The 283,571-nt window shown below is 48.4% G+C and overlaps 5 protein-coding genes and 1 long non-coding RNA gene across 9 annotated transcripts; 3 read left to right on the top strand and 3 right to left on the bottom strand.

The window, feature by feature from the left end:
• Positions 1 to 4,602: 4,602 nt before the first annotated feature.
• Positions 4,603 to 7,161, bottom strand: LOC307100256 (L-gulonolactone oxidase-like; the record flags this gene model as incomplete). The annotated part of the gene is given in 4 exon segments (XM_079772648.1): positions 4,603 to 4,848; positions 6,305 to 6,386; positions 6,388 to 6,548; positions 7,153 to 7,161. Coding segments are annotated over 4 exon segments (351 nt in total). The 3' UTR covers positions 4,603 to 4,749.
• A 7,895-nt stretch (positions 7,162 to 15,056) lies between these two features.
• Positions 15,057 to 79,335, bottom strand: EPHX2 (epoxide hydrolase 2). Its single transcript, XM_079771178.1, has 19 exons — positions 79,136 to 79,335; positions 57,919 to 58,003; positions 52,098 to 52,257; positions 51,047 to 51,237; positions 47,867 to 47,989; positions 44,280 to 44,360; positions 41,735 to 41,830; positions 41,121 to 41,199; positions 38,415 to 38,449; positions 36,893 to 36,919; positions 35,854 to 35,939; positions 34,131 to 34,242; positions 26,732 to 26,803; positions 24,822 to 24,855; positions 22,857 to 22,959; positions 20,864 to 20,933; positions 17,649 to 17,729; positions 16,093 to 16,151; positions 15,057 to 15,954 (listed from the first exon to the last, which is right to left on the bottom strand). Exons 1-19 carry the CDS (start codon positions 79,234 to 79,236, stop codon positions 15,876 to 15,878), a joined length of 1,674 nt encoding a protein of 557 aa, XP_079627304.1. The 5' UTR covers positions 79,237 to 79,335; the 3' UTR covers positions 15,057 to 15,875.
• Positions 79,336 to 79,680: 345 nt separating this feature from the next.
• Positions 79,681 to 81,123, top strand: LOC307099184. The gene is made up of 3 exons (XR_013813501.1): positions 79,681 to 79,763; positions 79,911 to 80,166; positions 81,024 to 81,123. It is a non-coding gene; the product is annotated as an uncharacterized lncRNA (long non-coding RNA).
• A 10,534-nt stretch (positions 81,124 to 91,657) lies between these two features.
• On the top strand, positions 91,658 to 100,474 carry CHRNA2 (cholinergic receptor nicotinic alpha 2 subunit; the record flags this gene model as incomplete). 2 transcript variants are annotated; one of them, XM_079773087.1, is made up of 7 exons in its annotated part: positions 91,658 to 91,730; positions 92,510 to 92,661; positions 93,102 to 93,146; positions 94,799 to 94,908; positions 96,882 to 96,902; positions 98,195 to 99,236; positions 100,349 to 100,474. In XM_079773087.1, the coding sequence occupies 7 exons, from the start codon at positions 91,658 to 91,660 to the stop codon at positions 100,472 to 100,474; spliced, it is 1,569 nt and encodes a 522-aa protein (XP_079629213.1). The 2 variants fall into 2 exon arrangements, with proteins under 2 accessions (XP_079629213.1, XP_079629214.1); XM_079773088.1 differs by lacking the exon at positions 96,882 to 96,902 and having other exon boundaries at positions 98,222 to 99,236.
• Positions 100,475 to 102,469: 1,995 nt separating this feature from the next.
• PTK2B (protein tyrosine kinase 2 beta) lies at positions 102,470 to 218,853 on the bottom strand. Of its 3 annotated transcripts, none has more exons than XM_079772120.1 (31): positions 218,621 to 218,853; positions 152,553 to 152,790; positions 132,757 to 132,935; positions 132,171 to 132,258; positions 130,941 to 131,020; positions 128,422 to 128,484; positions 128,167 to 128,221; positions 127,601 to 127,741; positions 127,193 to 127,267; positions 126,482 to 126,583; positions 125,637 to 125,754; positions 125,000 to 125,039; positions 124,525 to 124,571; positions 123,583 to 123,633; positions 122,922 to 123,019; positions 122,033 to 122,117; positions 121,699 to 121,799; positions 121,308 to 121,423; positions 119,405 to 119,505; positions 119,137 to 119,226; positions 118,056 to 118,260; positions 115,031 to 115,139; positions 113,829 to 113,894; positions 112,542 to 112,667; positions 108,176 to 108,322; positions 107,922 to 107,957; positions 107,510 to 107,534; positions 106,232 to 106,278; positions 105,429 to 105,566; positions 105,088 to 105,168; positions 102,470 to 103,498 (listed from the first exon to the last, which is right to left on the bottom strand). In XM_079772120.1, the coding sequence occupies exons 2-31, from the start codon at positions 152,751 to 152,753 to the stop codon at positions 103,283 to 103,285; spliced, it is 3,027 nt and encodes a 1,008-aa protein (XP_079628246.1). In that variant the 5' UTR covers positions 152,754 to 152,790; positions 218,621 to 218,853; the 3' UTR covers positions 102,470 to 103,282. The 3 variants fall into 3 exon arrangements, with proteins under 3 accessions (XP_079628246.1, XP_079628247.1, XP_079628248.1); XM_079772121.1 differs by having other exon boundaries at positions 218,679 to 218,853; XM_079772122.1 differs by lacking the exon at positions 112,542 to 112,667.
• A 15,800-nt stretch (positions 218,854 to 234,653) lies between these two features.
• TRIM35 (tripartite motif containing 35) lies at positions 234,654 to 257,311 on the top strand. The gene is made up of 6 exons (XM_079773247.1): positions 234,654 to 235,282; positions 247,293 to 247,388; positions 250,489 to 250,719; positions 252,134 to 252,156; positions 252,974 to 253,092; positions 254,654 to 257,311. Exons 1-6 carry the CDS (start codon positions 234,848 to 234,850, stop codon positions 255,229 to 255,231), a joined length of 1,482 nt encoding a protein of 493 aa, XP_079629373.1. The 5' UTR covers positions 234,654 to 234,847; the 3' UTR covers positions 255,232 to 257,311.
• The last annotated feature ends 26,260 nt before the right edge of the window (positions 257,312 to 283,571 follow it).

The following is a 283,571-nucleotide window of genomic DNA, read 5'->3' as shown; positions in this document are numbered from 1 at the left end:
ACTCTCTAAGTATAGAATTCTTTTTATCAAATATGTACTTCAAGTGGAAAAACATCTGGCTGCACCTCAGTTTTGTAGCAAAGGCCACATGTAAGTTAATGGCCATAATAATTTTAGGTCACCATTCCCTATCTCTCTCTTTTAAGTTACAAGCACCTCTGTCACACACAAACAACAAAACCTAAACATTAGCTTCTGTCCAAAGAAGCTAGTATTTTAGTATTTCTATCAAGGAAATACAGAGTAAAGTTACTATGATTTACTTAAATATATGTATTTAAGGAAGAAGTAGTAAAAAGTAGGATATTCTTTCTTGGTTGATAAGAATTTGAGTGTTGGTGAATATGGAACCCTCACCCCTCACATCCCCCAGTTTTGTTTTTTTTCCAGGGAGAAATGAAATGTGAATGTTGCTTTTCCAAATATGGGGGTGTCTGAATCCAGTTACCCCTGAGATGAGCCACAGACGCCCTAGAGGAGAGCTTTAACAGTGATAACACTTAATTTTCACTCCTTTTCAGGTTTAACTGATTTGAAACAATGGGTGAAGTCAGACTAAGCTTTGAACAAAGAAAATGTATCCTAAAGTGTCACTAGACTTTTTTTTTTTATGGGGTACATAAAAGACAAAGTTTAGGGTACCAAACCGGCAACACTTGATGAATTGAAGGCACACAAATACCGAACGAAATGATTCTTGATGTTGCGATTCCATTGCTTCATGTTATCAGCAGAGCCTGGATCAGAACAGTCATCAGTTTGAAAACAGGCATTGACCACAGAAGTTATTTATTTCTATAGATTCTTCTAAATTTTGAAAATGAACTGTATGTTAATGAACACTAACTATAATCATTCAAAGTGTGTATACAGTTTTGGGGACATCATATATATATATATATATATATATATATATATATATATATATATATGTTATAGGTTCAGAAGGCATTTGTTAAAATGACTGTGATTATAAATTATATATTACACTAGAGGCCCGGTGCATGAAAATTCATGCACTGGACCGGGGGGTCCCTCAGCCTGGCTTGCCCCCTCTCACAGTCTGGAAACCCTCAGGGGCAGGAGGTGACCCAGCGATCAGGGGAAGGTGATGCCCCATCACACCTCTGCTGCTGCCACTGCCGGCAGCGCAAGCCTTGGCCGGCCCTGGTTACCTGAGCCTCGGGCGGCCCTGGGCGGCTGGGCAGCTGCCATCCAAGGCTTGCCTGTGCCTTGGACCAGCCCTGGGCGGCTGGGCCCTGGGGGCGGGCCCGGCCTTGCTGCACGCCTGCCGCCCTGGCGGGGCTGAGGGGACTGGGAGCCGCCATCTTGTGGCTGTGGGCACCACCATCTTTAAGGGCATGGCAGTCAATTAGCATATTTCCTCCTTATTGGCTGTGGACGCTACCATCTTTGAGGGTGTGGCAGTCAATTAGCATATTTCCTCCTTATTGGCTGTGGATGCCACCATCTTTGAGGGTGGGGCAGTCAATTAGCATATTTCCTCCTTATTGGCTGTGGATGCTACCATCTTTGAGGGTGTGACAGTCAATTAGCATATACCCTCCTTATTGGCTTGGGCGCCACCATCTTTGTGATGATGTGAGGGTCAATTAGCATAGTCCCTCTTTATTAGATAGGAGGATTGTCACACATCATGTTTCCAAAATTATTTTCTGTTTTCATTGTTATGTTGCTAGATTGCACCAGTCATTGTATATCCACCTGTTGCTCGTTTTTATGAACCGCCTAGACTAGCACCTGAAAAGTCAGAGCCCAAAGCTGACTCCAAGGTTCCCTGGGACCTCCTCTCCATCCTCTGCCCACCTTGGCACAGGGGCCTGGTTTGAGGGTCTTTGGATTTCTCCCTCCAGCCCTGACAGAAGTTCCAGCCTGAGGCACTAGAAAGACTGAGGCAGGACGTGAGGTCACGAAAGCAGGGGGACAAGATCGGGGTAATCCTGGCGGGGGGACTGTGCATCCTGAGCCCTTGGTTGCCGGCTTCTAGGATTCTTGTGGCAAAGTGGGAGCAGGCCTTGACATTCTAGAAAAGAGGGCCTGGCATCTGCGGGGTGGCACCAACCCTGGGTGAATCCCTATGTGGACACGTGACTGGGCTCTGCCAGAACATGTATTAAGAGATGCATCTCTGAGGACTGGAGGGTGAAATGGCACCGGAGCTGTGCAGGGTGCAGCTTGCGTAACTAACTGGCAGCCGTGAGCCAACCCAAGTGACCTCCTGGGCCAATGGCTTCCCGTAATCCCATTAAGTCCCCACAGCTGCCCTCGAGGTGGGCGTTACTCATCCCGCAGGTTGCCAGGCTTCCTGGAATGACCTTCATTAGAAAAGTGTCGGTGACCAGGAAGGACTGGATGGGAAAGCACCGAACCCTCGAACCCTCAGTCCTGCGAAAGGGCCTCTGGCTGCCTGTCCTTCCCTGGGAAGCAGAGGGAATGGGGGAGGGGCGGGAGCCAGGAGGCGTGTGTGTGTGTGTGTGTGTGTGTGTGTGTGTGTGTGTGTGCAGAGCAGAGCTCACCACCCAGTGGCTTGCCCCCCTCCCCGCCCCCCTCGGCTGCCTTGCCCATGCTGTGGGCCTCACGGTCAGGATGCAGCCAGCTCTCCCGGCCTGGAGGAGGTCTAAGATGAGCCTGGGCTCCCAAGGGCGGGAGGCCCTGGGCGGATGCCCTGGGAAGGCAAAGGGAGCGTGTGCGTGCGGCCGGGGGAGGACCAGCTCTGCTGTCCCAACCCGCGGCCCCGGGGACCAGGGTCCCCTGCAGCCTCTCTCTGCCCGTTGCTCTTCCTGGGCACCATCCCCGCCGAGCTGAGTCCACCCTCTCATTGGGACCCACCTGCCTCAGGAGCCAGCTCCTCCTACTTAGCCACACCCAACCAGAAACCTCCGGGTTTCTACGGAGCCGGAGCCGGAGGACGCTGTTGGAACAGATGTTTAGCTCCAGTTTCTTCCCCGTGACCCCACCTCCAGAGGACGCCTGCTTCGCGGCCCGTGTAAGTCCTTCTCCACACTCCGCCACCTGCCAAATTGGATGGAAATTGCCTTTGACGTGTGTAGTTGGTGGCTGGGAGCTCAGGGCGAGGGAACAGATAAAGCTGAACGAATTCTGATTCACAGTGGCCGGGACCAGAGAGGACACATTGGCAGAAACAGGCCACGGCGGCCCTCTGTGGGAGTGAGGGCATCAGGACGATTTTTTAGAACAGCCGGATTCTGGGTAAGATCCAGAGCAGTGAAGGAGAGCTGGCCAGTGCAAGCGTCCGCAGGCCCAGCAGTGAACAAAGGCTGGGCACCGGTTCCCTAGCTGTGAGGCCGCGGGCGTGTTCTTTACCTCTCTGTTTCCTCCCCTGTAAAGTGCGGGTGACAGCTCCCAGAGAGTGTGCGCAGCATCCAGCTAAGCGCCTGGGGCGCGGTGGGTATGAGAGACATCGGTCCCGCCCTCGCTCCCGGCCCCGGGCGGGGTACTGCGTGACACACACAGTGGGGTCTCCCACTGCCCTCCAAAGGCCAGTCTGCTCGGCTGGGCTCCCTGGGAGACGGGGCCAGTAAATCTCTCGCGCATTTTGATTTGTGGCCACTCGGAGTTATTTTCATCCTCTGCTCATCATTTTGAGAAACGGAGGCAATCCGTGTGAGATCGGCCCTGGAGAGCGGACCAGGACTGTGGCCAAATCTTGGGGGTGGGGGTCACTGTGTTGTCCTTCACCCCCGATTCCCACTGGACTCTCTTGGGCAGTGAAGCCGGCTCTGAGGGGGGTAAGGACACATCCATGTGGGGGCTCTACGCACCTGGGGACCAGGTCCCACACAGTCTCTCATGCTTCGGCTGCAACAGCTCTTACCTATGGGGGGGGAGGCTGATGAACACGGGGTTCAGTCTTCCCCCTCCTGCTCACTCTTCCCTCAGGTTGCCCCCGTCTTGCCTGGCGATCCTCTGAGACTTTTGTGGTAGAAAGAGGGAGGAGGACAAGAGCAGCTAACATGCGTGCTCCCTGCTGATGAGAAACGAGGTGAGGTTTCGAGGCCTAGATAGCAATTCTCTCGTGGTGTTCGGCAAAACCAAGGGAATCCCTTAGAAACTGCTTTTGGGCGGTTTTATTTTGATCTCTGAGCCTGGACCATGGGGGGGCCGGCTCCACCCACAGCGTTTGCTCTGTGTCCCTTCCTCAGAGCTGGTGCTCGGAGGAGAGCTGCACCCCTGGATGGCAGGACACACTGACCCACCACGCCCGACCCCGGCAATGCTGAACTCTGACAGCACAGGGTGAGGGCTCTGGAAAGAGCCTTGTCTCACGCCCCAAGCCCGTTACGAACACTGAGCACTGACTGTGTACACTCTCCTAAGCACCCCACGGGCATGGTTGTCGTGATCACCCCCATATTCCAGGGCGGCAAACTGCCATAGCCAGAGGGGAAGAGACTTGGGCCACACGGACAACAGAGGTGGAGCCAGGATGCATCAACCGGCCCCCGGCTCAGCGTGACACTCCAGTGACCAGAGGCCACGTGGCCCGTGGTGAAGATGAGCCCCTGCAGGGGAGCTTAATCCACGGTCCCCCCCCCCCCCCCCCCCCCCCCCGTGCAAGGCTGTTGTTGAGTGCTTAGCTCGTCCCTGGCCTGTTTCTTTCTATTCCCACGTAAAAGTCACTGAACCTGCCAGATCCCGAGTGTCCGGCCGTGGCCAGGGCAGGGGTGCTGGGAGCACTGGCCCACCCAGGAATGGAGGAGGTGGCTCTTACTGGGACAAGGCCAGGCCACGCTTATCCAGCTGCGGGTGCAGGTCAGCCAGGAGGATGCCAGCCTCCACAGTCACCGGCTTCTTCTCCGGGTCCACCTGCAAGAGACCAGCATAGGCTCCGAGGAGGGGGGCCATCGCCCAGCCCTGCCCGGTGGCTGGCTCCCTGTGAGTGTGAGCATGTCTGTCCCAGCCTGTGGCCAGCTCCCGCCACCTCCCACTGCAAGCAGCCAAAGGGGCTAGGGGCAGAGCTGGAGCTTTGCGAACATTCCGTGTAGCCCTTCCTTTTCACAGGGAAAGGGAATAAGGAGCAGGGAAGAGAAGGGGTTTGCCCAAGGTCACTGGCAGAGCTGGGACTAGCGTTCAGGTCTCCTGGCCACCACTACTGCACTTCCCCACACCTGGCCTGGACGAGGAAGGTGGGATTCCTTGCAGAGATGTGGAGAGTCACCAGCTGTGCAGGGCCTGCTCCTGCGGGGGCTGCTGGGCTTGGCTGGATGGAGTTCAAATTCGCCACTTACTCTCATCCTGGGGGGACTTGGGCAAAGAAGAGAACTGGACAGGAAGGGCCAGGGGAAGTAACATCTATTCAGTTCCTGCCCCGTGCAAGATGGGATCTGTCCTGAGACTATCATGGCGGCCCTGGGAGGTAGAAACGGTCTCTCTTCATTTCACAGGGAGGAGATCAAAGCTCAGGGGCTTGAAGCCACTCGCTCCAGGTCACGCAAACATGGGGGTGGGGGTGGGGGATGGGGATGAGAATCCACATCTGTGGGACTCCAACAAACAAGCTCGTTCCACGGACCCTGAGAACAGAGCTTGGCGAAATCAACTGCTGGAGCTCATCCTCGCTAATTAGCAATCAGGGTCAATTACTGCCGTGACTGATCTCACGACCGGAACGTTTTCTACGAGGTGGAAATTGTCAGCCTGAGCAAATGAGGAAATAGCTGGGCGCGAGGAGGTTATCCCAGGGGGGCAGGACCTGTCAGGTGACAGTAGGAGCCCTGCTAAGGCGTGAACATGTGGCACTCCTGTCAGGCCCCTAGACTCCTGGCAGGCCCCTGGGGGCACCGAGGGCTGGCTGGCTTGGACAGGATCCCAGCACAGGGCTGGTGTCGGACTCCTGAGTCTGTGCCCAGCTCTGTTGCTGACTGGCTGTGTGACCCTAAGCAAGTCACTCACCCTCTCTGATATTCAGTTTCCTCATATGTAAAACCAGTTAAGTGCAAATTTGTCACGATAAGCCCCCTTTTTAGGGGTCTGACTTAACCATTCCTGTACCTGAGAGGAGGCTCAGTCAGGAGAGGGGCGTGGACATTCTCTCCATGGCCACCAGGCGGCGCACAGACCTAACAAGAGGCCTGAGCAAGCCCAGAAAGGGCTCTGGGGAGGGGTGATCTCTAGCCGATCAGAAATTCGAGTGTCATTCTGGGACTCAGGGGTAAGGAGGAATCTGGCCTGGGAGGAAAGACTAAGGAATCTCTTTCTGGGATTTGGGATGGAGGCTGAGGCTGGTGGCCTGCAGAGGCAGGCAGGAGAGGGCTGAGAGGACCTGGAGGACCAGGTTCATCTTGCCCATGTGGGTCATGAAGCCATGGGTGCAGGCAATGTCCCAGGGCGAGTCTCCCCCCCCTCAACCCCCCCTTGTTCTGCTGCCTGGCCAGGGCCAGCACCTGCCAAGGCAATGCCTGAGTCAGCCCCAGCGAAGGCCTTTCTCCAAGACGCAGGGCCTGCAGGGGGCAGGCACCCAGGCCATGCACCCCCCGGGGCCTCCGGGGCCCCTGCCTGGCTAGAGGCTACTGTGCTGGCCACTCCAGGTCCTCATTGCATGGAGCTCTCACCTGGCCGGCAATGCTGGGATGGGAGGGCGGGGTCCTAGCCTGGAAAGCCCAGGGGCAGGGCCTGGTCTAGAGTACCCGGATGCGCTGGAGAATCGGGCCGTCGCGTGTTGGGCTGAGATGGACACTCTCCTCTCTGATCTCCACGGATGTATGTGTATGTAATAAATCTTTATCTGTATGTATATGTGTAAAGTGTTTTTGGTAAATTTTAGTGTTTGTTTTTTTTCCTTTTGGGTAAATTTGTATGTAAATACATCATTTTCTCCTGTTAATCTGTCTCAGATCAATTTGATTTTGAGTCCAGCCAGAAGAATTTAGAAGGGTAGGAGGAGTCTGGCCGGAGTAGCTCAGTGGTTGAGCATCAACCTATGAGCCAGGAGGTCATGGTTTGATTCCTGGTCAGGGCACAGGCCCGGTCTGCAGGCTCCATTCCCAGTAGCGGGTGTGCAGGAGGCAGCCAATCAATCATTCTCTCTCATCATTGATGTTTCTATCTCTCTCTTCCTCTCCTTTCCTCTTTGAAATCAATAAAAATATATTTAAATAAAATAAAAGGCACATATGCCATAATTGCCAGAGAGAGAGAGAGAGAGAGAGAGAGAAGGGTAGAAGGAAAATTATTTTTCCTCGGCCCACACCACCAAGCTGCCCACCGCTCTAGGGAGACAGAAGAGGATGCTGGAGGCTAGAGCACAGAGGCCGAGGGCAAGGGACTCTCTGCCCAGGATGGTCCTCTACCTGAGGTCTCCCCTCCCCCGTCTTCAGGGCAGATGGACCAGGGCTCCTGATCCACGCTCTGCTGATTAACTCTGTGAACCTGTCGATGGAAGAAACGTCCAAACCTGCAGAGAACTTGTGTGAGCTGATTAGAGCCACACAGACAACTCCCCAGGGAGCACGGTCTCAGATGCTCCCAACGGCAGTTCTGCGGTTTGTTCTCTGCATCTGACAGGAGGAGGGACTGCCAGGAGGTGGGGGAAGCAAGGTAGGAATGGGATTACGGGATGGTTAACCTTCTGTGCTCTCGTGAGGGAGGTTATTTCAAAGGCGCACAGCGCAATGGGCAGGGCTTGCTTAAGGCAATGGTACCATTTACTAAAGAAGGTATATGCCTGGGGCGTGACTCCCCGCCATGGCCATGACCTGCCCCGTTGGGGATTTATGATCACATCACCCTGTGAGGTTACTTTCCATACGTGAGAAATGCTCACCCGTCTGAATTCAAATAACGGACTTGGAGACAGAAGTATGGCAAAAAATGAGACTTTTACTAATTTCTTGCAGAAGCGGGTGTCTAGTTGAACAGGCACACACGGAGCCGTGGTCACAGGCTATGTATCCCTAGGGAGTGAGAGTCCCTCCTCCGCTTCCTCATTGGCTGAGCACTATGAGGTTAATAGTTTCCTCATATGTCTATGGGTCTTTTTCTTTTTTTTTTAATGGCCCAATGGTCTCTTATTGGGCTATTTAAGAAAAGGGGGGGTGGGAGGGCTGAGTCCTTTTCTAGTTGTCTCCACCTCCCCCTGTCTAGTTGAGGCAGGTGCGAGGTGTTTTGTCCTGAGCACCTGGGGGTTTCCCCCGTGATGCTGGCTCATGAACACAGTTCTTGGTTCTTATACCCTCTCCCCCGCTCCCTGAATTCTGTTTGCCCTGGGGAAATTCAGTAACGTTTCCGTTAAAAGTGGACTAGGCCGAAGATCGATCATAGAGGCCTATTTCCTACACATAGGACCCCCCTTTTTTGGCCCACAGACCTGAGTTTCCGCCTCAGTGAGGTGAGGGTACCTTTGCCTAATTCTCCGGGCTGATGTAAAGGCTAGAGAAGCAGCACGAGCCTCACAGGGACACACTTAGGGCTTGAAGGGGCAGCAGGCTCTTCCACCTGCGCCTGCTGCGAGCTTGCCTGGCAGGAGCCGTGGGACACTATTGCCTGCAGCCCCGTCCCTCAGCTCAGTGCCTGGCACGGAGCCCCTGCCCGATGTACGTTTATGTGACAAATTAATAAGCCACTGGGCATCTTGGCTTATCAGACCCCTGAAGCCAACACCTGGTGTCCAGTGGGAACATGAGCAGCAGCTCTGGAGAGGCCAGGCTAAAGGAGTGGAGAGTGGATCTGGGGTCAGATACGCACATGAGAAGTCCTGGAACGAGGGTGGGGAGGGGTGGTCAGAGTCACACCTGTCCCCAAACCAGGATTTCCACTGAGCTGCCAAGTGTGTATGTGTTCACGTGAACACAGAAATGCACCGTCCAACGCAAATGCACTAGCAGTGAGGCGGGAGCGGGGGTGGGGATTGGGGGTGACCATGAGCTCCCCACAGGGAACCCCAGCTAGTGGACAGCAGTGCTCAGAGGCAGCTCAGTCCCAGAGAGGGGCACCCCAGAGACGGGTGAGGGATCTGTGGAGCTCCGGACCAGAGAGCAGAGCCAGCTTTGGGGAAGGGTCGCGTTGTGAGCTGAATTGGGTGCCGCCCAAATTCATCAGGAGGTGATTGTATTTGGCAATAGGGCCTTTAAAGAGGCAATAAGTCCAAGTGAGGGCATTGGGATGGGTCCTGATCCAGTATGACTGGTGTCCTAGTAAGAGATTAGGACACAGACCTGTGAGGACACAGGAGGAAGACAGCCGCTGACACGCCAAGGAGAGGCCTCAGGAGAAACCGACCCTGCGAGCACCTCGATGCTGGACCTCCAGCCTCCAGACTGAGAGAAGATAAATCTGTGTTGCTGAAGCCCCCCAGTCGGTGGCACTCTGTGGTGGCAGCCCCAGCGGACGGACGGATACAGCAGGTCTGTCAGCCCCTGGGGGGGGGGGGCGGGGGTCTCCACCAGGGCCGCTGTGAGAGAGAGGAGCAAGGCTGGCCCTCCTTCCTCTGCGCCTTTCCCTCGGGCTAAGGCAGGAGGCAGGGCTTGTGCAGCCCGCTCCATCGCCCGCCGCCGAGGGAAGAGAGCTGAGACCCCCCACAGAACCTGACTTTCTGCCTCTGAAAGGCTGGGCTTGGTGGGGGAGGCCTTGGGGCGGAGGGAGGGAGAAACCACCTGTCAGGCTGACCACAGTCCCTTCCCCGAAGCCCTGGAAGGGGGTCCTGGGGCTGTGGCCAGGAGGTGGGAGAGCATCAAACCTGGGGGGGGGGGGGGAGGGAAGGGAAAGAAGTGCTGAGGGACTGCCTAGTGTCATCCCAAATAACTTGTTTTCCACCCACTGCAAGCCCTGTCCCCACCACCTCAGGCAAAGTATGTCCTGCTCGCATCCACAAATGCCGCTTTGGACCACAGTCCGACCCAAGTTTTCTCCTTCTGTTGAATGCATTCTGCCCTGGGTCATTACAGACATGGCGTGGGTGGGCCTGGGAAGGGACCCTCTCCCTCCTCTGCTGAGGCTCCGAGCCTGGAGCCATGCCAGGTTCTCTTTGTTGACCCTGAACATTTGCCCTTGGAAGGGACGCTTCCTCCCCTACCCCGAGCCAGTCACATCAATTTTATAAATTGCCTTTACTGAAGAAAATAAAATTACATGGAAATATACAAATCAGCAAAAGCGATGTGTATCAGTTCATTCCATCTCCGTTGCCATCATCCCATGGTCGAGGGCGATGGTTTATTGCTCATTTCTTCTGGTCTGAAGGACTCAGCTGTCCAATAATTGCTGAGTCTTAACTTTTTTCACACCGTTGTTGGCAAGGGAAATTAATGCTACTATTTCGAGGGTCACTGAAGCTTGTATTTTGATCTCTTCCCTGCCTGTACTTGCGAATCAGTGAGATTGAACTCCAAGTACAATTTGTGTGTGGTAACTCAACTCATCTTTGAAACAAGAGGAATTTAATGATTTCTGACCTGCAGATCTTACTTCCTTGTTCCACTCAGCCAGCTCAGTCTCTTTAAAATATGACGAGGGCAGATGGGCAGCTCAGTGGGTTAGAGTGTCGTCCCCATAAGCCAAGGTTGTGGGTTTGATCTCCCAGTCAGGGTCAGGGCACATACAAGAACCAACCAATGAATGCACAACTAAGTAGAACAACAAATCGATGCTCCCCTCTCTCTCTAAGATTAAATAAATAAAAGGAAATCTGACGTAGGGCATAAAGTTCATTCAGCATATGACACAAAGTGGGAAGGCACTGTGGGGGTTCAGGACGAGTTACCCCAAGATGTGCCTGTGTGACGTGTGGATTGTTTTGAGCTCTGTGGGCTCAAAAGAAACTTCTGCCCCACCCTCTCACCTACCTAGAAGAACTTGAATTAGGGGCTGCCTAGAATTAGAGATGATCAGAGATAACGTTTTATGACCTATCTGTATGGCAGAGCAAACCTCTAATTACTGATCATCTGCTCTTCTAATCGTTCTTCAGTGACCTTCCCCCCCTCTGAGGCCCCAAGGTCATCGTTAGCTTGGGATGTCTTATACACCCACGTTCCCTTTCTGTCTTGAAACCTCTCATGCATGCGGGGTCTCTGTCTCCTGTGTGCAGAATTCCCTTATGCATGTATATGTTAAATTTGGTTATTTTCTCTTGCTAATCTGTCTCATGTCTATTTGACTACTGGACCATTGGAGAGAGCGGAGCAACATTCCTTCCTCCCCCACAGCACCGTCTAAGCCCTCCCCTGCCTCTCACAGCTCTCTCCATCTGAATCCAGAAGTGACGGAGGCAGTGACCCAATGCCACACCTTTATCGACTCAAATGCCAACTAAGAGCACTGTGCTGGGCTTTCTCTGGAATTTTCCTACTTTGAGTTGCATAAACCAAGAATTGTTTCTGCCTTCCAAATTCTGACACAAGCCAAATAGTCCCAAGGGGTCCCCAATGCGGACACATTCTGCCCTTCCATCTTGGCACTAATGTCATGGGACACAGTGAGGAACTGCATGAAAAGCAGAGGCGAGGTCCTAACCTACGACCTTTTGAACATGGAAGTTAGCTTTTAATTGATTAAAAAGTGAGGGAGAAAATATCTGCAAATCATATATCTTATAAGGGATTAATATCCACAATATATAAAGAAGTCCTACAACTCAACAACCAAAAAACAACCTGATTCAGAAATGGGCAAGGAACTTGAATAGACATTTCTCCAAAGAAGATATACAATGGCCAATAAGCACACGAAAAGATGCTCAACACCACTAAGTATCAGGGAAATGAAAATCAAAACCACAGTGAGATGCCCAGATACCCATTAGGATGACTTATAAAACACACACACACACAATAACAAGTGTTGGTGATGATGCAGAGAGACTGAAACGCTTTGCATTGTGGGTGGGGATGTAAATTGGTGCAGCTACTATGAAAAACAGTATGGCGGTTCCTCAAAAAATTAAAAATAGGATTAGCACATGACCTAGCAATTCCATTTTGGGGGCATATCCCCAGGAGAACTAAAAGCAGAGACTCGGAGAGGTGTTTGCACACCCATATTCATAGCAGCATTAACAGTACTAACAACAGCCAAAAGGTGGGAGCAGCCCAGGTGTCAACCGGCAGACGACTGAATAAGATGTGGCATATATATCTTCACTCAGTTTTAAAAAGAAATTTCTGACACAGGAGGAGCCTTGAGGATCTTATATTAAGGGAAGTAAGCCAGTTACAACAAGACAACTGCTGCGTGATCCCACTTATACGAAGGAGCCTTTTAGGAGCCACAGTAGTCAAATTCAGAGACAGGAGGTAGCACGGGGTTGCCAGGGGCTGGTGGGCGGGGGATGAAGAGTTACTGTTTAATGGGTACAGAGTTGCTGTTTGGGGAGATGAAAAGGGTTTGGGGATGGATAGTGGTAGTGGTTACACAGCGATGTGAATATGCTTAATGCCACCGAGCTGCACACTTAAAAATAGTTAAAATGATAAAAATTATGTTATGTACATTTTAACACAATTTTAAAAAGTGAGCTTACAGGAGAAGAAACATCATTGGTATTCTTTCAAAAATAGATAATAAATAGCCTCAAAACTCTTGTATTGCAAATATGACATGTGCTTATGTAAACTGACAAAATGATTCCACTCAGACCTTATAAACATGAAAGTTGAACATCTACAGTGATTGTTAAGTACTTCAGCTGTGAGCTGTGTTATTAAAATAACTACTGCATTTGTGTTTCGTGCAGCAGAAACCCGTTGATGTACGTTGCAGTTTATCCCAGCAAAGATTCCTAGATGTGTGGAACCTGTTTGCCCTCTCTTTCTCAGTGCACGTCAGCAGCTACGCCCCAAGTCTTAATGAGAGATACACCACGGCTCGGAACAGTGAAAAAGCCACACAGCTGGCCATCCATCTCCCCCAGCAGGAAAACAAAGTCAAGACTAGGAACTAACGCATTTTCCCATTCATTCATTCATTCATTCATTCATGTTTTCATTCCCTCATTCATTCAGCAAACATTTAACGAGCATCTCCAAAATGCCAGGCCGCGCTGGGTAGGACCAAGGATGAACCCCCTAGACAGGTAGTCTGGTCCCAAGGGCCCTACAGTCTAAAAGGGGAGGCAATTAGCAATTGGGTGCAGTAGCCAGCACTTGGGAGAAACGTCCACAATTGCTGAGGTAAAAAATATTTGATCATGTGTGGCAGGAACAGCAAAGTGTTGTATTTCCCAACCGATTCTTGTTACAAAAAACTTTGAGCTTCTGACCTATGTATTTTGACCATTGTTTGCTTTTAATTGGTGCTCCTGGTATCATTGGTGTGACCAAGGTGAACGCTGGCTTGGAGTCACTTCAGGGCGGGAAACCATGGGTTCATTATACCCCAAGAGGGACACAAATAGCTCTGGTCCCTTCTGTTCTAACAGACTCACTCTTAGAAGACGGTTCTCCTGGAAACCTCGGGCACTAACTGGCAGCCACTACGTGTGGGGGAACCTGTAAGTGATCTGGGCTCCCTTGGGGAGCTCCGTGACCCCACTGGTGTGTGGGGTAAGAGAGAACATGGGTCTGCCATGCCTCTTCCCAAAACGCCATTTCCCTTAGCAGAGGCGAATACATTTGTTATTTATGCCTTTAGTAGACATGACATAAAAGTAGCACTTTATAACGACGTCAGTTGGAACACTCTCAGCAAGCTGTACTTAAAATGGCATCCGAAAATCGTCCTTGTCCCCTTTGCCCCACAACCGCAGCAGTGACACGTGCCCGGAGGCCCCAAAGCAGGGGAAACAGAACTCCGACATTCCTAGAGTTTTCTTGAATAACCCAAAGCCTTTCTCCAGTCTCGCATCCTGATGGCCTCAATGTTGCATGACTGGTGATGTTTTTGTTGCAATGCTATGGACTTGACTTACTTGACCCTTATCTGCCCAAAGAGTGGCACCTCTGGGGCACTTTCGATGGTTTACGGGGATTGCTGGAGGGAATATTTGACACTGAGATAATCAGGGCCAACAAGTTTGCTTATTTGTGCTTCTTGTAATGAAGGATGTTCTGAGATTCCCCTCTCCTCTGTTCCAACTGCTCCCTTACGAATAAGTCTGGACATATTATTTAGAAAAATGTTGGTGAAATAATGTTACGTGGCCTGTGTAGTCATTCCCCAGGTCACGTATTTGCCTTTTCAATGAGCACTTTCATTCTCCAAAACAAAAGGAACGAGGTGGTGGTGGTGGAGCTGGGAATTTAAAGCCCTCACAGGCCTTGTCCGAACATAAACTAGAGATCTTAGCGCTCATGCTTCTGTAGCACCGCCTCTGTGCCAGGCACCATCCCAGGGCCTTGCATACAGTAACCCATTTAATACTCACAACCACCTGTGAGCCTGGTACAATTAGTGTCCCCTTTTATAGGGAGGGGACTGAGGTACAGGAAACCTTTCTCAAGGTCACACAGTGGTAAGTGGCAGACCAGAGGCCGGATCTAGATCATCTGACTCCAGACTTAGAAAGGAGATTTTGTTGTTGTTAATCCTCACCCAAGGCTATTTTTTCCATTAACTTTTTTTTTTTTTTTTTTAGAGAGAGTGGAAGGGAAGGAGAAAGGGGAAGAGCACGTTATTGATGTGAGAGACACGTTGATTGGTTGCCTCTTGCTCTCAGGGTCGGTATCGAGCCTGCATCCCAGGTATGTGCCCTTGACTGGGAATTGAACCCATGATCCTTCAGTTCATGGGCTCACGCTCTAATCAATGAGCACACAAGCCAGGGCTAGAAAGGAGATTTTTGACAGGAGCTCAGCCTGTGGAACCAGACAGCGTGTGTCTGAACCTAGGCTCTGCCTCTAACTAGCCAAGGGACCTTGGGCCAATTATTTGAACCTTAATTTCCGGCTCTGTGAGATGGGAAGCATAGAGGTCGTGTATGTAAGGCTCCAGGCACACAGGGTACTTGATGACGGCTGAGACCACTTCTGACCTTCCCCTTGCTTTCTATACACACACGGACACTCATATCCTTTTGGCCTGGTTACTTTATGCTCATCACGATTCATAATTCAGCTTAGAAAGCCCACCATCCCAGCTTTCCCTACGGAAAGTGCAGCCAGGGAGGTCTGCAGCCATCTGGGAGCACACCATGCTTGGGGGCAGGGAGAAAGGGCTCACAGCCCAGCTGGGGTCTCGGCGGGGGAGATGCAGGTGGGAACACTGCACGCTAAAGGACCCATTTGCTCAGGTGGAGGTCGAGGAGGATCAGTGTGGTGGGTGCAGGGATTCAGTTCGGTGATGCTGGGGGGCCGTTAGGAATCGGGGAGTGATCAGCGGGGTCTGATCAGGGGGAGAACGGCCAGGCAGAGCACGAGCTTTTTGTGGGGAGCAGCGGGGAGGCCCTGCAACGTTCCGATCAGACCTTGTACGGACACCCGTCAGGAGGCCGCTGTGGCAGGACTGGGCAGGAGACAGGGGACTGGAAGCAGGGTGGGCGGGCGACGTGGCTTCCAGATGAGGCCAGAGGGACATTCTTAGAACAACTCCTCCTCCCCAAAACAGCGGGATCACAGTTGTTTAGCTTTATTCAACGAAAGAGTTCCGATCTCTGTGGAAATGCTTCAAAATTACCTGCTGATTTTGCTGCCAAAGTATGGCCTAGTCAAAGAGAAGCCACCCCCTAGCCATCCCCTTTGTCCCCTCACAGAACACGAATCATCCTTAGAGAGAAAGTGATACATTTGTGCCCAGAGAATTAGTAGCCTTTTCCTGTATCTACAATTACGTCAAATTTTACTCACTTCCTTTAAAGAAAATCACCCTTCAGAACCAGGCTGCTGGTTCTGAGAGGTGCGGGTAAGACCCATCTTGGTGCCAAGAGCGGCAGCCCAGCAGATGAAGGGGCTGGCACACGGCACACCCTAAAGCTTCGAGACCACTGGCGGGTCCCTGGCATCAGTTTCCAGCCACTGCACGAGGATCTGGTTCAACTCGGCCGGCCTGGAAAGGGAACGAAAGACGATTCGTAACCGTCTGGACCCGCTCACCTCACACAGGTGAACGGCTAGCCCAGGAAGGCCTTCACTGAAGGCGAACAGGAAGTCCCGATGGCCCCGCCCTGGGGCCCCATCTCCTTACTTCTCTATCTGTGTCCAGTGTCCACAGTCCTTAATGTGTCCCCTTTTCAGGTGGGGGATCTGGAAGAAAACACCGGCCAGAAAGGTAAATGGCAGAGTGCCCGTGGGTCTGGTTTCAGGTTAGTGCAACGTGTAAGGGGGCCCCTGTGAGGAGGCACCGTCCCCTCTGCTCCCCATAGGCCAGCCCCCGCCCTGAAAAACTGAGTTGTTTAGAAAAGGAATAACCACTTATTGAGCAAGTGCTATGTCCTGGGTGCTCTACATACATTGTCTCACTGAAGCGTACCCATAATCCTGTGCGGTAATGGGAACGCTCAGAGAGGTTGGGGAACCTGCCCAAGGCCACACAGAGTGGCTGAGGTGATACTCAAATGCAGGGCTGACCTGTACTCATCACAACTGTCTCCCTTCAGAATCGTTAGTTCTCAGCCCTTTCACTGCCTGGGAGGTGCTTGCTTGTTGTTGGCTCTCGCCATGCAGATGTGACTGCATCCCCTTCTCCGGCTGTCTCGCGGGAGGTCTGCACGCAGGGCCGTTTGGCTTCCCCTCTGGAACCTGAACTCCCACAGTGGGCCACTGCAGCCAGCACCCAGGACCGAGAGGGAGCAGCAGTGCAGCAGCTGGGACATGGGTTTCTTCCCGACACAGCCTTGAACCCTGACAGCGTGTGGGAGAGGCTGGGGAAATGCCCTTCTCCTCTCAGAAGCATAACACACCCAGCGAGGTTAGCAGTCAGTTACCGGGGGCTGGAACGGACCAGCTGGAGATCTTGAATTTCTACAGAAACCTTCAAGGGTTAGGACAGGCCCGTGGGCTCACAGCTTTCCGCAGCACCTGGGCTGGATCCATAGCCCACACGTGGCAGCATCCCACGCGCACCCTCCCCGCTGTGCCTGATGCTGCTGACAAGGCCACAGCCAACTGGGGACGGGCCACTCTCAGCAGCTAGCCAGCTCACGGTCACCCCACTGCAGGCCTCCCCAGTCACTACCAACCTCCACACTTTTAACAGAGGGAGCTTCCAATCTCATCACTCCCCTCCGGTGGCTCTCAGGCCTGTGGCCCACACAGCTCAGCCTGGCCCAGAGGGCTCAGCAAGATCCTCAGGCCTCATGGAGCTCCTGCCATTCTCCAAGCATGCATGCTCCTCGCCTCAACACCCTGTCTCGTCCCCGGGTTCTCGCTCTCTGCCTGGGTTGAGTATGGGATTAACTGCAGAACAGTGAGCGCCTATAGGGCAGGGTCCGTATCTTACTCATCTTAACCTTCTCAGCATCTAACATGGTCCCAACACATTTAAGGGCACAGCACAAGCCCATGAAATGAATAAACGAAGGAGCGAGTGAATGAATGAGAGACTGCATTGGTGCAAGGAAAAGGACGCATTAGGCATGTTGTTGCTCCCAAGAGGTGACAGTGATGCTACTGAGGAAGCCCTTGTCCAGCAAGTGGTTCATGAGAATATCCCAGTCTGCCCTCAGCTGCCTCTTTCCTCGGGGACACCTGCCCTCTCCCGCCCAGGACGAACGCCGGGGCCCCAGGCAGCCCCGCCCTTACCCAGTCCTCCATGTGCTTGGACATCTCCGGAACAAGCACTCGGTCCTTCTCTGCAGTTACCATCAGGGCTGGAATCAAGATCTGGGGAGAGATGACAGGAGGTGGTGACAGCCAGAAAAGGGGAAAATGTCCCCTTCTTGCACCTTCCACAATTTAGGTCTTCCCTCCTCTGGGGCAGGGAGGCGTGCTTCATTGTCATGCTCCGTGCTTCCTGCTACTGACACCCGCCGAGGAGCCCAGCAGCGCGCTGTGGCTCTGGTTGTCTGGCACGCTTGGCCTGAAGGAGGCATCACCCTTATTGGAGATCTAGGAGAGTGATGTGCGACGGTAGAAAATGTATTGGTCTCTGCCTCCGGGTTCTCGCACAGAGCTCCTGAAATGCCTGGACATTTTTAAAAATATATATTTCTTTTTTATTGATTTCAGAGAGGAAGGGAAAGGGAGAGATAGAAACATCATTGATGAGAATCATTGATTGGCTGCCTCCTGCACGCCCCCTAGTGGGGATCAAGCCCGAAACCCGGGCATGTGCCTTTGGCCGGAATCAAACCCGGGACCTCACAGTCCACAGACCAACGCTCTATCCACTGAACCAAACCGGCCAGGACTGGACTTTTTTTTTTTTTTTTCTATTGATTTCAGAGAGGAAGGGAGAGGAAGAGATAGAAACATCAATGGTGGGAGAGAATCATTGATCGACTGCCTCCTGCACACCCGACACTGGGAATCGAGCTCACAACCCGGGCATGTGCCCTGACCAGGAATTGAACCATGACCTCCTGGTTCATAGGTCATCACTCAACCACAGAGCCATGCTGGCCGGGCATCCCTGGGCATTTCTAAGTGACAGGAGCACTGGGAGCATCTAATATTTGTCTCTGACCCCGCCCCTGACTCAGGGCTCCTAAAACCCTTATAAATTCCCAAGTGGTAAGACCATGAGGAGCATCTTTTGTTCTAAAGAGGCAACTCTGGGTGTTTCCTGGATGGGGGATGGTCACCAGAAACCAAGCCATGACTAGAAGTTTATGTTTTCAGCGCCCCCCACCCCCTGCCCCCCTCCTCTAGAGAGGGGAGAGGGACTGGAATGGAGTGAGCCACTGATCGTGCCCACCTGAGGAAGCTCCATAAAAACCTCAGTGGCATGGAGTTTGGAAAGCGCCCCCACTGGGGAACTCACCCATGTGCCCGGGAGGGTGGCACTCGGCTCCCCAGGGACAGAGGCTCCAGCGCTCACACCCTCCCAGACCTCGCGCTTGTATTTCTCCACGTGGCTGCTCACCTGTGTCCTGTCTCTCCTCCTTTCCTAAGCTTGTGGGTGTAAGAGTCTCCCTGAGTTCTGTGAGCCACTCTAGCAAACAGTGGTCAAACCAGGAGGGGTGGTGGGAGCCTCAGATCTATAGCTGGTTGGTCAGAAGCACAGGTGACAACTGGACTTACGATTGGTGTCTGAAGTATGTGTGTGTGTCGGGGGTGGGGGGCAGTCTTGTAGGACTGAACCCTTAACCTGTGGGTTATGATGCTACCTCGGGTAGATAGTGCTAGAATTTAGTAGTTAAAGTGTAGGACACCAGCTGATATTGCAGAGAACTGCCTGCTGGGGGAAAACCCTCACACATTTTATGACCAAAAGTGAAATGTGTTGTGTGAAAGTAAAGGAGAAGACTGAGTTTTCTCATATAGATGAACTTAGCAGTGCAGTGACCAACAGGGGCTTGTGAGTGCGTGTGCGTGTGCGTGTGCGTGTAAGAATGCCTGGGCTGGCCCACTCTGTGGGATGGGACAAGAAAGGAAGCAATGCCCTTGCATGGAGATCAGTATTCCTTTTCTTTGAGTTAAATGGATGCTTCAAAAGGGCAGCCAAGACTCTAGAGAGCGAACGGGCCAGCCACAGCTGTTACCAACGTGACAGGAGAGGCAGCAAAACGACCTCTGATATCTACTGACAAAGGGGCCGGAGAGGCCCTGGAAGCCTCCCTTTAGTCTTTGCTCTCAGGCTGCCATTATTGTTCAAACAGCTTCAGTCTGTCCCTGACTAAGACATTTGCACTATTTTTTTACCCACATGCGGAACCATGTGCTTCTCACCGCAACCCCGTCCTCCAAATGAGAACCAGGAGACCCGCAAACATGCTTTTGGTGCTGAAAGTCATCCGGAGGCCGCTGTGGGGCTGTGCAAACTCTAGAATGTTCCAAGTCAAATGTAAACTGGTGTGGGGGCATGGGAGGAGGTGGGAGAGGAGGGAGATCTGAAACGTGACTGTAGAAGGGAATTCCCGACTTAAGCACCATCAGGGTTCGCCTCCTCAGAATCTTTGACATTATGTCCATCCACACTTTGAGAGATTTTGCCCATCAAACTGCAGTTTTGTAATTTTTGTCAATCACAGATTAGAGTGATGACAAGGAGCATTCATTGAACTACTAGTATGTGCTAGGCACTGTTCTACGCATTTTAAGTGCATTGACCCATGTTATCGTTACAGGTTAGCCCCAAGAGGTAGGCGCCATTCTTGTCATTCCCAAATTACAGAAGCAGAAGCAAAGAACACACTAGTTAAAGTGTGTTGGCCAAGGCCACGCAGGGATCGGATCCCAGCCCACTCTTAGCCACTGCTTTCTGTGCTGTTTGCCGCCAGACGAACCCGTGTGGCCGAGACCTCGTCTGTTTTATTTGTTGGAAAATCCGTGGTCCAGCACAGTGCCCGACACATAGAGGGTGTTCACAGTTGAGTCAACAAGATGACGGGGCTCCCAAGTGAGCGAGGACCTTGAAATCGCAATTACCCTTAGGTTTTGAATGTATACTGGGGGCCCCATCACTCCCATCGCAGACCCAGAGATTGGAAACCATCTTCTGCTGGACAAACGAGGAAACAGAGCCACGGACTGACTTGGTCACGTGATAAGGCCGAGGCGAGGCCCCGCCTCTCTGAGAACACCTGATGCTCCTTCAGTGAACCGTTTGGGAGTCACCCTGGACCATCCGCTGCCCTGAGCTGGGCACCACCCGGAGACCTGGGCCTCCCAGACGGATGCTGCAGTCACCCAGTCAGACCCCTGCTCTTGAGGAACCCTTCCAAAAGCCCAGAGGAAGAGGACAGAGAGGAGGAAGCCAGCAGGCCTCTGCCCACCGCAGCTCGGACCCAGGGCAATGGGAAGCTGGGCTGGGGGTGCGCGCATGGGGGAGGGAGCAACACTAACCCAGCACTCACCTTGCGTCCTGTGCCTTTGCAGCCCCACTTCCAGTTCCGGTCTATGTTTCGATACCAGTTTAGGGGACCCCTGGGGGCGGGGGCAGATCAGGGAATAAAGAGAGGAAAGCTTTTAGTCCATGACTGTGCTGCGGACCCACCAGGCACCCGTCTCCCAGGGAGAGCCAAGCTTCTGGGGGAAAGAGGACTGAGCCCAGCACAGTCGTGCCGAAGTGCCGGGCCTGGGGACACAGGGGGTTCGCGGACAGGGTGTGTGGAGAGGGCCGTCCCACGGAAGCCGGCCCCCAGGACTCTCCATGTCATCCCGGGCTGTCACCTAAGAGGGTGGGAGCTTGCTTAGCGCCCTCACCATCCAGAGGCCACTCCCCTGCCCTGGGAAACCCCTGGAAAAGGGACTTTAGGGGGTGGTGCAGAGGTGTCTCCTCAGGGGCAGCCAGGGTGGCTCCGGGCTGGACTAGAACCCTCTCCCAGTCCTCGGGCCTAGTCGAGCCTAGTCGGGGTTGGTGGTCTCGGGTCTCACAGCTCTAGGCCCTGGGAATACCTTGGACAAGCCACATACCCTTTTGGGACTTTTAATTTCCCCTCCTGAACAAGGAGGGTGTGAGACCACATGATCTCTATGCTCCCTTCCAGAGCAAATCTGTCCTCAAACCTGAGACTCTTAAACTGTCTCCGCCTCCAAAGAAGCAGCAAAAAAAGCTAAAGGAAGGTTATAGGTCAGTGATGGGCAACCTTTTGAGCTTGGTGTGTCAAACTTCGCCAAAAAACTGAGCATAACTCAGGTAGTGTGTCACTTTGAGGAAAAACATTATTTCGCAAACGTTTCATCCTCAGGAGCAGCAAATGTTTCATCCTCGGCATGTGGCCACCTTAGCGGCCGCGTGTCATCAGAAATGGCTACGCGTGTCAGTGCTGACAGGCGTGTCATAGGTTCACCATCACTGTTGTAGGTTGTGGTGGTGCAAGGGATGCTGGGGCTAAAGGGTGGGGGCCACAGGCGTTCCCAGCCAAGGCTATAGGATAGAGGACTTTGGGGCGGGGCTGACCAGGGCAGTGCCCAGGGCTTGGCTGTGTCCCTGGGTTGGAGTAAAGGATGGAAGTGTAAGGAGAGAGGCAGGAGGGAGAGAAGAAGGATGGAAATGTGGTGAACTGCAACATCCTTGAAGAAACCATGAGCATCAAAGATTTGCAACATGTAAATATTCGAAGGGCTGTGCAGGGAAGGGGCTGTTGGAGCAGTTCTTTGTGGTTCCAGAGCAGAGGCCCAGAACATCAGCGTGAACACAGGTCTGAGCCAAAGGCATGAGGTTGGACACCTGCTACAACATGGAGAACCCGGAGAGCGAGCACCAGCTAAGTGAGAGAAGCCAGGTACAAAGGCGCACACTGTATTGCATTTATGTGAAAGGTCCGGAGCAGGCAAATCCGTGGAGATGGAGGGCAGTGACTGCCTAGGACTAGGGGGTGGAGGGGAAGTGGGGGAGGGCTGACTGCTCAAGGAAAGGGCGTTTCTTTTTGGGGCGATGAAATCGTCCTGACATGGACCGTGGTGATGACTGCACGGCTCCGTGAATGGGCTGAAACCACTGCCCTGGACGCTTGCAGAGGGTGAATTCTATGGTATGTGGGCTAGAGCTCAACAAAGCTGTTTAAAAAGAGAGAGGGGTCTCCAATCCCCCTAAAAATGTATGCAGTTTTTGAGTGTCGGTATTTTTCTGAAGAAAGAACTCAGAACTGTCATTTGAGTCTCACAGGGAGGGGTCGTGACTGAAAAAAGGTTAAAAGCATCCACTCTGAGGGGGCCCATAAGGTAGAGGGAGGTGAGCCATCCCCAACTAGAGCCGATGGTGAGCCTCCCACCCCGGAGGCAGGTCAGCAGGGGCCGCGGGGGCGGGGGGGGGGGATGGGGGGGGATCGGGCCTGTCCTGCATCAGAGCACAGCAGCCTCGTGCAGACAGGCCCTCTCCCGTGTCCCGGGCACCACTCCGCGTACCTGAAACCGGACTTCTTGAACTGCTGCACGTAGAACCGGATGTCCTCCTCGGTCACCAGCCCGCTGAGGCTGGGCTCTTTCGGGGATTTCACAAAGAGTCCTCCTGCAAACAGCCGCTTGTTTCCGACCCCACACCCTCGGCCAGGGGTCCCAGCAACCAGTGCCGGCCTTCGCGATGGAGGCTGACCCCCTGCCTGCCTCCCGCCTCCCTTGGTGCTCTTTCATTCATTCGCTCTTATCCACAGGAAGCCCCTCTCCTCTCTGTCAGAGAAGTCTGTGTTGCCTGTCATTCTAGAGTCCAACGGTGTCACACCCAGGCCTCAGCTTCTAGGACACACACGAGGACTGACCACCCCCTCCTGTCCTTCCAAAACGTACACCTCCCCCCCAGGATGACACCTGTCTTCGGCCCTGCCAGCCCTCCAGCTCTCCCTCTCCCCTAGACGAAGCCTTTCCTCCAGAGCTTAACGAATTCCATCCCTCTTCAGATATCTCCACTGAGAGTCTAGGAATGTTCACAAGTGCCTGCTCCGATCGTCCTCGGAGCCTTGAAAACAATCCGGCCAGGGCGCAGGCGTGCTGTTGCCCTCGGCACACCCACGGACCCTCCCTCAGTGTCCTCGGTGTGGAATCTTATTTGTTTTCAGGGGTGTACGCTGTGTCCTGGCAGTCCCCCGTCCTGCGGGGGGCAACCCCGTGATGCTGATGGTCAGCCCAGGGACCATGGCCATTTCATGGGGGACAGCCTCGGGGGGCTCCCCAGTCTCAGGCTGGAAGCTTTGGAGGCACGGGAGCTGGGACGCAGCCTTCTGTGAGCTACATCGCAGGGCTACGTGAGCACGTGCCTCTGTGATGAAGCACTGGGGCCGCCCGGAGGCCGGAGCTCCTAGCTCTCTGCTGTCTCGGGCCGGGGTGAGAGCCCCTTCTGCCCCCCTCCCTGCGTCCTGCCGCCCGTCTGCCTGCCTCCCCTTGGACTCCCCGACTCTGCTGCATGTGTTTGGATGTCTGCCCTGCCTCACCAAGTGTGAGTTCAAACCGTCTGCAGAACAAAGGAATGCAGAGTGACTGAGTGACCGCGAAAAGGAATGGAGGGAGGAGGCGAGAGGGAAGGGAGACGTGGTCTTGACCAGTGACAGGAGTATGGCCTTTAGGGCCAGAGGAGTTTAAGCCCAACCTGGACACTTGGACAAGTTCCTTAACTCTCTGAGCCCCATTGTCCTCACGTGTAGAATACAGATAATAATGGGACTTTTTAGGGTGTCATGAGGATTATAAATAATGTATCTAAAGAGGGCTAGGCCAGCATTTGATGCACACAGTAGGTGCACAAACAAGTAGTAGTGTCCTCATTATCAATAAAAATACAAGTGAATAATGGTAAGGCCAGAGTGTTGGGGCAAAGTTAAGGTCTGTGGGAACAGTGCTGGATCTCAGAGCCATGGATGAACTCCAGTCTGTTCTCCGCTCTGACTCCTCATTTGTTTCCAACCCAGGAGGGAGGACAAGGGTGGAAATGTGATGGAACTGGATGATAGGACATGGGGCTGGGATGGAGGAGAGGACAGTGGACTGTGACAGAGGATACCTGGCTTGGGGTCTAGCCCGACTCTCCCTCTGCCTGCACCAGGTGACCCTGCAGATGTCAGCTCCTATCTTGGGTCTCGGTCCTTGTCAGTAGAAGCTGGGATTGCCCTGACAAGCTCTAAGAGTCCTCCGAGCTCTTACTGTTTAACATCTTGAATCCAAAGGTCCCTGAAGGAAAGGAACCTGAGGCCCCATGGTCAGCCCAGAGCTAAGGGGAGTGTTAGTCACCTGCGGGGAACCCTATGTTAAGCAAGTCATAGTTCAGAGCTGGCAGGTGGCTGTTTGTGCTCATAGAGTCAGATGGAGAAATGCTCATTTAATGCTCAGCTGGCTCCTGCCATGGCCCTCCTATCTCCCTTCCCTCCTAAGAATACCTCTTACCATTTTCACAGACATTGTTCGTGTTGAGCGCAACCTGTAGGAAGAAAAGGTGGAGATTATGTCATGGGTAAAGTAAAGAAAATATGCTGGAACAGGTCACCTACTAGTGCTATCAGACTAGTACAAACATGCTAAACTCCCGAGAGGTAGGCAAGTCCTCGGGGGTCACAGCAGAAATAGCTAACAATCAAAGCTCTGGGCCCAGGCTGCCCCCCCGGCCCCCGCCCCCCGAGTCCTTGCAGGTCTTGGTGATATAAGTACTTGATTATATCAACCAATGGGAATAAGAGATGAGACCTTAGGTCTATGGCTGATGGGAAGTTAAAAATAAGACCCTCGCCCTAACCGGTTTGGCTCAGTGGTTAGAGCGTCGGCCTGCAGACTGAAGGGTCCCAGGTTCGATTCCCAGTAGGGGGTAAGCAGGAGGCAGCTGATCAATGGTTCTCTCTCATTGATGTTTCTAACTCTCTATCCCTCTCCCTTCCTCTCTGTAAAAAATCAATAAAACAAATATATTTAAAAAAAAATAAGACCCTTCGCAGTGAATCTGTGGTCCCACCCATCATGACAGAGAGATGTCAAAGGAGTTGATCCATTCAGTTTGGAACTAAGAGGAAACCAAAAAACGTTCACCCAGAAATTCATGGCTACGAGCCTGTCTTCACAAGTGCTCGGGTTTGAATTTACACTATCTCCATGATCTGGAAATCCCCAAGAAGCAAAGTCAACAACAACCACAACAAAGTGAGGCTGGGCTAGTAACACCACCAGGATGTCTGACAGAAGCAGCCAGGGCTAAGAGGGCCAGTTCCTCAATCCCAGCTGAAGCCAATTGGCACAGATTCCGTGCTGCTTGAAAATGAGCTCACAAACCAAAATTACAAAACTCCCTCCCTTCTCTCTCCCACCCCTCTCCTCCAAATCCCATCGCAAGAGACAGCAAACATAGCAAATAGTGAATATCAAATGATAGAACTTTCGAGAGAGAGGGAGAGAATGAAAATGAATATGCTTAAAATTATTAAAAACATAAAAGAAACTGAAAAGCAAGAACAGAACAATAGATCAGTGTGATTTGAAAAGGAACCAAATAAAACTTGCATAAATTTCAAAAAAATGTTCACTGAAACAAAAAACACACACAAAACTTCAAAGATGGGTTAACTTGCAGATTAAACACCACTAAAAAAAACACAACAATAATAGGGTAGACCTGAGGCAGATTTTGCATAAACAATGACAGGAGCCTCTAAAAGAAAAAAAATTGTCAACCTAGAATTCCATATTCAAACTATTGTTCCAGATTGAAAGCAAAATAAAGACATTTTTCTGGCCAAAAAACATTATGAGTTTACTACTAACAGACTGGAAAGAGCTAACTACAAAAGAAGGTCCTTCAGAAAGAAGCAAATGAACTCAATATAAAGGAGTGAGGTGCTAGAAGTGGTCAGCACAGAAAGTGGCAGACATGGGAAAGGCTAAGCAGGCACTGACTATATGAGAGTGGGTGGGGGGTATGGAGATAAACCATTATAAGCAACTGTGGTTGTTCGTGAAAAGGGGTGAAACAGCAATTAATCTGGGGCTTTGAGAAACAATTATGCACGTTGGTAAAAATGGTATAATTTCTCCACAGTCACTATTAGAACCATTCTTTGATTTTAGTTCCAAAGCTTTGCTGGTGTGTGGCAGTGAGGACGTGACCTTCCCCCATTAGTGTGACCGGTAGAGTGAGGATCCCACTCATCCTGACTTCAGAAATCAAAGGGAAGAAGGCCAGCTTGCTCATTCCCAGGCTCCAGTCCCCACCCCATCCTCCGAGGGAGGCCATCCAGAGACCTTTGCACCTCTGCAGCTCCCCCTCCCTGCTACCTAGCCCCCTTCTACCCTCCCACCCCTGTACCCCTCACCTCATCATGTGCTCTGAAAAAGAGTTTGAAAGTCCGATACAGGTCCTCTTCCAGTTCAGCCTCAGCCACTCCCTAAAACAAAGTGTAAAGGAAGTCAGCTGTCTCCGAGGCACGGATCCACCAGGGGCAACCACTCAGAAATAACAGAGATCCTTCCTCCACACAGTCCCTGAGGGGACCAGGGTTATGGGAAGGAACTGAGGCAGAGCGTGGCAGTGTGTCTTAGTCCATTCCAGCTGCTATAACAGAACCACAAATTGTGTAGTTTACAAACACAGATACTTAGTCTGGAGGCTGGGGCGTCCAAGACCACGGCCCCAGCAGATTCAGTGTCTGGTGAGAGCCCACTCCTGGCTCATAGATGGCTTCTCCTCACTGTGTCCTCACCTGGTGGAAGGGGGCAGGGGACTGTCTGCGGTTTCTTTTCATAAGGGCACTAATTCCATTTATGAGGGCTCCGCCCTCGAGACCCAATCATCTCCCAAAGGGTCCACCTCCTATTAACATCACATCAGGGTTAGATTTCAAGATATGAATTTGTGGTGGGGTGAGGGTGGGGAGTGGGCACAAACATTCAGTCTATAGCAAAGTGCCAAGCTATTTTATCTCCTCCTTTCCAACTGCTCACCCAGGTAACATCTAAACTGGATTGCAGAATGTTTTCTAAATGGGTGCCCTGCTTTCCCACCTCCCTGATTGAAAATATTGTAGCTTCCACCAAGAACACCTACACCCCTCAGTCTGGCCTTTAAGATCTGTCCCAAACACTGCCTTCTCCATGAAGTCCTGTCTCCCCCCTCACAATAAAATAACTCTGCCTTCTTGGTTCCCACAGAGCCTTTGCTGTGTCTCCTTGGAGCTCCCTGAGAGCAGGGAAGCATCCACTCATCTTATTCCCGGGATCAGCTGTGACTGGTCCTGGGTAGAGGAATGCTCCCAGAGAGGAGGGTCCCCTAAGCCAGGCAATAAGGCACTGCAGTGGCCAGCGCCCTCCGTCCCTGCACAATGCAAGAGTTCCTTCTCCACTGCATTGTTTGTTCTGCACAGTGCAGATCCTGAGAGCTCTGGATCCACGGGATGCCAGCACCACAGCAAAGGACATTTGTCATGAGGCGGTGCTGGGTCTGCAGTTTGTGATTTTATGAGGAAAGTGATGTTGTCGCGTTAATTACAATCCCTTACATCTCTAAGATTCAATTATGATGGAGAATCAATCTGCTGTGTGATGGATGCCGAGGCTAGAAACAGCCACGGGAGGAAGTACATTTAAAGTGATCGATGAAAGCCCCGGTCAGCCCTGTCGCCACGAGTCATCACTCTTATTTATTGAGAGCAGCCCCATCCCAGAAACCACTCCTGCTGTTCAGGAGCCCAGGGGTGTATCTCAGCGTGTGGAGGCATCGTCGCAGGCCAGAGGTCTGGGCGGGGCTTTGGCCCTCAAATGGTCCTTCGAGAGCGAACAGATGCCAAGAGGGTCCATAGAAAATCCAGGGAGCTCCCACAAAGCATGAGCGTGGGCAGCTTCTGTGCCTCAGCAGCCAAGACCACAGACACTGTCTCACAGGGGAGGTGGGAGCCTCCCTCTAATCAGCGGGCCGGGGACAGCAGCTCTGATTCATGTTCCGTCTACCTTGATAATAACTGGGGCCGAGTTCTCTCAAAGCAGGCCAGAAAACAGGGTTGTGTCTGGGGTTGAGGATGCCAGGGATAGAGCCATCTGATGCCTGGGCAAAAGGAGAAAACTATTATTCCCTGCAGCTTGGCCAGGCAGACGAGAGAGAGGAGTCAGGCCTCAGAGCGGCCGTGGCACCCCGAGTCACTCTGACGCCACACTCGCTGGGCACACGGCACTGAGGTGGGAAGGCCACCTCGAGGATGAAGACCCTCAGGCTGAGGTGTGACCTTGTTCGAAGGTGGATTATAAACGGCCAGGCTGGAAACGAGAACTTCAGACTCTAAGCCCCTCAGTATTTGGTACTTTTCACTGTAACATAACACCACCCATTGAAGAAAACAAAAACAAAATGCCGCGAGTGTCTTCCGTGAATGGCACAAAAACAAAACCATGATAAAGTTGAGGACGGGTGAAATGAATCATGGCCCATCTGAAAAGGAATGAGGTAAATCTATATGTACTGATAGGAAAATCTGTCTAAGATCTATTGAATAAAAAAGAAGATGCACAATTTATACTAAAAATAAATAGAATGATTCAACTTATACTAAAAATTATGTATACACTCGTGTGTGTGTGTGTGTGTGTGTGCGCGCGCGCACACACACACACACACACACACACACTTAAAAGCATATTTTTTAAAAATGGGAAATACCAAACCATTCACAGTAGCTAGTTCTAGATGAGTGAAGGGGGATTTGACTTTTTATTTTACACAACTCAGTACTTTTTTTAAAGCTCATTTTTTGTCTTTGCTGCCTCCTCGTCCTCCTTTTCTTACTAATAAAAATGCAAAGCCTATTATCCCTTCTTTGCCAAGCAAAGAAAAACATACCTGTTAGTATTAGTTTCCACCAGACATGGCACATTCTCAGGGCAAGACAGTAAACACATGGGCTAAGGGTTCAAAGAGCTGGGGGTGTGGCTGGATCTAAACCTGGAGTTTGCCTAAGCCACACCCCACAGTGCTCAGCAAACTAGAGCACGAGGCGGGAAGGGGGGCTGGGTGCACCAACACAGTGGAGCCTTCCTTGGGCTCAAAGAGTCTGGAATGACCTTGAGCCCTCAAGGATGATTCCTCCAGGCTGGAGAGTGATGGGAGCCCAGTTGGGAGGAGAGACAGGAAGGAAGGCTGTCTACCAACAGCCGTCCCTGAAGCCGAGCGTTAGGTGCACCTGTCATATTTAACTTATTGGCCTGGCTTCAGCTCACATTTGCAGCTTTAACCTGTTTGAAAACCATCCAGTGAGACCATCCTTTTTCCGATGAGGAAGCCGAGGGCCAGAGATAGGAAGGGACTTGCTCCATCACTGAGTGGTAGCAGACATGCTGGCAGAACCAGGTGCACGGTTTCTCCTTAAGACCCTGCTCTGTGCTTACCCTGACCATGCCAGCAGGATTCCTGGGCTCCTGGCAGTGGCCAGATCACTGATTTGAATATCCACCATTTCCCTGACAAGAGGCTTTGCTTTTAAGAACAAAACCATCCCCAAACTCTTCCTGCAGCTTTTAAACCCAGCTGCTGTAAGAGAACAATAGAGGTAGTGATTTTTTCACAATGACTCTATCAACCTTTGAAACCAAACACTCTGCCCGCTGGGACTGCAATGATTTAGTGTCTTTCCCCTGAGGTCACTTTTCCAATGAGGACTTTGAGCTTATTCTCGTTTGCTCCTCCCCTCTCTTCTGGGACGCACAAGACACAATCAAGTCCAAGTTCCCTCCCAGCGTGGCATATGGGGAGGCACGTGGGCTCTGAAGTCAAGCAAGACCAGGTCAACATCCTGACCCCGTCATGTACCTAGTACCAGCCAGTTAGTAAGCTCGTCAGAGTCTCTGTTTGCTCAGCGGAAAAGCCGGGAGAGATGCTACAGGCCTGTTGTGAACACAACTAACTGCATCCGGCACTCAAAAAAGCAGTAGCTGCAACCCCACTGTCCATCGATGGATGAATGAAGAAACAAATGTCACGTACAGGATGCTATCATTGTCTTAAAGAGAAAGGAAATTCTGACATGTGCTACATTGTGAACGAACCCTGAGGACATAATGCTAAGTGAAATAAGCCAGACACAAAAGGACAAACACTGGAGGATTCCACTTAGAGGAGTAAAATTCAGAGGCAGAAAGCAGAATGGGGGCTGCCAGGGTCTTGGGGGAGGAGTGAGTGGGGAGTTAATGTTTAATGGGGACAGAGTTTCAGTTCTGCAAGATGAAGAGAGTTCTGGAGAGGATGGTGGTGGTGGCTGCATAACAGTGTGAATGTGCTCAATGCCACTGAACTGTACACTTAAAATGGTTAAAATGGTAAATTTGATGTTATGTGTATTTTACAACTTAAAAAATAATGAAAATAACTCTAATGACCTAAATCCCACTGATAAATACTCTAAATGAAGTTTGATCAAAACACAATATACAGTGAAGCTACTACTTCCTTTTTTCTATCTCCTGTAATTACACGAATACAGCTTTTTATAAAGCAGTATTTCTCAAAGTGTAGTCTGAAGAAACCTTGGGGAACCCTGAAGCCCTTTGAGGGCACATAATAGAAGATGCACAAATATTCCCTAGATGAAATAATGAATATTAATTCTTTACAAGTAATACTAGTTAAAACATTTCTGACCTTTGAACATATTTGTAATGCTCAATCCCTGACACACATTACAGGGCAACTTTGTTTCACAGCAGCTAGGAGTCTTCTTACAAATATTCAGTACAAAGGATGAAAAAGAGAAAAAAAAAGAGGTAGAAGAGAAAAAAGTGGACCCAAAACCCCACACCCTCTCTCTCCCTCTGGATTCTCCACATGGGGAACCCCACTGGTGGGGCCTGAGTGTTGAGGGCCATTGTAACCTACACACAGGGCTTGGGGCTGGGCTAGGGGAGGAGGTACAAGGGTGAGAAGTGACAAAGGTGCATGGGGCATTCGAGGCGATGAAGAGGCCTGTGGGATAGGGGGCTCTGGGAGGGGAGCTCTGGGCACACAGAGGGCAGTGGGAGGGGGTTGGACTCTCGTGGTGGGAGCCAAGCAGAGCCAGAGATTAAAAATGGGTCAAATAAGAGGTGAGAGGGACCCAAACCCAGCTTCCTAATTTAGTGTGGCGCTCTGTCCCCTCCTCAATTCCCAGAGGCCAAGGAGCTGCCACTCAGGAACCAAGATCCACCGTTTGCTTCCCTCCCCCTCACCAGATGCTTCCCCAGCGTGAGCTGTACCAGGTGAAGCAAACTCCTGGGAAAGGGCGACAAGCAGAACATCACACCTTAGACTGGCCTCCGGTTTCTAGTCCCGCTGAAAGGATTTTCACGGGCCACCTGTGATGGGGTGATGAACCTCCACTACCGCTGACATCGACTACAACCTGGGGCTCCTTTCCAGGCTTTGCACAAGGAACCTTCCTCCTTCCAGTCCCACTGGATCGCATTCCAAAGGTGCCTGTTTCTCACAGTCCCCACCCTTCCCCACAACGTCCCCCTCCTGTTGTCATCCTCCTAGTTCTTTCACAAGGGACCCTGTCTCTTCTTCCCTTTACCCACCTGTTACGGGCTGAACTGTGTCTCCCCGAAGTTCCTGTGAAGTCCTGACCCCTAGCAGCTCAGAATGTAATGGTACTGGGAGATAGGGTCTGAGACAGGTGTCCTTATAAGGAGAGGAAATGTGGACACAGAGACACCCGCACAGAGGCTACACCATGTGAGGACACATGGAGATGGGGGCCATCCACAAACAAAGGAGGAGGCTTCAGAAGAAACCAGCCTTGTAGACACCTTGATCTTGGACCTCTGGCCTCCAGAATTGAGTGATAATAAATTCTGTTGTTTAAGCCACCCAGTCCATGGTTCGTTGCTATGGCAGCCCTAACTGACTACTATGCCATCTAATCATACCCATCCTTCAAGAGCAGGATGACTTCAAGCTAATTAAGGTCATTTTGACTCCATTCAAACATAAGGAAGCTGGCTCTTCCCACACTCTGGGCTGTGGCTCGGAAGGGCTCTGGCTTCAGTGGAGGATGTGATACTTTTAGTGTCTTTTCATGATACTGCTGGACTCATCTGGCACCTTACTGAATGGGTCAGGTTAGTGCTCGAATAAAAACTTCCTCTTTTGAGGCACCATCTCTTAGAGAAAAGTTACTCACTGAATCAAAACTGGGGTGGCTGTTGCCCAGCCAGCATGGTTCAGTGGTTGAGCATCAACCTATGAACCAGGAGGTCACGGTTTGATTCCAGATCACGGCACATGCTTAGGTTGCAGGCTTGATCCCCAGTGTGGGGTGTGCAGGAGGCAGCCGATCAATGATTCTCTCTCATCACTGATACTTCTATCTCTCTATCTCTCCTGTCCTCTCAGAAATAAAAATCTATATATATAAAAGTGTAAGTGACCATTATGACCGAATGTTCCGTCAACCAGTCGCTATGACACACACTGACCACCAGGGGCAGACACTCAATGCAGGAGCTGCCCCCTGATGGTCAGTGTGCTCTCACAGGGGGAGCACCGCTCAGCCAGAAGCCGGGCTCACGGTTGGTGAGAGAAACTGCGGCGGTGTCGAGAGCCTCTCCCAGCTCGGCAGCAGTGCTACCAAGTGGTGGCACCAGGCACAGCGGGCTGGGATGAGCACGGAGCCTGGCCCTGGCTCGGGCTCCTCCCTGGCCACCTGCCGCTTGGCGCACTGCTAATCCCCCAAGGGGTCCGGGATTGTGAGAGAGCACAGGCCAGGCTGAGAGTCTCTGCCCCCCCCCCCCCCCCCGTGCACAAATCCATGCACCGGGCCTCTAGTATATTATAAAAACACACACAATACAACTGGGTTGGTTGTGACCTTTGCTATAAATGGTACGACCTTCAAGCATCGGAAGGTCAAGAGCTGGGTGAGAGATGTGGGGAAACACTCTTGTGTTCTTGGTTAATGAATTTGATCCATCTTCTCTCTTTACAGTGTTAAGGAAACTTCTTTTATCCTTTCTGGATGTAGCTGGACATTGGGGTCCAGAGTCCACAAATGAATGACTAGCAGGTGCCCCCACAGCTGAGGTCAGCTATGGGGTTAGGGAGGCAGATGATGCTGGCTCACATTGCTGCTCTCAGTGAATCCCTATGAAATGTGGCAGTGACACCCCATCACACATATCACCCAAGCTCCAAGGGGCATCCTGGGTGTTGGGGAACATGGGGTGACACCTAGCAACCCCTCCACATCTCCCAAAGCACACAAAGGGCCAGTGCAGGGCTTTAGGCTCTGCTGCTCCCTGTGATCACAAACCTTACTCCTCAAGAAGCCGATATACCAGGTCCCTGGCAAGAGGCCAGGGGCTGTCAGCAACAAGAGGTGGGTTCTACCCCAATCTCAGGCAGAGGACTAAGAGGAAACAGCTCCAAACTAGTGCTCAGCTCCCACTCCACAGTTTTGAAGAAGCAGGAGAACCTGGTGTGCTGTCACCCCCACCCCTGTTCCCCTCACACCCCAAACACACACACACACACACACACACACACACACACACACACACACACACACATGCCATGACCTGGAAAGGACCAGCTGAGCTCTGGAGTCAGTTTCACCTGAGCCCACTTGTACAATAATTTCTGACTAACGCCACAGAAAATTAAAGAGGACAGAGATACATCAAGCCAATGGGGAGGGGAGAGAAAGGGGAAAGAAGAACAACACCTTGCTGGGGTCACTGACCTCAGGGCCCCAAACTTACCGGTTCTTGGAAATAGAGCTGGTAATTAAAAACAGGATTGGCTTTGATTATCTCCATCAGGGACACATTGGGGTTTGCTGGCATGAAGGGAGTATTCAAACTTGCCACTGCCCTATGGAAAGAAGAGGCACCAAGACTTAGACCCTGTAAGACGACAGTCTATAAGGACCAGAAAGGACCTTACACATCAAGCCAAAGCTCAAAGCGGGAAAGCGAGGTGCACAAGCTCTCACACGTCAGTGTGTGCGAGAATGGGATCCGCACTCAGATTTCTTGACTCCCAGCCCAGTGTATCCCCTCCCCACCCCACCCCACCCCCGTTAAACTGCAGTATTTCTCACTTGCCTTAGATGAACAGAGACAGAGCACACACACAACTACATGTAGTGTATCAACCTTGATCAGAATATGTGAACACTACAATTTCTCCCTAGTTTTTAGCATTTTTTCCTTCCTTCCTTCACTCACTGTGTCTCTCCTGTGTTGAGTGTAATTCCATGCTATATACTAGGGGAGAAAAAAATATAAAATCAGTATCCAAGGAGCTTATTATAACTTAATAAGGAAAGCTAGACAAACACACCCATGACTTTATTATGAGACAGACTGTGATATAAGCGTGAGAACTGCACAGAAGTCCGTGGGTGCTCAGGGGGGTAAAACATTTCTGGGTCTGGGTGTCATGGAAAACCCGGTGGGAATCTGAACTTGGCATCCAACCCGGTAGGTAGAGAAACTTTTTGGTGAATCCAATTGTTAAGAACTGAGCTCTTATTTTGCCTTTGAATGAGGGAGGACACACAGAGAGAAACTAAAGAGATCAGAAAAGCAAGAGTGTGAATAAATTATAAATATTTTAGAAAATGTTTGCTTTTTCTTACTCTTTGATCCCACTCTACCATTTGAGCTGGGGTTGAGCTGAACCTGGTTCTCCTGTGTTTCCGTTCTTATAAACTTAGCCAAATAAAAAGGAACTAGATTCGTTAGAGAAATCCAGATGGCCGGTAAGGATAATGTTTATTTAACTTGCTAAGATCCCAGGCTGAAACGGGAAATCAGACAAGTTTTAATTTTGGTTGCCAGCTCAAAAGGAGTGTGGCTGCAAAAACCACCCGCCTCTCTAGATTCGAAACCCACCATCTGAAAGCTCCTGCTGCAGCTCTGAAATGCCGTCCTAAGAACAATCCAGAATGACGTGACGGCGACCGTGAAATGCCTTTCTAGCCTGACATCTGTGCAGCACATTGCAGGCTGTGTAGTCAGGTTGCCACTTTGTGGTTGAGGACACAAGGCCTAATGAAGTGATTTGTCACACAGCCAATTCAGGGCAAAATTGGGAGCCACATTTTCTGACTCCCTGTCCAGGACTAAAGTCTCTCCTGATGCTTAATTCTATAAACCCAACACCCCTGCTGCCCCCCTCCCACTCCCCACCCCCGCTCCCCTCACGGTCTACCATCCTTCTCCTGCATGCACACTGAATACTGTCTCTGAATTATCTGTCCCACTACCAGTAACTGGGACAGGCCTCACTCTCTAAGACATTAGCTCATTAAGTCCTCCTTGTTAATGTGTCAATGGGCATGAAGGAGCTAAGGTGGTACCTTCCCAGATAACCTATTTGTTTTCAAGATGTTTTCTGGGGTTTGAGACTCAAGGATGGATTCTAATGGGAATTCAGTCCCGGTCTTACCCAAATTCTTATTGCTCCCGGCCTAATTACCTCACTCTCTCAGGGTAGAAGAGAGCCATGCTCCACACCAGCATGCCACCCCAGTCGTGGCCAATGAACACCGCTTGGAGGATGCCCTAGCAAAGGATAAAGAAGGGAGGCGAATGTGGGCAGGTTTCTGGGGTGAGGTGCTGAGAGCCCAAGGCCTGTGCTCTCCCCTAGGCCCAAACCCTCAGATGCAATTCTCTCATTCACTTCCTAGGATTCCTCCTCCACTGATCATGCCATGTAAGGTATAGCATCAGTCCTGGGGCGGCCACACTGGGTCGTGTCCTCTTAGACGTCCCCAGCGTACTCAAAAGTTCCAATGCCAATTCCTAGGCCTGAGAATCTTCAGAGGTCATGGCATTTTCGCCTCATTTACTAGTGCCTGGAACCCTGCCTGGGTGTTGTCCTGGAACTCATTAGTTATATCAGATTCTTCCCTTGATTCTCACACCCCTTAACAAGTGACAAATCCCACTGCTTTGAGGCTCTCCTAGCTGCCCCTCTCCTGTTTTCATTTTGCACATGGCCTAACTGAGGAGGGGAGGAGGCTGTCACTGCGTTATTATCTCAGGAATAGTACGTGGGCTCTGCACAAGCATATTCGTAGGTCACCCTTGTTGATTTGTTTTGAGTTTGATGTTCCAAATAATGTTAAATTAAGGCATTTGATTTTAGACATTTTAAAAGAAATGTAAGTTTTAAAAAGTTGTGAAACATTAGCCTATAGGATATTTTCCAAACTTCTTGACTTAAGCAAACAGAGATATCCTATTCCCTGGTAGATGCTTTTCATGAAAAAAATAAAAAAAATTAAAAATAAATAAATAAATAAATAAATAAATAAATAAAAACTCACCTCTGCCTTGTTAATTTCTTCTGGTCAACCACCCACCTTTCACTGTCCCAAAGTGTGCCTTTCCTAGAACCTGCCACTCCGCTCGAGGGCTCCAAAAGCTAACACCTTGAAAGGCTTACATCTTATTTTAATTGCCCAGACCCAAACAGAATTCTCCAAAGAGATCAGTTCAAAATTATTACTTACCAATTTATTTAGGAAGGTTACCATGTCCTAAGAAAGAAAACACACCAAAAAATCAGAAATTGTATCCACCCACCTCAGCCATTTCCAGATTAGAATTACTGTGTCAGCCTTTGTTTTGGACTGAATTTTATCTCCCTAAAATTCATAGGTTGAAGCCCTAACCCTCGGTACCTCCGAATGTGACTGTATTTGAAGATGGGGTCATTAAAAAAGTAATGAAAGTTAAAATGAGGTCATTAGGGTGAGCCCTAATCCAATGAGTGGTGTCCTTATAAGAAGAGGAGATTTAGCCCTGTTAGTGTGGCTCAGTTGGTTGAGCATCGTCCCATTCACTGAGAGGTCGCCAGATCAATTCCCCATCAGGGCACGTGCCTGGGCTGCAGGCTCGATCCCCAGTAGGGGGTGTGTAGGAGGCAGCCAATAGACGTCTCATCGCTGTTTCTCTCTCTCTCTCTCCCTTCCTTCTTTCTCTCAAAAAAAAAATCAATTAAAAACATATTTAAAAAAAGAAGAAGAGGAGATCTGGACATAGATGCACACAGAGGAAAAACCACGTAAAGAAAGATACAGGGAGAAGATGGCCATCTTCAAGCCTCATCTAGAAGCCTCAAATAAACCATGCTGATACCTTGATCTCAGACTTCTAGCCTCCGTAATGGCAAGAGAATAAATTGCTATTGCTTTAGCCACTCAATCTGTAGTACTTTGTTATGGCAGCCCGAGGGAAAACAACGTTCAATCATTTCACTGGCTTTTGAGCTATCTCCCTTCCCTTCCCAGCATCCTCTCAGAAGTGGCAGAGTGGGGGAGGCAAAGACTCAGAAACTGAGGAAGGAAAACAACCCTAACTGGAAATTAAGCTTTTACCCATGCTCCCTTCTGAGATGCAAAGGCTGCGTGAGGGGCTGAATGGGGGGAGCTCCACACAGAGTGGTGACTCTGAGATGGTGGCTTTTTGTAATCTGAATATAATCAGCATTGTTGGCAGTTTCCCGTTTCTTCCCCTTGACCCCTCCAGCCTTTGCTTTTGTTCTAAGAACGTCTGCCCCTTCCTCCCCCTGCAAGCTCAGAGATGAGGGTCTCCCTCCCCCAAGGTGCTTACGGCCATCTTAGAATAGGAATGCCATTACAGTCACCAATCCATACAATAATCCTTAGCTCTGGCCACCAACATCTTTTACCAAAATATAGTGATTTTTAAAATTCCCAGGATGGAAAGACAATCTGGTGGAGTGGCTAAGAGGAGAGATGGGGGAGCTATTATAGGGTTCAAACCTGGCTCTACTGGCGGTTGACCTCAGGCAATGACTTTCCCTCCCTGGGACTCAGTTTCCTCTTCCATACAGCAAACGCTGGCTATCATTCTGAAATGTCATCTCCACTTTCAGTAAGAATTTACACCTAAATTCTGTGAAATGATGTTTCCCTGGGATTTAAATGAGTACCCACATTTCTGTCTTATAACAGTAACAATTCCAGGATGGAAAAGTTATTACAGATATTACCCAAAGACCCTTCTTACCTTGCATAACATTTCCAAGGAATATTCTTCTATTTCTGCAATTAAAAAATATATATGTATATTTAATTTGCATGATTAAAAATTACCAACAAACTAAAAGGGACTGTTTGTAAAAAATAAATAAATAAATAAATAAATAAATAAATAAATAAATAAGCCTATCTTATTAAATTCATAGATCGAAGCAGTCTACTTGCTTACTTTTGTTTTTGTTGCCTGTGCTTTTGGTGTCACATCCATGAAATCATTACCAAGACCAATGTCATGAAGCTTTTTCCCTATGTTTTTCTTCTAGGAGGTTTAGTTTCAAGTCTTACACTTAAATTTTATTCCATTTTTAGTTGATTTTTAAAAATATATATTTTTATTGATTTCAGAGAGGAAGGGAGAAGGAGAGAGAGATAGAAACATCAATGATGACAGAGAATCATTGATGGGCTGCCTCCTGCACGCTCCACACTGGGATGTGCCCAGACCAAAATCGAACTGTGACCTTCTGGTTCATAGGTCGATGCTCAACTACTGAGCAACACTGACCAGGAGAGTTGATTTTTTTTTTTGTAAGGTAAGGTGTAAGATAAGGGTCCAATTTCATTCTTTTGTATGTGAATATTTCGTTTTCCCCACGCTATTTGTTGAGGAGACTATCCTTTCCCTATTGTGTGTTGTTGGCACTCTGGTTAAGAGTGGTTGACCATATATGGTGGCTTTATTTCTGGGCTCTGTATCCTGTTCCATTGGTCTGTGTTTCTGTCTTTATGCCAGTACCATACTGTTTTGATTACTATAGATTTAATATATTTCTAACTCAGGATGTGCAAGTCCTCCAGTTTTGTTCTCTCTGGTTGATTTGACTATTGGTCTTTTGTGGAGCCACATGAATTGCAGAATTGTGTGGGGGTTTTTTTTTCTGTAAAAAATGCTATTGAGATTTTTATAGAGATTGTATTGAGTAGTATGAGTATTTTAGCATTAGCAATTCCAGAAAGAAAAAAGAAAAAGTAAGAAAAATTACCAAAGAAATGATTCAAAAAAATTTCCAAGAACTGAAAGATAAATGTATCCAGCAAAGTATATAAAAAAACAACAACACCTATATCATAGCACAATATCATAATATTTTAGAATAAACAGATAAAGAAAAGACCCTAAAGTGTTAAGAGTAAAGAAGAAAAAATAAATGGTCACATAGAAAGACCTATTGGTCAGAATGGCATGGGATTTCTCAGTAGCAACAGGGAAACTAGAAAGTAGTGGGACAAAGGCTTCAAATTTTTAGGGAAAATCATTTGTTACTTAAAACCTATTAACAAATTATATAAAACTTATACACAAAAGATGTGAACTGTGTGTGTATGTATTCCAAATTATTATGCTTGGCTTTAGAATTCATGTTATACAAAATATTCAACAATAGTTAATGTGTAAATTATGGTTTTATTTTTAAAAATGAGTTATAATTCGGGTATGAACGTAAGTCCCAGTTTCAGTTTATATGTGTTATTATTAATAGTGTATTTCTTTTACTTTTAATAGTGTTCTAGACTGAATGATAAATTATATTGCTAAGTTATGCCTAGGGGATTCAGGGAGGATTGTAGTATAGATGAATAGACATTTTAATAATTAAATGTTAATTATTTTAAAATTTAATTAGTAGGGGAATAAATTTAAATTAGGGGAAGCAGCTCAAAAAAAGGGTTTTGAACAGCTGGGTTGGCTCACCAAGTCAACACTGCTAACAGCATAGCTGACACTTGGAGGGACCAAGAGTTTTGCGGCAAACCTGGCTGTTTGAGGTTCCTGCCTCCATACCTTGGGTTCTTAAACAGTTCTGGGCTGAAGACCCCTCTGAAACTGATCAAAACAATGAAAAATGCTCATAAACCCACATGTGGTCTCAGGGATTCACAGGCTCCCTGATACCCATCCTTGGACAGACTTCCAAAATGCTGGGATCCATAGATGCTGTGTTAAGAATGTGGCCTATAAATTACCATATGATCCAGCAATTTGACTTCTGGATTTATAACCCAAAGAACTGAAAAGAGGGACTCAAACAGATATTTGCACACCCATGTTCAAAGCAGCATTATTTACAATAGTCAAAAGGTGGAGGCAACCCAAGGGTCCGTTGATGGATGAACAGATAAACAAATGTGGTATATCCATTCAATGGAATATTATTCAGCCTTAAAAAGAAGGAAATTGGAAATTGTGATGCAACATGAATGAACCTTGAAGACATTATCATAAGTGAAATAAGCGATTCACAAAAGGATAAATATTGTTTGATCCACTAATATGAGGCCCCTAGTGTAGTCAGCTTCATAGAGACAGAAAGCAAAAGGGTCCTTGCAAGGGACTGGGGAAGGAGGAATGAAGAGTTATTATTTAATGGGTATGGAGTCCCAGTTCTGCAGGATGAAAATGTTCTGGAGCTGGATGGTACATCGCACACTCTACATCCCCACCAACCAGCAGGAGACACCCTCCGGACACAGGCTATTGGGCTTCTCATATTCATCCAGAGTAGGAGGAGCAGAGACATCTGAGACCCAAACTGCATAGACCGAGGACACTGCAGGAGGGGGAGGGACAAAGTCAGGCACCCTTGAAGGACTGCCTGCTCTGACATGGGACCAGAGGAAGCCAGTGCAGTGGAGAGCTTGAACAGTCAGAAGGCATGACCAACGGCTAACCCACCAGGAGGAGCGGATGAGTCTCCATAGCCTTTCATGTCCACAGCTAGTACCCGGAAACCCGCCTGGACCAGAGCTGGGATCTAGAAAACAAACAACTCAAGTACATACCAATGAAGTCTTGTAAGTGCTTGGCTGACACTCCCTCTTTGCTTCCTCTGTCCCCCTGCTCTTGTAAATGGCTCAGTCCAAAGCGCCACCTGACATTACCAGGTATCTCCATGGAGCTGGAACGAGCCCACCTGGATCGGGCTGCCATGGACCACCGGTGGTAGGGTTCGTGCACAGCATCTAATGCTGCATCTAAGGGAGCACCTTTCCTAGCAAAGACCTTGCAGATTTCCATAATCATTGCAAAGACTTCCGGCAGGTGGCATAAAGTGTCTTGAAGAAGTCTGCTTTTTCTTTTTTAATCTGCAAAGGTAGCATATGGACTAACACAGCTGAGGTCTGGAGCAATCTCCAGCCCCAACATTTCTGCGATATCACGGCCATACTTTGGCAATAATGCTCCACTGTAAGGTTTCACTTCTTAATGACATTCAGGCTGGGGCACACCATCTAGGCTTACTCCTTGCCTCACCTGACTGGGGTGTACCTTTACCCAGTTTCCCTTACCTGGTACCTCCAAGAGAACCAGCTCTCAGGAAATCCATGGCAGAGGCACACAGCAGGGCCAGAGCCCAGCTCCACGAAATGCAGATGCACCCCGGGCTGTGGAAGAGAGAGGTGAGCAGGAAGTGGCCACAGCACCAGGCCACCCAGAACTAGACCCCTCTTCTGCAGACCATCTGGGCCATGTCAGCATATTTCCAGATCTTGTATGGACCAGATTTCTCAGCCTAAGACCCCAATGCTGAAAGTTGTCTGAAAAGGGGCAACTAGCCAAACTTGAAAAGAAGGTTATGATGTTGGGGGAGAAAAACCCAAAACCAAAACAACTTTGCATCTTCCTTAAAAGGCCCTTATACTATCGGAGTTCCTGGTGTGGTTTGTCATGTTTTCAATATTTACAACTGGGGATCAGTTTTGTGCAGAGTGTAATATTCATGCTAACATGCAGAATACCAGGATTATTTTGTTAAAAGCTGTTTGTATCTTGAATATGAATTTTTTTCCAAGTTTGCTACACTTCTAGTCCTTTCTGGGCTACATGGGTGTGGCAGAGGCTGCTAGGGCTCAATATCGGCGTTCTCTTCTCTTAGCACATGGTGGCATTTTCCAGATCTCTCCCCACTTCCTTGCAGTGGGTGTGGCCATGTGACTGAGTTCTGGCCAATGGCATATGAGCGAAAGAAATGTGTGCCACATCCAGGCCTTCCCGTGCTTGGTCCTCCCTCTCTGTTTCTGTCTGAACCTGAATGGACTGGGCCTTGAGGAAGGTGGAACCAGCAGAAGAAAGGGCCTGGGTGCTTGCATGACTGCGAGGAGAGAGCCCACTCCTCACCCCACTGGACTGTGCTGTACAAGAAGCAGACCTGGTGTTCAGCCACTGAAAGCTGGGTTGTTGGGGACAGCGCTAAGCCTCCTCTGACTAGTACAGTGGGGCCTAAGAAAACCAACTAAAGCAATACAAAATATAGTCAAAATATAGCCTATCTTTCCCAAATGTACACATCTCCAACTTACTACTGGAAATGAATGAGAAAAATCATCTTCACATTATAGAAATTCACTCAGAACAATTCCATTTAGCTGCATCCCAGATTTCTCCAAGCCGGTATTCCAAACTGGAAGTTTGGGTCATGATTCCCAACAAGCTATTTTGCTCAAGAAAACATTAGGCCAACTTTTCACAAACCCATTCCTGAACTACAATCTTTTTATCAGAATATGTTCCACTGCCATAGCCGGGTAGCTCAGTTAGTTAGAGGATTGTCCTGATATACCAAGGTTATGGTTTGTGTTCAGGGCATGTATAAGAATCAACCAATAAGTGCATAAATATGGGGAACAACAAATCAATGTTTCTCTCTCTCCCTCTCTCAAATCCTATATAATAAAAGGGTAATGTGCAAATCGAATGAAGCGGAACAAACACCTGCAGCCCCTTGCCCCAGCTGGCCCTGCCCCGGAGCAGGCATCCCCACCCTGATCGGGGGCGGCAAACTGCCCACCATTCCTCACCCCAGCTGGCCTGCCCCCGATGGCCCCCATCAGGCCCGGCCAGCTCGACCCCACCAGTGCACGAATTCATGCACTGGGCCTCTAGTCAATAAATAAAAATTTAAAAAAGAATATGTTCTATAGTCTTCCCTTTAGTACTTGGTAAAGGGAGGGAATTTAACTTTAAACTCCATACTCCTTATATTGAAAAATGTTATAGTGCTGATGTCCACTCAAATGATCCTCATCAACCTCTGTTCTAAATGGATCCTAACGAAAGGCCCATTTTGCTGCTTTGTATTTTACTCAGCTGAGTAGCTCAGCAAAAGTGCTTTCCCATCCTTTAAATTACAAGTTAACAAAATTGCCTTAAAGCTGGAAAATAGGAAAGATTTTTTACAACCCAGTTTTGGTTGCATTAGCATCCAGGGAGAAGCATACAACAGCACCCCCTGAGCCTGGGCTCAGCTGGGGCTCCCCAGAGGTCACTGCTCCAGCTCTTGAATCTGGGTGGTGGCAGGGGCAGTAAAACAGTTCTGGACACCCTTCTTCAAGGCAAAATGAGGAATCTATCGCAAGTGGTGGGATATGCATCAAGAGGATGACAAGAATAAGCCAGTCTGTGGGGTTGAAGACACAAGGTTACAGCCCAGGCCCCAGCCCCAGGCAATGAGCCCCTCACTCTTCATCAACATAGAGATGAGGTCTGAAGGGGCCTTATGAAATGTTCACCCCTTTAGGCCACCCCGGATTATAGGAGGGGCTACACTGACTCTGACCCGTAGCTTCCAGTACTACTTTCTTACACTCAAATCCTACTCATCCTTTGATGCCCATTTTACCATGTCGGCTGCACCCCACTGCCCACATTTATGGCTGCTGCCTGCATAAGGTCCGTGTCTTCTATTGATTTTTGAGAAATTATGCTTGTGGGAGATATGATTTCCCTATAAACAGTGGCTATTCAACTACCCTTGATATTGAACAAATGTCTCCATGATCATTTTAGGAGACCTGGTTAGAGTACTCAGCTGACTGAGGGAAAGTGCTCACTCACCTTGATTGGCACATACCCATGGCTCATGTCACTTGGATGGCATGGGATTGGGAGAGGGGCTGCAACTTCTGTTTTGAGAAGCTGAAAGTAGAAGGTGCACAGTGAGAGGCACAGTGAGAGAGGCGTCTTCAGCTTCTTTCCATGAGGGGTTCTCAGAGTGAGTTTCCAAAACTCCAGAGTGCTGGTCCTAGAAGCAAGCTCACAGAGCACCTCCCACGGCCTCCATCAGGGACTGACCAACCATCCTCCTCTCCTGTGGCACCACCATCTCATTATAAAGCTGTGAACACTGAGATTCAGAGCAATAAGAAATGTACCTAAATTTGCCATCTGAGAAAATGCCAAAGCCAGGAGTCAGACTGGCTCTGTTTGATTAGAGCACAGCTGGACGTCATTTATTCTGCTTCCTTTCAGTTCTGTGGAGGCCCCTGGCTGAGTTCTGACCGATGAAATGCAGACAGAAGAGTATGGCCTGTTGGCCTAGCCCATGAAAATCCCCACCTGATCCTCTATGTCCTCTTTTCCTGATTTTCCACCTGAGTGTCCAATGTGAACTCAAAAACCACAGGTGGAAGATGGTGGGTCCTCCATCAACCAGATCCTTGAATGTCTGGGCAAAACCAAGCCCCTGGCTGCCATCAACAGCTTTTCCATAAACAAAAAGTAAGTACCACTTGATCTAAAACACTGAGATGTTGGGCTTTAGTATATATAATTCTTCTCTAGGACGGTTCCTCAAGTGGTCACCCAGGTTCACATTGAATACCGCCGGGAACACAGAGTTCCCAGAACAGCCAGTCATACCACCATGGTATAGCTCTGTTGAAGGGTTTCTCCTCCAACTTGGCCAAAACCAAACCCTCTGTGCCTTCGTTGGTCTGCTAGGGTTGCCATAACAATGGACCATAGACTGGGTGACTGAATCAACAGAAATTTATTTTCTCACTATTCTCAAAGCTAGAAATCCTAGATCAAGGTGTTGGCAGGGTTGGTTCCTCCTGAGGCCTCTCTCCTTGGCTTGTAGATGGCTACCTGCTTGCTGTGTCCTCACGTGGCCTTCCCTCTGTGTGTGTCTGTGTCCTAATTTTCTCTTCTTATAAGGACAAGAGGTATATTGGATTAGGGTCCACCCTGATGACCTCATTTTACATTAATTAATTCTTTAAAGATTCTATCTATGGCCGGTGTGGCTCCGTTGGTTGAGGGTCATCCCATGCACCAAAAGGTCACCAGTTCAATTCCCACGCAAGACAAAATCCCCATGTTGTGGGCTTGATCCCCAGTATGGAGCATGCAGGAGGCAGTTGATCGAGATTTCTCCTTCACATTGATGTCTCTCTCTCTCTCTCTCTCCCCCTCCTTTCCTCTCTCTATAAAATAAAAAACACACACAACACAATGGAAATAAACAAATTTAAAGGCTCCATCTACAAGTACAGTCACATTCTGAGGTCCTAGGGCTTAGGGTTTCAACATATGGATTGGGGGGGTAGGGGGGAGGGAGGAGGACACAATTCAGCTGATAGTCTTCTGCCTGCGTGCCGCTTTCTGTTCTCTGGAATCCCAGGGGTTCAGATAACCCATCTTTTTTGATGTATTTAGGTAAACGGGGAAAATTCCTGAACACAGTGTCCTTAGGGGCTTCTATAACTTATTGGTGTCAGTTTCCTGGAGACAGAGATGACAAAGGACAGGATGGGCATGTGTAAGTGAACGGAGCAACCTGTTAGTGACTTCTGCTGCTCAATTTCTCATCTTTAGTCCCAAAGGTGCAACCTGAGGAAGAAGCACTCCATGGCCATGCAGTATTCTCACGTCTAAAATGGGAGAAATAAACTGTGAAATCCACCTCCCTTTAAACATGGGAGTCTGCATAGGTATCCTCAGAGGGGAAACAGGGTGAGCCCTCCACCTCCGTGGTGTCTAGAGAGGACCTGGGGTATGGCAGTGGGGATGGGGGTGGGCAGTGTGGTGCCCTCTGATGGCAAGGAGCCCTGTCTGGCCAGAGGAGCCAAGACATGGACCACTGTGGCCAGGGTCCCTAGGGGACCTTCTTTTGATGTGTTCACAGCTTCCTAGGTCACTCACCAGTGAGGTCCCACAGCTTTCACGGTGGAAAGGGTGGGGGTTTCCTACTCTGATGGTTCTCCCATGTGTTTGTACAATTTACAAGCCTGTTCATGACTGAGTCCCACAGTCTTCCTGAGAGATAAGAGGCATGTCTCTGTTCAAAAGGGATTGATTTCATTTTTCCTTATATCTTCCCCACCCCCCTGAGGAGAAAATGGGTGAGACATGGCTTACTTTCCTAATTTTACAAGACAGGAACCTGTGGCTCAGATGTGATGAGGGGGCAAACCTCATAAATGGGACAAACAGGTGGATGCTCCGGTCTCTTCTCTGCTGGGTGAGACTTCCAGGCTTGTGGAAGGACTCAATACGCTTGTGCAAGATGCTTTAAGGTTATGAAGTCATTAGATATACATTTTTATTTCTCTGTTAAAGACAAAAAGGCAATTGTTCTGAGCTAAATTGTGTCTCCTTCTGTTGAAATCCTAACCCTCAGGGCTTTAGAATATGACTATATTTGGAGGTAAGGTCTTTAAAGAGGTGATTAAGGTTAAATGAGGTCCCTGGGTGGACCCACTGGAGTAAGAATCCCATTTAACCGGTGTCCTTATAAGTAGAGGAGATTAGGACACACACAGGGGAGCAGCCATCTACAAGCCCAGGAGAGATGCCTCAGAAGAAACCAACCTGCCAACACCTCGATCTTGGACTTGTAGCCTCCTGGCAAGACTATAGTTTCAGACACTCAGTCTGTGCTACTTTGTGGTAGCCCTAGGAAACGACACAATTCCCTTTAAGAAAATGGTGGTGACGCCTTTGAAATCCATCTAGCACAATCAAGTGTATGGGCTCCCTCCTCCCTCCTCTTCCATTACACTAACAACCCTGAGCAAAGCACAGCATTATGCAAAAGGTTTGTGTAACTGTCACTCCTGGACTTGGTGGGATGGGTGATCTTAGGTAAGCTCAAAAGAGCAAAGGTTCCTCAGCTTTGGTGAGCAGGCTAATTGCCAGGCAGCCCCCAGGGGGTGATTAAGGACATCCCATCCTCAGTGTGAGGGACAGATTTTACTTAACAGCCTTCCTTCAGACTGACATGAGGGCGTAAACCAGGAGGAACCAAACAACTATACCAGAGTGCCAGCGGCATGACCTGGCACACAAGGTGAGGGCGGGGCTCTCTACCCCCACTGGGGCAGACCTAGCAGCTAGATTCTCAATATTCACTCTAAAGAGGAAAATGGGGTGGCTTTGAAAGCCCCACTCTTGTCTTGGTTCCCCTGACTCTGACTAGTACAGATTCTTGCTCTCAGGGCATCATTTCTCTGTCCAGTGACTGCAGAGAAAGCAACAGGTGTTCTTCAAGGACTCCATGGTGCTTGCACAATGGGTACCTGGGAACCATGCCTGGAGCAGTGAACTGCTTCCACAGTGGTTCTCCTCTGACTTGTTTTGTCTCGTGTACCTAAACAGAGACAAGAAACGGGATATCCCACTCAGCACAGACGTGCAGTTACCTGCACCCCAGTGACTTTCTCCAGCTCTTGCAGGGCCATGTCACTGTCGCGGACGAGGATGGTGACCATTCCTAAATCATGGGCTGGCTTCAGATTGGCCCCGATGTCATCCAGGAAAACAACCTGAATCCAAATAGCATGGACACTAGCATCACTTCAACCAAAGCAAACTTCATGCATGAGAGACAACACCAAAATAAACACATTAATTTGTTAATGGTGACTATCTACACTGAGTGGCCAGATTATTATGATCTCTGAATGCATAATAATCTGGCCACTCAGTGTGTGTGTGTGTGTGTGTGTGTGTGTATGTATATATATATATATATATATATATATATATATATATATATATTAGGCCCGGTGCATGAATTTATGCATGGGTGGGGTCCGGCCAGCCTGGCCAGGGGGAAGGGACATGGGCAGTTGGCCGGCCTGCCTGCTGGTCGAACTCCTGGTCGAGGGGACAATTAGCATATTAGCTTTTTATTATATAGGATATACACTGAGTGGCCAGATTATTATGCATTCAGAGATCATAATAATCTGGCCACTCAGTGTATACTAATGAAAGGGTAATATGCTAATTAGACTGGATAGACCAGACATCTTCTCAACGTCTGGAACTCCTTCCAGACAAAGCTGCAGCGGCTGCGAGGGCTGAGTGAGGGCAGGCAGCTGTGGCAACCGGCAGTGGCAACAGCAGCAGCAGGGTGATGGGGGCAGCACCTTCCCCTGATAGGCCCGGTTGCTTCCTGTAGAGGCAGCTGGAAAGGGAACTGCACGGTCCCAGAGCCTCTGCAGAGGCTGGATGGGGTGCGATTGCAGCGCCTCAACCTCCCACAGCCCTTCCCCGAGCCAGCCTGGCCCCAGATCACCTCCCCCACCCCCCCACCCCCCGCAACAGTGGGAGGGGGCGGGGCCAGAGCTAAGAAGCAGCAAGCCCGGCTTCTGGTTGAGCCACACTCCCCCCACCCCCACCCCTGTCAGCCAGAAGCCAGGCTCATGGCTGGTGAGCACAGCAGAGGTGGCGTGAGCCTCTCCTGCCTCCATGGCAGGTGGGCAGTAAGGAGCAAGGGGTCCTGGACTGTGAGAGCCCCAGACTGCGAGAGGGATGTCTGAGTTCCAGCTTAGGCCCAATCCCCAGAGGGTCCTGGACTGTGAGAGGGTACAGGCCGGGCTGAGGGCCCCCTCCCTCCAGTGCATGAATTTCGTGTACCAGGCCTCTAGTTTTACATTAATGAGATAAAGAATGATTTTTCTCTTCATGTAACTGTTTACTCTTAAAATTAAAAACATTTAATTACAGAAGAATCACATAAACACACAGATATATGTGTTCCCACATACACCTACTGGTTTCAGCCTGAATTCTGAAGCTGTGAGAATATTAAGGAAGAATATAAGTTATCAGAATGACATTAAAATTCATCTAGAAAGATCAACACGTATGAATTGACAAAAAAAGTATGTCTGGAAAAGAACTGTAATAAAGGCAGATAAGAAAACAAAGCTATGGAAGGTTAAAAAGAAAAGTTTGGTACTAATAAATAAATGAACCAAAAAATAATAATCAATGAGATAGAAGAGAGTCTAGGAATAGACCCAAATACAAATTACAGTTTAGCTTCTAATAAAAGTGTCATATCTAATTGATAAAGAAAAAGATTATTTAGCTACTAGAGGCCCAGTGCAAGACATTTGTGCACTGGGTGTGTGTGTGTGTGTGGGGGGTCCCTTAGCCTGGCCTGCACCCTCTCGCAGTCCGGGACCCCTCGGCAGACATCCCCCAAGGGGTTCTTAGCGCTGCCGCGGAGGCGGAGGCGGGAGAGGCTCCCACCACCCCCACTGCGCTCACCAGCTGGCTTCTGGCTGAACAGTGCGCGTCATAGTGACCGGTCGTTCTGCCGTTTGAGGGGAAAAGTGGATATTCCATATCTTACTTCAAAATAAATTTTTGAATGTATCAAAGGTATAAATTTTAATAAAAATAAAGGAGTAAGAGGTCCTTAGAGTAGTAGAAGAAAGCATGGATCCATTTATTTATAGTATTGGATTAGAGCAAGCCTGGACTTGTAAGCAGCTCCTTCAACCCAAAAGCCCTAAATGAAAATACATTTACTTACACTGAATGGCCAGATTATATAATCTCTGAATGCATAATAATCTGGCCACTCAGTGTATATCCTATATAATATCCTATATAATGAAAGGCTAATATGCAAATTGTCCCCGTGACCAGGAGTTCGACCAGCAGGCAGACCGGCCAACTGCCCATGTCCCTTCCCCCTGGCCAGGCTGGCCAGACCCCCACCCATGCACGAATTCATGTACCGGGCCTCTAATATATATATATATATATATATATATATATATATATATATATATACTGAGTGGCCACATTATTATGTGTTCAGAGATCATAATAATCTGGCCACTCAGTGTATGTGCATATAAAAATTTAGAGCATTGATTTAATGCTTAACCCAGGGACTGAGGAGAGCAGAAGCTAAGTTTTAGAGAAAGGCCTTCTTGGTTTCATTGAGCCTGATAAGGATTTCCAATGATGGAGCTCAGGGTTTCATCGGATCAGGTGTGGATGAGGTGGGGCCAATAAGAAAGAGTCAGAAATGTCAGGGAAATAAATTTAATCTTGGTCCAATCACCTTTTTGAAGATTAGAGTAGGGGAATACAATGCAAAAAGTGTTTTAGAATAGGTCATCTAGAGACAGGATGAAGACAGAATTTAGGGGTGCAGGGGTGCTTGGAAGACTATGGCAATATCGGAGCCCATTCCTATTCACCCTTTGGTGGGGTGACCCTGACTAGCCTTGTGGCCTTGGGAAAATCTCTCAGTGTTGAGACCTGTTTTTATAGGTAAACTAAGGCAGCTGGTCTAGAAGTTTTCAATAATACCTATTTTGATCAAGGTCCTATAAAAGCCACAAAGAGGGAGGGGTCAGATGCCTATCTTTGGTAGAACTTTCTAGAAGAGATGGGTAAAAAAGTCCTTTAGAAGTCCTGGCCTGAGAAAAGTGGAACCTGCCACTGGACCTAGAACCTTCCTGCCAGGCCTCAGATATCCCCAACCTGCTCACTCCTCCTCGGTTTTTCTTTTTGGCAGTATCTTTACAACATTCTTTCCCAGTGACTGAAAGGAAGCATCTACTATGTACCTCATTGGGGCTGGCCTTCAAGGTGTCCAACATAAACCTGTAGATCTGAGGATCAGGCTTGGCCATTCCAATCCGACATGACTCTATCAGGAAGTCAAAGTGCGGCCTCAGGTCACACATCAGCTGGGCCAGGCTGCTCCTCTGGGTGCTGTCATCCAGCCAGTTGTTGGTGAGGATGCAGGTTGTAAACCCTGAGCAAGAAGTCACCAGTGAACGGACCAGCTACAGAACTTTGCACCGAGAAGCTCTGCCTGGAGCCAAGTAGGGTTCTACTCACTTACATCAACCTCCTGATGCTGGGAAAGAATCATCTTCACCCTTAAGCACCTCCTGACACAGGGACACGAGAGTGAGCCCACCGTGTATATTAAGGGCTTACAGAAGCCCAGATGGAGATGCTGCATCTGCCTCCGGACTGCCCTTCCAATACACCTTCCAGCCTGTGTTACTGCAAACTCTGCTCGACTGCATTTCAAAACACCTGCTTTGGCTTTCAGAGACTGCATTCCCATTTCAAAACGAGAGAAATGTGGTACAGAGATAGCAGTGCCCCCGGGCTTTCTCGGCCTAACCAGAGGGAGCAAGAACCCTGAGATACTGGAGACGAGACACAGCTGAGTCGATGGTGTGATGCTTTCCACATAATGTGAGTGAGAAATATGGGGTGCCTTAGCCACAGGCAGGCAAGTCTACTGATAAGTGGGTGGAGTGATTTCAAATACACTCATGAAGATTTGGGCTCTGACATTAAATAAATGGCCATTGAATGAACATGATCTCATGTCTTAGACCATTTGACACCATCTGAATCCAGATCACCCAACTCATAGCCCGTCCCTGTGACAACCAGAGGTTGAAAAAAATCATAGTTGTTTAAAAGACCTTATATCATCACTCTGATAAAAGGTTGGGTCATTCAGGTCATTACTAATGTCACCAGAGGGAGAGAATTTTGCTCACAAGGCAGTCTCCCTCAAAACACATTTAAATGTATCCCTACCAGGGGTTCTGGTGTGGTTGGGTCAGAAAATGGCCAATATTAGATCCTTACCCTTTTTTTTGAGAGCGAGAACTGCCTGAAGCATGGAGTGGTTGATCTTCCTTGCTGAAATGGCCTTGCCAAAGATCTGGCTGACAGAGAAATTCTCAGGGAGGCTAATTCCAGAATCCTCGGAGTGTTTCCTATAGTCTTCTTCCATGAGTGACACCCACTGTAAAAGTAAATTGTCCAGGGACTGTCAGTTGGCACAATCACTTGGAAAAGCTTTTGGCAGCATTTACTAAATCTGAATATGCATTCCCTGTTTTTCAGCAACTTCACTCCTGGACACATACATTACAGGAAATGGAAATGTCTACATATATTCACTTAAAACATGGACAAAAATGTTCATGGCAGCATTATTCCTAAGAGCCCCACACTGGAAAATACTCAAATGCCCCTCTATGGGCTGAATTGTGCCCGCTCCCCCCCCCCCACACTTTAAATTCTTGTTGAAGTTGTAATCCCCAGGACCTCAGAATGTGACTGTCCTTGGAAATAGGGTCCTTAAAGAGGTCATTAGGGTAAAATGAGGTCATAGTTTGGCCCTAATCCAATATGACTGGTGTCCTTATAAAAACAGACACACACAGAGGAAGGGCTGTGAGGATACGGGTGCAGATGGCCATCTACATGCCAAGGAGAGAGGCCTCAGAAGAAACAAACCCTATGGATACCTTGATCTTGGGCTACTGTCCTCCTCCAGAGCTATACTTTACATAATCTTCCAACCCTTTCCTCCCATTCTTTCTTGAACATACTCTAATCAAACATTCACCTCCACATTCCAGAAACTTGTCTCATCAAGGTTACCAATGACCTTGTAGTGTTGCTATATCTAACGGGAACTCACCGTTATATATTTTCATTTTACTTGACCTATCAGTTGCATTTGACACAGTTGGTAACACTCTTCATTTAAAACTTGATAACCTGCCATGGCCGGGTGGCTCAGTTGGTTAGAGCATTATCCCAATATGCCAAGATTGTAGGTTCAATTCCTGGTCAGGGCACATACAAGAACCAACCAATGAATGTATAAATAAGTGGCGCAACAAATTGACGTTTCTCTCTCTCTCTCTCTCCCTCCCTTCCTTGCTCTCTGCAAATCAAATAAAAAATTTAAAAAGTAAATAAAACTTGATAACCTCTTGGCTTTCCGGACTCCACACTCTCTTGGTTTTCTTCTTTAATGGAGATGCATTATCCATCTCTGATTGCTGGGTCCTTCTCACCAACCTGACCTTTAATATCAGAGTACCCAGGACTCTGGCTCCTTCCATTTATGCTCTCTTTCTCCATGATCATATTAAATCCAATGGTATTAAAAATACCATTTACCTGATGTAAATATATATATATATATATATATATATATATATATATATATATATTCAACCTGGACCTCTTCCTTGAATTCTGAGTTTATATATCCAGCTGCCTATTCCACACTCTATTTGGATATCAATGAACATTTAAAATTAAAATATCCCAAATTGAGTACCTGATTTCCCAACCCCCACAGCCATCATCCCTCTTCCATTTAAGAGCAAACCATATTTCCAGTTTGCTTTGGCCAGAAGCCTGAGTCATCCTTAACTTCTCTCTCATGCCTCTCATTCAATCCATCAGAAAAACCTGTTGAATCTACCATCAAAATATTCCCAGAATTTGACCACTTTTTACCACTTCTACCAATACTACCTTAGTTTAAGCCACCATTATCTTTCTCCTGGATTTTCTAATAGCTTCCATAAGTGGTCTTTGTAAAATAATCTTTGCCTTCTTGGTCTATTTAGATAATAGCCAGAGGAGGTTTTAAAAATACATGTCCACTAACATCACTTTGCTTCTCAAATTCTCCCAATGCCTTTCCATCTTACTCAAGGGAAAGGAAGAAGAAAAAAGAAGCAGAATGGAAAAAGAGATTGAAGTATATTCATACAATGGAATATCATACAACAAAGAGAATAAAACTATCTACAACTTCATATTTATAATTTTCATAAATATAATGTTGAGGGAAAAGAGCCAGATAAAAAAGAGTGTGCATGCCTAAATTATTCCATTTACACAAAGTACAAAATAAGCAGAAGTAATCTATAAGGTTAGAGTCAGGATGGTAGTCTTAGAGGGCAAGTGTGAAGAAGGGGCTTAAGTGGGATAACTATGGTGCTGATAATGTTTTATTTATTTGTTTTTAACAGTTTTTATTGATTCTAGAGAGGAAGGGAGAGGAAGAGAGAAACATTGGTGAGAGAGAGAAAAACATTGATTGCCGCCTTTTGCATGTCCCCTACTGGGGATCAAGCCCGAAACCCAGGCATGTGCCCTGACCAGGAATTGAACCATTGACTTCTCATTGCATGGGACAACACTCAACCAACTGAGCCATACCAGCCTGAGGCTAATGTTTTATTTCTTTCCTGGGTGCTGGTGACAAGGGTATATTCAGTTTGTGAAAACTCATCAAGCCATATACTTTCTGTACTTTTTATTTGTACCATATACATAAAAGTTAAAAGATTAATTCATTCCTAAGGTATCTATATATATAAAAGCCTAAGTGACTGTTAGACTGAATGACTGGAACGACCGGTCGACCAGTTGCTATGGCGCACACTGGCCACCAGGGGGCAGACGCTCAATGCAGGAGCTGTCCCCTGGTGGTCAGTGCACTCCCTTAAGGGGAGTGCTGCTCAGCCAGAAGCCGGGAGCCTCTCCCAACTCCACAGCCTCTCCTGACTCCACAGCAGCACTACCGAGCGACCGGCGGCAGGCGCAGTGGGTCGGGATGAGCACAAGGGGCATAGTGCTGGCTCGGGCTCCTCCCTGGCCGCCTGCACTGCTTGGTGCACTGCTACACCCCTCGGGGGATGTCTGACTGCCAGTTTAGGCCCGGCCTGTGGGGATGGGACCTAAACCGGCAGTTGGACATCCCCCGAGGGTCCTGGATTGCGAGAGGGTGCAGGCCAGGCTGAGGGGACCCCCCCCATGCACAAATCTGTGCACCGAGCCTCTAGTGACTTTTTAAAAGACACATGGAACCTAAGTAGCCTTTATCTTAGTATAACTGGTTTTTCAGACCTCTTCCTCTAACTTATTCAAGTTTCCTAGAAACTATACACAAGTTAAAGAAGACTAAATGGGTGTAGGATTTTCACTGCAATTACTAGAAACTCTTTCTATAATTTCTATGTTTATTGAAAATAAACTTCTTTCTTTCCTTACTTTCCAACAGTATTACTGCAGCTTTTTAATTGGTTCAAGCTTAGTAACATTTATTCCCAATATCATTCCAGTTTTCATTCACTAGTTGCCACAATGTGTGTGTGTGTGTGTGTGTGTGAGAGAGAGAGAGAGAGAGAGAGAGAGAGAGAGAGAGAGAGCGAGAGAAAGAGAGAGAGAGAGAGAGAGAGTTTTAAAGTGCAATTCATTATACTCCAAATAATAAGACCACATTTGCCTTCCCAGAAAAAGTGGGCTCTTGCTTCCTATTACAGTAAGCCCCAAATTCTCTGGCTGACCTATAAGTGGCTGTAAGTCATAAAAATTTTTAAAAATATAGATGGTTTTATCTGTGTATTTATAGAGTAGATTCTCAATAGCCTTTCTTCTTTGAGGCACTAATAGAGAATTCAAATGGTTTTCAATCCTGATTACATTGTTAAAAAATAATTGAGGTTGTAATAACAGTAATAACTATTATTTTTTGAGCACTTACTCTGCACCAGGCACTATGCTAAGCACTTTTCAAGGTTAATAACAACCTGTGAAATTGATAGTATTATCACTCTCATCTTATAAATGGCAAAACTGAGACTGTGAGAGGTTAAGCAAGTTGCTGAGGTCGCTCAGTCTATAAGGGGGAACTATGGTTCAAATCCTGATCTCTGACCCTCACAGTCCACACATTATATAGTTATTAGTTAACACCCCTCCCCAGTGGCAATAGCTACTCCAATGATGACCACTATAAAAAAAATAAACAGAAAACAATGTGGGTTGGCAAAGACATGAAAAAATTGGAAGCTTTGTGCACTGTTGGGGGGAATGTAAAATGGTGTATCAGCTATGGAAAACAGCATGGTGATTCCTCAAAAATTAAAAATGGAACTATCATATGATCCAGCAGTTTCATTTCTGTATATATACCCAGAAAAAGTTGAAATCAAGGTCTCAAACAGATATTTAATGCACCCATGTTTATAGCAGTATTATTCACAATAATGCAAAGGTGGAAGCAACCCAAGTGTCCATCAATGGATGAATGATGGACTGAATGTGGTATACATATTTAAAGACAAATGGAACCTAATTAGCATTTATCACAGTACTAGGGGCCTGGTGCATGAAATTTGTGCACGGAGGGGTGGGGGGTCCCTCAGCCCGACCTGCACCCTCTCCAATCTGGGAGCCCTCAGGGGATGGCCTACTGATGGCTTAGGCCTGCTCTCCGTGGTTCTCTGCTCTCTGCGGACCTGCCTGCTTGATGCCACCGCAGGCCCTGGTGTCTGCTCTCTGTGGGGGCCCTGCTGTCTGCTCGCTCACTGCAGGGGACTGCTTTCCCCTTGCTGCCATGGCCAGGGGCAAGCAGGGCCCTGCTGTCTGCTCGCTCGCTGCACCTGGGTCCCAGGGATGTTCCTGCCTCGCACCTGGCCGTTCCGTGCCTGCGTGCATAGGCCCGGAGTGGCCGGGAGGGCCGTTCTGGGACCCCAGCCGCTCCGGGCCTACATGCAGGCTTACAGGCTCAGAGCAGCCTGGCTCCCGAGGACACCTATCCCTGAGACGCAGGCCGCTTGGCGCCGGCGCGCACATAAGCGGCCATGGGGCGGGAACATCTGCCACATTGCCATGGCATAGATGTTCCCACCCCGCCCCCGGCTACTCCACACCTGCGCGCATAGACCCAGAGTGGCCAGGGGTCGTTCTGGGACCTCAGCTGCTCTGGGGCTATGCGTGGGCCTACAGGCTCAGAGCGGCCTGGGTCCCGAGGATGCCTGTCCCTGGGACGCAGGCCGCTTGGTGCCGGCACATGCGCAAGCAGCCGCCCTACCCCCAGCTGCTCCAAGCCTGCATATGCAAATTAACCCACCACCTTTGTTGGGTTAATTTGCATACTCACTCCTGATTGGCTGTGGGCATCGCCGAGGTATAGTCGATTTGCATATTTCTCTTTTATTACTGTAGATAATTCCATTCCTATGAGGAAGGACATCGTGTCCTGTAAGGACAGATGAACCCTGAAGACATTATGCTAAATGAAATAAACCAGTTACACAAAGACAAATATTGCATGATTCCACAAACATAAGGTACCTGTAGTAGCTAAATATGTAAAAAGAGAAAGTTCAATAGCAGTTACAGGGTGAGGCGAGATAAAAAGGAAGCTATTGTTTAATGGGTATAGAATTTCAATTTTACAAGACCAAGAGTTCTAGAGATGGATGGTATGCAATATGAATATACTAATACCACTGAATTTATATTTAAATATAATCAAGTTGGTAGATTTTATGGTATGTATATTTTACCAAAATTTTTTTTTTAAAAAAAAAGCTACTTTGGCTATTGTAACTCCCTGGCATAGACCTTGAAAAGTTTGGAAATTCCCCAGTCACTGAGGTATGTCTCTCTGCTTGGCCCCAAAAGACAATAACCCAGCCTAAAATGTCCCTTTGTGTGTCTCTGGGCTTCCAGCCCATCTTGTGAGTTAAAGGCCATAAGGGGTACATGGATAAAGCAGACACGGCTCTGCCCTCACAGGGGCATGGTCGGTGCGGGAGATGGGCATGGAGGCACTGAATGCCTTCTCAAGGGTGTCCCTTACCTGGGAAAACGTGATCTCTCCCCTCATGAGACGGACACTGCAACTATCCGGGTCTCCTTTCTTGAAAACTTCATTGAGAAAGCCTCTGAAAGACACAATGTCATAAATGTCCGATGATGTCGTCACAGTGGCAAATCGGGACAGACACCATTATATCTGTGGTAGGCAGTTAGACAGACATGAGCAGAGCGAGGATGATGGGCCTGGAGCTGAAATACACCTGACGCCTAGATGTATTTACTGAGGGTCAGAACCTCAATGTCCTGGGGGCTTAATGCTTAAGGGATATTCTCTGGCCCCCTGTTCATTCCCCCTCTGGCGGGGGGGTGTAATCCACATGACCAGCAATATGAAAGGTCAGGGGGTCTAAACCTCATGACCAGCGATATGCAAGGGGAGGAAAGGTTACTCTGAGGGCAAAGTCCTTATTTTCCCAGTTTTTCCCATTGCTAGGCACCTGGGGCTTTCCACCCTGGTGACCTTCTGTACATGGTCTGTTGTCCTTGCTCTGCTCATATCTGTCTAACTGCCCACCACAATGTAGATGTAATGAACAGTATGGTTAAAAGTTGCTAAGAGAGACAAATCTTAAAACTCCTCATCAAAAGAAAATAGTTATAAATAAAATACTGATTTTAGTTTTCAATAAAATTGGAAATTTAGCAATCATGTTTTGTTGTAGTAAAACATACATGACATAAAACTGACCATTTTAACCACTTTTTAAAAATATATATTTTATTGATGTTTTACAGAGAGGAAGGGAGAGAGATAGAGAGTTAGAAACATCAATGAGAGAGAAACATCGATCAGCTGCCTCCTGCACACCCCCTACTGGGGATGTGCCTGCAACCAAGGTACATGCCCTTGACTGGAATCGAACCTGGGACCCTTTAGTCTGCAGGCCGATGCTCTATCCACTGAGCCAAACCAGTTAGGTCCATTTTAACCACTTTTAAAAAATATATTTTTTTTTATTTCAGAGAGGAAGAGAGAGGGAAATATCAATGATGAGAGAGAATCATTGATCAGCTGCCTCCTGCATGACCCCAGTGGAGTCCAGCCTGCAACCCGAGTATGTGCCATGACTGAGAATCGAACCTTGACCTCCTGGTTCATAGGTCGATGCTCAACCACTGAGCCACACTGGGCGGGCACATTTTAACCACTTCTAAGTGTACAGCTCAGTGGCATTAAGTACATCCACATTGTTGTGCAACCATCACCACAATCCATCTCCAGAACATTTTCATATTCACATCTTTGCCAACCTGAAACTCTGCACACATTAAACCATAAATCCCCATTCCCCCCTCCAGCAATAATTTTAAATCAGATTACATTGCATATATTTCGCAACCTCCTCAAGCTCCCACAAATAATTAACTATATATGAAATGTAATCGTACACTGTTAACTACAATTATCTGTTAGTGATTTTTACACAACTGAACGATTGAAACTTACCATTATATCTAAAACTCATTACCTGTCCCCCAAAGAGATTCTTTACATATTGAATCCATACATTCATAGCTGATAATGTATTGGGCAGAGCAGCTGAAAGCAGCAGATCTGTCCTATGATAAAACTGAAGGCAAATTAATCCACCCACCTTGGGGAAAGTTTTGGCATGAGTGAGTGGGGGAGGCTGGAAGGAAGGAAAGCTAAACAGACCTGGGTGTGGCAGTGTGGGGCAGAAGACCAGTGTTGTTTCCACCCCAACTGGCCAACAACAGGTGAGTGTACTGCCATTCAATGCTGCCAAGAGTCAGCACAGACCTGTGGACGAAAAGGGGCCTCATCCTAAACCTGGCAAGCTCAGGGGAGGCCTGGGTGGTGGCCTTACAAACTCAGAGACCTAAAGTAGCCACATAGGATGGTCTGAACTTTAAAACTTTTTAACCAAAAGCAGTTCGTGGTCTATATGACAAACCTACAGCCAACATCATACTCAATGGGAAAACACTAAAGGCATTTCCCTTAAGGTCAGAAACCAGACAAGGATGTCAGCTTTCACCACTCTTTCCACTGGAAGTCCTAGCCACAGAGATAAGACATGAAGAAGAAATACTAGTAAAAGGCATCCAAACTGGAAAAGAGGAAGTAAAACTGTAATTATTCATAAATGATATGATATTGTACACAGAAAACCCTAAAGACTCCACAAAAGAAACTGCTAGATATAATAAATGAATTTGCAAAGTAGCAAGATACAAAATTAACACCTGGAAACCAATAGCATTTTTATACACCAATAATAAACCCTCAGAAAGAGAAACTAAAAAAACAATCCCATTTACCATTGCAACAACAATAAAAAATATCGGGGAATAAAGTTAACCAAGGAGGTAAAAGACCTGTATTCAGAAAACTACAGAACATTGAAGAAGGAAATAGGGGAAGACACAAAAAAGTGAAAGCATGTATCATGTTCATGGATAAGAAAAATTAACATAACTAAAATGTCCAAACTACCCAGAACAATCTACAGATTCAACACAAACCCTATTAAAATACCAATGGCATATTTCACAGATCTACAACAAATACTCCAAAAATTTATACGCAACCAAAAAAGGACCCGAACAGCGATCTTGAGGAAGAAGAACAAAGATGGAGGGATCACAATACCAGATATCAAACTATACCACAAAGCCACTGTAATCCAAACAGCTTGGTATTGGCACAAAAACAGTCATATAGGTCAATGGAACAGAACGGAGACCCCAGAAATCAATCCAAGCCATTACGCTCAATTAATATTTGACAAAGGAGGCAAGAGCATACAATGGAGTTAAGATAGTTTCTTCAATAAATGATGTTGGGAAAACTGGACAGGTACCTGCAAAAATAAAAGGAAACTAGACCACCAACTTACGCCATACACAAGAACAAACTCAAAATGGATAAAAGACTTTAATGTAAGTTGTGAAAACATAAAAATCCTGAAAGGAAAGCATAAGCAGTAAAATCTCAGACATCTCATGTAGCCGTATTTTCACAGACACACTGCAAACTCATTTATTATATCTAGGCAAGGGAAACAAATTAACAAATGGGACGACATCAAACTGAAAAGCTTCTGCACAGCGAAAGGAACGATCAACAAAATGAAAAGGAAACCTGCGGTACGGGAAAACATATTCCACAATGATACATCTGATAAGGGTTTCATTTCCAAACAAAGCAAAGAACTCATACACATCAACACCAGGAAGACAAACAATCCAATTAAACAATGGGCAAAGGACCTAAATGAACATTTCTCCAAAGAGGACATACAGGTGGTCAATAGACACATAAAAAAAAATGCTCCAAGCCACTAATCATCAGAGAGATGCAAATTAAACTACAAGTTATCACTTCACACCTGCCAGAATGGCTACCATCAGGAAATCAACAAACAGCCAAGTGCGGGCAAGGATGTGGGGAAAGGGAACCCTAGTGCACTGCTGGTGGGATTCAGATTGGTGCAGCCACTATGGGAAACAGGATGGAGATTCCTCAAAAATGTTTAAATGGAGCTGCCATTTGACCCAGTGATCCCACTTCTGGGAATATATCGTAAGAATCCCCAAACACTAATCAGAAAGAATATATGCACCTCTGTGTTCATTACAGTGTTATTTATAATAGCCAAGATTTGGAAGCAGCCCAAGTGCCCATCAGTAGATGAGTGGATAAAAAAGCTGTGGCACATTCACACGATGGAATACTGTGAAGCTGTAAAAAAAGGATTTCTTACTCTTTGAGACAACATGGATGGACCTGGAGAGTACTACTCGTATGCTAAGTGAAATAAGCCAGTCAGAGAAAAACAAATATCACATGATCTCATTTATAAGTGAAATCTAATGAACAAAATAAACTGATGAACAAAATAGGTCCAGAGGTATGGATGCGTGGAACAGAATAACAGACCTCAGTGTGTGTGTGTGTGTGTGTGTGTGTGTGTGCGCGCGCGCGCGCGCGCGCGCGCGCGCGTGCATGTGTGTGTGCATGTGGTGTGGGGGACAGGAAGAGATTAACCAAAAATCATATATGCATATATAAGCATAGCCCATGAACACAGACAATAGCATGGGGAAGGCCTGGGGAATTGAGGGGGGCGAAAAGGGAGAAAATGGGAGACATCTGTAATAATGTCAATAAAATTTTTTTTAAAAAGCAGTTCGTGGCTAGTAGTCATGTCCTAGCTAGAATCTTCCCCGAGAGAATCTTCACTTTAATGGAGCCTATTGTCTTTTTACATCACCGTAACAAACCTTTGGAATATAGGGTAACTTCCCTTTATCTGGACCACACTCTGCACAACCACAAATCTTCCCATTGTTACTGTTTTGTTAATTATGTAAGAGAAGTATGTGTCTATCATTTTACTTTTTATCTAAGCTCAGAAGTTGCTCCCTTTCTCCCCACACTCCACCCCCTCCGCTTTGCTTTCTCCACCTCCCTAATCTATCACCAATGGATTTCATGTAAACCACTTATGCCTCCTCTTTGGGTTGTAATATATAAAATAAGGTGCAAAACTGCCATTCTCTAGACTAGAGTATTTTCCCAATCCAATGAGATTTTGCTTCCAGGCAATTTTCATCAGTTTGGCTCAAAAAAACTCACAAAACTTCGTTATAGGTTTGAATGTTTCTTACATTGACATTTACTTGGCGTAGTGTGGCAGGATTCCAAAGAAGCCCACCCAGGACCACCCTGTGGACCCAGATCCAGTGCTAGTATCCAGCAAGGGGTCTATTGTGCCCCCCACAAGCTCATCGTTTTGCATTGAGTGGACTTGCGTGAGTTTCACTTGGAATTCCAGACCTCCCTATTTCAAGGTAAGAGGCCTTAATTTTCTTCCAGCTGCATTTTTACAGTTTTTTAAATTTACCTTTATTGTTGAAAATATTACAGATGTCCCTTCCTCCCCCCATTCACCCCTTCCACCCAATCTCTCCCCTCACCCCACTTCCCTCTGAGATTCGTCAGTCTGTTCCATGCTTCCATGTCTCTGGACCTATTTTGTTCATCAGTCTATTTTGTTCATTAGATTCCACATATAAGTGAGGTCATGTGATATTTGTCTTTCTCTAACTGGCTTATTTCGCTTAGCATAATACTCTCCAAGTCCATCCATGCTGTCTCAGAGATCCTTCTTTTTTACAGATGTATGATATTCCATTGTGTGGATACACTACAGCTTTTTTATCCACTCATCTACTGATGGGCTCTTGGGCTATTTCCAGATCTTAGCTATTATAAATAATGCTGCTATGACGTAGGGGCACATACATTCTTTCTGATTGGCGTTTCTGGCTTCTTAGGATATATTCCCAGGAGTGGGATCACTGGGTCAAATGGCAGTTCCATTTTAAATTTTTTGAGGAACTGCCATACTGTTTTCTATAGTAGCTGCACCAGTCTGCATTCCTACCAGCAGTGTACAATAGTTCCCTTTTCTCCACATCCTCGTTAGTACTTGTTTGTTGACTTATTAATAGTAGCCATTCTGGCAGGTATGAGGTGATACCTCATTGCAATTTTAATTTGCATCTCTCTGATGATTAGTGACTTTGAGCATTTTTTCATATATCTCTTGGCCATTTGTATGTCCTCTTTGGAGAAGTGTCCATTTATGTCCTCTGACCATTTTTTAATTGGATTGTTTATCTTTTGTTAAGTTGTATGAGTTATTTATGTATTTTGGAAATTAACCTCTTATCAGATGTATCACAGGCAAATATTTTCTCCCATGCAATGGGATCCCTTTTCATTTTGTTGATGGTTTCTTTTACTGTGCAGAAGCTTTTTAGTTTGATGTAGACCTATTTCTTTATTTTCTCCTTTGTTTCCCTTGTCCTCAGAGATGTATTGGCAAACATATTGCTACAAGAGATGTTTGAGATTTTGCTGCCTATGATTTCTTCTAGAATTTTTATGGTTTTAGGACTTAAAGTCTTTTATCCATTTTGAGTTTATTCTTGTGTATGGTGTTTCTCTGTGTTTTTGTTTTTTTTGGGTTTTTTTGCATGTACCTGTCCAATTTTCCTAACACCATTTATTTAAGAGACAGTCTTTACTCCATTGTATGCTCTTGCCTCCTTTGTCAAATATTAATTGAGCATATAGCCATTACACTCGATGGCTTGGGTCGGTTTCTGGGGTCTCTGTTTTGTTCCATTGGTCTATATGCCTGTTCTTGTGCCAATACCAGGCTGTTTTGATTACAATGGCTTTGTAATATAATTTGATATCCCGTATTTTGATCCTTCCTACTTTGTTCTTCTTTCTCAAGATTGTTGCGGCTATTTGGAGTCTTTTTGGTTCCATATAAATTTTTGAAGTATTTGTTGTAGATCTGTGAAATATGCTGTTGGTATTTTAATAAGGATTGTGTTGAACCTATAGATTGCTATAGATTGAGTAGTTTGGACATTTTAATGATGTTAATTCTTCCAGTCCATGAACACAGTATATTCTCCCGTTTGTTTGTATCTTCCTGTATTTATTTTTTTCAGTGTCCTGTAGTTTTCCAAGTATAGGTCTTTTACCTCCTTGATTAAGTTTATTCCCAGGTATCTTATTATTATTAATTTTTTTGCAATGATAAATAGTATTTTAGCTTCTCTTTCTGAGGGTTATTTGTGTATAAAAATGCCATCGATTTCTGGGTGTTAATTTTGTATGCTACTTTGCAGAATTCATTTATTAAATCTAGTAGGTTTTTTGGTGGAGTCCATAGAGTTTTCTAAAATCCTCGAATGGAACTAAGGTTAAGGGTTGACAGAACCTAAGATAATGCCAGAGGAAAAAATGGGTGGCTGGTTTTAAACTTTGGCCTTTCAATCGGAATATCCTTCTGAGAGTCTGAGTGCCTGGGATTGCAGGCTCGATCCCCAGTGGGAAGTGTGCAGAAGACAACCGATCGATGATTCTCTCTCATCACTGGTATTTCTGTCTCTCCCTCTCCCTTCCTCTCTGAAATCAATAAAAAAATATATTTTTAAAAATGAGCTGCTATATTTGGTCAAACATTTAATTAACTCACCCCTAATGCCTTGGCAGGGACAGACCAAATATTTCAAGGGCCTTATACGACCTGTGGGCCAGACATTCCCCACCCCCGAGTTAAAATGACTAAAATGCAGTTTTCTTTGGATGCCTAAATTAATTTTCTCACATGCAAAATTAGAAAAATGCTGGCTCTAAAATTAAACTGAATGGCCCTGGCCAGTTTTCTCAGTGGTTAAAGCTTTGGCCCACGGACAAAGGGTCGCAGGTTCGAATCCTGGTCAAGGGCAAATATCTTGGTTGCAGGTTTGATCCCCAGCCCTAGTCTGGCCCATACGGTAGGCAACCAGACAATGTGTCTTTCTCACATTGATGTTTCTCACTCTATCTTCCCTCTCCCCCTCTCCTCCCTCCCTTCAACTTTCTCTCTCTAAAGATCAATGAAAAAAATACCCTAAAGTGAGATTAAAATAATAATTCATAATAATAATAATAAAATTAATGAATGGGAAACATTATCTTGATTGGGAAATTAGAAGCTTCTAGGAGAAGCGTGGGTAAATTCTTTTTTTAAAAAAGGAAGAAAATAAATTAATAAGAAATTTTAGAAACTGTCTCTGAACTAAAAAAGGCTTCTGAAGCCAATACCCCATCCCTCGCCTTCTACAGCTCCTCCACTATACTTGCTCTCTGAGCTCCCTTGTCCTGACTTGCACTCCCCCCTCTCTTTTTCCTTCCCCTTCTCTCTACATCTCCTCCACTACCACTCCCTATGGACCTAAGGGAACATAAAAATAGGAATTCAGACACGGATTCTAGCAGCTCCCTTTGAAGAATAGCTGGTCTCGGGCAGAGAGAAACCAGAAATTGTTCCCCTGTTTTCTCTGGGACCCTGATGGGTTCGCAAAGAAATTGGATGAAACTGTTAGAACATGTAACCCTGGCTATTCTAACCTATTCCAGTTGATATACCTACTGGTTTCTGGGAGCAAAAGCAACAGAATTACTAAATAAGGTTCACAGGAAAGCTCCTGCAGAGAGGTCTGTCCACATTGAAGATGAGAGAAAACTGACATGGGATTTAGAAAAACACACAAAAACAGAAGCAATCAGAGGGCTGCTCTGGGGACTATTGTATCGTAAATAATTGAATGAGATACGAGACGCCTTAAGGTGCCAATTAATTAGGAGTCGTTTATTGCCCTCGGCCCAGAGGGAGGTGTCTCTTCCAAATCTCTGGGCCCCGAAATAGAGGAAGTGTCTCGCATTTATACTTTTCGAGCCTCTTTGTTTGCAGATATTACAAAGGGCTCTGTGTGAGTTATTGTTACAGACAGTTGTAACCTTGACTACATAATGAGTTTACTATACTTGGCATAAGAATATGGGAATTATCTATTACATTGGATGGCTAGCTTGTAAGCTCAGACAGTTAAGTTTATCTTTTTCTATTATTTGAACTAAAAACAACATCATTTTACAGAATAACAGACTGTCTTAAAGTGACAGAGTTTATAATGACACACTTTACAGGACTAGGGACTATCTAACAATAGCAGAGAATTCAAACAGTAGTTTTATACATGATGGAGATTACTATGCTTCGCTATGACAAGGCATTTCCCCTTCTCTTTACTAATAGTTAAGGAGAAGTTAAAATTACTATTAAAAAAGAAGAGAAATTACTAAAGCCCTTGAAATACTGGAGCTACTTTATCTGTTCCTGACCACACCTAACTAAGCTGGAGGAAAGCTTCTGTGCAAATAGTAGGGAGATCTAATCATACCAATTGGGAAAATAATGATAAAGAAACCTCCCTCCACAAGGAGAACTGAATGTTCATTACAGGATGTTCCAATGCAACTTCAGGCCTTTTGCAATCACCAATAACCTTTATGCACAAACTGGAATGAAACCCAGTATAGAAGATTACTTTTAAAAAGTGGCTTATAATTCCATGCATGAGCCCCTGTAATTCTCCTATCCTTCCAGTAAACAAACCAAATGGAAAAAGGTGGAGATGCATATGAGATCTCAGAGCTATAAATAAGATAGTTATTCCCAGATATCCTGTGGGAATATCCACATACCAAATCCACATACCTTATTATCAGCCATTTCTGGGGACTGCCAATATTTTTTAGTAATAGATTTATGTAGTGCCTTTTTCAGTATTCCAGTAGGAAAGACAATTAATACCTCTTTGCTTTCACCTGGGAAGACTAAAAGTTTACTTGAATAGTAATGCCCCAGGGATATACAAAGAGTGCTACTGTGGACGAAAGGGGCCACCTGCTCACCTGACAAGCTCAGGGAAGGCCTGCGTGGTAGTATTGCAAACCAGAGACCTAAAGCAACCACAAAGAATGCTCTGAAATTAAACTTTAACTAAAAGCAGTTATGGTGGGTAGTTACATCCTAGGCCGGTACCTACACTGACAAGGTCAACCTTTACCTTAACTGAGCCTATCTGTTTTTTTTGCATTTATAATAACACTAGAGGCCTGATGCACAAATTCATGCACAGGTGGGGTCCCTCAGGGTGGCCTGCGGGGATCGGGCCCCAGCTTGCACCCCCAGCCTCGCAACTCCAGCTAGCACCCCAAGCCTCACAGCCCCGCCTGGCACCCCGCCCCTGCCGCTGGTCACTGCCTGTTGGGTAATTGATCGGGGCCGGGCCCCCACTTGCAACAGCCTTGGCGTGGCACTGCCCGCTCACCTGCTCCACCATCCCACTGCAGTCCTGCTCTCGTCAGGGCCCATCGGGGCCAGCAGCGCCTCCACTGCCAGCACTGCGTTGCCGACACCCACCATGTTCCACACTACCCCTGGTGGTCAGTGCACGTCATAGCAAGCAGTCGAACTCTCAGTTGAACAACCGCCTGAGGGGACAATTTCCATATTAGGCTTTTATTATATAGGACTAGGGGCCTGGTGCACGAAGATTCATGCACAGGGGGTGGGTCCCTCAGCCAGACCTGCACCCTCTCCAATCTGGGAGCCCTCAGGAGAGCCCTCTCCATTCCGGGAGTTTCTGTCTGTCTTTACAATCATATGAGCAAATTGTCTGAGACCCCAACCCAGTTTGGTTTGGTGCTCACAAAATAATAGAGGTCTTTTTTTTTTTTCCTTTGCTCCATTGGTGGAGATTTCCTAGAAGTTGCAGGATATCTTCCCTTTATTTTTTCCTTGACACTGTGACTTTACTTATGTCTCTCCCCTTTGCTTTCCCTCCATCCCCCACCTGCAACAGTAACTTGCTCCAGGCTCACTTTGCTCTAGTGTCTAGGAGATCCGGCAATGCGTCTGCCACCAGAACTACGATTCCCAGCATTCCTGGTGCTCCCTGCACTCTGGGCTTCCACTTCTGGTCCAGGGGCTGCCACCAGAACTACGATTCCCAGAATTCCTGGTGCTCCCCATGCTCTTGGTTTCCGCTTTCGATCCAGGGACTGCACAAACCAAGAGGACTGCAAACTCCAGCTGCCCCCAGGCCGGGCTGACTGGACCGGACACTCCAGTGGCGTCCCTGGGACCAATGCGTCCCTGTGACCAGCATGCGCGTGCACAAACGCCAAGCGGCTGGGGTCCTGGGGACACCCACCACGTCACCCTGGCTATGCAGAGGGCAGGTGGGCATCCAACCCCGCCCCCGGCCACTCAGCACCTGCATGCATAGACCCCGAGCAGCTGGGGGTGGGGGTGGGGAGGGGGGCAGGAACACCCCTGGCTGCTCAGTGCCTGCGTGCGTGCATGCTGCCCACAGGCCTGCCATCTTTGTTGGGTTAATTTGCATACTCACTCCTAATTGGCTGTGGGTGTCATGGAGGTACAGTCAATTTACATATTTGTCTATTATTAGTATAGATACCCTTGAAATGTCTGCGTAACTTGTAACTTCCCTTTTTCTGAACCCCTTGGGGTACAACCTAATATGCTGGGCGCCAGGACAGATAACACAAATCATCATGTTAATTGTTCCTGCACCCACCTAAGTATGTGTCTATCATTTTGCTTTTTATCCAATCCCAGGGATTTATCCCACCCCCCACCACCCCCCGCTTTGCTTTCTCCCACCTCTCTAATCTATCACCAATGGATTTCATGTAACCCACCTACGTCCCTTCCTTTGATTGCAATATATAAATATAGATGTAACCCGCCATTCTCTGGAGCATTATCTCAATTCGTTGAGGTTCTGCTTCCGGGCAATTGTCAACAGATTGTCTCAAATAATCTCACAAAAATTCTTTACAGGTTTGAATGTTTGTTTGTTTTTACATTAACACTACCTATTGTATTAGATACTAAAATCTAATTTAAATGATGTTAAATTTCCTAGAGCTTCCATTCTCATCCTACATGATTTATTTTTATGCTCTAGAAAATTTCTAGACTCTCCAAAGGACACAATTTACTTATTACAACAGCTAGCTATAAAGGGCCATGACTCTGATTCAGTCTATCTCAGGCAAAATACTTTGGTTATCTAATATCCAAAAATGGGTTACTAAGTAACCCTGAAAGACTCAGAGGAACCGAAGCTTGTCCTCTTTTGAAAACAAGAAAGCAGTTTAGAGGATTCCTGAGTTTGACTAAATATTGTCATAATTGGGTTCCAAATTTTTCATTAATGGCCCTGCCTCTGTATATCTTATTAAAATCAAATTGACCTGATCTAATTCAGTGGCACCCAGAACAGAAACAAGCTATATAATCTCTAAAGAATTATCTAAAACTTCCACTCTCGACACTTTAATTATAAACTTTCTAACTTTTTATACATAGTAATGAAAGAAATACCTTTAGAAATTTTAACTAAAAACTATAGAGATCATAAACCTGTAGGTTATAATAGTCAGCAACTAGACTCAGTAGCCAAAGGCCCACTGCATGACAGCCATTTCTGCTATAGACAGATTATGCAAACAAACGCAAAAGATAGCCGTGGGCTCTCCATTATGTTCCCCATTATGTTAAAGCTCCACTGAATTCTCATCACATTTTACATTTCTGTCAGCCAACTGGCTCTGCCTTCTGCACCTGATCTCATTTAAACTTCATGTAACAGTCTTAACTCAGAAACTTTGCTACTTTCTTTGCAGGATAAAGACATCCACAATTGCATTTTGCTTACCAACCACCTTCTTATTCCTAGCAATGGTTTATAGAAAACTCCTTAATAATGCTGACGTAATTTGGTTTCCAGATGAAAAAGATAAGCAGGAATGTTACAAAGCAGGATATGCAACAACTTCCATGGTGAACATAATTAAAGGTTCTTATTTACCTGAATAAAATCTGTCCAACAAGCCTAATTATTCTAACTCAAGGTTATCCATTGGTCAAAGATCAAATAGCCAATATTTACACTGACAGTAGCTATGGAAAACAGGTTGCAAAATTGTTAGATGTCATACAGAAATTAAAATAGTTGGCAATTATCAAAATTCCAGGACTTCTAAAGCTGCCACCATGAAAGCAAAAGGAAATTATTTAGCTGATGCTGCAGCTAGATCTGTTTTACCATTACAAAGGGAAATGGACAGAGGTTCCACATAACCAAGCTTTTATGGCTCTCAGAGGCAACCCCAAGCTTATACTGTCTGTAAACTAGAAAAATGTACCCTGATGGAAAGAAACATTCCAATAATGGGTGAATGTGTTGTATTGTAAATCAGCAAATGAGATACAAGACGCCTTAATGAGCCAATTAATTAGGAGTCGTTTATTGCACGTGGCCCAGAGGGAGGTGTCTTTTCCAAATCTCTGAGCACCGCATACAGGAAGTCTCTCATATTTATACTTTTCGAGCCTCTTTGTTTGCTGAGATTACAAAGGGCTCTGTGTGAGTTATTGTTACAGACAGTTGTAACCTAGAATATATGAGTTTGTACTTGGCATAAATGGGAATTATTATCAGTACTAGAGGCCTGGTGCACAAAATTAGTGTCCCTCAGCCCAGCCTGCGCCCTCTCCAATCTGGGATCCCTCTCACAATCCAGCACTGCTGGCTCCCAACCACTCGCCTGCCTGCCTGCCTGATTGCCCCTAACCACTTCTGCCTGCCAGCCTGATCACCCCCTAACCACTCCCCTGCCAGCCTGATCGATGCCTACCTGCTCCCCTGCCGGCCCAATTGCCCCTAATTGCTCTCCCCTGCCGGCCTGGTTGCCCCCAACTGCCCTCCCCTGCTGGTGGTCATACCTAACTGCCCTCCCTTGCCAGCCCGGTCGCCCCTAACTGCCCTCCCCTGCAGGCCTGGTCCCCCCTAACTGCCCTCCCCTACCGGCTATCTTGTGGTGGCCATCTTGTGTTCACATAGGGGTGGCCATCTTTGACCACATGGGGGTGGCCATCTTGTGTGTTGGAGTGATGGTCAATTTGCATATTACCTCTTTATTATATAGAAATTAGTCCATTACATTGGATGGCTAGCTTGCAAGGTCAGACAGTTAAGTTTATCTTTTTCTATTATTTGAACTAAAAACAACGTCATTTTATAGAATAAGAGACTGTCTTAAAGTGACAGAGTTTATAATGACAGAGTTTACAGGACTAGGGACTATCTAACAATAGCAGAGAATTTCAAACAGCAGTTTTTTTATACAAGATGGAGGTTACTATACTTCAAATGGATTTGCCAGTCCGTTGCCAACATTTGGGTGGCAGCCCAATAGTTGACATAAAAAACAAACAGAAACAACCTTAACCATATCTGAGCAAATCCATTTAATTTATTTCAACTATTCCTTTCTAAATTTGTAAGTTTGATAAAAGTTATTGAATATCTAGGTACTTTGAAATAACATGAAATACTGAGACGCTGATTGCTAGACAAGTCTTAAGTTCGCCTGCTTTTGGTTTTTATTGCAGAAAGGCTGTAGAGTGGAATTGGTGCTGTTGATGAATGTCTTGTGCTTTACTGGAGGTGTGTTTCTTGAAAGTGAGTGTAATTGCCAACAGAGGAATCTGTTTCTAAAGGTTATGAAATATGTTCATAAAAGCCAACCTAGGAAATACTGACTGCTTACGTTGTGGTTATCATTGGAAACTGAGGTTTCTAATAGTTAAAAACTCAAGTAAGTTGGAAAGAAATTATATCCTATATAATAAAAGCTTAATATGCAAATTGTCCCCTCAACCGGGAGTTCGACTGCTTGCTATGATGTGTGCTGATCACCAGGGGGCGGTGCAGAACATGGCGGGCCTCGACGACACGCTGTAACCTCTCACTGGCTACCTGGGGGCGGGGGTGACAGGGACGGAGGTGAGGTGAGAATGCGGGGTGTCCACTGAGCTTGCTCTCACTCCCACTGTTACCCTCCCCTGGGTCGCCAGAGCTCGTGCACCTGGAAAGGCCCCCCTCCCCTGACCCCACCCTTCCAAAACCTCCCAACCCCCCCTCACCCTCCCCCGCCTCGCGCTCAGGTGCCAGGCGCCTGTGAGGAGCCTGCCCCACACCTGCGTGGCCTCTTCGGGTGAGCCTGGCCACAGCCACCAGAAGCGCAGGGGCCAGTTGGGCTCCCGTGCGTTCGCGCAGGAGCTGGTCTGCGCAGCCAGCCAGGAGAGAGTGTGCTGCCTGATCGGCTTCCATGTGGTGCTGCTGGGCAGCCCAGAGGCCCACGCTGCGCCCCGGCCTGCGACGTCCAGCCACACTCACCGCATCTCTGCATGGGGACTTGGGCGCCATGACTCAGGTGGAGGAGGGCATGCTGGGGTTTGGGGGTCCAGGTGCTGCCCAGAGCCCAGAGGTCAGCTGGGATCTGCCCTTCCACTCCAGACGCTCGCACTTCGATCGCTGGCCTGGCCTAGGGACTGCACCCAGTCCCGAATTTCGTGCACCGGGCCTCTAGTAATTTTAATAATAGAAGATATAAAGTGTAGAAATGCATTTTTAAGGGAAAAGGAAGAGAGTGAGTTATTCTTGGATTACATGTATAGGATTTATGTGATATGTTGTCTGTGATATGAGTGGTGCATTTTCTGCTTCCAAATGGCATAACTAGGATGTAATATTTTATTAGCTAAAAGCGATTAAAATACATATATAAATTAAACAGGACTCTGTGGTTTGGACAAAGTATTTAATATTAAAACCAGTTTAAATTTAATGAATGTCTTTTAAAGTTCTTACCATAAAATATGTGTTTGTTTTACCCAGGTTTTCAAAAAAGGCTTATGTTATAGTCTTTTGGTGAAGTTGATAGCTTTTCAAATTTAAATTTTAAGGGACTTTTTTAACCAAGAGATGACTTTGGGGTATTCCAATGGGCCCTGGAATACCTCAAAGATTTATTCTCTCTCCTTATAAAAGAAAATTTGAAAACTAAGTAGGCATACTTAATATGCTTGAAATTACATGGGAAGTTTTGCCAAATAATAATAATAAGTATGCTCTATATTTATATATATAATTTTTATTAAAATACATGTTCTAGAAATTTCAGCCTGCCCTAGGTTGGAACTTGCAAAAATTCAGAAGCAAATTCAAACAGGTAGATGTCAGGGGTAGCAAGTGTCCTGACAATGACACCAGGTAAGCCAAGAATAATGGTTCCTTGTGGGGGCATCCCACAGTAGTACTCTGGATGTTTGGGGTCCACACATTGGGAGTTTATGAATTGCTTCCAATGTTCAAAGCACACTTCTGATAAACCAGGTGAAGCATTTTAAAGTCCTGCATATTATTTGTTCTTTATATATTGAAATTGTATATTGAATCTAAACAATATGGGCTTTATATTGTTCTTTTTGTTTTTTGTTAATCCTCACCTGAGAATATTTTTCCATTAATTTTTAGAGAAAGTAGAAGGAAGGGGGAGAGACAGAAATAGAGAAACATCAATGTGAGAGAGACACATCGGTTGGCCGTTTGGTCGCTCCTCACTAACCCCCCCCTGCTGGGTTGGTCGCCCCACACAGCCTGCTGCTTGGTTGTTTCGTCGCCCCTCACTAACCCCCCTGCCAGCCTGGTTGTCCCACGCTGCCTGTTCGGTCGTCTGTTCGGTTGTGATGGTCACTTAGATTTTTATCCTATATAATAAAAGGCTAATATGCAAATCGACCAAACGGTGGAACAACCAGTCGCTATGACGTACACTGATCACCAGGGGCAGACGCTCAATGCAAGAGCTGCCCCCTGGTGGTCAGTGCGCCCCCACAGGAGGAGTCCACTCAGCCAGAAGCCCTGAGCTGGGCTCACGGTTGGCAAGTGCAGCAGCAGTGGCGGGAGCCTCTCCTGCCTCTGTAGCAGAGCTAAGGATGTCTGACTGCTGGCTTAGTCTCACTCCCCCGAGAACATCCCCCGAGGGCTCCGGGACTGCAAGAGGGCACAGGCCAGGCTGAGGGACCCCAGCCATATGCACGTTGAGGGTGACCAGACTGGTGGGGGAGGGCCGTTAGGGGCAACCAGGCAGGCAGGCAGAGGCGGTTAGGGGTGATCAGGCAGGCAGGGGAGCAGTTAGGGGCATTAGGCAGGTTAGGAGCCAGTGGTCCTGTATTGCAAGAGGGATGTCCGACTGCCGGTTTAAACCGGTTTAAAGTGGCAATCGGACATCCCCCGAGGGTGCACGAATTTCGTGCACCGGGCCTCTAGTATATATAGATTATTGACTACATTCTCTATACAGTACTTTATTTTTTTTAAACTATGTTTTCTTTTTTAAAAAATATATTTTTATTGATTTCAGAGAGGAAGAGAGGGAGAGAGAGATAGAAACATCAATGATGAGAGAGAATCATTAATTGGCTGCCTCCTGCATGCCCCACACTGGGATAGAGCCCACAATCTGGGCATGTGCCCTTGGCCGGAATCGAACCTGGGAACCTTCAGTCCACAGGCCAATGCTCTATCCACTGAGCCAAACCAGCTAGGGCCCTATGCAGTACTTTACATCCCTGTAACTATTTTGTGACTACCAATTTGTACTTCTTAACCCCTTCACATATTTCACCAAGTTCCCCAACCTCCCTCCCCTCTGGCAACCATTAGTCTATTCTCTGGATCTCCATTTCAATTATGTTTGGTCCATTAAATTGTTCTTTGGATTACACATATAAGTGAAATCATATGGTATTTGTCTTTCTCTGAGTGACTTAAGAATTTGACACTCTCACCATTCCTAGTGTTCAGTCCAGTGGCACTGGGCAGACCAGTGAGAAGGTATTAAATGAAGCACACATGTCAGACCCGGATCGCAGAGAACTGCCTCCTAGCTCCTCTAGATCATGTCAGCCTCAGCTGCTGAGGTAACCACCCTCTCCAGCAACCTAACCCTCAGAGGACCCTGGGCTGGATGACCACACTGAGAATGGAGTGTACCCTTCCCTCCTTCCACTTTATGATGCTGGCCACCCTGGGTATTCAACAATCTCTGCAGTTCACAACAGCCACTTAGTCCCCCATCACCTTGTCCAGGACCTTCATCCCCGCCTCCCCTCATGGTTTCAGCACCAGGCTTACAGGCTTCCTTTGCCCTCCTCTGGGCCCTGCAACACAGGCTCATCTTCCATGCCAATGACCCTGCAAACTCCTGGCTCAAGGTCTTGTTTGCTTTAATTCCAACCTCCATCAGGCTTCACCCTCCATCCACACTGCTCCACCTCCCAGCTGCCAAACCCTTGAATCTTACGATGAGTAGCAGCCTCTTTCTTCTTACCAATGCACTTCATCCATCACCCCAACAATCAGCTAACTAGAGTTAGAACACAGGTTATTTTATTCCCTTCCCACCCTATCTCAAAACTCCTCAGTCACCAGCTACCAAAGCAGGTACATGCTCAGTCTGACTTCCATGTCACATTTCAATGCAGGCCCACCAATTGCCCACTTCTCTCTCATGACTCCCTCCTCCAGCTACCCTGGAATACTCAGTGTTATTGTGCACATTCCATGCTTGTCACCTCCTAGCCTTGGCTCATGCTGTTCCCTCACCTGGAAAGTTCTCCTTTCACATTTCTCCCCATCACCGTCCTATCAGTCTTCTCAGGGTCTGCCTCCATTAAGGCTTTCTTGATTCTCCTGATCAGACCTAATCTCTCCCTTCCTTGAAACACCTAAGGACTTTGTGCCTCTTATTTCACTGCCTTCATCTTGAACTTGGGCTATCTGTGGATGTCTGAGCTTTCATAACAGATGCCAAGCATGTTGAAATAGGCCCTTCAGGTCCACCTTCTGAATTAATGCCTTCATGATTCCTTCACAGACTCCATAGACCAACAAAGTCAAGTCAAGGTCATGGGCTCTGACCTCGTGGAGTTAGCTAGCTTTGCTATGACCTGTTTGGCTTTTGGTTTGGTTTTGTTTTTTGTTTGTTTGTTTGTTTGGGGGTGGGGGTGGGCTGCTGGGAACAATCCTAATCATGACCAGAGGGAATGCGTGACTCAGCACAACACTAGATAATGGAAACTGCCCAACAACCACTTTGCATATGCTTGAGACTTTTGTATCAGGAACACAGCTGCCCACCCACCCTGCGTGTTATCTAATTTAACACTCACAAACATGTCTAGGGGAGGGGGAGGGGGAGGTGAAAGGGGGCAAAGAAGGGGGTCAATGGGGGCCATCTGTAATAGTGTCAACAATAAAAAAATGTCTAGGGGAGATATTTTCTTATTTTAAGATTAAGACTAAGGACTTAGATGAGTTGACTAAGACTAAAACAGGTAAGTTAAGCTAGGTCACTCAACGGTAGGTGTTAGAACTGAAATTTGTTGCGTTTTTTTTTTTAATCCTCACCGGAGATATATTTATTGATTTTAGAGAGGAGAGAAACATCGATATCAGAGAAAAACATAGATCAGTTGCCTCCTGTATGCACACTGACCGGGGATCAAACCAGAAACCTATGTATGCTCCCTGACCAGGAATCAAACCCACAAACTTTTTGGAATCAGACCCATGACCCTTCGGTGCACAGGATAATGCTCCAACCGACTGAGCCACCTGGCCGGGCCAGAACTGAGATGCTGAATCTGGGTCTGACTCAGAGACGAATGCTCTTTTAAATACCCCACGTTTGTAAACTTGTATACTTGCGACCTGTATCCTCACAAGTCACATTCATCCCCACATTGATGAGGTTACAGGCACAAATATACTTCATTGCTTACTCGCTTTTTATGCCTTTTTAAAAAAATCAAACTTATGAGTCAAAAGGAAATAAAACAACACTCTGGTTAAAACACTGTGGCTTCTGCCCTGGCCGCTGTGGCTCAGCTGGCTGGAGAATCACCCTGTGCACCGAAGGGTCATGGGCCTGATTCCTGGTCAGGGCACATACCCAATCCCGGGTCGGGGCACGTACATCAGAGGCAATTGATTGATGTTTCTCTCTTGCATCGATGTTTCTCTCTCCTCTCTCTCTCACCCTTCCTCTCCCTCTAAAATCAACAGAAATATATCCTCAAGTGAGAGGTAAAAAACAAACACACACAAAAAAAATACACCACACAAAAAACACTGTGGTTTTTAGGAAATAAGCTCACTAGCCCTCAACTTCTCCTTCTATCAAATTATCTGAATGGACCAGTCTGGATCAGGGGTGGCTTTCTATTTCAGTACTTCACATGGTAATGGCCTGGGATGTGCTTATTCTGATCTGGACTTTGTAGCCACCTTACTTTTGTTTGCTGACAACAAAGAACTATTGATAGGTTTACTGTTGATGTTGATTATATTGATATCAATTTACAATTGATATACTCATTATTAATGCATTTCCTTACCCTCTACAGATTAACATCTTTCCCAGAATGGCCAAGGGATTGGGAAGCCACAATGAACCAGAGAGGAAAGAACCCTAGACCGAGAGGCAGAAAACTTGGTTCCATAGCCAATGTCTAAGCATTGTGTGGTCAAGTTCACCCCCTTGCCAAGCCTGTTTCCACATCTGCAAAAGTGAGGGTTGCTTTAGATTTTGCAACACCATTTGGCTTGGAGTGCCTGCAGACACCAGTCTTTTTTTTCTTTTTCTTTTTTTTTAATATATTTTATTGATTTTTTACAGAGAGGAAGGGAGAGGGATAGAGAGTCAGAAACATTGATGAGAGAGAAACATCAAAAGCTGCCCCCTGCACACCTCCTACGGGGGATGTGCCCGCAACCAAGGTACATGCCCTTGACCGGAATCGAACCTGGGACCTTTCAGTCCGCAGGCCGACGCTCTATCCACTGAGCCAAACCGGTTAGGGCCAGACACCAGTCTTTTAGAAATCTTTGTAAGGATTGCAGGGTAAAAGGCCCTGTTGGTCTTTGGTATCACAAGAATCAAGAATTCCGTAGGTGGAGCAGAACTCTCAAAGTTTCTACCCTACTCCTTATTCTCGCCAGTACTTTAGAATTTACTCTTCCTTGGGTGTTGCCAAGGTGATCTTTCTTTCTTTTTTGCCTTTTAAAATAAACAGGCTTTCCTTTCCTCTGGCTGTAGGAGTAACATATGTTCCTAAGTAGGAAAACTGGAAAATACAAAAAAGTAGAAAAATGAGGAAATCATTCATAATCCCACCTGGGATTAATAATCCCAGAGATATTTGGGGATATGTCTTCCAGACATTTTTCTACATGTAGCTTTTTCCCCATAGTTGAAACCACATTGTACAAGTAGTTTGACATTTTGGTGGGTCAGTTCTTTTCACTTATGAAACCTAACACATATTTTCCAATGTCACTGAAATATTATTCTGAAAGACAGGGTTAGTGGTGCTGCGTACTAGTTTGCCATTTCCCAATGATTAGGCTTTGAAGCTGTTTCTCTAGTTTGCTATTGTGAGCAAAACTGCAAGGCACGGGACCTTTTTCTCTTCGAAATCTCAGGGCAGTTTTTTGCTTGTTTGTTTGTTTGTTTTGTTGTTGTTTTGCAGTTTCTAAGATCCAGTTCCAGTCCTTCACACAGAATCAGGCGGGCCGCAGGCAGCTCTGCGAATACCAGTAATTCCTCTGGCTTCAGGAAAAGCTTTCTCCCTATAGAGGGCAATTCTGGAGTCCTTGGAGAGGTTTAATTACTTAACATTTGGAAAGACACTGTCTCTACTCACACATACTGGTTTGGAGCCGGGTAATTGTTTTAACCGCCTTTCGCGGGGCTCTCACACTACAGCGATCTGAACCGAGGGCTGGAAATCCCGAAAGGCAACTTCTAGGCCGGAATCCCGCCCCCTCCGGGGCCGACTCACCAGCGCTGACCCGGCGCCGGGTGCCCTTACCTGGGCAATGCCAACTGCTCCTCGGCGCGGCCGAGGGCGCTCGCGACCGGTGGCAGCGCCAGCACCCCGTCCAAGTCGAACACGACCGCATGCAGCGCCATGGCGGCCCGAGCCTCAGCCTCCCCGGGGACACTCAGCGCTGCGAGGCTTCGCACGAAGTGTGGGCGCCTCCGGACCTGCAGACCGCGGGCTACTCCCCGATCCAGTCCCGCCTTGTCCCCCTGCCCCAGCCCCGCCCCTGCCCTAGGATTGGTCAGACTCTCTCACCCTGCGCCCCGCCCCCTGCCCCAGCCCCGCCCAGGTGCCCGTCTCCGCCCCGCCCCTGCCCTGGGATTGGTCAACCCCTCGCCCTGCCGCCCCATTGCTCCCAGGGTTCCTCACGGACTCAGTTTCCACCGCTTCCAGGCACCTGGAGCCAGGGCCAGAATTGCACTTCTGGATGAAACACCTGTCGCCTAAAATTAAAGTCAAAAATACCCCCGCGCTCCCACAGTAACTCCTTGAAAAGGGAACTCAGATTCTGGAACATGCCGACCGCTTAATGCGAACTTGCCAGAGTTTCACCAATCTGGGCAGCGCTAGAGAGAAGGGAGGCCTGAGGAAGAGCCTGGGGCCACGCACAGACCCTGTAAGAGTGTGTGTGTGTGTGTGTGTGTGTGTGTGTGTGTGTGTGTGTGTCCCGCCCCCTTTCTATGCTGAAGTCCTAATCCCAGTTGGGCTGATATTTGGAGATGGGCCATTTATTTATTACATTTACTACATTTATTTCTCACAGTTCCGGAGTCTGGGAAGTCCAAGATCAAGGTGCTGGCCAGAAAGGTTTCATTCTGAGGTCTCTTCTCTTCGCATGTATGTGGCCACCATTTCACTGTGGGCTCGTATGACCTCTTTGTGAACCAACAGGCAAGACAGCAAGTTCTCTGGTGACTCTTCTTGTAAGGACACTAATTCCATCAGGAGGGATCTAGCCTTAAGACCTCACTTTACCCTACGTGCAAACACCCTCACCTGAAGGATTTATCACACACCAGGTAAGCCAACTTCCTTCATTTCCCATCCTAACTACCCCTCCTTGCAGGGTCAGCTCCCCACATGTCCCAGAAAGCAGGTTCCAGGGACAAACTTGGGAGGAGACACAAACACACCCCAAACTGCTCATTTATGTCCACGATCTGGTAAACATGCATGGAAATGGATTCTTAAGGTATAGACCAAGGACAGAAAGTTGAAATAAGATCTGGTGACTGATGGGGATGTGTTTTTGAGATATTTTGGTTTAGTCCACAAGTTTGAACAGCTGTTGTGTGTGTGTGTGTTGGGGGGGGGGGAGGTGGTGGTTTGTATTGGTCAGGATTCTCCAGGAGATAGATAGATATGATGAGGTTTATTTTAGGAATTGGCTCACATGGTTATGGAGGTTGAGAAGTCCCGTGATCTGCTGTCTGCAAGCTGGAAAGCCAGGAAAGACAGTTAGAACCAGGACTCACTCAGAGCCAAGGCCTGAGAATTTGGGGTGGGAGCCAATGCTGTAAGCCTTGGTCTGTGACCAAAAGCCTGAGAAGCAGGAGCACTGGTGTCCAAACGGAGAGAAAATGGAGGTTCCAGCCCAAGCAGAAGGAGTGAATTCATCCTTCCTGCACCATTTTGCTCTATTCAGCCCCCTCCCCCCAAAATTGGATGGTGCCCACCTCATTGTCAAGCAAGTTCTTCTTTACTCAGTCTACTGATTCAAATGGTAACCTCTTCCAGAGACACCCCCACAGACACACCTAGAAGGAATGTGGGTGTGTGTTTTTTTCCAGCTATCTGGGCATCCTTAAGACCAGTCAAGTTGACACGTAAAATGAACCATCACAGGGTGGTAACTAACAGTCTGTTCCATTTGTAGTCTGTGCAAAGTGACAATGAGGACAGCAAAATGGAAGACTTGGGGAAATAAAGGTGTTTTAAATGTATGACCTGCTACTTTCCTCCTCATATGAGAAAACTCATGAGATACTCCCTTCTCCAAGGCCTTGGAAAATACAACGGTGTGGGAAGACTATCATCTTGATTACTTACGGGGGGTGGGGGTGGGTATGGGAAGTGGTTTGGACTGAGATTTGAGTTAAGGAAACGTTTCAGTCCGCGATACATCTTCATCAGTCTTGGGATAAAATAATAAATAAAATCAATACCATGTCTTTGGGGGAGTCACAAGGATTAGGAACACCCTCAGAGACCAAAACAATGCGGCGGGGATGGCAGTGTTGGTTACCACCACTCTACCTAAGATGGAAGGGTCTTTGTAGAATGTCAGTGGATTGTTGTAAACTGAAGTCAGTGTCTCCAATGACAGATGCTGATCCCAATGTGATCCCTATTGCTGCCACCACCAAATGCCCCCCTCCCCAGCAGCAGTGACAAATCCTGAGCTCCAAATAAGGCCCCTGAGGCCTGGGGCTCAAATTATTCCTCTGGTGGCAAGCTGATTACATTGAACCCCTTCCATGATAGAGGGGGAAACCGCTTGTCTTTTGTAGAATAGATGCCGCTTCTGGAGAATGCGTGGAGGGAGAAGCTATAAGGACTAACTCTAAGTTAATGATCTTTTACAACAATGAGGGCTGTTTCTGCCTCTATTTCTTTCTTTACTTTGTTAATTTGTGTTATTTTCTGCCCTTCCCATTCCTTTATAGGCAGCGTGCTTTTGATAAACTTCACAATTTACTCCATGGGAAACACAATTTCAAGGTGACAACGCACCAGGAGTGGAGCAAGAATGGGCATTGCCCAGAGAGGCTAGAATGAAGCTGGACGGAGTCACTGATGAGGCTTATGGGTTAGGATGAGCACTTTTATTTCTGAGAGGTACGGTTGCCTTGTGTTAGTGTTCTAACTGCGTTTTCTTAGACTTGGTATTTGCCTGTTTGACATCCATTACTCACAGAGCCAAGCGAATGGCCAGGGTTGTTTATGTCTCCCCTGTGATGCAGCTTTTATGGGCATACAAAAATTACATTACAAATCCTCCAACCAATCCTGATCAGCATCCCCCACCACCTCCTTTGTCTCCCTCTCACACACCAAACCAATATTTGCTGTGCTCTAAATCACCCCAGGACCAGGAAGCGGACAACTAGAGATCATCTTAATGCTCACAGCTTGCCAACATTATTCAAACTATCCATTCCTAAGCGGCTTACCCTGTTCTTCTCCGTGTCTTTCCTACAGAAACTCTGATAAATCCCCTGGGCCATGCTTTCTCCTTTGCCCTTTCTGCCCTTGGCTGGCCCTGGTGCTTCCCCATGTGACCCTGTATAGTGTACCCTGACTCCTCCTTCCAGGGACCTGTGACAATAATTTTTTCATGGCAATCATTCTGCCGTCTGCATGTCTTACCATACTTGATTAAACCAATTCTGGGAACAGATTTTAGAACAGTAAAGTGTCAGCATTTTTTTTCGAAGTGTAACGATGAAGACTTGGGTATGCCTTGATGTTAGGAACCACAGAGTTAGGTTTGGAGGGGCTTCCCAGCATTTAAACTTCTTTGAAATATCTTGGGAATGTCCCCCCCCCCCACACACACACACACCATGAAGGTTCCACATAGAAGCTCAAAACACCAGAATCCTGCTTCCTCAGCCTTCCTTCCATCTAACTCATGGGCACATGATTAATCAGATGCGTCTGTCCTGGCCTTTGTACAGGGAGCTAGTGACATGAGGAAGGAGGGACAGAGGAGAATTAATTCTGGCAGCGGTGTAGCAGCAGCAGCAGGAATGGCTGGTTCCCAGGCACAGCAGCGACAGCAGCACCAGCGACAGTACAAGGCTTTGCATCCAGGTCTGCGGCTGCAGGGTCCACCGTGCAGGTGGTGGTTGGGATTTTGGCTCCAGTCTGGCTGATGTTTCCCTGCTCTCACCTGTGCCCAAGCAGGTTCTCCAAATTTCTAAGTGTTTCTGTGAACTACCCATCATCCTTGGATAAAGTCATTGGCCGCTTAAAAGTAAATCACTAGGCTTTTATTGCTTATAATCAAGAACCCTGATTGATACAATCTATAATTATTTTCTTTCTTTCCTCATTTCTGTCTCTCTCTTTTCCTTATTTCATTCCTTTCTTCCTTCCTCTCCTGTCTTCCTGTCTCTCTCTCTGGAGAATGTATGTATTAAATACTTATATAATTTTAAATAAACACACACACACACTATATATATAGTGTGTGTGTGTTTATTTAATATATATATGTACTAGAGGCCCGGTGCACAAAATTCATGCCCAAAGGGGGGGTTCCTCAGCCTGGCCTACATCCTCTCCAATCTGGGACCCCAAGGATCGGGCCTAAACCGAAAGTCGGACATCCCTCTTGCAATCCAGGACCGCTGGCTCCTAACCGCTCACCTGCCTGTCTGCCTGATCGCCCCTAACTCCTCTGCCTGCCAGCCTGATCGCCCCTACTTGCCCCTCTGCCAGCTTGATCGCCCCTAACTGCCTCTGCCTCAACCCCCAGTCTGGCCTCCCTCTATGGGAGGCTCCCTGGCAGATCAGGGGAAGGCACCGCCCCCATTACCCCACTGCTGTGCCACTGCCGGCCTGAGCCTCAGCCCTTCACAGCCACTCATGGCTGCCTGATCCTCGACCCTCGCAGCTGCTGCATCTTTGTCTGGAAGGACGTCTGGAAGATGTCTACTCTAATTAGCATATTACCCTTTTATTAGTATAGATTTGGGGACCATTACAACCACGCAGAACTTAAAGAAAACACATGGCCCTGGCCGGTTTGGCTTAATGAAGAAAGGATCGGCCTGCGGACTGAAGGGTCCCAGGTTTGATTCTGGTCGGGAGCACATGCCTGGGTTGTAGGCTGATCCCCAGTAGGGGGCCTGTGGGAGGCAGCTGATCAGTGATTCTTATCATTGATGTTTCTATCTCTCTCTCCCTCTCCCTTTCTCTCTGAAATCAATAAAAAAAATTTATTTTAAAGAAAACACATGATCTTCACTTTGGGCTTTGTCATTTTACAATATCCTTTGTGCAGTATTTAACTTCCCTCAACTTTCCTTTACCCACCCTTAAAATGCAATCTATTTTGGGGAAGATGATCAGGAAAGTGATTCCAGTGGGTAGAAGTTTTTTTTGGAGGGGATGGGGTCATGAAAATAATTAAAAATTGATCAGGGTGATGGTTGAACCACTCTGAATTTACTTTAAAAAACCAGTTCATTGTACACTTTATGTGACATGTACAGTATATGAATTATATCTCAACAAAGCTGTGCTTTTATTTCTTTTTAAATAAAGACCAGTCTTATAATCAATTGCAGATGTTTTCAGAGGCCCCCCAGGATTTGCTTACCACGTCCCAAACCACAGCTGCGACGCCCAGTTGCCTCCAGTCCTGGTGGATCTGGATGGTGTGGTTTGCAAAGGAGAAGGTGGCAAGAGGCTTGTGGAATTTCTGCAGCCCCATTCCTGTAGTCTCCTCATAGGGCACCAGGGCCATTTCCACTGTGCCAGCTCTCTGCTTCCTTTAACCAGTTGGGCAAAACAATCTTGCATGCTCTGGCCAGAAAGTGCATTCTCTCTTAGGTGGCCCGAAAGCTCTTTTTTAAGGTTGTTTTATGGATTCAAAAGAATAAACAGAGATGTGGAAAGCTTTTGTCAAATTCCTTTTACATGGTTCTTCCAGTCTCATGGGAAGTGAGATGTGGCTCTGAATTCATCCCAAAGGGTGTCTTTGGGCAAAAGCACCCAGAACGGCACAACTCCTGCAGGATGCCCTACACACTTTGCTGTCAGGACTCAGGGGGGCTTGAGGGTGAGCGAGGCAGTGGTGCCAGCACAGGACCCGGGAGAAGGTAGCGCTTTCTACACTGCCCAGGCATGCATAGACTGCAGCTGCATCCGCCAAGGTGGGCAGGGTGTTTCTGCTGTTTTGTTTTGGTCTGGCCTCCACCCCATTAGCCACAGACCTGTGCCTGCACTGAGACTGTGGATGGTTCGATGGTCCTTCTTTTTGGGTAGACGGTGGACGCACTCCCACCTCCCGGAGACTGGTTAGACACTGGTGGCTTCCGAGTCGCTCGCAGGGAGAGCGCGGCCCTAGGTCCAGAACAGACTCAGGCGTCCTTGGCTAGGAGGCCTCTCCGGGCTAGGGGCCGCCAGCGGTTTGAAGGCCGGCCACGCCCCTGATCCAGGTGGGGGTCCCCTCATGGTGACCGTTCCTCCTGCTCCCTCAGCTCCCTAGACTGCTGTTTGTTTGTCCGTCTGGTAGTTTTGGTCATTACAGCCCCTAGCCTTATATATTACTAGAGGCCTGGTGCATGGATTTGTGCACTGGTGGGGTCCCTTGGCCTGGCCTGTGGGGATCGGGCTGAAACCAGCTCTCCAACATCCCCCGAAGGATCCCGGATTGCGAGAGAGCAGTTCTCGGGTCATGCACCCCGGAATCGGGCTCCCTCCTCTCTGGTTCCTGGTGCATCACCTGAGAATTGTAGCTGCCAAGTTACCACAGCTCGGCAGCCCCTGTGTTGAGCGTCTGCCCCCTGGTGGTCAGTGCGCATCATAGTGAATGGTCAGAGCGTGTGCCCCCTGGTGGTCAGTGCACATCAAAGCAAATGGTTGGACAGTCGCTTAGGTTTTTATACATTTATATATATGTATATATAGATATAGATATATGTACTAGAGGCCCAGTGCATGAAAAGTAGTGCACTGGGGGGGGGGGGTCCCCTCAGCCCAGCCTGCCCCCTCTCACAGTCTGGGAGCCCTCAGGGGATGTCATACTGATGACTTAGGCCTGCTCCCCTCTGGCCAATCAGGGGAAGACACCACCTCCATCACCCTGCTGCTGCTGCCACTGCCAGCTGCCAGCCCTCCTCGGCCCTCGTAGCCACTGCGGCTTTGTCTGGAAGGACATCCAGAAAAACATCTGGAAGATGAATGGTCTATCCAGTCTAATTAGCATATTACCCTTTTATTAGTATATACATACTAACTCATTGACTTCTCATAACAAACATCCTCCTGTTACATATGAGGGAAATGAGGCGCCAAAAGCTTAAGAGACCTGCCCCAAATCACAGAGCTTTTAAGGAGCAGATCCAGAAACCAATCCCTGGCAGTCATGTCCGAGGCTGCCCTTTGCTTTAACAAAATAAGGGATGAAATAGCAAGTAGCTTAAGGAGGAGGCAGAAGTCAAAGAGTGTTTTCAGGATGGAGGATGAACTTATTTATGGGCTGAGGGGAAGGAATAAGCAGGAGGAGGAGGTGAAGACCTGAGAACACCTGGGGACAGTTAATAGATGGGACACTATCAAGGCCACAGGTGCTAACTTTGCCTGCACGGGAGGAGGAACAGAACTCCTGGTTTGATGCTGGAAGGAAGGATGCCAGAGGTCTGTTTGCGGTTGGGAGGAGGATGACCTTGCTTCTCTGACAAATGGAAGGCAAGGTCACCAACCAGGAGGCTGAGAGGTGGCAGGCCAACCGGTGGTAGCAGGAGTGACCTGGTGTTCCCACAGGAGGCTGGCTGGGGGAGACGGGGGCTCTGGGGGAGAAGGGCAAGGAGAAAACTGTAGGCTGGCTGTCCAGTGACTCCATCCTCTTTTTCTCAAAACTGTACTTCTCTGTCGACCCACAGACCCAGGACGCAGGAGATTCCCCACCTGAGCGTGGGTCAGGGCCCAGGCAATGATCCAGGAGCATGGGGTCCTTCAGAGCAAAGAGCAAAGCATCCTAGTAACTGGACAAGGGAAAGCAAATCTGTTGTCTGTCCCCTCTGGACACAGACTGAATAGTCACAGGCTCCTCCTCCTCCCCTCCAGAAAGGGTGTGTGTGTGAGAGAGAGAGGGAGAGAGAGAGGGGGAGAGAGAGAGGAGAGAGAGAGAGAGAGAGAGAGAGAGAGAGAGAGAGAGAGAGAGAGAGAGAGAGAAGGATGAGAGCGTGAGTGTGTGTGCTTGCCAAGCCAGCAGTCCCTCCTGTGGACGGGTTTGCCTTTTACCTGCAGAAGCCTTTGTGTCGAGCTCGCCACAATGCCCTCCTCAGTAGCACCTGCCTGAGGCTTCCCTGACTGCCAGGGCTGGGAGCCCCAGGCAGACCGACCTGTCTGCACAACTTGTCTGGCCCTCCCCAGGAAGTCAGCCGGACCCTCAGAGTCCGGTCGTCCTCGTCAGCCTCCTGAGTGACCACGAAATGAAGGCACCCAGCTCCGCTCTGCACCTGCCTCCCTGTTTTGGGGGACGTTTGTCAGCTGACCAGGATCTCCAAGCCAGGCTGGTTCTCTGCATTCTTTGAATGGCCGGTCTTCTTCTGTGGCCACAGGTAAGAAAGGTGCCCCCACGGCTTGTTTGGGGACATTGTGTGTGGGGGGACATTGTGGGGGGGAGGTCAAAGGGATATGACCAGATTAATAGTGTGTGGGCACTTAGGAGGGGGTGTGTCAGAACGCTGGGAGTTACCTGCTCCTGGGAAAATTGTGGTCTTCTGGTTGTCGCTGCTGGGGCTGTTCAGCGCAGAGTGACAGTCCACCCCTCCCACTGGGAAGGGGAGCTAGCTAGCTTCAGGAGTTATAGCTTTACTATATACTATATTAAATCTGATTCGATGTCATTATTACTCCTATTCCTTCCTTTGTCATGTATTGATTCATTCAGTAACTACTCTATGTCCTTTAAATAATGAGTAACAGACATCAATGGTATTCACTGACTTGGAAGGTAGCAAGTTCTTCATTGCTGGGGTTTTTTTTTCTGAGGCTAGAATTTGGAGAGCATTCCTAGATCAGCTGGCGTGGTGATCCAGATGACCTTTAAGATTCACCCAACCTTGAGATGTTAAGCTTCTGCGATTGCTCAGTTTATTGAGCAGAGCAGTTATACCAACTACCAATATGCTCCCCCACCTACCCCACCCCCAACCCCAAGCACCTTTGGTGAAATTATTTGGAAAAAAAACAGTATCATTTCCTTTAACCAAGGGGCTTTCTTTGGGGTATTGATGGTTGCGGGGAATTGAGACTCCCATACTGGGTGGGTGGGGTGTTGATGGCAGGGAGGGGCTGATGGGATCTGAGCAGGCTTTCTGGAGAAGTTGGTCCTTGTGAAAAGAATAGAACGTGGCCTGGTGGGTATGAGGTTGTAAACCAGCTGCAGTAGGAAGATAGACAAAGAAGCAAGCCCAAGGAACCTTGACTTCAGTGGGTCCAAGATTCAAGAGGTGGGCGAGAGAGGCTGTGATGAGTTGGGGTGGTTGTGAGGGTGGTCTGGACACCCTCATACAGCAGCAGTAATACAAGCTCAGTAGGGATGTTAGTGCCTGAGCCCTTTATGCAATGTTTTTGTGTGGATTTCTCTGTGCACTCCATTCACTCAGACCCACTTTACAAACAGGGACATCACCCCACAGCCACCTCTCCCATAAGCCTGCCAATCCAGCCACTTCCAGGATCAAAGGGTTTAGGGCTCTTTCTCCTTTAATATCTTTCTAATAGGAAGTAGAAGGTCACTCTAATTACAGTCAATTACCTGGAACAATTTCTCCTTTGGTTTCCAGTGACAAATTAATGAAATTATCATAGTGTGCTAATTACAAGGGATGTAAATTTGAGGCATCTTGCAGGGATGTGTCTTCTAGAGTCAATTGAATCTCATTTGTACAATTCTTCCAGAGGGTCCATATCTTTGGATCTTGATATGATGCAATTTTAGCACGCCTGGATTTCTATTTTTCCTTCCTATTCTCACTAATGGGGGGGGGGGGGGTTTGTTTTATTTAATGCATTTGATTGGAAAGAGGAGTGAGTGAATTTGCACATAGAAGAACCGCCTACAACCTTGGATCTAGGTGAGTCTGGCTTTGGAGTGGGGTACCTTTCCCTTCTCACCACCTGCCCACTGCAGACGTCTGTTCTGATAGTGGCTTCACGATGACAGTCCTAGTGCTAGGCCTGTAGCAAACATGCAAGTGCCGGCCCCGGTGCTCACAAAATTGCCCTCCTGGTTGGTGCCACTGGGTAGTGCTTTACTGCATTATAGTTTAGAAGCAAATCAGTCACTATTTCTGAACATCAATATTTTTTAAATTTATATAAAAGGGATAATAATATACCTCCCCCATGCCCTCCTCGGGGTGATGTGATGCCTAAGAAAGGGCACAAACGTGCCTTGCAAACCTTAAAGTTGCACAAATGCAAACAGTTCTTAGGAAGATCTTCTAGGAGTTGTCAGCCAAGGGGACCCTAGAACCTTCTCTCCTTGTGCTCGCCCAGCCCTGTTTTCTTACAAGGAACCGAAAACAAAGCAGGGACTCTTCATGCATGTGTGACTGTAGCGCTAAACGACTGAATTTTAAAACTCCTCTTTATTTTAACAGCAAACAAAACTTCTAGATGGTGGTGCTAGTAGAGGTCAGGTAGTCAGGAAGTCACTGATGGCCCCAGGTAAGTTCGGAAGGGATGGGATACATCCTCAGGGGCAGAGGAGTATGCCATCCTTCTCTTCTAGATAAGACAAAATGCCAGCGGGTCCAGTGCCCTGCATAAGGCTGCTCTGCAGGTGGTGGGGCCAAGGCTCAAAGCCACACTTACAAACTCCTTTCCTGCAGGGAGGGCGGGAGGGGGGGTGACAGGTTGAGGAGAAATGAAGCACCAGTGATGGAACCCCTACTCCAAAAGTTGGGACTGAATGGCCTGGGGGCATGAGAGAGAGCCAGATCAAACGGGTTTTATGACCCCATTAATAATAATTCTGATCCCCACATGAACTCGGTGGTGACACTGTTAAAGCACTTCCAGCCATATCCTTTTTTTCTTTTTAGATTGTGGTAAAATATACATAATATAAAATTTACCATTAGTGACATTTGGTACATTCACAATGTTGTGCAAGTTGCCACCCCTATCTAGTTCCAGAACATTCTCATTATCCTAAAAGGAAACCCCGGTGCCCACTATTTGTATTGAGAGTCAGATTATATGCTGAGGACCTGGCCAGAGCCTAACATATTGATATGAACAAGATATGCCTGAACGTAAGACAACCCCAGTCTCCCAATGAGGAAGGTTTTGATTTTTTAAAACACTAACTTGAATATGTGAACTTTTTAGGGTAATATTCATATATTTTCCAGTGACACATGTTATCATTCACATACTATATAAAATAATACATTCACTTAAAAACACGGCTTTCCCCCAGCTCTCCACACTTCACTCACACCTTTGACATCAGTGTCCTGCACATAACCAGAAGCACTGTTTGAACCAGCTGCCTGCAATCTGGCTTACAGTCTCCACAGTCTAAACAGAGTTGGCTATTTCTTATCATTCCAGAAGATGTTGAAGCATGTTTTTAATAACAGCTTCTTTGAGATATAATTCACATACCATAACATGCATATGTTTAAAGTGTACAATGTGGTGCATTTTAGTATAGTCACAGAGTTGTGCAATCATCATTTCTATGTAATTGCAGAACATTTTCATCTCCCCAAAAGAAACCTGCACCATTTGCAATCACTCCCTTTTCTCCCTTTTCCCCAAACCTGGCAATCACTAATCTGCTTTCTGTCCCCATAGATTTATTATTCTGGATATTTCACATACATGCATCATAGAATATGTAGTTTTTTGGGTCTGGTGTCTTTCACTTTGCATAATTTTTTCAAGGTTCATTCATGCTGTAGCATGTGTCAGCAACTCATCCTTTTATATGACTGCACAGTAGTCCATCTTATGGGTGTGCCATGTTTTGTCGATCCAGCCCTCAGCTGATTGGCATTTGGGTACTTGCACCCCTTGGCTAGCATAAATAGCACCGGAATTCTTCTTTTGGCCTCGCTTTTTCAGTATGTTTATCCTCATTTTATTTTATTTTTTAAATATATTTTTATTGATTTCAGAAAAGAAAGGAGAGGGAGAGAGAGAGATAGAAACGTCAATGATAAGAGAGAATCGTTGATTGGCTGCCTCCTTGTACAGCCCCATTGGAGATTAAGCCTGCAATCCTGGGCATGTGCTCTGACTGGGAGCCGAACCTTGACCTCCTGGTTCAAGGTCGACACTCAACCACTGAGGTACACTGCCTGGGCTGTTTATCCTCATTTTACACATGCAACACTGAGAACAGAAAAATGGGGACTTTGGTGTCATCTTGTGGCCTCCTCTGTCCAGCAAGTCCAGGCTTATCTTAGGGCAGAATAGCTGGTTGACCCTGAGAACGTGAAAGGTGCTGGTCCTCAAACCACAGAGACCTCAAGAGCCCTCCCCTCCTGGGAGGCCTGGTCGCTCACCTTTCACATCTGTGTGGAGTGGGAGGAGCAAAGGCGCATCTGTATCAAGGATGCGTGTCCCTAAGACCCTCTCTTGGGCTTGCTCAGGTTTGGTGGTGAGAGGGAGCTGCGTGGAATCCAGCGGGAGCTCTGCCATGTCAGCAACCTGAGGCCCTGCTGGGGAAGCAGCCGAGGTTCAACCCACTGCAAAGCCCTGGCCTGCCCTCCTCCTGATGTCCAGGGGCGGCCAGGCCTCTCCTCTGAAGCCATGGGCCCCTCCCATCCTGCACTCCCACCCATGGCCAAGCTTGGCCTGTGGTGGCTCCTTCTGACCCCAGCAGGTGAGTGAGCGTCATCACGAGGACATCGTGTCACACCTGCGAGCTCACATGCTGTGGAGGAAAGTCCTGCGGGTGGGCTCGTGGCAAATCTGCAGGGGACGTTGAGCAGCTCGGTCCACAGTGAGGGGCAGGGCGCGCACAGGTCAGACACTGGCAGCGGCGGCACCCGGAACCTCCCCGGCTCCGGTGTCCCTCATCTGCAAGTGCCAGTCGTGCTGTGAACCTCCCGGGTGGATTGTAAGGGTCCCATGCGATGAGAGGTTGTGACTGGCACCTGGAATACAGTCACGCTCAATGCATGGCGACTGCTGCTATGGATGTGCTTCTCTGGATTTTAGCCTCCACCCGCTCAGGCAGCAGAACCCTACGAGGTGAAGCTGTTCGCAGAACAGACACGGGGAGTCCCATCAGACAATTTAGGGACACTTTCCCCTAGCTCCTCAGTTCTGAGCTGCATCTCGTCTCTAGGTCTGACTTCTTCCTCACTCTCTGCCTTGACACCCCTCCTCAACACTATTTCCATGCCTTTGTAGAGAATAGTCAAAGAGCAACGGACATTTCTTGAGTTCCAACCATGTGCTGGTTGTTAAGTTCGCATATACATTATCCTATTTAATCCTCAATAGTGTTGTGAGATAGGTTCTGGAGAGCGTCCCCACTTTACAGATGAGGAAACTGAGGCTGAGTGAGGTTGAGTGGTTCTGATTTGATGGGAGAGGGAGTTGGGTACCCACCACCATGGGCTCCTGGAGACCCCACTCTTCCTTCCTGTCCCACAGTGTCGGCGCCGCGAGCCCCCCACACCCAAGCCGAGGATCGCCTCTTCAAACACCTCTTTAGGGCTTACAACCGCTGGGCACGGCCAGTGCCCCACACCTCGGACGTGGTCATCGTGCGTTTCGGGCTGTCCATAGCCCAGCTCATCGATGTGGTATGCCTGTCCCACCGCCCTTTGAGCCCTAGGGACCAGCCCCCAGATCACAGGCCCCCTTCCTGGGGTCCTCCCTCCCTCCTCAGCTCCAACACCTGTCCCTATGCACCCCCAGCCCACCTCAATCAGAGCCTCCCTTCCTCCCAGCCCTGGGGCCCCTCCTGGGAGGACACTGAGTTAGCAGTGGGTTTTCTAGATGCTTTGCTCGTCCACTGGACACAAGCCCAGGGGACCCAAGTGGCCTGTGTGATCCTGAAGAATCTGAGTAAGGGCTACAGTGTCGGGAGGGGTGTTGGCCGGGCTGGGCTTGCTGTATCATGGAAGACGGCCTTCTGGAAAGGGAGGGGCTTGAGTCAGCCCGCCCCAGGTCCCCCTGTCTTCTGAGGCTGGTTCTGCCGCTCTAACTTCTCTTCTCCCCTTTCCCGCTGCCTCCCGGCCAGGATGAGAAGAACCAAATGATGACCACCAACGTCTGGCTAAAGCAGGTGAGGGCCCCTCCCGGTGAAGGCAGGAGCAGGGGCAGTGCTTTTCCTCTGACGGGCCAGCTTCCTCTCCTCCCTGGATCCCTCCCCAGGTTCACGCATTTGTGTAAATGTTACACGACTATTCCTAGAGGGGAAACGGCATCATGCATGGGTCTTTTTCAACATGGTGCCATTTTAGTGCAAATGCACAAAAGCAAAACAGCCCACGGACCAGGAGGCAGGGTTCAAGCCCCAGTGCTGCCAACAAAGTTGACTTTATAGATAGTAGTGATTATTATTTTAATTACTAGAGGCCTGGTGCATGAAATTCATGCATTGGAGGGGGGGGGGGTCCCCTCAGCCCAGCCTGCACCCTCTCCAATCCGGGACCCCTCAGGGGATATCCAACTGCTGTTTTAGGCCCAATCCTAAACCAGCAGTTGGACATCCCTCTCACAATCCGGGACTGCTGGCTCCTAACTGCTCCCCTGCCTGCCTGCCTGACCACCCCTAACTGCTCCCCACTGCCAGCCTGATCACCCCTAACTTCCCCCTCTGCTGGCCTGGTCACCCCCAACTTCCCTCCCTGCTGGCCTGGTTGCCCCCAACTGCCAGCCCTGGTGGCCTGGTCGCCCCACGCAGCCTGCTGTTCAGTCATTTGGTCATCCTTAACTAACCCCCCTGCCGGCCTGGCCACCCCACGCAGCCTACTGTTTGGTCATCTGTCTGGTTGTTTCAATCGTGGCGGCCCCTGGCTTTTTATATATTAGGATTATAAGCTCCCATGAGGCAAAGGACAAGCTTGTGTGTCAATGCCAGTCATTCTCTGTTGGGAGTGGTTGTTCCTTTTAGGTCCAGAAGGGACACGGGAAACCCTCCCAGAAATAGGACCCTACAACCTGGGAGTTTTCTCATTGCTGGATATTCATTTATTGAGCATCTACCAGGGGCCAGGTGTTAGCAATGCAGATGTTGTCCTAGGCTTCATGGACCATACAGGGGCATTAAATCAATAAACACGCACATCCGCATGTAATTACCATTTGTGACAGTGCCATAGAGGAAACTTCAGAGAGTGAATAATACTAACCTGGTTTGGGGGAGAAAACAGATTCACTTGGACCGGCTGGGGTAAGCCCTGCTGGGACACCTAGGGGCGCTCTGGCGCACAGTTTGAAAGTCACCAGTTGACTCCCCCTTTTTAGCTGTATATTCTGGCAGGTTTTTACCGCTCTGCTCCTCAGTTTCCTTATCTGTGAAATGGAGAAATACTTCCACCTTTTGGCATTCCCTGTCCGGGTGCAAAAAACTGTAAGTTGTAATGTATTAAAAAAAATGTTACTGCAAATGAGTGAGGTCCTCCCCACCCGCTCCGCTAAGTCGTCCCGCTAGGGAGTAGCAGAATGAAGACGCCTAGAAGCGGGCCTAGGGTGACTTAGGGACCAAGTGTGCCCCGGGACTCTGAACATGAGAGCTGGGGCAAAGCGAGAGATTGGCCATGTTCGACCAGACTCCTGATGCCCAGCCCCGAGCCCTTCCTGCTCCGTGGGGCTGGGTGACGAGCTCTGGTGCTCCTGAATGCGGCTGCTGGGGCGTCCGGGGCTGCCCCGTGTTTGCCCGGAGACCTCCTCCCCGCCGGCACCAGGCGCCCTGACTCCCCTCCCCACGCACAGGAGTGGAGCGACCACAAGCTGCGCTGGAACCCGGCCGAGTTCGGCAACATCACATCCCTCCGAGTCCCTTCGGAGATGATCTGGATCCCGGACATTGTCCTCTACAACAAGTAGGAAGCCGCTGGGGTCTTGGGAGGTCCCCTGGGAGGAGTTTCTGGGTTGGACTTGGGAAGCGCGCCCCCTTGTGTCTCACCTGTATGTCCTTCTCAGAAGTCCTGTTTTGCTACCTCCTACTCCGACCTTTTCTCTTGATGCCTTTATTTCTTTCGTATTGTTCTCTTACCCAGTTACCTCTTTCAAAGTTTCCAGCGTTTTCTTTAAAAATATATTTTTTATTTATTTCAGAGAGGAAGGGAGAGAGAGATAGAAATATCAATGATGAGAGAGAATAATTGATCAGCTGTCTCCCGCATGCCCCACACTATCAATGTCCCATTGACCCGAATGTATGAGCACCTATTATGTATCAGTGCTTGGTGCTGTGCGAGTGGGATACAGATTTTCCAACGCTGTTATTTGAAAAGCGTGGTTGGTGCGGGCTGTGAAAACAATGCCTAAGGCTGGACTTTTGCAGGATGGCGGTGTTGCTAGAACAGGTAAGCAGCGGCTGGGGTACCGCCCTCGAAGGCAGCAAGCTCACTTGGCATGGGTATTTTCGAAAATCATATCACTTAGAGTTGCCTTGTATTCAAGACCAAAAAGGGCCAGACTTTGAGCATAATGACTAGAAGCCAATACAAGGGAGGATGGTCTCTAGAGAGCCCGGCCACAGAGGAGAGGAAGGACAAATGGCGTTTGGTCGCAGGTAGTTCTTCATTTGGAAGGCTAGGGTTTGAAATTAAAAGGTATTTGGCATTGTGTTCATCTGAAATGGGATGCTGTCTAAAGTGGGGCTCTCAGGAAATCCTGGAGATAGGAACAGACATGAAAAAAAATGGTCCTGTGGTCAGATAATTATGGATAACACCGCACGCCGTTGACCCTCCCAGTCCTTCGGGAAGTGTCAGTACACGAAGTAGCATCTCAATGTTAGAAGTTGTGCAGCCAGGAAACCAATTCAGCCCGGCATTTCCTGATTCATTGGAGCCAAATTTGGAAACGCCGTTTTTTAAAACAATAAGACAAAGGGAAAAGATACACTTTTGGCGTTTTGGTGCCTCCGGCTGGGTCAGAGGGCAACCACGAGGGTTCCCTCTCAGTGGAGCCATTTCTGTGAACAGTCAGCGTGGGCTGCTGGGAGTCCACACCGCAGGTGCCCAGGGCCTGCTGCTGCCCCCAGAATCACGGACACCTCACCCCATATCTCTGTGCCCTGAAGCCGGTACCCAAGACCCATCGACTTTCAGCTCCCTGTGCTTCTGGCACAGGTCAGACGCAAAGTCCTCAGCATCACAGGTGCCCGGGGGTTTGAGGATTGCCAATCAGGCTTTGGCCAGTGTTACTGGAATATAACAGGTGAATCTTACAATAGGACAAAAGTGCAAACCAAATTCTTATATTTGAAGAAGGATCTCCTCCACCCAAACACCCCATTCCAGGGTTACAGGAAGATCAAAGAAATCGCACTTTCCTTCCTCAAAACAGGGGGCATGTGGCCATCTAGTGGTGATTATGTGTGATGACACAATGCCTTTAAAATTTTTTTTTAAACTTTTGCCTGATCTGTGATACTCTTTCGAAGTTTCCAGCGCTTTCTTTAAAAATATATTTTTTATTCATTTCGGAGAGGAAGGGAGAGAGAGATAGAAATATCAGTGATGAGAGAGAATAATTGATCAGCTGTCTCCTGCATGCCCCACACTATTGGCTCAAGCCTGCAACCCCAGTATGTGCCCTGACAGGGAATCGAACTGTGACCTCCTGGTTGATAGGCAACATTCAGCCACTGAGCCATGCCACTGGCTGGGCCAGCGTTTTCTTTAAAAGGTTCCGGTTTTCTAATCTCTAGCTTGGAATGACTCCATGGGAAAGAAGTCTCTTACTTCCTGCATGTTCTGATTCTCCTGCCTTTAGGATTGACCTTGAGAATTATTAAAGATTAAAGGTCCAGTGCACGAAATTCATGCATTGGTAGGGTCCCTAGCAGCTGCTGGCTGCCGGCAGGGTACTCCCTCCCTTCCCCCGGCCGCCCGCCCCCCCCCCCCCCCCATTCAACTCCTGGTCCAGGGGACAATTTGCATACTACGCTTTTATTATATAGGACTAGGGAGTAGAACACTGCGCCACCTCCTAGAGGGAATCAGGGGTTCAGGCACCCAGTTCCAGTGTGCCCAGAGCCCCTGTGGGCCCTTAGATGCCTAGCTCCATGACGCAGCAGGCCCTGCCCCTTTAATCCAGGCGCACCCTGTGAATTTTGTGCTTCGCCTCCTTGTTCTGGAGGATGCTCTGCTGGGACCTTCTCCACCTCATCTCCCCACCAAGTCCTATCATCAGTCAAGGCCTCACTCAAGTGGCAACTTTCATGGTGACCCTGCTCGCTCCAGCCAGAAGTGCTCGCTCCAGCCAGAAGCGAGTTTCCCACACAGTTCTTGAGGAGCGCTCAGACAGCCCTCAGCGCTGCTGTCAGACTGCTTCCCTTGGGTGGTGGGTGTTTGGGGCTGTGTCCCATTTCCTCCTGTTTCCTTCAGGGCAGGCTGAGTCTCCACTGTGTCCCCCACAGCTTCCATGTAGGCCCAGTGGATGAGGCTGGCTCAGAAATGTGCGGTAAATGGATGGCATCAAGGAATTACCTTCATTTACTAGCAAAGATGTTGGGTCTCTTCTCAGCAAGGTACTAAGGATCCCATTTGGACAAGACACCAGTGGAGGGCCTTACCATTTGCTGGGGGGAGAATGCACTCATCAATCATCACTTTAAACTAGTGAGTGAACACAAACAGAAAAACCAAGCTACACTACCCCATAAACATATAATATATATATGATCTATAGGGCAATAAAAAATATATAATATTATATATTATATATATATATAATATATAATATATATATACACATACATGTGTATATTAGAGGCCCGATGCACAAAATTCGTGCAAGAGTGGGCCCTCGCAGCCCCTCGCAGCCTCGGCCGGCTCTCGCAGCTCCGCTTCATCTGGACGGTCATTCTGCTGTTCGGTCTAATTAGCATATTAGCTCTTTATTATATAGGATATAACATCAGAATGTTAATAGTGGCTGTTTTTGACATTCTTGGAATATTTTTATATTCTTCAATATTTCTACTTTGTAATGTAAAAAACAAAATGGTGCTTGAAAAGAACCCCAGTCGCTATTAATGGCAGTGTGCTTGGGGAGTCTCACACACTGGCTTAAAACCCAGTAACTTGGCCAAGTCTGGCTTTGTGGTCGGGGTCCCCCTGCTGCAGCCTGGTTTGGGCAGGTGGGGTGTGCCAGGCCCTCCAACTCCTCTCTTCTCCTCAGTGCAGATGGGGCGTTTGTGGTGAACCACATGACCAAGGCCCACCTCTTCTCCACGGGCACCGTGCACTGGGTGCCCCCGGCCATCTACAAGAGCTCCTGCAGCATCGACGTCACCTTCTTCCCCTTCGACCAGCAGAACTGCAAGATGAAGTTCGGCTCCTGGTCGTATGACAAGGCCAAGATCGACCTGCAGCCGATGGAGCAGACGGTGGACCTGAAGGACTACTGGGAGAGTGGCGAGTGGGCCATCGTCAACGCCACGGGCACCTACAACACCAAGAAGTACGACTGCTGCGCCGAGATCTACCCCGACGTCACCTACTACTTTGTCATCCGGCGCCTGCCCCTCTTCTACACCATCAACCTCATCATCCCCTGCCTGCTCATCTCCTTCTTGACCGTACTCGTCTTCTACCTGCCCTCCGACTGTGGGGAGAAGATCACCCTGTGCATTTCCGTGCTGCTCTCGCTCACGGTCTTCCTCCTGCTCATCACCGAGATCATCCCCTCCACCTCCCTGGTCATCCCGCTCATCGGCGAATACCTGCTCTTCACCATGATCTTCGTCACCCTGTCCATCGTCATCACGGTCTTCGTCCTCAATGTCCACCACCGCTCCCCCCGCACCCACAATATGCCCCACTGGGTGCGGGGGGCCTTTCTGAGCCGTGTGTCCCGATGGCTACTGATGAAACGGCCTCTGCCACCCTTGGAGCTCCATGGCTCCCCAGATCTGAAGCTCGACCCCTCCTATTACTGGCTGGAGACCAACGTGGATGCGCAGGAGATGGAGGAGGAGGAGGAGGAGGAGGAGGAGGAGGAGGACAGATGGGTGTCATCCTCCTCCATGGATGTCCTCTACAGCCATGGTGGTCTGCACCAAAGGGTCTCCGGTCCCAAGGCGAAGGCCCCATTGCAGAAGGGTGGGCTCCTGCTGTCACTTCGCATGCAGAAGGCACTGGAAGGTGTGCACTATATTGCTGATCACCTGCGGGCTGAGGACGCTGACTCTTCAGTGAGTTGGGGCTGGGCCCCTCCCCTGGGTGACCCTATCAGCCTAGAAGGGCATCCCCTTACCCCAGGGTGTTGGGTGGGCCAAACCAGTCTCCTTCGTGAGAGGACCCATCGCCCTCAGTCATGGCCTTGGGAGCCTGAAATAAATAGTGAGGGAGAATGTCTACTTGGCAGCTCTTAAGACATGAATTGGCAGGTGGCAGACCAGCTAAGCCTGCTTGGGAGACAGCAAGATGGAGGGAGGGGTCACAGGTGCAGAGCTTCTCACGCCACTCTGCCATTTCTCACCATTACCCTGGGGGCAGGGTGGGGGGGGGGAGAGTATCATCCGGAGACACCATACATCAGGCTGCTGCCTTCCTCCTTTGTCCTGATGTCCCCTCCTCCTCGTTTGCGGGCCCTGGGCATTTTGTGAGCTTCACTGTTCACCAGGTGGGCTCCCCTCCCTGGCCTCCGCCATGTCCGGCATCATTAGGTGAGCCGGCCACTCCCCAGGATCACAGAATTCTTCTTAACAACCCAGGGAAGGGTGAAAGGCAGGGAGGCTATTACTGGGTGGCCTTGTGGAGTCGATAAGAAACATTCATCATGATCTAATCTGGGAGCAGCTAGGAGTTCAGACCCACTCAACTGCACTGTGAGCCCCAAATCCACAAAGCTCCCCACCCCCCCCCCACCTCCCCCAACCTTCCCTGGGTACCTCCCCTCCCCTCCCCCTCTCCACCTTCTAGGGTAGGTGGGTGAGTGGGGGCCGCGGGAGCAATGTGGGCAGTGAAGTCTCCCCCATTGGTAAGTACTGGGTGGTGTGTTTAAACCACTGTAGACCCGGGGTGGTCCCAGAACCTGCTTGTCCCCTCCAGCCTCTCTCACCTGGAACTTGAGAGCCTCGGGCAAGCTCCGGCCTATGTCAAGGGCAGGACAGGGCGGGAATCACTTAGGAGAATATTGTTTGAGTCTTGAGACAACGCTACTCCACACTCGCCCCCATTTTAGCTTCTCGAGGTCTCAGTGAGGGACCCCTTGCCCCGGAGCCATTTTCACAGGGGCTGGGCCTGCGTGGAACCCGCCCCTTTCCCAGGCTGGGGCCTGTCTCTGAGTGCCCTCCCCCTGCAGGTCAAAGAAGACTGGAAGTACGTGGCCATGGTCATTGACAGGATCTTCCTCTGGCTGTTCATCATCGTCTGCATCCTGGGGACCGTGGGACTCTTTCTCCCCCCGCTCCTGGCTGGAATGATCTGATTTCACATCCCTGGCTTCCGCCCGAAGGTGGCACAGCTGACCTTTTTTGCTGCTGCCTCTAGAGTCCACCTTTGGGGTCCCCACCACGTGACTGCAGGAGCCTCTCCGTGGCGTCCCAGCCATCGAAGACTTCCTGGCCCCACTCACTTGGCGGAAGTGCCCTCTGTGCTGAGAAGCTCCTGGGCCGGAGCCGTGTTTGGATGCCGAGGAGCAGGAAAGGAGGCAGCTGCTCTGCAGAAGGTGATGCTGCGGCGCTGACAGCGTGAAGCTCGTGAGCGTCCCCTGAAGGAGCTCTACGGACACTGAGTGACAGGAGGGCCGAGCAGGGGGAGCAGATGGCGGCGGGGGGGTGGGGGGTGGGGGTGGGGGCAGGTGAAGAGGAACAGAACACACACCTCAAAGGAGGCGTCATTGGGAAGAGGGGAGAAGGCGCCGCAGGGGGCACATTGTGGGTTCTGGAATGAGCCTCAAGTGTGGGGACGGCCCGGCCGAGCTTGGTCCAGTGTGGGGAGCAGTGGCTGGCGGTTGGGAAGGTGGGTTGGGGTGTCTGAACCAGGCAGACAACGGGGTTCAGAGTCTGAGACCGCAGATCTGACAGTAGAGTGGCGAAGGCTTTCCAGAAGGGGAGGGGAGGCAGGGCAGTGGAGTGGAAATGCAGGGCGACCCTCTGCAGAGGGAGGAGGGTGCATGGTTGGATGCCGGAACTGGGCCAGCCCACCCAGCCCCGGTGAGTCCTGAGACATGCCCTCCCCTTTAGCCTTGCCCTCCACCCCATCCCCCGAAAACCGACTCAGCACCAGCTGCCCCAAGAGGTTGAGGGTCCTTGTCTACAGGGGCACCATCTGCCTTTCAACTCGAGTGGACAAACCACAGGCCATCCCGAGCCACTTTTGAGCCACATCAAGCCCACAGCCTGCTCCCTCCCTCCCTCCACGGGGCAAGCGGTGGCTGGTGGGCACTCAGGAGGGGCTGAGGGCAGTGAGGGGATTACTTCGAACCCGAGACTGCTGTGTAAATGCAGACACGCGGGACCCAGGACCCCTTCCCTGCCCAGCAGGCCCTCCCTGTCCTTCCCAAAGCCCCACGGCGTGTCTGACCGGCTCTGAACGGCCCTGAGCAGTCTGTTCTCGAACCTCGGAATCCAGCAGTCCATGGCCCTGGCTGCGGTGATCAGGCCCCACCCCTGCCCCATCTAGACCCACTTCCCCAGCAGCCAAAAGACGTGGGCACTGGGTTCTTGGGTCGGTGTGGGGACCCCAGGCAGAAAGCCAAGCAGAGCGAGCCTCCAATTTCCCTTCGGCCTTTGGGGTCCTCTCCTTCCAAAGTCCCCACTCGCCTCTCCCTGACAGACCAAGTGCAAACCCAAGATGCCTCAGCCCCAGCCTCTGCTCCTCAGTTCTCTCCCAAGACCGCCCCCCGCCCCCCCAGCAGCCCATTCTGATTTCTGACCCCTCCCTGCCTCAGTGCACACAGCCCCCGCCTCCCCTCCCTCCTGGCTCCCCCAGCCTGGATCTCCTGCTGCCGAGATGTTCCCCCACATTAGTCCGTCTCCCATCCATCTTGCATGTGAATAAAGCAATCAAACAAAACGAAAGCCGCTGTTCATTGCGCTGTGGGACCCCTTGTCAGCATCCCCAGAACCTCCCCCAGAGCCCTGGTTGTGGGCATGCCCGCTGCGAGCGTGCCATTCCACTGGCAATCCTCACGTGCCTGCGTGGGGGCTGCCCTGGGCCCCCACTGGAGAATGTCCCTTTGGTCAGGTGCAGGGGCACAGGGGCTGGGGCTCATGTCTGACCCCACTGCCTGGGGGTCACCAGGCGCCCCTCGGTTGAGCCCAGGCACCAGCCCTTGATCTCTGCCCAGCTGAGCACAATCCATTTCTTCAAGGGAGGGCTGTGGTTTGAGGTCAGTGTTTCCCCACTGACAGCAGGTCAAACAAGCAAAGCCATCAAACCACAAAGCAAATAGTACAATTTAATTCATCCACAAGTCAAACAGAAAGAACGTAAAGGGTGTCCTGCACAAACACGAGAGAGGAGGAGGGGGGAAGCCGGTGAGGAAGGGGAAAGGAAGGGAGGAATGAGAAAAGAGGAAGGAAGAAGGAGGAGGCAAAATAAGGAAGGAAGAGAAAAGTGGGCGTGAGGAAGAAAGTGGATTGCGGTCCAAGTCCTGTTTGGCCTCCACTCTCCTTCTCCTCGACACTTGGCGTGTTGGCCACACAGCGTCCTGTGCCCAGCCTCCCACTAGCTTGTTGCTGGACTGTGTCCCAGGTCCCCGCTCCAGGGGTGCATGGCTGCCAGTCCAGACCAGACTCACATTAAATAAATTCCAATATACACTGTACAAGAAAGCCAGGTCCATCCCTCACCTCACCAACCAGCCCCTCTCGGGCCCCTCTGCATCGGGGCACTTCCGTGGGCAGAAGAGGAAGAGGAATAGCTTGTTTCCCAAATGGCCTGCTATGTCCATGCATAAAGCCATCGTGGCCACTAGGGGCATCAGTGGGACCCCCAGCAGGCCCGGCAGGTAGGAGAAGGGCGTGGCCAGTGGCAGCTGTGCCCCCTCTGAGCCCTGGTAGCCACCCCCTGGCTTCTACAGCCCTGAGTCCCCTCTGTCCAGCTGCAGCCTGAGCAGCACAGTCTGGGTGTCGGGTGGGGAGAGGGGGGTCGTGCAAAGTGGCAAGGGAAGGACTCCTCTCGGCCTTCCCCCTGAGAAGATCCACATGGCCGAAGGCGGGGCAGGGCCGGGGGGCAAGGGAGGTACACGACAGGCGCGGGGCGAAGACGCAGGCGGGTGGCCCACCATCCATCACTCTGCAGGCGGGTGAGCCAGGTTGGCCAGAACCTTGGCCTGGTCCACGGCATCGAGCAGGTTCTTGGCGTCCACGGCCAGGGTGTGGGAGGCCGTGAGCATCTGCCGCTTGCACTCCTCGCTCAGGGAGGTCACGGCGTTCTGCTGGGCCAGTCGCATCTTATTGATGAGCTCTGCCAGGTCCTTGTTGAGCAGTTTCTGGGTCCCTTCAATCTGTGGGAGGAGCGCACAGGAGAGGTTGGGAGCCTAAGGCATGCAGGAGTGCACCTTGGTGTTGGCGGAAGCAGTCAGAAGTTCTCTGGGGACAGGTCAGACCCAGGCCGGGCCGAGCAAGGCCCTGTACGGGCCGGAGCCCAGTCACCAAGGACTGACATTGTAGACACCCTAGACCCCAGCCCACCCCATGCCAGCCCCGTCTGATCCAACCCCACCGGCCCTCCTCTTATCACCGTGTCTTGTGCTGGCCCAGTGTTCGAGCGGATGGTTGAGGTCAAGTGCATTTATCCATTTGTGAGCTGCCTATCATCAAATCAAGAGCTCTGGGACGGTGGATGGAGTTGTGGGGTTTTGTTTACTGACCTGTGCCCGGTGCTTAGCACAGTTCTGAACACAAGCTCAGCACTCAAGGGTGCTTCTCGGGTGAAATGAGTGATTGGGTCCTCGTGCCCAGGGCAGGGCACTCTCATGTCAGACAGCACAGCCCGGCCCCGGCTCCTCTGTGGGCTGCTGCTGCCACCCAGAGGGAGGCGGGGAACTCCCCCTCCCCCACACTGTGCTGACTTGAGCAGCACAGACTGGGGGCTCCGGTGGTCACCTGTGCAGGGGCCGTGGGCTTCCTCAGGGTCTACATCTGGTTTCCAGACAGACAAACGTCAGAGCACGGACTGAGCTTCCTATCGCTGCGGTGATGGAGTACCGCCAACCTAGGGGCTTAAAGCCTCACAGAGTATCCTCCCACAGTGCTGGAGGTCGGAAGTCTGGACCAGGTCCTACGGGGGTAAAGCCGAGGTGACGGCTGGGCCCCGCTCCTGCAGGCTCCGGGGAGACTCTGTCCCTGCCTGTCCAGCTTGGCCTGTGCATCCTTCCAGCCAAATGTGAAATCACTTCCACCTCTGCTCTGTCATCACCCCTCCTTCTCGGACTCTCACAGGAACTCTGCGTCCGCCTCCCTCCTAAACCGGCCCTGTGACTACATTGTAATCAGTGCAATCTCCCCATCTCAACATCCTTAACTTCTCACATCTGCAAAGTCCCCTTTGCCAAGGAAGGTAACAGAGTCCCGGGCTCTGGGGACTAGAACAGGGAGCGACTTGAGGAGCCGTTATTCTGCCTACACAGGCACCATCTTAGTGCAGAGCACCAAGCCTCCTAAGTTAGTTTTCAGTGATTGTTGCTCACTTAAATAAAGAAAATTAGACTCAATGGCCAACAAAAGCAACCTTAACTGCTGTTTCCATAACACACTCGCCGTCCCTCTAGCAGGGAGGAGACCAGGTCAAGGATCGCCGGAGGGGCGAAAGGGAAGGTGCATCCCCTTTGTGTGCCCTCACACTTCACGATGTCACTGCAGCTACCTGAGACCTAAACTGGGAAACCGGCCCTCGGAAGCCGGCCGGGGCCCCGGGGGCCCACTCAGCGCCCTCGTGGAACAAGCTCAGACGCGCTGTCGGGGCCCCTGCTGCAGGCTCGGCAGGCAGCAATGAGGCTCCCCAGGGGGCCTGTGAGCCTCCCGGGTGAACCACAGCTGGGGCAGGTGGAGGCGAAGGGGAGCCGGAGGCTCTGTCCGAGACAAGGATGCTCACCTCCGTCCGTGAGGACGCCGGCAAGGAAGGCAGGATACTGTCCACACTGCCGATCAGCTTCCGCAGGGTCAGGCCCACCTTCTGGGAGAGAAAGGGCAGGGCGCCGGTCACCTTCTGCTTGCTGAGGGAGCCATGTTCCCCTTGGGAGAGCACTCCTGATCGGCAGCTGCCTTCTGAGGCTCCCCACGACTAAATGGGCTTTGACCGCCTTGAGCTAAGGGGGTTCTTCCCGGGTCAAGACACCTGCGGGGCCGACCAGGGAGCTCCGCCCTCGCCCCTCCTCCCAGGGCTGGGATGAGCAGCCTCTACCACCCGGTCCCAGTTCTGCCCCTGGCGCTCACCTTCACCACCCCCACGTAGGCCTCGGGGGGCAGCTGGCTGAGCTCATTCTTGAGGTCCAGCACAGCCTGCACCAGTTCCATGACATTGCGGTACACCATGTCGTCGGTCCGATCCAGGTTGGCTGTGGGCTGGATGGACTGGGGGGGGGGGGGGGGGGGGCGGGTGTCTCGAGTCAGGGGGATGCTACCATTCTTTCCTGGGCGGGCACTCAAGGTGCCGACTCAGCCACCGGCCCAGTTTGAAAAGACTCTTCCCCAAAAGAGCAGTGCCCTGTCCTGGGGGTGCACCCTCCCTTCTGCTTCCGGGCAGTGGTTCTCACATTAGACTCGGCCGGGAGCCTTACAGAATCCTGGTGGCCAGCTTCACACCAGGCCGCTGAGCCATCACCTGGCACGGAGGCCGGGGCGGGGGGTTCAAAAGCCCCTCGGTGATTCTAATGGACAGCCACGGCTGAGAACCACGGCTCCCGAGTGAGGAAAGCCCGCGCCCAGCCCAGGCTGCTGCAGGAGCAATGTGGGTGCTGAACGCCAAGGGGGGCATGCTCCAGGGAGAAAGGGGCCCCCACCTCCTGCTCCCAGGGCAGGACCCAGGAGCTGTCCTTCAGGTTGGGGAGGAGACACGGGAGACGGGAGACTGGTCTTCCCCTGGTTTTTTCGTGGATTAGCTGTGTGGCCTGAGGCAAGGCACTTCCCCTCTCTGGGCCTCAGCTATATCAAGAGGACACTGGGCTAGATTATTTCTGGGGCCTCTGAAATCCTGGCAGTCTTAAGTCTCGGGGAGCCTTGACCGAGCCAACACGTACCTGTGCACCCAGCCTCGGCGGCTTCTGTGGGGGGCCCGTGAACTCCGCTGCAAAAGGAGGGAGAGTTCTCAGCACCCCGGCCCTTCCCTTTGCGCCTGCTGAGAGCCAAGCCATTCCCCTCCCCTCTGCCACCAGAGCATCTGGAGAAATGAAACTCTGGTTCCAGAGGATGGCCCTCCTGTAGTCAGGGACAAGCACAGTTGTCCACTTACAGAGAGAACCAGCCAAGTCGCCGCAGAGACAGAGTGACTGCGAGGGTGTGCCAGCCCCTGCGAGCCTGTGCAGCGGCCCTGGAAACAGCACACACTGTGGCCTCCACAACATGCCCCATTGTGAGAAGCAAAGACACACAGCGCCCTGCGGAGCTGCTGGGAGAGCCAGCCTGGAGTGGAAGTCACGAGGCCTGGCTGCGTGACCCGGGGCGGCTCACGTACACTCCCTGGGCCTTAATTTTCATCTGCAAATAAGGGGGTTGCTCAGAAGGGTTCTTGGAGCCAGACTGCCTGGGCTCCCCTCTGAGCCGTGCTAATCAGCAGGTGTGTGACTTTGGGTAAGTTACTTCACCTTCCTGTGCCGTGGTTTTGCGACCTTTGTAAAACGGGCGTAATAATAACTTGTCGTATCTCAGCGTTGCCGTGAGATGAAACAAGTTGACATCTGTAAGCTCCCTGGGTCTGTGTTTGGATTATATTTAGTTCTCTGTGACTGTTGCCGTCGTCATAACTGCCACTGTCATCTCACCATCATCAGCCCCACCCGTCTAGGATGATGAAGATGAGCCTGTCATGCTGCTGGCTCCTCCCCCCGCGCCCACTCCAGCAGAGGCCTTTGGGGAGACCCGAGGGCTCAGCCACCCTTGTTCTCCCTTTCATCCCTCAGGCCCAGGGAAGATGAGCATCATCGGAGAGAGGCCAGTGGGACTACCTTATTTCCCTACATGAGGAGCCTCCTACAGAGTGACTGAGGGGTAGGAAGAGAGACCCATCACCTCCTCCAAATAAATGTGAGAAGGAGATAAACTGGAAAGAAGACTAAGGACCCCGGGTCAGAGAGAGACCCACTGGGCAGGGGGGACATAGGGTGACAGATGGGATGGGAGGGTGGATATCAACTCTTGAGACCCAGCCTCTCTGACACGCTGAGTGAAAACAAGGCAGACATTTCTTAAAACTGCAAGTGCACGCTGCTGCTCTCTGCAGTGGCAACGGGCAAGGACAGCGGCTCAACACAAGGTGTCAAGTGGGAACTCCCACCAAGAGGAAGGGCGCCAATACTCACTGTAGCCGGCCTCCTTCTCTGGGGTCTGGAAGGAAGGAAAGCGAAACATCACGAACATGGCTCTGGGCACCACCCACTTCCCGCTGTGACCTGTTCCCTGCCCCCCTCAACAGTGAATTTAGAGGCTTAGAGATCATGGCCATGGGAGGGGGGAGGCTCTGGGGAGCTCCTGACCAAGAGTGACCTGGGGGTGTGTCCCTCCTTCCCAAGAGGCTGGGGGGACTGTGGATGTAGATCAAGTGAGAGTTCAGGAAAGGGTCCCATGGAGGTCAGAGGGCAGAAGAGACTCGCTCCCAAGGTGAGAGGCAGAAAGGAAGCGATGAGCAGGCCCCGGGCCTGGAGCTGGGGTGCTGCTGCCATGAGCACCTCCCCGGCCTTCACTCTAAGGCAGAGACCTCTCCCGGTGACTTACCAATGGGGACTTGTCGTTCATGTGAACCATGGGGTCCTGCAGAGGAGGAAACAAAGCAAAGCACTTAGAATTCCAGAGCTAGAAGCCCCGGGCATGCAGGGGGAGCACTCACTCGGGTCAGCTGGGGAGGCAGAGGAGACACAAAAGGACACGGTGGTGTGGACATCTCTCCCAGGCCAGCACTGTTATCACACTGTCTTCAGCAGCGCTGCTGAGAGTGCCTCCCGCCCCACCCGCGGCCGGAGGCTGCTCACCAAGGATTTCTCCTCCCGCCGCAGCCACTGGTAGTCTTCCACCATCTGCTTCTGCTGCTTGTCCAGGACCTGCCGCATCTTGGCCCTCTCGGCCTCCCACAGCTGCTGGGCCTCCTCTCGGCTGCTGGGTCGGATGAAGTCCTCCTCCTGGGAGGACAGGGTGAGGGGGGGGAGAGGAGAGGACACCATGAGCCTAGTACCCAGACTCAGCGGAGGGACAGTCCTCTGATGAACCTTGCACAGCCACAAGACTTGGCCTCACCACTGCTTTTTTTTCTTTTTTTGTAACGTTGCTTTTAAGTTCACAGCCATATATGCAGAGAGTTATTATTGGGTCACAGTCAGCCCCAGGCACATGTCTGTGTTGCAACGGAATGCCAAACCCGGAACACGCATTAACATGCATTGTATTCAAATGATTACATGATCTGTGAAGACAATTTTTTTTTTAAATTACTGCCCTCATGTTATTCTTCTCAGCTGGTATTTTTCATGGTCGCTGTCACTTAACAAATTTAGAAGTGAGAGCCAGCCCCCTGGAAAGCCCTGGGCACTTCTCTCCACCCAAGCACCCCTGAGGCAGGTCTGGAAGCTCCCAGGCGCAGTGGGCTGCCTTTTAGTCCCACCACGGGGCGGGGCCTGAGTGAAGGAGCTCCTGACCACGCACCCATTGATCGAGTCTTTTTGTTAAAACACACTTTTTATCAAGATAATAGTTTGGATTGTTTAACCAAAGGTTAAAGAAATGCATAAGCTAAGAGATGAAGAACAAAATTTAAAGAAACGTAAGTGTAGAGATATGCAATACATATCTCCTAGCTTTATTGATCCAACCCTTGTTTTAACTCATCTGGGAGACTTGGGACCTATTCATAGTTTTACCTATTTTCCCAAAAAGAAGGTGTTGTGTGTTTTCTTTTTAGTTGCTTTACTCTCAGTCTTCCCCAGGGTTCATTTATATAATTATCTGCTCAGCCCCTTCCAAGTATTTTGGTGCTACTTGTTTTCCGCTGCACACCTTGCACCTGGCTTCCTGAGTGTTACTGCATTTGCTGGATTGCATCAAGCCCAGGGGGGCCTTTGCCAGGGGCGGGACCTCCCTAGGACATCCTGGCCAGCAGGACCCTCAGCTCCTTTCCTTTGAAGTGGCCCGTTTACATACAAGTCACTTGCATAAAATGCTAAAAATCACTCTCTCTCTACTTTAGCAAGCCAGAATCTCTGCCAAATCTCTAAAAATACTTTCCTCACTGAACTCTCTAAAACACACTTGAATATAATAAGACAGTTAGTTATATTGGAACGTTTTTCGTAGTGCTCATTCAACTCCAATTACTGCTCTCAATTTCTAGCAATATTTCTTCCCACAGCTTCGATTTCTTGGTAAAATATTCTCTGTTCATTTTTCAATCCAACAACTATTTATTAAGAAACTACTATGTGGCAGGCTGGGAGGGCAGCAATGGTATAATGCTAGTAAACAATAGCTAGACCATTTTTCCCAACTTCAGCACTATTGACATTTGGGGCCAGATAGATCTTTACTAGGGGAGGACTTCCAGTACATTGTAGGATGCCGAGCCACAACTCCACCCTATAGCACACACCCCCCCTCCCCCGCCCCCGCCCGCCGCCTTGTAACAAAAATGCCTCCAGCCACCACCAAACGTGGCAAAATCAGCCTCCGTTGAGAGCTACTGACTTAGACTTTAAGAAAGCAAATTTCAGAACATAGGAGCATTTTATAACCATAGAATTAATAAAAATAAATAAGATTTATTTCTCGGAGGACACTGCTCCAAATGAGAGAATTTTAAGGTTATAAATATTCCCAGTTAAATGTTAACACCTGCAAACACAATGTACGGTTACCCAGGATACTGTCAAAGAGTGACAAGCAAGGAGACAAGTATCAAACATTTTGAATGTAGTTAGGAATCCCCAGGCATAAGAAAAATGTGAGGGCTGAGGATCTAATTTGTCCCTAGAGATAATCTTGGTAGGAGGAGTTACCAGAGTCAAGTAAACACCATGTAATCTGAAAGTGCTAAAGAAAGCGCCTACCACCTAATGGCTAGCATGCCCCAGGCCTGGTTAGTGTCTTACAAAACATTTTAAACATACATTCCAAGATTTGTTCCTATGTCTTCCAATTTCATAATCAAATTCAAGGAGAAAATGAGATTTTTTAAAAATTGAATCTCTTTAGGGCTTACTTGTCTGAAACGTACCTCAGATATTCTTTTCAGGCACTAAAAGAATATCTGAGAATATTGTTTAAAAGGGATCAGGTCCTTGTGGTGTTTTAAACTGTTTCCACAAGCTGTGAATATTTCAGAATTTGTCCACCCCCACCCTTACCTGCATTCTTCCTCTATTCTATCCAAACAGCTCCTGCACTTCCCCTATGGTTTCCCATCACTCAATCTTGGCTCCTACTGATACCTCGGCCTCTTTCATGCGCCCTCATCCCCGTTTCTTCCTGTCCAAATCTTACCCAGCCTTCCAGGCCCAGCAACACAGAGAAGCTTCAAAGAGGAGTTCTCCTCTCTGAACTCCCACTGCGCCTTTTGCTGTGTCTCTGGTGTGCCACTGACAGCTTTCTGGCTGGCATTACCGGTAGGTGTGCACCTGGCCTGTTTCTTCAGGCCAACTGTCAGCTCACGGAAGGCAGAACCGCCTGGGTCTCCCTTCAGCACCTCGGGCAGCTCCCTGCAAAGCATTCCTGCAAAAGGTGTGGTTTATTGAATGCTATTATTATTTTAAACTTCAGTTGAGAGATTGCTGCCATTCTGGTGTGGCATCCCACAGATTCCTAGATAAGTCAGGCAATCGTAGAAAAATTGTTTTTTTATGCGAAAACCATCCCCGATTTTTGTTAAATGCTTTCAAATGCTTTGCAGGGAGCCGATTATACCTTTTCAGCAATCCACCTGGATGGGGCTTTATCCATGTTTCCGATGTAACCCATAAAATGGAGTTCATATTTTTAACCTCTTTTGGTTTATTTTAAGAGACGTTCATTATGTTCTTTTAGGCAGACTTTCCTTATGGAGAGTCCTTCTACACCCCTGACACAAAAGGCCTTTTTTTCCTGCTGCACAGCCTGTCTTTATGGAAGTGAACAAAGACCTCCTGGGGAAGCAGGGGTTAGACAAAGGCAATGCCGCCCCGCACGCATGCAGAATAGCTTCTTTCTAAAAGGTCACATTGTAAAGCAGAACTCACTAAAACTCAATTAATTACGAATAAAGAGTCCAGGGCAGGAGGGTGGAGGAACTGAACACTGCTTAAATTGTAGAGCACACTTCAGAATGCAGTTTTATTATCGTTAAGTGTGTGCTAAGATATAAATTGCTTAAATTATAAACGGGGAAATGTATTCCACAATAGATCCTGATGCCTAGCGTTCTAAGTTATATTACTCATATAAAAAATTTTAAAGTAAAAATAATGGCACCGAATATATCAACGTACGTACTTTCCTACATTTTCTAAATCGATTGGAACAATCATGGCGTTTTTCTAAAAAAAAATTTTATAGAGTCACGTACACTGAACGCGAAATGTCACGCATATAGAAACAGAGTTAGAGCTAAAATAATAATGGCTTCGGTCTGTTTGGTCACAGAGCAGGACCCAGTTTCGTAAACGATGTTGAATGTGTATGGCAACCACAGGGGCTATTCGTATTGAAGGAGAAATGGGTGGTGATGAGTGACAAGTGGGCAAGCCAAGGTGCCTTTATTTATTTTTGGGCATACCTTGACCACCAGGTGCTAACCCATGAAGTACTCAGGGCCTCATCTTGGCAGTTACAGCAAAGAGGTGACTGGAGCGGGGGTCGTAGCCCCTCACCAGCCCCCAAGCTCCTTCCCAAACACCAGCAACGTTTGCAAAAGCAGCAGGAACGGAAGCCACAAGGAAGCCTTTCCTTTGCCTGAAGAGAGGCTGACAACCACGGGCACCGGGCAGGAAGGGCAGAGCAGAACAGAACCTCCAGGATCTTTCATTCTTTGGCGCCAACGGGCTTGGTTGTCCTCTACCCACAAGACTCCTCACTACACCCAGGGCTCAGGAGAGGGGGAGCTTCTGCATCATTTACCACAGCCCCAGAGTATGGACGGGGCAGGTCCAGGTCCAGCGGGTGTCCTCGGGGGCAGAGCCTGGCATGACCCCCAGCCCCCGATGTGTTTGCAAAGGAGAGAGAGAGTCACTGAGCCCCTCCTTCGGTGGCCTGACTGGTGCATGGAAGCATGGAGGGCACCTCCTGAGCTGAGGTTGTGGGGTTCCCGGTGTCCCAGGCACCTCCCCTCCATCAGCCTCCTCCGTCCGGGCTGGGACCCAGCATGCAGAGCCCTCTTACCCGCATGCTGTGGCGCTTGAAGACATTGTGCCGGTGGAGAGGTGGGGTGTGCAGCGAGTTTACGGGAGATGGGTACTCCATAGGGCTGGTGAGCGTAGGTGAGCTGGCACACAGACCCTCGGGGACCTATTCAGGAGAAGCACAGAAGCACAGGCACAAGGACAAGGCAAGAAGGTAGACAATTAGCGGCTACACACTCAGCACAAAGAAACGATGCATGAGCACCAGGGGAGAGTCAGGGCCTGCTCTCCGGGACCTAATAAAAAGTGAGACATGGGCGAGTCCTCGGCCCCGTTTGGAAGACACGGCGGAGTGACAGACACGGCTCTTGGCTAGGAGGCAGCACGGGCACTGCGACCTCCCATTCGTCTCACAGCCCTCCCGTCAGGCTCTGCACGCGATGGGTCCACGCGTGCTACGGACCGGCGGAGCACATGTCTCCTCCTTCAGGGCTCTTGAGAGAAGCGTTATATTTCATAGTCACGTTACACACTGACAGACAGAATTAGCCCACGGATGTGTATTTAGTCACTACTTTAAACACCACAACAGGTGACTTTCTTTTTAGCGACATTGCTACTATCTTTTGCACCGAGATTTTTCTTCAAATGAACAGGATTTGTGTTGGCTCTCGGTTGGGCTTGCTCTGGCACTAGGCAGTGACTCTGAGCTGAGGGATGTGAGAGAAGGAAAGAGAGGAGCCCGGGCTCCTGTGACCGAGATGAGAGAGAGAGAGAGAGAGAGAGAGAGAGAGAGAGAGAGAGAGAGAGACAAGGGAGAGACACTGAGACGGGACCTGCAGCCGGGGAAGCTTCCGTGGCTGGTAATGACAAACGTGGGAGGGAAGCAAGGAAGGAGCCCTTCTCTCTCTTCAATGACCGTCTTGGTTCTGGCCAGGACCTCTGTGGGGAGCCCCAGGGAGCAACTCTATTTTGGGGGGAACATCAACGGTCCCCAGCTGCCTGAGACTCCTTCTCAGAAGGCTCTGCTCAGGGTAGGAGGGCAGAGGCTTTGGGCATGAAGAGCAGCTGAAGGCAGGACACGCAGCAGCAGCAAACACTGTGGACAGGTGCCCTGGGCTTCAGGCACGTCTTAGCTGAGGACAGCCTGGTGGAGCTGCATTTTGGTTCCTTTGATCTCTGGGTGCTATTCTTTTCTGGTACCGAAGCTGGCCTTCTCCATTCCTGAGCAGCTGGTTACTGCTCCTCAAAAGCACGTGAACAGACTTTCAGGAAGGGCCAAGACCAGACGTGGCCCGAGCTTTCCCGGCCCTCTGGTCGTGTTTACCTGGAATTGCAGGTTGGGTGCCAGCAGGTTGGTCTGTGGAGGGGGTCTGTACTTGGGCCGGCTGGGCTGGAGAGAGAACGCGGAGAGAAGTCAGTCCCCGGCTCTCACTAAGGGGAGCATCGGTCAGAGACAGGGCGGGCTTGTTCAGAATGAAAAGGCTGAGGGACAAAGTTCTCACTTATGGAGCGCCCATTGCATGCTGAGTGATGGGCCATCGCTAACTGGAGGGGTTACTGGTCTCTGTGCGTGTAGCTTCTGGATGTGGGAGCACCTCCCGAACAGCAGTGGAGAGCCACAGCGGGGGCTCAGGCACTCACAGCAGCTTCATGGAGGAGATAGAAACTGAGCTGAGCCCTGACTCAGGGAAGGGGAAAGGCACACCAGGCAAAGGGCTCTGCTATGGACTGACGCTGGTGTCCCCACCAAATCCCTCTGTTGCAGCCCTCCCCTCTCCCCCTCCCCCCACAGTGTGATAGTACTTGAAGACAGGGCCTTCGGGAAGTAAGGGTTAGATGAGGTCATGAGGTAGGGCCCTAGGGTGGGATTTGTGTCCTTATACTACTAAGAAGAGACACCAGAGCTCTCGCTCTGTCTGCCCTGTGAGGACACAGCGAGAAGCTGGCTGTCTGCAAGTCAGGAAGAATCCTCAACAGACACCGGATCTGCCGGCACCTGGATCTTGGACTTCCCAGCCTCCACAAAGGCCTGTTGTTTAAGCCACCTGGCCTACGGAGTTCTGTCACGGCAGCCCGAGCTGCCGAATACAGGCACCGACCTTCACCTAAGGGTGTGGCCGCAGGGCACTGGCTCCTGCGCCCACAGATGTCATGAAGGCTGCACCTAAGAGGTCCAGGGACACGCCTCATCCATGTGCCCTCAAGGGGATCTAACTTGTCCCTAAAAAATGCTAGAAATAAAAGTGCTCGAGCCTCTCAACAGAAGTGTTTCCAGGGTGACTCCCTGCCCCAGTTGCCCGCAGGTTTGGCTAACTTGCTATCGCAGATCCCACCTGCCAGGGCACCGATGGGGCAGGGGCCGCATTCAGTGCTGAGGGACGGTTGGGTTGAGCGGCTGGGAGAATTGCAGGGGCACATACTCTCTGTGCTGTGAGAGAGGAGTGATATGGTCAGGCCAGGAGTGGCCAAATGAGGACCCAGCTCTGCTGTGATTCAGGGGCCCAAGGAGACCAGGCCTTGGCTTACCTTGGGCGGGGGTTCCTGGAAGACTATGGGCTCCAAGATTTTGGGAGGTCGGTAGCGAGCATTCCTCTCCTGCTCTATAGCAAGGTCCTTCTCCATCTGATAAACGTCACTGCCAAGGGGTCAGGTCAAATAGGAGAGAGAAACAAGGTCAAAGGTGCTCCCGGGGCTCCTGTCTGCACCCCACCAAAGCCTGGAGGGCCCGGAGGATGACCACCAGGTCTCGTCTCCAACTCCTCTGCAGCGTGGGCTGGGGAGGCCCTCCGAGACAGGCTGGAATATGGATCCTGAGCTTGCTTCCACACTGAGGCTGGGAGGATTACAGGGGCAGATCCGCGGTGGGGAAAAGTCCTTGGAGAGACAGTCCCAGCCCAATGGGACAGTGGAAGTGTATCTCCAGCCCACCTCCCGGGCCTCTTGCCCTCCCGTGCCTGCTATGGGCACGGATCGCCTACGTAGATTTCTGATGTCCCAGCCAATGTCAGGACCAAGGCCTGGGTTCTACATCTCCCTTTTTCCATGAAACGTTCCATCAGCGCATTCCTGGTGTGTGCTGATGGGAAAGGGCTGTGGATCACTCCCATCTTGGCTACATGCATGCTTCTTGCCTTTCTCACCCCATCCAGTGGTTTCCAACCTGGGACCCACAGACCCAAGAGGATTCTGGAATAGTTGCAAGGGTCCATGAATCCACATGCTCACGTGTGTACCTCACACACATTGTCTGCAGACCAAGTATTACCTATGATTGAAATAAGTGTCTAGGCCCGAGACGGAGTCGCTCTGGGGTGCCACCCCAGCAAACCACAGCTCAGATGGCTTTTGTGCCCCTCTAAGTGCTCTGCGAGATCAGAAAGGCAGCATATCTAGTCAGCCAATCCCCACACACTGAGGCAGCTCTGGGCTCCATACTTCCCCCCTTGTTCCCTATTCGTTTTCTGCTCTTCTCTTCCTTGCTCCTTATTCCTCATCCTGTTAAAGTTTCCTGTTTTCTGCCCCATCTCGCAGTTCTCTGACCCTTGGGAATGGAGACTGCCTGCTTCATGGAGTATTAAGTAAACTGTAAATGTGTGTCACCTAAGTTGTCTTTTTTAATCATTTTAACAGTACTACTGACTAGACAATAGTTGGCATTGTGTTTTCAGATTTATGTGTGTCACGTTGTGTGTAATAAGAAATTAATGATACAGTTCACTGCATTTTGTCAATCAACAGGTTGTTTTAACAGTCGAAAGTGTAACTGACATTATATGGAGGAATTCTCAAAGTTTGATATCAAAAGGGTCCTTCTTACCCCAGAAGATTGGGAAACACTCATTAAATCCTTTCTTAACCCTAATGGCGGACTGCCAGGCTGGGGCTTGGGGGAGGTATCCTGGGGTCATTGGGGTCTTCGGGTATCCTTCAGACCACACCAGAAAAGTCATCTCCTCACTCCACCCATGATGGGGTCTGGCCCAGTGCTCTGAGGGGTGTGCTTCTGGGCCCAGGGAGAGGCACCCCGTCACAGCTCCCCCTGGTTCGCAAGCCCCAGAATGAATTAAGAGCCCCCCACCAACTCATCACCCCAGAGCGTCTGCTTTCTCAAGTTACATCTTTCAAATACTTTTCTCCTGGAATCCTTCGGTTTCCCAAATCTCTCTTATCAGGGCCAAGAGGCGAGCCTAGAATTAATGGGGAGCGTCAATAAAGGGGCAGGCAGGATCAGAACGGCCTTTTAAGCTGGGGTCTTGCACATTGGTTGCCGCCCCTGCCCCTACAAACAAAGTGCCGTTCCCAGTGCCCCGGCCCGGGCCTTCCCAGCATCCCACCAGGGTGCCTCCCAAAGGCAGTTTCCAGGGGCTATTCCTGCCCTAAAAATAAGCCAGCATCTGAACGATAGGATTTGAAGTTGCACTATTCACATCAACTAAGCACTAGATTCCCTAAAGCAGGAGTCAGCAGACACCACCCGCGGGCCAGTCTGGCCACCACCTATTTTCGTGCGGGCCCAAACTAAGAATGGTTTATAAGTGTTTTAATGATTGAAAAAAGAAAATATATTTCATGTCACCGGAAAATTATGTGAAACTCACATGTCAGCGTCCACACATAAAGTCTCATTGAAACCCAGCTACACGCATTCATTACATACTGCCCACGGCTGCTTTAAGCGGCGAGGGCAGAGCTGAGCAGTCCCAGCAGAGACAGCACGGCCTACAAAGCCCAAAATATTAACTATCTGGCCCTTTACAGGGAAAGTCTGCCTTGAAAGATGCCAAAAGTCAGATCACCCGAGGAGGAGGATGTCAGGCTGGCCACTAAGGAAACAGGGGACCTTCTAAAATGGACTCCAGTAGCACCCTTCACCAGGGACACCCCAGTACCGGGGGAATGATGGCTTTGGGACATCTGAGAAGGATCAGACCCTTAGGCCACTGATGCTCCATTCAGAAGGGAGAGGTGACCCCTGGGTCACTGTCTTCACAGTCAAAACTGACTCTCTTGCCTGGCCAGTATGGCTCAGTGGTTGAGCATCAACCCATGAACCAAGAGGTCCCTGGTTCAATTCCCAGGCAGAGCACAAGCCCGGGCTTCGGGCTCAATCCCCAGGAGGGGGCGTGCAGGAGGCAGCTGGTCAATGTTTTTCATTGATGTTTCCATCTCTCTATCCCTCTCCCTTCCTCTCTCTCTAAAAAAATCAATAAAAACATATTTTAAACACACACACACACACACACACACACACACACACACACACACACAACACTGACTCTCTTCCCTGCAATCTGGGAGGAACAAAGGTTCTGAGCTTCTGCTGGGTGGCTCTGGATAGGCCAGAGGGGAGGCCCCAGAGCAAGTCCCAGCCCCGCCGGTCACTGCCCTGGAAGAGTCCCCAGCTCTGAACCTGATCCTCTCATGCACAGGGTAGGAACAAGGACACTTCCTGTTTAGGGAAGTACATTATAAACCTCTAAGTGCTGCTGCAGGGAAGCCCGGCTCCCTCGGGGCCCCGTGCCCACAGCCCCCACCCCTGCTCCAGGCTCACCTGAGGCTGCACACAAGCTCATTGAAGCGGGGCCGCTCACTGGGGTCGTAGTCCCAGCAGCGGGTCATAAGGGTATAGAGAACAGGTGGGCAGAGGTCGGGCTTGGGCAGCCGGTCGCCCTTCTCTAGCACCCCGATGACATCCTTGTTCTCCAGCCAGAAGAAGGGCTGCTTGCCAAAGCTCAGGATCTCCCACATGCACACGGCTGTGAGCAGGAGAACAGGGGTCAGGGCCCATGCGGGGTAGGGGCGGGGCCTCACCTCTGGAGAGATCAGTCCAGCCCCTCCAGGAACAACCAGAGGAATCTGCTCTGGGTCCCTGGGGGGAGGAGCTCCCGTGTTCCCTCGCCTCCCCCTTGAGCACCCCTGGAGTTTTATTCACCATGGTGGTCACCGAGGGACCAGCCACCTGCATCTGTAAGTGAACTAAGGTCCCCTCTCTATGCCCCCTCCACATGCAGCTACTGGGGTTCTATGGGGTAGGGTGGGGCAGCCCAAGGCAGGTTGTGGGACCACTGGTGCCTTCTCTCAGGAAGGAGTGAAGCCTCCACCACAAAGCTGGGGGTTGAAGCCAAAACTTGCTGCCTATGTGATCGAGGGGAAGGCCCCGACCTGCCCGGGCCTCAGCTACCTTCTGCGGAAACTGGGAAGAAGAATAATGAGATCATGGGGAACCAAGAGGGGTCATCTACGAGGCTGTGTGCTCTGCAAGGGGCTGTCTGTCACCGGCTTTTTCCTCGCCTCTCTCTGCACCTCCTTCTCAGAACAAACCTCAGAGTTTGCCTTTGAGGATCCCCCCATGGTGTCCCCACACTAGTCCCTGGGGCTGGTTGGTGCAGGACACGTCAGCTCAGGAACTTCCTCCAGGAAGATTAGCCAACACTGCCCCGGCCGGCCCTCCGCCCATATCACCCCAACCCACCCCTGGCCTGTCATTTCTCACGCTTCCCAGCGGCTGCAGCCAAACAGAACCCTGCAGCCCAGCCGTGGGGGCCCAGCCCCTGCTCTCCGCACCGCCTCTTAGCCTGGTCACGGAGGTGAGAATTGAAACCCTTTCCACACCCTCCCGAATCTCCACTCACCAAACATCCAGACGTCACTGGCCGTGGTGAAGCGGCGGAAGTTAATGGACTCGGGCGACATCCACTTGATGGGTAGCCGAGTCACCGAGGCTGGGGGTGGGCGTGGAGGTTTCAGGAGATATTTAGGGAAGAACGATCCAGAATTAGCCAAAAATATAGCCTATTCTCTGGAGACCCAAGGACCTACAGACCCTGGACCATCGCCGTGTTTTCTGCGGCTGGGGCTTCGGCGACCCCTCAGGGCAAAGCAGAGGCGGGCCGCCCTCACCTTTGTAGTAGTCCTCTTCCTCGATGTACCGCGACAGGCCGAAGTCCCCCAGCTTCACACACTCCGCGGAGGCCACCAGGATGTTCCGGACGGCGATGTCCCTGGAAGAAGGATATGAAGACAAGGTGGCTCAGAATGCCACAGACAGACAGACAGACAGACAGACAGACAGACAGACACAGATGAACAGAGACACAAAGGAGAGTGCTGGCCAGGGAGCACAGTCAGGCAGCTTGTGTCATCAGCCCTTCCCTGACCCACCGTGTTGGAGCCCAGCCCAGGTGGGAGCTGGGGTGGCCTTCCGGCCCCCGTCACGCACCAGGCCCTCGGCCACCCCTTCCATCTCACCGTCGAGCTTCACCTCCCATCGTCCTCTCTCACGTGTCTCCAACGCGAAGCCTGTTTCAGGCTCCCAGGACTTGCTCCCTATGTTCTCCTGCCCTGGTGGCTCTATTGTCCCCTCTGCCAGCGACGCTGTCACCCCGCTGATTCTCCAAGAAGGAGCCCGACAACTTTCCTGGCCACAGTGGTGCTCTCCTCCGTCTGCAGTCTGCGGGACTGTGTGGGCTTTCGCTCTGGCTCAGAGCAGCAGCGGCTCGTGACGAACTTCCTCAGAGCTCGGAGAGCCAGGACAGCCCGGTGCCGAATGCACCGAGCCGCGGTATGGAGACCCTCGGAGCCCCCGGCTCGGCACAGAGAGCGGGAGGAACTGCCCAGCAGGTGACCGGTAGGAAAGGAGTCCGCCTCACTCCAGAGCGGGGCTCTCACCTCCCTGCATCACTTCGAACCCAAGACTGGCCTGTCTGCTTGCTTCTCACAGGCAGGCTCTCTGCCTGCCATTGGGCTTTACTACTGAAAAGGTGTCACACAGAGAACAAATCTGTTCTCCCTCCATCTTCACCCCACGACTGTTCCTGTCTCACGTTTTACCCTCATGCCGGGAGGTAAGCTCCATGAGAAAGGGATTTTTGTCTGTTTGTTTGTTTTTTTTGTAAAATATTTTTATTGGTTTCAGAGAGGAAGGGAGAAGGAGAGAGAGAAACATCAATGATGAAAGAGAATCATTGATTGGCTGCCTTCTGCATGCTCCACACTGGGGATGGAGCTGGCAACCGGGCATGTGTCCTGACTGAGAATTGAACCGTGACCTTCTGGTTCATTGGTCAACACTCAACCACTGAGCCATGCCAACCAGGCTGTTTTGATTATGATTTTATCCCAGGGCCTAGGACAGCACCTGGAAGCACAGGGTGAGAATTCCACAATATTTGTTAAATGACTGGATGAGTGAATGAATGACTGAATGTGTATATCCCACAGCATTGCTTTGCCTAATATCACTCCCAAGGCCACATCGCTGACATCGGTGGTGCTGGATGGAAGAATTCACCTGTATACCCTGTGCTCTGAGAGCACCCCTTCTGTTTCCTCGAGGGGATCAGGAAAGGTGGTAGGGACCTCCTTTCAGGGAGTCAGGAGGAGAAGGGCCGGCTTCACAGACAGAGAGAGGACGGGATGTGGCAGACTAGGGGTGCCAGGCAGCGTCAGCCACTCTGGCTGGAAGGGCCCAGATCCCAGGATCTTCCCAGCGCTGCCCTAGCTCAGTACCTCCTGGCAGAGTCCTGTGCCACTGAATGGGCCCGAGGGAAGAGAGCAAGCAGGAAGCGATTTCCTGGAACCCACAGACACCCAGGGCTTCAGATTCACCCTGAAGAACACCCTGTGAGGTACACATGCCCGTTTCCACTTCTCAGATGAGGAAACAGGTTCACAGCAGGTGCTCAAGTTGTCCCATTAGACGGGACCGGAGCTGGGGTTTCCACTCTGGTCTGTGTGACACCAAGACCTGCTTTACCCCAAACTCCAGGATCAGATCGAGGGGCCCGGCTTCCCCCAGCCGCACCTGTGGACACAGTTGATGCTCTCCAGGTAGGCCATGGCCTTGCAAATCTGCAGCGAGTACAGGACGAGAGTGAGCACCTTCAGGGAGCTCTTGTTTCGCTCCAGGTAGTGGCCCAGCTGTAGGAAGGAGGAAGGTGCCATCAAGACCTGGGCATGGCCTCAGCATGAGCCAGGGAGCCCCACCGCAGGCAGGGGTGGGGGCGAGGGGAGGGCAAACCCGGGCTTGCAAGAGGGTCCAGGAATCTCTTCTACAAAGGGTCCCTGGGTTGTTTCAGCTGAACACAGAAGGCAGGCAGCTGGGAGTCAAGGGCCCCTCTTAAACGCATGCCGCCCTGCTCAGCTACGGCACAGCCGTCATCACAAGGTCCCCACTACAACCACCTGCAGCTCACCTCCCCGAGGGAATACAATTCCATTACAATCCAGGTGGGTTCCTCTTCGATGATGCCTATCAGCTTCACAATGTGCGGGTGGTCCAGGTTCTTCATGATCACTGCAATCGGGGTGAGAGAGGTGGGCTGGAGGGATCTAGGGTCCAGTGGGAGAATCGTGCTTTCTGTCCCACCTGGGAGAGACGGGGGGACAGCCCTCCTCCCGTGTGGGTCCCAGCACTGTTCACACCACCCCCTCCCCGAATTCCAGGCCCCTCTCCATCTTGGAGGTCTGTGTCGCCTCGGGGTCTTCTCCAGACCATGGGGGCTGTGTTCCTCCTTGGGGGACACCTACCTGCCTCACTCATGAACTTCTCCTTGTTGTCCAGCGTGCAGTCCTTCTTGCAGGTCTTCACGGCGACATTGATTTTCTCCCCTTTCTGCAGTGAGAGTGAGCTCAGGGCCCCTCGGTCCAGCCGAGTGCCCCGAGGGATGTGTCCCTTCCCGGTGTCACCATCGTCTTCCCAGCCAAGGGATGGCAGGGGACGTCTGGCCTCTGGGTCTCTGCATAGCCCATTCTCCCCCCTTCTTCCTCTTCTCGCCCCTTCTCCTCTCTTCTCTGCCCGTCCTCTCCTCCCTCCTCTTTCTTCTTGACCAGGACGAGTTGGGACTGGAAAGGACTTTCAAGATCAGGTAACTCAAGTCCCTGGCTGTGCAGATGAGGAAACTGAGGCCAAGGGGGCAGAGATCTGCCTGAGGTTGGCAGGCGTGTGTGGAGCACCTGTAAGGCCATCATCAGACATGGCGTCCAGGTCTCTTTCTCTCTTTATTGCTAGTTTTCACATTTTTCCTGCCCCTTGCCTTCAGCTCTGCCTTTTCCCCAGGCCTAAACACAACCACCAACCGTGTCGCGCCGCGTCAGTGGCCTCCCCACCGACTCCTGCCTCAGATCCGCCTTCCTTCTCTCAGAACTGCATGTTGTCATGCCTCCGGGGTTTGTCTTCTCCCACCCAGAGCCAGTGGCCCCTCTCCTGGTGCTGCCTCTATTTTGATCCCTGGCATCGCTCTCCTGCTTGGCAATGACTCTTGTTTCCCTCACTCCCTGGGTATTTCATAAATACTGCAAATGTCAAGTGCGTGAGGACCCACACGTCGTGACCGCCACCTCCAGCCCCAGACGATTCGCCCTCCTCCTCATCCTACAGAATGTGGAAGGGGGGTGTCAGGGATGAATCGGGACTCACGTGATTCGTGTAGGCACCTTCGTAGACCTCCCCGAAAAAGCCTTCCCCCAGGATACGGTTCAGAACCACATCTTCCCGGGCGATGCCATACTGTGGGCCTGCACAGGTGGAGAAAGCAGAGGACTGACACCCGGGAACCTGAGTGTCCACAGGCTGCAATGCCAGGTCCTGCTCAGGTGTAACCAGACCCCCGGCAACACCTCAGCCAAGAACCAGGGGCTGGGCTGGGCTGAGCAAGGGGCTCTAGTCCGTTCTATTGTCTCGGACCCGGGGAAGAGCCATCGCCCTATTCCCTCTGAAAGCTGGTCCCATGTCCACACTCTGAGGCTCTCCACAGGCACATGAAGGGCAATAGTGTGGGGATAAAAGAATGATCTTGGTTTTTAAATCAAAGGTGCCTCGCTCAGGTTGTCCCTGTCTGAATCACACATGAGAAAGGAAGGAAGGAAGGAAGGAAGGAAGGAAGGAAGGAAGGAAGGAAGGAAGGAAGGAAGGAAGGAAGGGAGGGAGGGAGGGAGGGAGGAAGGAAGGGAGGAAGGAAGGAAGGAAGAGAAAGAGAGAGAGAATTAAGTCCCCCTGTGGTGTCACATGTGTCCCCATCCCCATAATGTCACTTCACAGGGCCCTGGCTGTGGCCAAGGTGGTGGGGTCAAGGACCTACCTCCTGTCCTTCGCAAAGTCTCGTCGGGAATCTCGGCGTAAATGTCTGATTCTGCAAGGACAGGAAAAGAGCATCCCATGGGCAAGATGCCCGCCCAGGGCACCACCAGGAACCAGGTGTGTGGCTCCCACGTCAGGCCACAGGAACCCAGGGTGCCGTCGGTGGGAGGGGCAAGGGGAGGAGCCAGGCGAGAACCAGGCTCTGGTGGCAGGGTTAGAGTGGCCCTGAGCCCAGGGTACCTCGCTGGAGTCCCCGCTTGCTACTGCCCCGTTGCATTATTCAGAACAAGTTGGTTAGCCTCCCTTAATCTCAGTTTCCTTTTCTGAAAAACGAATCTTTCTGGGGAATGTCCTAAAGATCAAATGAAAGAATACCTGCTCTGTATTTAATGTTATGGATTGAATGTTTATGACCATCGCTCCCTCAACCTCGTAGGTTGAAGCCCTGACCCCCAGTGTGATGGTATTGGGAGGTGGGGCCTTTGGGTGATTCGGTTTAGATGAGGTCATGAGGGTGGAGCCCGATGATGGGAACAGTGCCCTGATGAGAAGAGGAAGAGACCCGAGCTCTCCATCTCTCCTCCATGTGAGGACACAGAGAGAAGGCGGCTGTCTGCAAACCAGGAAGGGAGTGCTCACAGGCCCTGACCCTGCCGGCACCGTGACCGTGGACCTCCGCCTCCAGGACTGTGAGAAAATACATGTCCGTTGATTAAGCCCCCCAGACTGTAGTGTTCTGTTATGGCAGCCTGAGCTGACCCAGACAGACACGGTGCCACACGCTACCTCTTCAAAACACGTTAGCTAGTGTGATTGATGATATTTTAAGACTTCAGAGGGGAAGTTCATTTTTCTGTAAGTTTGAAGGGATCCTTGACATTGTCACAAGAGCAGGCAGAGAGAGGCTCTGGGTGCAGGAATGACAGCAGGCAGGCAGGCTCACCTATGCTGCAGCTTTCCGAGAGGCGGGGCCGCTGCGCCTCCAGGCTTCTGTAGGAGGAGATGAGAGGGCGGGAGCCAAGTGAGCTCAGAGCCTGGCAGTGGTCCCCTAGGCGGCCCACCCGCTCCCACCTTCCGCCTGGAGGGCCCGCCGCACTGTGCCCACTGCCTGCCCGGGGAACCAGCCAGTCCTGGCGGCAGTAACCTGGGAGCGTGGCCCAGGCTGCCAGGGGGCAGGAGGGAAGGGGCAGCAGCAATAGCCCCTAGGATGAGGTGCCAGGTGGCATTAGAACATAGAAATATCCCTGCAAGAATTTACTGGGAGAAATTTACTGGCAAGAAAAAAAAAATCTCGCCACTGTGAAATGCCGGGGTCCCAGCGTTCTCCGCTGGGGCGCAGACACCACGGGCTGCTCTGCCTTCTGCTGGGAAGACAGGCTGAGCGCAGGGCCTGTTCCCTGCCATCTGCTTGTACTCACAGCTCGGGGATCTGGGGCAGGCTGGTCCGCTTCTCACCATCTGGGAAGAGGGAAGGAAGAAAAGGAGCTGGAGCCAGGGACACAGGGTCCTGGGTGGACGGCTGACCTCACTGCTCCCGTGAGCCCCCACGAGGGAGCCCCTCCCCGCCATTCTGCGCTCTCTGAGAGTCTGAGTGGAAGCTGGGTAGCCTTTGGCCTGAATCGGAACGCTGTTTGTTGAAATTATTAGATTTCCTCCTCCTACCATCCACAAGGCCCAGCCCAGACCCCTGCTTCCTGATCCCATTCCAAAGCAGAGACGCAAGTGGGACCAGCCAGGTTCTAGCAACAGCCGCGATCTTCCTGGGGCGACCCACGCCTTTCCTCCCGAAGCTGGCCTCCAGGCCGCCACTGTCCCGTGGGCCAGGGTCTGTAGCTTGGGACCCAGAATGGGACAGCAGGCAACGTCCCGCGGGGCTAGGTGAGCACAGCCACACACTATCCAAGCCACTTCAATCACAGATTGGTCAATGGCTTAGCTTCCCCTGTCTGGGGGCAAAGTGGAAAGGAAATGGGGTGGGGTAGGGGGAGAGGCAGCCTGGCTCAGCTGTGCGGTCATCTGCCCACTGGGCCAGTTTGCCTCTAAGTGGAAACGCACCTTTCCTGGGATGAATGATGAGAGAGGCTTTGTGCTCCCCCTGCAGCCGGCAGTAACCGTCTATGAGGTCAGCCATGTTCTCGGCTTCTGCCAGAGAGGAGGTTTTGATGGACAAGGACTGCAGAGAAGAGACCAGCTAAGCATGAGACCCCTGAGCCTTGGCTGGAGTCTACCTCACAGGAAAAGAGAAGAAACTGTATACTCCTGCCATCCATCCCCAGCCGAAACGCATCCGTGCCTCTCCTGGGGCTTGGCTTGCATTCCCTATAGCCACCAGGGGGCGCTCTTGTCATCCCTCCCAACTGATTGCCTTAAACTCCAGGAAGGCCAGTTGCAGGTCTGCCTTATTTTGGTCTCACAATGCCTTGTACCTGGTAGGTACAAAATATGCAAGAGCAGAAACAGAAAGGGGAAGAGTGGGGGGAGTGGGGCAGGGGATAGAGGAATGAGAGGAGAGATAGAAATCTGTTTTCGGTCTGAGGTCTCTGATTCTCCCACCCACAAAAACCCTGGGTGTCCTTGAGGTCTTGACCCTGCATCATTGTTCACTTGTTCAAAGTTAGGCCTCTGATTAGTACCTTGATTTCTAGTCACCTTTACTTCCCCTCACCCCCCAAAATAAACTCAGCTTTATCTTGACACTCTTTCAAACAGCTTTGTTTCCTGAGATAGCTTCCTTCTCATGTGTCATCATCCTGGTACCTGGTCCAAGAACTAGGAGCAGTTTTCTTAACAAGATCTCAGGAGCCAGAGAATCCCTGGCTTTCTGAGCACCTGAACAAGAACACCCAACTTGCAGTTGTACCCCCTTGTTTCAGAGCTTCTAGGTTCGCAGAGATGCTCACCTGGGGGGCGCCTTCGATGTCCAACTGCAATACTGCCTGGCCCTCCTCCAGCAGGAGGCACCTGATGGACTTGATCTGCTTGAACTCAGCTAGGCAGGTGGGCTGTGGGAAAGGATGGGGGGGGTGGGCTTCAGACCCTCTCACTCCTGGGATCAGGCCATGGAAATTGGTCAGTATGGGGGGAAGGGGCATAGGAAAAGTGGGAGCTGGGAGTATCTCAGGAGGATGAAGAGAGAATCAAAGACTATTAAGACTGGAAGGATCATCTAGTCTAAGCCCCATGGTTTGCAGACGAGAACATGGGTCTGGAGAGAGCCAGGACTTGCCCACGGCCATATGCCAAGTTGGTGCTGGAGCCAGGACTGGACCCAGGTCTTCTGACTCCCAAGCGAGTGATGGCCCCATCTTGCCATTGAAAGAACAACGCTTGTATCTGAGCCAGAAAAGCAGCCATAGTGTCCTTCCCTCTGCTCTGCACCCCCAAGCCTTCCTGCTCTCCCAGCTTCTATGCAGGAGACAATCAGGGGGAAAAAGAACCGTCAGCCCCATGCTGTTATGCCAAACACTCCCCTCCCGCTGCTCATACCAAGGACCTCTGCTCTCGGCAATGGGGCAGGAAGAATGGATGGGGCAGGCCAGGGTAGGAGGCAGCAGACAGGGCAGACAGCACAGCCTGGGGCTGGGTGGGGTGTGCTCCCAGTCTCTCTCTACCTTTGCGTCTTGACTTGTCATCTGGCGGATGCCTTTAGGGCCGATGACCAGGTCCACAGTGATGTTCCATCCTTGCTGGAATAAAAGGAGAGAGGGAATTGCTGCTCGAGCCCTGCCCTGCTCCTATTTCAGAAATTTGAAAAGGCCACTAAACTGGACTCAGACTACTATCTCCTGGGCCCTCCACTCTAAACCCCCTCCATACAGATTATCCTCCCCCCCAAACCCTGCCCACCTCCCAGAGCGGGAGCCAAGATTTCCCTTTCTTTCCTGATGCAAGTAGATTAACGGTAGTTGCATTTTAGGGCAGGTCAGTACAAGCAAGCAAAGCCCCTTCCCAGCTCCCCTTGACAGCCTCCTGGCTCCCTTTCCCGAGAGGCCTGGAATTCAGGTGGAGGAGAGAATTACAATGAGTTCACAGCGATAGGTCTCCTGGTCGATGTGCGCAAAGCCCGCCAGGGTGTTGAAGAACTTCATGACGCACTCCTCCTCCCTGAGCGAGGCGTACTGCTGGAATGTCTGCTGGATCATCTTCCGGAACTGCTTGGGCTGGGGGAGATGGCAGGGGTGAGCAGGCTCCTCCAGGCTCTGATTCCTTCCCTGGGGATCTCACTGAGAGCCTGCCTGCTGCTGTAGGAAGGTCCCCAGGCCTCTGCCGGGAGAGCAGTGGCGATCTCTAACCTAGAGCACGCGCCTGTTGTCTTGAGGGAGGCTCACCATAGCCCTGGGTGGGAGGTAGGGGAGGCAGTGCCCCAGTGATCAGGCCACACAGCTAACTGGCCTCTGATGTGGAATTAGAGCCAGGATTCCTGAGCCCCAGCCATGGAAAGGGCCCACTGGATGCATGTTGTGGTCCTATGTCCAAATGGCCCACGGTGGCACAGACACCCTGGCTGTATCCCAGCCCAATACCTTTAGCTCTAGTCCTGGGGACCAGCACAACGGGGGTCTCTCTGGGCTCCTTGCCCACTTACCTTTAAGCTCTCCTGCATCTGCTTTGGGAAAAACAGGTCGAGCCCTACTTCCTTCCTAAAAGAAGAAGGAAAGCATCATGTGACACCCTCTCTCCCGCAAGCCAGGATTCTGGCCAATCGGGAGAGGTGAGAGGCTCGAGGCCTGGGGAGATGGGTCCTGCCTGGCTCTGGTCTGGGGGTGAGTGAAGTCGGGGTGAGTAGGAAAAGTAGGGCAGCAAGAAGGGAGGAGAGGCAGGGGGCAGTCTCAGGACTTACTCCAGGAGCTCGAAGTTGGACTTTTTGTCAAGTGCATTGTGCGGCATGTCCTTGAAGAACCGCCTGGAGAAAGAGAGAAGTCATGGAGAAGCTGATGGCTGGAGAACAAAGCCACCAGAGCCTGCTTGCCCAGTCCCCTTCCCCTGCCACATGTGAGAACCACTGGGAGGGAGAAGATTAGGAGAGTAGAAAATGTGATACTTAGAAAACCACGAAGAAAAGGAAAACCCACAAACCTCATTCCTAGAAAATACATTTACTCATTTTTTTTAATATATATTCTTTCCCATTAAGGGTATGTCTTGATGGAGATTTTAATGTGTTATTTAGTTGAGCAATTGTTTGAGTAGAGACCAAATAGCCAATGTCCCCACTTGAGTCTCCTTCATTCTCTGCCTGGATCACCATGTCTAGTAATTTTGACTGGTGCAGACATTGTCACACTTTTAATCCCACATTAGAGTGACTCAGTGTTCCTTGAGCCAGCTGTCTTTATACACATCTGAGAACAGTTTGTGCTGGTACTATAAGCAGAGAGAGAGGCAAGTAACTTAACATTGAAAAGATATGAATTTAGACAATTCACTATGATTGGAGAATAGTAATTATATCCTCATCTCACACTTTATTTAAACATTTATTCTAGATGGATTAAAGAGATAGATATAACAATAAAATCGTTTTAAAAGTACAAGAAAATCTAGGAAAATATTCCCAAATCATGGAATTGGGAAGAACATCTAAATCATGAAATCATAGAAGACATCCCCAATTAAAACACATGAGCTGGCTTTGCAGGAAGAGCCTATGGCCACCATATTGCTTATTAGCGACACTTCACAGGTGTGCTCTGAGGTTTTCTATGAATGCAGCGGGCAAGCAGGCAACACTGGCTTGGTAAATTTTCTAAAGCTTCCAGAATAAAGAACAGTTTACCGGGCTGAACAAAGGCATGAGAAGAGTATGCCAGACAGAGGGGATGTATTACTCACTAAGGGGGTGAGAGCTGCTTCCAAGTCCCAGACACAGTGGTCTCTTAATGTCACTCCTGGCTTATAATAGTTGTTGAGTGAATGAATGAATAAATGAATGAGCATTGATAATGGGGATAGATAAAAGAATTTTGAGGACTAGAATATTTAAATAAGCCTTAGTAAAACAAAAGTTGGGGTTGGCTAAATGCAAGGGTAAACAAATTTTGAAATGAACACTGAGGAATTAAAACATATGAAAGTAATAGCAATTTTAGAATGATTAAGGAGGTGGCAAATGGAAAAATGTTTAATTAGGAAAAAGGTAACTCAGGTTTTTACCGAGGTCATCCCAATCTCTTGAAATCCAACTCACTCCCTATATCATTGATTGCCCCTCTCTCGTGCCCTGAAGATCAGTTATTGTGTTATTTTTGACAAAGGAACCCAATCACTCATATTCTGTGTGTCTCTAACATTTGGACAATTGAAAATCACTGGGATGTTGGGGAGAACCAGTCACCACTGCTAATCAGATGTACTGCTTTTTCCAGAGATTGAGCTTCACAATATTCTGGGTTGAACCCCATCTCAGCTGCTGCCAGTGAGCTCCCAATTATCCCCAACCTGCCCCAACTGCCATCACTGAATGAGGATGCACCTGCTAGGAGGGCCCTCTAGGGCCTGGCTGGCTCTCCCCAACCCAGGTCTGCCATTTCAACTGGCTAACACACCAGGTGGACAGAGTGCCTATGGGCAGGCACAGGTCCATAACTTTTACCCAGCTAATGAGAGCAGCCAAGAGTAAGGCCTGTTTCTTAGAGTGTCATTCAAAGTTGTCCACCATCAGCCCCAACTTACCTCCCACAACTCATCTCCCATTATCCTCCAATCTGTTCTTCTCCTTCCATTGGTCCCTGAGCCCGGAATGCATACTCCCCTGCTCAAAACTCCCCCTTATCTACTGATGGAAATCTCACTCCTCCTTCCTGGAGCAGTTGAAATCCCCTATTCCTGATGCCCTACGGCAGGATTCATGGCTCCTGTAGGCACATCTGTCTGGCACATATTTCATCCTGCCTTGTATTATGATCAATTGTAGACACACCTGTCACCTCCAAAACACTAAATTTGAGGACCTCTTGGATAATTCACTAATTTCATACATATTTATTAGTACCTACACGAGGTGGAGACATAGTGGGTGAACACAGATTAGAAAACCCAACATTTGAATATCTCCCAGAATCTCACCTAAGGCTCAAAGAAACATTACTGAATCACTTGGATGACAGAGAGATGGAAGAAGCAGGCAGCCTGGAGGCAAACGCAGTGGTAGCCAAAGGAAGGTGGGGACTCCAGCCAGAGAGGACCAGCCGGGCAGGCAAGCACCTCAGGGCCTGACCCTCTGTTGGCCACCACTGCCCCCTCCCGGTTCTCACATATCCACTCTTACTTCCCACCCTGGAGGAAAGTCAGCTGGCCAGGAGCCCAGCACAGAAGGGGAGGCATGGGCCCCCTCCATGGAGAGGCCTAGAGGCCACATACCTGAGCTCCAGACAGCCCAGCTGCAGGGCCATGCCCTCGCTGACCTTGCTGGCGTAGCGTTGCATGTAGTCATTCCGGAGCTGGCGGGGAGAAAAGCCGAGGCTGAGACTCCCACCCTCATTCCCTGTTTCCCTAAGCAGAGGCCCCAGGAAGCCTTGAACACAATCCTGCCTGTCTCTCTCACATGCCCGCCATGCACAAATGCGTACCAGGAGATTAAGAGCAGAAGGGGGAGGCTCACCCTTGGTTCCTCTGCCCCTGCCTCCCTCCAGAACCCTGAGCAGTGCTGACCAAGCCTCCACAGGCTGAGGTCCTCGGGGATTTTGAAGTGTTTTAGACATGTTCCCATTGGCTCCACGAGGCAGGAAGCTCCAGTTCCTCCCCCAGTCCTCATTTTGGAGATATGAAAACTGGGATTTGGGGGAGGAGTCAGGAATTTACCCAAAGCCATGTTGGTAAGTAGTGACAGGTGTCATACACTGTACAAGGAAAGTCTGGCATGGTCTCCAGCAAACCAGGAGATAAAGGAGGGACCTAAGATCAGACAACTGACATTTACTTGACATTCACTCTGTGCCAGGAACTTGACATGCACTATAGTTGGTGTTTTGGCGTAGCTCCAAACAGCTATTGAAAGCCAGTTATTAAATGTTTTGAAATTTTGCAAGCTGATATCACATCGGTAGCTTGAAACAGGTCTATTTACACCATGGAAATTGGCAAGTTCTATGTTTTGTTTTGTTTTGTTTTTCTTCAGAGAGCTGGTTTACCAGCACATTGTTAATAATATCATTTGGTCCTCAATAATATAACCCTATAAAGTAGGTATTATTATTATCATCATCATCATCATCCCCATTTTATAGAAGCTTTATGCAGGTGAAGTCCTCGGGGATACCAGCTTAGAAAATGGCAGAGCTGGACGAGGAACCAGGTGTGTCAGATGGCAGACCTGCTCTGCCTGCTTCACCAGCCAGGTCTCCTGGGCAGTAAATAGCCATTAGGAAAGTCCAAGAGGAGCCGTGAGTGTCTGGGGTGGGGTTAGCTGGCACTTAATTAGCTGTGAGAGAGGCCGAGTTAGACAGCAGACCAGGGGCCAAGGAATGTCCCCAAGAGAAATTTCCTGGACTGGGACCTCCAAGGCTTTGTCCTTCCATTTCCTAGGGGAGCCTAGCCAATACTTGGCATTTAAGGTGTAATAGGACCCTGGGCACAGGAGTTATTTCTTACCTGTTGGTAAAAATAAAGCAGCGTGGTCTTGTCTTCCTTCAGGCTCTCCATGAAGTCCTCTGGCAAGTAGCGGATTTGAAGGTCATACCTGGGACAGGAAATTAAGACTCTCTTGTATTTAAAGGAGGAGTAGGGCTGGCCAAAGCAGACGCAACCTCACCCACCACATGTGGTTCCTGGCCACCCATTTAGGACTTTTGGTTGGGTGGAGGACCACGGAGGACAGATGGGTGGCCAACAGGTGCTGACTCCCCACACTTCATCTTTATGGCCACCAATTTCCTTGGACCAGCCATTGGCCTGGCTCACCCTTCTCCCAGAACTCTCTTCCTCCTTCTCCACAGCACCAACAGCATCCTGCCTGGGGGTGTTTCTAGGTACCTGCCTTGGATGGGGATGTTGTGAGCCCATGCTAAGCTTTGGCAAGTACGTGCATTGGACGCTGCACGGGGACTAAGCCTAAAACGTCACTCAGATGCTCTAGAAGACTCCCAGAGGTTGGGAAGTGCTCCAAGGAAGCACCTCCAGGGCCTCCCCACCCCACACTCATCTCCCCCCATTCGAGAGCCTAGGGCTCCTCTCCTACCTCCACTCGGCTTCCACGTGTAGATACTCATACTTGTCCTGCACCTCACCCACTGTCATCTGCGGGTGCAGCCAGTGGATCTCATCTGATTTCATGTGCTTCAGCCTCAGCCCATAGCACTCAGCCAGCTGGATGTTGGGCCCGATCCGCCCGCTCAGCAGGATGGAGGCAATGACCTCCTGTGGAGGAGAAGACAGGGGCATGACTCAGAGGTGCCTCCTTCTAGGCTCCCACAGTCCTCATGCAGCCCCGGAGGTATGATTCTCTAGGGTGAGGTTCCGGCTTAATGTTCTATCCATCTGTGATTCTCTAGCACTTAGTGTAAGGCCTAGTACACTGTGGGCTCTATGTGATGAATGAACAAACTGGCAAAATGAGGCAGAGATGGAGGAACTAAGAGGAGAGAGCAGAAGTGAAGGAGAAAATGCAGCGAGGCAAAGAACACGAATTCTGTGCTTCTGCATTTCATTCCAACCAAACAATAATTACTGAGCAACCACCATGTAAAAAGCATGCTTTGAGTGGTTTCCAATTTAGTCGGCATTACTCAGGGTCTGCAGTAGGCACTTCTAAGCACTTTGCATACATTGCTTCATTAAATCCACACAACATAGGAAAGTAGGTGTTACATCCCCCATTTGGCTGATGAGGAAACTGAGGAGGCCACACAGCTCATGGAATTAAGCTGGGATTTTTAACGCTGGTCCACTGGACTCTGAGGATTTCAACTAGACCAAGCTCTGTGGGATGGCGGGGCTGGACAAGAGAGAAGGACAGGACTCACATGAGGGGATTAAGTGGCACAGTCCCCACAGAAGAAGCATAACCACAGGAAAGGGAGTGTTGATAAGAAACTAGGTGCCCTCCTTATTCCTACTTTCTTGACCAGAAGTCAGGCTGCCCGACATCCTGATGCCATGGCTTCCTGGCCTAGAGCCAGAGCTGGATTAAGAGGAGGACAATTAGGCGGCTGCCTGGAAGCCTATCTACAAGGCCGTGCCTAGTTCTGAATCACATTGGCTCCAGTTTAACTGAAGTTCCTCACGTGGTTCCATACATAACTGGAGAATCCAGCCTACTCCTGGTGGAGCAGAGAGGACCCCCAAAGGCAACTTTTAAAACTCTCCGGCAATGACCTCCCTCTGTTGAATATCTTTGCAATGTGTATGCCACCAAGCCTACATACAACCATTATAGCACATAGAAAATAATAGCACCTATTTTGAATGGTTTTGTAAGGATTGAGTTAGATAAAAGTCCTTAGGACAGAATCTGGCATGAGGTAAATACTAAGAAAAATGCTAGCATTATTTCAATATAGCAATCCAGTGTAGATTCTGATGCTTTTGTAAAAACAAAGAAAGATTGGAAAAACAAAAGAAAAGTCTGGTTTCTTCTCCTTCACCTTTTTTATCTCTTTTTCTTTTTCCTTCTCTTGGAGGTGGTGGGATGACCACAGGTCAAAGCAATGAGGCTGAGGGGTTGGTAGTGGCTGCAAAGCCAGAATCAGAGCAAAGGAGGAGGTGGGGCTGGGCGGAGATGGCTGGGGTGGTTAGGTGATTGGTTACATACAGGAGGATTGAGCAAAGGAGTAAATATATTGAGGATAACGGAAGATGGGTTTCTTTCTGTTGGAGAAAGTACTTGAAATATGGAGAGGGAAAGGCTAGAGAGAACCATTGGAGAGAGAGAGAGAGAGAGAGAGAGAGAGAGAGAGAGAGAGAGAGAGAGAGAGAGAGATGAGTGATTTACTTTTGAAAGAACCTAGGATCAATGATGTCCTGATTGTCATTTGCATACCAAACACTGAGTCTTAGTTTCCAAATATCCTTCTCCACTAAAAAGATTCAGGGCTCCTGTAAGAAATGGCTGATTCCAGGGCTAGGGCAAATAAAGTACCAGATGATCTTTTTGTGCTGGGAAAGAAAGGAAGAGTTTAGAGAATGTTGGGGCTATATAACAAGCAAACAGAATCAGCTGAAAGGGGCTGGCACCGGTCAAATCTGGGACAACCTAAGCTTTAAAATATACAAGATAGGAAGAAATAGATTACACCCCACTGAATAAAATGGAATCTGAGATAGATAGATAGATAGATAGATAGATAGATAGATAGATAGATAGATAGGAAATGTTTTCCTTAAGTAGAATGCCAACTAGTAAATGTAGAAGGGATGGAAATAGAAAATCACCACTTGGCAATAAATAGTGTTGGTTGGTTTGGGCATGATTCATCAATGGATGATACCGTTGGAGGGTTGAGGTCTGATGATAAACAGGATATTGACATAATCTTAGCTTATCTGCCTTCAGAAACTAATCATATACCAAGGAAAACATGGCTGACACAAAAGGTCATCAGTGTTAACATCATCATCAGTAGACAGGTAAACAGCGTCTTCCCCTTGATCCACCAGGAACACTTAACCATTTCTGAGATATTTCTGCCAAAAGTTCATGGCTGAGTCTAGTCATGACACCCAGGATGAGGAGGTCTTCTCAGAGAGAAATAGAATAAAAGGCCTGTACTCTTTCAGACTTGGGAACTCTTTCAGATTGGAGAAGACCAAAGAGATTGGACCACTAAATGCATTCTATATTCTTGGACCCGAGGGGCTAGCTGGAATCCTTAAGTTTGTGTCAAATTTGTCAGAAGTGTGGGCGGCCTGGGAACCCTGGGATCTGAGACTGGGGTCTGACGGGGGTGTCTTCTAGGGGACTGTGCCCTCAACCTGTGAAGTCTGTGCTAGCTCCAGAATTGCATTGTGAAGTGCACCAATCCTTCAGGTGCACCTGGACAGCAACCAGGTTAACCATCACAGGTGGCAGAAAAAGAACTCACTTAGGAGTCACACAAATCCTATCTAACCCCAGTTCTGACACTTTCTTCTAACAGGATGACAAACTCCCTGAGCCACAGTCCCCTTCCTGCTGTCTCTACCCTTGCCTTGTGACGCTGCAGAATGATTCCTTCATTCAAACCATCCGTGACGATCTATGACATACTCACTCTGCAAAGCATTGTTAGGAGCCCAGTGCCCACACAGAGTCCTCCCCTCAAGGAGCTTCTGTTTAGTGGTTAGGTAGAAGAAAGTGGCTTAAATTGAGGATGTCCCAGAGTGAGGTAGGGAATCCATTTTTTAAAATATTTTTAATTGATTTTAGTGAGAGAGGAAGGAAGAGGGTGAGAGAGAAACATTGATGTGAGAGAGAAACAGAAATTGGTTGCCTACCCTAAGCACCCTGACCAAAGATCAAACCCACCTGGAATGGAACCAGTGACCCTTCAGTGCATGAGACAACACTCAACAAACTGAGCCACACTGGCCAGGGCGGGAGTCAGTTTAAATGAAAAACTGAGGTCTGACATGATCTCACTGTGGAGACTTTTGGATCAGCCCTTCTTCCCTCACCCTTTACTGCTGCTTCCCAAATATTCCCACAGCTCCTCAAGCAGATGGTGGGAGCACCAAAATCAGCCCTCTACCCACAGCTCAGATTGCTGTTAATGAGTCAATATGTCTTTCTCTACTAGAGGCCTGGTGCATGAAAATTTGTGCACTGGGGGGTGGATGGTCCCTCAGCCCGGTCTGTGCCCTCTTGCAGTCTGGGAGGCCTCAGGGGATGTCCAACTGACTGCTTAGGCCCACTTGCCCTGCCACTGCTGCCGCAGGCCTCCCTCTGTGGGAGGCGACCAGGTGGGCTGATCAGTGGCCAGCCCTACCCCCACCATCACCCCTCTGCTGCTACTCCCCTGCCCCATCGCTGTCCCCTCCCTCTGGCCTTGGCTGGCCTGATGCCACCTGCTTGCCGGCCCTGCCCCCCACCAACCGGTAGTTCTGCCATTCAGTCGATTTGCATATTACACTTTTATTACATAGGATTAATAAATCACTTTTTAAAAAAACAACAGTATAAGATGTCTACTTACTTACTAAATTGCCATATGTAACATGATAGGGAAAAAGAAAAAGCTGTCTTAATTTTATCAGTTGCCATTTAGATAAGACCAGGATTCTTTTTTTGCTACAGGAAAACCTTTACTTCTGCTCATAAGAGAGCTACTGAAAAGCAGGCCCTCAGTTTGCCTGTGGCTCACAGTGTCTGGTGCTTTATTGCAAACAGTGGGATTTCTATGGCTTTCCTTCCTGCTTGGTTAACATTGATTTATTGTCTTTATCAAGTAGTGTGAAGACCCCTAACTGCCTTTGCCTCTCTCCCTCTTCTCTGGCATTTCCTCTTATAGGTCAGAAACAAAGAAGGACTGTATGCTTATCCCCATGCCCATGGTAATTTCTCCCCCATCCCCCCAAAAAACGTCACCCAAGCAATTAGTTACTCAATCCACTTTCTCTTCCTTTATTGGTACTCAGGCACATTTTTCCCCTGTCAGAAATTAATTTTTGTATATAGCATGAGGAATGGTTTAAAATTAATTTGTTTTTGCAAGGATGTCTAACATTAGGTGACTATATGTCTGGGGATGTTTCTCACCTCTTTTTCTGTTCCTTTGATCTAATAGTCTATCCTTATACCTCAGCCACATTTTATAACTTCTTTAGTAATCACTATAGTCTCATGATTTTCTTAGGTCCACCTTTTTATTTAAACAAAATACCACCCAGCCTATGTGGTTCAGTGGTTGAGTGTCAACTCATGAACCAAGAGGTCATGGTTCAATTCCCGGTCAAGGCACATGCTCGGGTTGTGGGTTCAATCCCCAGTGCAGGGTGTGCAGGAGATAGCTGATCAATGATGTTTTTCTCTCATCGATGTTTCTACCTCTCTGTCCCTCTCCCTTCCTCTCTCTCTCTCTCTCTCTCTCAAAAATTAATAAAATACCTAATTTTATTTATTCTTGAGCTTATAAAATATATTTCATATTAGTAGCTGAGTTTTTAGAAAATCATAACTGAGACCCCCCTGCCTCCCACCTTCCATTAGAATTGGCCTCACCTTTACTAATGTCACACCTCTTCCTGGGGGCAGCCTGCATCCGGTGCCTGGTCACCAATTCAGGGGTGTAAAGGCCCTGTCCTTTCATCCCAACTTAGGACAGCTCTGCTGGGCCATCCCAGCTTCAGAGCATCACAGCCCAACTTCTCCCTCTGCCCATCCTGCGTCCCTCACTCCCCCAGGTGAGTTTCACCAGAGTATTCATAACACGCTTCATACATGCAAACAGGTCTGCTTTCCTGGGACCTGATATGAGGCACAGGCCTTCAAATTGCTTTCAGGCTTAATTTAACTCCTTACTTTTTCTCTATAAAGTCAAAGGACATCAGTCATATTGGATTGGAACTACCCCAATGACATCATTGTAATTTAATTAGTCTGTAAAGACCATATTTACAAATATGGTCACATTGTAAGATCCTGGCTATTAGGGCTTTAGCGTATCTTTTTTTTGAAGGGACACCGTTTAATGATATTTTAGAAAATCATAACTGAGATTTTCTAAAATATCCTCTTTTTAGAAATGATTGAATTTAAAAATTTAATAAATCAAAGCCTTCATTTCAAAAAGTCTTGCCTGAGTTCTATTTTAAAAGGTGTCACGTTGAGATTGAGGGCATTTTAGAACAGGTGACTTTTTGTCGAAAATTCTCATTGGTTCCTCATTTTCTCCATGCTAGCGTAAGATCCAAACTCTTTAGCATGAGGCATAAAAGGCCCTTTGGAAGTTTCCTCCACGTGCTCTTTCCAGTCTCAACTCCCACTCCCATCCACGCTGTGCTCTAAGTTCCAGCCTCCCAGAATTCCTCTTTTTCTCGTCCAAGCACAGCGTGCTCTTCAGGCCTGGAGGACCCCTGGCTCCCCACTCCCTCCTGTCCTCTCATCCAGGTGAGCTTCCAGTTATCTTTTAAAACCCAATCAGCACTGTGAGTTACTCTGGGAAGCCCTCCCTGACTCACCTTAAAGGATTTGTTTCCTCCTCAGAATACCCAAAGACCTTTGCACACACATCTAGTAAAATACCATTTTTAAAAATTGATTTTTAGAGAGAAAGGGAGATAGAGAGATAGAAACATCTATGAGAGAGAAACATCATTGATTGCCTGCCTTCTTCATGCCCCACATCGGGGATCGAGCCTGCAACCTGTGCATGTGCCCTGACCAGGAATAGAACCATGACCTCTTGGTTCCTGGGTCCATGCTCAACCAATGAGCCACACCAGCCAGGCTAGTAAAATATCATTAAACGGTGTCCCTCCAAAAAAAAGATACGTTGAAGCCCTAATAGCCAGGATCTTACAATGTGACCATATTTGTAAATATGGTCTTTACAGATTAATTAAATTACAATGAGGTCATTGGGGTAGTTCCAATCCAATATGACTGATGTCCTTATAAAAAGGGAACAATTGAACATAGAGGGAGACAGGCACAGAGGGAGAATGTCAGGGGAAGATGGAGGATTGGAGTACTGTGTCTACAAACCAAGGAATGCTGAAGATTGCCAGCAAGCCACTGGCAGCTTGTGAGAAGTAAGGAAGTATCCTTCCCTTAAGGGTTTCAGAGGGAGCATTGAAACCCTTGATCTTGGACTTCTAGTCTCCAGCTTCAGAGCAGCCCAGCCCAACTTCTGTTGTTTCGAGTCACCTCATTTGTGGCACTTTGTTATAACACCCTAAGAAACTAATATAGACATTTACCAATTAGAACTAAGACTATTGGCCATATTTGTCTTCCTAACCTTTTAAATCAAGGTCAGAAGCCAAGCCTTACATACGATATCATGCCCAACTCCAAGCCCAGGCCTGGCACAGGGCAGGCCCTCAACTATTTGAGGAAATGAATAATGGCCAGCTCCCTGCATAACAAGCTGAGGTTCTGAAGGATAGTGAACTACCATCGAAAATATTCAAGAGATCAGGAGTATGGTGATAGACACCACCACAGGCTTTCGAGTCTACAGGACCTGGCACCTGACCTCCATTTCTCCATCTGTAAAATGGGGGAAACGCCCTTTCAGTTATGGGAGTAAGGGTGGGATTAGATAACATGTGGTATAAATAAAAAGAGCAGATATCCTATATAATAAAGAGGTAATATGCAAATTGACTGTCATGCCCTCGCACAAGATGGCCACCCCCATGTGATCACACAATGGCCGGCAGAGGGGGCAGTTGTGGGTGATCAGGCCAGTAGGGGAGGGCAGTTGGGGGCAACCAGGCCAGCAGGGGAGGGCAGTTGGGGGACAACCAGGCCAGTAGGTGAGGGCAGTTGGGGGCGACCAGGCTGGCAGGGGAGAACAGTTGAGGGTGACCAGGCCAGCAGGAGAGGGCAGTTGGGGTGATTGGGCCAGCAAGGGAGGGCAGTTGGGGGTAATCGGGCCAGGAGGGGAGAAGTTAGGCATCAATCAGGCTGGCAGGGGAGTGGTTAGGGGGTGATCAAGCTGGCAGGCAGAAGCAGGTAGGGGCAATCAGGCAGGCAGGCAGGCGAGCACTTGGGAGCCAGCAGTCCCAGATTGTGAGAGGGATGTCCTACTGCCTGTTTAGGCCCAATCCCTGTAGGCCTAAATTCTAAACCAGCAGTCGGACATCCCCTGAGGGGTCCCAGATTGGAGAGGGTAGAGCTGGGCAGAGGGACACCCTTCCCCCCCCCCACACAGTGCATAAATTTCGTGCACCAGGCCTCTAGTTAAATTATAAGCATGTGACACTGGCCCCCCTTCACCTTCTAAGGTGATTTCCATGCATCACTCAACTCTTGGACTTCTTGTTTGTATTATAATAAATAGGATCTATAGTATATAAAATCATATACAAAGTATGGCAGTGATAGAAGCAGAAACAAACTATTCCAGAATGAAATACATCAAAATGTGAACAGTGTTGTCTTGGGTTAGTGCAATTGTGTACATGTAGATTTTTATTCTCCCAGGTTTCCTGTGTTTGAACTTTTATATATAGTGTAGTAGTTAAGAGAATGGCCTCAGAATCAGAAACTATTTCGTCTCTGATGTACTTTGTGACTTTGGGCAAATTAACTTCTCTGATTGGTCGTTTGTAAAATGTAAAAATATTCCTCTTTCATAGGGTTCTTTTGATGATTAAATGAGATGATACCAGTAAGGAACTTAGCACAGTGCTCTGCATACAGTAGTGCTAAAGAAAATGTATTATTATTATTATTGAATGAACATGTATTCACTTTATATATTGTTGGATTTGATTTGCTCATATTTTGTTAAGGATTTTTGCACATATGTTCATGAGAAATATTGGTCTGTAGTATACTATGCATATATTCATTTTATAATTGTAGAAAATCTCTTCAAAAATAAATGTTTAAGTTTAGATGTGATAAGCTTGGTTTCACAGATTAGGCATGAAAAATTCATAGTGAGATAATAGGAGCAGACATCATCTTCCAACTTGAGACGAATGCCATAGCTTATGCCTACGTGCTTGGCTCATGTGCTAGCAAGTGGGGACCTCACATCCTACTGATAAGCTCAGTTTCTAAGAGGTGAATAACTTCTCTAAAATAAAAATGCTGACTAGACAGTAAATGTCACAAGGCTAGAGAGCAAAAGAATAGCCAAAATTCCCCCAGGTCTTGATGAAAGCTAAGTTGAACAGATATTTTGCCTTCTAGAGACTAGAAGATCAGATGTAAAAGCAGACCTTACTGGCACAGCCACAAAAATAAAATCTAGCCCTGGCTGGTGTTGGTCAGTGGTTAGAGCAGTGATGGCGAACCTATGACACGCGTGTCAGCACTGACACGCGTAGCCATTTCTGATGACACGCGGCTGCTGAGGCGACCGCATGCTGAGGACGAAACATTTGCTGCTCCTGAGGATGAAACATTTGCGAAATAATGTTTTTTCCTCAAAGTGACACACTACCCGAGTTATGCTCAGTTTTTTGGCGAAGTTTGACACACCAAGCTCAAAAGGTTGCCCATCACTGGGTTAGAGTGTCAGCCCATGCAACGAAGGGTCACGGGTTCAATTTCAGGTGAAGGGCACAAACCTGGGTTGCAGGTTCAGTCCCCAGCACTGGGCATGGCACATGTGGGAGGCAACCAATAGATGTGTCTCTCTCACATCAATGTTTCTCTCTCCCCCTCCTCCCTTCCACTCTCTCTAAAGATCAATGGGAAAAAATATCCTCGGGTGAGGATTAACAAAAATAATAATATTAATTACAAAATAAAATCTACAACTATATAGCTACTCATATGTTCAAATGTTTATTAAGCTCATAAAACTTAGACTGGAATTTTAGAGCCTTAAGTAAATTTAGAGATCACTTAAATTGACTGTTTTTAAACAAAGAAACTGAGACCTAAGGAGGTCAGGTGAATTACTCAAGGATATATAAGGAATTCTATTTTAAACCAGCTGAAATTCTATTAACCCTCCTATACTTTATCACCTATGATTGCTAATCTTCCCTCTAGTTAACTTCCTACTTGGTCTTTATATCAAGTGATGTAGGAGATTACTGGTCTCATCTGAGTACTCTCTAGGCATCAGTTCATTCATTCATTCTACAAGTATCTCCTGCGTATCTCCTGAGTTAGGCTCTATGTAGGCACTGGGGATACAGTGGCGAATAAGACATAGCCCCCGCGCCAGGAGGCCACTTCTGCTTTGAGACAGACAAGTGCTAGAATGATGAAAATGGGGTCCTGTGGCACCACCTCCAACCACGCGATGCCCATCTACAGACTTTCTCTCCCCTTCGGCCCATCCAGCCCTCTTCTGTCACCCTTTCATAGATCCTTTCACACTCACTACCTTGTGAGTTCTCAGACTCTAAAACAATGACCTTATACTCTGGAGCGCTCCACCATTCCAGGATTGCTGATAATCCTTTCCCAGAGAGCGTGAGCCAGCTGGGTGTCCTGCAGGCAGAGGTGGGGCAGCAATGGGTCCCAGCACCCCTGAGATTCTGATTCAGTGAATTTGGGATGGGACTTGGCAACCTGGTATTTTAAAAACTCTTCCGTGACCCAGATCATCTGCCTCATCTGGGAACCCTGATGTAGTAGTTACAGAAACCCACCCGCCTGCCCTATTCACAGCACCTCTTGGGCATTTGCTGCCACAGACCCAAGCTACCACCCCCAGAACACGCCAGGTCATTCAGAAACTCTTTCTCCTCCGCTGGAATTTGGACTTGAGATATGGGATGCTAGCCAGCCTCTGTTGGCTTTATAACTAGAATCCACCCATCGATTCATTCATGCATTATTAAATAATTACCCATTAATGAATGCCACAGATTGGGGAAACAAAAACAAAGTCCTTCTCTTATGCTGCTTATTTTCTATCAGGGGATGGGTTAAACAGTAAAAAAACAACAACACACAAAACAAAACAAAAAAAAAACAATTATAATATCTCAGGTTCAGATAAATGCTAAGAAGACACACAAAGAAGGTCAAGGCACCAGAAAGACAAGGGGCTGCTATTTTTCATGAGGTGCCAGCAAAGACCTCTCTGAGAAGGTGGCATTTGTATAGATCCCCAGAGGAGGTAAGGAAGAGAGAAGTGGCCTTGTAGGGAAAGAGTCATCCAGGCAAAGGGATCAGAGAGCATAGAAGCCCCAAGGTAGGTGTTTGGGAGGCCCCAGTGTGCTTGGTGCATTTAAGCAGCTGTGAAGAGGCCAGTGTGGCCGGAGAGGAGAGGGCATGAAGGGAAGTGAGGGGAGAAAGCTAGGCCAGGCTTGTTCTCTGTAAAGGGCCAGGTAGAAATACTCTAGGCTTTGTGGGCCAGATGGCTTGTGTCACAACTACCCAGCTCTGCTATTGTAGCTCAACAGCAGGCCTAGACAATACATAAACACGTGAGTATGGCTGTGTTCCAATAAGGCTTTATTTACAATAACAGGTGGTGGGCCATATTTGGCCTGCAGGCCATTGCTTGCTGACCTCTGTTGTAGACCAAAGTAAGGACTTTGGATTTTATTTTGAGTTAGATAGGACCATTGGAGAGTTTAAAGTAAAGCAGTGATGTGATCTAAGCTATACCTCAAATCCTAGTATATCCCTCTAGCTGACCTGTGTTTTGAAAATCCCCATGGCTGCTACCTGTAGAATGTACCACAGGGGGATACGGGGAGAAGCAGTTAGGAGGCAATAGGTAAGAGATGCTAATGGCCTGGACCAGGGTAGAGGCCGTGGAGATGTCAAGAAGGAAATGGTCAGAATCCAGGTATGTTTTGATGGCAGGGTTGACAGGATTTCCTGATGGATTGAATACAGAATGTGAGAGAAAAAGAATCCAAGAATGACTCTGAGGTCAGTGCCCTGAGACACAATTCACTGAGAGAACAGAGATGGGGAAAATGGCCTGGCAACTGAGAATCCCGAGAAGCAGTGGAGAAAAGAGACTTTCACCAGCCTGTGCTCTGTGGTCATTTCCCGGTACAGTCTTGAGCTTCCGTGTGGGTGCACAGAGGTGTGCAAATTGCTTGCTCACCTGCATACTGTATACACAGGTCTGTCTACAGCTGAGTGGGGGTACCAGCAACACACACTGTGATCCTGATGGCTGAGGTGGGCTGAATGGTGGAACCTAAGAGATATGCCCATGCCCTAACCCAGGGGTGGGGAACGTTTTTCTACCAAGGGCCATTTGGATATTTACGACATCATTCACGGGTCATACAAAATTATCAACTTAAAGATTAGCCTGCTATGTTTAGTCAAACATTTAATTTATTCATCCCTAATACCTTGACAGGACCAGACCAAATTATTTTGCAGGCCTTATACAGCCCACGGGCCAGACGTTCCCACTCCTGCCTTAACCCATGGAACCTGTGATGTGACCTCATTAGGAAAAAGAGTCTTGTAATTAAGTTAAAGATCTCAAGATGAGATCATCCTGGACTGTCTGGGTGGCTCCTAAATCCAATGACGTGTCCTTATGAAAGACACACAGAAAGGAGAGGAGAAGGGGATGTGAAGACAGAGGCAGCCATAAACCAAGGAAGCAGGCGCCACCAGAAGCTGGAGGAGGCAAAGGGGATTCCTCCCATGGGGCCTCTGGAGGTGGCACAGTCCTGCCGACCTCTCGAGATTGGGCTTCCAGCCTCCAGAACTGTGAGAGAACGCGTTCCTGTTGTTTCAGGCCACCCGTTGGTCGGTAATTTGTTACCTCAGCCCTAGGAACCAAGTGCAATAGCTATACAAGTTCTGAGTTCTCAACACACCTAAGGCAGTGGTCGGCAAACTCATTAGTCACAGAGCCAAATAGCAACAGTTGAAATTTTAGTCAACAGAGCCAATTTTCAACGATTGAAATTTCTTTTGAGAGCCAAATTTTTTAAACTTAAACTTCTTCTAACGCCACTTCTTCAAAATAGACTCGCCCAGGCCGTGGTATTTTGTGGAAGAGCCACACTCAAGGGGCCAAAGAGCCGGATGTGGCTCGCGAGCCGCAGTTTGCCGACCACGGACCTAAGGGATAATTTTTTAAAAAAGTGATGGATGAACAAAATAATAAAAGTTAGCATCACTAATCCGACTCTGAAAGCATTCATGTTGATGTGATAAAAGACTATCTAACCAGGACATGCATCAAGGCAACTGCCAGATTAAAAATAGAAATGTAAGCACGGGCACCTGACTGCTCATTTGTCGATGTAATGGATGCGGTCATGCAGACAACGAGAGGCCCGGAACTCTGCGTGCGTGCCTCGCGCCCCATCTGCAGACGCCTGTGGGTAAGTGCGCTGGCCTGGTGAGCACACACAGGAAACGGGGAGGGGGCGCGGCAAGGAGACGGTCCTTGTGATCGCACCTCTTTTTGAGCCCTCACTGTGAGTGTCTCTGTGGCGTCAGTTTGTGGTTTCCTGGCTGAACCCTTTCTTCTCAGGTTTCCAGAGACTATTCTCACATACGGGGGGCGGGCCTGGGCTGGCTTCATTTATTCCCTCTAGGGTAACCTTTCTTTTAGAAACAGTAACTTCCCAGGACAGGGAATCATGCCTTCCTCCCCTCTGGCACCTCAACCCAGTGGTCTTCCTCCTAGTGGCATCTGAAGGAGGGCAGCAGGTTTGTTCCGGGAACACAGAACCTGAGCGGATGCACTGCGGGCTGGAGGCTGCTCTTCTGACCACATGGAGCGGTCGGCCGGGTGTCCTAGCTCCAGCTGCTATAACACAATACCAGAGACCGGGTGGCCTAAATGACAAGCATACATTTCTCATCGTTCTAGAGGCTGTGAGGTCCCACCTCAAGGCGCTGGCAGTTTTGGTTTCTGGGGAGGGCCCTCTTCTCATTTGCAGATGGCAGCCTTCTTGCTGTGTCCTCACATGGCGGGGAGAGAGCTCTCGTCTCTTCACCTTCTTTCAAGGACACTAATCCCATCATGGGAGCCCTCGTGACTTCAGCCAAACCTAATCACCTCCCACCACAGGCCCCACCTCATTGGGACTTCCACATAGGAATTGGGGGTGGGAGACACAAACATCCAGTCCATCACACCCCGTGTCTGGTTAAGTGATAGATTTAAACAATAAACTAAATGGGATTATTTTCTAATGAGTATAGGGCAGAATGGGCCACAATATCTGAAATCTGCTTCTCTGGGAATGATCTGGAATGTGTTGTGTGACCTGAATTTACTAGGGAGGGCAGTGAGTACAAGTGTGTGCAGAACAGGCTACATTTGGGACTGGACTCTGCCCTCCTTACACATCAGGCAAGTGACACACGCCAGACACCCCTGCAGCCTGGGAGCCTTGTTTTGAGGGGAGGGGACACAACTGGACCTGGCGGGAAGGGCACGGGATGTCTCAGTCATCCCCTCCCGGGAATGTAAATGGATTCTAAGTGGAGTGATGCTTTAAGACAAAATGAGGGTGAATGTGGCTTTCCAGCATGATAGAGGCTGGCTGAGGAACAGGGTCTTAGATGTGGGGGTCCTGCCTGCACCCTGGGAACCACACCATATCACAGACAAGTGCCTGCTTTGCTGCTTAAGATCCTCCTTGTGCGACACAGATGATCCGATGATGGACAGAGATGGGCCCGTGCAGAGAGTGGGTCAGCTGAGGTTAGCCAGAGAGAGAAACCGCCATGAGCCAGCAAGCCAGTGTGAGGCAGAGAGAGGAGCAAATGCAGCACTTAGAAGTAGGTGACCATATCATTTATCCCTAGAATCATGGTGCTCTTGAGATTGGCAGGGGCACTGTTAACAGTCATCCCTGGACAGTGTGTGTAAAGTAGGACTGTCTGAGACAACCCAGGACACATGGTCAACCTACCCAACACACCCTAGAAGAGAGTAAATGAAGAGGAACGAGAAAGGAGAAGAGTGTGGGTAGAGAGCAGGGGGGCGGAGAGAGAGAGAATATGAAAGAGAGGCTGTAAGAGTCAGAGAGACGCCCTGTGTGGGCACGTCTGGGTGGCACTCTGCTGGTTGTTTACAAAGTGTTATCTTAACCCCTTTCCCAGACAAGCAAATTAGCATGTGAGAGAAATATATAGTGATAGAAGCCTCCACTTGCTACAGAGATGCTGAGCTCCCCAAACAAACACAATTTCCAATGAATAGCAAACAAAGGGGAAATGAAAACTCAAGAAGAGCAAAATTTAGCACGTTGCTTAATTCTCTTCAACACGTGGCCTAAGGACAAGGGCCAGCACTTACTCACCCAGCTTTTAACAGCACAGAGAAAGCATCATGAGGCTATTACATTTGCTTAGAAAAAAATGGAGGATAAAAAGAAACACATGCATTCAGCAAGTATGCATGGAGTAACTATGATTTGGAAATGTGCTACGAATGGACCATGCCAAGGTGGTTCTTGATTGCTTCTATTTCATCAGACACAGCGAGATGCGGGTGCCGGAACTTCAAGAGTGTTCATATGGAAGGCCACGTGCTTGAAAGGGCTGGCAGCATTTTGAGCAGAGGGAGGATGGTGAAAGAAGACATGTAGCTGAAAGTAGAAAGCTCCATCAAAGAACAAAGCCCAGCTAGGGAAAAAAAAGCCCGAGAAGAGGGCAGGAAGCAGGGGTGGGCGGGGCCACCCTAGGAGGAGAGCCTCAGGCGGGGAAGCTGGGTATGGACCTATAGGCCTGGATGCAGCCTCCACAATTAGCCCTTGAATAGCAAAGCTGTTCCTCCACGTTTGGGCAGAGCTCTTCTGTACTCTCTCCTCTCACAGAACCTCTTTCTTCCTGTCAGAGTACTTGCCTCCACTTGTTGTAAAGGTTCATTCATTAGTGTGAGTCACTGTCAGGCTCACCTTTGGCCTGGACGCTCCATGAAAGCAGGGAGTGCATCTGTGTTTCGGGGTATGTCATAACAAGCATGGTGCCGGTACATGGGGCACTCAACAAATACTTGTGAAATGAATGATGATATTATTCGGGACTCGTTCATAAATGATCTCACCCACAGCCATGGCTTCAACCACTCTGCAGAGGCTGACAACACTCAAATGTCTATCTCTGGCCCAGTTCTTTCCTCAAGAATCATGTCTCAAAGAGTCTACTCAACATTTTCACATGAAAACGTTAGAGCATCTCAATTGCACAGACGGGTCCAAAACTGGACTTGTGAACTCCCCACTCCCCAATTAGTTTCTCTTCATTTTAGGAAGTGGGGCCCTGTCCACCTGTACCAGGGCTTCCAGTCTTGACACCTCCTTCTTCATTCCTGTATCTCTTGTCCATCAGCAAAACCTTTCATTTCCATTCTCCTAAATTGTCTGCATTACAATTACTTCTCTCCATACACCATGATGGTTAAGAGTGCAGACTCTGGAGGTGGGTTGACTGGCTTTGAAAACAGGTCCTACCACTTAACTAGCAATTTGCTTAACTCCTCTGGACCTTATTTCCTTGTATACAAAATGGAGATAATAATAACAATATGTGCTTCATAGGGGTTTTTTTGAGTAGTCAATAGGATAATGCATAAGCTGTGCTTCAAACGTGCTAGCTGCTATCATCACCACCACCACCTTGACCTTTGGCAGCAGCATTACCATCACCACCACCACCACCATCATCATCATCATCACCATCACCTCATCATCAATCCTCATCACCACATCTCACCATTGTCACCACCACCACCACCATCACCATCAACACCATCACAAACATCATTATCACCATCATTATCATAAACATTATCATCACCATGGCTATATCCCAATCTAAGATACCATCATCTGAATTACTGCAATACCACCTAACATCTCCCCACATCCATTCTTGCCTTCTTCCAATCTATTTGCCACTATGTGACCCAAGTGATCTTTTAAAAATGAAACCTGGCATCATTCATATGCTTAAACGATATCAGTGATTTCCCACAAGAGATATCAGTGACTTCCCACAAAATCCAAAATCGTGAATGTGGTTTAAATAGCCAATCTTGGCCATTCTTTAGCCTCAGACATGCCCTGTGCCTTACCACTTCAGGACCTGCTGCTGGTAAAACTCTGCAATGTTGCTTATACTCATTGTCGCTCTGACTGCACAATGCCTTCCGCCCCCATCTCTCCACTGAAGATGTCTAGCAAAAAGTCATTATTGCACTTGTTACTGAATCAAATAAACCTATTTTTAGCCTTATCTGATTTGACCTTTCTGAGTGTCTGATACTACTAACCATTCTTTCCTCAAATTTTCTTCTACCTTTGTCTCCCCTGCCGGTTCTTTTGTTTACTTTTATCTTTCTCTGGATGATTTATCTTTTTCCTTCACCTGTTCCTCCTTCTCTACCAACCTCTAAAAAAATGATTTCCCAAGGTTTCCTAATTGAAACTCTTTTTCTCTTGCTCTACTTATTCTCTGTGGGTGATTCTATCCATTCACATGGTATCCGTTGCTTAATGATTCTTGAATCTTCAACTGTAGGTCCTTTCTCCCTCCTGAGCTCCAGGTCCACCTTCCTCCATGAAGGTGTTTTTAATAAACACAACACATGTCAAAGCTGAAATCTTGGAACACCCTTTCTCTGTTAGCTCAATGAATGGTACCATCACCCATTCAGTTGCCCAGGCAAAAGCTTAAGTCATCCAGTCTCTTACCTTTATCTTCCTCCCTACATCTAGTTAATCATCAAATTCTGTTGATTCTGCCTCCTTAGATTGACTTGTCTCTGTTCCCAATACCACTCCCTTAGTTCAAGCCCTCATCATTTCCCATCAGCACTGTGGCCACAGCTTCCTAACCCAATTCCCTTTCACCAGCCTTTCCTCTCTCCTGCCTTTTTTGTACTGCTATCAAAGTTTAGGGAAAAGAGATTCCTAAATGATTTTTCCAGAGAACTAGTGGCCCAACTTATAAAAGAAGGTGTACTTAGGCAATTAAGAAATGGCTTAAGAAAACAGCCCCTCTGTGGTCCTTTCTTAGTGATCCACCATGCATATCAGCATATTTAATGTTCTGATAAGTCTTGTTGCAAATAAATCCGTTCAGAATTGTTTAATTGGGCATCTCTCAAAATTCTTTGACCATAAAACTCCTTTTCCAGGACACACTTCCTAATATATTTTAGGATACTACGGACTATTCAAAACACAAATCTGATCATCTTACTTCTCTATTTGAAAATATGACAGGTAAGTGGATAACACCAGAAGAAACTCTTAGAGATTGCTGAGCAGGGTAACGACCTAATACCCACACAATCAATAGCTTCCAATGATTGAGCTCCTACTATGTGTAGGCGCTTCTCACTTATCATCTCTAATCCTTACAACAAGGCTACAGGTGGGCACAATCCCCAGTGAGGAAACTGAAGCCAGATTGGCTAAGTGTTGGGTCTAAGGCCATAATAAACAATAAATAGAAAGCAGTATTTGGCTCAAGATCTAGGTGGCTTTAAAGCCATGGCTACTTGTAATAAACAGGTGATATTTTGCCTGCAGGATTGGAAACAGGAAAATCAAGAAGGCTTGGACATAAATTCCTAGAAGGCCCCACATCTTTCTTTCTTTTTCATCTCTTTTCTCATAACCCTCTTGATAGTGCCTCGGGTGCTAGCCATTCTTCTTAAACTTGGGTCTCATTGCCCAGCAAGACATCAGGCAGCTCCAGGAAAGCCTCTCCCCTGCTTAAAAACTGTGTGTTTCTTCCTAGTGCCTGAACAGGTCCACATTCCTCAGCCTGATATTCCAGGCCCTTTCTTATCTGCCATCAACATTTCATTTCTGATCTTGACTTTATACCCTTTTCTAAATATAAGCCATGCTCCAGTCTAACAGAACTACTCACTGTCTAGCAGCCTCCCTGCCTTTGTTCTTGCTGTTCCTGCCTCGTGGAAAGCCCTCTGCTCTCCTCAGAGCTGGCTCCCAATCTGCCTATCCTTCAGGTCCCTTTGCACCAACTCCACAAAACACATTCTGGTCTGGACCATCCAGACGCTCTCTTGTTTTCAGTAGAAAGTCAGGAAGGTGCCCCGAAATTTGAAGGTCAGGTTGACTTCTGAAAATTACACCAGTAGAACCCACAGTGAATGGCATCAGCAATCTGTAAAGACGATACACCCAAAGGAAGGCTCAAGAAGGAGAGAGTTAAGGAGATACAAAAACACCCTTCTGGGAGAAGGTGTCCAGGGCTTACTCGAAGGACACAGTTGTACCTATATATCCGGAACCATGAGATGAGCAAAGAAGGCCCTAATCCAATCAGTTACAGGAAACAGAGAGAGTAACCAAACCATAATCAATTGTGATAACTGGCCAAGGCAGTGACCTAATCAATTACATTCTGCTCTGGTGTGTTGAAGCATAGCATGTGCTGTAATAGATGGAAGGCAGCCAAGCAGACAGATGTGCAGAGGTTCTGTGCTGCCAGCACCAATCCAAAGAGACACTCACTGAGTTTGGGGGAAGGATTGGTAATGAGAGGATTGGAGAGGATTCATCCAGCTTTCTCAGACCCGGTTAGTTTTCCCAAAAGTCCCCTGCTTCCTTTGTTCAAGGAAGCATCCCACCCAGCAACCTTTGGAGAACCAATTTGGCTTTCTTTTGCATCGTCAGAAAGGAATATTCTGGGCAGTAAAAAGGGATGTCCTCATTGTATCTACCTCATGGGGTCATTGGGAAGATTCAGTGAGATAAAATGTTTGTAGAGGAATTGATCCAGGCTGTATTTATTGGTAATTGTCCAATAAATGTAGGCATTTAAATCAATCACTGTATTGTAACTCTGTTTCTGATGACAAGTTCTTATACGTGTGGTTGAGCTGAAGCTGAACTGGTTTCCTGGTGCCCAGGTGTCCTGATGACGGTGGGCACCTGGACTTGCAAAACAGATTCCGTGGCCCGGGATGAGAATGAGCTGATCAATTGAAGTATTGCCTCAGAAAGGGTCTGCCAACCATTCACCTGTTCTAGGGCATCTCTAATTCATTATCATCCTCTAAATGCCCCCACCAGCTCCTGTATCGGAGCACCCAGCACACGTCTTGTACCATTTCTGTTCTATTTTCAATTCTATCACTTGTGTATCTCTCTAATTCCAGCTCCATCAGAGTGTAAACTCTTGGAGGGTGGGGGCTCTTATATCTCTTGCAGAAACTCCAATGTCATATATATGTAATGAGTTGAATCAAAGACCAAGCAAATGATCTGGGGTTCCAACAAAAGCTATAAAACCTGTCCCCCAGGGTACTAGTGAGGTAGGTTGCAGACCCCTTGAGAGGAGGCCTGGCTCTGCAGGCTGAGAACTTCTCCCTTGGTGCCCCCAGCCCAGGGTGGCTACCGGGGAGCCTGCTAGGCTGAAGGAGGGCCACTCAGCTGCTCTGAAGGACAGGGAGACACAGACAAACGGACGGAGCAGGCACCGCCTGCCACACTCACCCGGATCTCGGTGTGCACAGTGCATTTAACCAGTTTGAAGTTCTTCCCAGAGTTGAAGCTGTTGCTATAGAAGCAGACCTTGAGGATCCGCACGTCTTCCTTTTCCACATCTACTGGCACCACCATGGGCTCTGGGGGGCCTTCTGGCCGACATAGCGTGCCCACCTTTACTCGGCTCAGGGGCTGGGACACCCCAGACATCCTCTCAGACAGCAGCTAGGACCAGCACATCGCAATCCTGCGGAGACAGCAGAGAGGCAGCCTGAAGCGAATCATGTAGGCCCACATGCCTCACCCCCCAGGGACAGCACCCAAGGAGCTGAGACCCACGCAAACAACACCTTCTCCCAGTCCCAGAAACCTCCCTTAAAGGCACTGGGGGAAGCTGAAACACAAAGCATCCGTTTGCATAAACATCCGGGTACCATTTAAAACCCAGACCTGGAACCCCCAGGCGGTGTGCACTCTCTTCTAGAAGCCCCCTCTCTCCACTCCTTTTCTCTTCCCACACTGGATCCTAGACAAGGGGCCCACACTTTGCAAACGAAGCTGTGAGAGGAGGCGGCCACCGCATGGTTCCAAGGCACAGTGAGCAGAAAAAGCAAAGAGGACAGTGGAAAATAGCAGGAGAGAAGCAGGGACACGGGGGAAAAAATGAGAAGAAACAGAATTGGAGAATGGGTGGCCTGGAGGGCACTGGAACGGAGAAGGCAGGAAAGGACCCAGGTGGGTGGCCAGGCTGTCAGCTGCTGGCTTTGTCTGCCTCCATCCGAAGCCACCACCAGCCCGAACTTTCTGGGCAGGAGGCCTCAGTCCTACAGGAACTCACATACGGCACATTGTTCACTGCAGGCAGGAGAGCTCAACAGGAACAGCACTCCAGCTGCCCAATCTGGGAGGGAGCTGGGCTGGGCCCCTGGAGGACCTGCCCAGTTCTGATGACAGTGGGGCTGACATTTATATAGACGATAAGAATCCTCGGGGTCTTTAGTTCGCCCTGAATCTCAGCAAAATGGGTCCTTTTGAGCCAGCACATCACTGTTGGGCTTACCCCCCACTGGTCCAAAGCAGGAGTGCCCGAAGGAAACAATGGAAGTTCCAGCTGCAGATCGGTGGTATCAACTTTAGCTCTGCATTAGGATCCCCTGCAAAGGTTGTAAGAAAGCCTAAAGCCAGGCCCTGAGCTCAGAGATTGCCACGAAGCTGGCGTGTGGGGAGGCCTGGAATTGGTACTTTTAAGTTTCCAAGGATTTTTCTAACATTCAGCCTGGGTTTGGAGCCACTGTTCTAAACTAAGCTTTGGTCTCTTTCTGAACCCATACTTACAGAAGGATATCTTCCTTCTAACAAAAGACTGGCGGGGGAGGGGGAGAGGGACACTTAGGGGGACATTCCTAGACCAGAAGAAGTTGGGAATTGGCAATGTTAAAATACAAATGCGTGTCTGGCCGGTGTGGCTCAATGGTTGTGGCTCTATGAACCAGGAGGTCATGGTTCCATTCCCAGTCAGGGCACATGCCCTGGTTGCAGGCTCGGTCCCCAGTAGGGGGAGTGCAGGAGGCAGCTGATCAATGATTATCTTTTATCATTGATGTTTCTATCTCTCTCTCCCTCACCTTTCCTCTCTGGAATCACTAAAAATATTTTTTTAAAGAGATGAGTACATTTGAAAAGGTTACTTGAAACCTATATGATCTTATTTTTAAAAAATACAAATGCGGAATCAAATATATTGGAAGCGGAAGTAAAATCTGTGTTCATTCATTCACACTGTACTGGGCACTAGCAAGGAAGATGCACACACACACACACACACACACACACAGTCATTCGCTTCAGAGAGTCATTCTTCTGAAAAGCCCACTGTGTATTAGGAGACAGAAAGAGAGGCAGTGAGGGCGAGGGAAGGAGCAGGGTGTGTCCCTTCCATGGGGGCAGGCAGACACTGGGCAGAGCGCCAGCCTGAGTCCACAGGGCAACCAGAATTTGAGACAAGACAGATGGAGAAAAGAATCTTCAGTCTGTGTTATTTTAGAGACTAATATGAATAAGCTAGAAGTATCCGTGCATTTTTCAACCATTATCTTCTAAGCATATCCTGTGAGCCAGTGCTCTGCTGGGTAAGTGGCGTGTGCCTAAGTTTCCCCAGACCCTCAGTAAGGACTCCAGAGGAGGTGCCTTGAGGAATGGCGAGTGTGTGACCGGGAGGGGAAGACAGCCAAGGGAGGGTTATCGATTGAGTTACCATCACTTGGGCAACCGCAGGGTAAATCCACAGAGCTAGCTACTCCTGCCAGGAAGGGAGGGATCTGGGCATTTACACACCACTTTTTTTTCTCCTTTTTTTGAATTTATTGGGTTGATATTGGTTAATAAGATGAAATGGGTTTCAGGTGTGCAATTCTATAATACATCATCTGTATATTGTATTCTGTATTCACCATCCCAAGCCAAGTCCTCTTCTATCACCAGTTATCCCCCCATAGCCTCTTCAACTTCCCCACACCCCCTTTCTCTCTGGTAATCACCATGCTGTTGTCTGTGTCTATGAATTATAAGGGGGTTTTGGGGAGGGGGGGTTGTTGTTTTTGCTTAATCCTTTCACCCTTCTCACCCAGCCCCCAATCCCCATCCCCTCTGACAGCTGTCGATCTGTTCTCTGTCTATGAGTCTGTTTTCATTTTGTTTGTTAGTGTATTTTGTTCATTAGATTCCACATATGAGTGAAATAATATGGTACTTGTCTTTCTCTGACTGGCTTATTTCACTTAGCATAATGCTCTCCAGGTCCATCCATGCTGTCACAAAAGGTAAGATTTCCTTCTTTTTTATGGCCGAGTAGTATTCCATTGTATAAATGTGCCACAGCTTTTTTTAAAAAAATTTCTTTATTGATTAAGGTGTCACATATTTGTCCTCATCCCCCCATTCCCATCCCACACCCCTCCCCACGGATGCCCCAACCCCCTGTTGAACTTAACCATTGGTTAGGCTCATATGCATGCACACAAGACCTTTGGTTGATCTTTCCCCCCTCCCCCCACCCTCCCCTATCCTCCCTCTGAGGCCCGATAGTCCGATCGATGCCTCCTTGTTTCTGGTTCTGTTGTTGTTCATCAGTCTATGTTGTTCATCATTTCCCCTAGATGAGCGAAATCATGTATCACTAGAGATATACTTATATGAACTGAATGTGAGATGAGCAATAATAGTTATGCTGACAGGCAAATGAATCAGTCTGTAGTGAGTTTCTTTCTGGACCAACAGTTCTTTTGAGACCCAATATCAATGTCCACCAGTTCCTTATGAGTACATGTCGGCACTGACCCCTCAGCTCTGGATGGTGGACAAATGGTGGTAATGCAGGTCCGACTCCCTCTGGTTTGGTCTTGGCCGGACCCAGGGGCACGGCTTCACCCGGACCCAGGGGCATGTGGCCTCACCCGGACCCAGGGGGTGCGCGGCCTCACCCGGACCCAGGGGCGCGTGGCTTCACCCGGACTCAGGACCCAGCCTCACCCGGATCCAGGGGCACACGGCCTCACCCGGACCCGGGATCCAGCTTCACCCGGACCCAGGGGCGCGTGGCCTCACCCAGACCCAGGGGCGCGTGGCCTCTCCCAGACCCAGGGGCACATGGCCTCACCTGGACCCGGGATCCAGCTTCACCCTGACCCAGGGGTGCGTGGCCTTACCCAGACCCAGGGGCGCGTGGCCTCACCCGGGCCCGGGACCCAGCCTCACCCGGATCCAGGGGCACACGGCCTCACCCGGACCCGGGATCTAGCTTCCCCCGGACCCAGGGGCGCGTGGCCTCACCCGGACCCAGGGGCCCGTGGCCTCTCCCAGACCCAGAGTCGCGTGGCCTCACCCGGATCCAGGGGCCCACGGCCTCACCCGGACCCGGGACCCAGCCTCACCCGGATCCAGGGGCCCACGGTCTCGCCCGGACCCAGGACCCAGCCTCACCTGGATCCAGGGGCACACGGCCTCGCCCAGACCCAGGATTCAGCTTCACCCGGGCCCAGGGGCGCATGGCCTCACCCGGACCCAGGGGCGCGTGGCCTCTCCCGGACCCGGGACTCAGCCTCACCCGGATCCAGGGGCACACGGCCTCGCCCGGACCCGGGACCCAGCCTCACCCGGATCCAGGGGCACACGGCCTCGCCCAGACCCGGGATCTAGCTTCCCCCGGACCCAGGGGCACGTGGCCTCACCCGGACCCAGGGTCGCGTGGCCTCTCCCAGACCCAGGGTCGCGTGGCCTCACCCGGATCCAGGGGCCCACGGCCTCACCCGGACCCGGGACCCAGCCTCACCCGGATCCAGGGGCACACAGCCTCGCCCAGACCCAGAATTCAGCTTCACCTGGACCCAGGGGCGCATGGCCTCACCCGGACCTAGGGGCGCGTGGCCTCTCCCGGGCCTGGGACCCAGCCTCACCTGGATCCAGGGGCACACGGCCTCGCCCGGACCCGAGATCTAGCTTCCCCCGGACCCAGGGGCACGTGGCCTCACCCGGACCCAGGGGCGCGTGCCACAGCTTTTTTATCCACTCATCTACTGATGGGCACTTGGGATGCTTCCAAAACTTGACTATTGTAAATAATGCTGCAATGAGCATAGGGGTGTCAGAATGGCTGTCATCAACAAATCAACAAACAAGTGTGGGTGAAGATGGGAGAAAGGGGAACCCTCATGTACTATTGGTGGGAATGCAAATTGGTGCGTCCACTGTGGAAAGCAGCATGGAGTTACCTCAAAAAATTAAAAATGGAACTGCTTTATGACCCAGTGATTCCACTTCTGGGAATTTATCCGAAGACACTGAAAACACTCACTTGAAAGAACATACGCACACCACTTCTTACAGTCACCATTCCCAGCGTTTCAGCCAGTTCTGCACCAGGGCAGTGGACTCAGGAGACAGGGGAAGTGCTCCGGCACAAAGATGCGGACACTGGCGTGGAGGAGTAAGCAGGAGAACACAGCAATGACGAGGCCCCAGGGGCTATCGGGGGGAACAGTGACAGATCTGCCACCGGATGTGAAATTGACTCACACATGCGTTGCCCCTAAAGAGCATACGCTCCAGACACAGAGGTAAACAGGCACGATATGCACACAGGTAAGTAAACAGACCACAGGGATTCAGGATCTGCTGTGTCTACTGAGCCAGGGGCCCCAAGCCCCCTGGCTTCTGTTTGTTTTACATTAATTTTCAGGCAGGGGCTTCATGAAGCAGTTTTGTGAAGCAGGCACCTGGGGCAGGAAGAAAATGGAGTGGCGTATGGTGTCTGTCCCCAGGGACTAGATCCTACTCATGGGAGCCAGAGGGCCTGCGTCCCCAAGGTCATGTGGAAACCAGGGGCATAATCCGTGCTGTCACGTTGGCCGGTGGGACATGGACTTGGAGCTGGAGAGAACAGTGTGTGCATGTCTGCAGGTTATACCACGCGGCTTCTGGGCATCCGCCATGAAGGGGATCGAGGAAGTGCCTTTCAGGACATGTCCCCCTGGCCCAGGCAGCATTTCCAACCAACTGGTGCCAGTGCCAGTGAGCCGATGAGAGACCCTCCAGGGATTCGCTGAAACACCAGAGAAGAGTACGAGAGAGAACAGTTGAGTAGAAATAAGATGTCAGGAAAATGAATGAGATCTGGCCCGTGCGATCTAAGAAACCCCATTTGCGCACATGATGTGCATCGTTTTCTGAAGAGAAGAGTGAAGGAGATGAGCCCTCTCTGAGAGGCGGAGCACAGGAGCAGAGACAGAGCAGGGGATTAGAAACTGGGGCCTGGCACAGAGGCCAGGGCAAAGTCTTGGGTGGAGAGGAGATAGACAGGGGTTAGACATCCCCCCCACCCTCCAGTGCTTTTAACCCTGCGCAGCTATAGCCAACGGTACAATGAAATGTGGCCCTTATAAACTTGAGGAACCAAGACGATGTAAACATGTAACAAGGATGTGGAGCAACAGGAACTCTCATGCATTGCTGGTGCAAACTCTGGAAGCTAATTGCGCGCTTTCTCACAAAAACTAAGTATACTCTTACCATACCATCCAGCAATCATGCTCCTTGGTATTTACCCAAAGGAGCTGAAAACTTATGTCCTCATAAAAATCTGCACATGGATGTTTATGACAGCTTTATTCATAATAATTGCCCAAAGCTTAGAAGCAACCAAGATGTCCTTCTGTAGGTGAAGGGATTAATAAACTGTGGTACAACCAGACCATGGAATATTATTCAGTGCTTTAAAATATGCTCTATTAAGCCATAAAAAGGCATGAAGAACAGTAAATGTATATTACTAAGTAAAAGAAGCCAATCTGCAAAGGCGACATACTCTATGATTCTAACTATATGACTTTCTGAAAAAGGCAAATCTACAGAGACAATAAAAGCATCAGTGGTTTCCAGGGTTTGGGGGAAGGAGGGATGAATAGGGAAAGCACAGAATTTTGTAGGCAATGAAAATACTCTGTATGATACTAGAATGATGGATACATGTCATTACACATTCGCCCAACTCAGAATATACAGCATCAAGAGAACAATCCTAATGTAAACTATGGACTTTGGGTGACTATGATGTGTCAATATAGGTAGGCTCATATTGTAACAAATGTACCACTCTGGTGGAGGACGACAAAAGTTGGGGAGGCTGTGCGGGAATGGGGGCAAGGGCTATGTAGGAAATCTCTGTACCTACCTTTCAATTTTGCTGTCACCCTGAAAGTATTCTTTCAAAAATCTTATTAAGAAAAAATTAAAGCTGAGAAACCACAGCCTAATAGTTGACCCCCTGCCCAGCCTGACTGGGCAGTGTCTAGCCCACGCAGGAGTCAACCCGCACCCCAGTCCTGACCAAAGAGAAATGCCCATATTGTGTGTGTGTGTGTGTGTGTATTTATATTTTAAATATGTATGTATGTTTTATTTATTTGAGAGAGAGAGGAAGGGATCAAGCCTGCAACCTAAGCATATGCCCTCACCAGGAATCAATCTGATGACCTCTTGGTTCACAGGTCGACGCTCAACAACTGAGCCACACCGGCTGGGTGCTCATATTGTGTATCTGGCCCAGCGCAGTCTGCTGTGTTGGCCATCACCAACATGCCTGCAGGATGCTGGTCTCTCATCCTCATCAGTTTCCCCTGACCCTTGGTTCAGGAGCCATCATTCACAGTGGTCAGCATGGCTCCAGTTTAAATATTTTAGCCAAGTCATTTCAGTCACCCAGGATCTACCTGTACCTTCAGCCCAATGCAGGCTCCGGTCTGCCTTTAGTCCTGTGCAGTAATAACCTATTTATTTCAAAATAACTACAATTTTAAAACTTTAAAAGAAACGTAAGTGCTTTGCACAACAACCCTGGGAGATGGGCAAGGAGGATTATGCCCACTTACAGATAAAAAAAACATACTCAAGAAAGTTTAACCCATCTGGCCCAGGAGTCACACTTCTTGAATAGCAAACTTGGATCCCAAAGCAGATTAAAATCCAAGTTCAAAGTTTTCCCCTCTTTCCTATCTGTCTTTGAAGAAAGTAGTATCTCTTGATACTACTGAGGTTGGCACAAACTTTAGCAAGAAGAAATTGATCATCCCGGCACTAAATATCCCCAGTCCATGACAAATCCCTTCTTGGCTTAGAGAGCATTACCCCTTCCCAAGCTAGGCCTTAGTTGTGTGATCACAAAATCCTCTGACTCTCAACTTGTGACCCAAAAGCCCTGCCCCTCTCCCCAGCCCAGACTGGACCCGCAGCCTGGTAACCCTGCTCCCTGCATCCTGGCTGGCCCCAGACCCTGTGAGCAGCGTGGGAGAGAATGTCCCGCCACACTAGCGAAAGAAAACCCTGGCTCTGAGCCATCGTGGGCTCCAGCTCGCCTCCCAACCACCAGATCTGCCTAAGTCAAAGTCAAAGAATAACAAACACAAGGAAATGGGCTCAAATTAAAACAGGAAAAGTTTTGATTGGCTATAAGAACGCCTTGGCCCAAACCTGCAAAGGTACTAAGAAAAGTTGTAAAATCTCTGAAGTCCACAGGAAGAAAATAAATGACACTCTTCCTGAATGGCAAGACATTCACCTGTCTGAACGAGGGGGGACTGGAGCAGAATTTAAGTCCCTTCAGACTCTCTGGTCTGTTGCTGTACCCAGGGCTGTGTTCCCGGCATGGGAAGATGTCAGGGTTACAAGGGTCAGTATCCCAGAAAAGTACAACCTTGCACTTGAAGACATTGTAGGGTCATGTTACACCTTACTGAACACATTCCGTGTGCCAGGGAGTATAGTAAGTCATCTCCAGTCTCTAGAAAAGTTCCTTAGGATTAGTAATGTTCGCCTCAGACCTTAAGAGAGAAAACTGAGGCTCCTCGAGGTGACTGTCCAAATCACACCACTAGTAAGTGGCAGAGGCTTAAGGCGACTAAGTTGCCTAACTCTGAAGTCCTTCATGAGTAATGTCCCAGACTGGTGTGGCGCTGCAGCCCTGAGGACACGAGTTTTAAACCCAGGTTTGATGAGTCAGATGACATCATGCCACCCATGACATCATGCCACCTTTCTAACTAACTGTCCCCTTTTCATGCCCCCTTAAATCTGGACAATGCATTTTACCCTCGGGACTCTCAGCATCTGCTCTCACATCTGGTTTCCCAAGAGGCCAAGCTTCAATGTCAATTGCCAAAGACCAGAGGGCTGCTGTCATGGCTCTCCTGCCACCATGCTTTGGAGTTAGTGCCCAGCTCTGCCACTAATGTGTTCTGATGGGTCAGAGTTCCCAAACAGCAGTAGTAGGTAGATGATATTTGCTTTTAATGATATTTTCCATGTCCATAGAAAAATGGAAAAGGACACTGTAGAAAATTCATCATAAAGTTCAATGTATTCCATTTGAAGAGAAGTCTTTTATTCTAATACTAGAATGAAATTTGTGCGGGTAGGGTCCCTAGGCCTGGCCAGCGATCAGGGCCGATCGGGGCCTTCCAGCTGCTGGCCTGGGCCTTCGTTAATTCCGCGCTGCCCCCTGGTGGTCAGCGCACATCATATCAAGCAATCGAACTCCCAGTGTCTGGTCGAACTCCCGAGGGGAAACTTTGTACATTAGCCTTTTATATATATATATATATATAGATAGATGTCTTTCCACCTTGTTTGGGGTTTCCAATGCTCATTCAATTATGAAATGACAATAGTCTTTGGAAATTGACAGTGAAGCTTGGCCTTTTAGGGAACCAGACATGAGAGGAGACACTGGCAGGCTAAAATGCATTATCTCCAGGATTGAAAGTTCTGCCATTTATCAGTTAGTTATGTGACCTGGACAAGGTCACCTTGCAAGGCCTCAGTTTCTTCTCTTGAGGAATGAGGTTAATAATACCCATCCTACAGAATTTTCTGGAGAATCAGAGATTACTGATGTCAACTCCCTGGCACGTGTATTTTTAAAATGCCTGTGACTTGCAAAAAAAAAGAAAAAAAGAGTCAGAAACCCAATACTAGTCCCCACTTGTAAAAACTTGAGCTGGCCTGGTAAGTGCAGGACAGGCGGCTGCGGCAGCCCCTTCCGTCCCCAGTGCGCTGAGGCTGCATTCCATCAACATCCGCCTTCCTCCATCCACCTGCCCACCTGAAAAAATCACCCCAACCTCCTACTCTTTGCCCACACATGGTGCCACCGTCGGTCCTGAGAACACCACAGAAGTGTAGAAGGAAACCTCACAGCAACTTCAAAACACCAGCCCTTTGCATCTCACAGAAGCCAGAATGTCACAAGACACTCTTTATTTCCACTCCGTCTCTGAGTCACTTCCTCTTGCCATTTCCACATCAACAAAATGGGGAACACATACATGCCCTTCCTCTGCAACGGCCTGCTGAGAGCAGCCACTTAACAACTTGGCAGTGACCTTGCAGCTGGGCCCTCCTAGCTCCTTGCAGTGCCCCCTCCCCAGCTCGAGCCCATTCAGCCCCCAGTTCCCAGGGGTCGGCATCATGCCTGGTCCCAGGGCTACACAAGCCATCATTTGGCTAATCCCTTCTCCTCCTCTCCAAGCATCCCTCCCCATTACCTCACAGAGGAAGGAACCACAAAGGTTGTGATTATTGTCAGCTATAATTCAATGTCATTCAAAAACATTTATTGAGACTCTCACACACTTCCAGCCCGCCACCTCCGCACACATTACCCACTCAGGATCATTCTCTTGCCAGTACCTGCCGACCCGGAGGCCGGCTGACCTGGGGCTGGCTTTCAGGGGGCAGGAGGGGAGACACAGGGATGCATTACTTGTTTTTCCTTGTTAATGGCACCTCTGTTCTCCTCACTAGTTCAAAGACTGTGATCTCTGCTGCTGAGTAGAATTTTCTTACTTCCCATGTGACCTGTGGCCTCCACTGCTTCTCCAACCCTTCAAAAAACCACTCACCTTCCTCCTTATCTGCCAGTTCATGAGTGATTTTGGCTGGCCTGTTTTTCTCCCTCCTTTCTTCTTTCTCCCTTCCTCAGTCATCCCCCCTCTCTTCTCTCCCTCCTCCTTCCCTCCTTCTCTCCTTCCTTCTTTCTGTTCTTGCTTTTCTTCTTCTCCCCTTCCCCTCTTTCCACCTTCCTCCTTTCCTCCATGCCACCCCTGCCCCTGCCTTCTATGGCCAAAGTGGGGGGTGGAAGGAAAGGCATGCCAGCCTCTGAACATACCAAGATAAACAGAAGAGGGCCCCTGTCTACCAGAGACTCATAGTCTAGTGAAGAGGAAAAAGATGAAAATAAAACAGCCAGAGCATGATATGGGCTGGTAGGGGTCTAAGCTCGGTGCCAGAGAGCACAGAAGAGAGCTTGCAGGGGCCCCAGGAAGTCAGGAAAAGGTGACACAGCAAGGTGTGGAAACCAAATGACCTGATGTAGGCCTGCCCAGGAGGGTGATAAGGGGCTGTTGGGAAATGAGATGAGAGGATGGCAACATGTTAAAGAATTCTACCTTGTGGAGAAGCAAGTTTTCATTTAAAAATATATATATAATTCTAGCCATAGGCGAAAGCACAGGCATGAGCTAAGAGGCAGCAGGAGCAATTTGAGTGAGGCCATGGTATGTTTCACAACTGACAACCCAGGGGAATTATGACTTGAGTTGTAGCTTTTGCCAATTTCTCTGGTGTAAATGCTTCCATTATCGCTAATTTCGAGTTGAACTCACGGAAAGAGACTTGGGGAGAAATGGGTGCTGCCAGTATGTGAGAGCTGTACACACCACTGCCTGAGCAGTGAGAGACCCCGGAGGCCAGATTTCAGAATCGCTTGCCTCAAACCTGCCTCTGGCCCTGATGTCACCTGGTCCCTGCAGTGGCATCACCCCCACACTTCCAAATAGCAAGATACAAGGTGCACGGAAGCACCGAATTTAAGATGTGTTCCTCCCTCCAAGGATCTTCTGTTACTACCCGATCTCCTAAAAGTTATAATTTTTAAAAACACACACTTTGTCATCTTTAACCCCAAACTAAATTCTTCTCCAGCCTCTCCACTTCAAGTCATGGTCTCAAACGTTTCCTTCTCTCCCGCCCTTAAACTCCAGTGAATCTCATTCCCTCCCTGTGTGCATTGCGGTGTTGGCTGTTGAGCAGGGAAATTTGATACCATGATGAGTCAACACTTCAGTTGGGTATTTGACAGAGTTCTTCCCCATTTTCCCAAGCGGTTAATGAGGAGGCCCGATGACAAAGAGGTGTATTCTTAACTGGTCAAATGATTCCTCTCCACCACTGCTGATCAAGTGTGCGTAGCAAGCTGAGGACTGAGTGCTGTTTCAATTGGCCTTGTTCACACCTTTCAACTTGGCATTAAGGAGTTTGTGGTTACAGGACTTGAAGCACCAAGTTGAGCACAGGAGTAGGAGAGATGGTGACTCTCAGGCAGACCACAAAGAATTCCCTAAATCTACACAGGCTGGCAAGACAGGCCCAGTGTTACAAAATGCAATTTGCAAAATGGGATAAATGTGAAGTTCCTCATGTAGATTTAAAAAAAAAACAACCTTCCCCAGTCTGGGACAAGGAAGATGTGGTTTAGCAATGACATGGATTTAAAAAATGGGGCTTAAGCTGTGAACTCACGCTTAGTCACTGTGATGTGGCTGCCAAAGAAGCCCATGCCGTGTTGGGGTTACCCGCATGTCTTTAAAAAAGGGCGGTGATTTCCCCCAAGGCTCTGCATGGACATGACCACAGCTGCGCACTGCCCGTCCAGGGCCCCGCAGTTGGAGAGACTGTGTTCTAGGGTGAGGACGTTCAGAGCCCTCTGTGGCTGGAGACTTTGCCACATGATGCAGATCCTGAAAACTAAAGGGGAAGGGAAGTGATGACGGGATTGCTGGTTTTAAACAGTGGTAGGGCTGCCATGCAAAAGATAGACCCAACTTCTTCATCCAAGTCAAAGTTAAAAAAAAAGAAAAAAAGAAAGTGCAACAGATAGCAGGGAAGAGGGTCTCGGTGTTTGCAGAGCACACACTGTCACTTTCCCGAGTGCTGGCCCCCTGGCAGTCTTGCTGGTGTCTTCCAAGGCAGAAGCCACTGCCATTGGGAGAATGAGGAAAAGTGACTGAGCAGCTTGCCTAGGGTCACCTTTGTGAAGTGGTGGAGGCAGGACCAGGACTCAGATTTCCCATCTGAGCCCAGCAGACACAGCCTACAGCCCAGGTGCCATCAGTAAGCCCGCCGCTCTGGGCCATGTCCACACCTCAAGGCTATTCCTGAGCCAAACAGGATCGCTCAGAAACCTGCTTTCCTGATGCGGCCCCAGGAATGCTGCTCAAACAGAAACTAACACGTAAGCGCATCAGTTTCTAGCCATGCAGCCCTAAAGGGAATGCCAGCTTTTTGATGTATTAATACGTATAACAATGATGGCGACATAGAATTTTTTAAGTTATATTTTATGATACATTTAATACACAGAAACAAATGACAATAAATAATAAGCTCAAGTAGTGTGGTGTTTGTTTGTTTGTTTGTTTGTTTCAACCAAAAAGTACAAACGCACGTCTAACGGTACAGGTGTTGTCCCCTCATCTATTCCCACCTGGAAGACAACGAACCCATCCTCTGAACAAGCTTCTCCACCTGCCAAGCCCCAATCTGCTACTCTCCGCAAATGCAGGATACACTACAAATCTGCTTTGTGTAAACAGATATCAAAACCATTAAACATGATGCTGTCCCCCATCTGTACACTGCAGCACTCAGCTTTCATTTCCATGCGAATTGGATAAAACAGCAATTTAGATGCCCCATCAAACAAACAGGATGCCACCTGTGTGTGAAAAGACTTGGAAAAATTAAAAATAGATGGAAAAATCCTCAGCAGTTAAAAATGCTAAGGAAAACAACTTTGAGGCACCAGTACAAGACTATTCAACAAGCCAAGTAACCGAGAGGAAAACAAGCTGATCTTACGTTTATTGGCTTGAAGTGGTACAATGGCCACTTGATTCAGAACTGGCTTTCTGAAGAGCAAGCTAGTTAAGTATACAACAACTCACATGTGTCGATCTGGTCACCCAACTTTGGGAAATGCCCCCCACATATCTAAAGGGGTGGGCATGGATCATTTGCACAGAGATGTTCCTAACGGTACTATTTTTGTTATTGTTGTTAATCCTCACCTGAGGATCTTTTTTCCATTGATTTTTTTTTAGAGAGAGTGGAAAGAAGAGTGGAAAGGAAGGAGATAGGATAGAAAGAGACAGACAGAGAGAGAAACATCGATGTGAGAGAGATACATTGATTGGTTGCCTCCCACACATGCTCCTGCTGGGGCCAAGGACTGAACCTGTATCCCAGATGCATGCCCTTGACCAAGAATTGAACCCTCGACCCTTCAGTGTGCAGGCCAACGCTCTAACCACTTAGCAACACTGGCCAGGGCATAGCTGTACTATTTCTAATAAATAGTGAGGTAGTGAAATCAGAATAAAATGCTCTGGAGCCATTCTAGCAATATCAATAATAATAAACTCTATGATAACAATATGAGCAGTGGTGATACATGAAAATATTTATATAAAAATGCTCAATGACAGGATAGGGAGTTAACATACTGATTATAACTACAGCTACATAAAAATACATCTATATTTAGAATTACATACAGTTAAAAATCTTAAGTTCTTTTACTGTTCTATTGGATATATATATATATATTTTTTTTTTTAAATAAGTGGCTTCCATAAGGATAGAAGTGAGCCCTCTTTCTGTCATCTGCCTCTAGCTTTTCCTCAGACACAGTCTTACTTCCTGGATTCTCCATGTAGCCCAGAGACTAACCAGTCCTCTTACCCCAAAGCTAGACTAGAGAGAAGAGATGATCCTGAAATCTAGATTTCTGAATCTTACCCAAAATCGGGATTAAAGTGAATAGGATAGAATGATACTGAAATAAAATCTGCCCAGAGAACCCTGGAACTACAGAAAGTTATCCTCATCTCTGGGCCATCTTCCAAGAAAACAGAGTGACTGGCAATGCCTCTGGTCGGGGAAGAAGGGGAGCTTTGCCCCACTGTCACTTGATTCCCCCTCCATCTCTGAGCACATGTCCTCCTCCTTCCTCCCTCCCCTCCTGTGTGCCTGTCAAAGGGCTCACAGCAGCTAACACATAGCACTGCCCTAGACCAACCCTGGGTCAGCCCTTCATGTGCACGATGAGCCCATTCGATCCTAATAACAAATCTGCAGGCAGGAACTGTTCTCACCCTGAGGCAACCAGGCTGAGCAAAGAGACTTCCCATAGGTCACACAGCAAGTAAAGAGCAGACCCGTGATTCCAGCAAAGTCTGAGGGGGCTCCGGGTATGGTCTTGACTGCTATACACTGTATAATTATAGAGTCCGGGACTGCCCGTGAAAATAGACCTTGGCCCATAGACACCCCAGGGTAATGTCCCCTGGGCTCTGGATTCCCATGGAGAGAAGAGTGGATTGTTGGACCTAAAGCATCACCCCAAACAGCACTGGGTCCCATGGCTTCTTCACCCTGGCAGCCGCCATGTGTCCATATAGATATTGACAAAGATCCTCTCCTCGACCAAACTGCAATCAGACTTCTCTGAATCCTCTGCTCGACTAGACCCAAACCTCAGCTTCAGTCTCTGTCCTTTAGCAAGAATCCTGCTCAGTGGGTTCCGCCAGAATTCTCCCACTTGCCATAGCGAAGTACACTTCTATCTGATCAAATGTCTCACCCACACACATACCAGCCCCAGCCCTAGCCCCAGCCCCTGAGGGGTATTTGATCACTGTTGCCTGCCTTCAGCAAGAATCTGGTTAGTTCAATTTAGAAACTTCAGTATTTTTAAATACCATCCCAGGTATTTCTGATACACACCCAGGGCGAGGGGAGAACAGCTGGGTTAGCCCTGGTCTCACTGGCGAGCAGGGCTGATGAGTTTTAGAGAGACTGTAAAGTGAGGAGTCTCGGCTGGAACTAGGTTCCTCCCTCCCAGCCCCCCGTTACTCCCCTGGCCCCCTCAGTGGTGATCAGCAAATACTGAGTGTAGTGACCCCTCTCAGTGAGTTTCCAGTTTTAAATGCAGGACCTTCCTGGGTATTTCCGAGGCTCTGATTTCAGAGCACAGTAGTGGTTTCTGTTTTAATTTTTTGTTGTTACCCAAGCCCATTATAGGGAAATAGAAAGAAAAGAAACAGGTGGTTTCAGTTACTCACAGCTCAGAAAATTGGAAAATTGGGGGGGAACTCTGGTTGTTTACAGTTCCAAGGTAGGGTAACCCTACGTACAGTGGCAAGGAATTCCCCAGCTCATAGCTCTTCTCACAATCTTCCCAACCACGACTGAAGCTGCTATGGGATTTTTTTTTTTCTTCCCTGGTTAGAAAAACAGAATAAAATACAAAGGGAAAACCCAACCCCAAATTTCCTGAGCCTGAAAGGTGGCAAAATTAGTTATTCTTTGAAAAGAGCTTTGGAAGAGAAAGATCTCATGACCCCCAACGTCGGGCATACAAACTCAGAGCCAGGCGGCCAGGCTAGGCCAGGGCGGAGCTGACCCTTAGGGTCCCCGGGGAGTCACAACTTCAGTAGGAGACCCTGAGAATAGGAGTTCATGGGCAGATAGCTCAGCAATGTGTCATGCAAAGAAAGAAAGAAAATGAAGGAAGGAAAGAAGGAAGGGTGAGAAGGAGGGAGGGAGGGAGGGAGGGATGGGAGGGAGGGAAGAGAGTAAAGAAAGAAATAAAGAAAGATGCGTAATTCTGTCTTTCTCACCCAGATACAGAATTGCCATCATAAATTAATTCCTGTTTGTCCTAAAGGTAATTGAGCCCGGCCAGCATGGCTCAGGAGGTCATGGTTTGATTCCTGATCAGGGCACATGTCTGGGTTTCAGGATCAATCCCCAGTAGGGGGCGTGCAGGAAGCAGCCGATCAATGATTCTCTCTCATCATTGATGTTTCTATCTCTCCCTCTCCCTTCTTCTCCAAAATCAATAAAAATAGGTAAACAATATTTTTTAAAAGGTAATAGATAAGGAGACTACTTAAGCACATGCAATTAAAGTATTATGAAAACTCCAAGGATTATATGCATATTTGCTACACAAATATGCTCCCATGGTTACAACTGGGTTGTATGCACAAAAGGAGACACAAAATTCAGACAATTATAGCAGAGAGGTTAAGTTTTCCTTTTGATGGGTTTGGTTTCAATGATAAATCCTTCTCAAGAGTCACTTTGGCCACCTCTATAGATACGTCTGACCCAAGACTGAGAAGCCAGGGCCCCACTACCTACTTCCAGCCCCCAGCAGCCAAGTCGGGAAGGGAGGGGCGAATCAGAGTCCTGGGCTTTAGTTCTATAAAAACCATGACTCCAGCTCCCCCCATGTCGGATGTAAGTCTATGTTTAACCCAACGGTCTTTGGCCCCTCTTTCCTTTACCTCTTCTTTCATTGAGGTTTCTGAAGACACAGGAAGTCTGAAAAGAACTAAGAGCAACCCACTTCTCCACAGCTTCACCGCAGACAGGCTGGTGCGAGAGAGCATAGCAGAGCCCAGAAAGGGCCCGGCGACAGTGGAGAGGCTAAGGCGACCTGTGCTGGTGGGCCCTCCCTGCACAGTGGGGCGAGCCGGGAGGCCCAGCAGAAATGAGTGAGAAGGCAGTGTGGGGGGTATGTCCATGTCCAGGTCTTCCAGAGCCCCCAAAGAAACCAGTTCTAGCTATGACTCCTCTGCTTCTGTGGACTGAGAAGGTTCTGGTTGCCTCATGTACAAAAACAACGGCTAGAGCATTTAAATTCTTTTGAATCACATCCAACTTCAAAGCCAGAAAGACACTTAGATAACTTGGCCAAGTCACCTCACCTGTCCAGACCTCAGTTTTCTTATCTACAACATGAGAGGATTACGTGAGAACATGTTTCTAACAAAGTCTTAAGCATGAATATCTCAAACTTAAAAGTGATAGCCTGGATCCTGAGGTGGCTTAATTCTTCAGTGTTTGGCTGAAAATGCTTCGAAGGTTTGCAGAACTCCCCCCACAAAAAAAATACCTTTTAGTGGCTCTCGGTTTCAGGTTAAAGCCACTCGACCAGATTAAGTTCTCCCCAAAGTGCCCTCTTGGATTTAAAATTCTGGGAGCTAAAATCATTAGCCACCAGGAGAGACCCTGGGTTCTTGAGGGAGACATGAGGGTTCTGAGGTGGGGAAAAGTGAGAGATGGAGAAGTAGTTAGGAAGGAGAGAAAAAGGATAGAGGGTACTGATAAGAGAGACAACGTAACTGCTAAGATACACAGTCACAGGTGGTGAGAACCAGAGCTGAAGGGACTTTGATCTGTTTTTACCTCCTTTGTTTTACAGATGAAAAAACTGAGGTCAGAGACATCAAGGTGGAAATCTTCATTGTGGGGAGCCGAGCAGTACCTGCGATGGCGCCCAACCACAGAACTAAGGACCTGGGTCCTTGTCAGGAGGCCCGTCTCCCCCAGCGTAAATCCCCTGGTACCTGCTGGGGTCCAGGCGATCCCTATGGACCAACTATGATGCCAGCCAGCCACAGAGTCAAACAGAGGAGGAAGCCTCTGTCTTCTAGAGCCCGCATCCAACATCTCCCTGGTCTTTACCTCCCCCTGCCCCCTGTGGACTGGCCTATTGGGAGGGGCTTCTTCCAGCCTGAGCCAATGTGCCCGCCTTCCCTGAGAGAGAGTCTGCATTTTCACGGCACTCTAAAGCAGATACACTTCCCCATTACACAGGCAGTCACAGGTGACAAATTCACAAAGCTGGCCCTTCGCCTTCCTCTGCTCTCCGGAGGTGGTGCTGGCCCCTTTATAAGGGAGAGGACACTGGCTCAGAAAGGCACCGAACATCCCATACCAGGACCACCAGCCACTCATACACATTTTAATGTCAACTTCGAGAAGCCCATAGAAATTATTTTTTTATATATTTTATTGATTTTTTTACAGAGAGGAAGAGAGAGGGATAGAGAGTTAGAAACATCGATGAGAGAGAAACATCGATCAGCTGCCTCCTGCACACCTCCCACTGGGGATGTGCCCACAACCAATGTACATGCCCTTGACCGGAATCGAACCTGGGACCCTTCAGTCCGCAGGCCGACGCTCTATCCACTGAGCCAAACCGGTCAGGGCCCATAGAAATTATTTTAGACAAGCTATGATGACACCAGTGATGACACCAGAGGCCACGCAGCCTCCCAGCAGTGGCACTGGGAGGGCAGTCAAGACTTGCTTGCCCGGAGCCTTCCCTGAAACTCCCAGCTCCCTGAGTCTAGACTAAGGGTCTTAGGATTTTAGAGCTCCATGGGCATTGAAGTCACACACCCCTGGACCTTCGCCCACTGCCTTGCAGGCACAGCTGTGGCTCCTGCACAGTGCTCAGTCCGAACTCTGGTCCCTGCTCAGCCTTGAGCTGAGGTGGCAACCACACCCGCCTTGGTCCCCACAGCACTGGCTGCGCAGATTAACCTCCCACTCGCGGGTTCTATTCTGGGCTGTCAACATCGCCATCACATCGCCATCATTTGTCAAGCGCCTAATTGAACATGGCTGTGGGCCAGGTGAGTGGAATAAAGAGTCCAGAACATAGGCTTCCCTGCTTTCTGCTGAGGCCCACGGCCCTTTTGGGAACAAACAGGTCATATGAGCAGAATACTGAGCCAGACGTGGATGGGCACAGTACACTTAGTATATATACACAGCTGGGCTCACAACGGCGGGGAGCAGGGCTCAGTGCATACCTGGGGGTAGAGAGGCCACCATGGGGGACGCATGCAGAGCAGGGGGAAGGACACAGACCAGGAGGTAGGGTTAGAGGCTTCCTATGTAGAAGCCCTTTCCCCGGGACCTCAGGATGAGACTGCATTTGGAGACGGGGCCTTTAAAGTGGTGATTAAGGTACAATGAGGCCGTTCGGGTGGACCCTAAGCCAATCTGACTGGTGTCCTTAGAAGAAGAGGAAATTTGGACACACAGAGAGATACCAGCTGCATGAAGAGAAAAGATCATGTGAGGACACGGCAAGAAGGCAGCCATCTGTGAGCAAAAAGAGGCCTCAGAAGAAACCAACCCTCCTGACGCCTTGATCTTCGACTTCCAGCCTACCGAACTGTGAGAAATAAATGTCTGCTGTTTAAGGCTCCCGGGCTGTGGCATTTTGTTTCCGTAGCTCGAGCAGACTGTCACAGGCAGGAGCTCTGGGTTCTCTGGTTTCCACCCTTTCCCTACCTAGTGGCTGTGACCTTAAGAAGTCATTTTGGCTCCCTAGCCCCTCCCCCACTGCTTCTGCAGTGAGGTGTTAATGAATTACCCACATGGACCGGCCCAAAGGATTTAGCATTGGAGTGGGTCCCTGAGATCCTACAGTCTGGTGGTTTTCAGTCTGGTGAGTACCCTTCAGGGTAAGATTGTTACCAATACAGGTGGCCTACCCTGAGATTCTTGATCAGAACGAGCAGGTGGGGCAAAGGGGACAGAAGTCTTTATTTTGACAGGAAAGGTGATACACAGCAGGTTGGGAATGACTGGATCACAGTGGGTAAGGCTGATCCTGGAAAGGGAAATAAGCCAGACCCTTGGTGCAGGGCAAAGCTGGGACCTGCATAAGATCTTCTTGTCCCGGCTGCATCCAGCTCTAAGGCCTGGGTTCTAAGTTTTCCTGGTGTGTCCAGGGCTGGCTAGAGGGAATCAGGAGAGATGTCCAGGCAGGGTCTGCACTTTTGACCCCTTTCCTACTGCCCCGGGAACCCTGGAGGCTGCAGGTAGAGGCCTCCTAGGTCGTGTAATCCTATTATAAACTCTAATGGATGAGAACCCCATGCCTGCTACCTCCAGTCCCTTCCAACTACATGCATGACCAAGCGAGCACTGGGTTCCAGGCCCTGCTCTGCAACTTACCCTGAGCTTTTGACCAAGTCGGTTTACCTCTCTGGTCCCACCATCCTCTCTGTAGAAAAAGGAAGGAAGTCTGGACCCTCGGTCACCTCAGGCTTGAATGCGCTATCTGATCACAGCAGCTCAGGCACAGAAAGATAGCAGACAGCACCCTGTTCCGTACTCTCCCCCCCGGCAAATGTGGAGAAACCATCAGGTATGTGGTCAGGTCTTGTAATAACCATGTTTCCTAGTTTCTGTGTTTGCTGCTTTGACCTCTGGGCCTTGCTGACTCTGGACTATTCCTCCCAGTTAGCACCCAGTTGTTGAGAGGGTGCCTTTCATATGCACCCCAGCCAATGCAGAGCTCACACCACCATCTCCTCCTTTATCTACTTCACATTCCAGACCACCATTCTCCTCCCCAGATCACCCCAAAGGCCACCAGATACCAGACAACTAGGAACAGGCTCTGTGCCGCCCTCCCCCCACCCCCCCATTGAAATGATCCAAACTAGCCTATCTTAACTGAAGCCTGTTTACCCTGTCTCACCTGTTTCTTCCCAAGAAAACCATGTTAAGGACTCTTACCCACATTTCTCCCTCACCCCCTCTGCTTCCTGACTTACCTGGTGCTTCCCATGGGGTCCTGCATAGTGTCCCGTGCCTCCTGTTTCTAGGGACCTGTGAGTGTAAACTACTTCCTTTATGACCGTCATCTCCGAGTCTGCATGGCTTACCATACCTGCTTAAAATAAATTCTAGGTCCCCTCGAACAGACCTGCCATGGCCCGAACCGCTGGGCCTGTGTGCAACCCCTCCAGTCTACCTGTATTTTCACTGTGTACCACACACTTAACAGGTTTGGAACTCCTGATCCAGTCTACCTTTAGTCTAATAATCAAATTCCCTCTCTCGCCCCTGCTGCCCCCTCAGCCATGGGGCCTTACTGCCTCATGCGCCAGGCCTCTACTTCGAAGGCACTGTCATTGCTGGGCAAGTCTGCATTATGCTCACCACAGACCTGCCTTCTCACAGCTGTCGGTCCCTGGTCGGACTCCTGCCCGCTGGGGACATTCAGAATTGGTTCAATCCCACTTCAGTATGACATCCCTTCAGCTATTTAAAAGCAGCTCTTAGTACCCCAAGAGTCATTTCTTCTCCTGTCTAAGTACCCCCAGTTCCTTCATTGTGCCTCATAAGTCAAGAGTCATGTTTTTCATGAGTCTGTGGCTCTAGAAGTTTTCATCCGAAGACCCATGTCTGAGAGTCAAGCTTGAAGGAGAAGAAAAGACACTCTGACCTGGAAAGATGCCTGGTCTCTGTGCAATCATTTCTAGGATTTCGTGAGATTTTGAATGTGAAATCACTAATGTCTTAAAATAAATTTTTATTGATTTCAGAGAGGAAGGGAGACAGAGAGAGATAGAAACATTAATGATGAGAGAGAATCATTGAACGGCTGCCTCCTGCACACCCCCTACTGGGGATCGACCCCACAACCCAAGCATGTGCCCTTGAGCGGAATCAAACCCAGGACCCTTCAATCCGCAGGCCAACGCTCTATCCACTGAGCCAAACCAGCTAGAGCTGAAATCTCTAATTTTTAAATGTTGGCACAAACTTACAGAAAACGATAAGCAGGGAGAGGCTGCTGGTCCTTCCCCAGCCACGCACCCAAGACCAAGTCCCTGGATGGCTTGGCTGTGCCTTAGTTGGAGGGGACAGAGCTTTTCACCCCACCCAAGGCCCCTCCCAAAGAGCGCTGGAAGGTCTAAGTCCTGAGGGCACTTTAGTAGCCACTCCTCATACTGCCCTTCCTCTGCTCTGACAAGGAGATAACACAGCATGTTGTCGAAGTGCTCCCCACAGGGACAGTGAGGGGCCTGATGTTCAGGTCAGGATGTCTTTTCTCATGAAGCGGGGGAATAGTAACAAATGTGAGTGCAGAGGGTCAGGGATGGGTGCTGATGGCGAAGCCAACAGGAGCACCAGTACCGGGGCTGGGGAGAAGCTCCGGCTCAGGTACCGATCCTCCACATGACCACTTCTAGCTTTCCATGAGAAGCTGGAATTCAGATTTTAATGTGAACTCCTTAATTTTTTTAAACAATATAATTTTAATGATTTCAAAGAGGAAGGGAGAGAGAGAGAGAAAGAGAGAGAGAGAGAGAGAAACATCAATGATGAGAGAGAATCATCTATTGGCTGCCTCCTGCACGCCCCACACTGGGGATCGAGCCCGCAACCCAGGCACGTGCCCTGACCGGGAATTGAACCAGGACCTCCTGGTTCCGAGATGATGCTCAACCACTGAGCTACACCAGCTGGGCTGAACTCTTTAATTTTTAAGTGTTGGCACCAACTTACAAAGCATAGTGTAAACTAACAAAAAACAAATCTTTGGGTTGCACTGAGCCCCAGGACAACTACTTTGCATCCTGTCCTGGCCTCAGCCAGGGTAATCCTCCTCATCAGGACAGGGTGGTCACCTCAAGGGCTTTCTCAGCTACAGCATCCTCCAACCATGATACCTGTGCTAGTTAATTTTATATGTCAACCTGACTAGGCCAGGGGTGCCCAGATATTAGGTCAGAGATTATCCTGGGTGTCTCTGTAAGGGTGTCTTGGGGTGAGCTTAACATTTGAATCAGTAGACTGAGTAAAGCAGATTGCCCTACCCAGTGTGGATGGGCCTCATCCAGTCAGGTGAAGACCTAATAGAACAAAAAGGCGGACCTTCTCTGGAATAAGGAAGAATCCTTCCTGACCGATGGCCTTTGCAGTAGGACATTGACTTTTCCCTGCCTTTCAAACTCAAGCTCCAGTCTCAAACCTGCCAGCCTTCATACTAGAGCTATGCCCTTGCCTCTTCTGGGTCTCCAGCTTGCCTACTGAAGATCTTGGGAACTGTGAGCCTCCATAAACATGTGAGCCAATTCCTTATAATAAATACTCTTATACATATACACACATATATGTATCATATATATGTATCATATATTTAGGATATATGTGCCATATATATGACATATGCATATATATCCTATTGGTTCTATTTCTTTAGGAAACCTTGATTAATATGCTCTCCTTAACCAAAGGAGAACTATAAATCTGAAGAAGAGGCTAAACATTTTATAGAGTAGAAACACCTTTTCTGGTTCTCTGCCCTGGTTCTCTCCATTATCAGAACATACAAGTATCACCAAGACAGGTGCCACGTAGTCCTTCCCACCACTGTGTGCTCGTGCCTGGACTAGGGCTTGGCTAGGAGGAAACGCTCAATACATTATGTGTTGAATTAAGGAATAGATACTGTTAATTCAAAATAGGTACTGTTAATACCCCCATATTACAAATGAGGAAATTGACTCTCAGAGACATTTCCATAACCTGCCCAAGGTCACAGGGCTAAGAAATGGTGGAACTGAGACACAACCCCAAGCTCCCTTGAGTTCAAAAGCCACACTCCTGGTCCTCTGTCCTCTCCCAGGGGGCATGGAAGAGCCAGGCGGTCTCCAGTGCCTGACCTTGGCATTCACACCTTCAACTCTCAGCCATGCAGGTGCTCAGAGTGTAGGTCCTGCACAGCTCAGTGCCCCCTGCCCACCCCCCACAGCAGCAGCTCTGCTACTGGGCGGCCCACTGAGGTTTCTAAAGACTAATTTCAGAGTCTAACCACAGTTTCATCCTTAACAATAAAACTAAAGCAAGAAAAGAAACCCACAGCAGTGACCTTGGCTTGTCCCCTTTTCTCAGAGCTGCTTCCGGTAGCAGAGGAGACTGGCTGGTCCGATGTCCAGGCTGAGACCAGACCGTAGAGCCGTTGAGGGGAGGCTGATCATTTTGGCCCAGGGTAGGCAGAAGGTTTTGAGGAAATGCACACAATTTCTAGAAACGACCACTTCCTTCCCTCTGCCTCTGTAACCCCATGTGGGTCAAGCCGCACAGCAGCCTGCAGATGCAGGCCTGGTGGCGAGTGTTAGGTAGAGCTCACAAGAGGCGACTGCAGCCAGCACCGGAAAGAGCCAGGCGATGGGAAAGGACAAAGGCAGTAAGGGAAGGGGTCCCAATAGACCGGAAAGAGGCTGCACAACCACTGATGTGCTGTCAGACCCACTTCAGGTAGAAGGCACAACAAGGGGTGATGAGTAACTAGGTCTTAAATGTGGCCACATCCTAGTACACAAGTCTCTCCGTTCTCTCCTGACTGACTAGACCCTCCAACCTCCAGGGAACCAGAAAGTGTCCCCGATTGCCTTCGTCCCTCATGGAAGCCATTTCAGTCCATAAATACACCAGGTACCCCACATCGGCGGTGCCCCAAACAACAGTCTGATTTTTCTTCCTGTCCCTGCGGGGGCAAGCTCCCACTTCAATGATTTCAGAACAGCACAGACATTCTGATAATGACATAGAAGGGCATGAGGAAAACTTCACCGTTAAGGTGTCACAGCTCCTACCTCAACCCCCAGGAGCTCCGCATATCCCCAGTGGGGACCTCAGTTGCTTCATCTAAGCATGAAGGGCTGGGCCAGCTCTTACATTCTTGAGCTTACGTCGTGAATCTATGAACTCCTGTGTAACTTGACATTGAGTTCTTTGCAGGCCCCGGTGTCCCCATGCCTAGCAAGGGCCTGGCCATCGCAGGGCCCATACAAGCCGGGGAGGGGGGCCTGCGATGGTAAGAGGGGTAGAAGGAGAGCTGCAGGGCAGGGAGTGAGGTGGAAGGGGTCTGAGGGCAAAGAGACCTTTAAGAAGAGGGAAGTAGAGATTGGAAAACACTGGGGAGAGGGGAGGCATTAAGAGGAGATGCTATGCCTTTCTGCTTTTATCCCAACATCACAGCTCTGTTTATTCTGAGAAGCAACCAGCTGCAGCTCCAAAATAGATATGCTGAGAAACGCCTCTAATGACAGAGAAATCTGTGGAAACCAAGGTTAGAACAGCCCTTTTCAAGGGACAGGAGCAGAGAGGAGCCTGGAATGGAGCCACTCCCACCCTGCTGGCCCCTTCTTCCTCCGGCCCGAGGCCGCAGTACTTCTTCCCAGAGTCCCCAGGGCCCAGAGCTGACCGTCTACAGAGCAGAGCATGGCCCAAGCCGTCACTCGCCCGCCCTCGTGAGAGTGACCAGCTCTTCCCTGACAGGGGCTCCCATGGCCAGGCGTGACAAATGGCTTTCTTCTTCCTATACCTGAATATCCTTCCCCACAAGCTCTTCTGAGTGCAGGAGAGAGAATGAGACCACCCAAGAGGGGTGAAGCATGCTGTATTACGCGTTTGTGCGTATACACGCAGGCACAAAGAAACATTGCACGAGATGGAGTTAAATGAGCAAGGAAGACTTTATCCGAGACTCTTGCAAGCCTGCAGCACCCGCTCCTCTCCGCACACACAGACCCACACACACACAAACACCCCAGACAAACTTGAGCCGAAGCCCCTGACCTGGCAGGATCCTCTCCCAGCCTCGGTGCTACGTGCTCAGAAGTTTCAAAGGGGACTTCTTGCCTCCCTCGGGGATACAGGCTTGGTCACAAGCAATTTGCATATTGCAAAGGGGACCTTGCACAGGAACCCTGCTCAGGAACTTCCTCCCCAAGAGTGGGGGGTTAGATAGTGAGGGGGAAATGCAGGTTAGAAGTCTCCCCGCCCAGATGCCTGCTCTGATCCTGGCCTCGAATGGACTCTGCAGGATTTTTTTGGCGGACCCTGACCTGGCAGCTGCAAGACTTCCGCAACTTAACTAGGCTAAGGCTGGCCGACCACCACAAGGCCTGGGCGCACAAATCCAGAAGCTGGCTGTTACCTGGAGAGACCGTGCAGTTTACATATGAAACTGACTAGGTCAGCATAAAACCCATGGAGCTGGGAAGGAGGACAGGTGGAAATTAGTCCAAAGCCTTGGAAGAAGTAGACAGCCTCCCCTGGGGGAAGGTGACCCGCACCAGCAGAACACCTGGAATGGTGTCTCAGTCCGTTTGGGCAGCTATAACGACATACCACAGACTGAGGGGCTTATAAATAACAGAAATGTATTTCTCACAGCTCTGGAGTCAGAAAGTTAGAGAGCAGCGTGATCACCGAGATCACCACCATGGTCAGGGGAGGGCCCCGTTCTCGGTGCGAAATTCCTCAGTGTGTCCTCACAGGGTGGAAGGGGAGAGGGGGCTCCCTGGGGTCTCTTCTTTAAGGACACGGATCCCATTCCTGAGGGTTCCACCCTCACAACCTCATCACCTCCGCATTTGTGGGGAGACACAGTCAGACCATAGCGGGCGGTGGCGGGACGGAGGGATGGGAGGATTTTGTAGAATGTCACCCTAAGACGCAAGTTCCTAGCCAGGATTTGCTTCTCTGGGTTTCACATTTCCTGTCAATCGCAGGAAGTGGAATATCAGGTGGGTCATTGTCCTATTTGAAATAGAAGCTGAGAAGCTTCCTTGGAACTTGAGAGTCAAGAAGAGATGGGGGGGAAGAGGGGGGGTGTTGCCAGGGTTGACAGCCAGAGGTCTCATAGATCTGTGGCAGTGTCAATGGGAAACACTAGAAAACAATAAGGTATAACTGGTGTTTGAAATCCTCTTCTCAGGACTAAGTCTCTCATTGCCTTATCTCACATCTGGACCCTCCGAGGGTCCCTTCTGTGGCCTTTGACAGGAAGGTAAATGTCCAGCCACTCGCCCATAGTCCCGTCACTAGGAGCATCTCCCGCCTCCCTAGTTTTCAGATGTGTGCTCTTGCCTTCTGGGTGGAGCACAGATTGTGGGTAACAATAACGTCAAAATAATAAGCATATACTGGGGATTTGCATGTGCCGGTTAGAAACACAGATATGCCCCACTTTTCAAAAGTCTGTCTTATGCCACGTCGCTTTCACGAAAGACCTACAGTGGTACCTGTTTTCACCAACCGGGAGAAATCCCAAGAGGATGCTCACTTTTGCGAAAATAGCGTTCAGTGCTGGTTTTGCAGCGAGCCATTATGGAGACAGCAAGCACCTCAAACGCCCAGAGAGGCCCGGCCCTGCTTTATACAGGCTGCGTGTTTATCCCATCATTCCTGCCTTTAATACAGGTGAGTGCTATTTTCCCTTTTATGTGTTATTCGGTATGAATTGGTAGGTTATTTTGGGGGGTCCGGGAATGCTCAAAATTTTTTTTTCATATAAATTAATGGCAATTGCCTCTTCATTTGCACCATTTCCGTTTGCAAAGGGTTTCAATAGGAATGCTTTACTTTCGGATAAGCAGGGAAAACCTGCATTAACGTAGTTCTCAAAACGAAGCAAAGAGGTTGGTGCTATTATTCTCCTGCCATGCTACATTGGGGAAACGGAGGCAATGGGCCGTTAAAGTAACTTTCCCCGTGTCGTGGGCTAGGAAATGGCAGGTCTGTCTTCTCCTTCCTTAACCAGGACACCACACCGTGTCTCCAGGACACACACAGGACTTTGTCCCCTCGTGGAGGAAAGCAGCCGGGACTTTGGCCGGTCCCTGTTCCTGCTAAATCGTTCCTTTTCCCATAGAAAGCACGTGCTGCATGTGCCAAGGTTAGGTTTTGTGCTTGTGCAGCCGCTTTCCCGGGGTCTGTTCTGCCTTCCCTCAGCCTGGGGCTGGGATGACCATCAACTCCACAACATGGCTGCGTCCCCACCAAGTGGGCGGACAGGAGAGAGAATATAAAGGAAGCAAACTGTGATGCAGTAACTTATAAGCAAGCTGGGCAGACAGACGTGTCCACAGATAAATTCCACGGCAAAGTGTGGTAAGTGCTACCGGAGAGGCACAAATCAATTTATACCGGGGCGGGGGGGGGGGGGGGGGGAGACTAAAGAGAAAGGGGTTAACTTCACCGGATTGGGAAGGGCAGCCTCCAAGCTGGGCCTTCATGGATGGGTAAGTTTGTAAACCAAGGAGGTGGGCGTGGAAGGTTGTCAGCAAAACTTAGAACGAATGTGGGCAAGACAGCAGAAAAGCGAAGGCTCGACAAGCATTCAATCAAAGCGCCACGGGTAAGACAGATGTGCAAGGGAAAACCCTGGGGCAGCAATCTGGTGGCTGACGCACTGATTTAGGCAAGAATTACAGTCTCACCCAGAATGGGGGGCAACAATAAGGCATGGATAAGAAGATTTCTAGAGCCCACAGGAATTGGTAGCCAATGGAGGAGGAGCCCAAGTCATCTACAACCTTCTACAGAACGTGGGACCACGGTGAGGTTATTCACCAAGCCAGAGGTTGAGAAGATTGGGCTGGAAAGTTCTGTCTGGGACTGGAGCCATCCATAGGTGGGTAGGAAAAAATGGGCGGGCCAATCATGCTTTCGTAATCATAGCTCAAGAATTCAGGGGCCCGATTCTGTTTGGTCCCTGTGACAATGAACACAATGTCCCCCATCCCCGGAACCCTCTATGTCTGCCTATCTATGGCTACTTTTTGCAAAGCCCACTTCCAGTTTCATCTCTGACAAAGCTTTCCTTCCCCTCCTTCAATAAGATGAACTCTTGCTCTGTATCGGGCACATCAGGCTTATTGTAAATGTTAGGCTCACTGCTTTGGACCACAGGATTCTCACAAGCTGGGAATAGTAACTTATACATTTTCCCCCAGTTGCATTTAGCACAGGAACGGGAATATATGAAGCAGGCCATCATTCATCTAGGAGTAAGGAACTGAATGGCCCCAGCCAGTCCCCTGGGGTACATGTTCTGCAGCTGCATGGACCCCCCTCCTTGCACACGCGTGGTTGTCCCTCAGAGCTCCTGGTGAAGGAGCTAACAGCATAGTTCTGTCCCTTACTAGTTGTGCCCCAGACACAGTTCCAACTATTCTGAGCCTTGGTTTCCTCCTCTGTGCAATGGGACAATAATGCAGCTATTTCAGAGCTGCCACAAGGATTCAACTCGAAGCTGTACGCAGGATGCCTGGACAGGCACACAGGCACTCCACAAATGGCATCGGGAACAGGAGGGCAGAGTCCAGGTCTAATCTTAGCCCTGCAGTGGCCCGAGTACTTCCTTACTTCCGCATCGGCAGCACAAGGCAGAATAATCTTGGCCCACAGGACTCGGGGTGGGTGAGATGACCAGCAAGAATTCACAGAAACAGGCAACAGAAATGCTTAGTGGCTGTACCAGCTCTGCACGTGGCAGACATTTCTGGGGCTTCTGCTAAGAGTCGGCACACAGCCCACCCCGGGCACAGGCTCAGGCCAGACCAGCATCTCCATCTTGCTCAAGGAAGTAGGCCTGTGATGAGAAAGGTAGAGATGGGTTCCAAGAACCTTGTAGAGTTGGAGGGAAGGGCAGGGCTAGACCTGAATCAGAGACATAGAGGCTTATAGTGGAAAGAGCCGTCAGAGATCACGCAGTCCAAACTTCAGGCTGGTGCGGGAGTTCCCTCCTGGGTACCTGCTGCTGGATTTCTTCTAGTGATAAGGAACTCACTACCTCAAAATTCTAGCAGCTGTTTCATTGCTCGGCTCTCTAACGATAAGAAGGCCTTCTTCTATATTTAGCCCAGTTACACTTTTCTGTAAACTCCCAGGTCTGCCTTCTGGACATACACAGAGCAGAACTCATTTTACTTCCCCTAACCTCCTTTCAGTATTAGAAAACAGCTCACCTGCTCCTCCAGGCTTCTCCCATCTAAACTGCTTCAAGTCCTTCAAACAGTCTCGCGATCTTCAGATCCTTCGCCTCCCAGATAGATACTCCCAGAAAACTCCTTCCCACAAGTCCTAGCGCAAGACGAGCCTCTCAGAGCTGGGTCCAAGACCACACAAGTCCCACGGCCGATGGACTGCGCTGGCCTTTCTCCTGGACCCTACCCCAGCAGGGGGATTGTCCCCGGCCCAGTGGGATAGCTGCACGTTTCCCCATTTTCTACCCTGAGGGGAGCAGGAGTGGCTGCTGCCTTGGAAGACCTGACTCAGGAACCAGTGTCACAAGAATTCCCAGCCGACTCTGGCCACGTGGGTACAGCGGGTCTCTCTTGACACAAAGAAGTGAGACAATGCTGCCAGAGCAGTTCTGACAATGCCAGCACTCACTCAGGGAAGCTCGTTTCCACGCAGAGGTTTTACATTTCACGGGGGAATGGCTCCGTGCCTGCACGCTGACTCTCCCACCTCCTGGTCTGAGGGAGAAGCACTCACCAGTTCCGCCAGAGATGGACCTGTGAGGCTGGGTCCCTCCTGCCCAGTCACAGGCTCTGCATCACCCTGCTAGCCTCCCCGGGGAGGCTCAGGATGCTCCCCAGGGGCTTCCCACAAAGCCAACGGGTCCCAAAGAAATAGGGAGGAGACAGGTGAGGGGAATGGGGAGCAGTTCTGGGGACGGCAGTGGGTTTGGGGACAGGGGTGCAGGTGGCAGAAAACAAGATGAAACAGGCTGTCCCAGGCCCCTGCTTTTCCCAAACATCTCTCAGTGAAAACACAGACAGCCTCCTGCAGGTGATCAGTTCACCCAAACAATAAACCCCTATCAGGATTTAGTATGCTGTGGCCTCGAGGAGCCAGCCCTTCCATCCCTCTCCATCAGCCTAGACCCGGCCTGGGCAGGGGCACTGAGAGTCTGGGTCTCGCCAGCAGAAGGAAATGACACATACCTGCCAAGCTGAGAGGGAGCCTCTGGGTGAGACACGCCCAGGAAGTGCAGAGAAGAGAACAGGTTGTCCCAGAGGACGCGGGGAAAGGGGCGGAGGGAAGGACCAGGCCTGGGCAGTGCAGGCTCCTGGCAGTGCCACCGGCACAAACTTTTCAACTCTGCGGGCCCTGCCTCTGGGGTTACAAACTGGGTCAGCAAATGGCAGGAGGCTCCGGCCAGACCTGGTTTCGAACAGGCCTGCCAGGGACCGGTCAGCAACCTGCGTCCATAAAAGGAAGTTCCAGAGGGAGACCAGGCCTTCCCTTCCCACCACCCGACCCAGGCAGGTTAATAAACACCAAGTGGGCGCACACTCAGCAACGCGCTTCATGACGCAGAGATCGCCTTCTCTTGGCACAACTGGGCAGAGCTGACTGCACAGATGGATTTGAGGATGAGAAACATTCCTGAGGGAACATGTTGGATCATCCGGGTTATCAGTGACAGGAAGTGGGGGCGGGCAGGTGGGGAGGGAGGCTGCTCCAAAGCCCGGAGGATCAATAGGCCCAGGGGACTGTTGCTCATGGGGAACCCCGGGAAGGCAGGGCAGCTGGGGCCTCAGCAGCACCCCATCTCCCCGGGAGACTATGTTGGATACCAGAGATAGAAAGGTCCCTCCAGCTCCCTTAGCGTAACTTCCACATTTTACATAGAAGGGGCCTGGCTCCCATGCGCCCCTGACCCATGTCCCAGCAGGAAGCTGGAGGGAGAGCTGGGCCGTGGCTCTCCCAATCCAGGGCTCTTTCCTTTAAGAAACCGACTCTTCCACACCCTCCCCTTCATCACCCCATTGGCTATTTGAATGACCAAAATGTTTTAGTTAGAGAATAATCGGGGGTCCTTTTTCATGGTTGTCATCTGGAAGGAGAATAAATCCCCAACTCTAGGCCCAGAGGGCAAAGGAAATAGAGTTCTGACTTTTCTTCTCCATCCCACTAGTCAAAATACACCAGGTGCAATGTTCTGTAGACAAGTTTTTCACATCCCTTTTTTCTTTTTGGTTTACAGCATAAATGGCATTATTTGGGGGGTAGTTCACAACACTTTAGGGCATCGTGCCAGGGGAAGTCCTGCCCCTGCCAGCCACCCCCACCCCCGTTGTGTTTAATCGCCCTGGGCTCCTGCTACCTCACTGGGGAGAAAGTTAGCAGCCGAGTCAGAGAGACCTTGCACAGTGAAGGGGAGGGAGAGGAGAAGGAGGGCCCAGGCGACAGCCCCGCCCTTGCAGTTACAGCCTCCCCCTCCCCCCCCAGGCTATCCTCTGGCCTCTGTGACATCTGGGCTTCTCCTTTCCTGACCACTGGCCGGGTCAGGCCCCTCTTAGAGCATCCATGCCCTAGAGTGGGTGCCTTTCGTTAGCTGGCTTTGCCAGAGTTACACATTCACATTTACTCCTTACAGTCCTTCATTCAAGTCTGTCTCCCTCCTGGGTGTTAAGTTCTGGGACATTTGCTGACTGAAAGAATGAAAGTGAGCTTCCACCTGTGTAAGAATGGGACAGTCATTGTGAGAGATTGACCTAACGTAGACCAGGCCCATTCCATGCCTGCGTAGCAATGCCGGATAAACCGAATCCCAAAAATATCAGCCACACCCAAGAGAAAAGGGAAATTTTTCATGTATCAGAAATAGAGGGGACTCACATTCAGAGCGGTGAGTGGAGCCAAAGCTATGAGGTGTGGGAGCTGGTTATACTGTATTTATGCAAGTGTATTTATCATCGGCTTCAGACCCTTGTGATTCGGGCTGAGCACAGAGAATACATAGCACACTGCTCACCAGGCCACCGAGGTGAGGAAGCTTGATCTCTGCCTGTGGCCCAGTTAAAAAAGAAAGAAAGAAAGAAAGAAATTTAAAACAAAGCCTGGGCCATTCTACATATGTGCGGTGGAAATTTTAGTCGAGTAGTTAAATAAAAACAAATCCAGAAATGGTGACAAGTGATTTGGGCAGAGGAAAAGCAAAACTTGAGGATGTTTTCACAATCAAATCCATGGAAACCCCCACCCGTCACAAATACACACACATAATTCAAAATTACAAACCACACAGACAAACAATTAACATTGGAGAAAGCTCCAATGTTGATGCCACTCAGAGATTAGAAAATCAAGAATTTATAGAATGATTCAGGGCTATGTATTGTATATCTGAAATATATTTAGTTTAATAAAATAAAAATATTTTTGAAACATTTAGTTAATCAAATGTAAATATATTTCAACTAGGGTGGGGAGAGGTATGAGAAGTCGAAGATAATTCTAAGAGCCAAACTGGGGAAGGAAGTATTGAAAAGTTGGTAACTCTGACACGGGAGTTGACAATCCCTTAGGAGATGGAGGGAGAAAGATTTGAGTCAAAGTGTCATAAAGTCCCTCCACTTTGGGAAGGAGGAGGAGGATATTGACTAAATTGAGATTTTCAAGCAATGTGTTTAAAATGAGCAGAACCATTAAAATAATAGAACTGTGCCTGGCTGACGTGTCTCAGTGGTTGAGCATCAACCTATGAACCAGGAGGTCACGGTTGGATTCCAGGTCAGGGCACATGCCCAGGTTGTGGGCTCGATCCCCAGTATGGGGTGTGCAGGAGGCAGCCAATCAATGATTCTCTCTCATCATTGATGTTTCTGTCTCTCTCCCCCTCTCCCTCTCTCTGAAATCAACAAAAATACATTTTTTTAAAAAAATAATAGAATTGTAATATGTAAGTTCTAAATCAAGAGGGTGAATAAGGAAGAAATAAAAGAAACACAACCAACCCAATGAAAGGCAATGAGGTGGGAGAAAGACGAGGGTAAAGCGTGGAAAATATAAAATGATATCGTAGAAATGTACTAACTATATGACATCTTAATAAATGTTTTAAAGCTTAAATTGCCTGTTAAAGGACAAAGACCTTTAGATTCAATTTCTTAAAAAAAATTCAACCATATGTAGTTTACAAGAAACAAATCTAAAACATTAAGACGTAGGAAGTTGAAAATAGGGGATCGAAACATATAAATATAAACCAGACAATTACTAAATGAAAGACAGTTGATATAGATACATAAACTAACAAAGGAGCTAGATTTGCAGAAAAGGAGTTTAAAATGTGATTGAGGAACAGAGATTTAACAAGGCAAATTTCACCAAGAAGATACGATAATAAACACACCAAACACAGAGAATTAAAAATAGAAAGGAAAAATGAACAGAAATACAAAAAGAATTTTTTCTGACCCAACTTCATTTGGCCTGTGCTCTACAGAACTGTGCGGACGCCCCTGAATTTAACTTAACTGAACCTACAACACTGAGCTTTGTCTACAGCCCGGGGCTGCCCCAGTGGCGTCCAGATCCCACCCGTTATAAGCGATCTGCGTAGAAGGTGAGTGGAGAGGGAGGACAGTGAGAACTAATGTGAAAGACTGAACACCTGCGCAGTTTAAGACACTATGCTCAACACGTATGCAACCCCACAGAAATCCAAAAAAGGTGGGTTAATAACCCCAATTTACAGAGAAGAAACCAAAATTCAAAGATACGAAGTGACTTTTCAGAGGTCACAAGACTGATGAGCAAGAGAGCCTAAATTCAGACCATCTGCCATAACCTCCAGGAGGCCAGGAACCATTGGCACCCAGTGTGTAACACCATGCCGCGCACCGAGGAGGACTTGATAACACCTGCTGCTCTCGACTGAATGTGTGTAACCCCCCAAATTCATATGTGAAGTCATAACCCAAAGGTGATGGTTTTAGGAGGCGAAGTCTTTGGCAGGCGATTAAGTCAGGAGGGTGGAGCCCTCGTGACTGGGGTTAATGCCCTTTCACCACCAAGTGAGGACACAGAAAAAAACTGTCTGGGAACCAGAAAGCGGGTCCTCATCAGACACCCAACCTGCCAGTGCCTTGATCTTGGACTCCCCAGGGTCCAGAACTGTTGTTTAAGACACCCAGTCTGTGGTATTTCTGCTGTAGAGGCCTGAACAAAGACACCTGCTTGAATAAATGAATGAACTCAGAGAGTACGTCGATGCCTTTTCCATTATGCCAGAGCACCTACCCGCTATGGCTCTCACTCTTAGCTGTCTGTCTCCTCCCTCTCCTCTGTGCACAGGCCGTTTCTGCTTCCTCATCTAGAGTTGGTGAAGGAGAGAGAAGAAAGCCAGGCTCTTACAGCATGAACAGGGTGACTCACAAACACAACCGATGGCCTTCCAGGCGGGTGGTTGGGAAACAATGCTCCTGACAGTTGTTAAGGAAGAGGGCAGGCACAGGAGATTTAGGTGGAAATCAATTGCTGGTATCACCTCCCTGTCCGATGTGACCATGAGCAGACATCTAAGAAGTGATGGGGGAACCGTGGAGTATTTAAACCCCAACTGAAATGGACCTAGAACTATTGGAGTGATGAAAAATGCTTGGGAACAGAAGTGTCATCAGGCAGAGGAATTTTAGTCTGTGGTTATTTTTTTTAATTTTATTTTGAAATAATTATAGACTCACAGGAAGTTGCAAAAATAGCACACAGAGTCTCGGGTACCCTGACCCATCTTCCCCTAATGGTGACATCTTGTAGTGTAAGAGCAAAACCAGGAAACTGACATTGGTATAATGCTGTGGTGAGACAAGAAACCTAATTCCATTTTCAGCATTTTTTTAACATGGATTTGTGGGAGGTGGGGGTGGGGGGGCAGGGGTTCTATGAAATCTTGTCCCATGTATATGATTGTGTAAGTACTCTACAGACAAGAGCTGTTCTATCTCCTTATAGTCAGACCTGCCTTCTCATTTCCACAACTATAGTCATGCGCCATATAACAATATTTTAGTCAATGACAGACCACATATATGGCGGTGATCCCATAAGATTATGATGAGCTAAAAAACTTGTATTGCCTAGAGATGTCATAGGTTTAATGACATGTAGTGCAATGCATTCCTCATGTTTGTGGTGGCACTGGTGCAAACAAACCTACTACTCTGCCAGTCATATAAAAGTGTAGCACATACAATTATGTACAGTACATAAGAATGATAATTAATGACTATATTACAGGTTTATGTGTTTACTATGCTATTTCCATTATTTCAGAGTGTACTTTCTACTTATAAAAACTATGCTGCATATTGCCTGCAGCAGCCTCAGACATCTCATGTTTACCGTGTCTCTTGGTTGCATCATTTTATCTCGTGCTTGATTTAATTTCATGTTTTGTACAGTATCATGCTGCACAGGCTTGTAGGCCAGGAGCAATAGGCTATCCAGTACAGCCTGGGAGTGCAGTAGGTTTTACCATCTAGATTTGGGTAAGTGCACTCTAAGGTGTTTACACAATGACGAAATCACCTAACAACGTATTTCTCAGAACGTATTCCCATCATGGCTAATACTAATTTGTTCTCTGCTCTGTAGTTTTGTCCCTTTAAGAATGGAATCATCCAGTATGAAACCTCTTCAGACTGACTCGTTTTCATAACACCTAATGCCCTCGAGATCTATCCTGGTTATTGCATGTACCCATAGTCCATTCCTTTTTATTGCTGAGGAGTATTTTATGGCATGGCTACACCAGTCACCCACTGAAGGATGCCTAGGTTGTTTCCAGTGTTTTGTTTGTTTTTCTGTAGCTCTTTAACAAGAGGGCTTCTACTCCTGCTTCAGGCTGCAGAGCCTTCTGAATTCCTGGTGAGCAGCCAGCATCTATCTCCACTTTCAGGACTATGTATGCACAGCACGGGGAAATGACTGCACTCCATGCACTGGCTTTTCAGTTGCGGCTCATTCCTGATGATCCTTCAAGTTTTAAGTGGAACAACACATTTTCTGAAGTCTTTGTGTTGATAACCATCTCTCTGGCCAGGCTCCTGCAGCTCCCATAATCCCATGTGTTCTTGGTCTCTATATCCTCGGCTCAGGTCCCAGCTTGCTCAACATTTTTTGCTGAAGCAGTAGACTGACAACATTTTCTAACACAGGCGATCTCCACCTGTGATTAAACACATTCTAGAAGCAACATTTCAAAGGGAGATGGTCCTCTTCCAGTGGGCCATGTCTTCTTACTTGAACAATGTTGTGACTGAAGTAAAGATAAGACCACCAGTAGAGGCCTCGGGCGGTTCCAAGGCTTTGCTATTATAGATAATAGTGTAATGAACATCTGAATAGATAAGTACATCTCTGTATATCTGATTGTTTCATTGGGAGAGTCCTAGAAGTAGAATGACTTAGAAGCATAAACTCTTGTATCTCTTAGTACATGTTGCCAAGTTGCTTTCCAGAAAAGTAGTTATATTAGTTTTCTGCTGTTGCTGTACCAAATTACCACAACCTTCATGGCTTAAAATGACACAAGCTTGCCTTACTGTTTGAGAGGTCAGAAGTCCCAAAATTAAGGTGCCTTCAGGGTCATCTTCTTTCTGGAGTTTCTGAGGGAGAATCCTTTTATTTGTGTGGGGTTTTTTTGGTGGTTGTTTTTTTTCTTCAGCTTCTAGAAACTGTACACTCCTTGGCTCATGGTCCCTTCTTCCATCTTCAAAGACAGCAGGGTAGCATCTTCAACTCTCTCTCTCTAACTTCTGCTTCTGTTGTTACATTTCCTTCTGTCCTCACCTTCACTGATCCTCCTATCTCACGTTTATGAGGACTCTTGTGATAACATTAGGTCCATCCCCATAATCCAGAATAATCTCTCCATCTCAAGATTCTTTACCTAATCGCACCTGCAAAGTCTCTTTTGCAGTGTAAATTAACATATTCATGGGTTGTTGGATTAGGATGTGGACATCTTCGGAAGGCCGTTACTAGGTATTCACTAGTATTAAAACATTAAGACTCCCTTTGAAAAAGGGCAAAGTATAGTCTGAAGAGTTAAAAGGCAGAATCAAAAATACATGATTAGAGCATGGGCGCAGGGACTGTAGGGTCTCGGGTTCGATTCCCGGGCAAGGGCACGTGCCTTGGTTGCAGGTTTCCCAGACCTGGTAGAAGTGCATGTGGGAGCCAACCAATGGATGTGTCTCTCTCATAAGTGTTTCTGTCTCTCCCCTGCCCCTTCCTCCCTCCCTTCTATCTCTCCTCCCAACGTACCACTCTCTCCAGAAATCAATGGAAAAAATATCCTTGGGTGAAGATTTAAAAAAAAAAAAAAAAAAAAAAAAAAAAAAACACCATTCACTCAAGATGGAAGAGCAAGGTTGTTTTCCAATTCCAGACAGATGCAGTACAATTACAAATCAGGGATAATTCTGAGGAAAGACTGTCACTAATATTGACATTGCGTTCAAGCTCAGGGAAGATAGAACAACCTGTAAACATGTGTTTTGTCTTTTCAATCTTATAAGCAGGTCAACACGACCAGGAACTCAAGCTCAGTTATCTCTTTTCTATAATAACTACTAGGGGCCCGGGGCATGAAAATCATGCACTGGGGAGCCGGGGAGCTCCCAGCCCAACCTGCGCCCTTTTGCAGTCTGGGAGCCCTCAGACGATGTCTGACTGAAGGCTTAGCACTGCTGTGGAGGCGAGAGAGGCTCCCACCGCTACCACTGCATTGAGCATCTGGCCCCTGGTGGTCAGTGCACATCATAGCGACCGGTCGTTCCGCCCTGCGGTCGATTTGCATATTAGCCTTTTATTATATAAGATTGTCAAACAACCTAGCAGTATACAAATGATTTATTGATGTATGATTCATGACCTTGCTACCTGTTCTTCCTGCAAAGTTTTATATAGTTCTTAGCGGTAACATAATTATACATTGCCAATTCCCAAGCACTTTAGATGTCACCATTTCTCTTCATTTCTCAAATTTAACAGCGCTCTCAACAGATATACATACCTGCTAGCCACGGATCACAAACTGCTACATGATCAAAGCTTACACATTTATTGCAGGGGACCACAAGTTGTCTTGTGTGCTTGCAATACCTCCTCCCCCTTCAGAGAAATTTCACTCACAGTCTTTGCCGAGAAGTATTCCTCCTCCCATGGCAACTGGCTAGTTCTAGTGGAAGCTGCCATTGTGAGACCATCTCTGCTACCTCCTCCTCGTGGTCTGGACCACGGGAGGTGATGCATTACTCAAACTGGGGCAAACATGGCTCCCCACTGTCCTGGCTGGGTAACTAGTCCAGAACTGGATACATGATCTTAGCTAAACCAATCAGAGTTCTTCTTTGGCATTTTAAAAACTTCAGCTTAGGGAAAGAAGCTTTGCCTTGTGGTTGAGAAGGCTAAGAATGAGAGTTTGGATGCCATTAGCAGCTATGTCCCCTGCCTTTTACAGAAGTTGTCCTGAAAGAAGCCGACATGCAGAGAGAGGCAGAGGGGTAGACACAGAGACACCTGCGGTCCTAAAGGCAGTCATCCCTGAGTCCAGCTGCTTCCCAAATCTTCCCTTAGTTTGCGTTTGTAGCCATCAAATCCCCTTTCTGGGGTGCCTGTCATCTGCAACTATAAGAGTACTGACCAGGACACGGACAGGTGTGTGGCGCCTTCCTTTTCTCGCTTCATCCTCAGTGGTTGGCTTGTGTCTGCTGGCGCTGCGTTTCTCCTGCTCTTGGGAAACGAAAGCCACCCTTGGACAGGTCTCAGTGACTGATAGGGCTAAGTGGGTTGGCACTCCCAGGCTATTCCTCCTCAAGCAGCTGGACCGTGGGAAATCACACCTGGAAGCAGCATCCCCTTAGAACAACCCAACCACTGAAGTGTCTCATTGGTTTCAGGACTGGTCTTAGTCTGATCTATCATTACAGGTAGAATGGGGATGTATTGTGGTGACGAGAAAGAGAGAGAGAGAGTTCAAATGTGAACAAATGCATTAGGGACTTAGCTTCCTCATATTCAGAAGTCAACATGTACAATTAGGCCAAGATGGGCCCTTCCTAGCCCATGAGAAGAAAGGGAAAGGAGGGAGAAAAATCCTACTGCAGATGGGCAAGCAGCAGGCACTCCGTCCCAAATGTCCTGGCAAACAACACTACCTTCTTAGACAGGGCATGGCATCCCCCAAACTAAAGGTGACTCACTGGCTCAGTGTGGTAGCCCCATGGCCTTTATCTTGGGCATCTGACAGGATGCAGCCTCCAACATTAACAGCCCCACTGATGCATAGCTCATGGCAAATTTGTGCTATAGATCTCTGGGCCTTTGGTGGGTACTTCAGAAATAGTTTTGGCATGAAATCCCCTTTACTCGTGAGCCTGGGTCAGCAGCCCCATGTCTTCATCTCTCTATCCCCTTGAGGTGACTGTGGCTTAGGGGAAGGAGACCCCATGCTTCCTATTTAATGCTGTTTGTTATTTTGTTATAGAAAGTGCTGGGACATTTTACTGTTGTCTTGAGTTCAAAATAAAGTGCCTCCAAATACACTGAAGCTCCTATCCTGACTCTTCCAGCCAAAACAAGTTCACAAGTGTGGGCTGGCCCAGATGACCAGCCTCCATGCACATGAAGAATATAATGTTCTTGCTCTAACAAGCATTTACCAGAGGAGAGGTGATTGGGAGGTTTTCCTGTCTTTTGTTTTCATTGCTCACAGGAACACATTTTGACCTTTACTTGGCCTTTTGGGTATCACGCATATGCTGGAGACTACGAATTTTATAGATGAGTAGGTGGGTGAAAAAAGCACTTGGCAGTTTGTCAAGATAAGTGTACAGCACTTTTTTTTTTAATGGGGAGGTGGGGAGACACCATCCGTATTAATTGATGTTTTGAAAGCTGGGAAGGGTGGAGGATCTCGGTGCTCAGACGAGCAGAAGGGAGCTTGGTCAGCTGGGGAGATGAGAGGCAGCGGGACCTGCGAGGCCCCTGAGCGCGCCCCCTGAGTCAGGCATGACGGGCACAGCAGAGCGTAGGGGAAGTGGAGCCCAAACAGCAGACTGAGTCATATTTACTGAAGAGACCATGGAACAAAAGCTGTAGACAGGAGCCTGTGCGGGGGATGGCATTCGCGGTGCTCTTACCACCCCATTAGCTGTGTTCCTCTTCCCTAAAGTGACGGGCTACGTGGGATGTGGGTTAAGAAAACCAAAACAGGTTCCATTTTCCCATTATCTTTCCTCGGGCGGTTTTAACCCTGTCGAACCAGGTGTGCGTTGAGAGATTTGCTTTCAACTGACATTTAATTTTTACCATTTCCCCGTAGAAAAAGCCCATGTTTTATTCAGAGGAAAATGTTTATCAAATTATCCTGGAAATTGTGAGCCCAGTTCTAGTCTCAGATAGACCCTCCACCCCTCCGCCCACACCCTTGAGACAAGCAGAGGAATGAAAGTCAACAGATTTTGGGGGCGCGGCAAGCTCTGCCTCCAGGTTGCTACAGGACCTTAGGCAAGTCATTTTCCTGTTTTTCTTTTTGTTTTGTTCTTTTTGGTTTTGGTTTCGTATTTGTATTTGTATTTGTATTTGTATTTGTATTTGTATTTGTATTTGTATTTGTATTTGTATTTGTATTTGTATTTGAAAAGTAAAAGAAACAAGCTAGAAACTAACCATCACCCACATTTCTGCAATCCCCAACTGACCACTGTTAACATGTTGGAGGCTATTTTCTTATTTGTTAGTAAAAAGGTTGTACTGGGTGATTGCCAACATTTAACATTCTCTGATTTTATAAATATTCCATGGGTCCAACGTAAATCACATCTGCCTCCCACTGCTCCCCCACCAAATAACTGTATTTTCAGTGGTTCTGTGGTTAACCATTGACACTTGTACCTGACCTTTCGCAACTTTATCATAAAGCAGGAGCTCCCAACTTTTTAACAGAAGGCTCTATTCATCTTTCCCCTGAAGCCATGGGATTAGAGGGAAGTTGGCAGTAAAGTCCCTGAGTGAAGTTGCACCCTCCTTCTAAGCCAAGCCCGAGAGCTTTGCGAGCTGCTGGCAGCACCCATCTTTCCTGTTGGGATCCTCTTTATAAAAAGAGACTCTATAATTGCCTGGGGGGAAATCTCACCAAACAGAATGCAAATGTCTCGGAATGTTTGTTCGTCCTTGGCCAGACTCCCAATCTTCAAGATTTCAATAACATCCAAATTCTATTTGTTGGTCGTGCTTTTATGTAAATTACTGATATCACATACTTTGATATCTCTTGTCTCAAGTATCCTCCATTTGAAAATTCAGTTCTTTTTCAGGCCACTACTACACACATAACCACCAAGGAAGTACTCGTGACATGAACTTCACACACCTGCACCAGTGACTGCTTCCCTGGTACCTCTACCACCCTGAGGGCATGTTCTAACTCATTTGTTTTCCTTATTGAAAGGACTGAGCTCTATGCATTCCTAACCCAGAACTAGAAGAAGCCTCTAAAATAGTTCTGGGTAAGGTCTTGATGAGGTGGTAACCAGCCATCTTGGTCATGGGACTCCAGGGATTAGAGAGTGGAAATATTGATGCAAATTATTCTCACAGACAAACACCGTGTGTGAAGAAGGCCTCCGTCTGTCCATTGAGGCCTTCAGAGGGCAACTGTCATCTCTCAGTGTGCTACATTAGAACTTGAGGGGGCTTGAGACATGCTGGAATCTAATACCTTCATTTTACAAGGTGGAGGGAATGGGCCCCAGTTTGTCCAAGAAAACTTGTATCTCTAAATTTGTAAAACACCTTGATGTGTGTAAAGGATATTGACACAGGTTATTATCTCCTTTGAGCTTGACAGCAGCTCTGTGCATTAGACAAGTCAGGTGTTCTTAGCTTCACTTCACAGGTGCACAAAAGGAACCTCAGGGCTGGTAAGTGCAGGACCCAAGGTCAGAGGCACTGAGTGGTAGACCTCAAGCTCCCCATTTGCCTCCCTGCCCAGTTATGACATGCACTGCCTCTGAGAATCCAACCAGAAGTCTAGTTTTTGCTTGAGGAAGAGCAGGTGCCAAAGGAAGAATAAAGAGGTAGAGATGGAAGAAGAGGACGGGACTGGAGTTTTCCAACTGTATGCTGTGTATTTTGTTGGGTCCCTTCTATTTGTTAGTTTACACTGAGTGGTCAGATTATTATGATCTCTGAACGAATAATAATCTGGCCACTCAGTGTGTGTGTGTGTGTGTGTGTGTGTGCGTGTGTGTGTGTGTGTGTGTGTGTATATATATATATATATATATATATATATATATATATATATATATATATATTAGAGGCCCGGTGCATGAATTTGTGCATGGGTGGGATCCAGCCAGCCTGGCCAGGGGGAGGGGACATGGGCGGTTGGTTGGCCTGCCTGCTGGTCGAACTCCTGGTCGAGGGGACAATTTGCTTATTAGCCTTTTATTATATAGGAATATACATTGAGTGGCCAGATTATTATGCATTCAGAGATCATAATAATCTGGCCACTCAGTGTATATGTTTGTCATAATAGCCTAGTGAGGCAAATAGTCCAATCCCCTTATAAAACAAAGACTTAGAGAAGTTAGAGAAACTTGACCTTAGTCACATCGTCAAGACAACAAAAAAGAGGATCTGGAATTGAAATATATGTTTTCAGACTCCAGACTCTCTCGCCTTCTCTACTGTTGCATGATAGACACACCCGGGAATTCCAAGTCACAATGATCCAGTTTCTAATCAGGACACCAACAGAGAACAGGCGGCGGGCTTCAGATGCCACGTGTGTGGCATTCGGCCCAGGGGTCTGAGACTGGGATGTAAAGAATGTAAGGGACAGAGACAGAGGAGAGACATGGATGATCTGAGCAGCTAGTGGCTGTCTAACAGCATGGAGAAGCATCTGAAAGGCAGAGGAACCAGGGACTAGAAGCACAGAGGGCTGCAATACGGAGGAGTGGGGCAGGGCAGTGCCAGATCATTGTGGAACAACCTCCAAATGGAAAAGACTGCAGGAAACGCGGTGGCTGGGGGTGGGGCTGGGGGGATGTTGGCTTGGTGCAGGGCAGGGCTGCGTGGGAGCAGAGAGGATTCTGCAAGCGGCCCTTTTTCATCACAGGCATCCTGAGAACAAGTGCAAGCAGAGAGATCCGGCCCTTCAAGAACCACCTACCCAGCCGCCCCCACAAAGACATTACCCAATGCCAAGTAAAAGCAAAGCAACAACCAATTTGGGCCCATGAGGACGAGCCAATATCTCTGGAGCATAATGCTGGCCACCTCTGACAGTTACCTTCCTCTAGTTGCAGAGAGGAGCCAGGGAACTGTTTGTATTGTCTGCTGTGTTCCAGGGACAGTGCTAGGAGGTGCTATCACACTTCCCTTACTGGTTGCTAAGCAACTGCATTAAGAAGATGTACAAGGCTGAGGCGCTGGGAGGTGTGTGTGTGTTGGAGTGTGTGCATGCTGGGGAGGAACTGCAGAGCAGAATGGAAAGAAAAGTGGGCTCTGTTGATTTTGCTTTGACTGAGGGATGTTGGCAGGTGAAGTTTAGGAGAACCCTGTCTTGCAGAGGGAACATGGATGGCAATACTCCTGAATTGTGGGGAACCAATTAAGAAATGTTTGAGCGTTCACAGCATAGAAAGAGGACCACATTCTATGTAAACTGCCCCCCAAGAATAGTGTCTCAGAGTAGAAGGAAGAGCACCTTTGGCGTGTGAAACTTGAGGTCTTTCTAGGTCCAGGTTGCTGGAGTGGGATTCTGTGGAGGCAGCAGAATGGGCTGGTTCAGGAGGAAGGGAATTCTCCATCTTTGTGGGTCTAAACAGACTGGACAACCAGTCCGTCATGTGAGCTTCTTGGAAGACTGGCCTGGAAGGAGAAGTAGGGGAGGCAGGGCAAGAGGCAGAGGAACAAAGGCATCAGAAGTAAAAATAAAGGATATGTTCTAAGAAGACAAGGTAAAACCAGCTTAACTGGACAAAGGTAAGGTAGGATGTTACGAGGAGAATCGTGTCTCCCCACACTCCTGTGTGCAAGTCCTGACCCCCAGTACCACAGAATGTGACTGTTTGGAGACAGGGACGTGAGTGAGTTAATGAAGGTAAAATAAGGACATTGGGCTGGGCCCTAATCCAATATGACTGACATCCCTATAAGATGAGAAAATTAGGACAAGGACATAAACAGCGGGAAGGCCCTGTGAGAGCACAGGAAGAAGACAGGCATCTACAAACCAAGGAGAGAGGCCTCAGAAGAAACCAACTTTGTTGACACTTTAATCTTGGCCTTCCAGCCTCCAGCATTGTGAGGGAATCGATGTCTTTTGTTTCAGCCACCCAGCCGATGGTGTTTGTCATGCAGCCTGGGCTGGCTAATGCAAGAATGATTAGTAGTCCGAAGTAAGGCTGGGAGAGCAGACCAGACACGAACTGCAGAGGAGTCCTGGGACCGTGAAAGCCAGGCTGAGGAATTCAAACATAAAAGGAGTCGCAGATGGACTTTTACTCAGTAAGTTTAATCAACAGAAAATTTCCAAACAAAAGGCGCATTTGGAGAGGGGAAAGATAGGAGCCCACGGTGACAAAGTCTGGGAACCATCAGCTAAGAGGTCTTGTTTCTTGTGGAGTTATGTGGACTGCTGGCCGTGACATTTTAAGATGGTGACAAAATCTTTTATGCAGAATTGGAGAGCCAGAAAGGCAGGCCTCTGAAAACCATGTCATTCAAGGAAGGGGTGGGGGACAACTCTGCATGTTAGGTCTGGGTCAGGGAATAATGGGTAGGTGGTCCCTATCTTTGAGTGCTGTCCTATTGAGAAATAGTCCTTAGTCTGGGCTGTTGCTGGGGGCAGCCCCAGCAGGTGTGTTTTAGAGAGTTCAGTTCTGTGAAAGTAAGAACCTTCTAGTAATAAGAATGTCTTCTCTGGAAAGACATTCTCCACAGGTGTTCATGGGAGGGACCTTTCTCCAAGAGATGACTAGACTAGGTGACTTCGCAGTCTACCACTCCTTCCCCCAAATGATTCTTGTTCAATGGGGGCGTTTCTGGCCCATTAAGATTCTCCACTTTTCTGTGATCCAAGAACACTCTCCACCACTTTCCCCGTTACTCACAGCAACATGCGAGCAGAAAGCAAGTAGTTCTACGAGAACAGAGTAAAAATTCGAATTAACAGAATCCCTTTCTTCAGCTCTTTCCTCCGCATCCATAAATGGGAAATGGAAACTCCAAGAGGGCAAAATGCCTACAATAAACACCTTGGTCTGGAGTGACCGGACTGGTAGCTGAATGAGGTTCTCCATAACTTCACAATCACAGTGAATGGGTTTTTTAAAGATACGTGAAGAATTTACTGTAGGCCAGACACCGCCTAAGCCACCAGATAGGGCTGAGAGTGTATTTAAAAATGGGTAAGATGGTCCTAACCAGTGGTGCTCAGTGGTTAGAAGATCGGCCTGTGTACCGAAGGGTCCTGGGTTTGATTCTCGGTCAAGGGTTTGTACCTGAGCTGCAGGTTTCATCCCCGGCCCTAGTCAGGGTGCATGCCAGAGGCAACCAATCAATGTCTCTCTCTCTCTCTCTCTCTCTCTCTCTCTCTCTCTCTCTCTCTCTCTGAGAGTCCAAAGGAGGAAGTGCCCATTGTCACCAAGGCCATGTGCTGGGAGCACAATGAGAACAGGGCCAGCCATTCTGACTACAGGCAAGAGGAGATCAGGACGGCGGCACGGAGGTGGTGCAGCAAAAGCTGAGGAGGATTTCAGTGAGTGAATAAAGAGAAAGAGGAAGTGTTAGGCAATGAGGAGCATTTGGGTAGAAGGAACAGCTCTTCTGGCAAAGGTATGAGACATGAACACCACTTTGGGGAATGAGGAGTGTGCACACCTTTGGGACCGCGTGTCCAAAGGCCAGGCACTTTGTAGCCAGAGGTCTGAGCCTCTCCTGCTTCTCACAGTTCCCAGGACAGCCCAGAGCCCGCCCGGTGACCTCCAGGGCGATGAGCTCCTGATCTCCTTCATGGCTGAGGTATGTACATTTTTACCTGACTCATCTTCCCGTGTGTCAACCCTGTCACAGGTTTTGTTTATTTTGCATGCCTGAATCAACCATGTGTAATTTGTCTACTTCTCAAAATTGTTGATGGGTCACAAAGTCCCATTGCCAGAAAGTCACCTCTGCAGTCTGGGGAAAGCAACCGCTTCCCTTCACAAGCAGTAAAACCCAGCCCTGGCTCAGTCTGCCTTTGCTCGGGAATGGGCGTCTGTTCCCACAGACCCTTCTCCAAGCCCCTAAAGCCCTCAGGCAGAGCAGCAGCTCCCACCTCCACCATGCCACTCACCACCCGGGCTCACGCGGATGTCACCATGGGCAGTCCTGCCCTGAGGATGTAGCATTTTTGTTTAAACGTGAGTAAAGGTGCTGAGGTTTCTATTCCCTTAGGAGAGGGTAACAGAATTCCTCCAGGAAGAAAACTGTATTTGTTTAGAAATATCCCTGCTGTTTATTGAATAGTTGTATTCCTCCCAAATTCGTGTTGACACTTTAAACCCCAAAGTGATGGTAGTAGGAGGTGAGGCTTTGGGAGGTAACATGAGGGAAGAGCCCTCATGATAGGACTTGTGTCCGTATAAATCCTATCCAGAGAGACCCCTGGCCCCTTCCGCCTGTGAGGACACAGGGAAAAGCTGTCTATTAACCAGGAAGCAGGTCCCCACCAGACAATGAATCTGTCAGGGCCTTGATCTTGAACTTCCAGCCTACAGAACTGTGAGGAATGAATGTTGTTTATAAGCCACCCAGTCCATGGTATTTTGTTATAGCAGCCCAAACAGACTAAGGTAATTCTCCACCAAATCGATGCAGTTAAATGAGGCTCAGGGAGCCTGGGCTGGTGTCATTTGCTCTGGAAAAGGAAAGGAAGGAGGAGGAGAAGGAGAGCAGAAAAAGAGGCAAATGCTGTAGGACCTGACCCTCTCCATAACCCTCTTCCTCCTCCCTCCAATTCTTCAGTAAAACCACAAAATCAAACGTTCTGTGTTTGGGCTTCTTGGGGCAACTGGTGAATGGGCTGAGCTCTAATGCCCTGGGGTGATGAGACTGAACAAGATCTGATAGCACAGAGGTGGCCGGAAGCACAAGGAAGTGTCTAGAACTGACAGAGATCCTGGGGCAGGACCTTGGGTTGCCATAGGCTATGGAGCTGGAGTGTCTGCCAAGTGTGATAGACAAAGGGGCAGGGGCCCAGGGGCATTTCAGTTACACACGTATTTCTGTGTCCTAATAGTGTGCGCCATGGATAAAAATAATTGTTAAATGTATTGAGTACTGATGTGCAACACACCAATGCTAAGTGCTTTATACACATAAATATGTTATCAGTTTTTAATCTTTGCACTATCTCTTTAAGGAAAGCGCCGCCGTTATCACCGTTAGGCACGCAGGGAAGCCGAGGACTGGAGGGGTTAAGAATGTGCTTGAGGCCACATCTCCAGGAAATAAGGAGCCACACCTTGAGTCTGAGGGCTTGCTCCTAACCATTCTGAGCCCTGCCTGCTGATGGATCGTGAGTTGTTTGTGTGAAGGCGGATGTTCCCTTGCCTCCACTGGGAGGCTGGATTGCTCCATATTTAAAGGAGCAATAATATCAGGTCCAAGCTTGTGCTGAGAGGGGAAGGGCTGGGGGAAGGGAAGGGATGGAGTGGGGCGATGGTACACAAAGAAATGAGCTTACAGGCTTGCCATTTTCCTAAAAAGTGAAAGATGGGCTCAAGAACTGAGTCTAGGAATCCTTTTTCCAAACGTAGGGCATGTTTCTCTTTTTCTTCCTTTAATCAGGAGACTCAGAGGAACAGGGAAGAAAAGAAAAAAATAGGAAAGTGCCCCAAAGTCAGGGGACAAGTTTCATGAATAAGGTAGAGGTTGATGGAGAAGATAAGCACATTCTGTGGGTCCTCCCCGGCCCCCACTCCTCACCCCCCCCCCCCCCCGCCCTGTGACCTTGGCATTAAGCAGTTGTAAATAGACAGCAAAGGGCAGTAGTTCCCAGAAATGTATCTGGGACACTCTGGGCTTCTGTGATTCGTGTGGGTCCTCAGGCCGGGGGACACCAGCGGCTTCATTTGAAAGGAATGAGGTAAAACAGCAAGAACTAAAAGACAAGTCTTGGGGAGAGGAACCAGGTCTGGAAGTTATTCAAGTGTTGAAGAGGGCAGAACGAGGGCTTGACTATTTGTCATCTGAGAACCGGAAGGTGCAGATCTGGAGGAAGTGCGGGAATGAGCAAAAATGGAGAAGGATCCATCACGTAATGAGATTCCTGAGGCGGACATGGATGCCAAAGGCAGCGCGAGGTTTTTTTGCCTGAAGAAAACATTCTTAATTTGGCTCTGGGGGTGGTAGTTCCCTGAGTGATTACAGATTAGAAACCACATTATTTCCAAGGCTGATGAGCCCATTGACAACTCTGGCACCCAGCCACGCCATCTCATGGACGGGGTTCAGCCAACACCTTCTCTCCTCCACCTCCTTGGCCTTTGTGGGTACATTTCAAGGACTAGGGGCCAGTTAGGGCCAAAGTAAACAAATAGGTCTTGGCTTGTTTTGGTTTGTTTTTCAAACCTTCACGGCGATTAGGTAGATAGCGATGGAACACCTCCCGTCATAGCCATTGAGGGCAGACACAGGCACCATGACTGGGACCTGCAAGTGGATAGTCTAACTGGAAAAGACAATGTTATGGACTGAATGTTGGTTTCCCTCCAAAATCCGAATGTTTCCCTCCAAAGCCCTAACCACTGTGACTATCTAGAGATGGGGCCTTTATGGAAGCAATTAAGGTTAAATGAGGTCATAAGGGTGGGCCCTGATCTGATAGATTTAGTGTCCTTATAAGAAAAGGAAGAATGACAAGAGCATCCCCCTCCCCCCCCCTCTATCTTGTGCACACACACCAAGGAAAGGCCATGAGAGGACACGGCATGCAGACAAGGCCAAGGTCCACAAGCCATGCAGACAGCCCTCACCAGAAACTGACATGCTGACCCTGATCTCAGACTTCCAGCCTCCAGAACTGCGAGAAAATAAGTCTGCTGTTTGTTCCGCACGCTCCATGGTGTTTTGTTATGGTGGCAGTGCTAAGACAGAGGGCACCATAACCAACAGTAAAATAAGGCAGAAGGGAAGTCCTGCCAGAGTCAGGAAGAGGGTTGAAGGAGCAGACATGATGGGAGATGAAAGCAGACCTAGGGTGCTGGGGGAAGGGCAGGCGGAGTTGGCATTAGGGTTCAGGCCTAGAGGGGTCTGAGAGGTAGGGATGGAGGAAGCCTGGGAGAGGCAGTCCTGATGGAGGGAAGACCATGGACAAAGGCTGGGGGGCCTTGGGCAGATGAAAGGTGGGGCTCATGGCAGAGCCCATGGAGACATGGTTCAACCAGGGTGGGCATCAAAGCCATGTGTGGAGGGTTAGGAACAAAACAAAGCAAAACCAAAAAAGGACGACATGGCTGCCTGGGTCTGACTGCAGACTCACTCCTAATAACAGAACCGGCTCTGCAGCAGTGGTTCTCAAATGTGGCTCCTGGGCCAGCAGAATTCACATCACCTGCAGGACTGTCCGAAATGCAGATTCTCGGGCTGCTCCCTAGAGGGACGCAGCAGTGACTTTGGAGCCAGAGCCGGTAAGCTGTGTGCTGCTGGCCCTCGCCTTCGAGGAGCTACGTGGAGGGTCCAGGCTGCTTCCACTCAGAATGTTCTCCAAAGCGTGTCCCCGCTGGGATCAGGAAGTCCTCTGCCCACGGGTCTCTTTTAGCAGCCGATCAAATGTTGTGTATCTTGTTTTCATGTAAACCCTTCTGGTGCGCCTCATTTCCACAGGTGTCGGAGACCATGTCTAAATTAGTACTTTTTCCTCAGATCCTTCCCCTAAAACCTCAGATCTGATCGAATGTTGGCTGAGTGCAAGGTTCACATCCTGACTTTGGCGAGAAAATGATTGGGAGGCAAAGGGGCACAAGACAAGGTCCCCGCCTTCCACCATCCTGTTCAGCAAGGCACGTACTTGTGAAAAATAATTTTATCTCAAGATAACATGTGCGTGGAAGAAACGGCTGGTGCGGCCAAGAGCTCTGGGAGGAGGGGTGCCGGGAAGGTGGAATGTGAGCTTCAGTGCCATGTCCGGTCCCTTTGCCTCCACCAGAGTCTTCCAGGCCCGGATACCTTATCCGCTCCATGATTCCAGTGGATACCCTATTCCTACTATATGGGGCGAAAATAGATGCCTGTCTGCCCCCTTGCTTTCCAGGTGGGTGTCTTCTTCATGGATTCCTGATTCCTGTACCCGAAGCACCATCTCACCCTCTGCACTTCCCCGCTGGAGGCAGATCAGTTCTGGTTCATTGGGACAAGCCCCCTCTGTTCTCTCTGTGCCATTACCCTCTGAACACAGATGTGCAGGGGCAGACAGCAGGAAGTGGGCTCCTCCTCCAGGCCAGCCCTTGCCACCACCCTCTTGCCAGCCAGCAGTGTGGATCGCTGAGACACCCACGTTCCAGCCCATAGGCATGGCCTGCTGGCGGCCTTTGCCCAAGCCCCAGAAATACCTGTCTGGGGCTCTCTGATCCAAAGCCTGATCTGTGTTTGGCACAAGAGCTGCTCTGACCCAGGTCCAGAGTCCTCTTTTCCATAACAAAAATCTGACTCTCTTCCCTGCTTAAAAAGTCCTATAGCAATATCTCCTCTACGTATGCTTATCTTACGTATCCTGTAGCTTCCTGTTGTGAGAGAATAACGTCCAATGCCAAGAGACGGTGACAAAGGGCGATACCTCGGTCCTGCTGGGTTCAGCGTCCTGAGCTGTTCACAGCTTCCCAAACAGGTTCTTCTCTTTGGTGCCGTCTTACCTTTCAGTATGCTCTGCTCTCCCCCTGGAAGAGCATCTCCCCACCCTTTCTCAGCCTGGCGCACTCCCATCCGTTCTTCAAAACCCTTCCCAGAATCACCTCGTTTGTGAAGCCTCTTTGGCCGCCCCGTGGTAAGGTTGGTAGCTCTGGCCTTTGTGCCTCTGGCATTTGACCATCCTCTTGCAACACATCTGGTTTTATTGTGGCTGCTCGCCCTGCTCTGTCACCTCCAGGGTGGTCTCTTGTTCACATTTGTACCCCAGAGCCTAGCACAGCACCTGGCCCGTAGCAGGTGCTACATAATGCAGAGCTGGGCCTCGGGTTCACCACATCAGAGCCACGGATCCCATAGCCTCAGAATAAGGAACAGGACTTCGAGGAGGAAGACTGTAAACTGTCCTTCCTCGCAGAGGTTTCAAAACCAAGGGAAACACCCACCTGGGGGACAGTTTAGACTCAGTGCGGCCATGGCACAGAAGGAAAGACCAGCAGTCGCCGGGATCCCATCTAGGAATGGACTAAAATGCTATGGAAGCGACCCAGACACTTGCCTGATACACTCAGACCTGAAGCCCTGACTTTCTTTACCGACCACCATTGGTAACAGAAGGAGTCAGGCCTTGTCCACGTGTCCTTCCTCTGTCCCTTCCTCCCTCACCTCCACCCCAGCCACACACACTCCAGAGTAAATGTCACAGGAGCCTGTCCGATGGCTGCCATGAAGGTCTTCCTAAAGAGCGGTATTGTCTGTCCCTAGTCCCCCTCCAGGGTCTGTGCCTTAAAAGCCACCTCTACAACTTCCACCAGGTCCCTGTCACTTCATGTGTCTGCCCACAGCTTCCATTTTTGTTCCTCTGCCTGCCATTCTTTCTCTTTTCTTTCCTCGCTCTACTCCAATATCCAGAACCCTATTCTCCAGTCCACGTGTGTCTTCTTAAGAGCAGACCAGAGGGGAAGACCGGGAGGGGCCGTCTCTGTGTGGAATTTGCTGGTGAATCACTAGTGAGTGTGGTTTGTGAGATGGACGTGGCTGTCCCACCGCAGAAGGGAGAAGGGGAAGGCGCCTAGCACCAGGCCACGCATGAGGCACCAGCAACCCTGTCCTCACGCTGGTGGAAAGGCGGCAGTGGACTCAGGGCCCGAACAAGGCGAACCCTAAGAGAATCCTGCATCATCTCACACACCTAAAGGTCCTGCTCCAGCAACCATCACCCTGGATCAAACCCTACAGTCATGTTACTTGGTCTTTGGGTTTCTCAATCACCTCCAGGAAACGGAGCAGACTCAGGGTGTCCCATTTTAAAGGAAGATGATAAAGATACTCCAGACAACAGAAAATACGTTGTCCTGTTCCCAACGTATAACTGCAGATCTGCTTTTTAAACAATTTTATATATGATCCTGTATAATATAAAATATAAGACCAATGCTGGTTTTCTGGGTAGGAATTCAGAGAGAATAAAGAGAATTAGATTGGTGTAGTTGTTTGGTTGACTGGCTTAGTAGTTTGCATTCCTTCTTTTGTCCATTCATTCATTCCTAAAGTCATTTGTCTATCTGTTCATTCACCCACTCATTTTTAAATATTATACATCCTTAAGTATAAGTAGAGCTCTCCCCCCTCCCCAAATTATCTGTCAAAAAAGAGGAAGTTTCTATTCTAGCCCTGACAGAATCTTTCATATTATGTCATTCTTTTTCAATTACCCTGTTTTGAGCAAAAATATACTGTTTGGGGAAAATATTAGCCTGACACCACTTCAGTCAATGCAAGTCTTGGATGCTTATAGAGGTCACTGGATAGAATTATTGGGGGTTTTTTCAAGCATGATACCATAATGTAGATTTAGTAACTTTTCTTGGGGGTATAGCTTCACAATTATAAGCCCTGAATTTTGTTGTGAGAAGACATTTAAAAGATCATTTTTAAAAGCAATATACTAAGTGATATATTGTGGATATCTAAAAGAAATACCTTCTGTACAATTTGATTAGACATTTCTCCAAAAAAGACATACAAATGGCCAATAAGTACATGAAAAGATGCTCCATCATTAGTCATAAGGGAAACGCGAGTTAAAACAACAACAAGATACCACTCCAAGTCCACTAGAATAGCTATAATCAAAATTGCAGACAAAAACGAAGTATTGGTGAAGATAGGGAGAAATTGGAACCATCATGCATTGCTAATGGGAATGTAAGAGGGTGCCGCTGCTGTAGAAAGCAGTTCAGCCATTACTCAAAATGTTAAACATAGAGTTGTCACATGGCCCAGGAATTCCACTCCTGGGTATATATCTAAAAGAAATGAAAACATATGTCCACACCAAAACTTGTTCACGAATGTTCACAGCAACATTGTTTATAATGATCAAAAAGTGGAAACAACACAAATCTTCATCAACAAATAAATGGATAAACAAAATGTGGCATCTATACTAATAATAGGGTAATATGCACATTGGTTGGGACGCTGTCACAGTAACGACAGATCAGCAGGCTGCGTGCACAGCAGGCATGGGTGGGCGGGGACTTGCAGCACCAGGGACGGGGGCAGGGCTGTGGCAGAGAGGCCTCTCCGCATGCCTGTGCCACGGGTCCGCAGGCCTCTCCCGGCTCCAGCCTACCTCTTTGGGGCAATCTACTGAGGAGCCCTGGATGGGTGGGTGGGCCTTACCACTTTGGGGCAATGGATCATGAGGCTCCCACACTATGACAGGGCACAGGCCAGGCTGGGGGACCCCCCACCCACCCTGAGTGCACAAATTTCATGCACCGAGCCACTAGTATCCATATAATGGAATATTATTTGACAAAAAGGAATGAAAAACTGATTCATGCTACATGAATGAACCTTGAAAACATGCTAAGGGAAAGAAGCTAGTCATAAAAGGTCACAATGTTGCACAATTCCATTAATATGAAATGTCCAGAATAGGCAAATCCTAATTAAAGTAGATTAGTGATTACCAGGGACTGGGGGGAGGGAGGGGAGAATAAGGAGTGACTGCTAAGGGTATGATGAAAATGTTCTGCAATGACTGTTGCACAACTCTGTGAATTCACCAAACTGTACATTTTTTTTATGTTTTCATTGATTTCAGAGAGAGGACGAGAGAGGGATAGAAACATTAAGGATTAGAGAGAATCATTGATTGGCTGCCTCCTGCACGCTCCCTACTAGAGATTGAGCCCACAACCCAGGCATGTGCCCTACCCAGGATTTGAACCATGACCTCCTGGTTCATAGATTGAAGCTCAACCACTGAGCCACGCTGGTCAGACCAAACTGTACATTTTTAAAGGATAATTTTTTTATGGTATGTGAGTTATATCTCAAAAAGACTTATTAATAAAATAAAATGAGTGGGGTGATCACATTGTAAGGTATAAAAATGCCGAATGTACAGCTGAAATTAACTTAACTGATATAAGATTGTATACTAACTACACATAAATAAATAAATAAATAAACATCTTCTGGCCTAATAGGAAATAGCCAACTCTCCTTTGACTGTAGGGACAATGATATAGGTCAGAACACAGACAGTTGATTCAAAGAGTGGTTCTGTGATGAGAAGGACACTGATGTCAAAGATGTAAGTGAAGTGTTTCAATGTTTTATTAAACAGGGAGCGTTGGGGGGGGGCGTATTTTTAGTTTAATGTATTATTTTATATCGTATGTGATTTCAAACATGTCACCATGATGATATATTAAATATACCCTCAAACATTTACATATTCATTATTTTTAACATCCCTGCTTATTGGAAGGCACACATATGTTCAGGCACACATTGTATTCATCAAATGCCAGTTGTGTGTTAGGCACCAGCTGTGTCCTCCATTATGACATTGACGCTCAGTACAGAGCGGGTTCTGACCTCAACGGAGCGTGCAGCCTAGTTCATCTGAATTAAAACGGAACTCAAGCTTGAGGTGACTACTATGAAACGTTTGTAGAAGTGCTTACAAAGCCTTGTGGGTTGTTCCTGATATTTGGGAGGCCATAAGCAGCTTGAAGCCCAGATGAAAGCTCTGGGCGTTCCTCCCGTGAACACGTGCATTTTATTTGCTCAGAGGTGAAGACCACGCACCTTCTCCCAGGACCAGCATGTACACAACACCCCTCCCCCAACACAGACACCCGCCGTGGGCCAGGTTGGATTCCTCCCCCTGAGATGATTCTTTGCTGAACTCACTTGAATCCGGACCCATTCCCCAGCCCCTATCACATATGAGCAATGAGAACCTCAGGAACTGGAGACCTGGGAAAGACCCAAGATGATCTGGCTCAGGGACCACTGCAGAAGGGGTCAAGGGTCCGGCGGACCTCCCCGCACCAACCCTGAAGGGCCTTCTGTAACCTCGTTTATTTACTGGGCTCTCTCCTAAGATCCATTTTGAAAAAAACCTCTCCACTTGTTAACAAGTCCCTGCCCACTCCCCTTGCTGTATGTACAAATGCAAACCCTGAGGCTGGAACAGGCTTACGCAGGTGACTCACTCAAGGTCATGTGGAGGGGCAGTGGCAGAGCCACCAGGGACCAGACCCAGGACTCCCTGTCCCAGGGCAGCGCCCCCTCTGTCCTTCACACCTCTCTCTGGGAGTGAACACAGGTGGGCAGCTACGTGTTCACAGGTGCAGGAAGGATTTTTCGACACAGAGGTGAACAAAGAGGGAGCAGGCTCAGAGGCACTCTGGGGGCAACTGAGGGCTACCCTCTGGAGATAAAGGAGCCGACATGGACTAAGTATTTCCAGATCTTGGGAATGCGAGACCCAGGAAGCTCCAAGTGCAATTACCATGGCCAGCCCTGTGCCTGTGCACAGATAGGTGGGGGGTCCATGTTACTAAAACTACCAACTTCTGTCTTGAAAATCTCTCTCTGGTATTCCTCAAGCGACTCCACCCTCTACAAAGGCATCCTGCCTCTTTTCCTACTCCCTGTCTTTGTTCTGTCATTTAGCCTGACCTAGACGGGCTCAATAAACTGGAGGATGAGGGAAAGGGAAAGGCAAGGATCTGATGGATTAGAAGACACAGACGGCATTTAGTAGAAGGATTATCGAGCTCCAGCTCTAAACACTGACTCCCTCTCTCCGGGCTCCAGGAAACCTCCACATTCCGGAGAGGCACGGAGTGCATCCTGACCTCTAGGGAGAATGTGGTCCCGGTGCTGTTGCAACTGGCTGTTGTGCCACCAGGCACAGGGAATGAGGAAGACCACAGCTGGCTCGGGTGAGCCAGGAATGTAGGAGGGAAATGGAACTCCTATTCTTGGAGGGAGTTTGGAAGGAAAAGCAAGGGGAAAGCACCTCCCTGCCCCGTAGGAATGTCACATCCCAAAGGCCAATCCCAGAGGCTGCAGGAGAGCGCACAGGTTTCCCAGGGCGGGAACTGAGCCAGAGGGAGTCAGACCAGGGAAGGTGGACGAGGTGGGCGTTCCAGGAAGGATGCAGGACTTGAGCAAAGGTTTGATGGGGACCGTGAGCCGATGAGGAAAGTATGGGGAAATTGGGTGAGCAGGACAGACAAAGGTCAGATTATGGAGGGCACAGAGTAGTGAATTTAAGGGAGCTAAATTTGCCTAGAGGCCCTGTGGGAGCTAGAGCTAGGTAGGGGAGAGGCTCATGTAATGTTGGGTGATAGTAGGTAGTAGGCTCGGCTGGAGCAGGGCCGGCAGGGAATAGAGAGGGGAAAGCACCTAGAGGCACATAGAAAGAATGTAGGCCCTAGCTGGTTTGGCTCAGCGGATAGAGCGTTGGCCTGTGGACTGAAGGGTCCTAGGTTCGATTCCGGTCAAGGGCAAATGCTTGGGTTGTGGGCTGGATCCCCAGTAGGGGGCGTGCAGAAGGCAGCCAATCAATGATTCTCTCTCATCATTGATGTTTCTATCTATCTCTCCCTCTCTCTTTGTCTCTGAAATCAATAATTAAAAAATATATTAAAAAGAAAGAAAGAATGTAGGACTCATTAGTGAGGGGGAAGGATTTGAGTGGAGGAAAGTAGAGGAGAAAGGGAAGATAACTCCAAGGTGTTTTACCTGAGTACCTAAGAGAATGACAAATGCATGAACAGACGGAAGGATGCCAGAAGGAAGAGATGGTTTGATGTGAGCAAATTACGAGTTTAGTTTCCAGCATGTTGCGTTTCAGATGCATAACTTGAGTACCAATGTCTTATAGACTTGCAAGTGGAGGGTTGAAGCAAGGAAAGAGGGTCAGGCTGGAGGTGGCGCCCAGGAGTCCTCTGAACTGATGAGGGTGGGTGGGGGCAGATCTGAACGCATGTTCCTCTTTGATTCTAGAAGAGGCTGCCACACAGATGCTGCCATTAGCCTTCTAGACAGGCTGACATTTAGTGCCTGCCTCGCTAGCCAAGGTGAGTCCGAGGGAAAGGACTTATCTGCTAATCAAGAACACAAAAGCAGCCCTGGCTGGTGTGGTTCAGTCGTTAAAGCGTCAGTCTGCACACTGAAGGGTTGCAGGTTCAATCCATGCCCTGGTGGGGGTGGGGGTGGGAGGCAACCAATCGATGTGTCTCTCACATTAATGCTTCTCTTCTCTTCCCTCCCTCCCTTCTTCCATTCTCTCTAAAAAAAGCAATGGAGCTGAAACCGGTTTGGCTCAGTGGATAGAGCGTCAGCCTGCAGACTGAAGGGTCCCGGGTTCGATTCCGGTCAAGGGCATGTACCTTGGTTGCGGGCACATCCCCAGTGGGGGGTGTGCAGGAGGCAGCTGATCGATGTTTCTAACTCTCTAACCCTCTCCCTTCCTCTCTGTAAAAAATCAATAAAATATATATTTTTAAAAATAAAAATAAATAAAAAAGCAATGGAAAATAATATCCTTAGGTGGTGATTAACAAAAAAGGATTTAAAAGAACACAAAAGAAGGAAAGGATTAAGGAGAAAGGCAAATTACATATATAACCTAAGCGTGTGATACTTCCATAAACCTTACATCTTTTACATTTATCTAAAGACCGATTTCAACTCAGAGAATGTAGAAGCTCCAAGTGACTAGCAGATCCTCTCCAGGACCCCCAAATCATCCTGGATTACACAATGTATGCAGACTCCGAAGACCTAAACTATTCACAATACTCTCCTAGCTGCTCCTCCGGCAAGCTCTCTTCTCTCCCACCTACTTTACACGCTGCTGCCCAAATCTGGTCATGGTCCCTTCACCCAAGACAAAGCTCAACAGCCTTCAGAGTGCAGCCCAGCAGCTCCCCACAGCCTTCAGAATAATGTCCAAAACCTTCAGCTGCCATGTTCAACCTTTATCTTACTTTCTGCCCTTGTACCTTATCTTTATTGCCCTTTGATACCCTTGGCTCCACCCAAAATGAGTCATTGGAACCATGCCTTCCCACTCACCTGCTTTTATTTACATTCTTCTTTGATCACAACCACCATCCCAAGTTCCTACAGCCATATCCTACCCATCCTTTCAGAGCTTTTCCAAATGCCACTTCCTCCAGGAAGCATTCCTAGACTCCCCAGACAAAAGTAATCTCTCCATCTTCTGACCTCATAGCACTTTATCCGTACCTCTCCTATGGCACCATAAGGCCCCATCTTGTCTAAGAGTTATTTACCTTTATGTAGTACCTCCCCTACCAGACTATAAACTTGTTGAGGACAGACACAGTCCTTCAAACAGGGAAATAAAAATATGCCCTGAGGGTGAGAAGGGTGAAGAGGTGAAGAAATATTAGACAAATGCCTAGAACAAGTTACAAATGAGAAAATTAAGGCTCAGAGGGATTACATGCCTTGCAATGCCACACAGGTAGAAAGTGACAAGAGTCTTGACTCAAACCCACCTTTTTCTGACCACAAACTCTTTCTCTTTCCAGGGAGAGTGCCTGGAGCTATTTTACAGGGCATTTTCACGCACGTCAAATATTTCCAATGCCCCTTTGAGGGACACAGTACCATTTCTTCATTTTCAAATGAGAAAAGTGAGGCTTGGAAGAGTGAAGAGACTCACCCGAAGGTACACAGCCACCACGTGACGAATCTGAACCAGAGCCATGGCTTCTGGCTCTCGATAGCTTACCCAGGAGGACAAACTGCTGAGTGAGGGACCCTGCCTGCCTCAAGCTGGGGCGGGGGAACGTAATTGGATGCTGGTAAGAGCGCTTTCAAAGCTGGTGAGGATCAGATCGCCTATAACCTGCCTGGAGCAGGAACTGAGGGTGGGGAGAGTGTCAACCTGAGCCGAAGGGAGAGGAGCCAGGCTCTCACTCCAGATGCTCCTGGGCAACAAAGGGATGCGCTTGGGGTTGGGGAGGGACAAACTGCACTAATTTAAAGACCAGCTCGGATCAGTCAGGCAAGGGAACCCCCCGAAGAGGAAAGCCCAAACTCAGGGCAGAATTCCCAGCAGGTCTTGGAGGAGCCTCCAGGGCCCGGGTGGGATCGCATCAGCTGGTTAGAACTAAGCCTCAGAGTCTAAGAGTCAGGTGGGAGACCCTCCGAGAGAGAAGGGGCACAAGAAAGGGGGGAGGGGCTGTGGTCCTGGTGCCCTCCGAGTTGTTGGGAGAATTGCCTGGATTGAAAGGGAAGCTAGTCCACGAGACAAGCGTTAAAGCCAGCCCCGAGTCCTCCTCCATGTCCCCCTCTCTAGTGAGTGAAGTTGTCAGATTCTGTGTAGGTGGGTTTCGGAACATAAAAGGGAAGCAGGGCACTGGAGAGGAGGAAAATGTTAGTGAGCTGCAGCCAAGATGGAAAAGGGGAAGGCTCACCCTTCCGTGGGTATTGGCAGTCGTTGGCCTCAGTTCTAGCCGCGCTGACTGGCTGCCTTCTAAGAGCAGCAGGGGCCTGAGCGCTGGGGAAAGTAAGAGCTGGGGGGGGGACCCCGAAAACCAGGAGCAGGGGTTCCTGCAGCCGGCCCACCGCAGGCCTGAGGGGGCCTTGGAGACAACGCCTGCAATCCTCTCTCCAACGTGTGTCTAGGTGAAAAGTGCATGTGAATGTGCAGGCTCCAGGCTGCTGTCTTAACCAAACTGGTGAGTAATAATCACACCTTGGGAAACAGCAGTGACTCAAAAGGCTGCCCCTCCCCCGCCGCCACCCCCTCGCACAGCTCAGCCCAGAGCGCTGCTGGGAACCCCGGAAAGTGGAGCCACCACCTCCTCCTACCTGTCAGCATTTTCTCCTGCCCCTCAGCTCTCTCAACACCTTCAATGGCCATGCGGACTCCCGTGTCTGATGGGTGGTTGAGAAGTCTCTTTGCTGGTTAAAGAGCTAATTAGGCCTGGCTGTTCACCAAACACAGGGAGTTGGGGGTGCGGAGGGGGGCGGGGGGCAAGAAGCAAATACTGTTGTCTATGCGATGCATGTCCATGAGACACACGCCTGAGAAGCCTGCCCCGCAGAAGATGGCCTTTTTCCTCAGGAAAGAAAAAAAAAAAAAAAGGTGTTTCCCCATCAGCTCAGATTGACCATAAATATAAAAATGTAGCCCGGCTGGTGTGGCTCAGCGATTGAGCCTCAACCCATGGACCAAGAGGTCACCCGTTCGATTCCTGGCCACAGCACATGCCCAGGTTGTGGCTGGATCCCCAGTAGGGAGCGCACAGGAGGCAGCCAATTGATGTTTCTCTCTCATTGATGTTTCTGTCTCTCTATCCCTCCCCTTTCTCTCTCTCAAAAAAAAAAAAATCCATACACAAATACATATTTTTAAAAAATTAAAAAATAGATAGATGATAGATAGATAGATAGATAGATAGATAGATAGATAGATAGATAATGAATGCCTACTGTGTGTTGCCTATTAAAGGACTGAATGTTTTATGTACAGCCAAGGCTATTTTTAAGCTGCTGCACATGACCAGCTAGGATGTTACAATACTGACATGGTCTGTAGGAGTTGACCAATGTCTGCCACACCAGCCTCTGACTTCCTGGCTCCTCCAGCCCCAGATGTCCCCAGGGGTTTTCACTGATCCCACTCAGGACAGTGGCTACTGTCAGTTCCGTTAGATCCTGCCCATGCTTTCGTGGCTGTTCACATTTTGAACTTGACTATCCCACTCCATCCTCATGCAAAGCCCTGTTAGCATCTCTGTCTCACAGATGAGGAAGTCGGGCTCACTGACGCAATGAGACTGGAGCTGGAGCTGGAACCCAGAGGACTGACCCAGTGTGGGCACTTGACCACCAGACCACCAGACCACCAGCCAAGCTCCTGTTACAGAGACAGTGGCCACTCTCCTTGCTCCGCCCCCTTTACTGTAGCCCTGAAGCAGAGTCTAAGAGAAACTCTTGATCACCAAGCCAACAACTTCTCTTAATTACCACACCACAGCCCCAAGCATGCCAGCAGTTGGTTATCTGTGCTCCAGCCACACCTGTGTGACCACCTCAGAGCTCCATTCTTCTGGAGCCCATAACTCCTGGGCAGGAGGGACTAGGGGCTGGGAGACCTGTGACTTGGGGTCCACCCCAGGAATGCCCTTTCTCCTCCCTGCCTCCCCATCAACTGTGCTTGTTTAGCAGTATTCAGGGCACATGGAGCTGCTGCCATCACCGTGGAGGACTATAGGCTAAGAGACGTGCCTTTCCTTCTGAACAATGGGAGAGGACATAAGCTGCAGGAGGAAGATTAAGGCTGACAGGGGTAGGTGTTGATGTTCATGGAGTATGTATGAGGCTCGGACAGTGGCACTCAAGTGCTCCATCTCTGAGCACCTTCTGTAAATTGGACACTGCTGAGTCTAGGTCCATCCTGGGTAGAGTTTTGGGATGAATCATGACCCCTGAAAGGCCTGCTTGGTCCCAGAACTAGACCCACATCAACAGTCACTAGATGTGGAATGATACTGGCCTTAAGACCATAATAGGTGTCCCCTCCCGCCATGCCCCTGCAAGGGTTGTATAGTCTAATTTAAGGAATGCTAGCAAACCCTGTGATATAGGCATCCTTTCTGCAGGACTTATCATAATCTTGATGGTGCAAATATGGATGATAAATCACCAAGAGGGCTCACTGGGAATGTTTCACCCCTGGAACAATTCTACCCCTATAACAATCTCATGGCATAGAGCTTCTCTGAATACTGTTTGGCAAATGCTGCTCTAAAGACAAAATGCTTATCACTGGGCTGAAGGTGGAGAGATTGACTAGTAGAAAGAGGGACCATTTTTAACTCAGTGGTTCCCACAAGGGAAACACACTTTCCATTTCCTTTTTCTCTTACCAAATTCTTTATATGTATTTTTTTAATTGATTTCAGAGAGGAAGGGAGAGGGAGAGAGAGATAGAAACATCAATGATGAGAGAGAATCATTGATCAGCTGCCTCCTGAGCATACATGTCCTTGACTGGAATCGAACCTGGGACCCTTCAGTCCACAGGCTGACGCTCTATCCACTCAGCCAAACCGGCTAGGGCTCTTACCAAACTCTTAACTCCTTCTGGGTTCTCTTTTAGGGAGTCCCTAATTTGCTTTTACAAATGTCAAAAAGTGGTTCACAAAAGGACTCTAACTTCATCTACCCCTGAGCTCTATTTTTCTAATAAGGTACTCATTATAAAAGTGAAAATTATGACAGCCAAATTTTATGACTCATTTGTCCGTGTCAGGCACTGTGCTGGGTGTTTTATATTGGTTCTCTCTTTCAATTCATTCATTCACATTTCCCTTCAGTTAATTCTACTTTGAGCTGCTCCCTCTCCCCAATCCCTCCCCAATTCACTGCCCTTCAACCGGAGGGCTGGATATCTCCTCCCCATGGAGCAGGTCTTGTGGGAAGGAAATAGCAGGGCTGAAAAAGTGGTTCAGGTTCTCTCTGTCCGCACAGGCGCTAACCCACTCTCTCACTAGAATCAGGACCCCCACCACGTATTCCCCTGGGGACCTCTGAGTGCTCGATAAATATAAATGGAAGTAAATGAGCCCCACACACTTTGAGGAGGTCCCTTTGGTGACCTTGAGAAGGTGTTACAGAAATTAATATCTACCACTTTTTCTTTTGCACTTACTAGGCAATCTATCTACGGATCCTCCCAACAACCCAGACAAACAGATAGATATTCTTGTGCTCATTTCAGAAAAGAGATTCTGGGCTCAGAGAAGCTAAGTGGTTCTATGAGGCCTCACAGCAGGCAAGTGGGCAGGCTGGGTTTTGAGCCCAAGTCCAATCCAAAGCCCAGTGTCTTTCTGAGGTACCATCATCCTTCAGCTGTGGAGATAAACAAACTGACCAAGGAATTAATACTATTTTTTTGTTTATTTTTAAGAAATAACATTGTCAGTCAGTGGAGAAGCCCCAGACTGGAATCCAGGAGGATTGGTTACAAGGCAAGTCTGTCCTGAGACTGTAACCTGGCCCCTGGGCAATTCTCATCCTTCGCTTCCCAACAGAGTAGCACCCTCAGCTTTCTCCTAGAGAAGAGTTGCCCAATAAAATAGCAGTCACCCAGTTCAACTTGAGTTTCAGATCAACAATCAATGATCTCTAAGTAGAAGTGCATCCCAGATATTTCATGGGACATACTTATAGCTGAATAATATCCGTTGCTTATCTGAAATGCAAATCTGAGTGTCCTGTATTTTTATTTGCTAAATCTGGCAACCCCACCCGGAAGGCATGCTGCGAAGTCTCATGCCTGGCTTCAGGTCCCTAGTGTTGCTCCAACACTAGGAGTTGCCATGGCAGCCTGAGCAGCCTTTCTGGAACTGTCTCCACTTACCTCTCCCGCTTCACCTCGCCCCTGCACTCTCCACACGCCGAACACTCTGAGCTACTTTCAGTTTCCTTGGATGCGTCATGCTGCTTCTGGCCTGTGGCCTCAGCACTTGCTGTGCTCTGTGCCTGTTCTTCCCTCTCTTCCTCTCCCTGGCTAATTCCTATTGATCCTTGAGGTCTACACTGAGTGTCACTTCTGCCAGGAAGCCTTCCTGGGGTGCACCCCTTACCACCTCCTTCCATAACCCTCCAGCACTGGGTTAGTTAGCACCCTGCCCCATCCCATCCAGGCCCTCACCATTCCCCACACTGCTCTGGGGAGCAGGGGCTGGGTCATATGTACTTCTGTCTCCTCACACCCAACCTAGTCTCAGGTAGGAAGTCAGTAAATACTTATCAAATGAATGAATGAATGAATGAATGAATGCAGAATATCCTGCCGGAGCCGAGTCTCTTGTATTTGACTATTCCTTCCTCCCTTCCATTTTGACTGACTTTTTCATCTCTGCCTCCTCTTCTCCCTGCCCCTGGAGGAGTTGTGAAAGGCTGGGCTGAAGTCCACGGCCGAATTCCTTGGCCTGGACTAAGGTGAGGAGAGAGTAGCCACGGCCATGCCACGGAGAGGCCTCCTCCTGACCCTAGCTGATCGTGCCACACCAACCACCCCAGCCGGCTCACGTCCCGCAGCCGCTCAGGGGCAAGCTCTTCCTCCTCTGAATTACAACCCTCCTGCGCATGCCCCCTCAGTGTCCACACTCCTGCTCTCCTTCTCCCCTGACCCTTGAAAGGAGTCTAAGTGGATTGAGCTCCAAGTTTGGGGTGTGGGGAGATGCCAGTGTCAGATGGCTGAGGGTTAGGGCAGGTGGTGGGGCTCGGTGGGCTCAGAACATCACCCATATGTTCCCTGTTCACCCACCCAAGGCTTTGCCCACGCACAGCCTGACAGGGGAAGGCAGCACAGAATTTAACCCTTCAGTGGAAGGTGGGTTCACAAAGAACCAGTGTGGCGGCTGATGTTAACTTTAGACTCCAGCACACACACACACACACACACACACACACACACACACACACACACACACACACAGCTCTGCCTCTTCCCCCTCGCAGACCCCTGCTTGCTTCCAGTCAGGGCTTGTTCAGAAGAAGATGGTCTCTCAGGGGGCAAGAAGTGGATGCAGGCACCCTGGGGTGCCTGGGAGCCTGACCGGGGTGGGGGGGTGAAGGGCAGGGGGCGAGGGGTGAGCGCAGGGCACAGGGAGCAGCTTAGAGGCGGGATTCTGAAAAGTCCTGCTTGTTGCTCTCTGATCCGACCTTTAGAGGCAGGTGGCCCCCTGTGCCCCCCGGCGTGGCCCCCCGCCTGCCCTGATGGAGTAGTGAAGAGGACAAAGAGGGAGAAACACCCTTTAATCTCAGATTAACTGCACGCGCAGACTCCCTCCCCCGCGGCGGAAGGCTGGCGAGCCGGGAGGACACGGCACCCCGGCTCCGCCTGCCGGGTCCCAGGCTGCCTCACCGGGACCTCGGTCCCGTTCGGGTTCCCACAATCTCCGAAGCACCCCCTCCATCCCTTCTACCTCGTCCAGCCGCCAACTTCTGGCTGGTGCTCGGCCCGGGTCGCGGGAGGGGACTCACGCTGACGGAAGCGCCGGTTCCGGGCGGCGGGCGGCGGCGGCGCTCCGCTCGGCCAGGTGCGGCGGGGCCGAGCAGGTACAGGTGAGCCGGGGCTGTGGCAGGTAGGGGACTCGCCGCCGCTGCGGAGGCCTCCGCTGAGTGAGAGGGCTGACAGGTTTGTGTTTTCCCCTCTCCTCCTCCCAGCTAACCACACCCCTGCTGCTCTCCTCCCCACTTCCTTAAAGGGTGGGGTGTGTCGTCTGCGGCGCTCGGTGCCTGCTCCAGCCTCTTACCATAAACTCTGAAGTAGAAGCCGCCTGCGAGCCCCTGGCCGCACGTGCTCACCTGGGGGGGGGGCCGTTTCTGCCGCCCCTGGACCTGAGATGGGGTCTCCTGCTGTTAGGTCCCCCAATTCCTACCACTCCCCCCTCCTCCTTCCACTCCACCTGCAGACTTTTGGAGCCACATTGAGAAGTTGCTGTTTCCATGCAGAGATAGTTCAAAGCTGGAAACCGAACCTGCCTCCCGCACTCTCAGTACCTGCGTCCTTCCCCCGTTTCTCCGCGTCCTGAAGTGCCCAGACCCTTTCCAGGGCTCCAGAAATCCGGTGGCTATCGCCAGGGGCTTTGGCAGGTGCCTGTGCTGTGACAGGGCGGGACCAAGGGGTGGCACAAGAATAGTCCTGGAAGCTAAGCAGCCTGCCCCCCATCTCCACATTGTCCCATTTCATTGCCCAAATAAAGAGGTGCCTCCCCTCTTACTCAGGCCTCCAGGGCACTTATAACCCTGTCCCCCATCACTACAAAGATGCCAGGCTTTCTCCCAAGTAGAAAGAGGTGAACTGGACTTAGCATAAGGTCAAAAGTTGGTGTGTGCTTAGCGCCCACCCCCCCCCCCCCCCCATCACACACACACACACACTTCCTTAAAGTTCCTCTCTGGAGTCTCCACCCCAAACTTGTTCATTCTGCGTCCTGTGAGGGATTGGGATCTCGCACTTTCTGGAGGATGCTCTTCACAAAGTCGGCTCTAAAGATGGCAGACACGTGTGACAGCCCAGCGTACACAGCCACCCCCAGGACACTTCCTGACCTCCATCTCCAAACTCAGCGGAGCAGCCACCCCAGGCCAACAACAGGAAATGCAGCATTTGTGAACATGTCATTGCCAACCACCGTGCTAAAGAAACTCTCAGTTTACATGATTTATTTCATTCTCCCCATTTTCTGCGAAAATGGAGACTTAGTTAACACATCCATGGCCACAAGGCCAGAAAGTCAGTGTTTCTCAAAATATGATCAGTGGAATACCTGTAGCTTTTAAAATACAGAAACAAAAATAAATAAATAAAATGCAGATACAGCCAAGTGGGTGTCCAGGGAGATCTTGGCTAGGGCTTGGGGAGACAAGGCAAGTCAGACAGCAAACTGGGGTGAGCAGGGAAAGTGTGGGAGAGGCAGGTGGCTAACTGACCACACTGGAAGGAAATTGTCAGATGGCTTCAGAAAGTGAGGTGATGAAGGTATAGAGGTGGGAAGGTAAGACACCTGCGTGAATTGCTCAGGGTCTGTGCTAGGGTGGTTAACAGTGGGAACGGAGTGCACAAGGAACCTGGTGGGTTTGAGAAAAGGGGTGTGTGTGTGCGCGCGTGTGTGTGTATGCTGCCCCTGTGTGGCCAAATCTATGAACTACAACCTCATTGGGCCCGGATTCCAGAAAGAAACGTTTTCAGGTATTCAAAATTGTCAGAGGTTGTGGAAATCTTCAACGACTTTTTTTAAGCTCCAAAACCTGGCTCCTAGAATGACACAATCATAGGTTTTATCTGTGAAAATCACCTTGAGAAACTCCCGGTGATAGCCAATTCCGCCTTCAGGTCTCCTTATGTTTTGTCCCATACAGAAACTAAAGTATTGGTATCACATATGTTTGCTTGTTACCTGCCTTTAAAAACAACCTGTCAGAACCTGGCTGGAGTGGCTCAGTCAGTTGAGTGTCGTCCTATACAATGAAAGTTGCTGGTTCAATTTCTGGTCAGGACACATATCTGAGTTGCAGATTGATAGATGTTTCTTCTCTCTCTCTCTCTCTCTCTCTCTCTCTCTCTCTCTCTCTCTCGTTCTGGGGTGAGGGTTTTAAAAATAAAAACTGTCAGAAATGCTTTCAGGAGCCTGGGATTCTATGTACATGCTCTAAAAATTTTCTATCGATGGCTCATTGTGGATTGGGATAGTGACCTGCCCCAGTGGAGAAGCAAAACTATTTCCCTTCTGTCTACTTCTGTATTGTCTCAAGCAGAGACAGTGCTACTGTGAAGGCCATAGTTGGAAGGGGGAGGAGAGTAGAATGGGAGGTTCATCAAGAGGAGAAACCTGTAAGGAGAAAAGACTGACTTTTCCATTTAGATGTTCCATACTTACCCCAGACTCGGGTATTTAACTGCATGATATTGCTTCCCAAATATATCCCCTTCCAGTCTCCCCCATGTGTGTCAGCAACATTATCCCAGGAACCGAATGCTAAAATCTTACAGTCACCTTTGACTATCCCTTCTCCTTCATTACTCCATAGCCATTCCATCTCCAACATCTTCCCTACTCAGCATTCTCTTTCTAGTCCTATTGCCTTTCTGGTTCATGGTGTCTGTGTCTTACACCAAACTCTTGTAACCTATCCTCTACTCTCACCCCAAGAGTAGTTGGACTAGAGCTCAGAAAAGTGGTCTGATGAACTTCTGGCATCTGAAACCATAGGAATGGATGAGATTGTCGGGGGTGGGCACAAGAGGGAGTAGAGACCTTAAGGTCAGGCTCTTGCTAGAAGCAAATCTAGTGAAGAGGCAAAAAGTCAAATGGGGTGGGTTGATGAGTAAATTGGAAGTGAAGACATGGAGGCAGAGTGTGCCAATAACTTTCGAAAAGCTTGGCTGAAAGAGGGGGTGGGAGGGGTGGAGGGAGTTGGGGGTTGAAAGAGGGCTGTTTTGTCATTTGTTTAACCTGGTAGCCAGAAGAAAGGGTTTGAATCCACGTGGGAACGATCCAGTTAAGAGAGAAATGTGACCTTGGGCAAGCAAATTCATCTCTGAGTTTGTATCTCCTAATCTAGGAGAGAAGAAGCATAAGTATTAGTGCTCTATGTACTACACAGGGTACTATGATGCCCAAACTAAGTGATAGGTATGAAAATGCTGTGATTATTTTTTATTATCATGATTATTTTTAAATATATATTTTTATTGTTGACAATATTACAAATGTCCCCATTCCTGCCCCCTCCATCTGCCAGCCCCTACCTCCCTACCCCAGGTCTTCCAATGCTGTAATTATTAATTTTAGAAATGACAGGAATTGAATAGGACAGGATTATCTATGTGGAGATACTACACATATATCTGTTACATAGATACAATTTGTCAGGTGTTCGCTTTCAGAACTTTCATCCATCATCTAGTTAATCTTCATAACAACTGAGGTTGATAGTAGTTTTCCTGTTTTGTAGAAAATAAAAGGAGGCTTGAAGAAGGCAATTTGTCTACAGCCACCCAAGTGTTAAAGAGTAGAGCTGAATCCCAAACCATCATTGGCAGAGCAGTTATGGTATATACTAGTAATCAGGGCCTTTCCATTCTGGACAATGGGATTAAAACACATAATGTCAATTTACTATTAAAATAAAATTTCATTTTAAAAGAATAGTATGGTTATAAGTGTTCTAAACCAAAAAAAAGGAACAACAATAACAACAAAAAACAACCTCATGGGCACAGGGCTAAATAACCGAAGTCCTTCATCACCAAAGAACATCTATCTATAATTTAATCAGGTGCCTCTAGATTTACTAAATGGACACATTTGAAGCCAAAAGAGCTGAAGAACTCAAAACCATGCCCTTGACTTCAAAAGAACCCTTTCTTCCATCCATGAAGGCACTCCTGGTTGTTCCCTTTTCCCCCTTATAATAGAATACCTGATTTTTAGTTGGTCATGGGCTGCCCAAAATAAAGACTACATTTCCTAGTGTCCCTTACAGGTGTCACCATGTGATTAAGTTCTGGGCAATGGTTGGTGAGAAGTTACCTGTGCACCTTCAGGATGTGGCCCTTCAGGGGAATGGGCGTGCCCTCCACTATTTCCTTTTCCATTCTACCTGATGATGGAAACCGGAGCAGCCCTCTTGATCTGTGGTGCTAAGAATAGCTGAACACCACGAGAGATGAAGCCTGGGTTTCTATTGCCATCAAGCTGCCATGCTAGTCCTAGAAATAGCCTGGACCTAGCTGAACTTTTATATGATACAGAAAACCACTTAAATTATTCAGGTTCTTGCATTTTGGGCTTTTCTGTTACCATAGCCTAGACTGCATTCTAACTAAAGTACCACCATTTAGCCTGATTTCTTTTGTATACAAATTAAGGCAGAACCTCAATTTCTATATTTATAAAACTAGTGGACCGGTGCACGAAATTCGTGCATGGGAGGTGTCTCTCAGCCAGCCTGCACCCTCTCCAATTTGGGACCCCTTGGGGGATGTCCGACTGCCAGGATCGGGCCTAAACCAGCAGTCAGACATCCCTCTCGCAATCCAGGACTGCTGGCTCCTAACTGCTTACCTGCCTGCCTGCCTGCCTAATCGCCCATAACCACTCTGCCTGCCGCCTGCTCACCCCCAACTGCCCCAAACCCCCTCTGGCCTTCTCGCCCCAACTGCCCCGCCTTGCTGTCTGATGGCCCCCAACTGCCCCCTGCCAGCCTGATCACCCCTAACTGCTCCCCCGGCCAGCCTGATTGCCCCCAACTGCCCCCCCCTGCCAACCAGCTTGCCCCCAACTGCCCCCCCTTGCTGGCTGATCACCCCCAAGTGCCTCCCTGCTGGCCTGATTGCCCCCAACTGCCCCCCCGCTGGCCTGCCCCAACTGCCCTCCCTGCCAGCCAGCTCACCCCCAACTGCCCCCCCTTGCTGGCCTGCTCGCCCACAACTGCCCCCCCCACCGGCCTGCTCACCCCTGCCGACCTGATTGCCCCCAACTGCCCCCCCTTGCTGGCCTGATCACACCAAACTTCCCCCCCTGCTGGCCTGCTTGCCCCCAACTGCCCTCCCCTCCTGGCCTGATCGTCCCTAACCACCTCTGCCTCAGCCCCACCACCATGGCTTTGTCCAGAAGGACGTCCGGAAGGTCTCCCAGAAGGTCTCCCAGTCTAATTAGCATATTACCCTTTTATTAGTATAGAAGATGGGAATAATTTACCTTACAGGGTTATTGGGAGGACTAAAAATAATACTTATAAATTCCCATGCTAGTGCTATGGCTCATGATGATAAATGGAAGGTATGATATCCTTATTGTAATTATATTGTAAAAAATAATGTGTCCCTGAAATAAATATTATCATTGTTTTAAAATACTCCATGACCCCCACTCATGTGGAGGTGAGAACTAAAATAAAAATAGCAAAGTTGATAACTAATGTAAGCTAAATGATAGGTATATGGGGGTTAATTATCCTGTCCTCTCTCATATTGTCCTTGAAAATGTTCATAGTGAAAAAAGTTACAAGAAACAAAATCTTTCCACAGAGAGAAAAAAATAATTCCTGGACATAATCCAAAGAGAATTTTCTTGGGAAAAATAAAACTGTATCGAGTCCTTTGAGAAATTAAGTTGGGTACTCGAGAGAGAGGGCAGATGGAGAAGGCAGACGAATGTTTTTATTTTTCCATTAAAGAACAACAGGCAGAGCCTCGGTGCCACTGAAGCCAGGCAGTTTCCACAGCCCTGGGCACTCCGAGCCTGCTCCATGACTTTTGTGACTATGGCCTTCTTGGCTCTCAACCCCTTACTTTCACCTCTGAGTGAGCTCACCAGGTTCCCCACCGCCTACAGCTAAGCTCTAAAGCAATGGAGTAACTAAATGGACTTTTTCTTGCCATTGTTGACGTCTGCAATCCTCCCAAATGTGGCAATCTGCTCCCAGATCACACTATGCTAGAAGCATCAACTAGGAAGTGAGAGCAGAATGCCACAGGCAGATTTATTGTTAGTAGCAAGAAGAACCTCTTAAAAAGTAAGAAACAAAAAAATATGCCTAGCTAATGCAAGAACCCTCAAATCAGAAGAGACAAACAACCCTCCACACTTCATTACCTTCTGAAGGTAACCCTATATTACTCAGAGCAGCTCAGTAATTATCGTCTACCAGAGGCCCGATGCACAAAATTCATGCAAGAGTAGACCTTCCTTCCCCCAGCTGCTGGCACCGGCTTTCCCTCTGGCATCCAGGACCTGGGCTTCCCTCCGGCCACCAGCAGGCACAGGGACCCTCCCAGCCACAGCTTCGGGACGTCCGGTCTAATTAGCATATTATGCTTTTATTATTATAGATTTTGAACATCATGAAGAAAAGTTTAAATTATGTTCTTCATCTTATATTTTAGAGAAAAAAACATACACTGTACTTCAGAAAAGTTTATTCAAATGTTTGCCATAAAAGAATTGGGTGCTTATAGATAAATTTCAGGAACATGGGAAATCAACTTAGATTTCATTTTTTTTTTGGGATGCTAAGTTACCTGTCTGTACCAGAGTATTTCATCCTTCTAACTCCTTCGCAGTGAATCAAAGCAGTATGTAATCTTCACTGGGGACATCCAAACAAGCGGTCAGGTGAGGGTTTTTTAAAAACCACATAAATCATATCAATACCCCTGGGTCTGGGAGAGGCCACGCGCCCCTGGGTCCGGGTGAGGCCACGCGCCCCTGGATCCGGGTGAGGCTGGGTCCCGGGTCCGGGTGAAGCCGCGCGCCCCTGGGTCCAGGTGAAGCCACACACCCCCTGGGTCCAGGTGAGGCCACGTGCCCCTGGGTCCGGCCAAGACCAAACCAGAGGGAATCGGACCTGCATTACCACCATTTGTCCACCATCCAGAGCTGAGGGGTCAGTGCCGACATGTACACATAAGGAACTGGTGGACATTGATATTGGGTCTCAAAAGAACTGTTGGTCCAGAAAGAAACTCACTACAGACTGATTCATTTGCCTGTCAGCATAACTATTATTGCTCGTCTCACATTCAGTTCATATAAGTATATCTCTAGTGACACATGATCTCGCTCATCTAGGGGAAATGATGAACAACATAGACTGATGAACAAGAACAGAACCAGAAACAAGGAGGCATCGATCGGACTATCGGGCCTCAGAGGGAGGATAGGGGAGGGTGGGGGGAGGGGGGAGAGATCAACCAAAGGACCTGTGTGCATGCATATGAGCCTAACCAATGGTTAAGTTCAACAGGGGGTTGGGGCATCCGTGGGGAGGGGTGTGGGATGGGAATGGGGGGATGAGGACAAATATGTGACACCTTAATCAATAAAGAAATTTTTTTTAAAAAAAATCATATCAATAGATGCAAAAAGCATTTTGATAAAACCCAGCACCCATTTATGACCAAAAACTCTCAGCAAAGTGGGAATAGGGGGGATATACCTCAATGTAATAAAGGCATATGTGACAAATCCAGAGCCAATATCATATTCAATGGACATAAACTATAAGTGTTTCCCTTAAGTTCTGGAACAAGACAGGGAAGTCTGCTTTTACCACTCTTATTCAACATACTACTGGAAGTCCTAGCCACAGCAATCAAACAACAAGAAGTAATAAAAGTCATCCAAATTGGAAAGGAAGAAGTAAAACTGTCATTATTTGCAGATCAAATGATACTTTATATAGAGAACCCTAAATATTCCACCAAAAAACTACTAGAACTGATAAATGAATTCACTAACGTAGTAGGATACAAAATAAATATCTAGAAATCAGTTACATTTTTATACACCAATAATGAACTATCAGGAAGGAAAACTAAGAAAACAATCCCATTTATAATTGCTTCAAAGAGAATAAAATACCTAGGAATAAGTTCAACCAAGGATGTAAAAAACCTGTACTCAGTAAATTATAAGACACTGAAGAAAGAAATTTAAGAAGACACAGCCCAGCTGGTGTGGCTCAGTGGCTGAGCATCAGCCTATGAACCGGGCGGTCATGGTTCGATTCCCGGGCAGAGCACATACCTGAGTCGCAGGCTCAATCCCCAGTGTGGGGTGTGCAGAAGGCAGCCAGTTGATGATTCTCTCTCATCATTGATGTTTCTCTCTCTCCCTCTCCCTTCCTCCCTGAAATCATTAAAAATATATTAAAAGAAAAAAAAAGACACAAATAAGTGGAAGCATATACCATGTTAGGTGATAGGAAGAATTAACATCATTAAAATGTCCATACTAACCAAAGCAATCTATAGGTTCAATGCAATTCCTATCAAGAAACTAGTGGCGTATTTCACAGAAGTAGAAGAAATATTCCATAAATGTATATGGAACCACAAAAAAACCCAAATCGCCATAGCAATTTTGAGAAAGAACAACAAAGTTGATACTATGATACCCAACCTGATATCACAGTAATCAAAACAGCATGGTTCTAGCATAAAAAACAAATATATAGATCAGTGGAACAGAATAGAGAGATAAGAAATCAACCCATGCCTTTATAGTCAATTAATATTTGACAAAGGAGGCAAAAACATACAATGAGGTAAAGATAGTCTATTCAATAAGTAGTGTTGGGAAAATTGGATGGATACCTGCCAAAAAATGAAACTACACTACCTTCTTACACCACACACAAGAATAAACTCAAAATGGAATAAAGTCTTAGATATGTTTATCAAAACCATAAAATTCCAAGAAGAAAACAAAGGCAGTAAAAACATGACATTTCTTATAGCAATATTTTTTTTCTGATATATCTCTTGGGGCAAGGGAAACAAAAGAAAAAATTAACAAATGGGACTACATCAAACTAAAAAGTTCTTGCACAGCAAAGGAAACATCAACAAAATGAAAAAGACAACCCAGTGAATGGAAGAACGTATTTGCCAATGATCTCTGATGGGGGTTAATATCCAAAATTTATAAAGAACTTAAACAACGCAACACTGGAAAACAGCCCTGCCTGGGTAGCTTGCTTGGTTAGAGCTTCATCCCAATACACCAAGGTTGCAGATGTGATTTCCAGTCAGGGCACATGCCAGAAACCAACCAGAGAAATGCAAGTTAAAACCACAATGAGATATCCTCTTACACCTGTCAGAACGGCTATCACCAATAAATCAACAAACAACAAATGTTGACAAGGATGTGGAGAAAGGGGAACCCTCATGCACTGTTGGTGGGAATGCAAATTAGTGCAGCCACTGTGGAAAGCAATATGGAGTTACCTCAAAAACTTAAAAATGCAAATACCGTATGACCCTGCGATTCCACTTCTGGAAATTTATCTAAAGAAACCTGAAACAATAATTTGAAAGAATATATGCACCCCAAGTTCACTGTAGCATTATTTACAATAGCCAAGATTTTGGAAGCATACCCTTTGCGACAGCATGGATGGACCTGAAGAGTATTATGCCAAGTGAAATTAGCCAGTCTGAGAAAGACAACTACCATATGAGTTCACTGCTATAAAAAGAAATACTAGTAGAGAATAACAAGTGCTGGTCACAGTGTGAAGAAACTGTAACCCTTGCGCATTGTGGGTGGGAATGTAAAATGGTGCAACTACTCTGCAAAATAGTATGGTAGTTCCTCAAAAAAGTAAAAGTAGAATTACCAAATGAACCAAAGAGTTCACTTCTGGGTATATATGCAAAAGAATTGAAAATAGGCTCTCCAAGAGATGGTTGTATACCCATGTTCATAGCAGCATTATTCACTCGAGCCAAGAGGTGGGAGCAGCCCATTGACAGATGAATGGGTAAACAAAAATGTGGTATATACATACAAATGTTTACTATTCAGCTTTAAAAAGGGAAGGAAAGCCCTGGCCAGCATGGCTCAGTGGTTAGAGTGTCAGCCTGCGCACTAGGAGGGTCTTGGGTTCAATCTCTGACCCAGATTGGGTGAGTGTGGGAGGCAACCAATGGATGTGTCTCTCTCACATCAGTGTTTTTCTCTCTCTCCCCCATTCCCTTCCACTCGCTCTAAAAATCAATGGGAAAAATGTCCTCACTCCTCGAGTAAGGATTTTTTAAAAGTGGAAGGGGGGGAGGAGGGAAGGAAATTCTAACACATGCTACTACATGGGTAAACTTTGAAGACATTCTGTTAAGTGAAATAAGCAAGTCATAAAAAGGCAAATACTGTAAGATTCCACTTATGTGAAGTATATAAAGTGGTCAGACTCATAGAAACAAAAAGTAGACTGATGGTTGCCAGGAGATGGGGGAAGGAGGGAGAAGGGATTTGTGTAATGGGTAGAGTTTCGGTTTTGCAAGATGAAAAGTTCGAAGGATTGGTTGCACAATAATGGGAATATAGTTAACACTACTGAACTGTACACTTAAAAATGTTCAGAATGGAATAAAAAAAATGTTCAGAATGGTAAATTTTATAATCTATTTATTTTAGCACAATTGAAAACTTTTAAGAAAAAAAAAGCAAAGGTGGAAATCAGACTTTTTATGTGAAATCTCCCAAATTGCAAATGTTAGCAACTGTCCTCAAGCTGTAGTTGCCTACCTAATGGGATTGCACCCTTTCCTAATAGCCAAGCCCCAAGTGTATCTCAGTGACCATCTCCCCCCCCCCCCGACCCCCGCCCCATGTGACTTGGGTAAATCCTAATTGGCTCAAGTCAATCATAGTGGTCTCATTCCTTTTGCCAGGGCTGAACAAGAAGTGGGCATGTGACTCAGTTCTGACCAATAAGGTGTGAGGGAAAGTCTTCTGTAGGTTTTCATAAAAGGTTTCTTGGGTCTGAAATGAGACATACTAGGGAGAAACAGCCCTGTTCCATTTCTGGACATTGGTTCATGACAGGTTAAGACGCCTGGAACTGCTGCAATAATCTTCCAACCAAAAGGCAGCCATAGGCAGATCAGAAGGATGGAAAGAATCTGGGGTCTCAATGTCATTGCGTTGGACATAGCCTTCTTGCCTCAGACTTTCTGTTATGGGAGACAATTCATCCCATTATTGGTTAATCATTTTGAATTGCATTTTAAAAGTTGCAGCTTAGGGGCCTCCTCTGGCAGCAGGTGCCGTCCTCCACACAGACTCGACTGAATCATCTTGACAGAGAAGTCAAGTACTGTATCTGAATCACAACCATCACAGGGTCCTGTGGCCTCGTGCTATCAGTATTGAGTATTGGTAATCCACCTCCCGGAGGAGGCCCAGGATCATCCAGGCAGGCTGACTCACAGGAGAGACGTTTGTCTCCTGGTCCCTGTGCTTATGCCCTCAGGTTGTGAGCGCACCCCTATTCCAGGCATCAGCCCTTAGTGCACCATTCGATCATTAAATTTGTGGTATACTGTGCCATACCAAAAAAAAAAAAAGTTGCAGCTTAGAAGATCATAAGTGATACACAGCTGGGGTAAGTATGTGGATCAAATACACTGAGTGGCCAGATTATTATGATCTCTGAACGCATAATAATCTGGCCACTCAGTGTATATCCTATATAATAAGAGGCTAATATGCAAATTGTCCCCTCGACCAGGAGTTCAATCAGCAGGCAGGCCGGCCAACTGCCCTGGCCAAGCTGGCCAGACCCCCACACCCATGCACGAATTCATGCACCGGGCCTCTAATACACACACACACACACACACACACACACACACACACACACACACACTGAATATATACTGAGTGGCCAGATTATTATGCATTCAGAGATCATAATAATCTGGCCACCCAGTGTAAATCTGCTGCCAAATCTGACCCAGCAGCAGGCTATTTATTACCCACGTGTTTCCCTGGTCTCTTGCATTAGCACTACTTCTTATGGAAGTTCTCCCTGCAATATTCAAACCAACTCCGAGCCCCCACCCTCCTATTTCCATCATTTAGGCCTCAGAGAAGGCCCAAGCCATCTCTGTGTCCCACATCAAGCACCAGTGATTTCCTCAGTCACTTACTAAACAAACTCAATTATGTCTGCACTGTGGTTGCCTATTTCTAGAAAGGGTTCTTGCTACTGCCAGCTCTGCAACAGTTGCATTCAGCAGCCATCCTCCTTATCTCTGCAAGATTATTGGATATGAAGTTGGCTTTGTCTGATATGAACACATCCACCCCAGCTTTCTTTGATTCCTATTAGCATGGTATATCTTTATCTCTCTTTTATTTTTAACTTGTGTGCTTATATTTAAAGTGGGTTCCTTTTATACAGCATATAGTTGGGGCTTGCTTTTATCTAATCTAACAATCTCTGCCTTTATTTGCAGTCACCTTGCAGTCAACTGCTTTAAGGGGGGGGGGGGCGGGGAGGTGTCTGCATTTAGGAACTTTTTTTTTTCTGGCACAACATTTAAAAAATAGTTGTCCTTCCTTACATAAATTTACATGATGATGACAGGGAGGTTGGAAATGTGGTAGTGCCCAGCAAGGATGCCTGGGGGTATGAGGTGGGGCACATTAGAGACAGTGAAAACTGCCGCTAGACTTTTGCAATAGTTTAGCTGAACTTTGGGGTCCTCTGCTGAAGATCCATTCTACTGAAGGAAGAAACAGAAGTTGGTCACGAATTGGTTATAGTCACCAAGATTTCTCCTTCCCAGGCTCTGGGTACACCTTAGTCGCCCTCTTCACTGAAATTATGCAGAGGATAAAAAAAAGTTCAGAGTGTCTGAGTTGGGAGCATTTAGTTCAGCCTTTTCTTTTATAGTTGAAGGAAGTCAGAAAAGTGAAATACTATGCTCAGGTCATGCCCCTAGCTCAGCAATTTTCAATATTGGTATGCTGCAAGAGGCACACTGGTATGCTGCAAGAATTTTTAAAACACGCAATATTTGCCTATTTAGTCAAGGGCACTGACTTCTTTTCCCTTAGACTATCAACACAACAATTGCTGTTCGGTGTGAACAAATCAAAATTATACCTATTTATGTATCAGATCAGCAAAAATGATATATTTTCTGGTGTGCCACAGAACTTTAGTAATTAGTTTATGTGTGCCATGAGATGAAAAAGGTTGCAAATCGCTTCCCTAGCTAGTGGTAGAGCTTGGACTAGAACCAAGTCCTTTCCGGATTCCTAGAAAGGGAATGTTACTGGTTTAACATTAACCTTTGTATTCTACTTTTTTTTTTTAAAGATACAATTAATTTCTACTCTTTACCCACTCAAAGTTTAAGGGGGGAAAACAACAAGACAAACAAGGAAAATCCTTTAAGAACAGAATGAAACACATAGATAGCAAAACAGACAAATTCACAGAGCAACTGGGACACACAGATAACACAATGAAAGAAAGAGACAAGGAAAGTCAAGTTTTTCCAGGGAGTTGTTAGCCTCAACTTGTAGCCTTTTTGGAGATTGCCATTAAAGGTTAGCATTTGAACCAGGAACTATAACTTACCTGGGTTTGGGGCTCAATCCCCTCTGTGGGGTGTGCAGGAGGCAGCCGATCAATGATTCTCCCTCATCATTGTTTCTCTCTCTCCCTCTCCCTTCCTCTCTGAAATCAATAAAAATAAAAAAAGATATGTAGGAACTGTCTTCCAACAGAAACCAGGAATGGGTGTGTCAAGGGAAAGGAATCCTATGTGTTAAAGTAAGAAACATTCTAACCTGTAAAGAATTTTTGTGAGTTTATTTGAGCCAAACTATCAACAACTGCCAGGAAGCAGACCCTCACCATATTGAGATAATGCTCCAGAGAATGGCGGTTTTTCACCTAGTTTTATAAATTACCTTCAAAGGAAGAGACATAAGTGGGTTTACATGAAATCCATTGGTGATAGATTAGGGAGGTGGGAGAAAGCAAAGTGGGGAAACCTCTGGAATGGGATAAAAAGTAAAATGGTAGACACATGCTTCTTTTATATAGGTGGGTACAGGATAATTAACAGTCAACAATTAACACCTGAACAATAACAATGTGGGAATTTGTGGTCTCTCCCCTGACACATTGGTTGTGCCCTGAGGGGTCCTGAAAAATGGAAGCTACTAGTTACCCTGACATTCCAAAGGTATGTTATCATAGATGTAAAAAGACAATAGGGCTGAAACCGGTTTGGCTCAGTGGATAGAGCGTAGGCCTGCGGACTGAAGGGTCCCAGGTTCAATTCCGGTCAAGGGCATGTACCTTGGTTGCGGGCACATCCCCAGTAGGGGGTGTGCAGGAGGCAGCTGATCGATGTTTCTAACTCTCTATCCCTCTCCCTTCCTCTCTGTAAAAATCAATAAATTATATTTAAAAAAAAAAAAAGACAATAGGCTCAGTTAAGATCAACGTTGATCTTTGTCAGGAAAGATACCAGCCTAGGACATGACTACCCACTATAAACTGCTTTTTATTTTTTTAAGTGGAGGATTCTTTTAAAAAATATACATATATATGATTATTGATTTTTTTAGAGCGGAAGAGAGAGGGATATAAACATTGATGACAGCCAAAACCGGTTTGGCTCAGTGGATAGAGCGTCAGCCTGCGGACTGAAAGGTCCCAGGTTCGATTCCGGTCAAGGGCATGTACCTTGGTTGCGGGCACATCCCCAGTGGGGGGTGTGCAGGAGGCTGCTGATCGATGTTTCTCTCTCATCGATGTTTCTAACTCTCTATCTCTCTCCCTTCCTCTCTGTAAAAAAATCAATAAAATATATTTAAACATTGATGACAGAGAAACACCTATCAGCTGCCTTCTGCACACCCCCTACTGGGGATCAAGCCTGAAATCAAGGTACATGCCCTTGACTGGAATCGAACCCGGGGACCCTTTATTCCTCAGGCTAATGCTCTATCCACTGAGCCAAACCAGGTAGGGCTAAACTGCTTTTTAGTTTCAGACCATCCTTTGTGGTTACTTTAGGTCTCTGAGTTTGCAAGGCTGCCACGCAGGCCTTCCCTGAGTTAGTCAGGTTAGCATGTGGCCCCTTTTCATCCACATATGTCTGAAAGCTGTGAAGTGATCCAACTGAGGCAGGAATAGGGAGGTGGAGAGATTCAGGCCTCCTATACCAGGCTGGATTCTAATTCCCAGAGCTAACTTTGCAGAAGTCCCTACTCTTTGTTTAAAGGGTACCTGCCTAATGTCATGAGCACTTTCCATACTTATTTCACTTTAATCCTAACATCTCAAGGAGAGAAGAGAGATTTTACCCAGAGGGTGGGAGTCATATTAAGTAAACAACTAATGCAAGAGTGGGCACAGATCTATAAATCCTAAATAGTGAAAACACTAGCCACGCTGTGAAAACCAGACTCACCTAGCCGGTTTGGCTCAGTGTCTGCCTGCCAATTGAAGGGTTCAATTCCCATCATGGGCACGTACCTGGGTTGCAGGTTCAATGCCCAGGCCCTGGCCAGGTGTGTGTGGGAAGCAACCAATCACAGACACATGGATGTTTCTCTCTTATCTCACCCCCTCCCTTCCACACTCTCTTAAAAAAAAAAAAAGAAAAAAAAAAAGCCTGGCTTCCTAGCTCAGTGATTGAGCATGGAACCCTGAACCAGGAGATCACAGCTGGATTCGGGGTCTGGGCACAAGGCTAGTTTGGGGCTCGATCCCCAGTAGGGGGCGTGCAGGAGGCAACCGATCAAAGACTCTCATCATTGATGTGTCTATCTCTCCCTCCCTTGCTCTCTCTGAAATCAATAAAAACATTTTTTTAAAAATCAATGGGGTAAAATATACTCGTGTGAGGACTTAGATTAACTGGGAGGGGGGGCGGGGGGGAGAAAGACTACCTCAAAACCAGGAAGTGGAGAGCTCTGGCTTTTCCTACCTCACAGGCCTCAGGGGCCTGACTGACCTTTGGGGATTGGTTAAGGAAGGGGCTTATAGACTTCATTTCCCATTTCAAATCGGAAGTAGGTTTCCGGTGACAGAGCAGACCTACAGCACCGCTGGGGCGTTTACTCCTCGCTACATCCAAGCACCTCTCGGGGTACTGGCAGCGTCATTGGAGCTGATCAGCCCCGCCGCGCTCCCCCACGGTTTTCCACCCTGACCGGAAGTGGGGCGGAGCCTCTAGCATGTCCCTCATGATTGGCCTGCGCTGCTGTCACTCAGCGCTTGGAGGGAAAGGGCTGGGCCGAGCTCCCCAGAAGTCCCCGGAGCAGCGAAGGGGCTGAGCAGCGGCAGCGGAAGCTGCGGGCACCCGAGGTGCTGTGGGTGCCATGGAGTCAGAAGCCTCGCTGTCCCCCACGCTTTCCCGCTCCATCAAGGAGGAGCTGCTTTGCGCCGTCTGCTACGACCCCTTCCGGGATGCCGTGACGCTGCGCTGCGGCCACAACTTCTGCCGCGAGTGCGTGACCCGCTGCTGGGAGGTGCAGACGACGCCCACCTGCCCGGTGTGCAAGGACCGGGTGGCGCCCGCCGACCTGCGCACCAACCACACCCTCAACAACCTGGTGGAGAAACTGCTGCGCGAGGACGGCGAGGGCGGGCGCTATGCCGGCCACCGCTCCCCGCGCTTCTGCCGCGCGCACCGCGGCCAGCTCAGCCTCTTCTGCATCGAGGACAAGGAGCTGCTGTGCTGCTCGTGCCAGGCCGACCCCCGGCACCTGGGCCACCGCGTGCAGGCAGTGAAGGACACTGCCCACGACTTTCGGGTAAGCGCGGCTGTGTGAGGGAGGCGGCCCAGTCAGGGGCTTGGACCCAGCACCCCTGACCCCGCTGCTCCCGCCACCACAGCCTGCCTGAGCTGAGTGTGTCCAGCCCGCCCCTCATCCTGCAGCCAGCTTGCTGGTGTCGCCTCAGGACCCATTCCTGGATGACTCCGGTAACCTATAGAGGCGCCATTTCTAAAAAGATATATATATATATTTATTTTATTGATTTCTGAGAGGAAGGGGGAGGGAGAGCCAGAAACATCAATGATGAGAATCGTGGATAGGCTGCCACCTGCAAGCCCCCTACTGGGGATCAAGCCCACAACCCGGGCCTGTGCCCTGAGGGGGGATCTAACGGTGACCTCCTGGTTCCTAGGTGTGGGCTCAACCACTGAGCCACACTGGCGGAGCTAGAGGCTGCCTTCCCTCCTCCCCCCCCCCCCCCGCCCCTCATCAAAGCCCGTCTAAGGGGGCCTGAGATGGGAGAAGAGAGGCAAACAGGAAGTGTGTGGACTGGGCTTACGCGAAGTTCTCAAGACAGCCCCAACCTATGTATTAGGCTATGCACCCTTTCTGCCAGCGGGGTGTGGTCCATGCCTCGTTGAGAAGCACAGATGTGGATAAAGCTCAGGAAACCTTAAAGGAACACATATTCCAGGTTAGAGGTGCAGGAGCCCAAAGCCTGGCCATGGACATGGAGCTTTGAGATCCTCAGTATTGGTCACCTGCTTCCCCAGCTGGCCCATCTATTGTGTAGCTGTGGGGAGGCCTCTGGCCCTGGCCAGCTGGCTTATTCTGGATCAGCATCCCAATGCCTAGAGTGCCAGTGGCTATAAATACAGGAGCAACTTACAGGGCAAAACTAACACGGGGAATATTTTGGTGTCGCAAGGAAAAATGATCAGAAAATAAGGATTAGCCAACTCAGGAGTTTTCAGATTTTTTTTTACCTTGGCCCATAGTGAGAAATAGTTTCTCCATTATGACTCAGAACACTCATGTATGTATCAGTTGAAACAAAAGTTCTGTGAAAATGATCACTGTACGCTGGCATTTTATGTTGTATTTTTGTTTATTGTTTTATTTTAAAAAATTGTGCGCGGTGTGAAACGCTAATTGATTTCGTCACCTATGATACATGGGTTAGACCCACAGTTTGGAGAGAACACCAGTGAGGTGGTAGGAAGCTGAATGTATTGAAAAGGAGGTGCTGCAAGAACCCCCTACTGCCTGGTTTACAGACACTTTTAATTAGTTGGTTTTAATGACTTCCTTAAGAACTATCAAAAGTTGATTATTAAGCATTGAAATATGTAAAGTTTCATACACATTTTGACAAAGTTCAAGGGAAGGGGAATGTCATCAGTATGCATTGAACACTATGTGGCTGGCTGCTACCTTATTTGTTTAACAACAGTGCTTTTTCCCATTTCCACGGGCACAGGTGCCAGGGCCTGATTTGGGACAGCTAAAGTAAGTGCTGAGCAGTCTGGGGCTGGGGTGAAGGTAGAGGCTCAAGTCATGAGCAATCACTCTGGGGCTGGCAGAGGTACAGATCAGGAAGAGAAGGTCAGGGGTCAAGGCAAAGGGTACCAAGGTAAAACCCCCAGGTCTGGACTAAGCCAGATTCAAGATCAGTGAGCCAGACACCAGGAAGTATACATGATCTAATGACAACTTTCTATTTATTCAGCAGATGCCTTGGGGACAATACAGGACACAAGATAAATACTTTGTGTCTTCTAGGAGCTTCAAGCAGAGACCAGAGGAATCAGGAAGTGTTAGCCAGGTGAAGAGGGTGAGGGAGGGGCAGCAGCAATGCGTAAGGGTCCAGAGCAGGGAGGCCTTCTTTTCCAAGACTGAAAGCATTATAGAGTAATTAGAATGAGGATGGAGATACAGAAGGAACCAGGAGGCCCTGAGCCTTGGCATTTATCCTAAAGACTATAGGAAGCAGTCTGAGGGTTTTAAGCAGAGGAAGGATGCTGTCAGATCCATGGGCACCTCAGGGCAATGTCTGAGGAGGTAGGGAGTCTAGTCCTGAAAGATCTGAGGAGTGTGCAAGCTAAGTGTGCTCAGCCTTATGCAGGGTGGAGCTCATTCGTGTCTTAGACAGCTGTGGACCAAGGGCCTGTTGTGTTCCAGGGCCTCTTCCGGGTGTTGATGCTGCGGAGTTCACGAGGGCAGAGATCTCGCCCCATGGAGTCTGTTTGCAGTGGGGGAAGACAGACAGTAAATAGACAAATTGTAGTTCTGGATGATTGAAGTGGGTGGGGGGTGGTTGTCCGGGGAGCAGTATGGGAAGGCTGGAGAAGTCTGGCACTGAGGGGGTCTTTCCATTGTGTGCTATGGGCACCTGAAAGCTTTTCCATAGGGATTTTGTGACGAAATGTGTGCTTTAGAAAGATCACTTTGACACCCATATGAAGAATTCAGCAGAAATCATATCAGCCAACATTTTGAGCACTTACTGTGTGCCAGGTGCTCTTCAGTGTTTACCTGTCAACAATTTTAATCCTCACAAAACCCTGTGAGGTTGTGTATTAATATCCTGTTGCTGCTGTAATAAATTGCCACAAACGTTGTGTTTAACACAGCGCAGACTTATTATCTTACAAGTCTGGAGGTCAGAAGTGCTAAAGTCAAGGTGTTGGCAGGACTACATGCCTTGTGGAGGCAAGGAAAGGATTTATTTCCCTGCCTTGTCCAGCTTTTAGAGGCCCCTCCATCTTTAAAGCACATCCTTCCAACTCCTGATTCTTGTCCCATTACCTTCCTAACTAACTCTGCTACCTCCATCTTATAAGGACCCTTGTAATTATAAGGGGCCCACGCAGATAGTCCAAGATAATCACCCCATCTTAAAATCTGTAATTTAATCACATCTATGAAGTCCTTTTTGCCATATAAGGTAACATACTCAACAGGTTCCGGGATTAGGATTGGCAACTCTGGGGAAACCATTCTTCAGCTTGCTTACAGGTAGGTACTGTCCCATTTTAGAGACAGAGACACTGAGTCTCAGACAAGTTAAGTAGCCTGTCCCAAGTCACAGAGCGGATACTATGGAGTTCTCCTGGGCCTTGTTCAGCCCTTACTCTGGTCATGGGCTTTCAGAGAAGCTTCTGTGGTCTCAGGGTAAAACTTTCCCCTCTGGTCCTCTGATCCAGGAGCTGTGAAGGCAGTTGACTGTGTATGTGGGAACTGAGTGGGCTGATTGAGTGCCTACTATGTCCAGGCACGGTATGTCCACTAGAAGACAGGGCAGGCAGTCCTAACCCCTGTCTTCTTGGAGTCTGATAACACGACTGAATAATCACGCTAACAGTTACATGGTTTCAGACTGTGACATTCCTATCGCTTCTTCTAGGCCTTTTGGCTAAGATCAAGTATAGTATCAGACTGTGACATTCCTGTGCAGGACAATAGGATGTGTGGGCCGTTGTTACAAGGAGGCCTGCTCTTATCTGATGGGCATGGGGAAAAGTTTCTGAGGAAAGGACTGATGAGCTTTCAGAATGTGACCTTGTTTAAACCAGAGCTTTGAAGTGTGTGTTGGATCTTGAGGGGACCTTACAAAATCCTCTAGTATTTGAACACCTTCTTTTTCTTTCTTTTTAAATATATTTTTATTGATCAGAGAGGAAGGGAGAGGGAGCCAGAGAGAGATAGAAATATCAATGATGAGAGAGAATCATTGTTTAGCTGCCTCGATCAAGCCCGAAACCAGGCATATGCCCTTGACCGGAATCGAACCCGGGACCCTTCGGTCTGCATACTGACGCTTTATCCACTGAGCCAAACCAGCTAGGGCTATACACGTTCTTCTTAAAGGAACAAATATTCCAACAGTATGTCTTAAATTATCATTCCTTACATATAAGCACAAAACTAGTGTGAATTCCTCTTGCTTATACCACATCGAAATAATAAAACCAAAAGAAATTTATAGATTAAATACAAATAAAACTAAAGTCAATACAATCCTAGTTAAAATATTAACTACAGGGTTTTTATTTTGTTGGAACTAAAATGCTGTTTCTGGGTGGCTGTAAAGCCCCTTTTCCATTTTCAAAATGATGACTTGATTCACCAACCAAAACTTCCCTGTTTGCAGAATGAAACTTTCCTGGGATATAACTGTCCTTATTTGGGTCTAACATATCCTTCACCTGTAAAGTGAATTCTGTTCTTTATTAAACCAAGACATTGTAAGAATATAGCCTGGTGTCAAGGAAGTTGTTAAGAAAATACAAATACTGGCACTGAAGTTAATAGGAACCGAAAGTGTGCGTCAGCACAGTTTATGAAATGATTCACAATAGGCTTATCTTGGGTGGTTTTTTTTAGGTTGTCACTAAGTGAAACACTAATTTAAAACACTCATGGAAAAATTGCAAATCCCCCAAACCCTTAGACCCAGAGACACAGGGGCTGTAAGGAGATGATTACATTTGACTAATGAGAAAACGAAAACTTGGAGAAATACAGTGACTCATGCCAGTCACAGGGATTGAATGTAGAACACCTAGGATCACAACTCAGGCTTCCTGACTCCCCAGTCTAGCCTTCACTCTGATTTGCATCTCCAAAGCAAACCTGCCTTGAGCCTGCACCAAGTCCCAGGCCTCTGAACTGCCTTGTCAAGACCCTTTTCATATCCATCCCATGGGACTGACCTGATGGCCATCCTCTACCTTCCAGCCTTTTTCTCCCCCCGCCCCTTTCCCTTCCAGGGTTACCTTCTTAGAATCAATCTGACCTGGGAGTATTCCAGGCACTTCTTTTTTTATTTTATTTTTTAAGATTTTTAAAAAATTTGTTTTTATTGATTTTAAAGAGATGGGGATAGAGAGATGGAAACGTTGATGAGAGAGAACCATCAATTGGCTACCTCCTGTATGCCCCCTATCTGGGATTGAGCCTGAAACCTGAGTATGTGCCCTGACTGGGAATCAATCCTGTGACCTCTTAGTTCATGGGTCAACGCTCAACCACTGAGCACACCGGCCAGGCCAAGCACTTCTTAAGTCTTACCCTTCCAATTCTTTCCCCTTGTTTACTAAGTACTGGTATTCACCTCCATCTTACATCCTCTCCAACCCTCATAGGTCAGACCCTACCAGATCCAAGTGACACTGCAGGATGTTCATTTCCTAATGGCGAGGCATGTGCCCACGGACAGAATGGGGTCTTACTGAACACTGCTCATGAAGGCTCCTGAGGGACAGGGCCCCCAGCACTAGGTGCATAGTAGACACCTTCTTCTTAGGGCTGAACACCATGGGAGAGGAAGAACGGGGAGACTAGGTTGGAGTTGGATAAGAAAGGGATCTGTTGTCTCAGATGCATTTGTGTTACCCATTTAGGATAAGAAGCCTGGAGGTGGGTAAGCGAAATGGGTGAAGGTGGCCCAAAGGTACAAACTTCCATTTGTAAAATAAATAAGTCATAGAATGTAATGTACATCATGGTAACTATTATTAATACATCTGTACTGCATATTTGGAAGTTGCTAAGAGAGTAAATCTTAAAAGTTTTCATCACAAGAAGATTTTGTAACTGTATGGTGATGGATGTTAACTAGACTTCTTGTGGAGATCATTTTGTAATATATTCAAATATCAAAACATTATGTTGTATAACTGAAACTAATATAATTTTATATGTTAATTATATCTCAATTAATAAATGAAGAAACCTGGAAAATAACCAGTAAGAGAGGTAAGTTACCTGGCAATAAGTGGCACTTAATAGTAATAAGAGCCAGCACATGCCTGGGGCACTCTTGTAAGCACTTGCGTGGACTGACTTCTTGGATCCTTACAGACATTCTATGAGCTAGGTAGTGTTCTTTGATGCCAGAGACGCAGAGAAGTTAAGAAACTTGCTCAAGATCACTCACCAATAAGTGGAGGAGCTGGGATTTGAACCTGGGTGGCCATCAATCTGCCTGAAATCAAATGTCTGAAATAGATAGGAAAGAAGACATGAACTAGAGACAGATGGTCGGAAATCCTGGTGATGGACAAGTAAACATAAACAGAGGAAACTGCACTCATCATTTTCATGGGGAAATTTGAGAGACCATAGAAACTTTGATGCCTTCATCTTGAAGCTGTGGAGCCTAACAGCCACAGAGAGAGAAGTTCTCACCAGTGATGAGTGACAAAAACAAGGGTGCAAATCAGTTTTTCTAACTTCCAGTCCAGGAGGTGATGTGTCATAGTGGAGAGAACATGGGTGTTCAGTGCACTGATGGACTAGGCAAGTAGTTAGTTGAGCATCTACTTTGTGCTAAGACCTGGGGATATGCATTAGGCAAAACAGTCTCTACCCCTGCAGAGCAAGCCTTCACTCCTGCAAACGTTTATTGAGCGCCACTCTGGTAGGTTGCGAGGACAGGGTGTTAGGACTTGCCCCAGGAAGCCTGCAGTCTTTCCAAGAGAGTGAGGTGATAGAGGTGGATTGGGGAGCTGTGAGAGCCCACGGAGATACATCTGAACTGTCCTGAGAGATCAAGCTGGCTTCCTGGAGAAAATGAAGAGGCCTGGGTTGTTTTCAAGGCTACGATGTGATAGTTGAGTGAAACAGGTAGGGATAAGTCAGAAGCATATATAGGACCTCAGAGGACAGAAAACTTGGGTTGGGCCTGACAGCCCTAGCTTCAGACATGGCCCTAGCACTTTGATAAGTACTTGCAAGGGTCCTGTGACAATCTTGGGAAATCATAGTTATTCTTTCTCTTACCTGCACCTTCACCATTCCCATTTTCTGTTATAGCATCTGAGTTAACAGATATTTTGGGTAAAACAATTTTATAAAATCCTTGGGGTATTAAATATGCTATTGAAATTTGCTGCATAAGGAATCAAATTGTAATTTCTAAAATATCCATATAGGCTATATAATCACATTCTGGATCCTGTAGTGTAAATAAAAACTTCTTATTTTCTGTGTATTGATAACTAAATAATATTGAATGTTATAATTTGATGCCAAAATCAGAGCTCATTTGTTCTTTGGGGTTTGGGGCCTGGGTGACATTCCAGATGTGTCATGGGCCACTTAGCCACCCAGGGCATTGATAACTATTAGTCCTGATGGGCTTCACACCAGAGCCCTCACTAGTGACCCTGTAGTTTCTGCTCATTCAGGCATTTCTTGGGTTACAAGCAGGTAATTGGGTCCCTGAATGGTGGGTCCAGTTGTGATACAAGTATGTTAAAACTAGAATATCAGAAGCAAACATGAAAAGTATATGGTTTAGATTCATTTGAATTCATACTTTTAATGTATTTTCTAGGTTAACCGCTAAATGCAGAGAAGGGGAAAGAGTGGAATAAAAATGCATAGTAAATTTTTCAAAACGGCAAAAAGAGACAGAAAAAGAAATATTGAACAAGCAGGGCAAATAGCACAGAACAAGAATGTAAGTTTAAATGCAGATATATCAGTAATTATGTTAAATATTCCAGTTCAATGACAAAAGTTGTTAGACTAAATAGGAAACCAAAATTCAATTCTGTGCTACTTAAATATGACATATCAGTTGATTAAAAATGTACTTGATAAAATTCAATATCTTTTTGGAATTAAAAGGAGAGAAAAAAAAGTGAACAAGGAATGGAAGGAAGTTTCTTAATTTTGATTAAGGGTATCTAACGAAAAGTATATAACAAATACCATATTTAGTGGTGAAACATTGAAAGCTTTCTTATTGAGATTTTACAAAAAAAAGACAGGAATGCCCATTTTGACCAATTCTATTCAATTTTGTAATGGAGATCCTAGCTAATAAAGTAAATCAGGAATTATAAATAAGTTACAAGGTTTGAAAAGAGGGAAACAATACTGAAATAGGGTATGTAGTGTTGTGGTTAAGAATATGGCCTGTAGAATTGGACAGTTCTGAGTACAATTACTGGTTCTGCAACAGTCTGTGTAATTTTGACACGTTACTTAGCTCCCCTGGGCCTTGTTTTCTCTGCATAGTAGGAATACAGGGCCTCCCTTGTAGGAATGTAACAGGCTCAATAATAACTGCTTGCTGATAATAATAACATTTTTGGTTGATCTCACCAACTGCATTAAACCAGAAATCTCCAGGTGATTAAAAAGTGTGGGAAGGACAAGGGACTATCCCTCTTATCTATCTTCATTGTCCTACAACTCCCTAACTGTCAAGGTTGAAGGCCAGAGGGTCGGGCTCTGTTTGGGGGCCAGCACAGCACTAGGTAATGTGTGTGGGCAGTTGCTTCACTTGTATCATTCATACTTATTTGGACAAACATAGAATTGTCCTCTTGGACTTTATTGCATGATTTTGTAACAATATAATAAAACAGGATGATATTTCAGTGGCTGTGTGGGACACTCATACTAATGTTATTTTGCTATTGAGGACACACACCACCTTAGTGTGTCAAACGACATTTAAGTGGTGATATACTACAAAAATACCAGTACCTTAAAAATCTATTAAATATTCCAAGAAGAACATAAAAATGTCCAGAATGAGTAGAAAAGAAAACAAAACCTGCAGAAAATGAAATCAGTCATTATTTTGTTTCCTGTAGCATAGCAGTTAAAAGAATGGGCTGTGGAGTAGGACAGATAGGCAAGTAGTTACCTGTTGCTGTGTAACAAATTACTGCAAAACACAGCGGCTTAAAACAAAAACAAAAAAAATATTATCTCATGGTTTCTGTGCGTCAGAAATGTGAGCATGACTTAGCTGAGTGCCTCTGCCTCAGGGTCTCCTGCTGCTGCTGCCAAGGTGTTGCGGAGGCTACGGTCTCAGCGGAAGGCTCAAGTAGGCCAAGACCCCCATTTAGGCTCGCTGGGTGGTTGCGGGCAGGTTTCAGGCCCTCAAGGGCTGTTGGTTGGAGACCACCTCAGTTCCTTGCCCCATGGGTTGCTCCATAGGCCAGATCAAGGAAGAGAGGGAGAGAAGGTGTACACAGCCTTTTTGTCACCTCATCTCAGAAGTGACATCCCATCACTTTTGCCATATTTGATTGGTTAGAAGCAAATCACTAGCTCTAGTCCACAGGGGAGGGGTTTTTATCAGGGCATGAATACCCAGAGGTGGGGATCATTGGGGCCATTCTATAGGCTGCCTCCTTCATTCTGTCCTCCGGCTCCCACTGTTTCATATCCCTCCCACATACAGAATACACTCACCCCCTCTTAAGATCCCCATACGTCTCACCTCATTATAGTATCAGCTCAAAATCCAGAATCTCGTCATCCAAATCAGGTCCAGGTGGGGATGAGACTTTTGAAGACAACTCTCTATTATCTATTGGTGTATAATATATCACCCCCAAATTTGATAACTTAAAACAAGAAACATCTCACAGAAATGAGGTATCACTGGGGCCATCTTAGGGGCTGCCTACCACCACTGTCTAGGTTTACATTCTTATTCTGCCATATACTAGCTGTGTGCCCTTGGGCTAATCACTTTCTCTTTCTGTGCTTCACTTGTTTTCATCTTTAAAATGGGCCTCATAATAATACTTACCCAGTAGGAATATGATGATTAAGTGACATAATTTGTAAAGTAATTAGCATAGTCCCTGGCAAATAGTAAATGTTCAATAAATGGTAGTCATTTATAATTAACTAGAGGCCTGGTGCACGAAATTTGTGCATGGAGGGGGGCGTGTCCCTCAGCCCAGCCTGCACCCTCTCCAATCTGGGATCCCTCTCACAATCCAGGACTGCTGGCTCCCAACTGCTCGCCTGCCTGCCTTCCTGATTACGCCTAACCACTTCTGCCTGCCAGCCTGATCACCCCCTAACGATTCCCCTGTCAGCCTGATTGATGCCTAACTGCTCCCCTACCAGCCTGTTTGCCCCTAACTGCCATCCCCTGCAGGCCTGGTCACCCCTAACTGGCCTCCCCTGCAGGCCTGGTCACCCCCCAACTGCTCTTCACTGGAGGCCTGGGTCTCCCCAACTGCCCTTCCCTGCAGGCCTGGTCACCCCTAACTGCCCTCCCCTGCAGTCTTGATTGCCCCCAACTGCCCTCCCTTGCAGGCCTGGTCCCTCCCAACTGCCCTCCCCTGCTGGCCATCTTGTGGTGGCCATCTTGTGTCCACATGGGGGCAGGATCTTTGACCACACGGGGGCAGCCATCTTGTGTGTTGGAGTGATGGTCAATCTGCATATTACTCTTTTATTAGATAGGATAGAGGTCTGGTGCATGGGTGGGGGCCACCTGGTTTGCCCTGAAGGTTGTCCTGGATCAGGGTGGGGGTTCCCTTGGGGTGTGGGGTGGCCTTGGCGAGGGGCCTGTGGTGGTTTGCAGCCCGGCCACGCCCCCTGGTGACCCAAGCAGAGGCCCTGGTATCTGGGGTTTATGTATCTTCTACAATTGAAACTTTGTAGCCTGGAGTGGAGCCAAGCCTCCTGCTTGCTCTGTTGCGGCAGCCATTTCTGTTAGGATTTATGTATCTTCTATAATTGAAACTTTGTAGCCTGGAGCGGAGGCCAAGGCAGGCCAGGGCTTCAGAAGCTTGGCTTCCTCCATCGCCAGGGGCAACCCTAGCCTCCTGCTCTTTCCAGCTCCGTGGCTGCCGCCATTTCTGTTTGGATTTATTTATCTTCTATCATTGAAACATTGTAGCCTTGAGTGGAGGCCTAGGCTGGCAAGGGCAGGCAGAAAGCTTGGCTTGCTCCATTGCTGGGGAAACCCAAGCCTCCCTCCTGCTCTCTGTGGCTGCAGCCATCTTGGTTGGGTTTATTTGCATATTTGCTCCTGATTGGCTGGTGGGCGTGGCTTGTGGGTGTAGCAGAGGTGTGGTCAATTTGCATATTACTCTTTTATTAGATAGGATGTTATTAGAGTTGTTATTTTTTTCAAAGAAAAAACTTGAGCCCTGGCCAGGTGGCTCGGTTGGAACGTGATCCTATACACCAAAAGGTTGCATGTTCAATCCCCAGTCGGGGTGCGTATGGGAGGCAACTGATCGGTGTTTCTCACGTCGATGTTTCTCTCCCTCCCCACCTCCCTCTCTCTCTCTCTCTCTCTCTGGGAATAGCAGGAACATATCTGTGGAAACATATCCTCAGGTGAGGATTCAAAACAAAACAAAACAAAAAACTTGAAAAGCTTTCTTAGAATGTAGAGAGAAAAAGACAGAGAAAATGCTAGGCTCTGGATACAAAGGCTCTGTTTTTTATCTTCCTGTGTGATAAGAATCATCCCAGATTTCACTCTCCCTTCCACTATACATTGTCAGACTTTTTATCTCGATATTTCAACAGTGCTATCTCTCTTCCTTTGCATTTCTTGGATTATTAGTAAGTTTGTACATCCTATCACAACCTAAAACTAGTCCCAATGCCTCAAGGAGTCCAAGGAGATCAGAGTAGTGGCTAAAGTTTAAAAAACAAAAACTATTAAACAAAAAGATATTTGAATCTGCTAATTAAAGTATTTCACATGGTCAAAGCACAATTAGAATACTGGGATAAGGTTGGGATGTGCGAGACAGTTTAGATAAGGACCTGTGGGAATAACTGGATGAACCCTGTAATCGGACCTGCTGACTAGTGACTGCAGGCCAGTCCAGTTTAGAAAGTCACTTAGGGAGGCTGTGGGCACATTGTCTTTACAGTTAAACAGACCACTCCAGATTCACGGCCGAGCCTGGACCAGCTTTAGGCCTGAGCAGGTTGCATCCCCTCTCTGCTGTACTGTGACCAACGAGGGGGAATAGGTCCCTTGGTTTTCTCAGTCTTGTCTCTGTACCTGTAGCAGGAATAAAGCAACAGTCGAGTTAGAGGATATCTGAGGGCCCTTCATGCTGTTAACATGGTTCAAGGTCAGGGCCGTACTTTCTGCTGTTCCCTACAGTGTGTGGACGGAGTAGGTTCAGTAATTATGGTTGAGCTGTACCCTTGTGGAATTGGAACTCCAGTTGTAAATGTGTCGTCCTCCCAATCTGGCCTCCACCCCTAACCTACCTCCTTGCCTCTCTCTCATTCCTCCCATCAGGCCAAGTGCAGGAACATGGAGCACTCGCTGCGGGAGAAAGCCAAGGCCTTCTGGGCCATGCGGCGCTCTTATGAGGCCATTGCCAAGCACAATCAGGTAAGTGAGTGCTCCAGCTACATGGGACATGGGGCCACCTAAGGCCATCTTGGGGGAAGGTGAGGGTGGGCTGGCCCTGGTCATGGCTGTTGATACAGAGTCGGCCTTCCCCAGCCCTGATGGTCTAGCACAGCCATGCTCTCAGACACTGATCATGGCTGTACTGCCAGGCCCTCTTTAAATACCTGCGCATGCCATGCCAGTAGCCACAGGAGTGGCTTAAAAGCCACCTGCACTATGGTTTCAGACTGACTTAAGCATGTGGCACACTTCTCCATCTACCTGAGTACTCAAGCCAGTGATGACCTGGGCTCCTTAGTGATTACTCTTTCCTGCTCACTCTCTATGTCCACTCCATCAGCAGTTCTGTCCCCTCTGTCTCCAAAATACATCACGATCACATCCATCCTTCACTCCGTATCCACTGCCACCATCCCAGTCCAGGTCACCATCTTTTCTCACTTGCCTTCCTACCTGAGCCCCATGCTTCCTTCACTCTTTTATGTTGTTGTTGTTGTTAATCCTCACCTGAGTATATTTTTTCCATTGATTTTCAGAGAGAGTGGAAGGGAGGGGGAGAAACAGAGAGAGAATCATCGATCGATTGGTTGCCTCCCGCACGTGCCCCACCAGGGGCCAGGGATCAAGCCTGCATCTGAGGTATGTGCCCTTGACCAGAATTGAACCCAAGACCCTTCAGTCTGTGAGCCGATGTTCTAACCACGGAGCAAACCAGCGAGGGCACTTCCTTCCACTCTTCTTCTGCAATCCACTCTCTGCAGAGTAGACTGCTCTTTTAGAAAATGCATCGATCACGTCACTCCTCCCTTTATAATTGTCCAGTGGCTTCCATGACCCACAATACAATCCAGACTCCTCACCAAGGCCCTCATCCAACACCTTCCTGCTCCTCAACTTCATCTCCTCCCAGGCTGGCCTGTGTTCTCTGTTCCAGGAACATTGGCCTTCTTCCTGTTCCTTAAATGAGCTAAGTCTTCTGGCTGTTTTTTTCCTGCCTGCTCTGTTTTTTATCTTCCTGTGTGATAAGAATCATCCCAGATTTCACTCTCCCTTCCACTATACATTGTCAGACTTTTTAGCTCGATATTTCAACAGTGCTATCTCTTCCTTTGCATTTCTTGGATTATTAGTAAGTTTGTGCATCCTATCACAAGTGTAATAGCCATTTGTGTTTCTTGGAATAGTTATCTTTTCTCCTTGTGGACACATAAGAGCACTTTGTATATTAAGAATAATATGTAGGCCTTCCTTCCCCCGGCTGCCAGCACCAGCTTCCCTCCAGCACTCAGGACTCGGGCTGCTTCTCTCCTCTGGCTGCCGGCAGGCACCTGGGACCCGGGCTGGCTTCCCTCAGGCCACCCGCAGGCACCTAGGACCCAAGCTGGCTTCCCTCCGACCCCGGCTTCATTAGGAAGGACATTCAGAATGACATCCGGAAGATGTCCGGTCTAATTAACATATTACCCTTTTATTATTATAGAAGATTTATATATGGAAAAATACTTTTCCTACTTTATCTTTTCTTTTTCAACGAATCATTTTCACTGTTTTTGGTCATTTTCATTTTTTCAGTGAATCATTTTGTCATCAGATTGTCAGAGCCATAAACATATATTGAATTTTCAATCCAAAGATGTGGATTACTGACCTTCCATTGCTAGAGCACACATTTTGAGGTGTTTTTCCGGTAGTATTCATGAAATATACAATTTGTGTATTTTAATAAATATGTATTTACCTTTTTTAGTATTTACCTTTATTACTTTTTTAAAGCTTTTTGTGGTTATGATTAATTATGCATATTATTAATGACTAGAAGCCCAGCATGCGAAATCGTGCAGCCCCGCCCACCCGCACATGCCCCGCCCGGCCACTAGGCACCCAGGACCCGGGCTGCTTTGTTCCGGCCGCCGCCAGGCACCCACCCAGGACCCGGGCTGCTTCACTGTGGCCACCGCTGCCACCCACCCGGTTCCCCGTGGTTCCCCGTCGGGTCGTTGGGCGTTGCAGCATTACAGACACAGGCCTTTTATAATATAGACTAGAGGCCCAGTGCATGATTTAATCATGCACCTGGTGCACCAGCGGGCTGTCCGCCGGTGCCCCAGGCCTTCCGAAAGCCTCCGGCGCTGCGGAGGCTTTCGAAAGGCCTTGCGCCGGAGCAGACAGGCGGCCAGGTCCCCCGCTTTGGCCTTTGATCGCGGGGGACCTGTCCGGCTGGCTGTCCGCAGGCGCCCCAGGCCTTCCGAAAGCCTCCGGCAGCCATGGTACAGACGCTGAGCGCGCGGCGCCAGAGGCACCGCGAGCTCAGCGTCCTTCTGGCCCAATCAGCTACCCCGGCCACCCTGAGTCCCGCCCCCTGTGCCTCCTGCTGGCCCAATCGTGGGCGTAGCGGAGTGATGGTAATTTACATATTACCATTTTATTATGTAGGATTCCAGTTTTTGTTTGTTTGTTGATTTAAGAGAGGGAGAGAGAGAGAAACATCGATTTATTGATCCACTTATGTATGCATTCCTTGGTTGATTCTTTCATGTGCCCTGACTGGTGATTGACCCTGCAACCTTGGCATATCGGGATGATGCTCTAACCAGCTGAATTACCCAGCCAGGGCAATGATTCCATTTTTAAATAAATATTTCCTGCTGCTTTTGTGTGATCGAACAAATTTGAAATCCTAAGATTGGAAGGCAATTAATTTTTTTTAAATAGTTGCTATTTGCATCGATTCTTTTCTGTGACTCAGGATTTCTTTTGCTATTGTGCAGCTTAAACAAGATACAGAATATTGTATATTGAGGAAGTTACAAGACCACAGTTGTCATATATAAGCAGCAATTTCAGCTTTTAAAAAATTAATCAAAAACAACTTCATTATGCTGTTTGACTTATTTCAAATTTAAACTTGTAAATTTGTGCTAAGAAAATTTCATCTATATTTTATCCATTTGAGTTTTGCATTTGGTTTCTTTGGAAAGTCGAGTTCCTTTGCTAAAAATCTGAGTCACTGGGCTAGCTGACAACTTAGGTTCCCACCACAGTCTGATCCTCTGTGCCTCCTTCCCGCTCTCTGCTGCAGGTGGAGGCTACCTGGCTGGAAAGGAGAATCCGGCAGGAGTTTGAAAAGCTTCGAGAGTTCTTGAGAGGGGAGGAGCAGGCCATCCTGGATGTCATGGCGGAGGAGGCAAGGCAGAAGCAGCATTTGGTGGAGGAGAAGATGAAGCAGCTCAAGAAAGACACAGAGACTCTAGCCCATGAGATTGAGCGGCTGCAGATGGAGATGAAGGAAGATGATATTTCTTTTCTCATGGTGAGGAGCTCATCATCTCAGTGACAGGGACCAGATGTTCAGGAACCAGTGGGAGCCTGAGACCAGCAGCCCCGGGCAGCCCAATATGTTTTTATTGGAGAGAGAGAGAGAGAGAGAGAGAGAGAGAGAGAGAGAGAGAGAGATGAGATCGGCTGCCTCTTGGATACCCCCTACTGTGCCCTGACCGGGAATCAAACCAGCGACCTTTGGGTGCATGGGACAGTGTTCAACCAACTGAGCTACACCAGCTGGGGCTCCCGTACAGTTTTGATTCGCATTTCCCTGATGGAAAGTGACTTTTCATGTAGTTGTTGGCCATTTGTATGTATCTTCTTTGGAGAAATGTACATTCAAGTCCTTTAGCCATTTTAAAAATTGGGCTGTTTGTCTTTTTGTTGTTGAATTGTAAGATTTTTTTATATATTATGGCTACTAGACCTTTATCAGCTCTATGATTTATAAATATTTTCTTCCATTCTGTGAGTTATTTTTTCACTTTCTTGATGACATCCTTTGAAGGACAAAGACTTTTCATTTTGATGAAGTGCTACTTAACTATTTTCTTTTGCTGCTGCTTAGTGCTTTTGGTGTCATATCTGAGAAACCATAGCCTAAGCCCGTGGTCGGCAAACTGCGGCTCGCGAGCCACATGCGGCTCTTTGGCCCCTTGAGTGTGGCTCTTCCACAAAATACCACGGCCTGGGCAAGTCTATTTTGAAGAAGTGGCGTTAGAAGATGTTTAAGTTTTAAAAATTTGGCTCTCAAAAGAAATTTCAATTGTTGTACTGTTCAGTCGTTGGCTCTGTTGACTAATGAGTTTGCTGACCACTGGCCTAAGCCAAGGTCATGATTTTTCTAGTTTTATCTCTACATTTAAGTCTTTGACCCATTTTGAGTTAATTTTTTAATATGGTGTAAGGGAATCCAAGTTCATTCTTTTGCATGTGGATACCCAGTTGTCCCAGCACCATTTGTTTAGACCGTTCTTTCCCCGTTGAATGTTCTTTGCACCTGTAGATAACCAATTGCCGGTAAATGTGACGGTTTATTTGTAGACTTTCAATGTCCACTGGTCCATATGTCTGTCCTTATGTTAGTACCACACTAACGTGTTTACTGTTGCTTTTATTAAGTTTTTAGTAGAGAAGTGTGAGCCACCAGCTTTGTTCTTTTCCAAGATTGTTTTGGCTATTTTGGGTCCCTTGGATTTTCATATGAATTTTAGAACAGCTTATCAGCTTCTGAAGTTTTGATAGAAATTGCATTGAATCTTTAGGTCAGTTTGGGGATTATGGCCATCTTAACGCTATTAAGTCTTCTGATCCATGAACATTGGATGTATGGCTCCTTTTGAGGTCAGAAACTTACATGTTTTCTCTGTGTCTATGTTTGTGTCTGATTTTTTCTCTTTCAGAAACACAAGAGCCGAAAACGCCGGTAAGTTGCCAAGGTTGGTGGAGGGGAGGGAAAGAGCAGGCAGAAATACCTGAGGTGCAAACTCCAGTGGCTCCAGGGCCAGGCATGTAATAAAGCCAACTGGGTGTAATACGGAGGGCGTGATGGGTGGGGACTGGCCAGGTATACAGAGCCCTCTTTCAAGGCATCCCTCTGGTGCAGTGTTGTTATCCACTGGGTGGGGAGAGAGAGTGCCATCCTGTGCGTGGCTCGTAGTTCTCAGTAGGTCGTCCCAGCATTTAAGCTTGTTTCTTGATCAGCACCCTCCCTCCGAGAGCCTCTGGACACGTACTGGTTTATGTTGATGGTTGAACACAGGGATGAGTAAAGAAGAACTGTGTCTCAGACAGAGCTGTACAAAGATGGAAGAGAGTGCTTTGGGCAGTAGTGAGTTCCCTGTCACTGTAGGTGTTGAAGCAAAGGCCAGTGACACCTTCCTACTGTTGGACTGGAGGGCCTTTATGATCCCTTTTGACTCAGACATCCTTTGAGCAGATGTGGGAGTGTAATTTCTGCCCACAAGGAAGGCAACCATGTCTGAGTACCTCCTATCTATATTTATCTCAGCTGGGGCAGGGTGAGCCCTAATACTGAATCTGGAAGCGGTATGAGCTGCCCAGATGGCTCCTGGCGCATCTCTCATCGGAGCCCAGTTTGGGTTTGTCCTGGGTGAGGTGGCGGGGAATTTAGGCCTGTGACGAGGGAAGAAGTCCTATTGTTTGTGAAATCCAGCTGACCCAGTTAGGCCCACGATGCGTGACCCCGGCCTTGCCCACCAGACCCAATTCTCCTTCCCCAGCCTCTTCTGCACCATGGAGCCAGAGCCTGTGCAGCCTGGCATGCTGATCAACGTTTGCAAGTACCTAGACTCCCTGCAGTACCGTGTCTGGAAGAAGATGGTCATGTCTGTTGAAACTGGTGAGTGGGGGCGCGGGCAGGTGGTACAGGCGTGGGAGGCACTTCATGCAAGGCAGAGGGCTCGCTCAACTCACTTTCTCCAGCCTCATTCAGACAGGGCCCAGCACCCTGCTCCTCCTCCGCTCGTTGCCCCACTGCTCAAACGGCTCTTAGCGGGACGCCTTCCTCTTTGGGTCCTGACACTTGGCCACCTCTTGAGAAAAAGAAACTGACTTCCCTCTATTCAGAACTGGATTGTGTATACAAAATCTTCCTCAGTTCGGAATTGCCTCTTTCAAGGTGATTCCAGCCCACACGACCCCTAGGTCATGTGCTGTGGCTGAGTGTTTTGTTTATATGCCCTCCTCCCCGACCCAAATCATGTTGAAGCCCTAGCCTTCCATGGGATGGTGTTTGGAAGCAGGGCCTTTGGGGGGTGATTAGGATCAGATGAGGTCATGAGGGTGGGATCCGTGCCCTTATAAAAAGAGACACGAGGGTGCTGGCTTCCTCTCTCTCATTCCGTCTTGTGAGGACACAGCAGGAAAGTGGCCATCTGTACACCAGAAAGAGGGCCCTCACCATACCTTGGCCATGGGAGCACCCTGATCTCGGACTTGCAGCCCCTAGAACTGTGAGAAATCAAGTTCTGCCGTTTGAGCCACCCCGTCCACGGTGCTTTTGTTGTAGCCGCCCAAACTGACTGACTTTTATAGGGAGAAATGTCAGTGACCAGGGGATGCCCCGCACTTTGCTAAGGCGGCACGGGAGTGGTGTGAGCATCAGGATCCCTGCCTGTGTTGCTTCCTGTGGCTGACGTAATCACAGACTGCAAACCGGATGCCCTAAAATGACAGAAATTTATTCTCACACTGCCAGAGGCTAAGAAGTCCAAAACCAAGGTGTCAGCAGGGCCATGCACCCTTTCAACCCCGTGGGGGGAAATCCTTCTTTGTCTCTTCTTTTTTTTTTTTTTTTAATATATTTTATTGATATTTTACAGAGAAGAAGGGAGAGAGGTAGAGAGTTAGAAACATCGATCAGCTGCCTCCTGCATAACCCCCACTGGGGATGTGCCCACAACCAAGGTACATGCCCTTGACCAGAATCGAACCTGGGACCTTTCTGTCTGCAGGCTGACGCTCTATCCACTGAGCCAAACCGGTTTCGGCTCTTGGTCTCTTCTTAACTTCTGGTGTTTGCAGGCAATCCGGGGTCAGGGCTGCAGCACTTTTATCTCCACCTTCGTGGTCACATGACCTTCTCCCCTCACTGTGTTGCTTCTCTTTTTGTAAGGACAGCAGTCATTGAATTAAGGCCCCACTATATTCCACTCTAATTACATCTGAAACAAATAAGGTCACCTTCTGAGGGACTGGGGGTTAGGACTCCCACATATCTTATTTGGTGGGGCACGTTTCAACTCCTAACCCTGTCCCTCAGCCCAGGGCAGCTCCCTCCCTGCACCGGGGCCGGGTGGGCCACCAGTGGTCAGTCTGGGGGGCTAGGGCACCAGCTGGCATGGCAGAAGGGCAGGATGTGAGGTTCGCTGATTGACCGCACTCTCTCCCTCTGCTCTCAGTGCCCTTCAGCTTTGACCCCAACACGGCGGCTGGCTGGCTGGCTGTGTCCGAGGACCTCACCAGTGTCACCAACCACGGCTACCGAGTGCAGGTGGAGAACCCGGAGCGCTTCTCCTCGGCGCCCTGCCTGCTGGGCTCCCGCTCCTTCTCCCACGGCTCCCACGCCTGGGAGGTGGACCTGGGCGGGCTGCCCAGCTGGCGGGTGGGCGTGGTGCGCATGTGCCTGGAAACTGGCCCCGAGGGCTACTCCCACAGCTGCTACCAGGACACTCGCTCTGGCTTCTGGTACCTGTGCCGCACGCAGGGAGTGGAGGGCGACCACTGCGTGACCTCAGACCCGGCCACGTCCCCACTGGTCCCCTCCATCCCACGCCGCCTGCGTGTGGAGCTGGAATGCGAGGAGGGCGAGCTGTCCTTCTATGATGCCGAGCGCCAGTGCCACCTCTACACCTTCCATGCCCGCTTTGGGGAGGTGCGGCCCTACTTCTACCTGGGGGGCACCCGGGGGAACGGGCCCCCCGAGCCTCTGCGCATCTGTCCCCTGCGCATCACTGTCAAGAAGGAGCTGGATACCTGAGGCCCGCGCAGAGCCTGCCGGGTGCTGCCCAGGTGTTGTGCCATGGTCCTGCTTTCTTTCTGTCCCTCTTCCTCAAGCCCACACGCACCTGGACACCTCTAGGTCCTGCTTTCTCGCCAGGATCTTGCTACTCACTGTCTAATCCTTTTCTGTGGCTCCAGGCCCCAACCCCCCTTCTTCATTTTTGGTCTTTTCTGTACCCACAGTTGAACGTCATCCAGGAGATAGCTTACGGGCCAGGCTCTCCCCAGAGTCCTGGCATCTTCGGGATGTGAATTTCCTTCCTTCTAACTCCAGGATTTCTGGGGACAAAGTTTGCCTCTAGAGTAAGACCTGTTTTTAAAATGTTTTAATGTAGTTTTTATTATTCAGGTATGATGAGGCCAACAGGCCAAGAGTTAACTGCCATTGAGAAGAGTCTGTTACTTATAGTTCCTAAGAGGAGGTGCCGTGCTGTGGGGTGGGGGACACAGAGGGAAGCACCAGGAGGTGGAGGGAGTGAGGGGGGTGCGTTGGCGGGAGCTGTAGTGTTTTCACAGGAAGGAACGGATGAGGCAGGTACAGGGTGGACAGATTGAGGATTGGTTAGTTTAGCTAGCCCTGGGAGGGGCAGTTCCCATAGTCAGTGAGCTCCAGATTTTAGAGTATCAAGAATCTATAATAATGAAAGTGTAATATGCTAATTAGACCAGACGAAACTGGGGCTGCAAGGGAAGCCCAGGTCCCTTGTGCCAGAAGGAAGCCAGTGCCCACAGCCGGGGGAAGGAAGGCCTACTCTTGCACGGATTTTGTGCATTGGGCCTCTAGTATATATATATATAGTTAATACAGGATCATGGCTTTGGGGCAGGAGCAGGACTCGGCTTACCTGTCACCTTAAACCAATATTTTAACACTGCCTCACAGAGCCTCCCTGGGGGTCCTCAAGGCCCAAGGCGAGGATGCCCACCAGATCAACTCTGATTTAACTCTTTATATTTATTGGACGATTTCCTCTGAACAGAGGGTTCCAGAGCACTTAAAAAACACTATTTTAGAATCATGGTTTAGGCCTGTTCCCTCTCTGGTCCTGGGTTTCCCCGTCTGTAAATGAGGCAGCAGGACTGCAGGATGATGTGCTTCTGTAGTCGCTGCCGCTGCCGAGGAAACCCCTCGTCACTGTTACGGAGGTAGGAGACGGGGAGGAAAGAGGGTGCAGTCGGGGTGCGCGGGGAGTGAGAAGGGAGGGAGATGCTCTTTCTTGTTCTGCTGCCTTTTGTGTTTTTATCCCGATTTCTTCTCCCTCAGCCATGCCTGCCAGATATGTACCTCCATCTTTTTTTCCTCATGCATGCCTACAGGTAATTTTAATCGTCAAATCACCATGTCCTGGGGACAGCATTGTAAAAGGAAAAAAAATTTTTTATAGTAGCGATGTTCTCACTGGGGGAGCGCGTTCCTGACCGAGGATTGACATTCTTTCTCCTGCCTGCGCCCCCGGCTCACAGAAACGGATATTTTATACAGACATGATGACTCAGCACTATAAATTGGTTATAAATGTGGCGTGTACTTTGGCAGGGGCCACGGGAAGGACGTGGTAGGAAATACCGCTGAGTAAAGGCAAGCAGGTTGGGAGTGGGGATGCTGACACTCGTGAGCAGCCCCTGCAGAGGACTCAGACTTGGAAAAGCTCAAAGCACTTTGATACTGAACACGGGAGGCCAGTGCGCACTCTACAACAAAGTATTTATCGAGCCCTTCTAATATAATTTCCATGTAATTATCTTGACTGGAAATTTTGTTAGTTACAGTAAACTTTTAAAAATGTTTTTTATTTCCATCTTACATGTTGGAAAAGTTGTGTGTTTTTAACAGCTTAATTTGGATAGCCTAGGTCCCTTTTATGAAAATAAAAATATTTGAGCTAAAACCCTCTTGTTTTGACATTTTCCTTTTAGTGTTCTCGTAAGCAAAAGTTTATCCATGTTGTAGCACGTATTCAACTTTATTCCTTTTTATTGTTGGATACTATTCTGTCATGTGCATAGACTACATTTTAGTTATCCATTTATCTTCCCTTGAACCCGCTCCCATCCTCGTCTTCCACGCTCTGGTTCACGCTCCTGCTCATCACTGCATTCTGACTGAAGACGCAGTCTCACCTGTCATCTGAGGGACCCCCACTCCTCCCTGCTCAGGTACAGTTAGTTCTCCAGGGCAGTGTCTGCAGCCATCTTTCTCCAGCTCTGCCTTTGGACCCACACTTCCCTGCCTTCCCTCACACACACGCCCCCTTCCGGCCCGGCTTCTCCTGACCCTTCAGACCCAGCCACCTGGCTGCGTGCTTACAGCTGGCTGTTGAGTTGGAACGTCCTGACATCAGTTCCTCTGTCTGTTCTCTTTATATTGGCTCCACCACTTCCGTGCTGGGTCTCCTTGGGCACACGCTTTACTTTCCTGAGTTCATGTCCCCATCTGTAAAAGCGGGGCAAGCCCCACCTTGTAAAGGTCTGATGCAGCTGCCTGCACAGTGCTGTCCCACGTGAGCACTTCCAATGGCAGCCATTGGAAGTGGGCAAAGGAGATCACGTATGTTTCCCTCATTGACCCCCGCCCGCCCACCACCCCACTCCCCTGACTCCCCATCACGCCCTCATCGGCCACCAGTTATGTTTTGGGTCAGAATTAAGTGTCCTACGGGCGTCTTCCTTGCTTCCTCCTGTGTGTGGTGGATGAAATTTCTCTCAAGAATCTGTTGATGAGAATACTGGGAATCTCTCATGACCCCTGCAGTTTGTGAAGTGGCAGTACCAGGGTCTTCAGCACGGAGCGACTGTGCCATCCTGGAATTTACCCTTAAAGTGACTTTCAGAGCCCTCCCCTGCAGCTCCTACCCACCTTTGCCGCCGTTCTCTGCACAGACTCTGCCCAGCCTCCCGGAGCCCCAGGCACATGCGCATCCCTGGGAGCTGCCTTGTAGTTCTGCCGGCAGGGCCTGTGCCCTCCCAAATGGGCCTTCAGTTGTCCTTGAAGCGGTGCCTTCTGAGACCTCCCGGGGCTGCCCCTGCGCGTGGTTCGTTCTGCTGAAAGGGTGCTTGGGGGGCAGAGTGCCCCGTGGACACGGGTGCAGGAAGCACAGCCTCCATCTCCGGCCAGTTCCAGATCCACTGCCGGGCGTAACAACTGCTTACGGAATTGTGTAGCCGAGCTCAGGGGGCTGTCCCTGAGAATCCCACAGAACCGGCAGCATCTTCAGTAAAGAGAACATGGCCCAGAACCTAAAACTCCGTTTCCTGGTCCCAAATGCCACCTATCATGAGCTGCCTGTACCTTTTGAACCTCTGCTCCCATCTAAAAGGAGGATTACGATTTCACCTCAGGCTGTTGTGAGGATTAAGTCAGGCAATTTTTTTGGTACAAATGCCATGTGTGCTATCTTAAATAGTATAGACTTAATGATACGTGTTGGCTAATTCTTCGGAGGGTGGGAGGGTCTGAACGTTGATGTTGTGATTCACATTCATAAAGAACCCCAAAGAAAATGGAGACATGTAAGTTACCTGTATTAGGAGTGCCCCAATTTCTTGAGATTTTTAACAAGGATGTGTACATAAAACTTACATTTATGAAAAATTTCAATAACATGGGAAATGGTTATGCTGTAATAACCAAGAAAAACAGGATTCAGAGTTATGCATACAGACATTCAACACACACAAAACGACAAGCGGGCCCTGGCCAGTGTGGCTCAGTTGGCTGGAGCATCGTCCTGTGCATCGAAGGGTCACAGGTTTGATTCCCAGTCAGGGAACTTACCCAGGTTGTGGGTTCCATCCCTGTTCTGGGCATGTACAGGAGGCAACTGATGGATGTTTCTCACATCGGTGTTTCTGTCTCTCCCTTCCCTTCCTCTAAAAGCAATAAGAGCACATCCTTGGGTGAAGGTTTTTTAAAAAGACAAGTGAGGTCTTGTGTCTAATTTTTGTGTACTGTTGGATTAGATCATTCATTTACATGGCTGTAAATCCCAAAAGCACGGAAAGTACTAGAATAGTCTCCCACTTTTCCCCACTCAGCTTCCCTCCTTGTGGACAATCATACTACCATTTAAAAAATCTTTCCAGATATATTCTGTGCACAGTAATATTCTGTTTATGAGTATATTATCTGGTTCTCCCAAAACACTGTAATTTAAAAGCAGATACTCTGGATCTGTATCTCTACTAGTAAGCAACCCAACAAGAGGAGAAAAAATAAGGGATATTAAAATAATTTCATCATGGGTATTTTCATTAGTGAGTTCAACTGGTGGATTGAGCTTTTTGTTCTTGTTTAACTATTTCACCTTAGAGTGTTGTTGTTTTTTTTTAATATATTTTTATTGATTTCAGAGAGAAGGGAAATGGAGAGATAGAAACATCAATGATGAGAGAGAATCACTGATTGGCTGCCTCCTGCATGCTCCACCCTGAGGACCAAGCCTGCAACCCAGGCATGTGCCCTGACTGGGAATCGAACCATGACCTCCTGGTTCATAGGTTGACACTCAACCTCTAAGCCATGCCAGCCGGGCACACCCTAGGGTTTTAAAACGGGGGAAAACTAAGGGGAATCTAGTTGCTCCTGACATTAGAAGGTAAAACTTAAACCTGAGACCTCAATATACATTTAAAAAAGCTCAGTCCTCACAAACATATCTAGTGACCTAAATAGGCTAGTGGTTAGGAGTTGGGATATGGGGTTGGACAAGCTGGGTTCACTCACTCAACTACTGTGTGACCTTGGGAGAGTTACCCTCTCAGTGCCTTAGTTTCATCATGTGAAAGATGGAGATTATATGATACCTTAAGAGTCATGGGGACAACCTACCTCATACGGTGGTTATGAGATTAAATGGGCAAATGTGTGCAACACTTAGAACAGGGTCTGGTTCATGCTTGGCAGTTGTGAGTCTACTACTGTATTGTGTGACCTGGCCCTGCTACTAAAGAGCTGTGAGACTTTAGATAAACTTCTGTAAGCAGGGAAACTAGGCCTCTTGCATATTGTTTTCGAGGTCTTTTCCAATTCTAAAGTCCTGTGAATTGTGTCAGTAGCAAAAGCCTCGCTTCTTGCATGCAGCCGGGACTGCCGAAGACCTATATTCAATAGCCTGGGTGTGGTACCAGGAGTTTTGCCTCCAGTTTTGAGTCTAGAGAGAAAGAAGCCCACGGAGTCTTAGTGTCTGGAGTATAGAAAAGGTTCTTCTAGAGAGGAGCAGGTCTCGGGAAATCGTTCCTTAAATTAGTAATCAGCCGTGCACAATAAAATTGTATTGTCGTGTCCCAGCGATGGCTTGTGTGCGTGGATGTGCCAGACTGTGGATGTCAGATACTGACTCACATCTACCATGAATATGATCTCAGCAGCAGCAGAGCTATTTGGATCAGGCCAAACGATGACTGTTCGTGGTGGGGGTTGTAGCATCTCCCTTCAAGGTTTCAAAAATAAAATGCAGCGGCTTACACTGACCTGTGCCTCCCATTCCTTTCCCCAGCGACCAGGCAAGACAGATTCAATGACCCTTACAGCCCGATGCCTTTGGGCGGAAGGAAGCCCTCCTGCTCTGGATGCTCTTTGTCCTTGGTGGTGGGTGTCACTCGGGTGGGTTTCTTTTGCTAGGGAACAGGCTGAGGAAGATGGGAGGTTTCGGTTTCTATGGATACTGGGCTAGCTTGGATTTGCATAATGTATTTCAAAGAACAGACAATCTGGGAACAATGTGGACCCAGGAGGAACATACCAGCACATGGGAACGAGCTGGAGGGTCTGGGTAGTCAGGCTCCATTTCAGCCCTCCTCCAGGGACAGTCTGGGATCCAACCCTCTTCCTTTGGAGAGGGGGCAACGTGGAGCCCTGAGGATCAAGGAAGGCGGTGGGTGAACAGCGTTCCCCACAGGGCACGGCACACATTTGGGGCTCAACAAATGCTCAGGCTCTTGCCTCCCCTTTATGTCAGCGATGGGCTAGAGGGGTCCTTGATGAACTCTACTACCCTGTGAAAGTTCCTTGTTTACTTACAAAGCATTGCACATGTGCCCTCTCATTTTAATCTCCTCTGCCACCTAATGACTATGTGAGATAGGCTCAAGAGGCTGGGAGACAAGTCCAAGGTCACATGAGTAATCCATAGCAGAGCCAGACCTCAATCTCAGGTCTGGAGTGACATCCAAAATCCCAAAACATCGAGGTTTTACAGCAATAAATGTGGCATAATGGTGGCAGTTCCGCTTGTATGGGAAGGGGAGTGTGGGTAAAAAGAAATGGGAACTAGAAATGCTTGAGGTAAGATGGCCAGGAAGTGTTGTGAGGACTGAACCAGCTGAAGGAAGTCAGGAGAGTCATGGTGACCAGGTTTCTGGCTTTCGTGGTGTGTTAGTCGAGACTGGAGGAAGCAGGCGGGTTTAGTGTCCCGTGGGGGAACGTTGTGGTGAAAGAGAAGACCATTAGATACAGCTCTGTAGCTCAGGATCTGGATGGGAGATACAGAGTGAGGAATTGGCAGGGTTGTCTTGTTGAAGCTACTGGAGCCCGCGCTCTCACATGGCAGTTGTCTAGAACAGCGGTCGCCAGCTGGAGGTCCATGAGCTCCAAAAGGTTGGCGACCGCTGGTCTAGAATAAAAGGAGCGGGACAGGTCTTGGGGAGCACTGATGCAATTAGAGGTGGGCCGAGATCTCTGCGTTGAAGACTCTAGAAGTGAATAGAGAAGCAGAAGCAGAACCAGAGAAGGTGGTGGGAAAGAAAAAGAGAAAAAAAAACACCATGTTGAAGGTAGAAGCGAGTGAAGAACATTGTCAAATGACCCAGAAAGTCTGATCAAATGAAGGTGGAAAATAATTCACCTGCTCCGATTTAATTGCAACCCCTGGCATAGCTTCTCCCAATATCAGTGAAGACAAGAAAAGATGAAAAATCACATCAATGAAAAGTGATGGGTGACCAACCCGTTGGCAGAAATTAGGAGGAATGCCCTCTAATTATAAAGCCAGGGAGCTGGACTTTAGCACCCTCCCAGACTTTGCCTCTTTTTTTTTTTTTTTTTTTTTGCTGAGAGAAGCTGGGAGGTGATGGCACCTGGGCACCTGAAGAACTGCCCTCAGTTGTACACATCATCACCTCATTGGATCTTGTGTGGGGCTGATGGAATCCATGTGTCTAGTTAGGTATCACTTCCTTTGAGGATGAGCCCATTGGTTAAAAAAACAACATCGGGCATGACAAAATACCACAGAACATAGGAGAAGAATCATCCAAAGACCCAGTGGGAACATATATCCCTTTAAAAGGCCATCTGCGCCCAGCCGGTGTGGCTCAGTGGCTGAGTGTTGACCTATGAATCAGGAAGTCATGGTTCAATTCCTGGTCAGGGCACATGTGGCAGCCAATCAATGATTCTCTCTCATCATTGATGTTTCTATTTCTCTCTCATTCTTTCTCTCCCTCTCTGAAATCAATTATATATATATAAAAGAAATTGACTAGAATAAGCAGTCATAAATCAAAATTCCTCACTGTTTAGTTTTGAAATTAGACAAAGTGATTTTAATTTCATTTGGGATAACAAAGAGGGTTAAACCAAAAATTTATTTGCATGTGTGTGGGGGCTGGGGGGGGATGATCATATCCCTCAGATTACAACTTGAGGAAATATTTAGATATATGGGGCAATTTATGTTCATCACAGAATTATTTAGAAGAGGTAATAGTTGGAAATAATCTAATATACAAGAGAAGGGAAACAGTAAATACATTATTCCATATGCAGTCATACTATGAAGCCATAAATAAATAAAGAATATTTAAAGACATGAAATGCCTGACAAAAGCTAAATTAAGGAAACAAAGTATAATCAGAGCGATTCCAATTTTATAAATCTACTGTATTTTAGAAACAAATACCCAGTATTGTTAACCATAGCTATCTTTGGATGAGGTGGTTACACTGTGACTTTTGTTGTTTTTTTCTTCCTCCTCCTTTGTTTTCTAAAGAAAGAAAGCATTATACTTAAAAGGGTAACATTAAGAGAAGGAGTGTTGGATGTGGCTATTAAGCGGTTACTGGTGCCCTTGCTGCAGGGTTCTGTTTTCAGAACTGTGAGATTAGGAGGGGGAAGCCTGGACAGAGACCTGCGAGAGAGGGAGTCACCGCTGGGCTGGGTCTCCGGGAGAAGATGGGTGACGACATGGGGACAAACGGAAACATTTGCATTGACTGATTATGAATCCTAGAGTTTTTTCAGCAGGATGCTAGCGGCAAAGTGTCAGAAAAGAAAGTGGTGAAGCTCTGGGACAGAGGGGCTGGGAGAGGGAGCCAGAACCCGCTCGGAGAAGCCCCCAGGGTGGCGCGTGCCTGGGAACAGGGACGAGGTCCAGATCTGCAGGTAGAGGTGTCTGAGGAGCCGGTCCAGAGGCCTCATTAAGGTTTGCTACTATTGGCCCTGCTACCGGCATGATGTCACCATCATCCAATCTGAAGTCAGTTGCTCCTCCCAGATTAGGAGTTAATTAGGAGTTAACTCTTTCTGAGCCTTAGGAACTAGCAAAAACAGTGCCCCTCATCTTTTTTTACTCTACTTTCCAGGATAGGGAAGTGAGGAGGGGGCGATGGAAATAAACCGAATTAGAGAAAACAGTGCCAGGTTTGGATAATAGGTATAGATAGAATTTTTATGGTATAAAAGTAATGCATGTTCATTTAGAAAATTGTAAAAAGAATCACACCACCCAAACTTAATACTATTGAGCTTTTCGATGCAGTTTCTTTCTATATTTTTAAACTAAAAAGTATGAGATTTTAATGGAAATGAACTCACTATATTTTTGCAGCCTTTTTTAAAATTCATTTGCTGTGAATTTGTAATTAAATAAATAATGAATCTTCAAATGTATAGCATTTGACTGCAAAACTTTTCAACTAAATGGCCACTTCATAAGTACATCATTTCCCAGGATATGGGAAATCTATACTAGCATTTTACTAGCTATAAGGAATGGTATTGTATGAATATGTTATAATTTATTTTCAAAGTGCCCAGGTCACTGCTGCAATGAACACTATTGAACATACATTGTATCGTAGGACTCTTGACCAATTCATTCCTGAGGATAAATTCTTAGAAGCAAAATTCCTGTGGCAAAGATTAAAATACATGTTACCCAATTGCTGTCCACAAACGTTGTAGACAGTCCATGAGAGTGTCCAGTTCTACACAGCCTAAGCAAACTTGGGTGCTTTTAATCTTTTACGTATTTGATGATCTAGTACAAAATGATAGCTCATTAATCTTTTCCCCCCATTTCCTCATTACTAGTGATGTTGACCACGATTTTATGTATGCAGTGCCTCATATATCCTTTATGAATTATCTGTCTTCTCTGCCCATTTTTATATCAGGAAGTTTATTGTTTTCTAATCCATTAGCAAGATGTTTAATTTCAACCTGACAGCATTTTCCTGAATCCTTTTTCATAAATACATAGGAATATACAGGGTTTTTTAATCAGACTGTTTTAGTCAGGTGTTTCTTTCAGTGCGCCATTATTTTTGTGCTGCACCTGGTCAGCTTTCCTACTTTTTCTGTGTGGAATAGTTTATGTAGTATGCTCCTGGGAGCTCTAAAGAACCAGAACCATTATTGGAAGTAATTCTTTGACTTTTTAAAAAAATATATTTTATTGATTTTTTACAGAGAGGAAGAGAGGGGGATAGAGAGTTAGAAACATCGATGAGAGAGAAAAACACCTATCAGCTGCCTCCTACACACCCCTCACTGGGGATGTACCTGCAACCAAGGCACATGCCTTTGACCGGAATCCAACCTGGGACCTTTCAGTCCGCAGGCCGACGCTCTATCCACTGAGCCAAACCAGTGAGGACCTTTGACCACTTTTAAAATATCTTACATATGCCCTGGCCGGTGTGCTCAGTGGTTAGAGCATCACCCGTGCACCCAAGGGTCCCAGGTTCTATTCCCGGTCAAGGGCATGAACCTGCAACCCAGGTACCATTCCCAGCCCTGGTCAGGGCACATGTGGGAGGCAACCAAGACATATCGATGTTTCTCTCTCTCTCATCCTCCCTCCCTCCCTCCCTCTCTTTAAAAAAAAAAAATAATGGAAAAATATCCTTGGATGAGGATTAACAAAAACGAAATAAATAAAAATAAAATATCTTACATAATTACTAGTCAATTCAATCAGTCTTTTCTTTATTAAATTTTAAATTTTTAATTATTCTTAGTTAAAATAATTAAAGTTTTAATTAAAACTTTATTTAAAATTTTTACTAAAATGTTTAAATTAGTAATATACACTTGGGTACAAACACAAAGTTCAAAAGGAAGACAGTACAAGGTTAGTTTTCTCTCCTCTCTGCCCCAATCATCTACCTTCTCTTCCCATAAGGAACCACTCTTACTGGTTTGTTATGGATCTTTCCAGAGATATACTGAAAATAAGCACATTCTTTCTCTTTTTAAAACCACAAAATAATAACAGACTATAAATATTTTATCTTGCTTTTTTTAAATGATACGTTTTGAAGATTGTCTTATTTAATACATACACAGTTACCTCATTCATTTTAAGAGCTGTGTATTGTCCCATTGTATGGAACTTATAATTTACTTAGCCACCTCATTTGTGAGAAAAATTAAGGTTATTTCTAATATTTACTACTAGAGGCCCGGTGTCCCTCAGCCCAGCCTGCACCCTCTCCAATCTGGGACCCCTTGGGGGATCGGGCCTAAACCAGCACTTGGACAGCCCTCTCACAATCCGGGACTGGGGCTCCCAACCGCTCGCCTGCCTGCCTGCCTGCCTGATTGCCCCTAACCGCTTCTGCCTGCCAGCCTGATCACCCCCTAACCACTCCCCTGCCAGCCTGATTGATGTCTATCTGCTCCCCTGCTGGCCCGATTGCCCCAACTGCCCTCCCCTGCAGGCCTGGTCACCCCTAACTGCCCTCCCCTGCCAGCCCGGTCACCCCAAATGCCCTCCTCTGCCAGTCCGGTCGCCCCTAACTGCCCTCCTCTGCCAGCCCGGTTGCCCCTAACTGCCCTCCTCTGCCGGCCTGATCACCCACAACTACTCTCCCCTGCCAGCCATCTTGTGGTGGCCATCTTTGACCACATGGGGGCAGCCATCTTGTGCAAGGGTGTGAGGGTCAATTTGCATATTACCTCTTCATTATATAGGATTATAAATAATGCTGCAATAACTATCCTTACACATATAACTATCAAATTTGTGAGCTGTTTTTTTAATTAAGCAAGCTTAGTGCACTTGTAATAATTATCATGATAAATATGCTTAGACTTAATTATGTCTTCAAATTTATATTATGAGTTCTGTTTTTATTCTGAATTTTAACTACTTTACTATGTATCTGTTTGTGAGTGTGCATGTGTTGCTTCTGATAATCTGGAAGATTTTTATTTCTGGTCTGTTGGTTATCCTCATAACATAAACTTTAAGCTGTTTTTTATTTATTGAAGTCAGAAAAATGAAGCTTGTATAACTTCTGCTGTTTGTGTTGTTGATGCTTCCTTTGGGGTTTTGTATATAACTGTTTTTTAAGGTGGTCTGTGCTTCATGTAGTGGTTTAAAAACGTGTTCACAAATTCTTTGTTGCTCCTCTTTTGAAGAAAGGGATCTAATTCCTCTCTCCCTAAGTGCGGAATGGTCTCAGCAACTCAATTCTGAGGAATAGAATGAAGCAGAAGTGATGGTGTGAAACTTTCTAAAGTAAGTCACGTAAAGGGACTGCAGCTTCCATTGTAGCTGCTCTTTCCCTTTGAGTCACTAACTTTGCTGTATCTCAAGAACATTTTTGGAAGCAGATCCTCCAGCCCCAGTCAAACCTTCAGATGACCACAGCCCTGTGAGAAACCCAGAGCCACTGCTGGGTACTGACCATCAGAAACTGTCAGATAGTAAATGTTTGCCATTTTAAGTTTTGAAGTAATGTTTTTACAACAATAGATGACAAATACATTCTGTGTTGCCCCTTGAGTTTCATTGTATCTGACATAATATTGCTGCTCTCATTATTTTTGTATCTGTTTGTCTACTATATATTGGTCCATCCTTTTAGTTTTAACTTTCTGTGTCATTTTTTAAATGCCTGTAGTAAAATAGATGAGATTTTTCAAACATTGTTTTTCATAGAAAAATCTAAAATTTACTTTTACTGTCACTCTGTTTTTAATATATTTTTATTGATTTAAAGAGAGGAAGGGAGAGGGATAGAGAGATAGAAACATTGATGAGAGAGAAATATAATTGACTAGAGGCCCAGTGCACGAAATTTGTGCACAGGGGTGGGAGGGTGGGGGAGGGGTGTTGTCCCTCAGCCCAGCCTGCAGTCTCTCCAATCTGGGACCCTTCAAGGGACCTTCATTTTTTCCTCCAGGAGTGTGGTGGAAAAACCCTAGATCACCTTGGATTCTTATAACCCAAATTACCAAGAACACTGCAAGTGGCGGCCTACAGGGATCTTAGCCAATGAGTTGTCAGAAAAGGTATTTACTCTCAAACTGGTTTGGCTCAGTGGATAGACCGTGGGCCTGCAGACTGAAGGGTCCCAGGTTTGATTCCTGTTAAGGGCATGTACCTTGGTTGGAGGCACATCCCCAGTGGGGAGTGTGCAGGAGGCAGCTAATCGATGTTTCTCTCTCATTGATATTTCCAACTGTCTATCCCTCTCCCCTCTTCTCTGTAAAAAAAATCAATGAAATATTTTTTTAGAAAGGTGTATCCTCTGCAGCTCATGCTGCCCCTGGGTTGTGTCCACTGGGCTAGGGGCGTGTCCCTGCCACCCAGTGGTGGCTGCCGGGGTCTCCGCACACCCCAGAGGCCAGCAGCCAGCCCCCGGTCGTCGGCGCCTGGCTGGGGGCGTGGCCCCAAACCGCCGCTTCATGCGCGAGCCTTAGCAAGCCGCTGGAGGCCGGGCGGCTTGGCGCCTGCACCCATAGGCTTCGAGTGGCCAGGGGGCGTTCTGGGACCCCTGCCGCTCAGGACCTAAGCGCGGGCCTACAGGCTAGGAGCGGCCTGGGGCCAGAGGATGTTTCCAGGACCCAGGCCACTCAGCGCCTGTATATGCAAATTAACTGCCATCTTGTTTGCTCTGATTGGCTGTGGGCGTAGTGAAGGTACGGTCAATTTGCATGTTTCTCTTTTATTAGGTAGGATTACCTCCTGCAAGCCCCCTACTGGGGATTGAGCCCACAACCCAGGCATGTGCCCTGGTTGGGAATCAAACCCTGACCTCCTGGTTCATTGGCCATCGCTCAACCACCGTGTCGTTGCCATGGTGACAATGCAGGTGTTCTGCACCACCCCAGCTGCTCCCGGCCTCTGGGCAGCGTGGAAAGGCGGAAAGGCGGCTCCGGCCAGAGTGAAGGCGGTGCCGGCAGCCAGGGGAAGGAAGGCCCATTCTTACACGAATCTTCCTGCATCGGGCCTCTAGTAAATAAATAAAAGGTATAATAATTAAAAAGGAAAAAATATAAGTATCATTATTTGCAGATGTTATGATTATGTGTGTAAATAAATCAAAACAATCTACATATAGTTATTAATAAATAAGTCTAGCAAGAAACTAGAATATAAAAATCGACAAAAGATCTTTTCAATAAAACATTTTTCAATAATATTAAATTTTAGGAATAAATATAACAATATTTACAGGATTCTACACAAAATTATCAAACATTTTTGAAAAATTTAAAGAAGGCTTAAAACATGAGAGATATACTATGTTCATGGATTGTAATTTTCAATATGGGGGGGGGGGGCACTCCAGCCCTGCAGGGCCTGGCTCTGCAGGCAGGGGGTTCTGTCGCCCACCTGCTCCTGGTCACCGAGGCATTTATGTGTTCACACGACCCGACTGAGACTCAGAGGGCTGTGGTCTCCCCGATGTCACTCAGTCCTTCCTGCCAATTGTCTAGCTCTTAGCCTCCGGGGATCTCCGGGAGGCCAGGGTCCCCTCCCCTTCCCCCCCCAGTCTAACCGATTACTTTGTTTTGCTTCAAATGGCCAATTGTGCGAAGGGACAAGCACAGCCACCCTTTCAGTGTTTTGGAGGAGCTCACACCAAGGCCCGGCTGTGGCTGCCCCACTGCGGGCAGTCGGCACAGCGTGGCCTGAGGCGCTGGGAACCGAGGCCCCACCCGGAATTCTTCAGACACGTTTTATTTCAGGGTTTTCTTTGTTCTGCAAATCAAGTGCCCAAATAAATGATCAGCACAGCTGCTCCCAAGCAGGAGAAACCAGATTATGATGAAAAGCAAGGCCAGCGCAGGGGTTTCCCCGTGTTGTCCTGGTGAGAGTGTAGCTGCTGCTGACTGATGGCTGAGGAAGCGCGGATTGGGCGCGGGGCTGGGAGACCAGGGCTCGGACATGAAATGAGACCCGGAGGCCTCGTGCCGAATGAACTGTGCATGTGCCTGAAGTGCGCGGGCCCGAGGGTGCAGAGCCCGAGGGTGCAGAGCGATGGGACCTGCAGCTCACTGCCGCCGGGCTGTGGGGTAAAGAAGGGTTTTCGCATGTTTGAGTCTCTGAACCTCCATTTCCCTGCTTCTGCTTCCTCTCTTGCAACTGGTTGTGCCCCTTGAGGTGTAGTTTTTAATTTGATCTTTAACCCCCCCCCCAAAAAAAAAGTCATTTTTATGAAGACAGGGAAAATGGAAACCTATTTTTGTGACTTAAGACTTTATGGCAAAGATTAGACACTGAGGGTTTTTTAAAAAAACAAATGTATATTGATTAATGTTCAGAACACTGGAATTACAACACAAATGTGAAAAGAGTCTACAATAAATTGAGATTTTTGAGTTTGTAAAAAAAAAAAAAATTCCACATGGTTTACAAAAATAGTATGTGTATTGAGTAGATTGTAGATCCAAATGTGAAAGGCAAATAATCCTTCTAAAACATAAAATAAGTAAATATTTTCATGACCTTGGTTAGCAAAATAAAACACACAAAATACCCTAACTATAATGAAGAGATCGATGAACTTGACTACATTCAGACTAAGAATGTAGTCTGTTCATCAAAAGAAATCAAGGAACTAATGATACAAGCCACAGACGAAGTGAAAATATTTGCAATACATATAATCTAACAAAGGATTTGGATTCAGAATATATGAAGAAGCAAAGATAGATTCTGGTATAGTTTTATGTCTAGATCCCAGGACAAAATGAAGAGAGAAAATAAACACTTTTATTTACTATAGATATTATTTCCCAGTTCAGAGAACCAGAAGCCTGGGTGAGATGATTCGGAGAGAGAGAGCGGAGCGCCCTGGTTAGGCACACGGGGAGTTTTGGTTCTGTGCTTGTGTGGCTCCTCGGCGTTTTGTGGCTTTGCCCCATCAGGAACAAGCTGGGGCTGGTGTGGCTGCTCACCTCTCTCCAGCGGGGTGCACTGCTCTCTGCTTGTAGGGAAAGTATCTGGAAGCTGGAATTACGAGCAACTTAATCTTCTAATTCTGTAAATCCACTTTTTAAAAATATTTTTTTATTGATTTCAGAGAGGAGGGGAGAGGGGGAGAGAGAGAGAAACAACAATGATGAGAGAGAATCATTGATCAGCTGTCTTCTGCAGGCCCCACACTGGGGATCGAGCCCAAAACCCAGGCATGTGCCCTTGACTGACCAGAATCGAACCTGGGACCCTTCAGGCTGCAGGCTGACTCTATCCACTGAGCCAAACCAGCGAGGGCGTAAATCCACATTTTTAAAACTTGCTACAATGAACATGGATGCTTTAAAAATTAGAAAACAAAACTCTAAGCCTTATAATAAAAATCTGCAAAACAACTGAGTGGCTGAGCAATGATGTAGAATGAGAACTACAGCAAACCCCTCCCTTGTTGGAAATCTTTTCCACTTTGTACTTCAGCATCTAAACTTTCGCCCTATCCTTCCTATGATTCAAGAATTCCACTTTCTCTTTAAAAATGTTAGATTCATGTTCTGCTCTCTTATTAAGCTGTTCTTAATCATTCTCTTTATCATGTGCTTTGGGAAACACAGGATAAGAACAACTGTCTCCTGAGTCAGGGGAAGCCCCCCGAGAGGAGGTGAAATGTATGCTGGGACTTAAAAAATGAGTAGGAGCTGGCCAGACAGAGGTGGTGAGATGTCAGCCTAGCCATGAGAAGGACAGTGTATTCAAAGGTGGATGGCTGGACATGGGGAGGCTTCTTTGAGGAGCCAACTATATTTTGTTGCAGCTCAAACAGGAGTTCAGGGTGTAGGGTGGGCCTGTGTGTGTGTGTGGCAGGGGTGGGGCACAGGAGTGGAGGTCTCTGGAACACACAGAGAGGCTTGGACATTGTCCTATAGGTGCTAGGGAGCCATTGAAGGGTTTAAAGGAGGATCAAGGTATAATTAGGAACAGGTTCCCCTTCTTTTATCTTCCCCAGCTCCCAGCCCAGTGACGTTATTCTCTGAACCTCATCCAGCACGGCCAGGGGTGAACCTGAGGAGGGGCGGTGAAGGATTCAAGAAGACAGACAAGAGAATACAGTCGGGGCCAGGTAGGAGCACTGTGCCTGGATGAGGAAACAGTGACAGCCTGTTAGCCGAAGCTTTATTTTATAGTCAGATCACACAAAGCAAAACAAGGGCAAGATGTTTACAATGTTCTTCGAGTTTCAAATCTATTTCGTTACTCAAGCCTTGATTTGGCAGCACTTGCTGCACCTCCCACAGCCCATTAGCTACCTAGGAACAAGGGAGGACTATAAGGTCAAGCTTAATTGTGCTAGGAGGGCTCTGCCCTCCAAGCTGGGACTTGTATGTCGCTCTGCCACAGGTCAGTCCGAGGCTTGACCCTATCGCCGCTCCCTACAATTCTCTGAATGAGGAAAAGGTGCCAATATTTGTCCTGAATTTCACAGCTATGATGCTCATTACTTAAAGAACTGCAGCCACTTGTGGTCCTTGCAGGGCCTGCTCAGTCCCTGCTCGTCCCTGGGGAGCTGAAGACATCATTAGAGTCCTCAGAACCTCAGGGACCAGGATGATGTCATGCTCAATGTGATCTGAGTCCCCTTCCCCCAGGAACGGTATTCACTGTGCCTGTTACCTGTAAAGCCTCTCCCCAGGCAGAGATCATTCTCACAAGGCTGGTGAGCTGAGCTGCAGGTGGAGATAGAGGCCAGAGATGGCTTGTGTTGCTTTCTGAACCTCAAGCATGAGGCTGACAGTGGCTTCCATTTTTTCCATTTCTAGATCAGCTCTGTGAGGGAAAGGGTGGAGCAACACAAGACCTCTGAGATGGGTACTCTTTCCTTTTGGCCCGTTGGAATCCACCCTCTTTTCCTGTAGAGCCTTCCTCGGAGTCCATGAAGGCAGACCTTAAATTATAATAGATTGAGTCCTAACAGCCCATCTGGGGGATAGGTGTTCAAAACTTGAAACCCAACCAGTAAAGTAATAACAGTGTTTCTATTGCCTCAGAATGAATCCATTTGCTGCCTCTGTCCCCAAAAGTTCTCTTCTTTGTTTCCTACTCCTTGGGGTGTTTCTGGTACCCTCTGGGCTCACAGTCTGCTGAACTAATCCCCAACACCTGCACATATATTTCTGTTGAAATGCACACCAGGCCAAGGAAAGAAGGGACCAGACAGAGGCCGTGCACTGTCTTCCTTTTCTTCTCTCTGGACTCTCTTAAGAGTCACAGCGATGCCCCAGGAAGGGCCCTTGGATATGACCCAGCTCAACGCTCATCTTACAGGCTGGGAGCTTAAATTCTCTCTTCCTTTCTTCATCCCAGAGAATACCTAGGACCGCCCGGCATGAAGTTCTGTGTCCAAATTCTTGTGCAGATTGGGGTTTGCAAGGCCAATTCATTCCCTGTCATTTATTTGTTCATGGCTTTTCTTTTTTCTTTCTTTTTTATTTATTTACTAGAGGCCCAGTGCATGAAATTCATGCACGGGGCAGGGAGGTATGTCCTTCAGCCCACCCTCTCCAATCTGGGACCCCTTGGGGGCAGTCGGACATCCCTCTCACAATCCAGGACTGCTGGCTCCCAACCACTCTCCTGCCTGCCTGCCTGATTGCCCCTAACCACTTCTGCCTGCCAGCCTGATCACCCCCTAACCACTCCCCTGCCAGCCTGATCGATGCCTAACTGCTCCTCTGCCGGCCAGATTTCCCCTAATTGCCCTCTCCTGCAGGCCTGGTCACCCCTAACTGCCCTCCCCTGCAGGGCGGCCCCCCCCCCCAAAATGCCCTCCCCTCCTGGCCATCTCGTGGCGGCCATCTTTGACAACATGGGGGCGGCCATCTTGTGTGTTTGAGTGATGGTCAATGTGCATATTACCTCTTTATTAGATAGGATTTTTTTATTGTCTAAAGTTTTACATATGTCTCCTGTTCATGGCTTTTTCATACCTGTCTTAATTCCACAATTTTTGAGACTCAGCCTGATGCTAAGATTCTTGCAAAAGAAAACGAGCTAAGTCCTTGCTCTCAAGAAACTCGTAGTCCAAGGGAGAGATAGATAATTAAAATATATTGTGAGCATTTAGTGTCAACAGTCTGTCTGAGGCCAGAGAGGAGAAGTGGGATGGGAAGGCAGGGGGTGTCCCATTGGAGGAAGGAAGGATGAACAGGAGAAGGCTGAGGCTGAAAGGAGAGTGGGGTCACACCTGCACTGTCAGGATTGTGAACTCCTCAAAGGCTTTTGAATTCATGAGTTTTGTTTCCATAACATCAACGTACATAGAGTATTTCGTTCTGGGACCAGCACAGCATAGAACCAGAAAAGCTGGATTTATCATTGAGCTCCTGTAGGTAGAAATGTGACCTTGGCCAAGTCAGTTAACCTCCCTGAGACTCAGTTTCTTCATGTGCAAAATGGCAATAGTCATTCCCAACATATAGGTTTCTGCAAACCTTGTAACTGAAACCGAGGTTCAGCTGCCTGTCACCACAAAAGCCAAACTCCTGAGATAGGTACTGGTGAAAAAGGAAAGAGGTTTATTCAAGTGTCGGCCACCTAAGAAGATGGGAGACTCTTGCTACAAAGCCCATCTGAACATCTCAGAGCAGGCAGAGGATTTTATAAGGAGGGAGAGGGAAAGCAGAACAGAGAGATCACGATAGGGGTTGAAAAGTTCTCTAAATGCAGACCAGCACAGTCCATTCTGATAAGGATCTCAAAACTGGTCAAGTGATAGTCTGGTGTGCATCATCCTGGTTTTTATCATCTGATATGGTTTTCCTGGTTATACAGTTGAAGGTTAGCAAATCTCCTGGAACTGTGATGACTGAAGGTCAGAGTCTGCATCTTCTGAAGTTAATTCCTAGGAATCTTATACAAACACTAGAGTCCCGGTGCATGAAATTTGTTCATGGATAGGGTCCCTAGGCCTAGCCAGTGATCAGGGCCAATTGGGGCCTCCCTTCATTCTGCCCCGCCCCCTGGTGGTCAGCGCATGTCATAACCAGCAGTCAACTCCCAGTTGGTTGAACTCCCGAGGGGACAATTTGCATATTAGCCTTTTATTATATAGGATGCTTTTTATCTACAAGCTACAAATTAGCCAGAGTCAGCATTTACAGAAACAATGTCAAAAGAATGATGGGGTGGGTTACAATCCCCCACTGTTACAAGCTGACCTCCCTCTTTCCCAACCTATAAGAGAAGTTGAACACCATGAGCAGGGCTGGGATTAATGGGGGTATTTCTCTGAGGAGCATTATTAGGGTGCTGTGGGTCCCACCTCCCCCCCCCCCCAATTCCCCAGCTCCCCATATGCACTTCTACGACCACAGGAGAATCAAGAGCATGCCTTTCACTTACCCCAGCACTAAGGAAAGGAACTTCACCAGGACAACCTGGAATACCTCCTACGTGATCTCTGAATCTTGGAAGTCACAGTGGGCTGGCGTCTTATTAGTGCTTGAAGAATCACGCTGGGAGGATTACCTGTTCTGATGACAGAATAGAGAGAGGCTGCTGCCTCGGGGACAGCCTGAGCCACAGACTTTGTTGGAACAAAGGGGTTGTGTGAATCTCCTGAGGATCAGATGACCTCGTGATGACCTGCCTGGAGTTGTCTTAACTTCTGTCCAAAGGAGCCACCTGGAAGGGAGAGGGGCCCCAACAAAAATAAGCTGGCATGTACCCTCCACTCCTGCCCCAAGAGGGCTAGAGCCAAAGCAATCCCTCAGAAAGGCACCCACCCACCCACCACCAGGGAGCTGCAAGTAAGAGGAGCCAGAAATGGGGCGTGACTGGCTCTCTAAGGAACCCTCCAAAGTGCTGCTCAGGAAAGTCAGCTCTGAGCAGCAATTCACCATCAGGGCCGAGGCAGCCTCAGAAGACCCTACTTTCCCCACTCCCCACCCCGCCCCTTCATCCCCATTGTGGCAGGAGGGGAAGAAAGCAAGGCAGAGGGGTGGGGAAGGAGCTGACCCTAGCCCCAAACACCCCTAGTGGGAGGCGGGGAGAAAATGGGAAGTTCTAACAAAGTTCGACATTTTAATGGGATGTACTAATTCTTGATGAGGCTGCTTTGGGAATTAAGAGTGTAAGCAGGAAATCATGGGCTTTGCCAGGATTTTCATCCAGGAACAATTTGTTGCCTCTCACAGGTCTTGCTTGTTTAACTTCATGATGATTTTACTATTATATAGTTCACTGAATACGCCACTCAATATACCCAGAGCCTTACACAGCTGATCTCGGCCTGACATGCTCTTCCCGCCCCTGCCCTCCTAGGGAAACCCTGTTCCCTCATCTGAGAGAGAGGTGCTTTTTTTGATTCCAGGAGGGCAAGGCCCCAGCTTTGGGGGAAGATGCTATTCTTTTATAATTTTTTCTACCATTCCCCCACCGTAGCTGGGTTTTTTTAATTAATTTTATTGAGATACAATTTACCAACAATAAACTCATGTTAAGTTCAGTGAGTTTTGACAAACATATAAGCCCATGCCACCACTGCCGCAACCAAGATAGGGAACATTTCCGTCACCTCAGAGGTCCCTGTGGCCCTCACCCCACCAGCCTGGGCAGCCCTGACATGCTTCCTATCCCTGCAGATGTGATCTGTCTTTCCCCAGAGCTTCGTATAAATGGAATCATGCATGACAACCCAAGCTTACGCAGGAAAAATCTCTCTAGATAAGAAGAAACCAGTTTCTTATTTTCCTAGAAAATAAGAAAATCCATTTAACCTTGGCCACTCTATCATTGGTTAGAGCGTCCTCCTGAAATGCCACGGTTTCAGGTTAGATCTCTGGTCAGGGCACATACAAAAATCAACCAGTGAATGCATAAATAAGTATAACAACAAATCTCTCTCTCTCTCTCTCTCTCTCTCTCTCTCTCTCTCTCTCTCTCTCTTTCACACACACACACACACACACACACCAATAAATTTTTTTTTAATTTTTTTACAGAAAATCCATTTAAAGTGTGAGTTGTTTCCTTCTAACGAGCAAACCAATATTCATTCTCTCTGGAAAGTAAACATACTATAAATAATTTTTTGACTATATATTTCAATTAGTTCAAAAACTCTGCCTCCTCCCTCCTTACCCCTCCTTCAGTTTATGTTTCCATTCTCCTCTGATGTCTTATTTATTTTGCTAGACTTTGAAAGTGTTATTGATGTTATGCTTATGGGTATTTCTAGTTTCCTTTAATCTTGGGATACAAATTGACTTTTCACGGGCGAATACATCTTCAAGATTTCTTGGCTTGAATTTGGCCTATCCATTGATCTAACATGGTTGTGAAGCCGTTGAGCAGAACCAGGCAGATCCTAACCTACGTGGTACATGAAAGTAACCGTGGCTTTTGTCATTGTGGCAGGATTGTATGTGTTTCTTCCTATTCTGCCCTTCTTTTAAAGCTACCTTTACAGTCCTTTCAGTCTCTACTGTCCCTTTAAACCTAAATTCTGCAGGTGAGAGCAAATCAGCTCTTTTTCCACTGTTCTCTCTGTGCTCCTGAGCGGATCACGGAGGGAACGTGCCAGGATGACCCAGAGGTGTTCCCAGCTCCCTGGTTCCAGCACCGTCCACACGCGAAGCCGCACGCAGCAGACAGAACTCAGTGGCTGGCCAGCCGTGACCTTAGCTGAGGGGGCAGGAGGCTCCCTCATCTCCCAGCACCCAGCCCTTCCGCCCTCCCATGTTTACAGCATCCTTTGTGAGGTCCCCTTCTAGGGGTTTCAGCCGCTGGGAATTTTGCACCGGGGAAGGGACAGCTGTAGTGCTAGCGGCCAGGATATGCCTACGGCAAACCCTCTTCCGGTTCCCAGCTTTTCTCCTTTTTCCCAGCCTGATTCAATTGTTCTGCTGCTGGCAATTGCCTTTTGTTCAAAGGCAAGGAGCACAATGTTGCTGTTTTGTTATTAGTCACTAACCCGGATGGCGTACCCGTGTGGGATGTCTGCTCAGCACTTCCCAATGCCCGCTCTGAGAACAGTATCCCCTACTCCATGCAGATTCGCACTGTGGAACCCACCCACCCACCCACACCCCACCAAAATCCTTGCCATCAGACACGCACGCCTGACTGAAATTGGGCCAGATGGGTTCTCTTGCTTGGACATTTGAAATTGGGATTAAAGGAGGGTTGGTTTGTCTCTTTTTCACCCCAAGAAAGGTGGGATGGCCAATGCTCAGAGAGCAGAGTCTCTGTCATGGAGATGGACAGATGCAGATGTGGACATGAGTGACCACATGGTGTTAGCAGCGGGAGGCACATCCATGTACAGGGAGGAGAGAGGAAGAGAGGAAGACTGGCAGGGTGAGGGGTGAGTGTGTGTGTGGGGCAGGGAGGGGGGGCGGTTTTCCCAGATTCTGTTGGTTTCCAGATCCAAGTTCAACCCCGCTGTCCTTTTGTGTTGGTTTCTATGTGATCTCCCGGTAAACTTGAATGAACGTCCTGGTTTTGCTTAAGGTAATTTGGAATAGTTTCCTGTTCATTTACAGTCAAAAGACTCTGAATAAGGTGCAACCTGGGACCAGGAGATGCTGCACCCAATCACACAACTGGCTCATTTCAGGGCTTGAGAACAAGGATCCCACCCACCCCTCCCGCATGGGGAGGAATGTTTGTGGAACACGGGCTGAAGCAGCTGGCGAAATCAGTGTCAGTTGTTTTGGGAACTTGGACAATTTTGTCCTGAATCTGAGGCTTCAGGGGGCTTGAAAGGCCACCTCGAGGATGTCCGGCTGTGCCAGCTCCTCCCTGGGACTTCAGTGAGGTGCACGGGAGACCTGTGCAGTCCGACGCTGCCTGACGTAGAGTCGGTAACGGAAAACAGGTCAGTTATGCAACCCTGCCCCTGGCGTTCTTTATGCTGATAGTAGAGGAGCTGAGAACACGGCGAGTTCATTCTCAGAATCCACCATGGGACTTCCTGAGCCGCCGCACCTAACGCTGTGCAGCCACCGACACTGAGAACGAATGTGGTCACCGGCAACGAGACAGTCAGGCCCTGGCCATTGCAACGAGGTCCGCTGGAACACGCTGGGGGCGTGGGGGAACCCTGACCCTTCAGCACTTTCGCCAAGTCCGTCTGCCGCGCCCTCTTGCTGGACAGAGGTGGCGGCCTCCACTGCACAGCACACTGGAGGACCAGGCTTAGGATGCCCCACTGGGCTAATGAGGCGAGGCAGACTCTGTCCCCTCCCCTCTACATCCTAAAGTGAAGCCCATTAAGCAAAAAATAAAGCAGGCGTCCTAAGAAATGGAAGCCCCTTAGATGCAGCTTGCCTCTGGCTGGCCAGTTTAGCAAACTGTCTAGAAATGGCTTCCAGCAAATCGAATCTCCTCAATTAAGTCCAAGGACTGCTAACGAAGGTTTTACAGGCTTTATGCTGTCAGGAAAACTTCAAGCCTGGAGAAGAGCGTTTTTAAAGTGACACAGATCCACATTAGGAGCTTCCCAGTCCCTCAGGCGAGCACAGGCCCAAGCTCAGAGGCTGCTAACTCCACAGCCAGTTCATCCCCAATCTCCTCCCAGGGGTGGCCCAGGAGGACCCCACACAAGGACCATGTCCCCAGGAGCAGATCCTGGAGTGGCTGGACTGGCTGACCAAGGACTCCTCCGGAGGCCAGCAGGAGCCACCAGGCAGCTGCCACGAGCCTTGTCAGATACCCAGACACTAACATGGGGCTGCAGTCTGGGAGGTCCCTTCCTTCTTCATTTTTCTGGGAGCTTATTGTCCACTCTCTGTCCTCGTGTTCTTTGTCAGGTGGGATACAGGTGACAGATTTTACCACTCCTCCATGGACTAGACCAGCTGGAGACTGACTTGGAAGAGAAAGGGACATGGCCGGGGGTCAGGGCCTCGATGGGGGATGGTGAAGATGTTTGTGTTGGCAGACACATCTGTGCTGTGTGACCCACTGTCATGGGACGAGGCGTAGGGCTGGTTGATTTTATGTTCCTGAGAATTTTGAACTGAATCAAAAAGGGAACAAATGGATTTCTGTGTGTGGCTCAACTACAACGGATTTCAGCACTGCTGCCAGATGAGCAAGGAGTTTCTCATGGCGGTGAGGCAGCCATGTGCATGGAGGACCAGGGATGGTGCCTACAGCAGGGATGGTGCCCAGAGCAGGGATGGTGCCCAGAGCAGGGATGGTGCCCAGAGCAGGGATGGTGCCCACAGCAGGGATGGTGCCCACAGCAGGGATGGTGCCTACAGCAGGGATGGTGTCTACAGAGAGGAAGGAAGCAGCTTTGCAAAGAGGCTGGGTTGGGTGAGGGAGCCAATTCATGAGGGCCTTCCCGGTTCTTGCTCCTCAGGAGGAAGGGTTGCACTTTTTGCTTTATATTCCATGAAATATCTCTGACACTTCCTCTAGCTCCAAAAAAAGAAGTACCTTTTAATTTTGAAATAATTATAGGTGTAGAGGAAGTTGCAGAAGGCTCCCATGTACCCTGCACTATTTCTCACATGGTTACAACTTCCATAACTATAGTGTAATATCAAACCAGGAAATGGACATTGGTACAATGTATGTCATAAAGATCTTCTTACTGCTTTCCCTATACAGTCACCCCTCCTTTCACCGCTCCTAAGCCATGGCAACTTCTAATCTGTTTCCATCTCTATAATTTTGTCATTTTGAGAATATTCTTTTTATTTTTAACCCTCACCCAAGAATATGTTTTTATTGATTTGAGAGAGAGAGGAAGGGAGAGAGAAAGCACGAGAGAGAAATATCAATGTGAGAGAGAAACATCAATCGGTTGCCTCCAGCATGCACCCCAACTGGAGATTGAATTGAACCCAAATCCTGAGTTTGTGCCCTGACCGGGAATCGAACCCACAACCAACTGAGCCACACCGACCAGGGCTCATTGTCATCATAAATTGCATTTTAAAATTGCAATTTATTGAACTTTTTTTTTTCATGTGTATATTTGTTGTCTGTATATCCTCATTGATGTGTCCCTTCATGTCTTTGCCCATTTTCTAATTGGGGGTGTGTGTTTTTACTGTCAAGTTTTAATATAAATTATCTTGTTTTGTTAACAAGTTTGAAATGGGCTTCTGTTCCTTGCAAACTCATGGGTATTCTACTTTTGTCTTTACTAACAATCATAATAATAGCTAACACTTATACTTTGCATCAGGCATGTAAGTGACTCACAGGATTTAGCTCACTTTATATATGTTGTTTTTATAAACATTATATCGTATTATTCTAATCATTAACTGCCATTACAATGCAGTTTATAAATAATTAGCATAAACAAATGGCTCCAGCAATCCATGGCCTAAATTCCAACTGATTTTGTGTTGATTGAAAAATATCTAAGCCACTGATGTCACAAGAGTGCGAGAATCACTCTTCAAGTGAAACAGCGTTCACAGTTTAAAAAAACATTTCATAGTGCAAACGTTTTTATTTGTTTTAAGTAAATCCCTGACGGTGTTCAGTTCAACACATTCTACAGGAGAAAAAATCCTCCAAGCTTCCATCTCCTCCTAAAATAAAGGCAGAAAATAAATGCCCATTTACATTATGTAGTGTTTATAAACCACACCAGTGTGAATGAAGCTGATACACACGCAGTGTTCAAATATTCTGAATTCCTGTGTGAGGCTAGGACGGTATTTCCTGAGGGTCCCCAAGGTGACTGTGCAGTTGGCCCTACAGCAGAACTACCTCTGTGATGGGCAGGTCCCTTAGGGGACTGGGCACTGTCCCCTGTGGCCTGGGGGCTGTACATGTGAGTTATTGTGAGTCAAGTCAATGCCTGCCTTCTGGATAATCAGTCATCCACTGATTGTTTGCCGCTGCTTCTTTCCACTTGGAAATTGACAAGAGGATGTGGAGTCCCCATTCCCACACGTGAGTCATGTTTCACCCTTGGAGGAGGTAAATGATGGCGAGCCCACGGGGCAGCCAGGCAGCACACGAGCGTTCAGGGAATGACCACACCTGCCCCACCCCAGTGCAGCCGCGCTGTTCAAGGTGGCGTCAACAGAGCAAAGTCACAGGTCTGTGCTTTGGGGGCCCCAGGTGCCTTTGGCTAATGTTTAGCCACTGCATTTAGGAGGGTCCAGCGGCTGTAGCTCTACCTCTCCACCCTCTTCCCATTACTATTTCCCCTCCCCCGCGATAGTTCAAATCTAGCCTCACTACTCCACAGCCAGGCTGTTTGCAGTTGACCTTTCCTTTCTGTCTCTGGGGTGGCGGGGGAAGCCCTTTCTCGCAGGGCTGCTGTGAGCTTTGCCGATTACTGTATACGTTACCAGGGAAGAGGGAAAGGGGTGCTGTTGTTTCATGGGTACAGAGTTTTCGTTTGGGAAGATGAAAAGTTCTGAACAGTGGCGATGGGAGCAAAACACTGTGGGGGCAAATGACATATATATCCATCCACCTCCCATCATAGCTTAGTACTCGGATGGTAGCTAGCTAATTCTAGAACTGGGGCAGCCCTCCTCACTACCCTTAGCCCGCCCGCCCCCCCCCCCCACCTTGGTCTCTGCCCTGAGGTCATGATGTTCTCTCCTGTCCATTCCCCCACCCTATCCCAGCCACACCCTCCTATCAGTCAGTTGGGGGGATGCAGAGTGCTCCCCTCGCCTAGTAGCACAGGATCTCTCATTGGCTGCCATCACCATGGCAACTCACTGTCTCCTCCCCCACCCCCTCCCTTTCCAGAGCCTGCAGATTTGTGGAATTCCAGACTTCCAGGGCTGGGAGGGAAGAGGGGGGGAGGGGAGAGAGGCTCCCCTGACTGCAAGGGCCGCTGCAAGGTTCACGTTTGCCTGGATTCCCATTGCAGCCTGGGGTACAGTGTGGCCTCCGTGGTCTCTCCATGTTGAGAAACCACGCTGATATTCATAGGCACGCCTGATCCCCTCTGACACGGGCCAGCCCAGGGCCCCGGGTTCGTGGCATGAGGCAGGCACGATGAGAGTGTTGTTCAAACCGAAGAACGGTTTCCTGCTGCTGGCCTTCCAGCACCGATGGGGATGACACAAAAGCCCCCGCGTGGGCGAGCTCTGAAGCCTCCCAAGACTTTGGGGTCACTGGTTTTCTGGCCACGGTGCTCTCCCCACCTGATGAGCCACACAGGGCACTGGGCAGTGAGACCCCAACCAGTGGCTCTCAGCTGTGGGGTGCAGGCCAGGGTCAGGGCCAGGGCCTGAGAACCTCCTGCTCCCCCAGCTGCCTGCAGAGTGACCACCCAGCACTCTTACACACGCACGGACTGCAGTTTGCAGATGCTCGCCGGTGCTCTTGTAGTTTAAAAACATAATTTAAAAGCAAGGCAACCTTTTGTCATTATGCGAATTCTCAGGCCGCAGGGGCAGGGTGGTAGAGCGTGGGGGCCCATGAAATTGGTCGTGGTTGAACTAACCTTCCTTGAAGAGGGCGAGGCCAGGGCATTCTGACACAGGCTTCCATGTTGGGTGAACCTTGAGGACATGCTGCTAAATGAGAGAAGCCAGAAACAAAAGGATGAGTCTTGTATGATTTCACTCACATGAGGTAATACATGAGGTAATGACTTTGCTAGAATAGGCAACTTCATTGAGACAAAAAGTAGATTAGAGTTTGGGGGGGAGAGGGGGTGAAAAAGGCCAATGCGGAGTCACTGTTTAATGGGTACAGAGTTCCGGTTTGGAAAGATAAAGCTCTAAGATAGATGGTGGTGATGGTAGCACCGCAGTGTGAATGTACTTAATGCCCCTGAACTGCACACTTAAAATGGTTAAAATAATAAATTTTATGTTTTATATATATATATATTACTACAATAAAAAGGGTGTCCCCACCCCAGCCAAAAGTGGGTGAGGCAGA

Source organism: Cnephaeus nilssonii (genome assembly GCF_951640355.1).
Source record: "Cnephaeus nilssonii genome assembly, chromosome: 5".
In the NCBI taxonomy this organism is placed as follows: Eukaryota; Metazoa; Chordata; class Mammalia; order Chiroptera; family Vespertilionidae; genus Cnephaeus; species Cnephaeus nilssonii.
This window is presented reverse-complemented; position numbering and strand designations above follow the sequence as displayed.

Bases quoted from the DNA above. Each gene is read 5' to 3' on its own strand.
- EPHX2 (XM_079771178.1), bottom strand. From the start codon at position 79,236: ATGGCGCTGCATGCGGTCGTGTTCGACTTGGACGGGGTGCTGGCGCTG. The intron at 51,238-52,097 runs GTAAGGATCTAA...CTTCTTGCTCAG, and splicing joins TCTCGCTCTCAAAAAAAAGG to GGTTTACAACCTGCATCCTC. The intron at 41,200-41,734 runs GTAAGGGAAACT...TTTGTTTTCTAG, and splicing joins GGTTCTCTTGGAGGTACCAG to ATCCCAGCTCTGGTCCAGGC.
- PTK2B (XM_079772120.1), bottom strand. From the start codon at position 152,753: ATGTCTGGGGTGTCCCAGCCCCTGAGCCGAGTAAAGGTGGGCACGCTA. The intron at 121,424-121,698 runs GTGAGCTGCAGG...TCCTTCCTACAG, and splicing joins AATTGTATTCCCTCGGGGAG to CTGGGCCACTACCTGGAGCG. The intron at 103,499-105,087 runs GTGAGCATCCTT...CTCCTCCCACAG, and splicing joins CGGCGTCCTCACGGACGGAG to ATTGAAGGGACCCAGAAACT.
- TRIM35 (XM_079773247.1), top strand. From the start codon at position 234,848: ATGGAGTCAGAAGCCTCGCTGTCCCCCACGCTTTCCCGCTCCATCAAG. The intron at 247,389-250,488 runs GTAAGTGAGTGC...TCTCTGCTGCAG, and splicing joins CCATTGCCAAGCACAATCAG to GTGGAGGCTACCTGGCTGGA. The intron at 253,093-254,653 runs GTGAGTGGGGGC...CTCTGCTCTCAG, and splicing joins GGTCATGTCTGTTGAAACTG to TGCCCTTCAGCTTTGACCCC.